This window comes from Capra hircus, chromosome 7 (genome assembly GCF_001704415.2).
Source record: "Capra hircus breed San Clemente chromosome 7, ASM170441v1, whole genome shotgun sequence".
Taxonomy (NCBI): domain Eukaryota; kingdom Metazoa; phylum Chordata; class Mammalia; order Artiodactyla; family Bovidae; genus Capra; species Capra hircus.
In genome coordinates, this window is record NC_030814.1 from 34,087,300 (window position 1) to 34,375,657 (window position 288,358).

Below are 288,358 nucleotides of genomic sequence, written 5' to 3' on the forward strand. Positions count from 1 at the left end.
GTCATTAAAATTTTAAGATAATTAAACAAATTGCTTCTGCTTAGTTTCTAGCTTTAAGATAAGCACAGATGGATCCAAACAATGTAAAGCAAGAAAAAATACGTTATCTATATCACACCTGGGATGAATTTGAAAATGACCAATGATTTTTCCAGTGACCAATGACCATGGGCTTCCCAGGTGGCTCAGCTGGTAAAGAATCTTCCTGTAATGCAGGAGACCCTGGTTCATTTCTGGGTTGAGAAGTTCCCCTGGAGAAGGTATAGGCTACCCATTCCAATACTCTTGGGATTCTCTGGTGGCTCAAATGGTAAAGACTGCCCGCAATGCAGGAGACCTGGCTTCAGTCCCTAGGTTGGGAGGATCCCCTGAAGGAGGGTGTGGCAACCCACATGAATATCCTTGCCCCATGGACAGAGGAACTTGGTGGGCTATAGAGTCCACGGGGTTGCAAAGTCAGACATGACTGAGCAACTAAGCACAGCACAGTGACTTTTCTGAAACATTACAAATCTTTTCAGCTTTAGTGAAGATTCTCCTTTAACCTAGCAATGGAGGGCCAATAATCTGATTAATAATTGAGAAATACTCAGAAATGTTAAAACTACCTCAAAGTTTAGCTAATATTAAGATTCTATACTTAATATCAGTATCTTGATAGGTAATCATAATTTAAAGAATATTTCTAGAATATATGCACATGTGTTGGAATTGTTTCATTTATTTGAGTTGTTGCCTTTTGGAATCTACCTGAGAATACTTAGAGAAAGAAAGAATTGTTCCATCAAAAAATAATAGCAAACAAGACAAGAAAGCTTTGACCCCTCTTTGTAGATAAGTCCAGGTGAATTTCAATGATTTTTGATGAGCAAGTAAATGTTCTAATGAGAACAATTCTATTACAACTTTTTGAAATTTGTTTCATTCAGTTAAAATTTATTGAACATCTGCTTTGTGCATAGAATGTAAGGATTATTCAGAATCACAATTTCCCACTCAACACATGTATTTCTCCCTTTCCTTGGGTCCTGGTTTCTGAGAATTGGGAAGATGTCAAGTCTAAAGGATTCCCAGTAACTTTGAACCAGAAAGAACTGTGGGAAGGACTCAGAGAAACAGGAAGAAGCTGAGACATTAGCGTAGAGGTGATAGGGTTTGAGAAACTGATATTTCACAGGGAAATTCTGTTTTTCACACATTGTTTGCAGGAATCCTTCCTTTAGGGAAAATCAGTCATACTTACCTCTAAAGAATAAACTAGCTTGCAAAGGAAATAAAGCTTTAAGCAATAAGAGTTTTAGTTACCATAATTATTCACATATTTAATTAAGTATTAATGGAAGCCATCCATGTGTTTCTTCCAAAGAGGGTCTTTGGAAGAGCCTATAATACTCTTCTACTCAGTATTGCACCATGAACTCCTTAGCTCCAAGAGTATAAGTGGAGGCAATTGTGCCTGACACTTACTCCTTGGAAGGAAAGTTATGACCAATCTAGATAGCATATTAAAAAGCAGAGACATCACTTTGTCAACAAACGTCCATCTAGTCAAGGCTATGGTTTTTCCAGTGGTCATGTATGGATGTGAGAGTTGGACTATGAAGAGGGCTGAGTGCAGAAGAAATGATGCTTTTGAACTGTGGTGTTGGAGAAGACTCTTGAGAGTCCCTTGGACTGCAAGGAGATCTAACAAGTCCATCCTAAGGGAAATCCATCCTGGGTGTTCACTGGAAGGACTGATGTTGAAGCTGAAACTCCAATATTTTGGCCACCTGATGCGAAGAGCTGACTCATTTGAAAAGACCCTGATGCTGGGTAAGATTGAAGGCAGGAGGAGAAGGGGATGACAGAGGATGAGATGGTTAGAAGCCATCACCGACTCAATGAACATGAGTTTGGGTAAACCCTGAGAGTTGGTGATAGACAAGGAGTCCTGGCATGCTGTGGTTCTTGGGGTTGCAAAGAGTCAGACACGACTGAGCGACTGAACTGAACTGAACCCTTCTTTGACAAATTCTAGAAAGCGAGGTCAGGAGTGACATTCATACTGTTTCTTATACTATTCTATCTTATTAAGGCTATGGTTCCTGTTGGAATCCAAAATTAACAGCAACTTAACATATAAACCACACTGACAATGACGTGGTTTCACTCAGTGATTCTTATTGAGCTCACCTGGTAAATAAAAGGAGCTTAAACCAATATCCTTCCTCAAGAATTCCACCCTGTCTTGTCAGTCAGAAAAGCTAGAGTCTGATGTATTGGTTTTCCAGTTTCCCTGGCAACCATCCCCTCCATACCCCTTTTGCCACACATTGGCTAGGTGATCATACTCTCGAGTGGAGATAGCTTGTCCCTTCTTATGCTAACTTCCCACCCGGCTAACTGACAGTGTTACATTCATTTGTAACATGCAACTTATTAACCTGAATTTCTTTTTAATTAATTCTTGTTTTTCTATGCCTAGAGTTAAAAAAAACAAAAGTACTGTGTCCTTGGATTACTGGTGACTCTTTCAGTGATCTTTCAATAATCATAAACCTTCACACTAAATAGCACTCTCTAATGTGAAGTTTGAAGAAAGCAAATAAAGTTGTCCTCATGTAGAAGCCTCAGTGATCTCTATTAGTATTTTTGAGATTTAAGATTCACTTAACAAAATGGATGTGACTAGATCCTTCCTCCTTTTGGGGAGTTCACTAGAACTGGGTAGACCATAAAAACTAGATTGCTAATTCTGAGAAGAGTTGAAAAACATTTATCTAGGCCAGGAGATTTCTGTAAATACGATGAATGAGTAAAAATTCTAGGTGAAAACACTATTGGTGAAATGGTTTCTGAAGTCTCTTCTCCAAATCATCTACATTGTAAAAAACTTCAGTACATTTATTCTGATTTATTAGATTAAGAAGTCAATACATATAACCCTTCCAAACTAGGTTAGATATAGGAAATTAAGGGGGAAAAGATGTAAAAATAGCTATTCAGCCAGCATATATGTATTTTCACTTTATTTGTATTAAATCTGTTGTCAATACATTTTTGTTGTTTTACATGCACCCTAGATTGAGAAATACTTTTATGTCTGTCATCTATTTGTAGCAACTCTGCTGCTGCTGCTGCTGCTGCTAAGTCACTTCAGTTGTGTCTGACTCTGTGCGACCCCATAGACGGCAGCCTACCAGGCTCCCCCATCCCTGGGATTCTCCAGGCAAGAACACTGGAGTGGGTTGCCATTGCCTTCTCCAATGCATGAAAGTGAAAAGTGAAAGTCTAGTCACTCAGTTGTGTCTGACTCTAAGGGACCCCATGGACTGCAGCCCACCAGGCTCCTCGGTCCATGGGATTTTCCAGGCAAGAGTACTGGAGTAGGGTGCCATTACCTTCTCCGGTTGCAACTCTGGCCATCTGGTAAAAATTTCATAGAAACATCAAACATATTTTTGAAATGTGATGCCTTCCTACACAGTGTTTTGTTTTCAACATTTTAGTAATTAGAATTGTTTATTTCATGGCATGTGGCTTTTCTGTTCATACTGGTAGCAATGCCCCTAACCTCTTACCACTAAAAAGTGTTAAATCAGAATTTCTAATTTGTGTGCTACTGACCCTTTATTTAAATGTGATCTGGATTTAATTATTATAAACACAACTTAACAAACCATATGCTCGCTCATCTGTTCTTTATTGTATTAATGTGTCCCCTACAGGACTCTGGAATGAATGTCTAGTAGACACATGTGTCCTGATAATTAACAGCTAATAGGTATTTTTGACTTATTTTTGAGATAAAAATAATAAAGTTAAAATAAATAATAAATTAATAAAGTAAAAAATGAATAATAAGGTATATAAACTACAGTGTAATAAATTACTGTATATGGCAAAAAAATTGTGACTTATCAAAGAATAGTCTAGTGATTTAGTATGTTTAGAAAAACCTGAATATGAACACAAACTCTAAGTAGTCATGCATCTTTTGTTGCTATATACAAGTCTGATTTTTAATGCTGGGGAGATTCAAAGATTAAAGAATTAACATCTACTTAAACTCAATATGTAAATCTCCATACTTCTGTATATACTCTATAATAAGTTTTGATTTGACTACCAATTTGTGAAAGAGCAAAATAAAAGGCAAAGACTTTAACTGATTTTCTTTTCTAGAGCTAGCTTCAATTTAGACTTTTAAAATACTGAGTTTCAGATGACCTTCTTGAATGACTCTAGACCCACTGCACTACTCTAGAGAAAAATTGGGTCTTATCTTACTATCATATCACTTACATACTAGGTGGCTTGAATGTACTCATATTTAAGTTTTTCATATTATTCTGCTTATTCTGTCATATTCTGGTCTTTTTATTTCTGTGAAAACCACTGGCAGTTTCTCTCTTTCAGTTCTCCCCTGAACTGAAAGCCTTGCTTCTCAAATAATGTTTGAGGTACACATGGAAAGCAAAGAGTCTCATCAATAGAAATTAGTACAAACGAACAAAAATTTACCTGACCACCAGAAAGTTTCCTTACTGATAGTAGCTGCAGACATTGACTCAGAATCCTGCATAAACTGGAATGATTTTCTTTAATGAAGACATTTATTCAGAAGGTAATACAAATTATAACATTACTTTTTAAATCTGCATTTACTTTCATTCTTCAGTCTTGGGCTATTAACTTTAACATGATAGCAGGTGGCCAACATAAGAGAATGAACAGATTCTCAATTTCCCAACATCATAACATAATGCCTACTACAATGGATTACACCACCTGTAATGTACCGTATTATCTTATGGTTTGTGATAACTTAATGATATGAAACAGACAAGGACAAAAATATGAAGCTTTATATGCTTAGTCCATGCCTGGACATTTTTGCTTGCTTTCAAAAATAGACAAATAAAATTTTTAAGTAGATATCATAATAAATAGCTAATTAATTTTGCTGTTCTTAGAACAATATTCATTTTCTTTGATGTGCATATTCATATAATACAGCACACAATTTCAAGCATTTTAAAGTAGTCATATTGGAAAGCCAGCTGAGAACAATAAACCCCAAATACCAGATGACAACTTTCTTGGATATTTGTTGGGTGCTACAGTTGTTTAAACTGAATCAAGCTTATTTAGGTTTCCTCCTATTCCCCAATGTTTCTATACAGATCAAAGGTTAATCCTCAAAGTACTGAAAGGCATGGAAAGGAATTCAAAGCAAGGCAGTATATATTCTGAGGGAAGTTTTAAGGAACAAGAAACAGGTTTCAGAGTTAATCTCAGCGCTCCCTTTGAATATGAAACTACCATAGGCCACTCTGTTTTATTTTATCTTGTTTTTGGTTTAGTTCCAGTTCATGGCATGTGTGTCTTCCTTCACTATGTTCTCTGTGAGGCATTCTTGCTCCCTGGTCACCGTAGCAACGTGGTTCCACAACTCAGAGGCTTCAAATGTCCCTCCCTAATCATGCTAGCCTTGGCATAGCCCTATGGCAAGTTTCATGAGTGTGCTCAGTGTAATAACCTCTAGTAAGAGGAACATTTCATATTGGAACACTCTCTAGATCATCATTCTTTCTTACTTGGTAAAAATCATAAGTTATCATTCATCTTTTTTGGGCTAAAAGTGAAGTATAAATTTGGGGACATTATATAGAAGTTTATATCTTTTGAATGAAAGATAAGCTTAGGTTATATATCTTTAAGAAACAAGTAAAGCTTCAGCTATATACTGTTTTCTCCAAATAAGTATCTGGCTAAAGTTCGCAAAAGGTACAATTATTTTTCAAAATCTTAAGAAAAGCAATGACAGTTTAAAATTATTAAATTATATGCCCTAGTATTTGAAGATGCTTTTCTCCTATGGGCATTTACCATCTACTTAAGAATTACTGAGAGGCTGAGCCATGTTTTTGAGAGCATCTGGGTTTAAGAATAGAATATCTGTGAATAAAGGCTCCCAGGTGATCTTTCTTTACATTGGTTTGTATCTCAAATGGCTATACCTTAATAGTAAGAGAAAGAAAGGGAAACAGGTACTCAAGAGGATTTCACCTCAGCTTTGATGTGACTGAGGTACTCTGGTTCCAGATGCTGGCAAGAGCAAATGAAACAGAAAAGTAAGATAACTGCCTCAAGAAAATTGAAAGATTGTGACATTTCTTTAAAAGTTCTCAAAGTACAAAATAAGTAGTATCCATACACACAAGGGAACAAGAGAAAATAAAAATAAAACAAAGAAACTAAAAATCCCAAACCTAGCACAACCAGCTATTAAATAAATGCACAGAAACTCCAGATACTGGAGATCTTGACTTTAAACTATTTATTTGTACCAGTTTCAAGAATATAAAAGACAAGACTGATAATTTTGGCAGATGATGTTCAAGAACTGGGAATTGCTGAACTAAAAATTAAAGAGATGAGATCACGAACTGGTTGAACACAGCTAAAGAGAAAATTAATGAACTGAAAGAAAGGACGTGCCAAAAAACACCCCAAAAGAAGAATGAAGAGAATAAAGGATGAAAAATAAGGAAGATACAAATAAGAATACAGAGGATACAAGAGGAAAGTTTGGATCTATGAATGAAGAGGAAAGAATAATGAGGTAGAAATATTTGAAGAGATAACTGCTAAGAATATTCCCAAACTAAACACATCCAGCCAAGTATTCACAAAGCTTTGCAAATGCAAGGGTGAGCAAACAGAAATCCACACCTAGTCACCTCATAGCACAATATCTTAAAGAAAAAAGAGATTACAAATTTAAAAACAGCCATTTCTGGAAAAAAGAAATATTATGATCAAAGCAACAGAATGACAACTGGTTTTGCAATACAAAAAAAAAAAAAATGAAATCCAGAGAACTTTGAATGATATATCTAATGTGTAAATGGACAGAACTGCCAAACAAAAAATATACTCAGTGAAATATCCTTCAAGTATGCATTATTTGGGAGGTGACATGAGGGATGCTTTTTGAATGTTGATAATATTCTTTTATGGCACAGTTAGCAATTACATGCACGTTTACTTCATGATAATGTGTTAATTTGTATCATATATACTTTCTCCTCTTATCTAGTTCTAATGCATTTAAATATAATTGATATGCTGATGACTTTCAAATTACATCTGGCTTGGATATTTCCATACACTGCCTACCTATCAAGCTCCCTATTTTACATTTCCACTTGGGTTTTCAATAAGAATCTCAAACTTAACACGTTCAAAGCTGACCATAGGAAATTTATCTCCCCCAAACTATTATTTCAATCCTTAGTACATCTATTTTCCAAGCTTAAAATTTTGGTGTCATCTTGATTCTCTTTCTCTTATACTCTACAAGCAATCTACTTTTTAAAAATTAAGTTTTCCTTCTAAATAATTTTCCCACGTATTACTTACTACTACAGCCACTCTCCTGCCAAAGTCCCGGTGATCTGTCTCCCCTCAGTGGTTGCTATAGCTTTGCTAACTCTCTCTGCTGTTGCCCTTGAACTACTATTGCATTCTCTCAATAGAGCAGAAAAATTAGTTAACATATTGATCAGTTGCTTCAGATGCTTCCCATCTCCAGGTGTTACCTTCAAAGCCCCATTGATCTTCTTTTCCTTTCCCATTTCCCCTCTGACTTCATGCCCTACCTTTCCTCCAACTTATTTTGTCCTAGTGATAGCAGCCTTTACTCTGATCCTTGACCTTATTAGTCAATTAGGATATCTGCACTTGCTGTTCTTCTGCCTGAAATACTGTTCTTCCAGATATCCTCACGGCTAACTCCCAGACTTCCTTTGGATTCTTAGTCAAAAGTCACATTCTCAAGGTGCTTGGTGATTTTATCTCCCCTGACCTCCCACACAGATGCACAAATATCAACATATTTTGTCAGTCTTCAATGCCTTATTTCTCCCTCTATCTACCTCTACATGAGACAATGTAAAAAGATAGTATCTTATTTATCTTTTCATTGTATTGACACTAGAATATAAGTCCAGTGAGAATAGAGATGTGTGTTAGTTTTGATTGCTATTATATCCCCAATGTCTAGAATAGTGCCTAGCACTGTACAAGGTACATAACAAATATTCATTGAATTTTCAAAAAGTGAAAAGAACGTAAAATAGTAATTTCTTCCTACTTATGCCTAGAAATAGTTTAGAGTGAAAGTGAAAGTCATTCAGTCATGTTCGACTCTTCTCCAGGTTAGAATACTGGAGTGGGTAGCCCTTCGCTTCTCCAGGGGATCTTCCCAACCCACAGATCAAAACCAAGTCTCCTGCACTGCAGGTGGATTCTTTACCAGTTAAGCCACCAGGGAAGCCCAAGAATACTGGAGTGGGTAGCCTATCCCCTCTCCAGGGGAGCTTCCTGACCCACGAATGAAACCAGCATCTCCTGCATTGCAGGTCGATTCTTTACCAACTGAGACACCAGGGAAGCCCATCAATAAATAAATCATTTAAATGAGGCTTCAAATAATCTCCATATAGAAAGTTAAATAAGAAAATCTAAATAAAGGACCTTGAAATATGTTTATCATATTACTTTTTTGGGTTCTTTTGTTAGACTACCTTGCCATGGGAAATGCATATTATCAAAATAATTATTTTTATGTCTTTTAACATATTAAAGTAAATTTATTCATGGTGGTGGTGGTTTAGTTAGTTGCTAAGTCGTGTCTGACTCTTGCGACCCTACAGACTGTAGCCTGCCAAACTCCTCTGTCTATAGGATTCTCCAGGCAAGAATACTGGAGTGGGTTGCCATTTCCTTCTCCAGGGGATCTTCCTGCCCAGGAATTGAACCTGGATCTCCTGCATGGCAGGCAGATTCTTTACCAACTGAGCTATGAGGGAAGCCCAAATGTAACCGTGCTGCTGCTGCTAAGTTGCTTCAGTCGTGTTCGACGCTGTGCAACCCCACAATGGCAGCCCACCAGGCTCTGCCATCCATGGGATTCTCCAGGCAAGAACACTGGAGTGGGTTGCCATTTCCTTCTCCAATGCATGAAAGTGAAAAGTGAATGTGAAGTCACTCAGTCGTGTCAGACTCAACGACCCCATGGACCACAGCCTACGAAGCTCCTCCATCCATGGGATTTTCCAGGCAAGAGCACTGGAGTGGGATGCCATTGCCTTCTCTGAAATTTAACCATACCTAGGTATGAAAATAATCCAATCATTTAAAAAATAATATATTAATAGAAAACATTTAGTAAAACCAACAAATCAGGAAACAACTGGACATTGAAAAGAGATTTTTATTACTCCTAGTTCCCAAGAGGAGGGGGCATGCTACATCAAACCATGGGGGCAGGGAGCACATGAGAACACCAGGGTCTGTCACTAGGCAGAGGGAGAAGGCCAAGAACCTTTTTTTATGGTTTCTGTGGAAAAGCATAGGTGAGGTAGAGTTACTAGGATTAGAACTGACTAATTTAGATAATTTCAGAAAGCCCAGAGGCACAGGGGCTGCCCTTGCTGTTTAGTCCTAGATCCTGCAGAGATCAGAGCAGACAGTGGCCTGATTGTGAGAGACCAATAAGTTAGGTGGTTAAGGATGTGGATTCTAGATTTGTTGATTTGTATTTGAAAAGTGCACCCCGGGAGGAAGACTTCTGGCAGGAAGGTGATGAAGTAGGCAGAACACCAAAGCAAGATCACTTAAATATATTATCAGGTTGTCCAAAATAAGACATATTGAGATTATGCATGTAGAACAGATATTAAAGCACCAAATCTATGGAAGCCACAAAGATAGTTGGTAAACCAAGTTAATTAGTCCCTTAGCACTATCTTATCTAGAAGTTATAAATTCTTTGTGGTTTGGTCAGAATTCTCAACTCAATCTGTTTGATTGAAATATCAGGGTAATTGACAAAATTTATAAACATTGATTTTAATATGTTGATAAATGATGGTAGACTCAGTTTTCAAAGCAGTTTCTCATTGAATATCATTTAATTAACCCTTTAGGACCTGGAGTTCATTTTCTAGGTCTATTTTTATGAAGGAGAGAAATGTGAGGCTCAGGAAGTTTTTCTCTTGCACAGATTTATAAGTTAGACATTGTTACATCTAGGTCTGATACTCTAGCAATCTGGAGCCAAATCTTTACGAGCTGTATCATGGGACACCTTGGCTGAAACCTTCTTATAATTTAATCTTTTAAAGAAAAAGAAATATAAACATGGAGTAATTTTGTATTTGTAAACTTGTATAACTTTAGCTGTTAACTGTTATTACTAGCATCAAAAAAGATGGGTTTTATAATTTACCTTTGCTACTGTTTTATATTGGCAGGCCCCTGAATAACATTCAAATGACTGGAAAAAGCTCAACAGTTAAACAATAGGATTTAACCTGGAGAGAGATACATACACACCTTAATGCATTTCATTGCAGAGTCTGAGCTAATACATAACCTCCATAAAGCCTAGCCTTCTAAAAGATTTGCTGATACAAGTTATGACTGTCATTGTACATAGCATCTTCTAGTGTTCTGATTTTCATAACACCAATACATTGATGGTGGTGGTTTAGCTGCTAAGTTGTGTACTATTCTTGCACTGTAGCCTGCAAAGCTCCTCTGTCCATGGGATTTCCCAGACAAGCATAGCGGAATAAATTGCCATTTCCTTTTTCAGGGGATCTTCCTGACCCAGGGACTGAATGCAGATCTCCTGCATTGCAGGCAGATTCTTTACTGACTGAGCCACCAGGGAAATCCTCCCAGTTCATTTCAGTTCACTCACTCAGTCATGTCTGACTCTTTGCAACTGCATGGACTGCAGCACACCAGGGTTCTTTATCCATCACCAACTCCCAGAGCTTACTCAAACTCATGTCCATTGAGTCAGTGATGCCGTCCAACCATCTCATCCTAATGCTTCTTGTTTTTCTAAGAACAGAAAACTAAAGGTTAAAATGAAAATGTCATGCTGGTGTTTTATTCAATAAACTGTTACACAGTTCTATCCCTCCCTACCCTGTGTCTTCCCTTTTCGTGCCCATCAGTTAAATCTACTTGGGAATTTGGGTTAGAGAGTCTGTATCAATGCTGTTTGGGGAACAAAAGTACCCCATACATATGTGTGTGTGTCTGTGTGTGTGTGTCATATACATAATAGCATAAAAATAGAAGTCTCCTAACCAAATATTATGACAACTGGATAAGAAATATCCTAAGTATAGATTAGTGTGACTTTTCTTCACTCAAAACAAACACCCTAAATTCTAAGAGATATACAAGAGAGCTAAATATTCAGATCTGAACAACTCTAGCAGTTAAACCATCCACTGGCTCAAGTTTACTGATTGAAATGTCTGGGTCTCAATTGCCAGTCCCTCTGTTGCGCTTTCTCCAGATGACATAAGGAAACTTCTCTTCCCGACAAGAGACAAAACAGCTCTGCCAGCTGAGGTGACATTGTGTTCACTCAATAATGATACAAAGCCCTGAGGTCCTTCAGCAAGAAAAATAACAAAGAGATCCTCATTAGCTAACTGAGGAAGAATGAAGGTCATCCCACAGAGAGAATGTCATGCATACACATCACCTAGAACATTTGTTCTTCATTAATTCTGTAAGCCCAAGCTGGGCTATCATCCAGTCACATTTTAATACTCTGTCCTCTGTCAGAAATAATGGCTGGGGTGTTTGTTTCCTCTGTAATGTACTTAAGAGAACATTTTATGATAATTTGCCTTTGTGTCAATGAATTCAAATAATGCTTTAGGATTTAATATGATTACATTTAATATTGGCAATAACAGTTTGGATTTCTCAGATGAAATAAATGAAGACTATAGTCATCTATTCTAAAGAGCTTATTACGCAAATTCATAAAACTACTATCATTCTTAGTGATGCTACTATGCAAAATACCAATTTAGTTATGGCCTTGTATTTAAAAAGAGCTTATTTACAAGAAGAGAACTCTAAGTCATTAATTTTACCTGCAAGAAACCTAATTTAATTAGCCCATCAGTTATATGGCGATACAAATTTTCTACTTGCTACTACTTAAACTTAGAATTTTCTCATTATTGGGTAGAAAATAGCAAAAAAACATATTTATACTCTACAGAGAACTGCAAAAATGACATTTAAAAAAATACACATTGTTTCTTCTGTCAGGATTATTTGATGATTTATCTTATGTTATAATGTCTATCCATCAGTCTATAAACTGGGACAATGTTGTTTTTGTCAATGGTACAAAGCCCTGAAGTTTATAGTAAGAAAAATAGGGTATTTTTAAAATAAAAAGGTTATTAAGTAGGGTTTCTCTTCTTGGGAACATATGCCTTTACCTCTTTGCAGGTAATCTTAATTATTGAGTGTGCTAAATAGATCTATTGTGTCAGGCTTTGTGTAATAATACCATCTGTGTAAGCACTGCAAAAGTCACATTCTTAAAAGCAAAATAACTATGGTAACACCATGTATAATAAAAACTATGCATGACTATTCAGCTAATAAAAAATGTTTAAAGTCATTAATCTACCTAATTGTATTAAAGATTTAAGAGCGAAGGCAAGTAACAATTCTAATAAGATTTTATATCCAAGTATATAATATTAAGGTCAGTATTCTGTTATTATTTTATAGAAGCATTTAATTCTTTTAGCTTTAATTTCTTTGAGAACTATAGACAGGTCAACAAATAGATAAGACTATAATGTTATCAGTTTGGGGATTTAAATTAGGCCAACTTTCAGAAGTGAAGCTACAAATGTATCTTTAAAAGTGTATATGAATTTGAATTACAATAATTTAGAATAGTTTAGCATAAAATTTATATGAAACCAATTTTATGTGAAAACTCCCAAATAATGTGAAGTATGTCAGTTATCACATGATTTCATATTGCAGAATGTGTTGTTCCTAATAATAATGGCAGTAATCCATTGGCAGGTGAATGGAAATCTCTCAGTTGTCAATATTTATATGGTTTTATGCAAGATGTGAATTATAAAAGTAGTCCGGGAGCATGTTCTCATAAAATACCAGTACCCAGGAAATTGAAAAGTGGATAATACCTACCTATAGAAAAAGAGCATATATATATATATATATATATATATACATATATATATATATGTATATATAACTTCTTTCACTGGATGAATTTTTACTCTATTCAAACATTGTCATTTTTAAGAATATAGTTTTGAGAATGATAAATTGATATTTTTCTCTTATTTATTCTACTTGTTTTGTAAACAGTGACTTAGGGGAAAATTAACACTGTTTTTAAGCACTTCTCACATATGAATCTACTGAGCTCTCCTTTATTCCACCAGCTCTCCTGCAGAAAGATAGGGCCAAACCCTGAGGCACCGTCTTCTCACTCTTATTTCAAGCTGCACGTCTAATGAAAGTCAATGAGAAACGTCTATCTGCTGTGGTTTTCCACTGAATTCCACTTGCCTGTGATAGTATTTGCAAGTCAATTGCAAGACCAAACTCATTTCCCTTCTCTAAGTCATATGCTGGAATATATTGGCTGATAGATGAGAGAGACAGGATACAACCATATGTATTAAAATTGTTACTTTGCATTTATACATTTCTCCTTTCATGTTGTGTTATTGTTATTATTTGGGATTTGACTTTTAAATGATTGGTTCCCTCAATTTACTACGTAATTGCTTAGGTCTATCATTTTATGGGAGGGGAAAAAGTAAGAGAAAAATGCAAAATCAAACCAGCGATTTATTCTACTATTATTCTCAACCAGACAATTCATAAAGATTTTGGAGTGCTGTTTAAGGGATGTTTTAATGAAAGTTACTATTTTATAACTAATATCTTTTAATAGAAAGGAGCAATATAACACTATAATACAATTTCATTTTGTGATTTAACCTGTGACCTGCTTCCCAGAATTGAAGATACTTGAGGTCAAAGTCACCATAACTGTTTAGTTGCTAAGTCATGTCCAACTCTTGGTGACCCCATGGACTGTAGCCCTCCAGGCTCCTCTGTCCGAGGGTTTTTCCAGATAAGAATACTGGAGTGGGTTGCCATTTCCTCTTCCATGAGATCTTCCCAACCCAGAGATCAAACCCATGTCTCCTGAATTACAGATGTATTCTTTACCACTGAGCCACCAGGAAAACCTTCCAGAGTTGTAAGATATTACTATTCCTCAGTTCTCCTTGTTTCCTTTCTCTAAAAATTTATTGCATATAGATTGTAAAGTATTTATATCTGAAAATGTGGCATCAAAATCTGTTTTCATAATCATTCCTTTGTCTCTTCTCTATACCACTCTTCTTTCTGTTTGATCTATTTTCACCAGTAGTATTCCTCTTTTCCAAAGAAGCTTGAAGTTGTTCCAAATAGCTTTATACAATTTAAGCATAAAAATATCCTTCTCCTAACCAACCAACAAAAACAAAATGTTTTCTCTTATCCACCCCCCCCCACCAATGAATTGGCATACATAATCTCTCTTTACCCTCCACCTCCTACACATGCCTGTAATCACACACAGGTGTCTGCCTTCCTTAGTAAAACCAATTGTCCCAGCACTTATTAGTGACATGGCTTAGTTTAACCTACCTTTTCAAGTGGTTTCCTTTGCCTGTTATGCTATTTCTTCTCTCTTTTTTTCTGCCATGCCACAGTAGCTCAGCTGGTAAAGAATCTACCTGCAATGCAGGAGAACCCAATTCAATGCCTGGGTCGGGAAGATCCCCTGGAGAAGGGATAGGCTACCCACTCCAGTATTCTTGGGCTTTCCTGGTGGCTCAGACAGTTTTAAAATGAAAAAAAAATTCACCCGCAATGTGGCAGACCTGGCTTCAATCCCTGTGTTGGGAAGATCCCCTGGAGGAAGGATAGATCACCCATTTCAGTATTCTTGGGCTTCCCTAGAGACTCAGGTGATAAAGAATCTGCCTGCAATGCAGAAGACCTGAGTTTGATCCCTGGTTTGGGACGATCCCCTGGAGGAGGACATGACAACCCACTCCAGTATTCTTGCCTGGAGAATCCCCATGGACAGAGAAGCTTAGCCGGCTTCAGTCCACATGGTTGCAAAGAATCTGACATGACTGAGTGACTAAGGACAGCACACAGGGCATGTGGGATCTTAGTTTCCGAACCAGGGGTCAAAACTGCACCTCCTGCATTGGAAGCACAAAGTCTTAACCACTGGATCACAAAGGAAGTCCCTTCTCTTTCTTCTCTTGTTGAAGTGAGGAGGAGTACAGGATGGGACATTTTTCATCTTTTAATACTTAGCTCAAATGACTTCTTGTTACCTTTCCCATGGAAGTCCCCAGCCAAGAAATCAGATGCTAGCATTTTAATTATAAAATGTCTGTCTTATGTCTTTTATGGCACAAGTTATTGCAATTTATTTTTAACTTAAGCATAAACATCCCTGTGGCTCAAACGGTAAAGCGTCTGCCTGCAATGTGGGAGACCCAGGTTCGATCCCTGGCTCGGGAAGATCCCCTGGAAAAGGAAATGGCAATCCACTCCAGTATTCTTGCCTGGAAAGTTCCATGGATGGAGGAGCCTGGTAGGCGACAGTCCATGGAGTCCCGAAGAGTCGGACACAACTAAACGACTTCACTTTCACTTTAACCGTCTTCCCAGGTTTTCTTTCACTCCACAGTTGTTCCGCAAAGTATTTTTAATTTCATTTTTCCTCCTAGTATATCAAATTCTCATTTTTCTTCCAGCTTTGGTGAGTTGTTTTGAACTCTTTTTTGATCATATTTTTTTTGCCATTTTCTTTTTCTTTATTATTAATTGTTGATTTTCATCCCTGATATTTTAAAGTCTATCATTTAACACAGAATCTTTCAATTGTATCCAGTGCTCTAAAAGAGGCACCTTATTGGCCATCTTATCACTAAATCTTCAATATTTGTCAAAAACTTATTTTGGTCTAAAACTTTACTTATAATTATGTAGTGATGTTCTAAAGCCTTCCTTTGCCCCAATGCAAAGCTTCTACATAGTTATATTATAAAGGAAAAATGGCTGTCACTATCCTTGGTTAATAAAATAAGCCTTCTTTCTCTTTTTCTTCCCTTCTCCTCCTCCTGTTTTTTGGCTATATCTTTTTATTTGTACCTCGAAGAAATCACTATAGGTGACAATAAGGCAAATGACATTTTCTATAAAATGATGCTACTCAAAATGTGGTTCATGGAACAGGCACATCAATAATACCTGGGAGCTTGTTAGAAATATAGAATCTCAGGCTCCATTCCATACTCATGGAATCAGAATCTCAATTTTAGTAGGTTCCTCAAGATATTATAATTTTGAGAAGCACTGATGTAGACTAAATCCATTTGTCCATGAGATCTATACATAAAATAGTGAAACAGTATAATACTATTTAAATGTCTCTACTTGTGCTTCCTGACTCAGTGGCCATGCTTATAAAAGGCCAAACAGATTTACTACTATTAACATATCTTTGCAGTGTATGAGACTTCCTTCAGAGGTAGGCAGCAAGAATAATGTGGGGACAAGGGGAAAATCAGAGCTCTTCATGTCTGTGTAGGAATGGTCTTTAAATAGATTGATCTTCTTTTCTGTAATAGGGGTAAACTACATTTAAGGATTATCTTAAGAAAGAAAGTGAAAGAAAATGAAGTCGCTCAGTCGTGTCCAACTCTTTATGACCACATGGACAGTAGCCAGCACCAGGCTCCTCTGTCCATGGGATTTTCTAGGCAAGAGTACTGGAGTGGGTTGCCATTTCCTTTTCCAGGGAATCTTCCCGATCCAGGGATCAAACCCAGATCTCCCGCATTGTAGACAGACGCTTTACCATCTGAGCCACCAGGGGATTATCTAAACTGCTATAAAAATTGATTTTTAACTTCCTCTTTTAAAAATCTATATTTCCAGATTATTTTACCTCTGTTTCTTATACATGAATTAATGCAGTAGTTGAAATTGTGTCAGGGCTTGGAAAACATACATTTGTCATGAAACATAAAATGTAATGTAAATCAAAGTTTCTCTAAATTAAAATTATGTACTTTTTGGTTGCATAGTGACCAAGTATTGGTTTAATCACTAGTCTTTAATTCATCATAAATATATATATGAACTTCAGTGAGTATCTTTCAATAAAATAATTAAAAGAAGCAAATTATACTTCTCAATCATTGGTAGTTTAAGAATGAAAGGGTTAACTTTGCAGCAGAAGCTTTTAAAATAGTATGCTAAAATATAAAAGTACCTTTTTCTTTTTTTTTAAATGAGGGGCATATTTTGGAATTGAGGAAAGAAAAGATAAGGTCCCTAGTTCTCTAGGGTTTTTATCCTACTGTTCCCTTTTTCAAGGTCCTTGACCTAGTTTGTCATTTTAATACTTTATTTCTTTCCTCTCCAGTTTCTTATTCCCTTGATTGCACCTTTCTTTGTCAACACCAAACAGCCAAACAAAATTGATCAAATGGAAAGAGGAGGATCTTCCTTGGGGTATAGTTTTAAATTTATTTCATTCCAAAATTCAAAATTTCTTAAATTCTTAAAGTAGAAATTAACAGCTGGTATAAACTTTCAGCATGCAATCACCTCCTAAAACTTTCATGAAATTGGAAGAAAATTTACGTTGGCAGAGCTGTTCAAGTTATCCGTTATTATGTGTTATCTTCCTACATAAATATCTAGTTATTTTTAGTTAATGAATTAATGAGCTGCTCCTTGAAATATGATAATTAACCACGATTTGACTGAGAGAAGAAACAAATTCTCTGATGGGGAAATGAGAGGCTTTCAGGAATTTTAATCCCTTATGCAAAGCATATTTGAGGCAAGTATTACTACCCAGCACACTTTCCCTTGTTAGAGAAAACTGTTTTCATTTCCATCAATCTCAGTCTATTTATTTAGAAATTACTGAGTTATTAGAGCTGCTGTCTGGTCTCTTGTGTTTAATTTTCACTCGGCATCACATTTAGAAATCCTAGCTGCTGACGAAGTGCTGTGTGGTTCCATTTCTGAATCTTCCAGTCCTATAAAATGAATCTTGCTGTGAAAAATGAAGATTAATGGGCTTCATAATGACTCTCCTCTGCTAAAACTAATCTGAATAAAGAGGAAAGGAAGAGTGTGTATGTGTATGTGTGGTGCTAATTGTGTGGAGGGAGTGAGATGAGACAGAAATACAAAAAACCAGTGAGGATTCCTTTGGATAAAAATAAGCCACAATGGTATGGCAGTTTCTCAAAAAATTAAACATAGAATTTTCATATGCTCCAGAATATCTACTTCTGGGTATATACACACACTCAAAATTGAAAACGAGGACTCAAAACAATATGTGTATATGCATATTCATAGCAGCATTATTCAGAATAACCCAAAGGTGGAAGCAGTCAGGTATCCATCAACAGATAAATAGATAAACAAAATTTGGTGTGTGCCTACAATGGAACATTTGAAACTTAAAAAGGACTGAACCTCAGGGATAACATGCTAAGTGAAATTAGGCAGTAACAAAAGGAAACGTATTATATGAATACACTTATATGAGGTACTTAAAGTAATCGGATCACACACCAAAAGTTACAATAGTGGTACCAGGGACTGGGGTTGTGGGATAATAGGAGTCAGAATGTTTAATGGGAGCAGAATGAGTTTTGGCAGATGAAGAGTTCTGGAGATGGATGGTGATTATGGTTGCACAACAACGTGAGTTTATTTAATGCTACTGAATCATACACTTAAAATCATACCCATAAAAAGTATCAAGTGAAGTGAAGTCGCTCAGTCGTGTCCGACTCTTTGCGACCCCGTGAACCCACCAGGCTCCTCCGTCCTTGGGCTTCTCCAGGCAAGAATACTGGAGTGGGTTGCCATTTCCTTCTCCAATAAAATATGTCCTGTATATTTTACCACAATAAAGAAAAAGCAAAAAATATGATGGGCTTAATAACCAACTTATGAACCAAGTAACAATTTCTTACAAGTATGTAATTTCAAAATATAAGAAATAATCATTTCAAGAATGTGTTGCCTTCTTTTTAAACTGTTAGTTTCTCAAAGTTTTCCAAAACAGGTGCTGTGATGTGCTGTGCTTAGTTGCTCAGTTGTATCTGATTATTTGTGACCCGATAAACGGTAGCCCTCCAGTCCTCTGTCCATGGGGATTCTCCAGGCAAGAATACTCAAGGGGGTTTCCATGCCCTCCTCCAGGGGATCCTCCCAAGCCAGGGGTTGAACCCAGGTCTCCTGCTTTGTAGGCAGATTCTTTACCATCTGAGCCACCAGGGAAGCCCAAGAATACTGGACTGGGTAGCCTATCCCTTCTCCAGAGGAACTTCCCGACCCAGGAATCGAACCAGGGTCTCCTGCATTGCAGGCAGATTCTTTACCAGTTGAGTTACCCAGGTATACATCATCAAAGGATCTGACCCACTCTTTAAGTGAATAGGGACTTTGGATCACCCACCCCATTTACTTCAGCTGTCTTAAGCCTGGACAATCTTGTCCCTCTATTCAAAAGCAATGTCATACACTGCAACAAGGTTTTTCTAAAAACAAGCTATGACAATTTCAAGCTTTGGAAAGGAAAGCACCAACACAGGTAATGTTTATATGTTAAAAGAAAAACATACTTTAAACAGGGAGTTGATAAATAGTGTGTGCTTTGCCAACTTGTGATGTTGAAGCCGAAACTCCAATACTTTGGCCACCGAATGCGTAGAACTGACTCATTGGAAAAGACCCTGATGCTGGGAAAGATTGAAGGCAGGAGGAGAAGGGGATGACAGAGGATGAGATGACTGGATGGCATCACTGACTCAATGGACATGAATTTGGGTAAACTCCGGGAGTTGGTGATGGACAGGGAGGCACGGCATGCTACAGTCCATGGGTTCACAGAGTCAGACATGACTGAGTGACTGAACTGAACTGAACTTGCCAACTTGTGGTTTCATGTCTTCATAGTAAATTACAGCAAACTTCATAACAATTTTCTTTGCAAATGTCTACTCATCTGGACACTCAAGAGTGTTCTTCTCCCAGTGCCTCTTCTATGATGGTGCTAATTCACCAGACCCAGGTTACATAATTGAATTTTTAGGTAAAAGGTATTTGTTATGAATTCACAAATACCCATGCTTATTTTCCCTCCTCAATTAACCTAATTAATTAATTATCTGAAATAATCTTGGCATGGGATTCACATATACTAAAGTATTTGGGGGAATTCCAATGCTTCTGGATTTTTGGCTTGTAAAGCAGGACATTTAGTAAAATGTGGAAGACATAAAAACTTTGTTAATATGAAATGTGTGCCAGTTTATTATTGTACATTTTGTCACTGCATATTTGTACTAATCATATTCTCAATGAATATTAATTATGATTATAATTAAACATAATTTTCAACCATATCTAATGCATCAAATAATAAATTTATATCCACTATTGTCTTTAAATATCAGCAAAGTCTACTTATGGAATAACTGTGAACAAGTTGAGAGAAGTTCAATTTTCTTTCTACTCTTTCAGTTTCCAGAAATTGATCTGTGGTTAGTTGAATCCTCAGATACAGAGGAACTGAGGATATGGAGGGCCAACTATAAATTACAGCAGGATTAACCCCTGCATTGTTCAAGGGTGAATTTTATCAGAAAATAGAGGAGCTTCAGATCTCAGATCATCAGGGTTGGCTAAAAAGTAAAATAGGATAGGCTATTTGTGGATTAAATATCTATTTCTGAACACATATGCTGGGCACTTTGATCAAAGTTGAGCACAATGAATATGACGCAATCCCTGACACAATGAAGTTTATTATTTATCAGGGGCTGCTGCTGCTGCTAAGTCGCTTCAGTCGTGTCCGACTCTGTGCGACCCCACAACGGCAGCCCACCAGGCTCCCCCGTTCTTGCCTGGGATTCTCCAGGCAAGAACACTGGAGTGGGTTGCCATTTCCTTCTCCAATGCATGAAAGTGAAAAGTGAAAGTGAAGTTGCTCAGTTGTGTCCAACTCTTAGCAACCCCATGGACTGCAGCCTACCAGGCTCCTCTGTCCATGGGATTTTTCAGGCAAGAGTACTGGAGTGGGTTGTCATTGCATTCTCCAATTTATCAGGGGAGAGAGTCGTTAAGCAGGGTATTACAATAAAGTGTAATGACTTTTCATATAAAAAGAAATCCAAACAACCAAACAAACAGTTCACAGGCCTGAACTGCTTCTTAGAAATCATACATGAAAACATTATCTTGTCATACAAGCAGACAAAAGCAACCACAGCCAAGTATTTATTTTGCTGTTCGTTTAACCAACAAGGCTGACTTCTAACTTAGCTATAGATATTTTCAGACCTCTCTGAGTCTGAGCATCATAATCTTCAGGGTTACTGTAAGGATTAAAGAAAGTGTGTCTCGTGAAATGCTTAGCTCACTGCCTGGCACACCTCATTAATTCAGTAAATTTTATTAATGTGAATCTACAATGTAATAGTGACTGTCATGTGATTAGCATCAAAATTACACACAGCATCGGTCTAGCAAAATGGAGATGGCAGACAATCCCAAGCAGAAGACAGAGAATCCACGAGACTAGCAAAGTCACAGTGACTTATCTGGCACAACTGCTACGTGAGAGGTAAATGGTGGGACATGAGATTAGAATGCTAAAAGGAAAAAATCTGTATTGCTGAATAAGTAATTTTGACTTGATTCTATGTTTCAGTGTCTGTGTTTCTACCTGACAACATTCTTAAAGTTAGCTTGACATCAAATTTTCATTGTAACTTCAGTAGCAAAGAATGTACTTTCTAGGGATTTAGAAATAATTCTATATTTAAAAATAAAATATTTAAAATAAATCTTAAACATATTGAATAAAATTTTCTTTCTACAGTCACTATGAAAATCATTAGCTCTTTAGAAGATAAATTCTTCTTTAAAGTTGACAACATCACACACACATTGTTCATCTTGAATTCTACTCCATTTTTCGCTATGAAATTATTTTTCTGATATTATAGTCATATCAGGGAATATCTTACTGTTGGGAATATGTTACAGTTTATTCCATCATAAAGCTCTATTAAAATGATAAAATTGATTTTAAAAATTTCTACTTCTACAAGACTCTAGATATTGCTTCCCTATAGCCTGAATTTTCAGAATGATTATTACTACTGTGCAACACAAAATATTATAGATTTCAATCAAGAATTATTTAAAATAACACAATTTTATTTGAGCTGTATTCATAATTAGTTTATATATCCATGAATAAAGATGTTCTGCTGCTAAAATAAACATAAAATCTTTGCTTCTTTTTAATTTATATATGTATCTTGAGATTTTTGTCATTAACATGTAGATAGGTATAGAAAAAGTTATGTTCTACTCTGGCATTCAATTCTTATAAATCCTTCTGAATTTTAAATCAAACTAAAAAAATACTTGTAATGGTCTACCAGGTGAATTTTACTGGAAACAAAAAATAGTCAACTGTCTCACTCACAAAGATATTTTTTGTCTAGTCTTTAGCTTCATTTCTCAAACTAATATTAACAATATGAGTGGTGCTTTTGTTCAGCAATAGGTTTCTATTTGCTCAAGCAATGTGCCATAACAGGTAAAAGGTTGCTTTCTTTGTGAAGTGGAGAAAGGGCAACAAGTCAAGGTGCCCAAGCTGTAGATGTCTAGATTAGTTTAGAAAAGAGTATGCATGGTATTTGATCTAGATCTAGTCTATTTCCTTATTCTCCATTTGGAAATTTACTCACATAGACTGACAATTGCTTCTATAAATAATACAACCATCAAAATATTTTAAGTAGGAAAAATGTAGAGTTTTTTCTGTTATTATGATTGTCAGAAAATTTTCATAGCCACAGAGAGGATTAATTGGGTAGAGGCTGATTTCTAGGAGAGTCTTGCAATATTTAGGCAAAAATATATCTTTTAGGAGGGTTTCCTAGATGGCTCTGTGGGTAGGGAATCCACCTGCAGTGCAGGAGATGCAGGAGATGTGAATTCTATCGCTGGGTCAGGAAGATCCCCTGGAGGAGGGCATGGCCACCCACTCCAGTATCCTTGTGGAGAATACCTTGGAGAGAGGAACCTGGCAGGCCACAGTCCATATGGTCGCAAAGAGTGGGACATGACTGAAGTGACGGAATTGATGCATTTCTTTTAAGATGAATATTTTAAGATACATTTTAATGCGGATCAATAGAGTTAAGTGACTGAGGATTTGCAAGAAATAACTCCAGGTAACTTCAAAAGTCACTGAGCAACTCACTGATGTGAGGTATCTATGCCATTAACTAGAAGCTGAAATCTGGAGACACAATATGCATAAGAAAATAAGTTTGACTTGAAGACTTAATTCAAGATGGTTATGGAATATTCATAGGATATCCAAAAGATATTTAAGTATGTAACTCTGAAAAGAAGTGGAGTTTGGAGAACATGGTTGAATAATATGTCCTTTTTAATATCCCATTTCAACAACAATAATTTGGCATCAATCCATAAACAGAATTATTTTGTAAGACCTATGGGATCCACCACCATATATCAAAAGACTCAGAAGAATTCTCATCCACTCATGTATTGGGTAATAGACATACAGAATGCAGAAGGCATAGGGAATATAAAATGGTAGGATTTTTGTATGCAACTGAAGTAAAAGATGTTAAAGTAAAATAAACTGCTATATATGGATATAAATGCAGATTTACATACAGATTTACGAGAGATGTTTTAGGCAACTCTCATGGTAATAGCAGGCAAAGACCAATATTAGATACACACACACACACACACGCACACATTGGAATCAAATCATACCAACCATGAAAAAAAGTCAATTCCAAAACGAACACAGCAAGAGAGGGAGAAGAGAACAAACAACCCAAACAACCAAGCAAAAAGCCAGAAAATGATCGATAAGATGGCATCAGTAAGTTCTTACCTATTAATACTAAGTAAATGGCTTAAATTCTCCAATCAGAATGAAGAGTGATGGATGGATAAGAAAAAGACTCACCAAAAAAAAGCTTTGGTAGTTATAACAGATACCATAGATTTTAAGCCAAAAACCTGTAATAAGAGACAAAGAAGGTCATTACATAATGATAAAGGCATCAATTCATCAAGAGGATGCTGCATATATAAACTTTCAACTTCAGAGCACCTAAATATATTAAGCAAATAATAAAACATATGAGGGAAAAATAGACAACCTATACTAATAGCAGGGGTAAATTATACAGGCAGAAAATCAGTAAGAAATTTTGGACTCGAACTATCAGTTCAGTTCAGTTCAGTTCAGTCACTCAGTCGTGTCCGACTTGAACTATAATAACACGTAAATACAAAAGATCATAAGAGATTACTTGGCACAATTATATGCCAACAAATTGCATAATCTAGAAGAAATGGATAAATTCCTAGAAACACAAAACCTACCAAGACTGAACCATGAAGAAACAGAAAGCCTGAACAGACTAATAACAAGTGAGAAGGTCAAATCAATAATCAAAATCTCCTAATAAAGAAAAGCCAAGGACAAGATGGGTTCGCCTGTGAATCCTACCAAACATCTAAAGAAGAATTAGTGCCAGTCTTTCTCAGAATGCTCCGAAAACTGAAGAGAGAGAAACACTCCCCAGCTGATATATGAGTCCAGCATTAATCTCCTACCCAAGCCAGTTGAGGATATTACAAGAAAAGAAAACTAGAGGCCAATAATTTTGATGAAAATAGATGCAAAAATTGTTAATAACATAATACTTATTTGATTTCAGCAGCACATTAAAAGGATAATACACCATAATCAAGGGATGTATGGTTAAACATATGCAAATCAATAATATGATATAGTATATTCATAGAATGAAAGATAAAAATCATATGATCATCTCAACAGATGTAGTAAAAGGATTTGAAAAAACATCATATCCATTCCTCTTATTGGAGGATAATTGCTTTATAATGTTGTGGTGGCCTTTGTTATCATTTTAAGATAAAAAACACCTCAACAAATTTTATAAAAGGGATGTATCTCAGGATGGTAATGGTCATAATGACAAACCCACAGTGACATGATACTCAACAATGAAAAGTTGAGAGACTCTTTTATGATCAGGAACAACATAAGGATTCCCACTTACACTATTCTTATTCAACATAGTAGTTAAAAACATAATCAGAGCAATTAAGTGAAAAAAGAAATGAAAAGCATCCAAATTAGAAAGGAATAAGTAAAACTGTTTGTTTTTGCAGATAAAACTATGTGTTTTTTTTTTAATCCTGAAGACTCCACCAAAAAAAAAAGATAAAACTAATCTACAATTCAGAAAAGTTGCAGATCCAAAATTGACATAAAGAAATCAGTTTCATTTCTATACACTAACAAATGAAATAACTGACAAAGAAATAAAATAAATCATACTCACAATAACATCATAAACAATATAATACTGAATAGCCAAAGCGATCCTGAGCAAAAAAAAAAAATGCTCGAGGCATCACTTTTCTTAATTTAAAATGATATTACAGGCTATAATAATCCAAGGAGTATGGTATTGGTAAAAATAGACACATAGACTCGATGGAATAGACTCAAGAACCCAGAAATAAACCCTCATATATTTGCCAACTAATATTTGTCAAGGTAAACAATAATATACAATGGGGAAAGGATAGTCTCTTTAATAAGTGGTTCTGGAAAAATTAGATTATCACATGGCAAAGAATTAACTGGATAAAAGATTTAAACATAAGACCAAAAACCATACAACTGCTAATAGAAAACAGGTGTTGCCTGGACAAAACATGTTGGTCCTGGAAACCATTATTTGAATATGACACCGAAAGCTCAAGCCACAAATAAATGGGACTACATCAAACTAGAAAAATACTGCATGGCAAAGGGATAATCAACACAAAAAGGCAACTTATAGATGGAGAAAATGTGTGTGACCCATATATTTGATAAGGAATTAATATTCAAAATATGTGAAGAAGTCATACAACTCAAGAGCGAAAACAATCTGATTTTAAAATGGTCAGATTATATAAATAAACTTTTTTTTTTTTCAAAACAGACGTTACCAATGGCCAGCAGGTACATCAAAAGAAGCTCAACATCTGTAATCATCAGAAAAATGCACATCAAAACTACAAGAAGATATCATCTCACACTGGTTAGAATACCTGTTATCAAAAGATAAGAGATACCAAAGTTTAGCAAGGATGTGAAGAAATGGGAACACTTGTGCACTGTTGGTGAGTATATCATTGGTACAGCCACCATGGAAAATGGTATGCAAGTTCTACAAAAAATTAAAAATGTAACTACGATATAATCTAGCTAGCTCACTGCTGAATACACATGCAAAGAAAATGAAATCAGGATCTCAAAGAGATATCTGCACTCTTGTGTTCATTACAACATTAATCCACAGTAGCCTAGACATGGAAACAATCTAAGTGAACATCTATGGGTAAATAGATAAAAAGATGTTGTATAGATACAGATAGAGAATATCATAAAGTATTTCTATGCCCTGGTAGCCCAATTTGTAAAGAATTTGCCTGTAATGTAGCAGAGACTATTTTGATTCCTGGGTCAGGAAGAACCCCTGGAGAAGGAATAGGCTACCCACTCGAGTTTTCCAACCTGGAGAATCCCCATGGATAGAGGAGCCTGGTGGGCTACAGTCCATGGGGTCACAAAGAGTCGGACACAACTGAGTGACTAAGCACAGCACAGCAATGCCAAATATTTAATGTTTTTAAACCATGTAATTATAATTAATAAAAATATATTTTTTAAAAAGGTGTACTTCTCATTCTACTAAAACTGTGTGTATGTGTGTCTGTGAGCACGTGCACACATGCACAAGTGTATATGTGTATGTATAAAGTTCTAAATGAAAGGGATATCAAAACAAATAAGGATAAGAGAGTTTAATGACTCACTGGAGGTCACTTTACTCTGGTGCCTATTTAGAGTTTGCCATGCGGGGTCACTAACCCTTAAAAATACTGATGATATTATAATAACACAAAGAACCTCTAATTTTAGAACTGCATTGAGTCTGACATTGACGCCTGCCAACATTTCTTTGAGTCTTGCTACAAAGAAGTCTAATAATCAGAATTATCAGGAAAAATGTCATGATTCATCTGTTGCTATTATTAATTTATATAAGAATGAAAGTATATGCTATCTACTTTACATGGAGTAAGTTGAGTCAATGCATTTAGAGCAGTGATTAGAAAGTTGGCACATTTAAAGTTTCATATATTTTTTAAAGTATTTATATTTTAAGGAACACTGTTCCTTTCTTAACTTTTTAAATGAATATTTTCTGCCACATTAAATGTAGTATGCCAAATATAATTGATCATTTATAATGTTCTTACATTTTCTTAGGATTCTTTTTTTTATATTTAATGAAGACCATAAAGAAATTTAAAAATGAATGACATAGGTGACTGGACACATAGTCAGTACAAGAGCCAGTTGAAACTGTTGACTTCTTATCTTGCCAGTCATATTTTTTACATTATAAGAAGTTCTTAGATCTAGCATCCACATTTTCCCTTCTTCCTCCACACAAAAAGGAAAAATAGAATACAATGACTTGGCCTTATTTTAAATTCAGGAGGCCACCTGGCAGGTATGATATAGATGTCACAGCAGCGTGATGTTCAGTACATTCCCACTGACTTAAGAGGATGGAAGGGGGAACTATTTTTAACGTAAACCTACTGGTAATGGCTGAACTTATTTTATACTATTTATGTGATGATTTGCTGCCTCCATGAGTGAAAAATTCTGAGTGCTGAATATGTGCTGTCTACTTACTCTCCACTATTATTCAACATTTCTATATCTGATTTTTAAATAACCAGTAGAGTATAAGGTATTGTTGGATATGCTTAGATCCTAATCATTCTACTTTTTTTTTTCACTTGGCAAATGTCTTCACTAAAAGTTTTTTTTTTTTTAATTTTACTATTTTTGTTTATTTTTTATTGAAATTTTTGATAGCTAGCTATTTACCTTTTGTAGCAGCAGTGAGGTAAAATATTTAACATGAGTGTCAGGTAAATTTAATATGATAAAATAAAGACATGCTTTACAAAGTTGAAATTAACCTTATTACTAAAGAGATGAATTATATCCAAGAAGCAATCTATTTCCACCAATTGTTTCTCATCCTCCCTCACAAGGCATGACATAGTGTTTTACATGTTAAAAAATTAAACATTTAATGTCTGTCTTATAACGTCAAATATTAGTTATCACTGAAGAGTTCTTATCAGAATTTTTTATAAAATACATCATTTCCTTCAGTGAAAAAGAGTGGGAAAGGCACAAGGAACATTTTTTCCCTGTGAAACTATGTGTGACAAATAATTTATTTAAAATAAGATAAGAATAATTTTAACTACAAAAAGAAAAATTACATTTTAAATTGGTTACACTAGCTAAAACTCAATGGGTAAATGATGTTTGTTATAGTAGTACATCAGTTTCATACTCAATGAAATTCTATATTTCTATTCAAGCAATATTACCATCATCATAAAAATTCCTATAGAATAGTTTTATAATTATTTAATTTCAGAAAACCTGAATGTCATTCTCTCCTTTATTTAAACCATTTTAAAATACACACAGGCAGAGTCATACTTATAATGTTTCTCAACTGCTTGGGTTATTCTTGGAAATGTTGAAAATTTCCCTGTACCTGAAAATACTTGGTTCCAAAAGAAAAGTGGGGAAACATAATATAGACAATTTAAAGGATTATTATGATACATAATTTGAGTGACTAATTATCTAGAGATTTTCTGTATCTCATAATTTATTTTTTACATCATTTGGTTTACCTTTTCCTCTCTCAGCTCTTGATCTTGTTTCTTGGATTTCCTTAAATCCAATGTATACACTAAATCTTTGGAGAATATGTGAGCTGGCTTAACACTAAAGTTTTAATGAAATAAAGCCATTTCCTGAAAATAAATATTTCTTTTCCCTGTTTTCCCGTTGTATGTGTATATTTCTTTTTCATTAAGGACCAGAGTTCTGCAAACAGATGTGTATCCTGGCATACCACTTATTTGACTTGTGACAAACACTTTTTTCTTTTTTTATCAATTCCCTCCTCTGAATTCAGGAAACAAAATCGATGTTGAGCCTCCCTCACCTGAATATTATGAGGATTAGGTCATACAATCTCATTCTACTTTATGGTGGAGGTTTTCCCAGTAAAATAAAATTTATCTAGTATTTATATAGCATTATTTATTGTGTGTTTGTGCTAGTCACTTGGTCCTGACAGTCTGACTCTTTGTGACCCTGCAGATCTTTCTGTTTATAGATAGACAAGAATACTGGAGTAGGTAGCCATTTCCTTCTCCAGAGAGTCTGGAGTAGGTAGCTATTTCCTTCTCCAGAGAGTCTTCCCAACCCAGGGATCAAACCTGGGTCTCCTGCATTGCTGGTGGATTCTTTACCATCTGAGCCACCAGGGAAGCCATATACCATTATTTATTATATCGGTTAATTAAGATCATATTCAGAGTGAAGTTAAAATCTATACATACAGGACTCTTGTGCACTTACATAGCAAAAATATTTACAATTTAAATACAAACAAAACAACAATATCAATAGTATTCAAATCAACAATGCTAATTTCCTATTACAGATGCTATTGATTTGCTAAAATTAAATTGCCACTGAGATGACCTAATAGATGATTGTCAAATCAAAATTCCTTGAGTTCAATTCACTGATCCCCCTAGATACACCATGTAGAGTGGTTTCTCCTCTGGTTTTCTATATACTATCTACACACACACACACGACTTTCCATGAGTAATATTGTGTTAGTATGTTTTAAGTCCAATTCCATTTTTATCAGTATGCTGACATAAATAGAATACTGTGCTCCATGATTATAAACAAAAGCAAGCACAGATGATAAAATGATGAATAGAAGAATTGTTGAGAAGAGAGTAAAATAACATGATGATGTAATCTTTGCCTCAATCACATAACAATTATATATAAAATAAAGAAAACACTATAAAGATAAATCAGGTATTACAAACTGAACAAAGATTATCATGGGCCATAAATACAAGGTGATGAGTAGAACAACATCCTTTAGCCCTCTAGGATTAAAGTCCAAAATCAGGTAGGAGAAAAGGTCACTTTTTCTGAGGCCACAGGGATTAAAATTGCTCCCATAAAATAGATTTATAGAGCCAGACTCAGTGTTTAAAGCAGGGATTGTGTGTCAAGGCTCCTCCTGCTTATTAGAGAAGTCTAAAAAAACAATTGTTCCCTAAGGCTGCCACATATATGGAGTTGTGAAATATGAAAGTAAAAGGATACATATTCATAATTGATAAACGAATTGAGTTCCCCACTTGCTTGATGGTCATGTATGTTATTCGCCTATAAGTCAGAGCATGATACTATTACTATGAGTCCTAGGACCCGAAAAATCACTGAAAGACAAGTAGAGGCAACCACAAAACTGATTCACACAAAAGGAAACACATACTTATAGGGGGGTGAAAAAGGATAGAGAACAAATAAGAAGTTCCCACTCAAAACAACCCTGGTAACCAAAAAATGAAGAAGAAAAATAATTCCCCAAAGAATCAATCAGAAACTGAATTTACCCAAGATGAAATGTTTATATGGATAAGACTGTAAAACACTTTAGTAATAGCTGGCAATCCTCCAAGGGACAAATGTCAAGTTTTGAAATGAACTAAGTGAAGATAAAAGAAAGGCTGGTGGAAGGGATCTTTAAGGAATCTTAATAAAGAAATATGTACCTGAAAACAAACAAACAAACACAAACCCACCACCAATTCAGCAAACAGACCAGCCTTTAGAAATAGTTCACATAGTTTTATAGAGATCTGCTGAATTTGAGACGGTACTAAAGAATTTACTTAGAGCACAGCCCCCAAACACAAGTATATAAATACTACTTTAAAAATTAAAGAAATACACAGAATACTATGGATTCTCCAGCTTATAGCTAAGTGTCTCAGAAGAATAAAATAGAGTAAATGAACTGAAAGTCATATTTGAAAAAAGGAAATGGTGATAATTTTCCCAAAGAATGAGATGACACAGAAGGCACTCCAAAGGGCTAAATAAACAGCCTGAATAAATAAAAATGCACACTTAAACATGATAGAGAAACTGCTCATGTCAACGATAAATTTGAAAACCTTAAAAGCCAGAAACAAATGGCATTAACTGGGAAAGAAAAAATAAACCAAAAGAAAACGTTGTTATCAATAGAAACAGATGGAAAAATGCATTCATGGTCTGGAAAAATGTGTCAACCTAAAATATTATCCCTGGCTAAACCAGTCATGCAAAGATTAAAATTTCATCACATAAATTCTCAGCAGCAGGATTATTAAAGCAAGAATATTAATTACAAGAAAAGTATGACTGAGGAAAAGCATTGGTTAAAAGGATAAGGATGAACATAGAAATTTTTACAATATGTGGACAATATTACAATATCTAATAACTTTCATATATAACGTGTGTGTGTGTGTGGTGCTAAACTTCAGGAGACAGTGAGGGACAGGGAGGCCTGGCATACTGCAGTCCATGGAGTCACAAAGTCAGACTCAGCTTAGCAGCTGAACAACAACAAAGCTTGATAGATCAAAATATATTACTGATCAAATGTATTGTTGATCAAAATATATATTAAAATTTTAAAGTTGACATTGAAAGATATAATCTATATTTTCTAAACCTGCAGAGAGAAGAGAATAATTTGTTTATGGCAGAACATAGAAAGCTTTATTCAACAAAAGGCAGAAAGGGAAAATAAAAGAGGGCAAGAAAATGAGTATAAATAGAAAATACCAAAAAAATGAAGAAATACATTCAAAATTCCTATTAATAAAATAAATGTAAATAGATTAAACTAGCTAATTAAGAGATAATCAGATTGGGTAAAGTTATTAAAAAAGAACGATATGCTTTTTAAAAAATATACCCCTAAGATAGCACAAAAAGTTCAAAAATAAAATTTTTAAATTACTTCTATCAGGATATTCATACAAGAGAATAGTGTGCAGCAGTTAAAATAAGTTACCTGTAGCCACTTGGGCAGGGGTACTCCTTCAGTTCTGATTTCAACAACATAGAGAACCTGAGTTGAAGCTATGGCTGTCAATTACTCCCTGTGTGACCTTGGGGGAACTATTGACCTATTATATGTATGCTATTAAACTTCTATTTTTCTGTTAATGTCTTTTATTATGGGGGCAGGGGGTGGGGGGTTGTAGGGGTGGTTCTCAGATAAGAACCTAGATGAGTAGAGGGAAAAAGATTTCTCCTCCACTATAAAATCATGTGGTATTACTGCCTTTCTAATTCATGAACTTGTAAACTGCTTTTCTTCTATATGCAAAAGTGACAATTCCAATGACAAACAACTTGTGCCAGAAGATCCCACTCCAATTTGTGACAGGGTTAATCATCAGATAATGTTTCCTTATGGTAAAGTGTAATTCATCCCTGTTACTTCTATCTCTTAAGATTAGTTATCTCTTCTGGTGCTGCATGCAACATATATAATTTTTCTTCTCTGGTACATTCATTTAAAAAATACACAGTGTCTTTCTCAGTGCTTCTCTCATTGAGGATATTTATTCTGCCTTTATATATAACATTTTTCCTCTCTCTATTGGTAGGTCATCTGGGTACATTTTTTAGCCAGGTACTTGATGGTACATGAAATATTCCAGGATAGAGCACTTTCTTTCACAGTTTTATGCATGAGCACAGTGGATAGAGGTATGTCTTTTCTTATTTGAATAATCTGACTCAATGATTGGGAGCTTCTCAAGTGGCACAGTGGTAAAAAATTCACCTGCCAATACAGGAGACACAAGAGATACAGATTTGATTCCTGGGTCAAAGAGATCTCCTGGAGTAGATCTGGTATTCTTGCCTGGAAAATCCCATGGACAGAGGAGCCTGGCAAGATACAGTTCATGGGGTTCCAAAGAGTTGGACATGACTGAGTGAATGACTGAACATGCACACACAGTGAATAGATATTTATGTTCTAGACAGGACAGAAGATGGATGCAATAGTAATCACAAAATAGACAAGGTCCTGCCTGCAGAGATCCTAAAGTCTTATTGTTGTTCAGTCATTCAGTTGTGTCTGACTCCTTGCCTCCACATGGACTGCAGTACACCCGGCTTCCCTGTTCTTTCCATTTCCTGGAGCTCACTCACACTCATGTCCATTGAGTCGGTAATGTCATCCAACTATCTTGTCCTCTGTCATCCCCTTCTTCTCTTGCATTCAATCTTTCCCAGCATCAGGGCCTTTTCTAATGAGTTGGCACTTTGCTTCAGGTGGTCAAACTATTGGAACTTCAGTGTTGGTATCAGTCCTTCCAATGAATATTCAGGACTGATTTCCTTTAGGATTGACCGGTTGGATCTCCTTGCATTCCAAGGGACTCTCAAGAGTCTTCTCCAACACCACAGTTCAAAAGCACCAGTTCTTCGAGCCTCAGCTCCCTTTATGTCCAGCTTTCACATCCATACATGACTGCTGGAAAAGCCATAGCTTTAACTGTATGGACATTTGTTAGTAAAGTAATATCTCTACTTTTTAATATGCTGCTTAGATTTGTTATAGCTTTTCTTCCAAGAAGAAGTGTCTTAATTTCATGGCTGCAGTCAGCATCTGCAGTGATTTTGGAGCCCAAGAAAGTGAAGTCTGTAACTGTCTAAAGTCTAATAGGGGAAATTTAGCAAGGTAAACAACAATCGAAAAACAGTGTGATCAGGGACAGAATTCTAAGTCCAGAAGGCAATGACAATGCCTGAGAGAGACAACTAACTTGATCATAGGGTCTCTAAGGTAAAATCTAAAGGATCAACCCAAGAATGACTTTCTATCTCTCAAATAATTGAACACGATGTCTTTGAGAAACTAAGCAAAGTTTAATGTGATTGGATTTGGGGAAGGCAAGTAAATGAATGGTAAAGGATAAAGTTGGAGAAGCAATAAAACCCCAATTACAACACCACCTATTGATTTCTCTAGTGGCTCAGATGATAAAGCATCTATCTACAATGTGGGAGACCTGGGTTTGATCCCTGGGTTGGGAAGATTCCCTGGAGAAGGAAATGGCAACCCACTCCAGTACTCTTGCCTAGAAAATCCCATGGATGGAAAAGCCTAGTGTCCATGGGGTTGCAAAGAGTCAGACACAACTGAGTAACTTCACTTTCTTTCTTTTTTCTGAATACAACAGCTCTGTTAATGTGAACCACAATTGAATGGATTTCTTCTGGTCATATTACACTTTTGACACTGTTCATTCTAGGTTTACTCTCCATAAAGAACTCAGTTATTTTCATATGTACTTCCATATGTGTTTATTTGGGATGTAAATGGAAATGTTTTCAATTTCAACTTGTTACATTTATTCTCATTTCTATTATTCAGAGTTTTTCTGGAACCTGATTTGTGATTATACATGTTAAACTCACTATCCTCTCATTTAAATTTCAATTTTGGCCACAAAAATATAGCAGACGTTGTCAATTCTCTTTGAGAAAATAATTTTGAGAAACAACTTGTCTGTCTAGTAATCTATCTCAGTTCAGAGATAATAAAAAGACATTTTATGTTGTCTTAAACATAATGCATCCCTCAGCTCCTTATAAATATTAGCTTTTGTGGTTCAACATTTTGGAAATCTAGAGACATTTCTGAGGACAAGCAATTTAATTCCATTCCTCTACTCCGATGGCACTTGTTTTTAAAAGCAGATTTACTCTTTCTGTTTAGTTCTAAAAGAGAAAAATTATTCAGCCTTTTATGTGAAAGCACACTAATCATTATCCTTTAACATAGAATGTTGAGTTAAATACCTTCTATAGACATATTTTAAATTTCTCTAATTAGTTTTTTCACTAAGATGGCTCATTGTTCTGTTCCCTGGAATGACTGGGCATCTGGATGAAGACTATGAGAGAGGAACATGAATAAGTTATTGAATTTCAAAGAAAGAATCTTGGATGGAAAGTCCATGCTTTTAGACTTATTTCTATGTGTGCTTTATGGCAGACCAAATTTTTATCTTTTTTGCCAGATAATTACTGCCTTTTCATTCTTAGTAAGATTTTTTCACCATGCCTTTTGTGAGATTTTAATTCTATGAAACTTTATAATTTATAGCATCAGAAAAGAACATTCTCCTATATGCATCCTGTAACCTGTAATTTCCTGATGAAAATAAGTATATTAATATATTTTTTCATATCCTTATTTCAAGTAAACATTACATATGAAAACTGTACATATGAGAAGGTACATATAACTTTAACTTTGCAAAAGCCTTATACACTGACCCCGTTACCAAGCTTCTCTACTGCATTTAAATATAATTTAATTCCTAATGGGATAACTTCTAAGAACATATTTTTGACATAACACAGGATACATTATAATAATTCAAAAAATCATTAGATCAGTGCTAATGAAATAAAGAAAGTAGGTAGAGTCGCAGAAATGAGTTAAGTGTGGGAAAAAGATCTCTTAAAAGATCCTTTCATATTTTCAGGTAAAGACAAAGGAAAGGAGTTAATTGAATGTCAGAAAAGTGACAAGTTTCTATCTTAACCTTGAAACTTGTGGGAATGAGGAATGCCAGATTTTTGCCATATGTTACAGCTCCTGACAGTGTTATGTGTCTTTACCACAACACCATCTGTGCTGCTATACCTGAATAGGGACAGTGGCTAGAAATGGAGAAAAATAATGAACTCTTACAACATATTTTCTCCCCTGAGTTCACACAGCTGGTGATAGATGCTTTACTTCAATCTGAGAAGCACTACTTAATTCTCAAATGACAACACATCGGAATATATTTGACCTCTTCCTATTGACTATTTATATCTTATAAGTGTGAAAATTATGATTTCCTTTTAAAAAATAAATTGATACCTAAAATGTTAATAGCATATCTTTGGAATTTCTCTGTATTTTATAAAAATCTCTTACAGATACAAAATACAGACTATACTTATATAATGATAGAAAACTTTAAAGTAGATAGTAAAGTTTGACTTTGGTGGCTCTGGAGTCATCATAGAATACATCTATTACTCTAAACTCACCATAATGTTTATTTACTATTCTGGATTTAATCCTTGCTTTGGTAATCTTTTTTTTTTTTTTTTCCATATGATGGACCACACCACCTAGCATTCCAGGATTGCTGTAAGCTCAAAGACAATGTATATCAAGAGCATAGTACATTGTCAAGTTCAAAGAAGACAATAACCAATTATCTCCATCATTCTAAATGTGCTCTGTCATATTTTGCAGTCCTCAAAGAATACACTATTATTCCTGTGTTAACATCATCACATATGCTTTGTGGCATGTGTGACCAGTGATCTAAGAGGTATATGAATATTTTGCATTTTATCCCTAAGGAACATACATTCACATATTATGGAAGGAAATTGATTCTATTTTACATGTAACTTGTTGGCTGTATAACTGTCATTGTACCCAAAATCCTCAGAGGAAAAAAAGTAGGCATATAATCCTTAGTTTTAATGTTAGTCAAAGAGAAGTGTAGATATACCCTAGAGAAGAAATGAATGATCCCTCCAGGCAAATATATAGGAAGAAAGGAGGGAAGACGGGTTAAGATGGAAGAAGGGATTGAGGGGAGAATGAAAGGAGGGAGTAAACACATATGACTATACACAGGCCACGACGTATCTGTGTCTAGAGGAACAGCTTGAATCTGCTCAACAGATCATCTAGAAACATACTCAAAAGCACAGAGGATTTTTATCCTCCAGTTGTGAAAGAAAAACCCTTTGAAATCTGATAAAAAGAATGTTAAGATTAACAAACAAATAGGGAGATAATTCATATTCCAGTTGATGGAAACCTACTGCCAACGACACTAGAAGCAACAGACTTTATTCATCTACCAGTTTCTCAGGATTGTCAGGAGGTGCATTGTGTCCATTCAAAACTGACTGTGAGCCCCTCTCTTTTCAACTAGCTTTCCATCCCTCAGTTTTATTCCATGAGCACAAAAGTAGGGCATTCCAATCACTTTCCTCTTATATAGCCCTTGCCTTCTAATTCCTTTATCCGCAAAGAAACCAATTTTATGTTCTCAGCCAGGTAACAATTTTATTAATAATCTGTGATGTTTTTTTATTCCACAACAGTATTTTTGTCCTATGTTTCTTAAAACACAATTCTCTGTCACTTTTTATGTGTGATCATAAGTATCTGATATTATATAATAGCAAGGCATATATTCTTTTTAACAGAATCTGAAGATTTTGCCATGATGTGATAAAAATCAAGTGATATTTTCAATGCCACAAACATGTTGATTTGCCTAGGGTCAAGAGAGAAATTTAAAACTGAAATTAGAACTCCAGTCTAGCATGTACTATACTATATACATAATAATAGAATAAATAAAAGCTATCAGCACTTTATCACCTACTTTATGTTTAGCAATGTAGTAGGAACTTTACATATATTATGTCTGCCCTGGATAACAATTATTATGACTGCAGGTATTAATATATTAATTTTGTAGATGAGGAAACAGATTCAATTTTAGAGAATTTCCCTGAGATCAAACAGTTAACAACCAAGCTATCATTCTAAACAAGGTTTGTGTGACAAAAAAATCTTCTTTATAGAAACGTTAGGCACAGATATCAAGCAAAGTCATGATAGGGGTATTAATTAACTAATAAACAAGAAACCCAATATCAACATACCAAGAAAAGTACTGTGTTCTCTTTAAATTAATGAAAATAATAATAGAAGGCAGAAATGAATAAAAATCTTTCCAATTTGAAACAAAAATTCAATAATACTCCTTTAGATTTTTAAATGGAAGTTTTCTGGCATAATTACATAAAAGCTTTTTCAGAAATATTGAGATTCATTCTATTATTCATAACAGGATGCTATCCTCATAAAGTCATTCTATGCAGTAACTTGGATCAGATGCAGTAAAAAGTATATCAGAGACCCTTTAAAAGACAAGAATCATACATTAATAGTGGTTTTCGACTGAAGCTGTTACAAGCACCTGTGTACACATATATTTAAAGATTAAGTGCGAATTTTTATATAAGATACCTATGTATTAGCAAATGAACACATTCACAATGCAGTGGGTTCGTAGGCAAACCTTTTCTGAACCAAGCAGATTTCTGCTTAGTTAAATCTTTCCCTTCCTTTGACTGTGAATCACACTGGTTCTTGCTAGAAAATAGTATTAGATTGAATAGGTATATGTGCTTGATGTAATTTCTACCCTTGTAAAAAGCAGTTATTGCACATCTGAAATTGCTACTTTTCTTCTCTAATATTACTGTCATTTTATGGTGTGCTGTATAATTAAGTTTACTGAAACACAGAGGCATTTGGTAGAGTTTCCATTTCATACCTATGGCTTATTTTTACTCTGTATGATAAATTAACAGGCCAAAAAATACAATTTTAAATCCCAGCTATTTTTACTGAGTCTTTTCCCTTCTGGAGTTTTATTATTCTTTAATAGTTAATGCTAAGGAATATGATACCTACATGTTATATTAACTCAGATATTGCAATATAGCTATTCTCTTTTTCTAGTTTTTAAACTTAAAAAAGTAAATCAATTTAAACAAACATTTTTGAGAATTCTACCAGGATTAGGAAATCATCAGAAAAATGATACTGAATCCCAAGTAAAATTTATAACCACCATCAGTTCAGTTCAGTTCAGTCACTCAGTCATGGCCGACTCTTTGCCACCCCATGAATTGCAGCCCGCCAGGCCTCCCTGTCCATCACCAACTCCCAGAGTTCACCGAAACTCATGTCCATTGAGTCGGTGATGCCATCCAGCCATCTCATCCTCTGTTGTCCCCTTCTCCTGCCCCCAATCCCTCCCAGCATTAGAGTCTTTTCCTATGAGTCAACTCTAGGTTACCATAATATTAAGAGTATGGAGACCCTTTGATACTTTGCGGGAACTGGGAGGAATAAAAGGAATTATTTAAGATAAAAAAGCTATTAGAATAAAGAAGAATGTATTTGACATAATACTGTATTTTAGGACAAAGTAATGCCATAAGGCTATGCTTTATCTCCCAGCTTTACCAATAAACTTTAATCTCATTGATTTTTTAGCATTCTTGTCTGACTTGGAGCTTGATTTTAAATGAGATCTGTGGTTATCTCAAGCTGTTGTCCACATACAAATCTTTTGAAATATATTTTTCTAAACTCCAATAAAAATTTAAAAATAAATAACATTTATTAAAATCCTTCAATTAAAAAGCACATTAACAATTGAAACACTGGTGGCAGAAGTATATAAAGGGCATTTTAAAGTTAGATTTTGTGCAGTTTTGGCCATGGTAATTCTATTTAGATATCCTACACATCTACTACTTTATTATAGTCTCTTATAGGAACCTCTAGCGACTACCCACCAAATTCCAGTGGGAATTTTTAATTGACTCTGTTACAGATGAAGAAATTCTAAGTAACTTACCCAAGATTAAAGTGATGATTAGGGTCATAGTAGTGTTTCAAAACTAACTTTCTGTGCAAGAATAAAAGATTCCATTGTCCTTTCTTACTTTTTTTCTTTATGTTTTATTCCTTATTATTTTAAAATTGATTTATTTTAATCGGAGGCTAATTGCTTTACAATGTTGTGGTGCTTTTTGCCATATTTTATCACCATTGACACACCCATTTACTTATTTTTACCAGAACCATTCTTGATTTTTCATTCACTATGAAAATTATTATGTCATCAATACTCATTTTTACTTCTTATAATGTACATGAATTGACATGTACAATATACAACTCAGTGGAAAGCTTGGTTGGACTCTGTTTTCCCTTCCAACTTCTAACTAATATTTAAGCTCCTTCTTTATATATACAATTCACTAAGCAAATGATATATGTAAATCATTTGATAATTTATTCCTTATCCTCTTCTTCCTCTATCCTCTTTTTCTTTTCTATTTGTTGTAACACTGGTCATTGTTCAGGGCACATCTCAAGTGAATTGCTTTCTGGAGGTTTCTGAATTGTTCTCAACCCAGCATAAATGCCACTACATTCTCTGACCAGTCTTGGTAATTTGTTTATACCAATGAAGCACTTGAAACACTAGATTAAGATTTTATTAATTATGTGGTTTGTCTCTTCCTCAAACTGTAAGCTTAGTTTTACTTCTGACCTTGCTCAGCCCATAGTGGGTGATATCATGCAATTCTGTACTGCATCAATGCTTAAACACAAAATTCATGATATACATACTTCATACTATATTCAAATAAAGCATGTACATAAGAGTTATGACTCATTATTAAACGCAGGTCAAAGTACCACATTTGCCAATAAATTATCAGATAATTGGCTACACTATAATGAACTTTTAACAGCATCACATTTAGCATGTTGCTAACATGAAAGCTTGTTCTTCACTAAAATAAATCTCAATTATCTAGCATTTCACCTACATATTCCTTGGTGGTCCCCTAACCATTTTATATTAGAGTAGCAAAACTGTCACCAATACACTTAGCAAAAACAGGATCCTAGAAAATGCTACTAACACTGTATCTCAAATGTATCACTTTCCATTTATATTCCAACCAGTTTCTTCTGTATCATTTTTGTTACTGTTTTCCTTAAAACTGTAAATATCTTTGCTTTCATTCCTCTCTCCCTTTTCCCCGCCTCCATCCAATCTCTCTCTCTCTCTCCCTTATCCTTTCATTCTCTTACCTTCTTCATCCAGTCTGAGTCCGTCAACTCTCTTTTATCACTACTGACACACTCATTTACTTACTTTTCCAGAATCATTATTTGTTTAATTTAATTTAATTTTATTTATTAATTTTTTTTTTTTAAGGCAAACACCATATATACACTTTGGATGGTTGTTGGTGTGTTTTTTTTTCTTTTGTTTGTTTGTTTGTTTTTTAATAATTTTTTTTCTTTCTTCCTTTTTCCTTCTGCTTTTCTTTAATATTGTATCTTTGAAAATCCAACCTCTACTCTAGATTTTTAATCTTTGCTCTTAGGTTTTTGTTGTCAATTTTGTACATTTAAAAACCCAAACTTCACTACCCAAGTTTACCTGAGAGCAAGATTACTGGCTTGACCACTCTCTCCTCCTCTGGACTCTCCTTTTTCTCCACCAGGTGGCCTCTGTCTCTTTTCTGCCCCATCTCTTCTCTATCCAACTCTGTGAATCTCTGTGTGTTCCAGACGGTAGAGAACACCTAAGGAACTGGTTACTGGCAGGATTTGTCTCTCTCCTACTCATTCCTCTCTCTTATCCTCCTGGTCACCTCTGTCTACTTCCTCCCTCTCCTCTTCCCCGTATAACTCTGTAAATACCTCTGAGTGGTCCAGACCATAGAGCGCACATAAGGAAGTGACTACTGACTAGCTTGCTCTCTCCTCTCTTGATCTCACCGCATCTCATTCCAGTTACCTCTAACTACCCCCTCCATCTTCTCTTCTCCTTGTAACTCAGTGAACCTCTCTGAGTGTCCCTCAACGTGGAGAAACTTTTCATCTTTAACCTAGATGTTTTATCATCGGTGCTGTATAGATGGAGAAGTCTAGAGGCTACTGTAAAAATAAAACTGAAAACCAGAAGCAGGAAGCTTAAATCCAAAGCCTGAACACATTAGAGAACTCTTGAATTCAGGGAACATTAAGCAATAGGAGCCCATCTAATGCCTTCACACCTACACCGAAACCAAGCTCCACCCAAGGGCCAACAAGTTCCAAAACAAGACATACCACGCAAATTCTCCAGCAACACAGGAACACTCCCCTGAGCTTCAATATACAGGCAGCTCAAAATTATCCCAAAACTTTTGAGGTCTCATAACCCATTACGGGTCACTCCACTGCACTCCAGAGAGAAGAAACCCAGCTCCACCTACCAAAACTCCAACACAAGCCTCCCTAACCAGGAAACCTTGACAAGCCACTGATAGAACCCCACCCAAAGTGAGGAAGCTCCATAATAAAGAGAACTCCACAAATTACCAGAATATAAAAAGGCCACCCCAAACGCAGCAATATAACCAAGATGAAGAGACAGAGGAATACTCAGCAGGTAAAGGAACAGGAGAGTTGCCCACCAAACCAAACAAAAGAGGAAGAAGTAGGGAATCTACCGGAGAAGGAATTCCGAATATTGATAGTCAAAATGATCCAAAATCTTGAAATCAAAATGGAAACACAGATAAATAGCCTAGAGACAAGGATTGAGAAGATGCAAGAAAGGTTTAACAAGGACCTAGAAGAAATAAAAAAGAGTCAAAATATAATGAATAATGCAATAAATGAGATCAGAAACACTCTGGAGGCAACAAATAGTAGAATAACGGAGGCAGAAGATAGGATTAGTGAAATAGAAGATAGAATGGTAGAAATAAATGAATCAGAGAGGAAACAAGAAAAACGAATTAAAAGAAAAGAGGACAATCTCAGAGACCTCCAGGACAATATGAAACGCTCCAACATTCGAATTATAGGAGTCCCAGAAGAAGAAGACAGAAAGAAAGATCATGAGAAAATCCTTGAGGAGATAATAGTTGAAAACTTCCCTAACATGAGGAAGGAAATAATCACCCAAGTCCAAGAAACACAGAGAGTTCCAAATAGGATAAACCCAAGGCAAAACACCCCAAGACACATATTAATCAAATTAACAAAGATCAAACACAAAGAACAAATATTAAAAGCAGCAAGGGAAAAACAACAAATAACACACAAGGGGATTCCCATAAGGATAACAGCTGATCTTTCAATAGAAACTCTTCAGGCCAGGAGGGAATGGCAAGACATACTTAAAGTGATGAAAGACAATAACCTACAGCCCAGATTACTGTATCCAGCAAGGATCTCATTCAAATACGAAGGAGAAATCAAAAGCTTTACAGACAAGAAAAAGCTGAGAGAATTCAGCACCACCAAACCAGCTCTCCAACAAATTCTAAAGGATATCCTCTAGACAGGAAACATGAAAAGGGTGTATAAACCTGAACCCAAAACAATAAAGTAAATGGTAACGGGATCATACTTATCAATAATCACCTTAAATGTAAATGGGTTGAACGCCCCAACCAAAAGACAAAGACTGGCTGAATGGATACAAAAACAAGACCCCTCTATATGCTGCTTACAAGAGACCCACCTCAAAACAAGGGACACATACAGACTGAAAGTGAAGGGCTGGAAAAAGATATACCACGCAAACAGAGACCAAAAGAAAGCAGGAGTGGCGATACTCATATCCGATAAAATAGACTTTAAAACAAAGGCTGTGAAAAGAGACAAAGAAGGCCACTACATAATGATCAAAGGAACAATCCAAGAAGAAGATATAACAATTATAAATATATATGCACCCAATATAGGAGCACCGCAATATGTAAGAGAAATGATAACAAGTATGAAAGGGGAAATCAACAATAACACAATAATAGTGCGAGACTTTAACACCCCACTCACACCTATGGACAGATCAACTAAACAGAAAATTAACAAATAAACACAAACTTTAAATGATACATTAGATCAGTTAGACCTAATTAATATCTATAAGACATTTCACCCCAAAACAATGAATTTAACCTTTTTTTCAAGTGCTCATGGAACCTTCTCCAGGATAGATCACATCCTGGGCCATAAATCTAAACTTGATAAATTCAAAAAAATCGAAATCATTCCAAGCATCTTTTCTGACCATAATGCATTAAGATTAGATCTCAATTACAGGAGAAAAACTATTAAAAATTCCAACATATGGAGGTTGAACAACACACTTCTGAATAACCAACAAATCACAGAAGAAATCAAAAAAGAAATCAAAATATGCATAGAAACTAGTGAAAATGAAAATACAACAACCCAAAACCTGTGGGACACTATAAAAGCAGTGCTAAGAGGAAAGTTCATAGCAATACAGGCATACCTCAAGAAACAAGAAAAAAGTCAAATAAATAACCTAACTCTACAACTAAAGCAACTAGAAAAGGAAGAGTTGGAGAACCCCAGAGTTAGTAGAAGGAAAGAAATCTTAAAAATTAGGGCAGAAATAAATGCAAAAGAAACAAAAGAGACCATAGCAAAAATCAACAAAGCCAAAAGCTGGTTCTTTGAAAGGATAAATAAAATTGGCAAACCATTAGCCAGACTCATCAAGAAGCAAAGAGAGAAAAATCAAATCAATAAAATTAGAAATGAAAATGGAGAGATCACAACAGACAACACAGAAATACAAAGGATCATAAGAGACTACTATCAGCAATTGTATGCCAATAAAATGGACAACGTGGAAGAAATGGACAAATTCTTAGAAAAGTACAATTTTCCAAAACTGAACCAGGAAGAAATAGAAAATCTTAACAGACCCATCACAAGCACGGAAATTGAAACTGTAATCAGAAATCTTCCCACACACAAAAGCCCAGGTCCAGACGGCTTCACAGCTGAATTCTACCAAAAATTTCGAGAGGAGCTAACACCTATCCTCCTCAAACTCTTCCAGAAAATTGCAGAGGAAGGTAAACTTCCAAACTCATTCTATGAGGCCACCATCACCCTAATACCAAAACCTGACAAAGATGCCACAAAAAAGGAAAACTACAGGCCAATATCACTGATAAACATAGATGCAAAAATCCTCAACAAAATTCTAGCAATCAGAATCCAACAACACATTAAAAAGATCATACACCATGACCAAGTGGGCTTTATCCCAGGGATGCAAGGATTCTTCAATATCCGCAAATCAATCAATGTAATTCACCACATTAACAAACTGAAAAATAAAAACCATATGATTATCTCAATAGATGCAGAGAAGGCCTTTGACAAAATTCAACATCCATTTATGATAAAAACTCTCCAGAAAGCAGGAATAGAAGGAACATACCTCAACATAATAAAAGCTATCTATGACAAACCCACAGCGAACATTATCCTCAATGGTGAAAAATTGAAAGCATTTCCGCTAAAGTCAGGAACAAGACAAGGGTGTCCACTTTCACCGCTACTATTCAACATAGTTCTGGAAGTTTTGGCCACAGCAATTAGAGCAGAAAAAGAAATAAAAGGAATCCAAATTGGAAAAGAAGAAGTAAAACTCTCACTGTTTGCAGATGACATGATCCTCTACATGGAAAACCCTAAAGACTCCACCAGAAAATTACTAGAGCTAATCAATGAATATAGTAAAGTTGCAGGATATAAAATCAACACACAGAAATCCCTTGCATTCCTATACACGAATAATGAGAAAGTAGAAAAAGAAATTAAGGAAACAATTCCATTCACCATTGCAACGAAAAGAATAAAATACTTAGGAATATATCTACCTAAAGAAACTAAAGACCTATATATAGAAAACTATAAAACACTGATGAAAGATATCAAAGAGGACACTAATAGATGGAGAAATATACCATGTTCATGGATCGGAAGAATCAATATAGTGAAAATGAGTATACTACCCAAAGCAATTTACAAATTCAATGCAATCCCTATGAAGCTACCAGCCATATTTTTCACAGAACTAGAACAAATAATTTCAAGATTTGTATGGAAATACAAAAAACCTCGAATAGCCAAAGCAATCTTGAGAAAGAAGAATGGAACTGGAGGAATCAACTTGCCTGACTTCAGGCTCTACTACAAAGCCACAGTCATCAAGACAGTATGGTACTGGCACAAAGACAGACATATAGATCAATGGAACAAAATAGAAAGCCCAGAGATAAATCCACACACATATGGACACCTTATCTTTGACAAAGGAGGCAAGAATATACAATCGAGTAAAGACAATCTCTTTAACAAGTGGTGCTGGGAAAACTGGTCAACCACTTGTAAAAGAATGAAACTAGATCACTTTCTAACACCCCACACAAAAATAAACTCAAAATGGATTAAAGATCTAAATGTAAGACCAGAAACTATAAAACTCCTAGAGGAGAACATAGGCAAAACACTCTCAGACATAAATCACAGCAGGATCCTCTATGATCCACCTCCCAGAATTCTGGAAATAAAAGCAAAAATAAACAAATGGGATCTAATTAAAATTAAAAGCTTCTGCACAACAAAGGAAACTATAAGCAAGGTGAAAAGACAGCCTTCTGAATGGGAGAAAATAATAGCAAATGAAGCAACTGACAAACAACTAATCTCAAAAATATACAAACAACTTCTGCAGCTCAATTCCAGAAAAATAAACGACCCAATCAAAAAATGGGTCAAAGAACTAAATAGACATTTCTCCAAAGAAGACATACGGATGGCTAACAAACACATGAAAAGATGCTCAACATCACTCATTATTAGAGAAATGCAAATCAAAACCACAATGAGGTACCACTTCACACCAGTCAGAATGGCTGCAATCCAAAACTCTGCAAGCAATAAATGCTGGAGAGGGTGTGGAGAAAAGGGAACCCTCCTACACTGTTGGTGGGAATGCAAACTAGTACAGCCACTATGAAGAACAGTGTGGAGATTCCTTAAAAAATTGCAAATAGAACTACCTTATGACCCAGCAATCCCACTGCTGGGCATACACACCGAGGAAACCAGAATTGAAAGATACACATGTACCCCAATGTTCATCGCAGCACTGTTTATAATAGCTAGGACATGGAAACAACCTAGATGTCCATCAGCAGATGAATGGATAAGAAAGCTGTGGTACATATACACAATGGAGTATTACTCAGCCGTTAAAAAGAATTCATTTGAATCAGTTCTGATGAGATGGATGAAACTGGAGCCGATTATACAGAGTGAAGTAAGCCAGAAAGAAAAACACCAATACAGTATACTAACACATATATATGGAATTTAGGAAGATGGCAATGACGACCCTGTATGCAAGACAGGGAAAGAGACACAGATGTGTATAATGGACTTTTGGACTCAGAGGGAGAGGGAGAGGGTGGGATGATTTGGGAGAATGACATTCTAACATGTATACTATCATGTAAGAATTGAATCACCAGTCTATGTCTGATGCAGGATACAGCATGCTTGGAGCTGGTGCATGGGGATGACCCAGAGAGATGTTATGGGGAGGGAGGTGGGAGGGGGTTCATGTTTGGGAACGCATGTAAGAATTAAAGATTTTAAAATTAAAAAAAAATAAAACATTTTAAATCTCAAAAAAAAAAGGCAAAATAAAAAAAATTTTATTTTTTAATTGAAAGATAATTGCTTTAAGAATTTTGTTGTTTTCTGTCAAACTTCAACATGAATCAGCCATAGGTATATATACATATATCTTCTCCCTTTTGAAATTCCCTCCTGACCCCACCCCTCTAGATTGATACAGAGCCCCTTTTTCGCTTTCCTGAGCCATACAACAAATTCCCATTGACTGTCTATTTTACAAATTGTAATGCAAGTTTCTATGTTACTCTTTCCAGACATCTCACGCTCACCTCCCTTCTCCCCATGTCCATAAGTCTGTTCTCTATGTCTTTTTCTCCATTGCTGCCCTGTAAATAAATTATTCAACACCATTTTTCTAGATTCCATATATATGTGTTCCAACTCCACCCTCAGTTCAGCTCAGTCGCTCATTTGTGTCCGACTCTTTGCAGTCCAACCCATGGACTGTAGCATGCCAGGCCTCCCTGTCCATCATCAACTCCTGGAGTTTACTCAAACTCATGTCCATCGAGTTGGTGATGCCATCCAACCATCTCATCCTCTGTCATTCCCTTCTCCTCCTGCCTTCAATCTTTCCCAGCATCAGGGTCTTTTCAAATGAGTCAGTTTTTCCCATGAGGTGGCCAAAGTATTGTAGTTTCAGCTTCAACATCAGTCCTTCCAATGAATATTCAGAACTGCTTTCCTTTAGGATGGACTGGTTGGATCTCCTTGCAGTCCAAGGGACTTTTAAGAGTCTTCTCCAACACCACAGTTCAATAGTATCAATTCTTCCACGCTCAGCTTTCTTTATAGTCCAACTCTCACATCCGCGTATGACTACTGGAAACACCATAGCTTTGACTAGATGGACCTTTGTTGGCAAAATAATGTCTCCACTTCTGAATATGCTATCTAGGTGGGTCATAACTTTCCTTCCAAGGAGTAAGCGTCTTTTAATTTTATGGCTGCAGTCACCATCTGCAGTGATTTTGGAGCCCCCCAAAATAAAGTCTGTCACTGTTTCCACTGTTTCCCCATCTATTTGCCATGAAGTGATGGGATATATGTGCTCAAATATAATATTTATCTTTCTCTGTCTGACTTACATCACTCTGTATAATAGGCTCTAGGTTCATTTACCTCATTAGAACTAACTCAAATGCTTTCCTGTTTATGGCTGAGCAATATTCCATTGTGTATATGTACCACAACTTGTTTATCTACTCATCTGTTGATGGACATCTAGGTTGCTTCCATGTTCTAGCTATTGTAAATAGTGCTGCAATGAACAATGGGATACTTGTGTCTTTTTCAATGTTTGTTTCCTCATGGTATATGCCTAGGAGTGGGATTTCTGGGTCATATGGTGGTTTTACTCCTAGTTTTTTAAGGAATCACCATACCGTCTTCCACAGTGGCAGTACTTCATTCACTATGGATTGTTATGTCATCAGTACTTATTTTTACTTCTCATAATGTATGTAAAACTTACCAAGCTTTCTGTTAGTTCACATATTGTTTTGCAAGCTTCTGGGGCCAGTATAAATTTCAGTTCATGCTGTGTACTCTCCAGAGTGATCAGTGCATTCCTGCGCACATATTCAGTAAAGGGTTTTACACGCAATTTTTGTATGCCTTCAAAATACTGAATAATTATTGTTGCAGAAGTAGCTGTTTAGTCTTGCTTGAATGTCTCAGTATTAATTTTGACATAAATTTGACATATTAATATATTTTCTGAGCATTTACTGCATCCAAGGCCTTAGTGCTGGAGTTAAAGATACAGCAGTGAATAAGAAAAACAGATCTCCTGAATTTAGGTAACTTACACTGTTGGGGAAAATATATTTATGAAATTCAATGTTTATGAAGGGTTTGAAAGATTTTTTAAGACATTTAGGAAATTGAGTCTATCACCAAATAGTTGCTGTATTATCCATTGAAATGTATCAATTAGCTTCAAAACTGAACCTGAAAAGAAGACTATAAATTTGGCTTGTCGTTCATAATGACCTTGGGCAACATCCTTATAATATTTCCATTTGACTTTGTTATATAAGAATGATCTTCTTCATAATGGACTAATTCCATGATATTGAGGTAGTTAATGTATTGTTTTAATTCATTACTGAGATTTTAAATTTCAAGGGGTAGTACTTTGTTACACAGATGTTCTATTGTTAGTCCTTGAATTATTCAAGGGAATGAAATAGTCCATATCTAATGAGACTGTGTATACTCATAAAAATGAGAAGGTAATGGTTATTATATTTTTCTTATTTTATTTTTTAAAAGTATACCTGTATCAATGCTATAGTTGTCTTATTAGGAAAGCAAGTACCATTTTTGATGGTTTTTTTCCCCTCCAAAAATTTATGATCACAACTGATGGATAAGAATATTATTTTATATTGCCAATTAAATTGTTAATCTTTAGGTCAAAATGGAGACTTTTATATTCCACAAACTGAGAAGACATTTAACATATAACTAAAAAAGTGTTTCTAGTTATACCAACATATTATATGGAGGTAAATTATTCATAATTATTATTTCTAATGTCCCTCACTATAATTATCTAATGTTCATAGAGGATTTGCTTTTTTCACAAATAATGATGTAAAGATTTAAAGTGAATTATTTCCTACAATCATCATAAAACTCTGGGTGCTAGAAATTATAATAACCTCTATTTTATAATGCAGTTAGAACAACTAATATTGAGTTAGAAGCAAAGTTTACCTAGGCATTTTTATGGTTAAGCCCTTTATTAAGATGAAATATATCCATTTCTTCAACTGATTTCTTTGGAAATTAATTGCCAAAAGTTCTTTAATTGATTCCTTAGAGGTTAAGTGCCAAAAGTTTCTGGGAAACTGTAATAGATGACTTTCTTTATTTATGTGATTTGCAAACTCTAAAGAACATTTTTTGTGTGTGTGCTTGGTATATTTTCCTCCACTTTGTGTACCATAAGTACCACAGCTTCAGACAAAAAGCACCTGTTGGAAAAGAGTGAATTGAAACTGGTACAGGAGCAGCTCAGTAAAAGAGGCAAGTTAGACAGAAAGTGTGAAAATATGTTTACCTGGGATTCAAAAATATCAACACTATGTGGTCCCTTATGAATCTGAAGGTAAAAATAAGTAATTTGGCTTTGATAAATTCTATACAATTTTCTGGGTTAACATTAGTAACACTTAAATGATATGGAAAAAACCTCTTAAACCTAAAAATACCATTTAGAGGTGTGCCTTTAAATTTTTTTTTTTTTTTTTTTGTAGAGATGGTTTCCTTTCTGTAAGGGATTTCAATAAGAAGCCATTATTCATATCACTGCCAATGATCTCAGAATATAGAAATTTTAGTTACAAATTCTTTTCTTTAAAGCTTCAAGTAGGTTATTCATCTGTATACAGAAAAAAAATGAAAATATGACATTCAGGGTCATTATTAGGTAACATGATTTCTCTGGGAACTCAAAGTAGAAAGCAGATTACCAAATGCACAGCTACTTGCAGATGTATAAGGTCTCTATAACATTTGTTATAGTTGTTTTTGTAGAATATTTTACTTGATATTCTATGAAGATTCTCTTTTTGATATATGTGTTTATGTCTGAACTTTTAATTATTACTTTTTTATTTTAGAGACAAGTGGAAAAAATAAAACTACTCAATTTGAGATCTTATTACTTTCATATGCTACAGAACCTAAAACAAAAATTTATGTAAAAGAGCTTATATATCATTATTTTAAAATTTTTTAATGAATTTGCTAAGAATGCAATGAAGGTTTTGGCAAAGATTCTTCATCAATTAATTTGGAAAACTGTTTCTAAGATTTCACAAAATAAAATGCTAGCATCATGTCTTTTATAAAACAATTCCAATTGAAGAACATGTTTCTCCATGTCTAATGCTAGATTTGGAATCTTATTTCCTTTACGAGAATTTTGCATCTTCTCCAAAGTTGCTATTGTTGTATTTAACTTCAAAAACTATATCTGAGAAGATTCTTATATATATATTTTTAAAGTATCCCTGAGAAGATGCTTATATATTTCTACAAAATTATCAAACAGAAAGAAAGCAATTTATAAGACTCTATTTTGTCATTGTTTAGTCAGTCATGTCTAACTCTTTGCAAACCCATGTACTGTAGCCCTCCAGGCTCCTCTCTCTATTTCCCAGGCAAGAATACTGAAGTGGATTGCCATTGCCTTCTCCAGGGATTCTTCTGACCCAGGGACTAAATCCATATCTCCTGCAGTATCAGGAGGACTTACTGCTAAAACATTGTTTTAACTTACAATTTATTTAATTCTGCAACTATCTAAACTAGCTTTTGCTTCCTAGGTGACTCCTGGCAGTGCAGGAGACACAGGTTTGATCCTTGGGTTGGGAAGATCCCCTGGAGGTGGAAACGACAACCCACTCCAGTATTCTTGCCTGGAAAATGCCATGGATGAAGGAGCCTGGTAGACTATAGTCCATGGAATCGCTAAGAGTTTGACATAACTTAGTGACTGAGTGTGCAAACTAGTTTCTAATTCTTATGGTTTTTTGTTAATTGTGACGCTATTAGCTGGACAATCTTCCTCTGTTAATTGTGCCCCTTCCTCATCATTAAAGGTAGCTGAGTGGATACTGGCATCAAAATCAGGCCTGGAAGAAAAGTATTAGTTTACTTTTTTGTTGGTGACTTGCTTGGTAAGTTATGATGATTTGTTGATTTTTTACCACTTTCCATAGAGCCACAAGAGAATGATATTATGCACGTATAGTGCTGACATTTGCTTTCAATATATTCTATGTTTTCTAAGAAGAAAAAGTATATAGGGCACTAGAAAAAACCGAGGATCTAAATTATTTGAAATATATAAAATAATTTTTGAAATACGTTTTTATAACATAAAAAGGCATTTATGTAATGTGTGTGTCTTAGTTTTACTTCACTGAAACAAAAGATGAAATAGAACAGGCTATCAGAACTAGTTTATTCCCAGTGGACGTTTTAAATGTATGCTGCCTTGTTATACTTCTCGATTGTATAGTAATTAAAATATAAGTTTTTCATATAAATTGATAGAAAGTTATTTAATAAGAATTCAATTTAACTAATATATTTTTGATTTTGGATTGTCCTATAGATTAGACTTTAACATCTTCTGTAATGTCACCTCAGTGGGTGACTTGAAAAGGTGACTTCAGAAAAATCTTCTTGCAATGATTAGCCATTCATGCTTTCATTTTTGAGCATCTGAGAATGTGTTAAGTCACTGCATATATGGATAACAATAATGGAAACCTGAAGATGGAGAGCTATGATCTGGATCTTGAAACATCAGTAAGATTTTACCACATGGAGAACACACTGCAAATAGAGGGTATCACTTAATATAAAGTTAAATAAAGGAAAAGAAAAACAGCTTGTTGAGAAACAACAATTGGGTTGTATTGATTTATAGTTTGCAAAATGTAATTTAGTAAATATGAATTAGAAAAAAGAAAGTTACCTTTATTTTACCAGAGTTTCAAAAATTATACATAGTTTCTCCTTTATGTGGCTATGATCTTTTCCTTTACATGACTATTAACTTTCATGGGAGAAATACATTTAAAACCCATCAATATTTAACTTGATTTTGTGGTGCATATGTTTAAACATCGCTTTGCTTTGGGAAATAAGTTTTTATTTTCTAACATTTTTTTTTTTATGTCTTTTAAAAATTACTGTTGGAAAATTCAGGGAAGAACTGGAAAATTTTAAATGCTATAAAGATGATCATTGCAAATTAACTCAGTAAAGGAACTCATAAATCTGTTTTGAGGTTGTTGCCATTGCATGAATGGTCTATTTTTGTGTTTTTATTAATACTGTTGACTAGCTACAACAGGTGACATTTTTATCCCCTTAGGCTGTCCATTAGCCAAATGAAGGACCATCTGGAAAGGGATTCTGTTCTTTGAAAAATGTGACAGGGCTGATGGCTTTTTAACTGCTAGTCATCTATGATTGCTGGTAAACACTGGAAATTATGGTTGATCCCTCAAAATTAAGAAGTTAGTCAAGTACTTAGAGATAAAGCAGAGGAACACCTTTTAACCAGATGTGTATATCAGTACAGATTTTTTTTTAAGCCGGCCTTAATTTTACTATTTTAAGAATCATATATCAGTACTACCATGAGTAAATAATACAATTATTCTTGGTGGTTATACTTTGATGGACAAAGTAAAGAATATTGTGGCAGTAAAATATAAGGCAGATACAAGAGAGTAAAATGGTAAATTCATCATGATGTACTTTTTTGGCAATTTCCCCAAAGTGCCATTTTGCAATACTGGTGCTCAAATAAACAGAAGGTGATGGTTTTGACGGCTGGCTGCCAACAGCAGTTCATTGAGAGACTTTTCATGATCACAACTTAAAGGGTCTCTGATAGCACTGTGTTAGACGGATCTTGGTAGCCATTCTGAATGTGTTCAGTTACTCAGTCGTGTCCACCTTAAGGACTCCACGGACTGTAATCCCCCAGGATCCTCTGTCCATGGGATTCTCTAGGCAAGAATACTGGAGTGGGTTGCCATGCCCTCCTTCACGGGATCTTCTTGATCCAGGGATTGAACCCACATTTCTTATGTCTCCTGCATTGTCAGGCAGATTCTTTATCACTAGGGACACCTGGGAAGTCCCAGTCATTTGAATAGTGCCTTTGTTTTGCCAAAAAGATTCTGTATCCAGAGGAGCTAGGTTTATAAGTTTACAGTTATTTGAAGGCTAAAAGGGCAATTTCAATTCAAAGGAGCAGATATTTGTAGAAGTTACTCAATAGGATCATAAACACATGTCATTTTATGTTGCTCAAAAGATCAAACAATAAATCATCAGCATAAATAAATCTATTTTCTTATAATCTTACATTATAAACACATTCATTTGCCAATATTATTTTATACATTTTTTAAATCATAACACACTTTTAAAATAAGAATAGAGCTACCATCACATTAGTATACAAGAACTGGTTTTCCATGGAAAGATTTTAAGTATGTTTTTCTCATGCTTAAAACTACGAACTTCCTACTGCATCTTTTGTTGAAAAAATGTGTCCTACAATGTCATTGTGTGAATAAATTGGCACGTATTTATCGCGCATTGCAATCTTATGCATATTATACCTAACCCTAGCTCTAAGAAAGACAGACAGAAAATTTTAAAACGACAAGCAGGTAAATTTCTCTTCCGAACGTGGTGATGATAAGGATGGGGAGCACAACTATCAATGTAGGAACAACTTGAGGGGCATTTGAAAATTTACAGCACATTTTAAAGCCCAGCACCTTCACTGTGGCTCACATTGGTCTAATTTGAAGAGCAGATTAGAAATCACCTTTTTTTCTAAAGCTTTTCGATGGCTCCTCTTGCAGGGCTAAGAACAAAAATCCTGCAATATCCTCCAGAGCCCTATCTGGTCTACCCTTTATTAAGCTTCATTTTCCACCATGTTCTCCATTGTCTATATAAGGGTACTTCTCTCTTCAGGACCCCTGACAGTATCTTTACATTCTAAGTTCCTCTGTCTGAAATGTGCTTCCATCCTTTATTTAACTAGTTCACTCAATCAAAATGCAGTACAACATCTTTGTCTTCACAGAGGTCTCTTCTAACTACTCTTACTACATCAAACTGTCCTTCATATAAGCTCTCATAAGTCCGTGGAGTTGCAAAGAGTCAGACAAGACTGAGCAACTGGACTGAACTGAATTGAAAACCACGTAGCCTCTTCTTTGTAGTACTTTATTACAGCCACAATTTTACATTTAAGTATACAATGATTTGGTTATTTATTTATTTTGCTCTCTGGACTAGAACATAATCTCCCTGAGTACAGGGAACATGTTGGTTCCTGTCCATCAGTGTCAGTGTGGAGTTAGTTGACCAGATGACCTGCCTTCACATATCTATGACCATGCCATTGCTGTTTACTTGCTAAGTTGTAGCCAACTCTTTGAAACCCCATGGGCTGTAGCCCACCAGGCTTCTCTGTCCATGGGATGTCTCGGGTAAAAGTACTGGAGTGAGCTGCCATTTCCTTCTCCAGGGGATCTTCCTGATCCAGGGATCCAACCTGGGTCTCCTACTTGGCAGGTGAATTATTTACCACTGAGCAACCTGGGAAGCCCATCTATAACTATATTCCTATTCTGTAAATTAGAAAAATGGATGCAAAATATGTGCATTGCATGAGGTCACCAATGGTTATGCATTGACTGTAAGCTTTATTTTTAAATGTATTCATGCTTATCTTTCAAAAATATCCAATAACTTAATTTACCCTCTTATTTCAAAAGATTGTCACTATATTGAGTTGATTTTTACATTTCCTGTGCTCCTCTCTCACAAGTGTAAAAATAGAAAACTTCTCATTTCACATTTTTAAATTTAAAGCATTTTACTCTTACATCCAGAAAATAATGGTAAAGATTATTTTGATCATTTTTTCTAAAGTCTTTCATTTGTGTGAGCATTGCAAAATATTCAAACAGTATAGAAGTTACTGACTGGCATTTGGATATAGGTTTATAGGTTTTTGAATAATTTACTTAAAATTTAACTTTAAACAATCACTTCAGTGACTGTCAGTTTAAAAAGTAATTACCTGTAATTTTGCCATGTTTTTGCAGCATGAAAAACATTTTTCCTACCATCCTAACTTTTGTTTTATGTCTACCTCTGAATGGATAAACTAGACAAGACTAAACACATTATACTAGTGTGCTCTGAAAGCAGTCTTATTGATGTTGAAGCTTTTTAAGGAGTTCAAAAAAATGAAAGTAATGGGCTTTGTCATGCCACCAGAAACAAAGTGGTTTTAGTTCTTAAAGAACTGCTTAGAACAACATGGCAAGCAGTACAATCAAATTATTTTGTCTGCTTGTCTAACATGAAGGCAACATTATCAACTGACATCCTGCAGCTCTGAGATAAGACTCTGGAGAAAGGCCTGGGAAAACTGTGTTTATCTTACAGGAGACAATGATTAGGTAATTTGGACATTTCATATTTAATAAAAACTGTTTAAATCAGAAACCATCAGACCTTCACTGATGGGACTTACAAATGTATTGTACCCTCTGTCTGTCTCCAAAAAGTGATTGAATCCCTTTCATTTTTAAGAAGTACTCTTTAAAATGAAAGAAGCGTGTTAAATGCTTGGAATTACTTTTAAATTAAACCATACAGTTGACACGAATAAAAGGGGACCTCCTAAAGTGCTCTGTAATGATAGGGAGAGCAACCAGCTAGCACAACACTTGACTTGTTTTTCCACAGTAGGTTTGATCTGTGCTACAGTGAAAATATTGAAAATGATTTCTGGTCTTCACTGATATCACAAAACATAATTTGCATAAAGCTATAGGAATAATCAAAGATCCATTTGTGTGGTGAATCATATGTACATAAGCCCCTTCAGGAAATGTTCACTGTTTTATAATCAGTCCCACAAACGTTCCTCCTTCATCTCCCATTTTATTAACACCGTGCAAAGGAGGAAAAGATGGGATCAGATGTAAAAAAGAAAAAAAAATGACGTTAGAAAGCAAGGCAGGCTTACTTTTTAAGGCCAAAAATTTACTTGCTATACTGATTCCATTTCAAGCGATCTGTATTTCATGAAGTAATCATAGAAATTGCTTTTTTCACAGCAAAAGTCTTTTTGAAACTTCAAATCAAAATGTAAAATGCAAAACTTTGAACTCTTATGCTGAATAAATCATAATAATTAAGATCTCATTCTTCAAGAAACCATATTATATAGGTAAGTAGGAACCAAGGAAAATTGTTTTCACTCTTTCTAATAAGAGTCACTTCATCTCTGATTTAGTTTTACACTGAGGTGTGTGTGTATGTGTGCATATGTGTGTACATATCTGAATTCCAAAACATATGAGGAAAAAGTAATTTCTCCAGGGAGGAGAGACATTTGTCGACATTATGAGTTTTATGGAAAAAAGTCCTGTGACTTAATAATTGTAGTTTCATTTTAGCATGTTGTATAAGAATGCTTTAGTGTAACATTCTAACTGAATGTATGAGAGCAATTACTGGTGGTCCTGAAGCAGAAAAAAAAGAACACACTTTAAATTTAGCTTCAGTTTTTGACATAATTATGTCTTCAATCAGGTTTTTTCTGTTTTGGACATGTAATCTGGCTTAAATTACATTTCTATTATTTTTTTCTATCATTGTATCTTTCCTGTAAGAAAATCCAAAGTAGGAGGGCCAAGAAGAATTATAAAGTCACTGAAAACTAGAATCTTTCTTATTGTAAAATATTGATAAACATCCATGTGTGTGCATGCTCACTTGTGTCTGACTCTGCAACCCCATGGACTGTAACCTGCCAGGCTCCTCTTCCCATGGGATTTCTCAGCAAGAATACTAGAGTGGGTTGGTATTTTCCTCCCTAAGTTAGGATCTTCCCCGCCCCAGGGATTGAACCCATATCTCCTACAATGCAGGTGGATTCTTTACCACTTGAGCCACCTGTGAAGCCCATTAATAAACAGAAACCTCAATTAAATAGTCAGGAGAACAGTAGGGGGATCTCCCACATCCTGTGACTATAACAAAGTCCATGAGGAAGAAGAAAGATTTCTTTCCTAACAATGACTCAGCCATTGAAAAACCATTGACTCCTTGTATACTGTAGTTTTCCCAACTTCCTTTTCCTCCCTATAGAGAGGTTTTAGTTCTCCCCTTGCCATATGGGGACTTGCACATGACTTGAAATGGCTGCAGACCCTAAACTGCTGTTCTCTGTTGATCCCAAATAAACCCATCTTTGCTGGAGAAATATCTGTCAGTTTGTTTGTTTCAAGTCAACATAATGAAAAAATAATAAGCATTTTAAAACATATTGATAGAGAGATAGCTGGATAGATAGATGAAAGATGGATGGGTGGATGATTAATAGGTAGATAGATAGGATGCGATAGGATAGCTAAATGTTAGCTACGAAAGCAGGAAAGGCAGAGGAGCATGAAGAAGAGGGAGTTGTGAATCACTAGAACATTTTCCTTTGAGATTTTTTAAGTATATTCTCCTTTGAGATTCTTGCAAATATGTACTTACTGATCAATTTTAAATATTATGATTTGTTTTCTATCATTTTCATTGCAGTTTTCTCCTGCCTTTGAGAAACTGACAACTTCATTGTTAGATTATCTTGGCCTACATATGCTGCATCTTTAGGGCGTCCTCTAACTATAAGTAGTATTATTTATAATATAAAATTACAAAACACTACTTAATAAAAATACAGGTATCCAAATGAATTTGAACAGGTCCTAAAGAACAAAAGTGTTACAATAAAATGATTGATGGTAAGTGATTTAATCAAATGATTCAGTTCAGTTCAGTTACTCAGTGGTGTCTGACTCTTTGTGACCCCATGGACTGCAGCACGCCAGACCTCCCTGTCCATCAGACTCCCTGAGTTTACTCCAACTCATGTCCATGGAGTTGATGATGCCATCCAACCATCTCATCCTCTGTCATCCCCCTCTCTTCCCACCTTCAATCTTTCCCAGCATCAGGGTCTTTTCAAGTGAGTATGTTCTTCGCATGAGGTGGCCAAAGTATTGAAGTTTCAGCTTCAGAGTCAGTCCTTACAATGAATATTCAGAACTGATTTCCTTTAGGATGGACTGGTTGGATCTCCTTGATGTCCAAGGGACTCTCAAGAGTCTTCTCCAACACAACACCCCCCAAATGTTTATCATAATTACATAACAGAAAATAAAAAATGGTTTAAACCTTTTCAATTGTTAATATAATAATTAAAGAGTAGGCTAGGAATGGCATCACCGACACAATGGACATGAGTTGGAGTAGGCTCTGGAAATTGGTGATGGACAGGGAAGCCTGGAGTGCTGCAGTCCATGGGGTTTCAAAGAGTCGGACATGACTGAGCAACTGAACTGAACTGATGGATGGAAGAGAGCTGGGAATAAGCATAAGTGCCATTATAACCATCTTTCACCTTTCAGTTCAGTTCAGTTGAGTCGCTCAGTCATGCCCAACTCTTTGCGACCCCATGAATCGCAGCACACCAGGCCTCCCTGTCTATCAACAACTCCCGGAGTTCACTCAGACTCACGTCCATCGAGTCAGTGATGCCATCCAGCCATCTCATCTTCTGGCATATCCTTCTCCTCCTGCCCACAATCCCTCCCAGCATCAACATCTTTTCCAATGAGTCAACTCTTCGCATGAGGTGGCCAAAGTACTGGAGCTTCAGCTTTAGCATAATTCCTTCCAAAGAAATCCCAGGGTTGATCTTCAGAATGGACTGGTTGGATCTCCTTGCAGTCCAAGGGACTCTCAAGAGTCTTCTCCAACACCACAGTTCAAAAGCATCAATTCTTCGGCACTCAGCCTTCTTCACAGTCCAACTCTCACATCCAAACATGGCTACTGGAAAAACCATAGACTTGACTACATGGACCTTAGTCAGCAAAGTAATGTCTCTGCTTTTGAATATGCTATCTAGGTTGGCCATAACTTTTCTTCCAAGGAGTAAGCATCTTTTAATTTCATGGCTGCAGTAACCATCTGCAGTGATTTTGGAGCCCCAAAAAACTGTTTCCATTGTTTCCCCATCTATATCCCATGAAGTGATGGGACCGGATGCCATGATCTTCATTTTCTGAATGTTGAGCTTTAAGCCAACTTTTTCGCTCTCCTCTTTCACTTTCATCAAGAGGCCTTTTAGTTCCTCTTCACTTTCTGCCATAATAGTGGTGTCATCTGCATATCTGAGGTTATTGATACTTCTCCCGGCAATCTTGATTCCAGCTTGTGTTTCTTCCAGTCCAGTGTTTCTCATGATGTACTCTGCATAGAATTTAAATAAGCAGAGTGACAATATACAGCCTTGATGTACTCCTTTTCCTATTTGGAACCAGTCTGTTGTTCCATGTCCAGTTCTAAGTGTGGCTTCCTGACCTGCATACAGATTTCTCAAGAGGCAGGTCAGGTGGTCTGGTATTCTCATCTCTTTCAGAATTTTCCACAGTTTATTGTGATCCACACAGTCAAAGGCTTTGGAACAGTCAATAAAGCAGAAATAGATGTCTTTTTGGAACTCTCTTGCCTTTTCCATGATCCAGCAGATGTTGGCAATTTGATCTCTGGTTCCTCTGCCTTTTCTAAAACCAGCTTGAACATCAAGAAGTTCACGGTTCACATATTGCTGAAGCCTGGCTTGGAGAATTTTGAGCATTACTTTACTAGCGTGCAATTGTGCTAGAGTGCAATTGTGCGGTAGTTTGAGCATTCTTTGGCATTGCCTTTCTTTGGGATTGGAATGAAAACAGACCTTTTCCAGTCCTGTGCCCACTGCTGAGTTTTCCAAATTTGCTGGCATATTGAGTGCAGCACTTTCACAGCATCATCTTTCAGGATTTGAAATAGCTCTACTGGAATTCCATCACCTCCACTAGCTTTGTTTGTAGTGATGCTTTCTAAGGCCCACTTGACTTCACATTCCAGGATGCCTGGCTCTAGATGAGTCACCTTTAGGGAATCATAAACCTTGTCTATATTGATAATTGCAGTTAAACATCACTTCTCTTAAGATTTTTTGTTTCTAATCTTAAAATGAAACTTTAAGTAGTAATATATCTTATATGAGGAAAAAAATAATATACCTGCACCATAACGATTCCTTCAATTTCTCCTCCAATTTTTCAACTTCTCTTTGAGTCAAATACAATAGCATTAAATATGAACCATCATCCTATTTTACTAAAATTATTCTTTCCTTGCTATATCTCCTTTAGCTATGTGTATTCTGAGAGAGATTCTTCAAATGATGTTCTCATAACCTTTACTATAGTCCTCTGTGGTTGAATAGTGTGAGACATTTTCTTTCTTGTATTTTTTTTTTACTCTGCTTTTTGTGTTGCTTAAATATTTAATGCAAAAGTAATTTCAAGAGCAGTCATTTTTATTTTAAAATGTATCAACTATTTTGAAAACATTTATTTACATAAGTTTCAAAGTTCTTTAAACTCTACCAAGATTGTTTCAAGAAAATCTTCTAAAAGTCTCAGAGCTACTTCTATACTTTTCATGTTAGTAAATCAGCACCACCTTTCCAGAAGATAATTTGGAAACATTCATCACAACATGGAATTATAATACTTTGTCCCAGGGATCTCAGTGCAAACCCTACATTTGGAAATCAAATTTAATATCAAATTGTACTAATGGCCACCTTATGTGATGAGGAAAAAAACCCTGAGTACCACCAAATGCTCATATATGCAGAAGTGGTTACATAAACTTGCTATATCCATATGGAAAATAAACAATTTTGTTTTTTAAAATGTAAACAGATCTGTATGCACATATGTGGAATGTGCCCCAAGAGGTACATAAGTGGGAAAAGTCAAGGTGCAGAACAGTGTGTAGAGTTTGATTCATATTTTGGAAATAAAATGTATGTGGTATTTAGAAAGATACATACAAAGAGAGAAACAGACATAAGCCTTTTAGTAATTATTTTCCACCTTGAGGGGGCTTCCCTTGTGGCTCAGCTGGTAAAGAATCTGCCTGCAATGCAGGAGACCTGGGTTTGATCCCTGGGTTGGGAAGATCCCCTGGAGAAGGGAAAGGCTACCCACTCCAGTATACTGGCCTGGAGAATTCCATGGACTGTTTAGTCCTTGGGGTTGCAAAGAGTCGGACCTGACTAAGTGACTTTCACTTTTCACATTGAGGGATTCACAGTGAAATTTATCAGTTAACTTGGAGGTCTAGGAAAAGCAGAAGATGGAAACTTTCCTTTTTAATTTTAATACTTTTTTAAAAGGCAATATGTGTACAATAAAGTATGTAAAATTAAATACAAGGCTTAATAAGTACTTGAAGTAGGAAATGGCAACCCACTCCAGTATTCTTGCCTGGAGAATCCCATGGCCAGAGGAGCCTGGTGGATTACAGCCCATGGGATCGCAGAGTTGGACATGGCTGAACAACTAAGCATTAATAAGTACTATAAAATGAGTAACAATATCTTTCATATAACATCTTTCATGTAATTATATCAATAAGTTTGGTATTGAATTGTAAACTGTACATTTTTCTCCTTTGTTGGTTTAGTCATCATTTCATTTATATATGTTTACTAAAGAAAAAAAGAATCTGTGTCTAGAAAAAATGTGTTTTATCTGTCTGATAAAACATGATCTACAAGATAGTAGCAAGTCAGATGTTCCTATCTCATCTTTCTTGAGTCAACCCTCCACTTTTCTCTAGAAGGAAGTGCTAGCCTTACATCAACTCATTTACTTTTTTTTTTTAATAGTTTTAGTAACTCTGAAATGTATTATTTTGTCTTGCTTCTTTAATTCAAAATTGTATTTATAAGGTTAATTCATACTGTTTACATAAAGTTCATTGATTGTAATTGCTATGCAACTTGTATGAATATTGTACAATCTATTCACTCTACTGTTGACAGACATTTTTGTTGTTTCCAGCTTTGGGGTACTAAATATAAAGCTGTCTTAAATAGTATTGTATATGAACATATTTATGTTTTTCTCTAGTCCATGTATTTCTCTTATATCTATAGGAATGTATGGGGGAGGAAATGGCAGCCCACTCCAGTATTCTTGCCTGGAAAATCCCATGGATGGAGAAGCCTGATGCAGGCTACAGTCTATGGGTCGCAAAGAGACAGACATGACTGAGTGACTTCACTTTCACTTTATAGGAATGTAAGTTATTCATATATACATTTATTTAACTTTACAAGATAACTCAAACATTTTCCAAAATTATTTTAATGTACACTCTCACCAACAATTTATGAGAGTTGTTCCCATTGATCAACATCTTCACCAATACTTGGTATTACCTATTTCCCTCTCCCTCTCCTTCATCTTCCCCCTTTGCCTCTTTCCCTTGTCTCCCTTTCTTCCTCTCTCCCATCAACCAAGTATTCAAATTGAAACAAAAAATGAAGTTACGATAGAAACCAAAAAGTTGCAGTGCCTCCTAAATCAAATCTCAGGGGTCCTTGTGTGTGTGCATCTGCTTCTGAACTCCCTATCGTTTTCCATCGTACTACTTAATTTTGTACACCTTTCCTAATTATTAAACGTTATAATAAGCTTTGTTACTTGATAAACTAAATACTTCAAACTCCCCTGTCTTAAGAATGTCCTGTATCTTTGCATTTCTATAAAACTGTAGAACCAGTTTCTCAGGATGCTTTGAAGTGTCTTCAATATAGTCTGCAATGCTGTCATTTTACTTTAAATTTTATTTTGTTTCAAATATAGTCAGAAATTATCTGGGCCTATACAACATTTATTTTGTTTTGGTTTTTTTTTCCTCAACCTTCTTCATATGAAAGTATTTTAGAAGTAAAGTAAAAGACGAGAGTGAAAAGTTTGGCTTAAAACTCAATATTCAGAAAACTAAGGTCATAGCATCTGATCCCATCCCTTCATGGCAAATAGATGGGGAAACAGTGGAAACAGTGACAGACTTCATTTTTGGGAGCTCCAAAATCACTGCAGATGGTGACTGCAACCATGAAGTTAAAAGATGCTTGTTCCTTGAAAGAAAAATTATGACCAACCAAGACAGCTTATTAAAAGCCAGAAACATTACTTTGCCAACAAAGGTCCATCTAGTCAAAGCTGAACATTCATTGGAAGGACTGATGCTGAAGCTGAAACTCCAATATTTGGCCACCTGATGTGAAGAAATAACTCATTGAAAAAAACCCTGATGCTGGGAAAGATTCAAGGCAGGAGGAGAAGGGGACAACAGTGGACAAGATGGTTGGATGGCATCAATAATTCAACAGAAATAAGTTTGAGTAAATTCCAGGAGCTGGTGATGGACAGGGAGGCCTGCTGTGCTACAGTTCATGGGGTCACAAAGAGTCAGACACGACTGAGCAACTGAACTGAACTGAACTGAAAAGTGATATATTAAAAAATTTGAATTTCAAATAAGTAAAAAACTAAACTTAATTCACATGGTATTCTAACTAATTCCATCCCCTAACCAAAAAAAAAGAAAAACCAAACAAAAATCACTTTCTAAACTAAAATGTGCATTTTACATACCTATTTTTCCTTTGCTTTTTTTGAAGATGTCACATAACCCACAAATATTACAATGACAGATTCTTTATTTCTGTTGATCCATAATTCTTTCCATAGAATCACTAATTTTTCTACTTTTTTCTTTAACAAGATCTAATAGTAATCAACATTTTATTTATATTTATTTTTATACATTCCTTAACTTTGAAAGAGATACAAAAATTTATTTGAGAGCCTTTTTCTATACTGATTCATGTTCATTCTCCTCTAAACCACTATTGGATTTAAACATGCTCCCAATATTCCAGTTTCTCTGATCATTCCACACAACAGCATCGTAATCGGTTGCATTTATGATCATCTAATCACATAAACTGATAAAGCTCATCATTTCTAAAAATAATAGTACCTAAAAATATTTTATTTCTGAAATGCACTTACTGAACACCTACCATTTGTATACTTCCAATATAAAATATATATTTCATATGCTAATCATCTCAAGTGATCAGTGTACTTTGCATTATATGCAAAAGACAGAAATTATACCAAGATATTTACAATTAAAAGGAAAACCCCTTAATTATCCTTAATCATCCTGTTTCATGCACTCTTTTTTCTAGATACTATCAGTGTTGACAGTTTGGTGTGTATTCTCTCATGGATTCACAAATATTTATGCATGAAAGATTATTTATAATACTATTGTGTACAAAATTACATAAATATTGTATTTGTAATATTGCATGTTGTAGATCTATAATATTGTGAATACATATTGTATACATTGTGTATATATGTTATATATTAAATGTAATATTAGCTATATATGTTTGAAGATGTACTATAGAACTTTTAAAATCATATAGTTTTATTTAACATAATATGGTCAATATTTTCCATATATGTGCCCAGTTCTTTCAGATCATCACCAACTATTTATTCCAAAGTATGACTGTGTTTCCGAGTCTTTTTTATCTCTATCTTGTAACCACTTTCTCAGTTCAGATCCACTGCTTTTGACCACCAGTCGTCCCCTATACACTAAGTTTCAGTGTCAAGAGTTTCTACTTACACTGCCAATGCTTCATATTCAACTTTATTTAAAATATGCGGCTTGGCTATATTGTTTGCTTACTTGTCTCCTTTTTTAGAGAGTGAGAGAGTTTGCTTGTGTTTTCTATTTTTTTAAGTTGTAACACTACTGAAAAATAGAACATAGAGATACACTTGAAATAGTACCTTTATCTCCCTTTTATTTAGAATGTCAAACGTGGTCCTCCCAAGGAAATAAGTTTTGTACTTGATAAATTCAGTTTCTATATATAAAATAAGAGAATTACAGAAATGTTTTCATGTAGCTAATTTATTATGATTAATCTCTCTAATTCTCATCTTTCTTGAACTGTTTGTTAATTAAAAGTTGGCATATATTTAAAAAACAAAGTAAAACCTTTCTGCTATAATGTTTAAAAGGTTAAATATATCATCTAGCGAAGTTGTTTTATGTATTTAATCCAGCTTTTCTTTTACTAGTAAATTGATGTAATGCTATTTGGAAGAGAAATATGAAATATAAATATTATTTTTTTCTTGTCTCTTATTGTTAAAAACAAGGGACATAGTTACTTGAACTTATAAAAATATTCAAAATATAATTGTTTCTAATACTAGTCAAGCTTCTACTGCTGGTAAAAAAAAAAAAAAAAGACTACAGCACCTTAGGTATAACTCTGACAGTCTTTGCTAGTTAAAATTGAAACTCACAGAGCGTGACCTGTCATCTCACTCTCTCTCTGTCATGAATCTTTGCTATTACTAATTTTCCACAAGCAATACAGTAACCTTAGGGCTGATTAATTAGCTGTTGGTTTATGTATTTTACAACATTAATTGTGAAAGCCCTCACTGTTACTTCATGGTTTGATTAACCTTGTTAGTGTGTAGAATTAGAAATGGAGAAGCCTCGTTAGATCGTCTCTCTGACATTTTAAAAGGATTTTAACTTGTTAGCTGGAGCACAGTACTTCTATACTACTTTTAGAAGTTCAGTACCCTTCATATCAGTACATAATGGTCAGCCTTTTGATAATCACTTCTTTTGGATGTTGTTTCTCCCCTCCACACTAACAGGTAATTTCCCCATGCTTTAACCAAAATTTTCTTTTGTATTGGGTGTGAATTATTTGTAATCTACTACAGTAAGTTTTAAAGTCTGAATTGAATCACCCTAGAAACTCAAGTTTTAAAACAGACTAAATTCATGTCTATCTTAGCCTATTCTCTGAGGATCTCCTAAACATTTTGAGACTGAAAATTCAAACAGAATAAGCCAGGTCATTTCAATTGCTAAATAATTTCCTACATGTTAAACATCTTTGGTAATTTCTTAAACTGCGTTAAGCCTAAAAAATGTCTATTTATTTATAAATGCCTGTCTCATCTCAGTGCTAGTGTTTGCAGCAGAAAAAATTAACTTCTAAAGTAACTTAAAATGATTAAGGTGTAACTGGACTCCAAAAAGAAAATGAGTCAAAAATAGATTGCATAATTTTCTTCTCAAATTCTTCTCATGTTTGTAGAGCTCATTTATTACCCTTGATTTCAATACTGAGAAGTATTTATTTATTTTTTTTAGAAAAGCCAAATACTTAATTGCCCATAAAAAACATAAAAGATAGTGGTCTTATCTATCCAAATTAAAAATAAAATGTATTCTATAAGATCATATACCAAGACACTTGGTGCTTAATATTATACTAACTCATAAGAGCTCACAAATAGAATATATTTGCTTAAAGGTCTAATTAAAAGAATGCAAAATATTCTCAGGTCAAAATTAACATTTAAGATTTTAATGAGTTTTTTACTCCATAAATATATGTTGATTGATCAAGGCTTCTTTTTCTTTCTGGACTTAAAAAGAAAGTCAAGATTGATCTTGTCGTTTGTTTTGCAGGCCTCATATTGCTTCCCTTTACTTTGATTTCTATCCCTAACCTGACTAGCAATACATGAAAGTAACATGAGACCTCTGTGTAGCTGAATGGAGATGCTGTGCCCATATTTTATGAGAGAAGCAAGATGCCAGGATATTGAGTTGATTAAAGCATGGCGGTGCCACTTCCATCCCTGTACTTATATCTTACATTACACAATGTAATGTTAGCTAGTGCTTATGAATTGTTTTCATTTCTATTTATGGAATGTATGTGTATGTAGGTATGTGGGGGGGTTGTGTTTGTGAGTGTGAGTGTTGTGTGTGTGTGTATTTTCAGTAAGCAAGTTCAATTCTTGATAGTCTTAGGTAAGGGCTATTTTGCACCCTATAGCTCTTTCTTACACTCTTTTCCTTAACATAAGGCTAACATTTTATGATTCACTTCTCCATTGCTTTTTCAATTTTATTTCTGATCTTGATTGTGAAGAGAAGAAGCTTCTTTCATCTCATCACTCTTTCACAATATGATAGGTCTCTTCCCCACTAGTAACATCTTCAAAAAAAATTCCCAGAGCATCTCAACTTCTAATCTCTCCCTGCTCATGTCCCAGTCAGGGGTTGGCTTTATGTCTCATTCTGGTAAAAGCAAAGAAATGACAATGCAGTTTCTCTATATTAGGTTAATCATTTTAACCTAAATGATTGCTTTGGTTTAAATCATATATTCATTTTTTTTCTAAAACTTGTAAACTTTCCAACTAGAAACTATTAATGCACTGTGCTTTTGTTTTTACCTGTTCACCGAGTACTTATTAACCCTAACAATATACCAGGCACAGTGATGAGTACTAGAAAAAGAAAAAATATATAATAACAAAGAGAACCATTTATACCTTAAGTGAATGTAGGCCAACATGCCTTGAGTTTCTAAAAGATTTTCTCCATCAGTAAGGATGGTTTTCTGAAGAGGTTATATATCCTCTTCCAATAACCAATATTTTATATTTCACAATAATGAAGGATATTTGGGGAAATGATATAGGATTAGATTAGATATCTAATATAAAATTAGATTAAAATTATTTATTTTTCAAAATAATTAGATTGATCTTCTAATTTTGAAGACTGTTCATTTCACTTGTTATTAAGTTAGAAATAGCATTTGAGGTAGTAGAATGGTTTTATGAAAAATCATTTTCTTTTGGAAAGTTTTCCAATATTCATATTTCTAACTTTGTAGTGATTATTTGTAGGTTTATTCTATTTGGCTTGAGGAAAAGATTTTGTTCACAGGAACTGAAAAAATTAAAGACTTTGATACTATATATAAAAATTTATCACTTAAAGATACAGACTTTATGATTAAATTCGGATAAATAAGGAACACATTTTAATAAGTTGTCATTCAGATTAATTCCAAACCCTCCTAACTCTGTGCATGTATTTCCACAAAGGTCAGTTCTTACAAGGAAATAATTTAATATATATGAAACTTGTTAGCCCCAACATCACGAACTAAATTTTCTCAAAGCATAATTAGCTAAAGGTAAATGCAAGAAAGCAAAAATTATAACACCATTTTTATTAATAGCAAATGTTACTTGATCTTAGTTTCTGATGTTCATTAAATAGAAAAGTAAAAACTAGTTCATGTTCATCTCATACATAAATTTCAGGTATCCAGGCAAATGTTACCATTTACAAGGAATTAATAAAAATATTTTAATTTTCTAAACATCTTAACATTTTACCAGTTTAGAGATTCTGTGCTGAATTCTGCTTGTTACTGTCTTGCAGTAAAGGGCTCATTACGCCAGTGAAGATTTCTATAATTTACAGACTTGTATACCAGATTCTCTCCGTCTTGAAGCCTCAATCATGAGAACTTTCCTCTTACCTTCCTAAGGATTTATCATCCTATTTTTTTGAGTCATCTTGTCAGACTAGATGCTAAAAAGAAGGCCCGACAGTATACAAGTTTTATGTGCTTTCAATTATTCAGCTGTCTGTCATCTTATGTGGAATCTGGACAACCCAGATCAAGTGAAATGCAATAATAAGTAGCAGCAACAAGTAAGCCCACCGCCATGATAGGCACAGGTGTTAGGAGCATGCTCTTCAGTAACAGGAGAGCCTAACTGACTTCTAATCTTACAAAGGGATTTGTATTGAGACCTGCAATAACAAATTCTAATTACATTTGCACACTCACTATCTCCCAGGAACAGAAGGTTTTGAAGCCTGAGGATCTTTCTACCAATCTTACAAATAATTAAATGAGACTTCAAAATTATCTGATTCCAACAAAACCCATGAAATAACACAGGAAGCAGAGCTTTGGTGATGTCATTATTTTGGATAAGGAAAAGTTCTTTCCCCCTTTTCAAAGCATTCACCTTGTGGTCCCCCTGCCTTTCCAGCTCTGCATTCTCTCTTTCACAAGTTCAACTGTTCCTGCCAAGGCACTGCTGTCATAATCTCTCCAGGCTCTATCCAAATTCATTTCTTCTTTTCACTGTCTACTTGCTCCCTCACAATTTAGTGCATATCCATGTCTTCAATTGTTCTCTACACATATCTCTCCAGAGCTTTAGATTCATAATACCCTAATCACTTGAAATCTTTTTTGAATATCATGGCTGCATGTCAAGTCCAAAATGTCCAAAACTGAGCCCAACTGAGACCATGAGCTCCAAAAGATCTTTAGTAAATTATTCTTTTTCCTCCTGGAATTCCTTCTCCTGCCATTTTCCTCTTGTTATCTCCTGCATATTCATTAATCTCATCAATTTCTAGGTCTTCTTAGCAAGACCAAATTCTCTTAAACTCTCACTGGACTCTGATATCCCCTTCAGATGCTCTATCAAAGTGACAAGTTAAATGACATAATTATACACTAAGAAATATAACATTGGTCTTTACCACATCAGTGTCAAAACCAAGGGGCTGATTACTGTGTCTGTGAGTGCTCATCATTATATTGTCTATATCCAGCATAGTGCTGGACCAGAGGGTAATAATCAAAATATTTGTATAAAAAATGAGAATGGATAAATGAATAGACCAAACTGCCACTAAAGTTTGATTAAAGAGAAAGCAAAAGCTTTATTAAATATTATTTTAACTAGAAGGCATGATCAATGTGAAAATCAGATTGTTTACAAAAAACATTTCTGTCACTCATCAATGACCAAACTGCTCACAAAATTTAAGGCAGAATTCAAATTAGTCACCTCCTCTTTGGGATGAGGAATGCCTTGAAAATTAAAAATTTCACATGAATAGTGGCTATCACCTGAAAGTAAAGCTGGTAATGTTATTTTGTTTTCAAATCTCTAGTGATGATTTCTGTTACACAAATGTAAAGATGTTATTATAAAAGACAATATGCTTGATGAATATTAATCAATATGGAAACACAAGTATAACAGCAACTTAATAGTATTAAGTTTTAGCAACAATAATAATAATCTAGTAGTTTGGGATGTTATAATTCAACCAAGCAACATGTACTTTTGTGGTCTCTACCACAGAAAAAAACTAAATGTTCTAGATATGATCTCCATCATGTCTTAAGCATGGTTCCCACAAACACTACAGATGAATGAGACTTGTGGGGAACATCTCAAGCATATAACATTGTAGTCTGAAAAACAACTGAAATGATAGTTCATGCTCAATGATTCTATAGCTTGTAGTATTCCTTCCATAAATAAATACAGTTTTGCATAGTAAGACTCATAAAAATATTTATCTAAAATGGCCACATATCCCAGAAACAATTCTATTCTCAAATATTCCACTACTTATTATATCACATGACCTGACTTTCATTAAGAGAATATGTTTATCTTATATGAAAGAGCATTAAAGACAGAAAACAAACAAACAAAAACTGAGGCATCCAAAACAGGCTTATTTATAAATTTGATACTTAAACTTAAGATTTATTCAATTGACAAATTAATTCATTTGGTATTTAGAAGATGGTTCAGATTTAAGTTACTTTTTAATGCCAATGTTTGACATGATTTATCAGAACCGTAAGCATTCTGTGAAAAAATATTAACATTCTAAAGTCAGAAACTTGTTGTTATGATGTACATCAGTGTAATGGAAAGTCGATATTCAAATAGAATGAGAATAAAATAAAAACACATAGAAAATACTGAATGTGCCTTTATCCCAATATATTGACTTTAGAAATGATACTTTCTCTCCAAATCAAATGTTTCACTATTTTTATATGGATTTTTCTGTCATTTCTTTAGTTCCCAGATAATCATTTTTGTTGCAAAGTTCTAGAGAATTTTTGGCTGTGATCCATTTATAGCCATTTTGGATAAGGATAAAGGTAAGAAAGGGTGAAGAAAATAGGCTTCTCTTACGTGTGAAATAAAATCATTATGTAAGAGGACATTTGATGTTTCTTAAGAAATCTGACGAAAGTTATGGCTTGCATGGTGACGATGAAACCCATAAATGTCAAAGGATAAGAAACCTAGGCCAGTTATATAGCCTTTTTATCAGGATGTTAAGTCATTACCAAAAATTACCAGGTAATAACACTTTAGAATTTTGGCCAATAGCTACTTCATTCCTACATCTGTTTCAAAGTCTTATAGAGCTACAGCAACTAAAATTGTATTTTGACCGATAATATTCAGCACTTATCTTTTCTATCTGACTTTAAAATCATCATATGTAAATGATCAAACTCCTCATAATATAAGATATGATGTTTCTGAATATTCCACAAAAAATATTCATAACAGAAGAGGGACCTTTGTGAAGTTAAAAGTTCTCTTGAATTTCATTATAACAATTGAACATACAACAAAGATTAGTATTAACAATGCAAAATATTACATATAGAATAAACAACAAGGTCCTCCTGCACAGCACAGAGAGCTATTCCAATTTCCTGTGATAAATTATAATAGAAAAGAATATGTAAAACAATGAATATATGTGTAAAACTAAGTAACTTTGCTGTACAGCAGAAATGAACACATTGCATATCACCTATACTTCAATAAAATAATTTTTAAATAATAGATATAGATGGGGAAACAGTGGAAACAGTGTCAGACTTTATTTTTTTGGGCTCCAAAATCACTGTAGATGGTGATTGCAGCCATGAAATTAAAAGACGCTTACTCCTTGGAAGAAAAGTTATGACCAACCTAGACAGTATATTCAAAAGCAGAGACATTACTTTGCCGACTAAGGTCCGCTAGTCAAGCCTATGGTTTTTCCTGTGGTCATGTATGGATGTGAGAGTTGGACTGTGAAGAAGGCTGAGTGCTGAAGAATTGATGCTTTTGAACTGTGGTGGTGGAGAAGACTCTTGAGAGTCCCTTGGACTGCAAGGAGGTCCAACCAGTCCATTCTAAAGGAGATTAACCCTTGGATTTCCTTCCTTTTGGAAGAAATGATGCTAAAGCTGAAACTCCAGTACTTTGGGCACCTCATGAGAAGAGTTGACTCATTGGAAAAGACTCTGATGCTGGGAGGGATTGGGGGCAGGAGGAGAAGGGGACGACCGAGGATGAGATGGCTGCATGGCATCACCGACTCAATGGACGTGAGTCTGAGTAAACTCCCAGAGATGGTGATGAATAGGGAGGCCTGGCGTGCTGCGATTCATGGGGTTGCAAATAGTCGGACACAACTGAGCGACTGAACTGACTGACTGACTGAAGTTAATAACTAAAACTAGGAAAAAGAGTAGTATCACAGAGGAAAATGAAACAATTACCTTAATAGTAGATACTAACAGATTTGACTTAGAACTACCCTTGGCTTTGGTGAGAAAATGAATTATGACTTGTTTAAACCAAAAATATGAAAAAAATTTACCTTGTGTTTGAGTAAACTTTGCCACACACTATGAAAAATGAGACTCTAAAACATGTTATTGATTTCAGAGTTATAAAGAACTTAAGAATTAATCAGACTGGTTTACTGAATCTTGTTTCCAAGTTTATTACATGCAAAATATTGGGTACCTTATAAAACTTTCCTTAAAATAATCTATAAAATAAAGGTAATCACAATGCCTAAGTATATTATTATGAGAATTAAATAAGGTAATCTAATATAAACTATCACAATGGCTTTCATATATAAAGATACAAGGAGGAACTATTTTTACTGTTAATATTACTAAAGATAGTCTGAGACAATGAGGGATTCTGAATCTCCTCGAATTTCCATTTAAAAGCAGACAGAGCCACTGAGAATAAATCCAAGACCCATGGACAGCATTTACAATGTACCAAGAACTAAGACAAATTATGAACAGATGGGCACAATAAAGGACAGAGATGGTATGGACCTAATAGAAGAAGAAGATATTAAGAAGAGGTGGCAAGAATACACAGAACTATACAAAAAAGATCTTAAAGACCCAGATAACCATGATGGTGTGATCACTCCCCTAGAGCCAGACATCCAGGTATGTGAAGTCAAAGGTTCCTTAGGAAGCATCACTATGAACAACTAGTGCAAGTGATGGAATTCCAGCTGAGCTATTCCAGATCCTCAAAGATGATGCTGTTAAAGGGCTGTACTCAATATGCCAGCAATTTTTATAGAGCCTGTGGTAAATCTTTGGTGCTTGAGCAATTAACTGATTTGATTGATGTATAATGCTGGGGTGGGTGAAGCACAAGCTGGAATCAAGATTGCAGGGAGAAATATCAATGACCTCAGATATGCACATAACACCATCCTTACAGAAATCAAAGAGGAACTAAAGAGCCTCATGATGAAAGTAAAAGAGGAGAGTGAAAAAGCTGGCTTACAATTCAACACTCCAAAAATGAAGATCATGGCATCTGGTCCCATCACTTATGGCAAATAGATGGGGAAACAATGGAAACAGTGACAGACTTTATTTTATTGGGATCCAAAATCACTGCAGATGGTGACTGCAGCCATGAAATTACAAAACACTTGTTCCTTAGAAGAAAAGCTATGAGAAACCTAGACAGCATATTAAAAAGCAGCAACATTACTTTGCCGACAGAGGTCCATGTAATCAAAGCTATGGTTTTTTCCAGTAGTCATGTATGAATGTGAGAGTTGGACTACAAAGAAAGCTGAGCATTGAAGAATTGATGCTTTTGAACTGTGTTGTTGGAGAAGACTCTTGATAGTCCCTTGGACTGCAAGGAGATCCAAATAGTCCATCCTAAAGGAAATCATTCCTGAATATTCACTCGAAGGACTGATGCTAAAACTGGAACTCCAATACTTGGGCTACCTGATGCGAAGAACTGACTAATTGGAAAAGACCCTGATGCTGGGAAAGGTTGAAGGCACAAAGAGAAGGGGGCAACAGAGGATGAGATGGTTGGATGGTATCGCCAACTCGATGGACATGAGTTTGAGCATCACCAGGAGTTGGTGATGGACAGGCAAGCCTGGAGTGCTGCAGTTCATGGGGTCACAAAGAATCAGACATGACTGAGTGACTGAACTGAACTGAACTGAATGAACACCAAGATATATTCTTTTAAGTTTAAGAAACATTAAAGTAAAAATATTATGTAAGAAAATTAATAGTATTAGGCATAAAAAGGCAATTGAAATTAAATTATCACAAAAATTTTGACAGTGACTTTTTTTATGACAGAAGAAAACAGAATTGTATATTAAAGATACTCTAGGAAAGAAAATGTGAGGAATATTCAAAAAAATCCATAAACAACAGATGCTGGATAGGGTGTGGAGAAAAGGGAAACTTTCTGCACTGTTGGTGGGAATTTAAATTGGTACACCTTCTATGGAGAACAGTATGGAGGTTCCTTGAAAAACAACAACAACAGGATGCTTGGGGCTCGTGCACTGGGATGACCCAGAGGGATGGTATGGGGAGGGAGGTGGGAGGGGGTTCAGGATGGGGAGCACGTGTACACCCGTGGCAGATTCATGTTGATGTATGGCAAAACCAATACAATATTGTAAAGTAATTAGCCTCCAATTAAAATAAATAAATTTAAATTAAAAAACAACAATAACAAAAAATAGAGCTATATATGACCCTGCAATTCCATTCCTGGACATACATGCAGGAAAAAAAAAACATGGCCTGAAAATATACATCCACCCAATGTTCATTGCAGCACTGTTTACAATAGCTAATACATGGAAAGAACCTAAATATCCACTGATAGAGGAACGGATAAAAAAGATGTGGTGCATACATATACAACAGAATACTACTCAGCCATTAAAAAGAATGAAAGAAAGGGCATTTGCAGCAACGAGGATGGAACTACAGAGTGTCATACTGAATGCAAAAAGTCAGAGGAGAAATATTATATGACATCTCTTATCTGGAATCTAAAAAGAAATGATACAAATGAACTTACAAAAAAGAAAGAGACTCACAGACAGAAAATGAACTCATGGTTGCTGGGAGGATGGGATAGTTAAGGACTTTGGGAAGGTCATTTACTTACTGCTGTATTTAAAATGGGATAACCAATGAAAAACCTATTGTATATCACATGGAACTCTGCTCAATGTTATGTGCCTGCCTGAATGCGAGGGGATTTGGGACAAAATAGATACATGGTTGAGTCTTTCTGCTGTAATCCTGAAACTATCACAACATTGTTAATCAGCTATACCCCAATATAAAATGTTTTTGGTGTTAAAAAACCTAATAATTGTTTTAAAAGAGGAAAAGTAAATGAAGGAGTCTATATTCAGCAAAACTCACTTTCAAGTACAAAAGGCAGACAGAGCTAAATGGTCAACATCATTCAAAACCTCAGGGAGTTTTGATTTTAGGACTGTATCTTTAGGAAATTAGTATAATATGAGCTTCAGACCACCACCATGACTAGAAAGCGATCAATATAAACACTGATAATAGTTCTCAGTTGTTCAGTCGTGTCCAGCTCTTTGTGGCCCCACAGACTGTAGCCCGCCAGGCTCCTCTGTCCCTGGGATTTTTCCAGCAAGAATACTGGAGTGGGTTGCCATTCCCTCCTCTAGGAGATCTTTCCAACCCAGGAAGCGAACCCATGTCTCCTGCATTGTAGGCAGATCCTTTACTGCTGAGCCACAGTGAGAATTAATATATAGTCTCTTCTAAAGCCAAAACTAAATGATAGTTTAATTCAAGAGTATAATATGTAATAGTCATATATAGCCCTAACAATGCTGATATGGGGAAAGATTATGCATAAGAAATATAAACCTTTTTCATTCATCTTATTGATGATTATAATATTAGTATTGTATTATCAGTATTGTAATTCCAATGGTGGGCTTCTTCAGCAGATACATCACATAGGAGAAAAAGAGGATTGAGGTACAACCTGTAGAATTTCCCTTTAAATTAAATTTTTTAAAAATAACCTAATAAATACAAGAAAAAAAACTACAATAGAACTCAGGATAGTTGTTTTTGTTAAGGAGACACAGGAGGAAATTCTGAGATTGTTAGCAAAGTTCTAGCTCTTGACATAGATGTTTGCTTTATAATAATTCAACTTATATAACTATATGAAAATTAATATTATAAATACTTCTGTTTTGTAACAATTAAGTGCAAATAAAGATCAGTGAAAACATAGAACTTTCAGTTTTACAATGCAGACTTATACTCATTTTAAAATTTCTATGCCCAAAGAAAAATATTACAACTATAAGAAAATATCTTAAACTTATAAATAAATACCATCTAGGCATGAGCTGGAGAAGACAATGGCCCCCCACTCCAGTACTCTTGCCTGGAAAATCCCATGGATGGAGGAGCCTGGTAGGCTGCAGTCCATGGGGTTGTGAAGAGTCGGACACAACTGAGTGACTTCACTTTCACTTTTCACTTTCATGCATTGGTGAAGGAAATGGCAAGCCACTCCAGTGTTCTTGCCTGGAGAATCCCAGGGACAGAGGGGGCCTGGTGGGCTGCCGCCTACGGGGTCGCACAGACTTGGACACGACTGAAGTGACTTAGCAGCAGCAGCAAGGCTCGAAGTAACATCGGACAATTACTGTGTTCTTTGCATCTCCTGGTCCTGGAGCCACATTGTATCATTCCTCTTATAGCATAGTGGAGTTGGCATGCACTATAAGCTTCTGCTATTACAGTGATCTTCTAGTGGACTAAGAATTAAAAATTTAATGAATGCCAGTTTAAAAGGTTAATGAGATGCTGCTTTAATGGTAGTGGGTTGTTTCAATGGGTTGTTCCTTGAAACACCAAGATTACAGCATTTTATTTAGATTAAATTATTTGGATTGGAACCACCCAACTCATTGGATGATTACTGGTTGTCCGTTTCATTTGCTGTTCACGAAGAACTGACCATATTCCAACTTAATTCTCAGAGTTAGGTATTTTGTTCCATTCTATATTTTCTTTCTATTGCTATAATAAAAGAGAAAAGAATGTAGTTGACAAACTATGTAATTACCAGTGTTTACATCTTTAATTATTGGAAGGGCAAACAAACACATTACTGAATTTTCTGTAAGGCAAATAATATCTTTATTTGGTTGCTAATTCCATCTCTCAGTTCCTTATTTGTTTCCACTCTGACTTCACCCATCTGAAAATTTCATTTTTTCCTCACAGAGAATAGCTTCATATAGTTTCATAATTCAGGTGATTTCAAATGCTTAAGCTCCTTTTAAATATTCATTACATTTCCCAATTTTTGTTCTAAAATTTTATATCATTCATTGAAAATGGTTTTTAGAAATAGTTTCTAAAGTAAGGCTGAAGCCATAGAGCATGTATTTATATAGTCTATATTCATATTTATATTTACCCCAGGAGTGCCATAGGGCTATAAGTCTACTGCCTGCTGCTGCTGCTGCTGCTAAATCGCTTCAGTCATGTCCGACTTTGTGCAGCCCCATAGACGGCAGCCCACCAGGCATATTAAACACTGGAGATCGCATTTAAGCTGAAAATCTACTCACAGAAGACTTATTGTTAAGCAGGGCTTCCCTGATAGGTCAGTTGGTAAAGATACGGCATGCAAAGTAGGAGACCCCAGTTCGATTCCTGGGTCGAGAAGTCCCACTGGAGAAGGGATAGGCTACCCACTCCAGTATTCTTAGGCTTCCCTTAGGGTTCAGCTGGTAAAAGATTCACCTTCAACACATGAGACGTGAGTTCAGTCCCTGGGTTGGGAAGATCCCCTGAAGAAGGGAAAGGCTACCCACTCCAGTATTCTGGCCTGGAGAATTCCATGGACAGTCCATGGGGTCACAAAGATTCAGATGTACCTGAGAGACTTTAAAAATGAATAAATAAAGCATTTAAAGAGAACTCAGGCTAGGTGGGGACTTACTTGAAGTTAAAAACATTCTTCCTAAAAGCTTTAGCAACTATAGTAACTGATATATAATGGAAATAATCTCATATTCTAGGTGGAATATGCCATTTCTTCTGAAATATGTTCACAGTGATCAATTTCCCTTTATTATTAAAGTTGTACTGATTATTTGAAACGGCAGATTCTAGTATGTGAACACAGTGAAATAAATGTTTGCATGTCACTCTTAGCATGAAGGTGTCAGTGGGTTGTACTTATGAAAGGATCAGGTGTGATTATTTTACTAAGCAATATATTAACATCCATTGAATAATACAGTATCTCTGCCCTCAAGTTTTTCCCCCTAACACATATAATTCCATCACTGGACACTTGGTTTTCTTTGAAATTAACTTCATGTGCTTTCCATCGCTATTCTTTCTTCACATTGGTTCTACTTGCATTCAAATATTTTAGGTTCATCTCATGAATTCACTCTGGGATATTTTCTTAAAAGCATTTATAAAAGTGCCTACTCTTGACTTTTCCATTTGATTAATAGAAAATAATCATCTTCTCACTCTCTCTCATGTGGTTTGCTTAATTAACTGATATAGGCAGCACAAATAATTTCTACAGTAGTGTACTTATTGTTTTAAGAGTTATGTGAAAATTAGTCTCTTACTACATGATTAGATTTTCAGATCTGGTAATGAACAAAAATAGTCTTTCTGTGCCATCTTTTAATGTGTTTTTAATCACCAGCTAAATAACAAAGAATTGTCTTTTAAAATAATTAAGACTGCATATCGAGTCTCCATAGGATGTCAACAATAAAGGGGTTAATGAAGCATCCAATCATCATGGAAACAATCAAAAAATGTCTTGCTTTAAACAACCCAAAGCAATTTCTGCAATCTAAAGGCATCTGTGCTGGAATAATTTCCATAGCATCAGAACATTTTTCATCCTGCAGAGATTACAAGACGAAAAAGAGGAAAGCTTACAAATGATGGCAACCTCCTATGTAAGTAGAGCCAAATATTTAAATGAAAAATCTGTCAAAAAAGCCAAGCTATTACAGTTTCACAAACCAAGCTAAACATCATGGCATGACCTCAGTCATGGCACCATTTAGAACTATGAAAGAATATAACAATGAGAGATTTCTATTTACATATTGCACATAGCTTCTCCGCATATTAATAAAATCTCTGCTATGTGTTAAAGTAACAGATGCTTTTTTTCCCACTCTTTATAATCCAAGATCAATTCAAGGCTCAAGTCAAATACCAATTCATTTTATCTTTGAGAAAATCTCATTCACAGACATGATTGGAAATAACATATACCCTAAGTCAAATGAAATTAATGTGTTTAAATGATCTGATGATAGAAGTGGCAAGAATAAAAACAATGATGCTACATAGAATTTTCTGTATAATTACTTCAACTGCTCAATATGCCCCACTCATCTACAAGCTAGAATACAAAAGTACAGTAGCTGGAAGCTGAGTTCAAGTACTTACTAGCTTATTATTGAGCATATTGTTTAACCAGCTGTCAACAGGAAATAGGCTCAGAGAGGTCAGGAATTACAACAAATTTTATTTGCTTTTATATCTCTGGTTTATTTACTAGAAGATTATATTAATAGAATAGTTCCCAATGTGCATTTTCTAAATTAATGATTTTTTTTTCAGTTCTGTTAAATGGGAACAACAATGCATACATTGCTATAGGAAGTAACAGAAGGGTGCTGCTGCTACTGCTGCTAAGTCGCTTCAGTCGTGTCAGACTCTGTGACCCCACAGACGGCAGCCCACCAGGCTCCCTCGTCCCTGGGATTCTCCAGGCAAGAACACTGGAGTGTGTTGCCATTTCCTTCTCCAACGCATGTGAAAAGTGAAAGTGAAGTCGCTCAGTCGTGTCCAACTCTTAGTGACCCCATGTACACATCACTAATAAAAATATAATAGGCACATAATAAATGTTCATTAAATGAGAAGTATTATTGCTTAAAAAAAAAGGTTTACAAAAATATATTCGATGGTTTCTTAAGAAAAGAGGGTTTGTTTTGGACCATTATGTTGTATACTTGCCACAAATACCACTATAAATTTGTTTGTGTGTATCAATCAGAATTTAGATGAAGAAATAAAGTCATATAGCAATCTAAATACTTTCTTGACTTTTTGTTGTATATACTGGAGACACTTCAGATCATTTATGTAATAATTTCTAAAAAGGTTTTTTTATACTCTCCATGTTGTAGAAATTGTACTCTAGCTCTAGTCTCATTTATTTTCTTGCTATTTAAATGAGGGTTGGTATAATTTCCACTTATTATCAGGAGAGAACTAGAGAACAATTAAACATGGAGATTGAGGCTGTTTCTATTTAATGTGACTGAAATCAACAGGGGAAACCAATTCACAGACCCAAATGATTGTTTTTCCCTTATAAGTGAGTTGTTTTGGCTGAGTATACTGTATAAATGTTCTACTTCATAGATTTGGTGCCAGTCAGCTTGCATTTATACTGAGAATGGAATCCAGATTTCTCACAAAGGCTGTTTCCATAGAGCCAAAAATGAAATGAAGAGGGGCCGTGTCCTTGTAAATAGTTAGAGAAACAGAATAATTGTTATAAAATTGCTGTGAGCAATGTAGGAAATGCATAGCAGGCACTGCTTAGATATATGATTCCATTTCAAAATTAGCTCAAATTATGTACTTTCTACCTGACACTACTCAGCCTTTGATAACATTCATAACTGATAGAGATCATTGGCATTTTGTACAATGTAGTAAATTGATTCATTTTAAAGAAGCAGTGAAAAACCAAGAAATTACTACATGAATATAAGGAACACAAACCCACAACAAAACATCTGGGCTCAGGTTTGCATTTGGGGGAATATATTTTATTTTCCTGGCTTTTAGAAGAACATTTCCCACATTTTAATGTTTCTGAAAACAAGACAGAAACAGAGTTGACAATCACCTCTGGGGGTTAGATTTTCTATCTCTACCCACATTCATATTCGCAGAGTTGGAATTCAATTTGTTCATAGCAGTAAATTCTCATCAACAATATCTGAAGAGTTTAATAATTTAGCATTCAGGTCATTCTTATTATAAACTTTAATAGGTGAACTATAACTTTATTAAATTAATTTTAAAGCTCACTATGAATAAAAAATTGAATTATTAATAGTAAAACAAGTTATAAAATAAAAGCTTAAAATACAGCTTCATCAATTCAACCAGTTTCACAAGGTTTAAGAAAAATTGAAGTAATAGTTATGAATGGAATTTAGGATTAAAATATTACTTCTTTGCTCTCAATATCAATTCATTTTTTAATACATTTTGAAATATATATTGTATTATATTTAAATATTTTCAATATTTTTAGTTTTATGATCTCATTTAGTCTTTTCAGGGCTTATGCCTTAGTTAAAGCAACTCTATGACCATCTTGTCAAAGCTATGGTTTTCCAGTAGTCATATATGTTGGGCTATAAATAAAGCTGAGCATCAAAGAATTGATACTTTTGAACTGTGGCATTGGAGAAGACTGTTGAGAGTTCCTTGGACAGCAAAGAGATCCAACCAGTCCATCCTAAAGGAAATCAGTCCTGAATATTCATTGGAAGGACTGATGCTGAAGCTGAAACCAAAACTTTGGCCACCTGATGTGAATAATAGACTAGTCACTGGAAAAGACCCTGATGCTGGGAAAGACTGAAGGCGGGAGGAGAAGGGGATGACAGAGGATGAGATGGTTGGATGGCATCACCGATGCAATGGACATGAGTTTGAGTGAGCTCTGGGAGTTGGTGATGGACAGGGACGCCTGGCGTGCTGCAGTCCATGGGATCATAAAGAGTTGGACACGACTGAGCAACTCAATTGACTGACTGAAACCCACCCAAAATTAATCCAATTGATGTATCTGCACATTGCTAAGTTATAAGTTCTGAAGATAATTCAATGCATAAATAACTGTAGGAGCTAAAATATTAACTGAAATTATATGGTAAGCATTTCATCAAAGACTTTTTTTTTAACAATATCACTTTTAATGAATTACTGAAGAATCATAACATATAGCCTACAGACTTTAATCAGTCATCAGAACATATATGAGATTTAATAGTAGATATTATATTATTTGGGAAAATGCTATGGTCATCAGAGATTTTTGAACATGCAATTTTATAAAATCTATTAGTTTCACATGTTCTCTAATATATACATATATGTGTGTGTGTGTGTGTGTATATATATCTTAATTACAAATAATAAAAAAAGATTTAAGAGAAAAACATTTACTAAATGTTGTCATTAAAATTGAATAAATAGAAAGTAAATTTCTATAATTTTGAAGTAATGGAACCATTTCTTCATTACAGCCATTTTAAAATCTTTGTGAAACAAGTGTATACCATCAACCCAAAGATTCATATTATTAAAATCTTAAATTACTATGTTATTGCAAACTGAAATAGATCCTTCAGCATGAAAACATAAATTATCAGTATAAAAAATTTTTAAACCTAAAATTATCATAAAATGTCTTAATACTAGAAAAAGTAAAATATTCTATATGGGAGACAGTAGAGCACAAAGACTGGAAACATAAGATCTGATGATCATTTATTTGCCTTTGGACTTTATACAGTTTATTCACCTACCTTTCAGCTTCCTCATCTGTAAAACCATGGTAATAAAAGAATCTAACTAAGGACACTTCTGAAAGCTATTCATTGGGAAAGTGCCAGATATATTGTAAAGTATGAAACTGGTTGTCATGCCCAACTCTTTGCAACCCCACTGACTATAGTCCATGGAAATCTCCAGAATACTGGATTGGGTAGCTAGTCCCTTTTCTGAGGGATCTTCCCAACCCAGGGATCAAACCCAGGTTTCCCACACTGCAGGTGGATTCTTTACCAACTGAGCCATCAGGGAAGCCAGATATATTGTACATTACTAATAAATGCCAGCCATTGTCATTATTTTGATAACCTATATTTCACATCTAAATTGCAACATTCCTCATACTAACATTATTTATTTTCATTCAGTGATGGTGATAATGATAAGAGGAAATAGCACATTTTCCAGCATTCTAGTTTGCTATGCATGATAAGTCACTTCAGTCGTGTCTGACCCTGTGTGACCTCATGGACAGCAGTCCACCAGCCTCCTCTGTCCACAGGATTCTCCAGGCAAGAGTACTGGAGTGGGTTGCCATTTCCTTCTCCTTACACCCTTCAGAACAGACTAAACTGGTAAAATATGGAAAAATAAAGATAAAGTTGAAATAATAGAGATTCTTTGCTCACTCTTCGTGCTCCTTAGTTAAACCTCACTCTCATGTCTCTCAGAAGGTAGGGCCTTTTTATTTTAAAAATTATACTGTCAAGAATTTTTATCTTACAATAGTCAAAATTAAGAAATATCCAGAATATCAGAATATCAAAAAAATTATTTTAAATATCATTAACCTCCAACCATAGTTTGTCATTCTGGCCCTCTGGCCCTTTATCTATAATTTATATACACATACACATATACATATATATGCATATAGAGAGAAGGCTAGAATATATATATATATATTTACATAGAAATAAGCATTCATTTATTATACAAATAAGAAATCAAAACTAACCTACCTTAGACTCTTACAGCTTGGAAATTCTATGACTGCTCATTTTATAACAACCCCTATTTAAAATTTTTCAAGACTCTGCTGGGCTAAAAAGTCTAAAAATTGGTTTATCAAGGCACCTACTGTAGTATGGCTAGATACAGGGCACCTAGTGAAATCTGGATTTCTGAAAAAAATAACAAATAATTTCTTACTGTAAGTATGTCTAAAATCCAGATTTTGCTAGGCATCCTATATTTTTATTTGCTAAACCTGACAACACTAACCTATGGGCTGCTATAAAGATACCCCTTCCAATAAAAGAAAAAAAAAATATTGGCATTTCTTGCTGTGTCAAACAGAAATGAGCCAGTATATATACAATGCCAAAATTCAGTGTGAAACTAGTTTGCTATAAGAATCAATAGATAAAACTCTCTTTGACTTTAATATCTTATTGTATAAATATTAACTGAGCAATTTAAATTTAATTCACATTTCTATTTTTTTCTGTTCATTTCTGTTCAACACACACACACCACCCAAAGACAAATAGAGAAAAAGGAACAAAAATCTACAGGAGATTTGCATCCTGATAAAAACAGATAATCAAGAGTTATTTCTATTTCTCTAGAATATTTGCTATTACAGCATCCAAAATGTAATTTGGAAACTTGTGGATGGTAAACCACTGTGATCACTCTTTTCAAAGACCTGATTTTAGTTCTCAACTTCAAATTTTTCTATTACCTAAAGAGTTTTATATCTGACAAAATTAAAATTTGACATGCTAGCATTAGAACATAACTTAGAAATCATATTTTATATGTTTAAAATAATACTTATTTCAAAGCAATAGTCATGTAATTGAGGAATAGCCACATAAGAACCCTTGATTTCAAGAAAAAGCAATAAAGGCTGGGTGCAACTATTTTCTAAGTATCTAACTGTGGGCCACTTCTTATAACAACATGACTCATGAGTATTCAAGAGACTTCAAAATGTTGAGCCAAAAGTATGTGTTGTAGAAAGGTCCTTTTATGCCTTTGATGTACAAAGCAAATCAGCCTGAAATCATCAGAGAATTGCCATGACAGGGGTTGGACAAATCTCAGTATGATCAAAGCATTCTAGGCCAATGGCATTTGAAAGGAAATTAAAGCTTTCTCCACTGAGATTTAGCCATCTTCTAAACAGAATAAATGCAAGAATGCTAAGATGAATGCATATGTTAAGTAGAGCTAGCACTCCTCCAAACCATCACCGCAGTGCTTCATTTATTAAAGCAGTTCCTATTTGCATACCATGGAACTGTTTTAGGAAACACTTTCATTGCTTTTTTCTGATCTTCCTAATATAGTCCAAAAGGAGAAAATGCTCACTGAAAATATTATTTATTTGTCATATTGTAGATAAGGGATTTTTAGGCAATTTTAAGAACAGAGTTATTGAGAACTGATCTTCTATTTCTATTGATGCAAAAAGTCTGGTAACAAACTAACATAACTCTAACAAGAACAGCTATAATGAAATTTACTGACAACATGTTTTAATCATTCACAGTTATTACTTATCTGGGAGGATACCTGAAGTGCTAAAATATATTATTATCCCTGACATGATCAAAGGTTAAAAAGACAGATTGTAACTACAAAGCTTGCATTTGCTTTGCAAAGCACATCTTCAAGTACTGTTTTCTCTAATATTTTGAAACACTGTTTATTGAGAGAAATTAAGCATTGAAATGTTATTAACATAGAATTATGTTGATTGTTTTAGAAATGTTTAACAAAGGAGTATTAAATAAAATGGCTCTGAGACCTCCTTGATCTTACATATTTAAGAATAATTATGTAATGTAACAAGCTTGTTCTAGTTTAGTTTTTTGTTGGAGAAGGAAATGGCAACCCACTCCAGTGTTCTTGCCTGGAGAATCCCAGGGACGGGGGAGCCTGGTGGGCTGCCGTCTATGGGGTCGCACAGGGTCGGACATGACTGAAGCGACTTAGCAGCAGCAGTTTAGTTTTGTAGGTGGTCATTCACTGAAGAAAAGTAGATTCTATATAAAGCACACATAGGAGAATTCTGTTTTGATATATTTAGGTAGTTCTGTGCCTTTTGAAATAGAGCTAAAGTTATGCATATACTTACTGTTCATCATGCTTATAGCATTTGTTAAATACAGTGTTGAGTTCAATATGACAAACATTATGGACAGTCTAATATGAACAATGCATGATGCCCTCTTTAAGAAACTTGTATTAAGATGGGAAAGATGTGTATATAATCAGTCCCATGGCATGGCACGGCAAGAGACTTTACAGAATTATGTGGCTGGAGTTTATTACTTTGTAGTATGAAGCATAACAGAAGAAAGATAGTGATCAGTACCAAAAATATGTGAGCCCTCCCATGTACCTGGTACTCTTATTCTAAAAAAACCACAACAGATGACAACACATGGAAATACACACACACACACACAAACACACATACACCTACAGTTTTAATGGTTTTGAAGCATGGTAAAGGCTTTGAAAATCAAGGTTCAATTGTATAGAATGTGGGATGGCAATACTGCCTTTTTTTAAATCATAAGCTTATCTTTGCCATTTTCTGGGGAGGCTTGGAAAATAAAAGACAACAGTACTTAACTCATTGACTTATTGTGAGGACCTAATGAGATATATATGCACAACCTGATAGATATAAAGTCTCCAATGAACGTTTGCCATTACCCATCATATTCTTAATAGTGCTACTATTTTATTTTAAGGTCAATAAGTTTTCCTCTTGTCTTTCTTTACTCATTTTAGATTTGGGCTTTGATATACAATATTTTTTAAAGAAATATTAGCTTATTATATCTGATGGGTTAAGTAAAGTGACAACAGAGCTTGAGCTGGTGACCAGATTTCTAGCTAGAAATCTTCTTCTCTAAGTTTTAGTGTCCTCATGAGTGAAGTAGAGGTAACCATACTGTGAGCATTAGCATCTCCACAGTAGTTACGCTTAATGATAGCCAATCATTTGGATGTTATATTTTTGTCCCTCTGCTAAACATACTTGGAAAACTGTCTCGTGGGCAATAGTACTTTCTTGCTGCTGCTGCTAAATCGCTTCAGTCATGTCTGACTCTGTGCGACCCCATAGATGGCAGCCCGCCAGGCTCCTCTGTCCCTGGGATTCTCCAGGCAAGAACACTGGAGTGGGTTGCTATTTCCTTCTCCTTGGCTATTTGGCAAATCACATTCTTTGTTTCATCTGGACAATGATGAAATAAGTAAACTGTCGTTAGGATAGCACGATATTATAAGATCTCAACCATCTTATCTCTCAGAGATTATGTTCATATTTGTGTCACAATGAGGAAAGAAAATAGCACAATATTTTATATCTCACTCTCGGTCATGAGAAAATTTTCCTTAATATTATTTCTAATGCATTTATTTAAAAATAGGAGAAAAAAAAAAGACCCCCAGGGAGAGAAAACATGTTGTATAGGTGGCATTTTGTTAACTATCTTGGATAGAAAGAAGGTGACAAATTGCCATGTCCTGAGGAACCAACATCCAGATTATGCCCTCAGAGCCTGATGTTAGAGGAATTTCACATCTCAAATAAACATAGTTCATTTTGGTGGTATATCAAAATCAGTATCATTGGGGCATTCAAAATAATTTTACTAACAGATTGAGGATACTAGAGGGTGATGAATGATTTTCCTCAAAGTTCAGGAAATAAAAATAATTTCTTAAAAATATACTGAAGAGGACTTTCCCCAGTGGTACACTGGATAAGAATCTGCGTGCCAGTGTAGGGGACTTGGATTTGATCCCTAGTCTGGGAGGATTCCACAAGGAGTGGAGCAACTAAGCCCATGTGCCACAATTACTGAGCCAGCACTCTAGAGCCTGTGAGCTGCAACTACTGGGTCTCACACCATAGCTACTGAAGTGAGTGTGCTCTAGGGCCTGCAAGCCACAACTACTGAGCCCACGAGCTGCAACTAGTGAAGCCCATGAACGCAGAACCTGTGCTCTGCAACAACAGCAGCTACCGCAGTAAGAAGCCTGCTGCTGAGTTGCTTCAGTCGTGTCCGACTCTGTGTGACCCCATAGACAGCAGCCCACCAGGCTCCGTTGTCCCGGGGATTCTCCAGGCAAGAACACTGGAGTGGGTTGCCATTTCCTTCTCCAAGGCATGAAAGTGAAAAGTGAAAGTGAAGTCGCTCAGTCGTGCCCGACTCTTAGCGACCCCATGGACTGCAGCCTACCAGGCTCCTTCGTCCATGGGATTTTCCAGGCAAGAGTACTGGAGTGGGGTGCCATTGCCTTCTCCGCAATAAGAAGCCAGCGCACTGCAATGAAGAGTAGACCCCACTTGCCACAAAAGAGAAAGCCCATATGCAGTAATGAAGATCCAGCATAGCAAAAAAAAAGTAGAGAGAGAGAAATATCTAGCTTTTAAGACTCTATCTATTTTAGAATCTATTCTCACTCACATACTTTTTAGAGACAACTCCTTAATTAATTTAGTACTTAGTGAAGGTAGTTCTTCCTAACCTTCAACCAATAATGTTCACAAAAGAAAAATAGAAGAGCTACAAAATCAATATTATATCCAAAGATTCTGAAAACTAGTTCAAATATTGATATTCACAGAAAAAAAAATAGTTTTTATCTCTTAGTTGGCAATTAAAACACTAGCTTCCTGAATTGTATATCAATCATAGCTAAGGTCTGTAAAAGTATATGCATATATAGGCCCTTATTAAATATACTTATCAATATTCCCCTATTGTCAAAAATAGTATTTCTTATCCAATTTGAAGTAGTAGTACTCCTCTCTGGTAGCTTCAGATTATTACCTTTCAGCATCCATTCTTAATCTACTTCACCTTTTGCTTTTAAATAGCTGTCCTTACTGTTGAATGCAAGTGTTTTACATCTTAACTTTCTATGTGTGTTTCTGGATAACATACATTCATATACAATGCTAAAAAATAAACATCTGTACTTCACAGTCTTTGTAAATAAAGGAACTATGCTGTTTTAAGAACATATTTATTCCAAACTAACTTTATCAACTTTAATTTCATTTGAGTGTCTTAGTAATTTGAGTGTTATTTTAAAATCATTGCAACTCCTTACTATACTGTAAAATTCTTCAAGCAGTACCTATAACTAATACCCCATTGGAATAGTGCTTATATACAGTGTATACTTCATAACTTCAGCTGGCAAGGGGGCACCACAAGGTAAGGATACGACCTTACAATTGAGTTGTGTTCCAAAAGTATGTATCTGATTGTCTGTTTGCAGGAGGGTTCTAGCATTACTCATCTTCTCAGATCAACTCACCTTTATCAAACATTAAGTGCCTGATCTAGAATACTACTAATCATATTCTGGTTTATCACACTATTAATATGAGGAATGTGCTCCAAGGATTCATCTTGGAATACCTGTGAACTGCTGCTCCACTCTGCACAGGAATCATTTATTTAAACTTCATTACCATTTGGGTAATAGGGAATCTGAATTTGGTGGCCTTTTTAATCTTGGAAGAGAGTATTTTAGAGGACTGCGGCTGAATTAAGTTACATAACAGGACATGATCAGGCATGATTGAGACAGGAACACATTTCAAAGCCCTGAAACAAAAATTAACAAGGCGATTGTTTGAATTTTAGGTACTAACCATATTAATCAAATTTATAATGCATAGAAAAGATACCTAAACATAACATAGAGATGAAACACATTTATTAAAATATCATAATTTTCTTCTCTAACATTATACCTCTATTTTTCAAATGGATTTTAATATTTTTTTACATCTCTGTTATACTACCATATTGTATTAGCCTTTGTAGTTCTAGTTTTACTAATTTAACAAATCTTGATTTACATGATCCTTAGTTATAACAGTATTTAGATTCATAGGAGAAACATCTGTAAATAATAAGTAAAAAATTATTTGAATAATTTTAACATGACAAAATGCTAGAAATTAAGTGGCCACACTTAGAAGAAATGAATGGAAAAGATCTTACATAGGAAAAAGAGAGTAGATATGATAAATCCTGCTAATATGTGTCTGGAAGATGTTTTTCATGTGAGTAAGCATTGAAAAAAAAAACTGGGGATGTAAAACATTGGACAAAGAACTACACTCTAGTTTCAGATATAAATGGGGTTAAAATTCTGGTACTTCTAGTTCCTAGTTTCATGACCTTTCACAAGCAGCTCAGACATTCTGATGCTCAAATGTGAATATAAAATATATTTACCTGTTAAAATTTCATGAAGTAATACATGTAAAGAAGCATCCTACTTCACACATTGGTATGATTTCAATAAATGTTAGCTATGTTAACTATAATAGATATGTAGGATTGGGGAAATGACTTACAAATATTTAGAACTGAAGTTCTTAATTTGCATTTAACTATTTAGGCTGGTATTTGAAATAGCTAGCAAAAAGTCTAATATTTTCCCCTCCTCTTGGTCTCAGACAATCTTCATTTATAGAATGTCATTTTTTCTAGAGATTTACTATGATTAAAAAATTATTTTTAATTAATTTTCCAGAAACGAACTATAGTCAGCGTATAGGAACTAACTTTGCTTAATTATTGATTGGCCATTTTTCAGATGTGGTCCCAAATAGAAAGAATGTGCCTCTCATTCTTTGAAGCATGCATTTTCATATGTGCAATACCCTTATCACAAAGAAGTTAAGACAGACCAAGAGATAGCAATGGCACTGTGCCTCCAGCATCTTAATATTTACAATCCATGAAAATAAACATTGGTGAATTAACAATGGAGTAGAAAATTTCTGGGCACTTGCCCAGTCCAATTACAACGTTTGGGAAATTTCTACTCCTCCCCCTCACCTCTACATATTTGGACTATGTGAGCCTATTTCCCTAACCAAAATCAGTTGAGTAGAGTAGTTACTTAACCTATAGTAGACTAATCAAGTTTTCTTTAAATGAATTTTTGAGTTGGGTCAATAGGGTTCAAGTCACTTTGTTGGTTTTAACAAAATTCCAGTTCTGAAAAAACTATTTTATGCAAGATAAACAAAAACCAAAACAAACAAACAAAAAATTAGAAAAAGCCACTCTATGGGGTGGGAGTCAGGTGGGCAGAACCTGTAGAAAAAGAGCAAACCAGAGACTTGGTGCACGTCAAGGTATTAATCCTAAAGGAAACCAACCCTGAATATTCACCGGAAGGACTGTTGCTGAAACTGAAGCTGCAATAATTTGGCCACCTGATGTGAAGAGCCAACTCATTGGAAAAGACCTTGAAAATGGGAAAGACTGAAGGCAAAAGGAAAAGTGGGAGGCAGAGTATGGTTAGCTAGTATCACTGACTCAATGAACAGGAATTTGAGCAAACTCCAGGAGATAGTGAAGAACAGAGGAGCCTAGCGTGCTATAGTCATCGGGTCACAAACAGTCAGACACGACTTGGCAACTGAACAGTGAAGTTACTAATAACTCTGGTTTCTGGTTCCAACCCTCCTTAATCTAAACTACACTTATATTTAGGTACAGTGAAATATTTCTGTATTTACAAACCAAATTAGCATTATTAACATTAACCAACTGAGCTGTGACAAATCCATCCTTTGTTATAATTGCTGTAAAATTTTATATAATTCTAGTGCTTTTAAAATAACATATTTTGCCATTAAAAGATAAGTTTATAACAAAAAAGGGGACTATTGTGGGTTTGAGAGTTGCTCACAGAACCAACGTTTATGAAGCATGCCTTAAACAACTTACTTAAACTTTACTTAAATGATAAAACTTTTGATAGGCTTCCTACTTTCAAGTCAGGTTTTAACTATGAAATCTGTCGAAACAACATATAAGGAGACATACAACATATGATCAGAATCAATTAGGTAAGTTTCAGAATGATACAGCTCCATGAGTCATGAAGTATACGTTAAATATTGGCAGAGTTCATTCATGTTTACTTTTTACCAAACAAACCATTTTATGGAATTGAAGACCTGCAACTGAGTTTCTCTTCCAAAAAAAACAGAGCATAGTTGCTTTTGGAGCTACATTTTTAAAATATGACAGTAACTTTTTTCATGACTTTTAATTTTATTTTTCAAGGAGTAACTTGAATCAAAACATTTCCTGAAGTGTGAAATCATCTTTGTTTTCTTTGTTTTTTTAACCAAATATACTTTGTTAACCAATTATACTCATATAACACAGACTTCTCTGTCAGTCCCACAATATGTTGCATATTTGCCAAGTGGCTCACATTTTTATGCTAAGAACCTCTATTTTGTCCCTTTTTTTATCAAATTACTCTTTAATATAAACATAATTATGTTTTGTTATTAGCCATGGGGAAAAATCAATAAATCCAGTGCAATCTGCACAAAATTAGAGTTTATCAACATGTAGACAATATCTAATTTTATGGATGGAATTGCTCTAGCATTACCTCATTTGGAAATGTTCTCATGGATGAATCTATTTCGTAAATTAAGGCAATTTGAAGTGAGGCTTGAATAAGATTACTTTGACCTTGTGATATTGGGCCTTAGATTTCTCTAATTTGAATGTGATGCATTTAAGAAAATAGTCATATTTTTTCTAACTCTTTTAACATCTTTAATTTTATATTATGTAAATTACATATGGCTTCAATTATTAGAAGAGACAATTTAAAAGCTGAGTGGCCCACTTACTTGAATCTATAGTACTTAAAACATTTCTGCAAATAATAATACTGCCTTGCACATCCAAACAGAATTTTGCTTTCCAAGTATTTTCACACCTTTGTTTTCACTCTGTATATTCTTGAAATAGAGATGGGTCACAAAGGTGCTACCTATATTTCATTATAGAGAAGACTGATATCTATTGAGATTAAATGATTAAATGATATTTCACATCTAGAGCCCTATCTTTCAGTCGTCCAAGTGAAAATCTTACCAGCTCCATAGAATCAATGTAAATGTAATGGGGCATCCTTAGTTTAGTAAGTAACATTTGGTAGAATTGTTGAGTTTTTCTCCAAATGTTTATGGACCCATCCACTTCATCTCCATCTCTACCGTTGATTGATGCTCTCCATGTTTCTACTGGTTGGGTCTTCCCATTCATGAGGTTTTTTTTAATGAGCTTTTTATATATAAATTACATGCCAAAATCCTCTTTAATAAAAACTAAGTGACTTTCTCACGGTCACATAACTAGTAAAAGGTACAGCCTGGAAAAAAATCTTCCCTGGTGACTCAGACAGTAAAGAATCTGCCTGCAATGAGGGAGACCCAGGTTTGATTCCTAGGCTGGGAAGATCCCTTGGAGGAAAGCATGGCAACCTACTCCAGTATTCTTGGGATTCCCTTGTAGCTCAGTTGGTGAAAAAGTCTGCCTTCAATACAAGAGACCTGGGTTCGATTCCTGGATGGGAAAGACACTCTGGAGAAGGAAATGGCAACCCACTTCAGTATTCTTGCCTGGAGAATCCCATGGACAGAGGAGCCTGGCAGGCTACAATCCCTGGGGTCGCAAGAGTCAGACATGACTTAGCCACTAAATCATCATCATAAAAGATTCTCCCATGGTCACACAACTAGTCATATGCATAGCCTGGAAAAAAATCTCTTCTGACTATTAGAATGAAAATATAAACTTCTGCAAGGTATATATTATGATGCATCCCTGCAGTACCTAGCAAAGTGCCTTTAGCAAAATAGGTGCATCATAAGTACTTTGATTAAATACCATCACAAGACCCTGATTAAATCAAGGTCAAGACTGAGACTAGCATCTCATTAAATCATCAATACCTTGCCCGAATGAAACTGTGGTTATTCTGGGATCAGCAAATATTAAAATATCTATGGGCTATATTTTGAATTGCTTTCCCAGGTACAATTTTAAACTTGCAATCAGAGGGGTAGCTTCTTAATACACTTTCTCTTTATATTATTTCCTAGTATATATAGGCAAACCTCTTTGAGTAGAGATATTGCAAATACATAGAAGTAAAAGCAGACTTTTAGCTTTAACCATACTTAATTCATGTTCTAAGGATGAAAAACCGCTTTAGCAATAAGGGTCCTCAGTCAGATAAGCCACTGTGTCACAGAAGGGCCCCAAACTGGACCCCTTCTGATCTTCCTCCACACCAGCCAGCTGCTGCGAGTCAGTTCAAGAAGACAGTGCTTAAAAGGACCTGCAAGTTTGACAAAAAAAGTTGGAGAAATTGATTGGTATTTAGAGTTTAGTGGTCTCCTATGGGTATTTCTGGGTTTCTGTGACTGATTTTGATGAAGTGCTTTTATTTGTCTCTCTACCCAGAGACTGCAGATGAATTTGCAATAGAGCAGCATGCCTCCTGTTTAGCTTTGTCAGGCACCACTTAGACATGTTATAATTTATTTTCCAGGAAAAATATTTCTCATGAGGGCTTCTGGCTAACACAGTTATAAAGCAGCTGGCTACCGTTCAGCCTGTTGTCTGCTGGCAGCTGGGCTTCCCTGCACAGTCTGAAAAGAAAGACAACTGGAGAGGAAAGTCGTGGAAGATGGGGGCTGGGACCAAACATTCTACTTATGTAGGCCTGAATCTCCTCATCGTGACTGCTTTTGGTGGTTAAAAACTTTGCAAGCATCCTATTAAGTTTGGAAGGGACTGCTGTTATGTGTGTCTGTGTGTGTCTCTGTGTCTGTGTGTCTCTGTGTCTGTGTGTGTGTGGCCATACAGTGGAATCATATCTTAAACCGGCTTTGGCTTATTTTTATCATTATGCAGACTCAAAACTTCCCTTGAAAATTCATTAAATCACTCAGCTAATTTTTTTCTAATGTAAGACATTCCAGATAGAGTGTCAGATAATTACTTTGATTATTTTAGAGGAACATAGTTTAAAAACTTTCAACACTGAATTCAAACACATTGTGAGGAAATGTTCATATTATTAGAGGTACATAGAAACTGAGGTTAACTTATATTAATGTTCCTTGATATACACTCACTCTGAGGCATGTGTTGTCTCAGTGAAATAACAAAATTGCCCAAAGGATTTAACTTATTTTATTTTTCTTCTTGACTAGTGCATATACCATATATTATCAATCAATATTTCCTATGTATCATTGAAAAATACAAATTCTGCCAAATAAATAATAAATTTTTTATCATACTGAATTTGTCATTTTCAATTGAAAGAACTCTTTTATCTAGAATTCTTATACATGATAAGGCAAATTTAAGCTTAACAATTTCTTTAAGGAATTATTTTAACTCCTTACCCTGTATCCAATTATTCTGAATCATTCTTCAACTTTGAGTTATCAGTGGCTGGATTTTTTTACAGGGTATCATCTTCTGTGCCACCAAAGTCACTGGTAATGAATTATTTCACAAAAGAGCCCCTACTCCCCACCAGTATTGCCACCAGAAATTTTCTTCAAATTTTTTGGCCTCCATTATGTAAAATTAAATGCTTCTTTTTTTTTTTTACTTGTATCTGAAGGTATCAATAGAAAATGCTCAGATAGCAACTAGATCTCACATTATTTCTTTCTTTGATTTTCAAGTGGTTTATTCACCAAAATGTCAACATTGGTAGGCTACAGTTGTCCAGTCATGCCGCCAGGAAAAACAAACAAAGTCACGGCAATAAAAACTATATCCTGATATTAAGATGTTATTCATGGTGAGCATAAAGGTAGGTTGCCCCCAAATATACAAAAGTGGCATACTAATTAATTTGAACTAAAATTACTTAGGGAACACGCAGAGCAAGAAGGACACTGATCTTCCTCTCTGTTCCCCTGAAAAAAGGAAATAAACTTCCCAGGTATAATCCCTGCACTAGGAGGTAGAGAGACATCCTTATCACCAGATATAGGGAGTTCAGGGTCAAGAAATCTGTGTTAATAATCCGTCCTTAGTTTCCTCGCTAATTAGTTGCAAGTTTAAGTTTGTCTTGTCAATTGCTTTTAAATGTATTGTTTCTTTGTCTAACAGGTATTTAAACAGCCTGCTTTTGTTGCTCCTTAGTTTCTAAGTCTATGAGACCTCCATACACACTAAATTAGATTTTTTTTTCCTGTTAATCTGTCTCATGCCTATTAAATTATTAGATCAGCCAAAAGAAGCAAGAGGGGTAGGGGGAAAATTTCCCTTCCCAAACAATTGTAGAGAGTACACATATTTTCAAGATATTAAAATGTGGAAAACATGCATATTAGATTTTTAAAAATATAGAAGCTTGGCGGTTACAGTCTATGGGGTCGCAAAAGAGCTGGACACAAATTAGCAACTAAACAACAACAAAATAGAGGATAAACAGGCTATGTGTATATGAGAATTTCACTGTGAGATACAATGTAGAGGAATTTCAGAGAGAAGTTTATACTAGTTTTCGTTGATTACTGTCACCATCAGAATCACCTGTGCATGCTAAGTCACTTCAGTCGTACCTGACTCTTTGTTAGCCTATGAACTGTAGCCTGCCAGGCTCCTCTGTCCATGAGATTCTCCAGGCAAGAATACTGGAGTGTGCTGCCATGCCCTCCTCCAAGGGACCTTCCTTACCCAGGGATCGAACCCAGGTCTCTATGCCTCCTGCATTGACAGGTAGGTTCTTTACCACTAGCACCACCTGAGAAGCCACAAAATCAGCCAGGGACCTAAAAATATGGGCAATCCAACTATCTAAGAAGTAAGGCATGGGCATCAGCATTTTTTATAACCAACCCTGGGATTCTGATGTAGTCAAGTTAGGGGAGCACTTCTATGAAAAGCCTGGGGTTCTCTGGCTATGTCTTGTTGGCCAACATACATTTTACATAGAATGATCAGATATCCAAGTTTTCCTGCGATGGTCCTGGTCTGTGCCTCTTGTCCTAACTTCATTGTTATTAACATACACTTTCACTCTTAAAAGTGTTCAATTTGGGGTCATCTTATGAAGTCATCTAATTTTATGTTAATGAGTAAAAGATATATGATCACAGCTAGAAGAAACAGTTTATGTGATCTTGCTATGAAATGCAAAGACTCTTTGTTTACAGGCAACTGAAACACCCACCAGTGAGTTTACTGTCAGGCCACCTGCTAAGAGTCCACTGTTCTGAGAATTTGCCATCAAGAAAAAAAAAATCTTCTTAAGAAAAATATGCTATGCTCTGAGAAGACTATAGGGCCAAATAAACTGGGACAATCTCTAATACAGTTAACTCTAGGATTACATTTTGCTGATTGTGTAGGATTTTTGACTGTGTACCTTTCACTGTTCTCATATTTATTGTTCAGAGGCTAAAATCACACCACTAGAAGCAACAGTCTCTTGTCAGTCTGTCTTTCAGAAAGTCTGGAGAGTTTTCTAGATGATATGGTGAGGTATTGTCTTCCGTACGGCACTCATAATGAAATCTTCCAACAGAGCCTCCTCCCTGATCTCAGTTTAACATTAAAATGGCACAAGAGCAAACCTTCACCACAAAGACAGCATCAGTTCATGCTATGGAAATGAAGGAACAGTTTTTAGTAAGGGCATTATTTGTACAGAGATGAAATGAGTTCTTGCCAATTGAATCAAAAGAGCTAAAGAGATATAAGTTTCAGAGTATCTGTGGGTCAATTCAGAGTAACTACTCCAGAGAGTTACAGAATTTCTCTACTTGTGAATTACACGATGAAACAGAGTTTGTGAATGAACTGTCATTTAATACGACATATCATTTAAGTTCTGTTAGATAACTATTTTAGAAATACATTGAAAGAAATCTCTGCTTAGATGAGAGTGATAACTGTGTTAAGCATGCGAGTCATTTGATAACCTGCATGATATGCACTGGGGCTTCCCAGGTGGCCAAGTGGTAAAGAATCTGCCTGACAATTCAGGAGGCACAAGAGACACAGGTTTGATTCCTGGGTGAGGAAGATCCCCTGGAGTAGGAAATGGCAACTTGCTCCAGTACTCTTGCCTGGAAAATCCCATGGACAAAGGAGCCTGGTAGGCTCCACGGGATCACAAAAACTCAGATATGACTGAGTGACTGAGCGCGCGTGCGCGCGCTTGTGCACACACACACACACACACACACACACACAATGTGCATTAGAGAAAAAATAACAAAATATTTTAAAAGTTCTTCTGTGTCTTCCCTCACAGTCCTACTAGCTAGGACTGGTAGGCAAAAGTTATTAGTAAATAGATTTTTGAATATGTAGGATGATGATAGAATTTCTAGCATTTAAATCATCTCAGAATTGTTAGAATAATTTTCTTGTTTGGAGGTGAGGTCCCCATCTTTGGAGGAATTTGATATAGAACAAAATTCTTAAAAGTATGAAATGTGTACATCAGCTGCTATGATCTGAATATTGTGTGCCCCACCCCAAATTCATATGTTGCTATCTTAACCCCTGAAGATAATAGTATTAGGAGGTGGGGTCTAAGGGCAGTACTTAGGCCAGGAGGGTGGAATTGTCATGAATGAGATTATTGTTTTCATACAAGAGACCCCACATAGTTCTTTAGCCCTTCCACTGTGTAAAGACATGGCATAAAGGTACTGACTGTGAACCAGGAAGAGGGTCTTCACCAGAGTATGACCAGGTTAGTGCCTTGATCTTAGACTTTCCAGCTTCCAGAACTTGTGAGAAGTAGATGTCTCCTTTTGTATAAGCCACCCAGCCTATGGTATTTTGTTATACAGCCTGATCAGACTAAGACACCCGAGAAATGGAATATTCATTGTCACAATCAACAGCAATTGCAGCCACCATGATGATAAGGCAGTGAGCCCTGAGAGAACTCGAGAAGGAAAGAATACCTGCCGTCTAGCAACTATCAGACTGTAGCCACTCTCCACAGTGAGCCCTGAGAAAATTCAGGATGTGAAAACAGAAGATACTGGCCCCAGACAGCTGAGGTGCATATCAAAGGACTGATTTCCATGAGCACAGACTCTTCCCATACATAAGAAAGTGAAAAATTCCTTAACTTGAGATATCTAGTTTTCTTTAATTTACACTAGTCTTTTGATATTCAGACTACTTGCCCTTTGTTGCAAAACTTTGTATAACCTGGCTCGCCTGTCTCCTAGCCTCCTTGAAGCAGTTCTCTCAGGGTAACTTGAGATCCTGTCTCTCATGCTTGAAGTTCTAGAATTTCCCACCAAATAAAGCATGACTTTCAACTTTTAGCTTGTGAATATATATATATTTTTAAATCTATACACCACAGGATGTGCAAACATGTGCTAGTGAGCACAAAGGAAATATTAGAGAATATAATCCAAGAATTTTAAGGGTTTTATTAATATGAAATATGTCGAATGATTCTGGTCCCTCATTGGGTCTGTGGGGTAGATCTTAGGGTGTGATGTCCTGTGATGCTATCCTGAGGGAAGTGTAAAGTTCTACAGGAGAATGAAGAAACATCCTCACTCTTTTATTCACTTTCGTCATACTCATGTATAGATGTTTATGTGAGGCTTGCTAAATGGATTTACAGACTATGTTCTAAAGTTGTGAACAAACTAACTTCCCTAAACTGGTGATATAGTTTTAAAAGACCACTGCACATAAACCACACAGTTAGGACAATACAAATAATGGAAGTCCAAATAGGCAACAAGAACATGGTTAAGCCAGCACTTGTTTTACTCTTCAATAAGAACACACAAGACTAGGTTTAAAATGTAATCAGGGGCTTCAGTGGGGGCTCTGTGGTAAAGAACCTACCTGCTAATGCAGGAGACATGGGTGGGGTCAATCCTTGATCCAGGAAGATTCCACATGCCACGGAGCAGCTAAGCCCATGCATCACAACTATTGAGCCTCAGCTCTAGAGCCCAGGAGCCACAACTTACTGAGTCCACATGCTGTGATACTGAAACCCACACACCTAGAGAACACCATGTTCTACAAGAGAAGCCACTGCAATGACAAGCCCGCATACTGCAACTAGAGAGAGCCCCTGCTCACCACGAGAAAAAACCCTGTGTGGTAATGAAGACCCAGCACAGCCAAAAATAAATAAAGTATTTTAAAAATCATCAAATTATATAAGAAATTAATGAAAATTTTGGAATTATCTAGGGGTCATTTGAAATACAGACGAAATTTGCTTTAAGTGTTTATGTTGCCTTGAGATATGAACCAGTTCAGTTCAGTTCAGTTCAGTTCAGTCATTCACTCGAGTGTGACTCTTCACAACCCCATGGACTGCCACTCACCAGGCCCTGTCCATCACCAACTCCTGGAGCCTACACAAACTCATGTCCATTGAGTCAGTGATGCCATCCAACCATCTCATCCTCTGTCAGCCCCTTCTCCTCCCCGCTTCAATCTTTCCCAGCATCAAGGTCATTTCAAATGAGTCAGCTCTTCACATCAGGTGGCCAAAGTATTGGAGTTTCAGCTTCAACATCAGTCCTTCCAATGAACACCCAGGACTGATCTCCTTTAGGATGGAATGATTGGATCTCCTTGCAGTCCAAGGGACTCTCAAGAGTCTTCTCCAACACCACAGTTCAAAAGTATCAATTCTTCGGCACTCAGCTTTCTTTACAGTCCGACTCTCACATCCATACATGACTACTGGAAAAACCATAGCCTTGACTAGACAGACCCTCATTGGCAAAGTAATGACTCTGCTTTTTAATATGCTGTCTAGGTTGGTCATAACTTTCCTTCCAAGAAGTAAGCATCTTTTAATTTCATGGCTGCAATCAACATCTGCGGTGATTTTGGAGCCCCAAAAAATAAAGTCTGACACTGTTTCCACTCTTTCCCCATCTATTTCCCATGAAGCGATGGGACCAGATGCCATGATCTTAGTTTTCTGAATGTTGAGCTTTATGCCAACCTTTTCACTCTCCTCTTTCACTTTCATCAAGAGGCTGTTTAGCTCTTCTTCACTTTATAACATAAGGGTTGTGTCATCTGCATATGTGAGGTTATTAATATTTCTCCTGGCAATCTTGATTCCAGCTTGTGCTTCATCCAGTCCAGCATTTCTCATGATGTACTCTGCATATAAGTTAAATAAGCAAGGGACAATATACAGCCTTGACATCCTCCTTTTCCTATTTGGAACCAGTCTGTTGTTCCATGTCCAGTGATGTTAAAATAAAGATATCACAACTAGCAATGTATTTTAAAAGCATTCAGTATCTCTTTTGAAGTCTTTTCTTATGAAAGACAAAAATTTCCCCTTTAAGAAAACATTATTTTTCCTGACACAGTAAAAATGACTGAGATAATGGTGTGGCAAATGATGTGGCAACAGATTAAAATGCATTATTTTGTTTGTAAATAGTGTTGTCACATGCCTGGAAAACATTGCTGAAACTATGAAAAAAATATTTTTATATTTCCCATATAAAAATAACAACCACAGGAGCTATAATAAAATGTATCCAAAAAGCACATCGTCAACAGCAGTAAGAGAAGGGGAAAATGGTTTAAGTGGGAAAAACACTTAACTGCAAGGACAGCCGCGAATGGAGCAGTTTATCAGACTAGAATTGAGACAGACAGACAGACAGACAGACAGACAGAAAGAGTTATTCCAGAGGAAGTCTGAAGAGCTATCACTACACTTGCAAATTCATTCTGTGAGTCTTAGGAAGGGGGAGCTATTAAAGCAATAAGCTGAAATTAGAATAATATAGGTACAGCAGACAGCTGAATGAGAATAACAATAACAAAGATATACTTTGAATGACACAGAAGCTCTAAGAATCTTTTGTATTACATGAGATTCACTGGTCATCTCACTGTAAAAATAGACAAAGTGATATATAAGTAAATAAAATACAGAGTGAAAAATTTATTCACGTTTTAAAGAAAGCTATAAAAAGAAACAAGCATCTAATATTTCTTATGATGGCTGGCTGTTAAAACTATGCAACTTAGAAAATAATTTTGAAAAATGACCACTTAATCTTTCTTTCCCTTTAAATCACCCACTGCTTTAATAAGGAATGAGAAAATCACTGCTTTAAAAAAAAAAAAAAAACTTGTACAAGAAAAAAGTATTTAGAAAATGAATGTTTGAAAGTGTTTTGATCATTTCATGAATTCTGTTACCAAATCAACTTTCATATGTGCACCCTAAAAATGGAAACAGAATTTTCTAATCTGTGCTCGAGAAAATGTTCCAGTGTATCTTGAAGTCATGTGTTAAAATTGAAAGCCTTTCAAATTTGTTTATGAGAAAACCAAGCTATGTGAGCAAGGATAGAAGTTTTCCAGATAAAAATTCAATAAAAATTGTTGCATAATTAGTTGATGTGATTGAAAAGTATGTATTATGATTGAGTAATATAGTAAACATAATCAATCATGTACTTCCCTTTATACTTGTGTGCTATTGAGAGTAATTGTCTTTCAGTCATAAAAGTCATTAATATAAAGAATGAAAATAGGTTGAACTTAAAATTCAGATATTTGGTCACTAACATGGAGACTATATTCAAAAATTATAAAGATTTTTTTAATTAATCACCTTATACTCAGCAAGTAAATATTAATATTCTACTGAGATAAAAGTGTTTTTACTGTTAATAAAAAGTTCCTATATTTTATAGAGTATTTTCACCTTTTTTATAATTCTTAAATATAATTTAGTTTATGTTTATTATTTTAGTTCAATAGTCTATACAATAGACACATTGGTAAATATATCAGAATATTAAATACAAATTTCCTTATTGTCTTAAAGATTTTTAGGTTTAGACTCAACAAAAGCAGAAAAAAATAGATTCCAGATCAGATATCTATAAAAGATATGCTAATTAAGCAAACCTGACTAGCTCATTGCTTAGGAAAAAAAATGTATGAGGAGAAGGTAGGAAATTCATCAAGGAGATTGTAGAGAATTCCTTTAAGGGGGAACATATTGGAAGGCTAGTATATCTTCTTTGCTTCCCCTATGTCCTTCTGTAATTAAACAGAAGGACTTCAAGGAACCACACACAGATTGTGAGCTATCTCTGGAGTTTGGGGAACACGGGGGCTCATGTCAGAAAAATTCTGTAAGAGGGAGGCTGACCAGAGAGACACACGGTAGCGGAATGAAGATGTGTGCCTGCGTGCCTGTTCAGTCGTGTCCAGCTGTTTATGACCCCACGGACTGTAGCCTCCTGAGCTTCACTGTCCGTGGGCTATCCTAGGCAAGAATACTGGAGCAGGTTGCTATTTCCTACTCCAGGGGATGGCATCTCCTACACTGCAGGTGGATTCTTCATCACCGAACCACCAGGAAGCCCAGCGGAATGAAGATAGCATCCTCTTACAAGAACAAGTCATATTCCCACCTTGGTAAACCAGATGGTTTTCTCTCACACCTTTGTTAGGGAGTTTTATAACGAATTTTATTCAAGTAGTTTTCATCCAATTGTGAAAGCAGGCACTGAGAGGAAGTCTAAGCGGACATAGGGTGCACTGTCTTTATCAGCAAACTATACTCAAGACAACCCTAGAGGAGCAAGCTCCAGGGAACCTGCATGAGTGTTCCAAAGACAAAAGATTCCATAATGTAGAAGTGTTCCTCATCCAACAAATACTGGTAAAGCACATGATTCTCTCATTCAAGACTTTGTCTACCCTAATTTCCCCTTGCTCCTCTGCCCATCCCTGGAGGGACACGGAGCAGCACAGTAGTGAAAGATGTGAAGAAGGAAAAGTTGCGGGAAGAGCAGAAAAGTTAAGGGTGCACCCAGTCCCTTTCCCCATTCTCACTGTTAGCTCACCCAGCTTACTGCAGACTCTGAGCATAAGCTGACCCAAGCCAGTATACGGAAAATCTAAATTGGATGAGTATCAATGCTATGAAATAATGGTCTGGACTGGACACTTCTAATGAGGACATTGAAACCTTGGAAATTACTGGGAAAGTTTTGAGGACCAACCTGAAATTTCAGTTCAGAAAACATAGCAGGAAAGAAGAATAAAGCTGCTTTCTTTGTACCCTGTCAAATCCACCTCATTTCTTATGCTTGTACTATTTTATTTTTAGAATTAATTTCCATATAAAACCCAAGAAAGCTTGGTGGTAACTGGTCTAGGGTCAGTATTTTTGCACAAAATCTCGTTATATTCACATTGTACAAAATGTATATCATTTAAGATAGGTTTTATTACTCACTCCAAACCCATAACCAATAATAAACCCAAAGCAGACGATGAGGAAGATGTTTTCTACCTCAGTCTCAGATCGAACAACCAGCTAATCACCTACCTAAAACATCTAGGAGACAGGTCTGCCTCTTTTATCCTTCACATACAGTCAGTCATCAATTTGGTTAGATGTCTACAATCTGTACTTTTCATCTTATTCCTACTACAATTCAGTATCTCAAAATTTCTCCCATGAATCTTTGCAGCCATCCTAAAATTTCTTGATAAACTTCATTCTTTTCCAGGATCTTGCAAATCTCTGTGAGTCACAAATTAAAAATATATTTTGGGGACTTCCCTCATTGGTGGTCCAGTGGTTAAGAATTCACCTTGAAATGCAGGGGACACAGGTTCAGTCCCTGGTCAAGGAACTAAGATCCCACATGCTGTAGAGCAACTAGGCCAACATGCCATAACAACTGAGCCACACAACAAAACTGAGAGTCTGCGGACCAGAGTGAAAGATCCCACACGAGGCAGTGAAGATCCCATGTGCTGCAACTAAGAACTGACACAGCCAAATAAAAAATTAGTTCCCTTCCCTCTTTGTAAAGAATATTGATGATTAGTAGCCAAACCACACCATTTTTCTGTTTCCAAAGAAAACTAGAACATTCTATCAGTGAAAGGAGCACAGTTACTAATTATTCTGGAACAATGGGCATAAACTAGTATGTCCAAGACAAACTACCAAGTTTGGTCACTATACTCATTAACTGGAAAACAAAAACCAATACATATAACATGACAGGTAAAATTCCTTGATATCTAACTCTTGCCTACCACTCCAACAAGATCTCTCACCACTTCTTTAATTCACATTCTTAAACCAGAATGGTCTACTCTACTGCCCAGATGAACACTACTTACTCTTTAAGTTCAGATGCTCTTTCCTCAAGGGAACTTATTTCTTCAGGCTGGGTTAGCTACCTCTTCCAGGAACTCTGACATTCTCTGTGTATGTGGCTCTAACTTTAGTTTGAAGAGTGTTTATGTTTTGCTTTTTAATACATATTTTTGAAGTTCATAAAACTGTTTTTTAAATTTATTTTCTAAAGATTTAAATTTAAAAATTTTGTTACCTTATTATCTCAAAATTTTATTACACAGAAAAGTTGGAAACCTCTCAGCTATATTAGTTTGCCTTTTCTAAAATGGGTATAATAAAGAGTATGTTCATCTTAAAGTAATGTATATAAATGGATTTGTATACTACTTTACAAAGCTGTTATTTAATAATATCTGTAATTATTTTAATCATTATTGAAAGCATTATTGTTATTATAAAATAGAATTTTACATAAATTTACAAGATCAGATCCACTCAGTGTTGCAGGGGACTACATTTTTCTCTCTACCTCAGTTTTATTGAGGGACACTGGGAAGAATTTATCAGAAAAACAAAAACTCAAAATTCAAAGGAAATTCCTATTTTCTTTTCAAGGACTTACACATGGATAATACATGGTTTAACTAGCATGTATTTTATTAAAAATACTAAAATAAAATAACCCTATTGCGTTCCCTCAGTGAAACAGTGTGGAGTTTAAATCGTGTCCATGAACTCCTCCCACTGAGAGTGAAGCTTATGTCTCCTCCCTTTGAGTCCTGATTGGCTTGGGTCTGCTCTAATCAATATGTACAGTGGCAGCGGCCCTTTGTAATTTCTGAGGCTAAGTAACAAAAGTCCATGTACTTTCTGTTTGATTTTGAGAACATCTGTGCTAGTTGCAAGTAAGAAATTTGACTATGTCAAGTTAGCCATGTTGAGAGAAGCCCAGGGCACATGGAGAGACTTCCCTGAAGGCTGCCAACAGGCCCAGCTGCATGCAGGCTTTCAGTCTCCCCAGTCTGAGCCTCAGAGAGGTAAGTCTAAAAACATCCCCATAATTCTAGGCCTCAGTCACCTGAATCTCCCCAGCTGAGGTCTCAGACATCATATGACAAAGACAAATCATTCTCACTGTACTCTGTCCAAATTCCCGACCCACAGAATCCGTAGGCATAGCTAAACGGTGGATGTTTTCTGACGCTAAAATGTGGAGTGGTTTGTACATGGCAATAGACAACTGAAACAGTTTCCAAATAACCATAATAACTGAATTCAATCCTGTGACACAGCTACTCTTTTTTTTTAATAATTTTTCTCTTACTGGGATATTTTCCATTTATTGTGTACTTTTCCAGTTAAGAAAAACCAGAAAGACCTTTTCAGTTTAGTGTTGTAGTATGATGAGGACCAATCAGACATATGTTAGTAGGGGGATGTTAATATAAAACTTAAATTTATAGGATTTTTCAGTTTAAAAAGATGCCAGTATAGCACCTTAAAAGTGAATAGTATTGGTTCCAATTATATAATTCATAGTTAATGAATAACAATTTATAGTGCATTATAACTGTATAACCATGTTTCCCCAATTTAATACTGTAATTCCTGTTAAGCTTGAATTATAATGTTCATTTCACAAGTGAAGACATTGACAATCTCAGCAAATAATGAACCTAGAGTATATGGTTAAAGCCACTCCCAGGATTTGAAGTCAGGGCTTCTACTTCCAAATCTCACTTTTCTTTTCCTCCTTACTTTCTAAAATTGGTATTCTTTTTCTTGGCTCCAAAATCACTGTAGATGGTGATTGCAGCAATGAAATTAAAAGACAGTTACTCCTTGGAAGGAAAGTTATGACCAACCTAGACAGCATATTAAAAAGCAGAGACATTATTTTGCCAACAAAGGTCTGTCTTTGCCAACAAAGTTTCCAGTGGTCACGTATGGACATGAGAGTTGGACTATAAAGAAAGCTGAGCGCTGAAGAATTGATGCTTTTGAACTGTGGTGTTGGAGAAGACTCTTGAGAGTCCCTTGGACTGAAAGGTGACCCAACCAGTCCATCCTAGGGGAGATCATTCCTGGGTATTCATCGGAAGGACTGATATTGAAGCTGAAAGTCCAATACTTTGACCACCTGATGCGAAGAGCTGTCTCATTGGGAAATACCCTGATGCTGGGAAAGACTGAGGGCAGGAGGAGAATGGGATGACAGAGGATGAGATGGTTGGATGGCATTACCAACTCGATGGACATGGGTTTGGGTGGACTCCAGGAGTTGGTGATGGACAGGGAGGCCTGGCGTGCTGCAGTTCATGGGGTTGCAAAGAGTTGGACACAACTGAGCTACTGAACTGAATTGAACTGAACTGATACAAAAATCACTGAAATTTTCCCGCTTCTTAAGTGATCTCTTTATTTCTAATTTTTCACCTTAAGAAAGCACTATTCCACAGATAAGCCAGAAGAATCCTTCTAAAGGCATTTCTTTGCTTAAAGTCTTCTCTAGTCCACCTATTATATATGATATAAAAGGACCTTCACAATCTTTCTCCCACTTCCTTTTTAATCCGAACATTAACATTACTAGCACATAGCTAATCTTTCATTTGACAGGTCTGGTTAAAGAGAAACCCCTCAATCACTTAGAAATTTCATTGCTTCATTCTTCTGTCCATTCACTCCACACATATGTGGTGCACACCATCTGTTTGTGCCAGGCCCTGGTGGTACGAGATAAATTTGTCATGTTTCTTGCCCTCAAACTCTTTCAGTCTTTAATACAAGAAAAGCAAACACAAGTTTATTGCAACTGGTAAACAGTATCTTCCTTCTCCCTGTTTTAGGCCTTTGTATTTGTAATGCAAAGAAAGAAAAGGCGATTGAAATAGTAAAGAGGACATCCAACATGGATTGATAGGGAGAGGGCAGTCACAAGAATGTTTCCTAACAGAGATGGTGCACGCAGAATACAGAAATACATCTTGTCCTAAGACAGGGATCTAGGGAAAAAGCAACTTGTACCTGATAGTAGAGCTTCAGGATTGAGTTAGGGGAAAGAAAGGTTCAGGGTAGGAGTTTGAAGACCCATGAGACAGACAGACAGAGTACTAGAGAAGTAGAAAGAAGCCAAATCAGTGAGGATTTGCCTTCTTTCAGGGCCTTAATATGATCCTCTGAAGAAGTCTAAGGGCTGAACTGCAGTGGTTTTACACTTTCCATCTAAGAGAATTTCTTTTGCACATGGGAATACAATAAATAAAAATAAAGCTGGTGTGCTTGAAGCAACCATGAGAAATTCAGACCATCCTCCTCCATTATAACCACTGGAATAGTCCTGAAGAATATCTTCCTCCTCCCTGTTTTTGTAATCTGAAAGGTACAGTTTTCAATCCATCGACCTAGATGATCTCCTATCTGTAATTTACTTTAAATGTTATTGCACTAAGTTTCTGGTTTTCTCAGTCATTTTTCTTTCTACTAAAAATGTAATGGTGTTTCACAACTCTGTAAGCAGAGCAAACTTTTGTTACTGTGGTTTAGTCACGCAGTCACGTCCAACTCTGCAAGCCCATGGACTGTAGCCCACCAGGCTCCTCTGTCCATTGGACTTCCCAGGCAAGAATACTGGAGTGGGTTGCCATTTCCTTCTCCAGGGGCTTTTCCTAAGCCAGGAATCAAGCCCACTTTTGCATTGGCAGGCAGTTTTCTAATTGACTGGGAAAGCAAAACACTGTCATAGCACCGAATACTGTGATGGTAGGAGAAAACTAGGGCAACAATTTCAACTGGTCTTTCTGCATAGAACCACTCTAGAGTTTAGAAGCTAAAACTACAAAGGCTAGTTCCTTCCGCCAATTCTGTTAGTCGACTCAACAGTTCATCTGCATATTTCACCCAAGCTTACTCAGTGTGCTGGACTCAGGCAGGGGTCAGTGAGATTAGAAGACCCAAGAGGCCTCACTCACATGTTTGCCAGTGCTTTGAGGTGTCACTGGGAGTCTCTTTGCCACCTGGCTCTCCTCCTCCATAGACTAGCTTCTTCACATGACCTAATTAGGACCCTTCTCAGGTCCTAATTCCAAGGTTTCCTAAGACCTAACCTCACTAGTCAAATAACATCACTTGTACCAGACTGGTCAGGGCAAGTCACAAGGTCAGCCCAGATTCAAGAGGTGGGGATCAAGACTCCACTTTTTATGGAAGTCACATCACAAAGAAGTGTGCGTGTGTGTGTGTGTATTCTGTATCTACCACAAAGGCATTCTTATATGTCAACAGTTCCCAGAAGGTGATCATCCCTCCTTTTCTATCTCAAGACAGCACTGGAAACCTGTACTTTCAAAATTTCAGTAGTTTATCATAATATAGTTGTCCTTTCTGATTTGTATAATGGAACGCAATGCACTACTGCAAGTCTTTGCAGAAATACGCTTATTGAAACAACTCAAGGGAATCTTCTGAATTGAGGAAAAACATTTACATTGGAACAAATTACACTTAACTGAAAACCTAATTGTTACACTGAGAGCTGTACACTGTTGTAATTGCATACTCCTAATTACACACATTGCATTATTTAAAAAGAGTGGCATTGTTTATTTGTGATATTCTTTGCTTATTTACACTTGCATATTTGAGCAAGGAGCTATTTCTACCACGTGGCTGAGATTGTTATCTGTTCACAAACAGGAAATTAATTTGGTAGAGGCAAACAGGAAGAGAGAAATTTCTCCTGAGGCAAGACATTCTACAATTGTTTCTAAATTTATGTATAATTAACAAAGCACTTACCATCTGCAATGATTGACCTGTCAGAGCTGCTCCTCTAAGATAATTTTGGTGACAGCGAAAAAAAAATTGAATATCCAAAAGTCCCATTTGACACAAATGAATTAGCCTGTTCTAGTAAATAGAAGCAATACTCAAGATAGAATTTTTATAAGATGTCGCTTAACATGGGTAACCTTAACCATATTAACTCCCTGAGGGCACTTGTCTGAGTCTCAGTGCCTCCGTAATGGTAACCTCATCCCCTCTGTCTCATGATTTTGATTTTGTAAATGCCACTTGAACTTCAAAGCCGGTAGCCCAGTGAAACCTCTTACTTATGTATGTAGTTAAGTGTATAATTCTTTCTGAATTATAATCACATTTCCTGATTGATGCATAGGGAAGAAAAAGAAAAAAACAGAGTAAGCCTCAGAAATCCTTTAAAAGCTCAAATGGAAAAGTTTTGTTCTCTTTCCTGTTTCTCATTCTTTGCCAATAATGTTTATAACGTAAAAGTGCACTGTATTCCATTCTTCTACAACAGAATCAGAGCTGCATAGAGTAGGTACTTTGAGTGATCTGACTGTTTTCTTAATAGCATGAAAATTAATACATAATTAATCAATTGATATGCTTGTCAGAAAAAACAAATATAAAAACCCCAGAATGTTCCTGATTCATAATAGCTCTTCTTGCTACTACTACACCATTTAAAGATGTTTCGTAGAGTATGAGGCTGTTCTATTTTATCTCAGGAGCAAGGCAAACAAATTTTTTTAATGGCATAATGTGTGAATACATTTAATTTTCAAGAAACTAAAAATTCAAAGTGGCCAGGACCACTCGCACAGGAATCTTTAAATTTCTGAAACCAGTGGGGAATAGTCACTTACTACATAGTTCACTAAAATTGTTCCTTTACCTTAATACATAAAAGAAAGAAGAGTCTAACATTTCATCCTATTTCAGAGGAGATTCCCCCTACAGACCAGTAATAAAGTGTCCCTACAAGTCCAGACTATGCTCCTAGCAGAGAAACTTCTAAGTGTGTAAGCTTGTGACTGATCTTTTCTATTTGATGTATTTGAAGTTCATTACTGTAGTAACAAGAACTTAAAAACATAAGAGTTAGGCTTACATATGTCTAAAGTGTCTTACAGTGACTTTGTATGTGTATCCCAAGGATTAAAGTAGACTGTCAATATATCTTGCGGTAAATGAAAAGGCTCTTTTTCAGATAGCCTTGCCATTATATATTACTATCCTAAATAGATCTTTCTCACTTTCATTGGCTTAGATTCCATTTTCTGGAGTCGTGAAGCTGGAAGTCAGGTTTTCCTTATAGCTAAAACAAAACGAAAACAAAACCTTTATCAAAGCGATTATATATGGCAAAGTTTGAAAAACTTTCGGACAAGATTCATATGTTTGCTTTTGAGAGCATACAAAGTTTTCAAGTATTTCTCATTGTGTTGTATCTTCTTCTATGGGACAACATTGTTAACCAACAATAACTGTTCAAAAAAGCAAAATTATAAAATATTCTTTATTTCAAATTGGTGAACCTAAATAGGCCTTAACCTAGCACAGCTTCAACTGTGACTTCAACTATTCTTTAGCAAAGGCAAGATTCACTAGAAGGCTCACCTTAGCAAGGCAGTTTAAACACATGGTATATGTATGTACAAATCAATATTACATCATGCTTCTGAATGTAAATCAGCTTGTATTGGATTACATATTTTAAAATTTGCTGCAGAGAGGAAGTATCTACCTACTTACATTTTTAAAAATAACTTGAACAAGGAAATCAGTTCACTTGAATTCCACCTTTATTTTCCTCATCTTCTTAACAGAAAAGGATCTTACATTATTTTCTCCTTAGTGCATTTAAATTCAGCAGGAAGTGGGTAGAGTCCCTCCTGAACATTTTTTTAGGAAATCTCAAACTTTTTTGCCCATTTTCCACTTCTTTGCCTCCTAAGGAAGTGGGGCACATCTGTCTTAGACACTCCAAAATTATTACTATATTTCTATGCCTCACTCTTTTCATGTCATGTTTAATGCCTTTTTTTTTTTTTTCACAAAAACAAATAGCCCATCAATTTCATTTGATTGAAAAAAGATTATGTACTAAAGAAAAATTATTCCATAGTCTGAGTAGGCAGTAATGGCTATTACAATTTTAAATTGAATACTCTTGAATATTCTTTTTCTGAGCTACTCTTATAGTTAATTCAGGGAAACAGTTTACATACAGTTCAATGGGCATGATCATTTAAAAATCTTTGGACACAAAAGAAAAAAAAATATCAAGGAGTAAGAATAAAAATATGTCTTCTTTTTACTTATTATGCAATTATTATGAAAAGCTAATGTAAGATTATTAAATATAAACATATAGAAAACTGGAAAGTAAATTTAAAAAAATAAAAATAAAAATCACCCAGCTTAGCATACTGAGAAACCAATATATCATCCCTTGGCATGTCATTCCAGTCTTTTTCTGTCTATGTATGAATCTATGTATATATCAGATTTTTTTAAAACAAGCATAATTTGGTCATAGGGTAGGTAATAAATCAATCACAATGACTAATTTCTATCACTGGAACTGTCTTATGGAAAAAGTGTGTAAAATAACATCTGATACAGAATTTAAGAATATCCAAAAAATATGTCATCTCCCCTGATCTCCTTGAGACAGGCCATTGAAAGGGAAAGCAAGCTCTGTAACCACTTTTATCCTTCATGTGCATTTATATACATCATCAAAGACTGAAAGAGAAAAAGGGAAAACAAAGGATTTACTTGATCCCCCTTCTGAGCCCTCAGACTGACCCTGGAAAGGTCTGTGTGCCACATCCAGGTCACGCACGTTTGTTTTTACCATGTTGGGTTCTTCCCAGCTCACAGTTCTGCAAGTGAAGCAGTATCTCAGAGAGGTGAGAAATCGCTCAGAATAAAAATGAAGATGGTTTGTCAAGGTTATATGAAAATAGCTTTATAAATCCATAAGAAATGCCCTGGAAGAGAATCCAATATGTCATCTGCTTTTGATAGAGTTAAAGAAATGGGAAAATGGTGATGATTCTGAAGTACTTTAAAAGAATTCTTCAACATTTCTAAGGAAAAGCTGAAAGAAGGAAAAAACAACAAATGAAAAATATGACTGTTGTAACCTGATGGTTCATTGTCTTTTAGGACATGGCCCATGGACTTATAAGAGAACTACAAGTTCTGTTCTTAATGTTACTAATTTGCATTGAGTGAGAACTGTAACAGACATGATTAAAAATATACAGAATTAGATATTGTCCCTGCTCATTAATTTTGCTTCCTAGTGAATAGTTCTCTGCCCATTTTTCATGTTCACAGCTTGCCAGGTGAACAAGGACAGAGTTTAAAATGGTTCATGAGGTTGATCATTATCATTATTTCCAATTAATACTTTGAGTGCATATGGGGTGTATGGTGCCATGCCGGGTCCTTTAAGAAGCATGACATAAATTAATTAAACTTACACTAGATATAAAGGGCAAGTGCAACCTCAAGGAAAGAAAGGCATCATAAATAAATGATTTTAAGAATTTTTGTTTATGTGGGGCTATTTTCATAATTTCAACTTAAACTGTGAAGTAACAAAGAGTGAGGGAAATGATACATGGAGAGAATAGAGAGAGAGAAAACAGAGCAGAAAAGAATGAGTTGAAAATTACCATTTACTAAAGAAAAGTAGAAGGAAGTATCAGTTAAGAACACTTATAATGTGAGTTATAGAAATTTAACTAAAATTGGCTTAGAGAAAAACAGAGAGGAATTTACTGGCATGGATATATGTCAAAAGGCAACCTCATACACAGCTTGAACCAGAACTTCAAACGGTATCACTGGGATTGAATTTTACTTTCCTTCACTATTTACATGGTTTCCTCTGTCTTCATTCCATAGCAACACAGCTGTCAGCCCATCTCCAGCCTACTATCACCTCAGGTTAGATTACAGGAATTAAGCATTATCCTAAGGAAAGGAAGCCAGGTGCGACAGGCCGTTTCTTTTCTCCAATTTGGACAGCTGCTGTATTTGCTCTTCTTGGATCGCATACTATCCCTGAACCAACCCGTGTGGCTTCTGTAACGTAACTGTCTGAACAGCGAACCCTAAGTGGAATACCAGTCTTAGAGACACAGGTAGGATTCACAGCTCCCAGGTTGTATGAACTAAGAGTTAGGGAGGCATTCTAATGAAAATAAGTGGGAATGAATGGCAGCAAAGAAAAACAAAATTAAACAAACAAGAGTAAGTGACCATAAGGAGTATTAATACAAGAATGAAAGAAAAGATTAGGATAAGCACCTTGCATTAAACTTTACCTTCTATTTTATAACTAATAGAATAGAATTTTAACAGATCAAACCCACTAACTTTGCTATTGGCAGACCCCCACCCTCTGCAGAATGCCTAGTGAATCATAGTCACTTAACTCGGTGGATTAGAAATGCCAATTTTTTTTTTTAATCACTTTCATTATGCTAAGGCTCTTAAACTTTGCCTGGCTTCACAGGGTATGAAATACTCTTCTCATGTTTGTGTTGGGGAGTATTGAATGCAGTCAGCACTCACTGAGAGATCTAGACATATAATAAGTGTTTACTCACTGGGACCAGTATGTGTGTGTATGCGAAAGTTGCTCAGTCGTGTCCAACTCTTTGTGACCCCATGGACCAAACAGTCCATGGAATTCTCCAGGCCAGAATACTGGAGTGGATCAGAGAAGGATAGAAAAAGGATCACGCAAAATTTTCAAGAAGATTTAGGAAACCAGGTATCCTCAGGATATAAGCAAAGAAGTCTGCTCACTAAAGTCTAAATAGGGAAAGAAGTTACTATACACTGCACATTTTACCTACCTCATATCATACAATCAAAACAGAGATCTCATGAGGTAAGATTAAATACCACTTTTACAACTTTAAAAAAAAAATAGACTCATAGCTACTAAAATGGTCCAAATGTAATACTACTGGTAAAGCCCAGGTCTGGGATTTCAACCCACATCCATATCATCATAAGATTCAATTTACAGAATTTCAAATTATCTCCCTTTGTGGAGAAATTTCACTGGATGCATGAAGCTGAGAGTTTCACCTACCTTCTATGCCCTGCCCCTGCATCACCCTCTACTCCAGGTAGGGAGATGGAAGTTGGGAAATAAGATGATTTTAGGGGCAAAAGAGTTCTGGATAGTAAGTGGAGAATACAGAGTTTTAAAGACATTTTAGGAAGTTTTTGGGAAGGGAAGATTTTAGGAAGGGCTTTCCATGTGGCTCAGCTGATAAAGAATCAGCCGGCAATGCGGGAGACCTGGGTTCAATGTAAATGTGAATTATGGACATATATGTTGTATATGTATATGTGCACATATATGCATACATAACATATATGTGTGTATTACATATGTATACACATATATAACATATATATATACATATATACCATACAAAGCTAGTGGAGGTGATGGAATTCCAGTTGAGATCTTTCAAATCCTGAAAGATGATGCTGTGAAAGTGCTGCACTCAATACGCCAGAAAATTTGGAAAACTCAGCAGTGGCCACAGGACTGGAAAAGGTCAGTTTTCATTCCAATCCCAAAGAAAGGCAATGCCAAAGAATGCTCAAACTACCACACAATTGCACTCATCTCACATGCTAGTAAAGTAATGTTCAAAACTCTCCAAGCCAGGCTTCAGCAATACATGAAACGTGAACTCCCTGATGTTCAAGCTGGTTTTAGAAAAGGCAGAGGAACCAGAGAGCAAATTGCCAACATCGCTGGATCATGGAAAAAGCAAGAGAGTGCCGGAAAAACATCTATTTCTGCTTTATTGACTATGCCAAAGCCTTTGACTGTGTGGATCACAATAAACTGTGGAAAATTCTGAGAGAGATGGGAATACCAGACCACCTGACCTGCCTCTTGAGAAATCTGTATGCAGATCAGGAAGCAACAGTTAGAACTGGACATGGAACAACAGACTGGTTCCAAATAGGAAAAGGAGTACGTCAAGGCTGTATATTGTCACCCTGCTTATTTAACTTCTATGCAGAGTACATCATGAGAAAAGCTGGACTGGTAGAAACACAAGCTGGAATCAAGAGTGCTGGGAGAAATATCAATAACCTCAGATATGCAGATGACACCACCCTTATGGCAGAAAGTGAAGAGGGGCTAAAAAGCGTCTTGATGAAAGTGAAAGAGGAGAGCGAAAAAGTTGGCTTAAAGCTCCACATTCAGAAAACGAAGATCATGGCATCCGGTCACATCACTTCATGGGAAATAGATGGGGAAACAGTGGAAACAGTGTCAGACTTTATTTTTGGGGGCTCCAAAATCACTGCAGATGGTGACTGCAGCTATGAAATTAAAAGACGCTTACTCCTTGGAAGAAAAGTTATGACCAACTTAGATAGCATATTCAAAAGCAAAGACATTACTTTGCCGACTAAGGTCCGCTAGTCAAGGCTATGGTTTTTCCTGTGGTCATGTATGGATGTGAGAGTTGGACTGTGAAGAAGGCTGAGTGCTGAAGAATTGATGCTTTTAAACTGTGGTGTTGCAGAAGACTCTTGAGAGTCCCTTGGACTGCAGGGAGGTCCAACCAGTCCATTCTGAAGGAGATCAACCCTGGGATTTCTTTGGAAGGAATGATGCTAAACTTGAAGCTCCAGTACTTTGGCCACCTCATGTGAAGAGTTGACTCATTGGAAAAGACTCTGATGCTGGGAGGGATTGAGGGCAGGAGGAGAAGGGGACGACCCAGGATGAGACGGCTGGATGGCATCACAGACTCGATGGACATGAGTCTGAGTGAACTCCGGGAGTTGGTGATGGACAGGGAGGCCTGGCGTGCTGCGATTCTTGGGGTCACAAAGAGTCAGACACGACTGAGTGACTGAACTGAACTGAACTGAACATATATATATATATATATACATATATATATATATATATAGAAAAGAAAAAGTGAAAGTCGCTCAGTTGTGTCTGATTCTTTGTGACCCCATGGACTATACAGTCCATGAAATTCTCTGGGTCAGAATACTGGAGTGGCTTGCCTTTCCCTTCTCTAGGGGATCTTCCCAACCCAGGCATCAAATCCAGGTCTCCCACATTCAAGGTGGATTCTTGACCACCTGAGCCACAAGTTCATATATATATGAACCTAACCCCCAGTCAATGTAATTGTTTTATATATATTTAATCTTATTCAATGGAAACCATGCTTTTGTCATTTTATACTTTGCTAGGTAGACTTTATTACCCCCCCCAACTATGCCCTCATTTTTTTAAAAAAGGAAAAAAAAAAGAAATTGGGTTTCAGTCTTAATTCCTTTTCTGTGCCAGGTTTGATTTCGTGCGTGCGTGTGAATGTGTTCCGTTTCGTGTTTTGTTTTTGTTGTTGTTGTTTTCTGTTGTTCGGTTTTATTTGCTCCCCTCTGGTCCCATACTTTACAGCACTCTGGTGCAGGAAGAAGCAGAAGCAAAATCTGAAGATAACCCAAAGACAAAAAAGAATAAGTAAAGATATTTGTCAGAGTGATCTTAGCACTACAGAATTCAGGACATGCAAGGGATTCAAAAGGCAGCAAATATTTTTTACCATTAGAAAAAGAATGTTTTTCAGTTAACAGTCAAAAGTCAGTAAAGAAGCTTTTCAAAAGTCAGAGCATCTTTTAGAGGTAAAATTTAAAAAGAAATATAGGTTTTTTGAAAGTTGTACCACTCTTACTTGTTTCTCTGATAGATTTTTCTTTTGTCCCTCTACAACAATCTGAGTAACATATCTTAATTCTTTATAATTTTATGCTTATTTTCCTCTCCTTTCTTTGTGAACTTTTATATAGTAACAGCTGTAAAAACTATTTAAGGATTTCCTTAAAATCCATCATAGATATAAAATGAGATAATGCATATTGTATAGATTGGGAACAATGTTTCCTTCCACATAAGTCTTTCTCAAAGTTGTACAAAGAGAGAATGTGTTTTGTTTTGTTTGTTTGTTGTTTTTCCTTATATCCAGGTGAATGATGTATTCAACTGATTCATGTTCAAGGTCAGGAGCAATCAAGAGGAGATACCCCATGTCCAAGGTCAGGAGGGGCAGCCATGAGGAGATACCCCATGGCCAAGGTAGGAGCAGTGGCTGTGCTTTACTGGAGCAACCGTGAAGAGATACCCCATGTCCAAGATAAGAGAACCCAAGTAAGATGGTAGGTGCTGAGAGAGGACATCAGAGGGCAGACGGACTGAAACTGCAATCACAGACAACTAGACAATCTGGTCACATGGACCACAGCCTTGTCTAACTCAATGAAACTAAGACATGCCATGTGGGGCCACCCAAGACAGACGGGTTATGGTGGAGAGGTCTGACAGGATGTGGTCCACTGGAGAAGGGAATGGCAAACCACTTCAGTTTTCTTGCCTTGAGAACCCCATGAAGAGTATGAAAAGGCAAAAAGGTAGGACACTGAAAGATGAACTCCCCAGGTCGGTAGGTGCCCAATATGCTACTGGAGATCAGTGGAGAAATAACTCCAGAAAGAATAAAGGGATGGAACCAAAGTGAAAAAAAAAAAAAAAAAAAAAAACCTAGTTGTGGATGTTATAGGTGATAGAAGCAAGGTCCAGTGCTGCAAAGAGCAATATTGCATAGGAACCTGGAATGTTAGGTCCATGAATCAAGGCAAACTGGAAGTGGTCAAACAGGAGATGGCAAGAGTCAACATCAACACTCTAGGAATCAGTGAACTAAGATGGACTGGAATGAGTGAATTTAACACAGATGACCATTATATCTACTACTGTGGCCAGGAATCCCTTAGAAGAAATGGAGTATCCATCATAGTCAACAAAACAGTCCAAAATGCAGTAATTGGATGCAATCTCAAAAATGGCAGAATGATCTCTGTTCATCTCCAAGGCAAACCATTCAATATCACAGTAATCCAAGTCTATACCCCGACCAGTAATGCTGAAGAAGCTGAAGTTGAACAGTTCTATGAAGACCTACAAGACCTTTTAGAACTAACACCCAAAAAAGATATCCTTCTCATTACAGGGGACTGGAATGCAAAAGTAGGAAGTCAAGAAACACCTGGAATAACAGGCAAATTTGGCCTTGGAATGTGGAATGAAGCAGGGCAAAACTAATAGAGTTTTGCTAAGAAACTGCACTGGTCATAGCAAACACCCTATTCCAACAACACAAGAGAAAACTCTACACATGGACATCATCAGATGATCAACACCAAAATCAGACTGATTATATTCTTTGCAGCCAAAGATGGAGAAGCTCTGTACAGTCAACAAAAACAAGACCAGGAGCTGACTGTGGCTCAGATCATGAACTCCTTATTGCCAAAACAGACTTAAATTGAAGAAAGTGGGGAAAACCACTAGACCATTCCGGTATGACCTAAATCAAATCCCTTATGATTATGCAGTGGAAGTGAGAAATAGATTTAAGAGATAAGATCTGATAGACAGAGTGCCCAATGAACTATGGACAGAGGTTCGTAACATTGTACAGGAGACAGGGATCAAGATCATCCTCAAGAAAAAGAAATGCAAAAAACTAAAATGGCTGTCTGAGGGGGCCTTACAAATAGCTGTGAAAAGAAGAGAAGTGAAAAGCAAAAGAGAAAAGGAAAGATATACCCATTTGAATGCAGAGTTCCAAAGAATAGCAAGGAGAGATAAGAAAGCCTTCCTCAGTGATCAATGCAAAGAAATAGAGGAAAACAACAGAATGGGAAAGATTAGAGATCTCTTCAAGAATATTAGAGATATCAGGGAACATTTCATGCAAAGATGGGCTTGATAAAGGACAGAGATGTTATGGACCTAACAGAAGCAGAAGATATTAAGAAGAGGTGCAAGAATACACAGAAGAACTGTACAAAAAAGATCTTCACAACTCAGATAATCTCAATGGTGTGATCACTCACCTAGAGCCAGACATCCTGGAATGTGAAGTCAAGTGAGTCTTAGGAAGCATCACTACAAAGAAGGCTATTGGAGGTGATGGAATTCTGGTTGAGCTATTTCAAATCCTAAAAGATGATGCTGTGAAAGTGCCACACTCAATATGTCAGCAAATTTGGAAAACTCAGCAGTGGCCACAGGACAGGAAAATGTCTATTTTCATTCCAATCCCAAAGAAAAGCAATGACAAAGAATGCTCAAACTACCGCAAAATTGCACTCATCTCACATGCTAGTAAGGTGATGGTTAAAATTCTCCAAGCCAGGCTTCAACAATACATGAACCGTGAACTTCCTGATGTTCAAGCTGGTTTTAGAAAAGGCAGAGGAACCAGAGATCAAATTGCCAACATCCACCAGATCATGGAAAAATCAAGAGAGTTCCAGAAAAACATATATTTCTGCTTTATTGACTATACCAAAGACTTTGACTGTGTGGATCACAATAAACTGTGGGAAACTGAAAGAGTCGGGAATACCAGACCACCTGACCTGCCTTTTGAGAAACCTGTATGAAGGTCAGGGAGCAACAGTTAGAACTGGACATGGAACAACAGACTGGTTCCAAATGGGAAAAGGAGTACATCAAGGCTGTATACTGTCACCCTGCTTATTTAACTTATATGCAGAGTACCTCATGAGAAATGCTGGGCTGGATGAAGCACAAGCTGGAATCAAGTTTGCTGGGAGAAATATCAATAATCTTAAATATGCAAATGACACCACCCTTGTGGCAGAAAGTGAAGAAGAACTAAAGAGCCTCTTGATGAAAGCAAAAGAGGAGAGTAAAGAAATTGACTTAAAGTTCAACATTCAGAAAATTAAGATCATGGCATTCTGTCCCATCACTCATGGCAAATAGTTGGGGAAACAGTGGAAACAGTGGCTGACTTTATTTTTGGGGGCTCCAAAATCACTGCAGATCGTGATTGTAGCCATGAAATTAAAAGACGCTTACTCCTTGGAAAGAAAGTTATGACCAAACTAGAGAGCATATTAAAAAGCAGAGACATTACTTTGCCAACAAAGGTCTGTCTAGTCAAGGCTATGGTTTTTCCAGTAGTCATGTATGGATGTGAGAGTTCTACTATAACGAAAGCTGAGTGCAAAAGAATTGATGCTTTTGAACTGTGGTGTTGGAGAAGACTCTTGAGAGTCCCTTGGATTGCAAGGAGATCCAACCAATCCATCCTAAGGGAGATCAGTCCTGGGTGTTCACTGGAAGGACTGATGTTGAAGTTGAAACTCGAATACTTTGGCCACCTGATGCGAAGAGCTGACTCATTTGAAAAGACCCTGATGTTGGGAAAGATCAAGGGCAGGAGAAGAAGGAGACGATAGAGGATGAGATGGTTGGACGGCATCACCGACTCAATGGACATATGTTTGGGTAGACTCCAGGAGTTGGTGATGGACAGGGAGACCTCGTGTGCTGTTTTTCATGGGGTCAAAGAGTCAGAAACGACTGAGCAACTGAACTGACTGACTGAACTGAATGATGCATTGTTCCAACATCACATGAATAATACATTATGGCTCAATCAGTCATTACATTTCATACATGCTTTCTGTTAATTTTTTAAGACTTATGGTAAAAGTGCCGAAAAGGCAATGGCAACCCATCCCAGTACTCTTGCCTGGAAAAACCCATGGGCAGAGGAGCCTGGTAGGCTACAGTCCATGGGTTGCGAAGAGTCGGACACAACTGAGTGACTTCACTTTCACTTTTCACTTTCATGCATTGGAGAAGGAAATGGCAACCCACCCCAGTGTTCTTGCCTGGAGAATCCCAGGGATAGGGCAGCCTGGTGGGCTTCCATCTATGGGATCGCACAGAGTCGGACACTACTGAAGTGAATTAGCAGCAGCAGTAGCAGCAGCATGGTAAAAGGGGAATTTGATTCACGAGCTTTGTTGTTAGAAAGTGTAATGCTGTTGTCGTTCTTTATTTTCGTTTTAAAGCATGAGGTAGTGCAGTGATGCTGAGAACTAAAACAAAGTCCTATCACTCTACTAGCTTTTTGATATTGAGCATCTGATATATCATCTTTAGGGATGGGAGTCCAGAACATTAAAATTTCTAAAGGCAAGAGATGAAAGCCAAGTAAACTCTCTGGCTCTAAGCACTGGTGAAGAAATTATTAGCTGAATGTCCTTTTGCAATTTAAACATTTTTAAATTTGTCATATATGATATACTGATTAGAAATACTACATAATTTTTGTGCAGAGGGTATCAAAAATAATTGCAAATGCCTGAATGAAATAGAAACAATGAGTAGTAACAAATTACTGAGCAGAGAAACTGTCACTTTTATCAAAAATAAACTTATTGTAAGTTTCTTAAAGAATGCAAATTGAAGATTTAAAATGTCATACTAAATACTCAATGCTTAACTCATATTCCTCTTCATTGTTCAGTTCATTTCAGTTCAGTCACTCAGTTGTGTCTGACTCTTTGTGACCCATGGACTGTAGAATGCCAGGCCTCCCTGTCCATCACCAACTCCAGGAGTTTACTCAAACTCATGTCCACCGAGTCAGTGATGCCATCAAACATCTCATCCTCTGTCGTCCTCTTCTCCCGCCTTCAAGCTTTCCCAGCATCAGGGTCTTTTCAAATGAGTCAGTTCTACTCATCAGGTGGCCAAAGTATTGGAGTTTAAGCTTCAAAATCAGTCTTTCCAATGAGCATTCACAGCTGATTTCCCTTTAGGATGGACTGGTTGGATCTCCTTGCAGTCCAAGGGACTCTCAACAGTCTTCTCCAATATCACAATTCAAAAGCATCAATTCTTCTGTGCTCAGCTTTCTTTATAGTCTAACTCTCACATCCATACATGACTACTGGAAAAACCATAGCTTTGACTAGATGGACTTTGTTGGCAAAGTAATATCTCTGCTTTTTTAATATGCTGTCTAGATTGGTCATAACTTTCTCCCAAGGAGCAAGCATCTTTTAATTCCATGGCTGCAGTCAGCATCTGCAGTGATTTTGGTGCCCCTCAAAATAAAGTCTCTCACTGTTGCCAATGTTTCTCCATCTACTTGCCATGAAGTGATGGGACCAGATGCCATGATCTCAGTTTTCTGAATGTTGAGTATTAAGCCAACTTTTCACTCTCCTCTTTCACTTTCAAAGAGGTTCTTTAGTTCTTCTTCACTTTCTGCCATAAGGGTGGTGTCATCTGTATATCTGAGTTTTATTGATATTTCTCCTGGCAATCTTGATTCCAGCTTGTGCTTCATCCAGCCCAGCATTTCTCATGATGTACTCTGCATAGAAGTTAAATAAGCAGGGTGACTATGTACAGGCTTGATGTACTCCTTTTCCAATTTGGAACCAGGCTATTGTTCCATATCCAATTCTAACTGTTGCTTCCTGATGTGCACACAGATTTCTCAGGAGGCAGATCAGGTGGTCTAGTATGCTTATCTTTTTTACAGTTTTCCTGTCTTCAATTACAAATTCCAGGAGATCAAACTTCCATTGCCAACATAAAATGGAATGACTACAGGAAATTAGCTATTATGTTTTCTGGTGAGAACTTAGTCTCATGTTAAAGTGTTCATTTTCAGTTTTCTTTATTCAAAGAATGTTGACTCCATAATTTTTTCTCTCCTTTTCCACAAACTATTCTTTTAAAATGTTTGAAATTTAAAAAAATATTTCTGGGTATTCATGGATTTTAAAACTTAATATCCAATTAAACTTACCTTGCTGTGGATATAATAAGTGCTTAATATTTTAAATGTGATTTGCTACTTAAATAATTATTATGTGTAGTACCATTGGGTAAGAACATGTTCTTTTCTAGAAGATCTCACTTTTCACTTGTTTAGTAATATAAAATTACCTAATGTCAAAGTAGCATGACAATATTAAATGGAAACATATTTCCAAAATAAATCTCCATCTTTCCTATTTGTAATTTATTTTCACTTAATTCCATAATAAACATGTTGTATGAGTACTTACTCACTCATGTGTCAAAAGAAAATAACTGAATATCAACTTAATCTTACTTAGTAATGCAAATAAATCTCTTTGAAAACCTTTCCATAGGAACCATTTAAAACTTGGGTTTCCAACTTTGTTTTTGAAAAGGAAAGTGTCTATTTGCAAATGATCATCATTAATCTATATTTTGAGCTAGTGATCAAAAAGCCTCTTGGATAAGAAATTAATTGATAGGTTTACAAATTTAACTAATAATAAAAATTTCCTGATGGACTAATTTTTCCTTAAATTTTTCAGCTTCAATGCATAATATTACCTGCTTGTTTTCAGAAATCCTTGGGACAGATTCAATCCTGGACTTTCTGCAAGGACAATGGCCAGAACTGCCCCTCAAAAGTTAGAACAGGAGAGAACTTTTGTTGTTCTTAATATGAAAGTTGGTGCTATTGAATTGAGTCCACTCTCCTTATTGTGATGAACAGCAATCTGACCCAGAATGGTTGTTTAAGCGAAAAAGACGATGGATGAGGGGCAGAAGGTGGAATGCTGGCAAATATCTACATGTGATGGCAGGTATAATATAAGGAACTAGAAAGCTGATGGAATGAAAAATCCAGAGAACAGCTAAGAACTCAAGATAAAAAATGTTATAGAAATTAATATCCCATGCCATTACAAGTGGAAGAAGATAGAGAATTAAAATTCTGTTAAATATTTAAGTGCTGTTGATTTGTTTTTAAAAGTTTGGAAGTTGTAAAAGCCTGATTTTCCTAAGTATTAATCCCCCTTATTTTGGTAATAGGCTCTCAATAATATTTCTTTTGAGGAAACTACCTCTCTTTCACTTTAACTCTTATAACTCTGGTTAAGATGACCTTAGGGAAAAATAGTTTCCTGAACATAAAGATGTGAATTCTAAAATTTAGCCTGAAACAACTGGGAAAATGAAGTGTTCTAATCTTTGATAAAAAGTAGCTACTTAACAGATGGCAGCTGATGTTAATAATTAGAATCATTTTTTTCCACTCAAATAATAATTTATGATCATAATTGAACTTTTTAGTGTGTGAATTAAAGTTTTGCCACTTTGTTTTTGTTTATCAGTAAGAGGGTAAAGAAATAGAAATAGTATTGTTGCATGAGAAATTTGGTAAAATGCTTTGTATATGTTAAATAATTTAGTATATAAATGTGCCTTAATTATCATTTGTTAAAAGAAAAAAGAAAAAAAAGAGGCAACAGGCCCAAACTGGAGTCACTTATGCTAAGCTCACATCAGGAAACCAATACTTCAGTTCAGTTCAGTTCAGTCGCTCAGTCATGTCTGACTCTTTGCGACCCCATGAATTGCAGCACGCCAGGCCTCCCTGTCCATCACCAACTCCCGGAGTTCACTCAGACTCACGTCCATCGAATCTATGATGCCATCCAGGCATCTCATCCTCGGTCGTCCCCTTCTCCTCCTGCCCCCAATCCCTCCCAGCATCAGAGTCTTTTCCAATGAGTCAACTCTTTGCATGAGGTGGCCAAAGTCCTGGAGTTTCAGCTTGAGCATCATTCCTTCCAAAGAAATCCCAGGGCTGATCTCCCTCAGAATGGACTGGTTGGATTTCCTTGCAGTCCAAGGGACTCTCAAGAGTCTTCTCCAACACCATAGTTCAAAAGTATCAATTCTTTGCTGCTCAGCCTTCTTTACAGTCCAACTCTCACACCATACATGACCACTGGAAAAACCATAGCCTTGACTAGACGGACCTTAGTCAGCAAAGTAATGTCTCTGCTTTTGAATATGCTATCTAAGTTGGTCATAACTTTTCTTCCAAGGAGTAAGCGTCTTTTAATTTCATGGCTGCAGTCACCATCTTAGTACCTAGGAAAATTGCATTTCAACCCCTCAGAAATGTAATCTGTAGCCACTTAACTTGGAATCACCCAGTCAGCAACTAAGCAAGGTGATCTCCCCAATAGTTACTTCTATTCTCCTTTGGAAGGCAACCTCACCTAAAGCAGTGCATTGCTGGCTAATAATTTCTCTTTTAAACCCCTCTTTCCAGTATTAAAAACCTTTCCTTTTCTACAACTCAGTGGTGCTCCTTTCTATTTGCTAGATGAGATGATGCTTAATTCATGAATTGTTTAAGAAAGCCAATTTGATTCTTAAATTACTCAGTTGAATTTAGGAAACTGTTATTGGCAGAGTAGGTGAATGTGTGCACATCAACCCTTCCATGATAACCTGCCCTATTTTTCCCTTTTGTATTCCATAAACAACTAGTTGCCAGCCATTCAGGCATCTCCCTCTCAAAAATGACTTAGTGTTACTCCTATCTATGCGTTTGTACATCCTAAGTCATTTCAGTTGTGTCTGACTCTTCATATCCCCATGTACTGCAGCCCTTCAGGCTTCACTGTTAACGGGATTTCCCAGGCAAGAATATTGGAGTGGGATGCCACTTCCTATTCTGAGGGATCTTCCCAAACCAAGGATTGAAATTGAATGCAGGGATGTCTCCAGCATCTCCTGCATTGTCAGGCAGATTCTTAACCACTGTGCCACCTGGAAATCCCCTTATTGGCAGGGCACAGTCCCCAGTCCCCAGTTGTTGAGGTCTGGGAGTTCAAGTTTTTCCCCAGCCCGAGGTGCCTCAGGAATTACTGGTAGTGTGCATAGGGGCTTCTCTTGGCTACAGCAACAACTCTTGGCTACCGTCATATGTTAAAGTGCACATGGTTACTTCATGTAGATAAACGCTAATTGCTAATGGCAATTTCAGATGTCAAAAAGCTGCAAAGATTGGTGGTCATGGATAAAGCACTTAAGAGGTGTTAGAGCTATTGCTACCAAACCCAAAGACACCTATGCTAGGATAAGTTAATTGTGGAATGCATTAGATTGACATTAAGTTACCTACCAACTTCAAGAAAATTTCTATGTAATGGAAATTCTGTACACAGTCCCTTACACAGAGGCACATCCCTTTTAGGTATTAGTTTGGCTCATAAGAGACCTAAAGGCTTAGCTGAAAATATATATAAATATAAATATAAATAATAATAACATAGAATCCGTAAACTCCACAGAGTCAAGTATACCACCTTATACCACTACAGTTGTTCAAAAACTGTGATCCCACAACCTATAAATACCTATAAAATGGCCAAAATCTTACTAAAGAAAACCAAGGATTTTGCATCCTGAGAGCTTGGCTTGGTAACTGTCAGACTGGGAGACACAAGATATATCTGGATGGAAAAGTGGGTCTATCAACTATAAATTGGCCCTTGCCATCTACCTGTGCTGCGGCTAAGTCGCTTCAGTCGAGTCCTACTCTGTGCGACCCCATAGACTGCAGCCCACCAGGCTCCCCCGCCCCTGGGATCCATCTGCCTCCACAGGGATTAGATCATGTGCTGCTTCAGCTGCTGACCTTCAACATCCCCTGAAAGGAGTTCAGGGTGGAGAGCAGAAATGAGCCACCCTGTGCTCAGAAAACACTGGCAGGACAGGTCATTCGTTAGATATTTTTGGGAGCTGATTTTATGAGCCCAATTCTTATATCTCCTCATATCTAGAAAAGCACCAAAATCCTTTGTGGTGATGACTGTTCTTTGTGACTAGCAGAAAGCTTCATCAGACTAGCAGAAAATTTCTGGAAAAAAACATGCTTGGTGGCATGTATTCCTCCTTCACCAAAATCACATATATACTGACCTTTCCCACTGCCTGTTTGGAGCAGTTTCTCAGAGCTATCTGAGGTGCTGTCTCCTAAACTGCAGTCCTCATTTTGCCCCAAATAAAATTTAACTCACAACTCTCACATTGTGCTTTTTTTTTTTTAATTTTAAAGTCAACAGGTTGCACTCCAATTGTAGCTAAAGATATTCAAGAGGATTTATGAGGGGATCAACTTATAATATCATTTAAGGTACTGAATTATTTGAGGAATTCAAAGCAACTGTCCTTAATTTACAAAACTTTGCAAAACTAGAGGTCCGACTCTAGAGACAATTCAGAATTCACCTATTTCCTTTACCAATCCCAAAACTTCCCCTGTTTATCTCAAACAGCTGGTAGCAGCCTTTGTTGTTCAGTAGCTTAGTCTGTCTGTCTCTGTGACTCCATGGACTGCAGCCTTAGGAAACCAAAGCTCTTTTGAGAGGAATCTGCATCCCCTTCCTCGGCCTTTAAGATGTAAATATTCTACAAACTTCTGGGAAACAATTCTTATCAGAAGGAAAACTAGATCACTAGAAATTTGGCAAATGAAAAATCATATGTCTTCTTCCCAAATATTAGTAGAAAAAGCTTTAACCATCTGGGCAGATAAACTTAATTATTTATTCCAACTGGTTTTTTTTTTTTTTTGGTGTTTTTCCATAGCTAGTGAACTTTATATGTGTCTTTCTGTATGTGTGTGTTTTAGATGTGTGTTATTTTCTACATTCAGATGGTATTGCTAAAAATTAATTTGTAATAAAGCTCTATTTAAATTTCTAAAACCAAACAATAATTTATATCAATTAAAGAAATAAAACAGAAGCCAACCCAAATGCTTTTCAAGTTCATGTGGTCTAGGACTAATCTTAAGTAAATAAAAGCTAGTTTGAAGTCCTTGGTTTACTTATAACAGGAATATATTTAGAATTATCAACACGGAATGTAATACAAACATACAACTTTGAACTTTTAAAATGATTTCTCCTAATTTTTTTGTAACCTGTAACCTTAAAGTTTTGCTAAGGTAAGGTAAGTATTGAGCTAAGTTAAATTCATTAAAAACTCAGATCACTTCCAAATAAAGTACTGAAATGTAATTACTGAACATAGATTTATCCTTGTTTTATTTCTTTTTATAGAGGAATTTAAAATATCTCGGTTTATTAGTAAACAGGTTTTGTGCTATGCTGAGACTTCCTTATGAAAGATCACATTTCTAGAAATTATAAAAGATGTTTATAAATCTGCCAAACTACAGAATGCTAACGTAAAATACAGTTCATACCTTCTTACTTCTTAGTTTTCACTAGAAATTAAAAGTTTGAAGGGTTTAAAATTCTAATATATGTAATTAAAACTATTAGAAATAATAAGCAAAAAGGATTTTATATGCACTCAGAACTAGCAAAGATTGAAAAGAATTTAATCAAATAAATGGTTTTTAATAGGAAAAACAAACTAGTGTAATTTTTTTTCTATGCTAAAAAGACAAAGTTTTATGGACTATTGGTCTGCTCTTGATATGCCACTCTAAAGGGTTTGTCTTAAAGTAATATGACTTTAAAACCAAAGACTTGTTTTTTATCAAAACAGTTGCCCACAGTTCACACTGTCATCATCAGATCTCTAGTTACTTAAAACCAAGTCTTCTCTTCTAAAAGAACTAATGGTTTTGTTTGTTGTTTTGTTATTGTTCTAATAATTATTCGTTTTTCTATATTTGCCTGCAAAGTCTCTAACTTTACTTTGTTTAAATTGGTAACTAAATACTGTTTCACAGTGAATTATTGTTCCACTGAAACAAATGTTTAAAGCCTTTTTGACAAACATCCCCCTAAAAATCAAGGTCTAGGTGTAGTCCCTTTACTTTGAACTAACTTTGAAATTCTCCATGGGACTTTAGGAACATAAAAAGACTTATTTTTCTTTCTATTAAAAGGAAATGTTAAACTAATCAGGTTTATTTGAATGTTAAATTACATGGGAAGTATTATAAAAGATGATGGAATTTTAAGCCTTCCTTATGTTGTGGCTGTATCAGTTCAGTTCAGTTGCTCGGTAGTATCCGACTCTTTGTGACCCCATGAATCGCAGCACGCCAGGCCTCCCCATCCATCACCATCTCCCAGAGTTCACTCAAACTCATGTCCATCAAGTCAGTGATGCCATCCAGCCATCTCAGCCTCTGTTGTCCCCTTCTCCTCCTGCTCCCAATCCCTCCCAGCATCAGGGTCGTTTCCAATGAGTCAACTCTTCACATGAGGTGGCCAAAGTATTGGAGTTTCAGCTTCAGCATCAGTCCTTCCAATGAACACCCAGGATTGATCTCCTTTAGAATGGACTGATTGGATCTCCTAGCAGTCCAAGGGACTCTCAAGAGTCTTCTCTAACATCATAGTTCAAAAGCATCAATTCTTCTGCACTCAACTTTCTTCACAGTCTAACACTCACATCCATACACGACCACTGGAAAAACCATAGCCTTGACTAGATGGACCTTTGTTAGCAAATATCTCTGCTTTTCAATATGCTGTCTAGGTTGGTCATAACTTTCCTTCCAAGGAGTAAGTGTCATTTAATTTCATGGCTGCAATCACCATCTGCAGTGATTTTGGAGAACAAAAAAATAAAGTCTGATACTGTTTCCACTGTTTCCCCATCTATTTGCCATGAAGTGATGGGACCGGATGCCATGATCTTCGTTTTCTGAATGTTGAGCTTTAAGCCAACTTTTTCACTCTCCTCTTTCACTTTCATCAATAGGCTTTTTAGTTCCTCTTCACTTTCTGCCATAAGGGTGGTGTCATCTGCATATCTGAGGTGATTGATATTTCTCCCGGCAATCTTGATTCCAGCTTGTGCTTCTTCCAGTCCATTGTTTCTCATGATGTACTCTGCATATAATTTGAATAAGCAGGGTGACAATATACAGCCTTGACGTACTCCTTTTCCTATTTGGAACCAGTCTGTTGTTCCATGTCCAGTTCCAACTGTGGCTTACTGACCTGCATACAGGTTTCTCAAGAGGCAGGTCAAGTGGTCTGGTATTCCCATCTCTTTCAGAATTTTCCACAGTTTATTGTGATCCACACAGTCAAAGGCTTTGGCGTAGTCAATAAAGCAGAAATATATGTTTTTCTGGAACTCTCTTGCTTTTTTGATGATCCAGCAGATGTTGGCAATTTGATCTCTGGTTCCTCTGCCTTTTCTAAAATCAGCTTGAACATCTGAAGTTCACGGTTCACATACTGCTAAAGCCTGGCTTGGAGAATTTTAAGCATTACTTGAGTAGCATGTGAGATGAGTGCAATTGTGCAGTAGTTTGAGCATGATTTGGCATTGCCTTTCTTTGGGATTAGAATTAAAGCTGACCTTTTCCAGTCCTATGGCCACTGCTGGGTTTTCCAAATTTGCTGGCATATTGAGTGCAGCACTTCACAGCATCATCCTTCAGGATTTGAAATAGCTCAGCTGGAATTCCATCACCTCCACTAGTTTTGTTTGTAGTGATGTATAGTTATATGTTATAAATGTTCCAGAAATTATGTGAAATTCCTAGAAACTGATATGTCCTGGTATAATATTATTAATCATAAATCAAGTTTTTATATTGAGATACTGTATATCACACAAAGAACCAAATTTCCTTGTCAACTGCATTATCATAAACTCCCATCAGATCTTTAGTAATGGGCATTTTTAAGTCTTTTGTCATTTAGAGATATCAATTGTTTTGCTCTGATTCTTTTGCAAAAGTGTGAATATCTGTAAACCAGATTGGATCCTGATCCATCTTCTTTTTTCAAGTATCTGGCTGCAGCTCTCCAAACTAACACTTCTGATTTTCTCTGACCCATCTGAGCCAGCATCAGCAAGAACAAAGACTGCTCTTGAATCTCCTTGGAAGAGACTATACCAGGTCCTTCTCAATAAACAGATGGCAAACAAACTTGAGGGGCTCTAGTCATATGTATGTATCATACAGCTAAAAAGAGCTTATTCTAGACAAACATTAAAGACTTCGAAATCAAATTGACAAGCAAGAGAAGTGGCTAACATTGAGACAGAATGCTTCCTCCCAAGACACCAGATCAAGTCTTCATACTTTAATTAAGATGAAACCCTCTTTCTTTCCCATACTCTGGCATTGGCCTGGAAAGAAAATACCAATATTCATATCCTTCAGGCCATAGATAAGGGGAGGTAACCTTTGGATTTTAGAACAGTGTTTTATTTCAGGCTAGGAGAAAACCTAACCAATCCCTGGCTTGAATGTGCAAATACAACAATCCTTGCCATAAATCCATTTCCCCACCTTAAGAAAAGTGGCTTGTTCCCTGACATGACTTACCTTTGCCTGAGGTATTTATTATTCTCTTTGAGTCTATGAATGCCTAGATGAATAGCGTCTAACTGGACAATTCCTCTTAGGTTATTTAACGGTGCCCTTAACTTTCCACAAACCAACTAAGACAACTCATTGGTCAACTCCCCTAAATTTGTATCATCAAGTTAGAAAGGACTTACCAGGAGGTGTTCATGATTCAGGACTTGCTTCCTTTATTGGGACATACTTCTCTGGTTAGGAATAAATGTAAGTAAGAATATGATCGGGGACCTCTCCTGAACTTTGGAAATAATCTAGAATCTGCAGGGCAATAGCTGCTCACCACCACCATCCCAAATCCTATCATCTCTGGTCAAAGTTGTTCTTGATAATAGGAAAGCACTTGATTACCTTCTGGCTGAGCAGAGAGGTTCAGGGCTGTGGCCAGCACCAACTGGTACCCCTGGATTAACTCTTCTGGGGAAATTGAAATGCAATTAAATAACATCACTGAGCAAGCTACTTGGCTAAAAAGGTGACTCTCTATATGGGGTCTTTCTTCAACTTATTTGATTTTAATTGGTTTGGGTCCTAGAAACCGGTAGAAAATGACCAGTTGAAAAACTGTGAAGCTGAAGTAGTTGCCTATGGAAATCACAGAGATTAAGCAAAGAACAAACAAACAAACAAACAAAATGTAATGACAAACAAAAAATGTGATCCTGTAAATACCACACAGGATCAACAGAAGCAGTGAGAACTACAGAGCAGAGGCAGCGAGTTGCCCTGTGCGCATGCTCAGTTGCTAAGTCGTGTCTGACTCTTTGTGACCCCATTGCCTATAGCCTGCCAGGTTCCTCTGTCCATGAGATTTCATAGCAAGAATACTGGCGTGGGCTGCCATTTCCTCCTCCAGGAGATCTTCCCAACCCAGAGATTGAACCTGCATCTCCTGCATTGGCAGGTGGATTCTTTACCACTAGTGCCACCTGGGAACCAATACTTTACATTTTGATCACATTTTTCTATTAAGCTGATCACATTTTCTATTAAGCTTTAATGTCTGAGTCAGACATTAAAAAAAAAAAAAAAGAGAGACCACAGGGTCCAAAGTAGAGTCACTTGTACTAAGCCAATGTCACCAAATCAAGACTTAATAACTAACTTAATTGCAGTTTCAAACTCCCAATTCCAGGAACCTTTAACCAGTCACCCAGAATTACCTGGACAGCACTAAGTGAGGTATTCTGCCTAATAATCCCTTCCCTTTCAGAAGCTTGCCTAAAACAATGCATTCTTTGCTAACTATTTCCTTTTACTGTCCCCTTCCCATGTTTAAAAGCCCTTCCTTTTCTTCTGCTCAGTAGGTAGAGCTCCTTTTGTTTGTTAGATGAGATGCTGGCCAATTCATGAATTATTTAATAAAGCGAATTTGATCCTTAAATTTACTTGGTTGCATTTTTGTCATTTAACAAGTTAAATAATAAAGAAAATCAGAATAAGAATCAATTTTGTTTTCCCCACATTCATTCATTTATTTACTCTCAAAATAAAGGGAGTTCATTTTCTTCTCTTTGCAGAAGCCATTTTTATTACTCTAGAATGCAGTTGTGCAAAATAGTGAGCTTTACGACTTTATTAAAGAAAGGGTTATATTTAACTTTTATAGTATAGCAGTCAAAAGGATCCATCTTCCTCACTATTTTACACTTAATATAAACTATTCAATTTCAAAGCAATTCATGATGTAAAAATATTGTCCATTGGAATATATTTCTTCAATTATACTATCAATGTGTTTCACTTCTAAGTAGATTTGCTGCCAGTTGAGAGTCTCTCTTTTGAGTAATCATTGACAAGGGTGTAAAAACACCTTTATTTAACAGACAGTTCTAGAAGGAAAACTGCTAAATAAAAATGCTTCAAAATATTTAAAGAACTATCTGATGCTATATATATTGTGAAAATATGAATGTTTTGTAACAATGATGAACCAAATAGATTCAAAAGAGTAAACCTAGGGTAGGCTATAACTTTTCTCTTGAAAGTAAAATGATCTTAGAAGAAATAGCTCTGCTAAGGTGAACTACAGAGTATTGATCATTTTGCTGTAAGGCAATGATGACACCACCCTTATGGCAAAAAGTGAAGAGGAACTAAAAAGCCTCTTGATGAAAGTCAAAGAGGAGACTTGAAATGAAAAAGTTGAAGAATGAATGAAAAAGAATGAAGAATGAAAAAGAGAATGAAAAAAGTTGGCTTAAAGCTCAACATTCAGAAAACGAAGATCATGGCATCCGGTCCCATTACTCCATGGGAAATAGATGGAGAAACAGTGGAAACAGTGTCAGACTTTATTTTTGGGGGCTCCAAAATCACTGCAGATGGTGATTGCAGCCATGAAATTAAAGGACGCTTACTCCTTGGAAGAAAAGTTATGACCAACCTAGATAGCATATTCAAAAGCAGAGACTTTACTTTGCCGACAAAGGTCTGTCTAGTCAAGGCTATGGTTTTTCCTGTGGTCATGTATGGATGTGAGAGTTGGACTGTGAAGAAGGCTGAGCGCCGAAGAATTAATGCTTTTGAACTGTGGTATTAGAGAAGACTCTTGAGAGTCCCTTCGACTGCAAGGATATCCAAGCAGTCCATTCTGAAGGAGATCAGCCCTGGGATTTCTTTGGAAGGAATGATGCTAAAGCTGAAACTCCAGTACTTTGGCCACCTCATGCGAAGAGTTGACTCATTGGAAAAGACTTTGATGCTGGGAGGGATTGGGGACAGGAGGAGAAGGGGACGACAGAGGTTGAGATGGCTGGATGGCATCACTGACTCGATGAACGCGAGTCTGGGTGAACTCCGGGAGTTGGTGATGGACAGGGAGGCCTGGCGTGCTGCGATTCATGGGGTGGCAAAGAGTCGGACACAACTGAGTGACTGAACTGAACTGAACTGAATGATACAAAAGATATTTTGTTTCAGAAAGATAGATGTAAACTTTGCACAACAGAGATCATCATCATTTTTGCCAAATTACCTTTTGGAATCTCACAACTTCTGTTTGTCTCCATATAATTAAGATAAAAATTACTGGCACTTGCAGTGAAGTTCAGTTCAGTCACTTAGTCATGTCTGACTCCTTGAGACAAACACTAGTAAAACTAAAACATTTCCAAAACTGCTGCTACTGCTAAGTCACTTCAGTCATGTCCGACTCTGTGCAATCCCATTTACGGCAGCCCACCAGGCTCCCCCATCCCCGGGATTCTCCAGGCAAGAACATTGGAGTGGGTTGCCATTTCCCTTCTCCAATGCATGAAAGTGAAAAGTGAAAGGGAGCCACTTAGTCGTGTCCGACTCTCAGCAACCCCATGGACTACAGCCCACCAGGCTCCTCCATCCATGGGATTCTCCAGGCAAGAGTACTGGAGTGGGGTGCTATTTCCAAAACTAGATTCTGTCAAATACTAGTTCTAGAAGACAGAAACAGGTTCACTGCTCAAAATAAGGTTCTTTGAAGAAATTCATTTGGAAAGTAAGCATGCTATATCTTCCTTTGGCATGCATGCATAACACACATTATTATCTTACAGAGCATCAAAATTTCTGAACTTCTTTGAAATTTGTCTCACCCATTTTACATGGGACATTCCATCCCCACCCCATAGCTCTGTTAACATCCTGAGGAAGAATATCCTGCAAAATACTAACAGAGGAAATATTGGCATAATTATGATGTGAGCATATACAGATAAGAATAAACCCTGCCAGGGGAACATTCTATGACAGGTGAGAATCTCCTAGATTGTGTCACACTAGGAATTGGAATGCTGACAGTAATCATTAGATGAGGTTCTTTGAATCTAATAATATGTTAAAGAATTATTCAATGTGTGAAAGATAAAGTCAAGAATGACTAAAGTTATAGTATTGAATATATATGTGTGTAGGGTACAAAGTATAATACTGGAATAATATAGACAAAATATAGATAAACCCAACAGAGTATGACACACTCTTTAAATTTATTCTTACTTGGGAGTTTAACTCTTTTTCAGGTAGACTGACAATAAATTAGCTCAATTTTTGTCCAGCTGTTCCCTCTTTATACATAAACACATTAATCATATAAATATATAGACTTCTAATTTTTCTTTTTGTCCCCTATAATAGTAGTCTTGTCTTTTTTTGTAAGTCTGTAAGAGTGGTCACTTAATTCTATCAGGATATTGATATCAATGTCATAAAATACCACTTATGTTTTTAAAACCATATGTTAGGGCCTTCCTGGTGGTCCAGTGGTTAACAAGCCACCATGCAATGAAGGGGACATGGGTTCGGTCCCTGGTCCAGGAATTTCCCACAAGGCATGATGCGCCTAAGCCCATGAGCCAAGTGCTGCAAGTGCTGAAGCCTGCATGCCCAGAGTCTGTGCTCTGCAACAAGAGAGAAACCACAGCAACAAGAAGCCTGCGCACCACAACGAAGAGCAGTCCCACTCGCTGCAACTAGAGAAAACCCTTGTGCAGCAACGAGGACCCACCACAGCCAAAAAATAAAAATAAAGAAGTAAATCTGTAATAAATAAACAAACCATATGTCTACACGCACATACACACAGGGAGGGAGAAAGTTATAAAGTGTTATTTTACATAATAATCTATGCATTTTAAGCTTACTAGATGTAGTTTTAAATGACCTGAAATTAAATTTACAAAACTGTTCACAGTAGTTCCATCTAGGGTTGCTGGATGAGCACAGGGATATACTGTATTTTGATTTTTTTCTTTTAACAATCAGCATATATTGGTTTATAATTTGACAGAGAGCCAAAGTAACAATAGAATTTACATTTTCCATCTACAAAAATTGAAAGTGCATATAAGGCCATGTTCAGGGCCTTCCCAGGTAGTGCTAGTGGTAAAGAACCCACTTCCCAATGCAGGAGACATAAGAGACGTGGGCTCAATCCCTGGGTAAGGAAGAGCCCCTGGAGGAGGGCATGGCAACCCACTCGAGGATTCTTGCCTGGAGAATCCCATAGACAGAGGAGCCTGGTGGGCTAAGGTCCATAGGTTTGCAAAGAGTCGGACTCAACTGAAGCGACTTAGCATGCATGCACGCATAAGGCCATGTTCTAACAACTGCACTCCTTCCTGAAATGTGCTTTGTAAAAGGACTGTCCCAGGTATCTGTCACCGCAAGGAGGCTCCTAGTGTCAAAGTTGTGAATGTGGCTTGTCTTACTTCATACCCTTGGCAATCCTGTGCTTTGTCATTCCTCTGTCTTCTTTGCTCATTGACTTTGAACCCTGTGGTCTGCATTTGTCCAGTACTGGAGCAGTTGGGGGCGGGGACGGGGAAGGGCATTGATTTTCACACTTGATTCTTCCTGAAAGCAGATCACACATATTATACTATACCAGGCAATGAGATATCCAGGAAACACTATTTTACAAGATTTTTGAGAGCAGCAGCCCCAGGGTTTACTATATCACCAGTTGAGGCCTATGATTCTTGAAAATTATCTTAGCACTGTGTTTGCTCAACAGAAATGAGCCACAAAGGTTGGCTAATAAATATTTGTAGCATACAGTTTGGAAAATAAATATTTTATATATGATTTACTTTATAGTTTTGACTTCCAGAATATCTAGTATATTTATTTGAATAATATCTAATATATTTATCTGAATCTGGCAACATTTATTGTATCTATCCTATGAACTTTGTATTGTAGGATATTTTACAAAGGCATTGCTTGTTGTTTGAGAAAATATAAACAAAGTAAACTAAATATTCAGTGGCAATCTAATAATTGAAGTCTTATTTTTCTTTGATGTCTATTTATTTTTTCCATCATGCCATGTGCTGCATGTGGAATCTTAGTTCCCTGCTGCTGCTAAGTCACTTCAGTCATGTCCGACTCTGTGTGACCCCATAGACGGCAGCCCACCAGGCTCCCCCGTCCCTGGGATTCTCCAGGCAAGAACACCGGAGTGGGTTGCCATTTCCTTCTCCCTTAGTTCCCTGACCAGGGATCAAACCTGCTGCCCCTGCGGTGGAAGCGCAGATACCTAACCACTGGACGGCCAGGGAAGTCTCTGACTTCTATTTTGAATAAGCCTTACAAGATTAATTTAGACAGGAAGGACATTGCCAACTAAGGGCCTATGGTACTCACTCAAGCATTCATTCTTCGAAAAACCACACAAAATTCATCAAATGACTTTAATGTTCATGCTGAAAACAGAAGAGGACTACCGACAATGTCTGTCTTTACGTAGCTCCTAATCCAGTAAGGCATACATGGAAGTTTATGGTTACAAATACCAAATAACACCTTCCTCCTTGTCTTCCTTAATAGCTAATTAGCCCTCTATCCATTCCTGCCAAAGTATACACATGTTCCTTATTGCCTTTGTATACATTATTTTAACCTAGGAAATGATGTCTTCAGGGTCTAGATCTGATTTATCAGGATTCTGCAAACACCCATAACTCATGTTTCAGGCAACTGCCAGAATATACTTCAAATCATAAATTAAATGTATATATCTAAGTGCTTTTCTTCAAGGCGAAAGAGTTTTGCCTTAGAACAAGAAAAGCTTTCCCTATATGGTCATTAAAAATACTTTATTAAAAAAATAGTTATTGGCATCCTATATTTCCATAGAGTGTTAATTTGGAAAGAGGGCGAATTTGCAAGTGCTTTGATTCTATTCTATGGTTGTTTTCTAAAACTTTAATGACACTTTGCTTTTGATGCACTTTTCTTTTGTTTCCAATATATTCAACTACCGTGTGAGCATGCAGAGAAGTTTGCACTAAGGGTCTGTGCAAGTAGAAACTGCATTTCCAAAAGAGGATATAGAAGATTAAAGTGTGCTAGCAGATTGGCTGAAATCATCTTAAAAGAAAAGCAGAGTCATTCTAGGGACCACCTGAGTGTGAAAGACATTAACAAGAGAATTATTCTAAAAATAGATTTAAAAATTGCTATTTGGTAGGTAAATAGCACAGAAAGATGAGATGAAGAATAAAGAAACAAATGGATACCTAGATAACAGAAACAAGTCCGAGGAGAACAGAATGGAAGAAATAGATAAAATGGTTTGCCAGAGGCAGCTGACAATCTGAATTTGACCAGCAGGGGGAGCGATAGTATCGCAGTTGTCAAATCACAGGTCTTAAAAGGAGAGGTTTCAGATTTATGGTTCTAGCAAGGAGGACACGTTAGTGATTCTTACTTTTGTAATAAACAACCCAGCTACAGGCACCGGGAAGGAGTTTTAATGATCTGTATCTCCTGAAGCACGATCAGCACATCGTCCGCTCTGCACACACTCAATCTGTATCACGTAGAGGTTTGATGAATTTACCTTCGGGCCAGTGTTTTTTCCTCCTAAAATTTATAGGTTTGGATTTTCAAAGAAGTCATCCTTCCTTATCTTTGGTTAATTGAGAGGATAAATTTCAGACATAGCTAGAACAAAATGACCGAAGAGTGGAATAGGAAGCAAGAGGAGATTTTTCGAAATATCAGAGATGGTTTATTTAGTCTTTTATGAATTTTTTTAAACTGTTTCAGCTGGCAGACTTGAATGACAGCTGGCAGAGTGGGTGAATACACGCACATCAACTCTTCCATAATACCCTGCTAGACTTTTCTCGACTTTTCCTGTCCCCCATAAACAACTAGTTTCCCAGCCATGCAGGCAATGGCTCTCAAAAGACTCAGTGTTTTTACTCCTGTCTGTGCATGTGTGCATGCTAAGTTGCTTCAGTCCTTTCCAACTCTTTGCAGCTCTATGGACTGTAGCCCACCAGGTTCCCTCTGTCCATGGGATTTCCCAGGCAAGAATACTGGAGTGAGTTGCTATGCCCTCCTCCAGGGGATGTTCCAGACCCAGGGGCTGAACCTACATCTCCTCTGTCTCCTGCACTGGCAGGGAGGTTATTTACCACTACTGTCACCTGGGAAGCACACTCCTATCTATATCCTTCCTCAGAATAGATGACTAGGTTTAGGCCCAATGAATTGTAGTTTTGTCCCCTAGATCCTTCATAATTTAAAAGTCTGTAGGCACCAAGAAACCTGCTCATCTTCTTTTTAAGCTACCAAAATATTTCTAATGAGTCAGCTCCCCATACGCTCCTGGAAAGGCAGAGATGTGGGAGCCCACAGAACATCATATCTAAGAGGCATCGCCCAGCTAAGCACTCCCCTAAAGTGAAATGGATTATTGTAATTCAGCACACTGTGTTAGTTTCAGTAATGCTGAAGAAGCTGAATTTGAACTGTTCTATGAAGACCTACAAGACCTTCTGGAACTAACACCCCAAAAAGATCTCCTTTCTATTATAGGGGTCTGGAATGCAAATGTAGGAAGACATGAGATACCTGGAGTAACAGGCAAGTTTGGCCTTGGAATATAAAATGAAGCAGGGCAAAGGCTAACAGAGTTTTGCTAGAGAATTCCTTGGTCATAGCAAACACCCTCTGCCAACAACACAAGAGAAAACTCTACACATGGACATCACCAGATGGTCAATACCAAAATCAGATTGGTTATATTCTTTGCAGCCAAAGATGGTGAAGCTCTATACAGTCAGCAAGAGCAAGACTAGGAGCCGACTGTGGCTCAGATCATGAACTCCTTATTGCCAAATTCAGATTGAAATTGAAAAAAAGTAGGGAAAACCACTAGACCATTCTGGTATGACCTAAATCAAATCCCTTATGATTATACAGTGGGAGTGACAAATAGATTCAAGCGACTAGATCTGATAGACAGAGTGCCTGAAGAACTATGGATGACATGACATTGTACAAGAGGCAGTGATCAAGACCATCCTCAAGAAAAATAAATACAAAAAGGTAAAATTATTTTCTGAGGAGGCCTTACAAATAGCTGAGAAAAGAAGATAAGTGAAAGGCAAAGGAGAAAAGGAAAGATATACCCATTTTAATGCAGAGTTCCAAAGAATAGCAAGGAGAGATAAGAAAGCCTTCTTCAGTGATCCATGCAAAGAAATAGAGGGAAACAATAGAATGGGAAAGACTAGAGATCTCTTCAAGAAAATTAGAGACACCAAGGGAAGATTTCATGCAAAAACGAGCACAATAAAGGAGAGAAATGGTATGGACCTAACGGAAGCAGATGATATTAAGAAGAGGTGGCAAGAATACACAGAAGAACTATATAGTAAAGATCTTCATGCCCCAGATAAACATGATGGTGTGATTACTCATCTAGAGCCAGACATTCTGGAATGTGAAGTCATGTGGGCATTAGGAAGCATACCTACAAACAAGGCTATTGGAGGTGATGGAATTCCAGTTGAGCTGTTTCAAATCCTGAAAGATGATGCTGTGAAAGTGCTGCACTCAATATGCCAGCAAATTTGGAAAACTCAGCAGTGGCCACAGGACTGGAAAAGGTCAGTTTTTATTCCAATCCCAAAGATAGGCAATGCCAAAGAACACTCAAACTACCACACAACTGCAGTCATCACACACGCTAGCATAATAATGCTCAAAAATTCTCCTAGTCAGGATTCAACAGTATGTGAACTGTGAACTTCCAGATGTTGAAGCTGGATTTAGAAAAAGGAGAGGAACCAGAGATCAAATTGTCAACATCCGTTGGATCATTGGAAAAGCAACAGAGTTCCAGAAAAGCATATATTTCGGCTTTATTGACTATGCCAAAGCCTTGGACTGTGTGGATCACAACAAACTGTGGAAAATTCTTAAAGAGATGGGAATACCAGACCACCTGACCTGCCTCCTGAGCAATGTGTATGCAGTTCAAGAAGCAACAGTTAGAATTGGACATGGAAAAACAGAGTGGTTCCAAATTGGGAAAGGAGTACTTCAAGGCTGTATATTGTCACCTAGCTTATTTAACTGTATGCAGAGTATATCATGTGAAATGCCAGGCTGGATGAAGCACAAGCTGGAATCAAGATTGCAGGGAGAAATAATAATCTCAGATATGCAGATGACACCATCCTTGCAACAGAAAGTGAAGAACTAATGAGCCTCTTGATGAATATGAAAGAGGAGAGTGAAAACGTTGGCTTAAAGCTCAACATTCAGAAAACTAAGATCATGGCATCCAGTCCCATCACTTCATGGCAAACAGATGGGGAAACAATGGAAACAGTGATAGATTATTTTGGGGGGCTACAAAATCACTTTTCATAGATAATTAAAAGACACTTACTCCTTGGAAGAAAATCTATTACCCACCTAGATAGCATATTAGAAAGCAGAGACATTACTTTGCCAACAAAGGTCCGTCTAGTTAAGGCTATGGTTTTGCCAGTAGTCATGTATGGATGTGAGGGTTGGACTATAAAGAAAGCTGAGTGCCGAAGAATTGATACTTTTGAACTATGGTGTTACAGAAGACTTTTGAGAGTCCCTTGGACTGCAAGGAGATCCAACCAGTCCATCCTAAAGGAGATCAGTCCTGAATATTCATTGGAAGGGCTGATGCTAAAGCTGAAACTCCAATACTTTGGCCACCTGATGGGAAGAACTGACTCACTGGAAAAGGCCCTGATGCTGCAGAAGATTGGAGGCAGGAGGGGAAGGGGACGACAGAGGATGAGATGGCTGGATGGCACCATTAGGTCAATGGACATGAGTGTGAGCAAGCTCCAGGAGTTGCTGATAGACAGGGAAGCCTGGAGTGCTGCAGTCCATGCTGTCGCAAAGAGTCAGACACGGCTGAGCGGCTGAACTGAGCTGAACTGAACACTGTGTTAGTTTCCTCAGGTTGTGACAACAAGTTTCCACAAACCAACTGGCTTAAAACAGCAGAAATGTATTCTTTCACTGCTACAGAAACTAGAAATTCAAAGTCAAGTTGTCAGTAGGGCCACATTCCCTCTGAATGCTCCTCAGAAAATCCCTTCATTGTATCTTTCTACCTTCATGGTGGCGGCTGGCAATCCTGGGCATTGCTTGGTCTGTAGATACATGAGCCTAAACTCTGCCTCCTCTTTCATATCACTTTCATTTTTTTGTCTATATTGTCTCTTCTTTTTTTTAATAAAGACATCAGTTAGTAAATTTAGGGCCCACTTTCCCTGGTACCTCAGCTGGTAAAGAACTTGCCTGCAAAGAGAGTCACTGGAGATGCAGGTTTGACTTCTAGTTCAGGAAGATCCCCTGGAGAAAGAAATGGCAACCCACTCCAGTATTCTTGCCTGTAAATCCCATGAAGAGAGGAGCCTGGCAGGCTACAGTCCATGGGGTCCCAAAGAGTTCGACATGACCAAGCATACATTCATGTAGGGACACACGGTAAAATCCATTATGACGTTATTTCAACCCTTAACTAATTATATCTGCAAAGAACCTATTTCCAAGTAAGATCTTATTTTGAATTTCTGAGTAGACATACATTTGGGGGGGACTATTCAACCCACTACATGTGCATATTAAATGTAAATAAAGATTATTTTTGTTGGTTTTGATTGGAGGAAAAAAGGAGACAAATTAACCAAATATAATTATGTTGAAGATGCTAACAGGGAGAAATAAATATTTAAAAAACAAATACAAATATGTTCTCCTCAAGAGCTTACTTTCTATTTATTAATGGAGTTATAATGAAACTGAAAATAACTGCCATACGTATAAACTGGAAAACTTTACTGCCAAGGATCAAATTATTTTGTTTGGATAAACACATTATAATTGTACCATTCAAATTAAGCCTATGAATGGCACCCCCACTCCAGTACTCTTGCCTGGAAAATCCCATGGAGGGAGGAGCCTAGTAGGCTGCAGTCCACAGGGTCGCTAAGAGTTAGACATGACTGAGTGACTTCCCTTTCTACACATTGGAGAAGGAAATGGCAGCCCACTCTAGTGTCTTGCCTGGAGAATCCCAGGGACGGGGGAGCCTGGTGGGCTGTCATCTATGGGGTCGCACAGAGTCGGACACGACTGAAGCGACTTAGCAGCAGCAGCAAGATCCAAAGAGAAGTGGGGAGGGGGAGAGTTATAGACTAGCATTCCAGAATAACTACCCATTTGTAGTACAACATTGGCTAGATATTTACTTTCTCTGGGACTTTGTTTCCTTATATTAACACTTGAACAGATAATAATACCTTCAAAAATATCAGGAAATGTGTAGAGGCTAGGGATTGAGGAGGGGACACCATCAATATTAATGTCCTTGCCTCCTTTTCTTTCACTTCTTCAGGTATTCAGGCTCTTTCTCACCTCATAAAGCATATTGTAGGGTGCACAAATATCTGCCGAATTGTTATTTCATAAGATAATAGCACTAGGTGTTTTCAAGTATTGTCATAACAATAATTTATCCTGAAAGGTTACATAGAAATCATGGAAATAGATTTTTTAAGAGGGGGAGAAAGTTCAATACTTAGTTGTTTTCCACGTTACCAAACACCCCGCTTACTGAACAGTTCATTTATTTGACAAATATTTATTGAACAGCTAAAGCTCTTAGCACAGTACTTGGCATACATTCACTTATTTATTTTTCATTCATCAAACATGAATTGTATGATTACTGTGGGCCATTATTATGCTGGACATGGACCCTGCTCTCATGGAGCCCAGTCTGGCCCAGGAAACAGATATCATTAATCAAATAAGCATGTAAAGGTAGCACCATAGGCATGATAAGAAATGTTAAAAGAGAATTAAATGTGTTAGAGTAAAATATTTTCACCTAATTCAATACAGCAGGTTGTTTCCTGAAGAAGTAAAAAATGACCAGAAATCTGAAAGATAACGGGAATTAGCTAGGGAAAGAAGGTGAAGAAATGATGTTATATGTGGAAGAAACAGATGTATATATGTCTATGGTAGAGAAGTGCCTATAGCACCTAAGTTGGACTCTCTAAACCGGAGCAGAAAAAGCAACAGAGAACGTGGTATAATGTGAGGCTAGAGGTAAGAACTGAACTTTGCACATTGGGGTAGGTGAAGTTCATTAGTTTTGTTTTAAGCTTAAGGTAAGAAAGAAATGGCAACCCACTCCAGTATTCTTTCCTGGAGAATCCTGTGGATGGAGGACTCTGGTGGGCTTCTGTCTATGGGGTCGCACAAGAGTCAGACACGACTGAGGCAACTTAGCATGCAATGGGATGACATTCAAGATTTTTAAGCAAGGGAATGAAATGTTCAAACTTGGCAATGGAAAGATCATTCTTAATGCATTTGAGTCAGAGCAGGACAATAATAAATGTAAGTGAACCAATTTGGGAAGATATTGGAATAGGTCAAATAAGCAGCTTGGACCAGAAAGTTATGTATATAGAAGGTGAGAGTCAGAGGATTGGATACGAGAGTAAGTAAAGAGAGCTAACCTGAGTAGGAAGATTTCTCATTTGCTGAACGGGATGGCTGATACTGCTACTCACTAAGGAAAGAGCACTGGAAGAGGACCAGGTATTTGGGGGAGATGAGCATGAATTGAGCAGTGTGGAATATGAGGTGTCTTTTGAGACACTGCAGAAGAAATATCACACAGGCAATTTAGTAAAGGGATCTGGGGCTCAGAAGAGAGGTCTGCTGCTAAGTCGCTTCAGTCGTGTCCGACTCTGTGTGATCCCATAGACCGCAGCCACCAGGCTCCCCCGTCCCTGGGATTCTCCAGGCAAGAACACTGGAGTGGGTTGCCATTTCCTTCTCCAGTGCATGAAAGTGAAAAGTGAAAGTCAAGTCGCTCAGTCATATTCAACTGTTAGCGACCCTATGGACTGCAGCCTACTGTAGTTATTAATATGATTAAGGGGCTTCCTTGGTGGCTCAGTGGTAAAGAATAGTCCAGCCAATTCAGGAGATTATCCTCTAGAGGAGGAAATGGCAACCTACTCCAGTATTCTTGTCTGGAAAATCCCATGGACAGAGGAGCCTGGTGGGCTATAGTTCATAGAGTTGCAAAGAGTCAGACATGACTGAAGTGACTGAGTACTCACACAATCTGATTAAGGTTGCTTGCAGTGACTATACAGAAAGAGAAGAGAGATCTAAGGATTAAAACATATACATATATGAGACATACTGTGACAGCTCTTTTATGTCTTTTAAATGTCATTTGCCAATAATATGATTTAAAATCTGAAGGAGATTTAATGTAACAAATTATTAAAACCTAAATCAGTCTTTTAAGTAAATCAATAAATAGAATAAAATTTCCCTTTACTTTTTTTACTTTTCCAAGTTGAATTAAATCTTGAATCAACTTATTTCAATTCAACATATTCCATACATACTTACTGAAAGTCCACTCTGCCAGGCATTGTGCTAGGCATAGTCAGTTCCCAGAGGCTATAGTATGAGATTTCACAAGTAAAGGTATAACTACAAAGCGGGGGAAGTATTAGACTACCTGTGTTAAGGAACCTATAGTTATATATAGTTTGGAAGTAATTGTGTGATATTTTAATGGGATTTGGCATAAATGATTAAGGAAGACACTAAGAAGTAATTTTTAAGCTGAACCTTGAAAAATGAATAGAAAGAAGCCAAGTAAACAGGGGAAAGAAAAGATTCCAAGAACATAAAAGAGTATATTCAAAGGTCCAAAGTCAAGAACATGATGCTTTCTGAGAAATAAAAGCACTTTGATATGACTAGAGTGGGTGGGAAGCTTCATTTGAAAGAGTGCGGAGAAGCTAAATCATAAATGTCCAAATGAAGTCCTGCTTCTTTCTGTGTTAGTTACTCAGGTGTGTCCAACTCTTTGGAATCCCACGGACTGTAGCCCACCAGGATCCTCTGCCCATGGAATTCTCCAGGCAAGAATATTGAGTGGGTTGCCATTCCCTTCTCCAGGCGATCTTCCTGACCTAAGGATCAAACCCGGGTCTCCTGGAATAAAGGCAGATTCTTTACCATCTGAGCCACCAGGGAAGCCCAAAGTCCTGTTTAGCTTCTGTTAAATAGTTGGCAAGAAGACTCTTCCCAAATCTATAATTGAGGGGATGCATCAGATGAAAATATAAACACCTTAATAATGATACAACAGTCCTGGAAGCATTACACATTGATATAGAGAAAAATGATTCTCTAATTGAAGACATTGCATCTAATCTTCATGCAGTATCTAAACAACACATTGGTACATCGAAAATCCCTTCTACCCACATGAATATTTGCTTTTCCTCTTTTGAGCTGCAACTCTGTTAATCTGTTGATTCATACATTTAAAATAAGTGCTTCCTCCTCAAAGTGAGGTTTTGAAGTGATGAGGACCAACACTCACATGACATTGTAATATTAACCAGGCTTCTTGTGTAAAGTTCTGCACTTATTCTATCTCAACAGCACGGTCTCGTGAACAATACCAGCCATTATCTGATGCAAAGAATGACTGGTGATGACAGCTTAGTCTGGAAGACATCCAGCTATCTGAGGTGCAAATAGTGCTTGAAAACAGCTGTGCTTAAATGAATCCTTTCTTATATACTGATCAGACATAGCTGAAACCAAATTTCCCAAACGCAGTATATTCTTTTTTCTTTTAAGCAGAGATCAGAAATCTTTCCATCAATTGTAAATTTCTCCAACCTGAGGCACTGATAATTAAATAACTCTATTATTTGTGAGAAACATTAAGAAAAATACTTTTAAAGGAAGGAAACAATTGGAAATATATATATATATACACACACACAAAAACATATATGCTAGTTTCATTGCTGATTTCCCCCTTCCCTAAAATTCAATGAATTCTTCATTCACTATTATAAACTAAATATTTCCTTTGAGTCCAATTAGCATTGCTGAAAGAAAAAGCAAATCAAGGCTCTGTTCAGCATGCATCAATGTAATGGAAAATCAGGTCTTTTATTCTGGCTTTAATAACTGCAGCTTGATTAGAGGCAAAGAAAAGGCTATGAAGGGGGGGGCGGGGGGGAAGGAGGACTGCCAAATTAGTTCTATAAGAATTCTCAACCTGTCTGCGCTCTGGCTCACTATTCAAATGCTAATTGAGGCTTTTGGTAAACAGAATGGGTAATCACGGAAGACAAAAACAGACACAGAAAACAAATGAAATATCATCCCTTATCCAAAGCAGCATGGTATTTTTCTGATAAGCTTTGCCAGACTTAAAATACTAAGTCCTTGGGTCTTATTTTTTTTTTCCTGGATAGAATATAATTAATATAATAAAATAAATATTACATAATCAAATAAAAAATGACAAAGAACTGCTTTGTTTCAACAATGAAGCCAGTCATGTTATAATTAGATAAGAGGATTTATATTCACAGCTATAAACATGAAAGTACACCATGAGGCTGGATAAAGGCAAGTTTTTAATTCTTAAAAATTAATTACATGGCATTACTCTTATCAGTACACAGAATGCATTAATTATACAATTAATAAAAAGATGAAAGGGTTGTGTGGCTTTTTTTAATTTTTTTTGGCAATTGTAATGCACAAGGGGACATTTGTTTTTATACCCAGAATTGTCCTTCAGGCATTTCTATAATCTTCTTACCAGGCAATGTCAAGACCTTAAACCAGTTAGTAGGAATACTGAATGGAGTGGGTCTTCATGTTAGTGCTTAAACACATTTCGGAAAGGTTGTGGATTTCCATGTAATTGGGATCTAAGGTGTAATAGGTTTAATTTGAGGTCCTCTTTAAAAGAACAGCAGGAAAAGGCATCATCAGCAACGTCTAATACCAGTAAGAAGCAACAACGGGCTTCCTTAAGGATGAAAAAGTGATTATCTTAGTACAGCAGACATTTCTCTGAGTGCCTCCATCATCAGCATGGCACCAAAAATTCCCTGTGTGTGCTACCACTTTATCCTTGAAAACATCCACAGAAGATATGTGGTAGTGAAGGCAGCTGGTTCTCAGGAGCAGAGCCACAGGCCAAGTCCATTTTAACAAACTCTGAGGGACTATCCAAATTGTCTTGCTATCTTGCAACTATGTTTTATCAACTATTACTTGGAATAAATGGTCAATCAGCCAAGGCTAGGAAATCTGTTTTTGTTACATAAAAATTGTTGATGTAATGCACAGCGGGACAACACAGTCATATTGGAAAAGTATTTGACTTAGTTGACCTGCCAGCAATATTGTGCGTGTGAAGAACACTCTACAACTTCATCTCACCTGAAAAGATGTCTTTCAGCTACTTTAAGACTATGTTGTAAACACCTGAAGAAAATATTGAAATAGTCTTTAAATAACCCCAGGCATTTATAATTTTAGAACAAACCTGGAATGATATCCCCTCTGTAATAACAATGACTACTTCGCTGTTTGGGATAGAGAAGGGGGAAAGCCCTAAAAATAGAAAATATAAAGATCACAGTTAGTGCTGGTGTCTAAGAAGTGAATAAGGAGCAACCCACTTCCTCCTCTCCCATTATCTCTACCAGTCCCCAGTCTTTGATTTGAATAATTAGTATAAAGTGATATCAAAATGCAGCTTCAACTCCCTTTCCATGTAAATCTGATTGCATAGGCTATGATCCCTAAATATCCAGAAATTTAGGATCTCCGATGCATCTCTACTGCTAAATACTCCCATTCTACCTGCCCTTAACCCCAAGCCCCCCATCCACACACCTACACACACTGCAAATACTGTTTGTCTTTCCTGTAACCTGTCATCTTGCATCTTGTTGCTTTCTGCTTTTCTGTCCCTCGGTATATCAACATTCCAAGGTTAATGATGAGGCACCTTGGAAAAGTGGTGTTTGTTTAGCTTAAGGTAATGTTTTAAATGTCTTTCTGTGTGTGGCAGTCTCATTGCTTCTAAAACAAAACCCATCTGCAACTAAACCTGCATTCCATATTAACACCTCAGACACATTGCTGTAGTTTTGTGGTTGTTGTTTTTTTTTTTTTTTTTTTTTGTCATCCTGTCCTGGTTGAAAAATTATATGTGAGACTGGATGTGGCAAACAATAGAATCAGCTTGATGGGTTCAAGCTTTGAAAATCACATTTCTCCAAGCCTTATTATCAAAGTGATGTGCTGTGGCAGCATGTCCTTCCCAAGTTTCCTGAATTCCTGGTAAACAGACTAAAGGAACTGGGTATTTAGCCAGAGCTCACTTATAATTCTCTTGGAATTATAAATATGGATTTTAGTCATGTTCATTTATGAGGTTTTCAATTCTTATGAGAGTATGCAGCAAAAATTTCCCCTAGATATTAAGAAATTCTTACTTTACAGAGATGCATTTGTTCACAGTATTAAGTAGGGAAGATCTTCTAGCTCCAATTATCTGTCTCACAGTTAATCTAAAAGGGGAGAGTAGTTGTCACCAGGGCACATTTGTACCGCTCTCCCCCCCGCCCCCTTGCCCCACCCTACTCTGTGTAAGTAGGTAAGTAGGCTGTGACTCTCTTTGGATAGTGTTGTTGATGTTCAGTAGCTAAGTCATGTCCCACTCTTTGCGACCCCATGGACTGCAGCATGCCAGGCGCCACTGCCCTTTGCTATCTCCCAGAGTTTGCTCAAATTCATATCCACGGGGTCAGTAATGCTATCTAACCATCTCATCTTCTCCTGTCCCCTTCTCCTTTGCCTTCAATCTTTCCCAGCATCAGAGTCTTTTCCGATCAATCAGTTATTTGCATCAAGTGGCCAAAGTATTGGAGCTACAGCATCAGTCCTTCCAATGAATAAAGAAAGAAAGAAAAGAAATATCTCAATGAATATGCAGGGTTGATTTCCTTTGAGATTGACTGGTTTGATCTCCTTGCTGTCCAAAGGACTCTCCGAGTCTTCTGAGCACCACAGTTCGAACATGGTTAGCCCTCAGCCTTCATTATGGTCCAACTCTCATGTCCGTACATGACTACTGGAAAAACTGTAGCTTTGACTATTGCAGACCTTTGTTGCCAAAGTGCTGTCTCTCCTTTTCAATACGCTGTCTAGGCTTGTCATAGGTTTCCTTTCAAGGAGCAAATGCCTTTTAATTTCATGGCTGCAGTCAATATCCTCAGTGATTTTGAAGCCCCAAAACACAAAATCTGCCACTATTTAAATTTTTCCCCATCTATTAGCCTTGAAGTGATGGGACCAGATGCCATGAGCTTAATTTTTGAATGCTGAGTTTCAAGCCAGCTTTTTCACGTTCCTCTTTTACTGTCATCAAGAGACTCTTTAGCTCCTCTTTATTTTCTCCCATTAGAGTGGTATTCCCTGCATATCTGAAGCTGTTGATATTTCTCCTGGCAATCTTGACTCTAGCTTGTGACCACTGCACCACCTAGGAAGCTCTCATTGGCCAGTGACATGGGGCCAAAACAGTCTGTTGCTTTCTTACTGACGCTTTAAGATCTAATGATCAATTCATCTTATTTCCTTTCCGTGCCAAGTAAATTCTGGGAGTTGATTTAAGATGGAGTGTCCACAGGCTTCGGATTCCCAGGTGGTGCTTCTGGTTAAGAACCTATCTGCCAGTGTTGGAGATGCAAGAGACATGGGTTCAGTCCCTGGGTTAGGAAGATCTCCTGGAGAAGGAAATGGCAACCCACTCCACTGTTCTTGCTTGGAAAACCTCATGGACAGAGGAGCCCAGTGGGCTACAGTCCAGGGGGTCACAAAGAGTCAGGCACAACTGAACAAATGAACATGCACGCATGTGCACAAGCTTAGATTAGTGGGTAACGATAGTTCATCGAGATTCTACTGGCCCTGACTAAGGACGAAAACAAAACGAAAGAAAACAAAATCCAAATGCAGTTGGTCGGGTTAACCCACTGAGATTTGAGAACTGCTTGTTTCATAGGGGAACTTGGAATATTCTACCTAATACCATTAGAGACCAAGTTTATATAGGAATAATTTCAGATTCTTAGTGATCTTTGCGAATAGTTCTATAGATTGGCTACAAACCGTATCCTCACACATTCAGTTAGGCTGATAAAAGAGAGATTTCATTAGTACCCAGCACTGTGCTAAGAGTCTTATCTGAATTATCATATATGATCCTTACAAGAGGCACTGTTGAAATTAGAACTCCTTAGTGTCAAAATTCTGAGCCCCATGTATTAGATATTTAGTTCAGTATATTTAGCTCAGTATATTTAGTTAAGAGTTTAAAAAAAGGAATGTGAATTCATTTTTAAGAACAAAGAAACATACTCTATCAGTGTACAGCCACTTAACATTGTCATTTTTATGACAGCCCTGAAGACAGTATTTTAAGCCAGTGCTATTTGGTAAAGTGTATGTCTAAAAGGACTATTAGAAGAGACAAGAATCAAGCCTTCTTAGGCTTTCAGTAATAATGTGCTGAGAAGACAAAGCAATTGTTCTCACAAATATGCTTATTTAAGATCATTATAAAAATGTGTTTCTCTTCTTTCAACGATTATATTTTGAGAGCTAAAAGATCACCCTGTCATATTTGGCCACATAGAAGTGGCCTTACTTCACATAAGGACAAATAGCTATTTATTTTGAAGTTGTGTATTCTTTACTTGGGTTTACCATGTGGCTCGGTGGTAAAGAATCTGCCTGACAATGCAGGAGATGCAGGTTCAATTCATGGATTGGGAAAATTCCCTGGAGAAGGAAATGGCAACCCACTCCAATATTCTTGCCAGGAAAATCCCATCGACAGGGGAGTCTGGCGAGCTACAGTCCATGGGGTCACAAAAGAGTTGGACACAATTTAGTGACTAAACAACAACAATGCTATATTTTATCGTCATAACCTCTATTCTCAAAATAAGCTCTCTTGGCATATCTTTTGGATTTGAACTGGCATCATGGATATATGAATTTATATATTCCAATATATATTGTGTGTATGTGTGTTGTAAAATACAGAGTCTTATTCTCTCACATCAAGGAAATGCTCATAGAAAAATCTAAACTTTCAAACAATCAAATTAGAGGCCAATTATTCTGGAAATTATTAAGAATATGCCTCATCGCATTAATATTGGATGTATCCTGTATAGGTAAGCAATTTACTTCTCTCTCTTTTATTAAAACAAACACATATATGGATAGCTCAAGGGCAAAATGCTTTGAAGATTGATTTCTCAGATTCATTCTGTTTTGGAGAAGTGCCCTTACTAGTAACTCAGAACAAATTGAGGAAGTATTTCATCATGAGAAGATAGGCTAGTGTGGGAGAAATTTAATATGAAGTATATCATTCAGATTGCTGATTCAATCCAGATAAAGCTGAGTAACTTTGATTTTTGCTATTCAAACTGTGGAAATTTTTAGATTTATATAATTTACTTAGCCTTCTTCCATTATTCTGGATAAAGATTTTATGGATGTTGTTTGGTGAATCCGCTCTATCAGGCTATATATTATCTATAGAAATATTTTCATCTATAATTTTTTGTCAGCATGTGATTATAGGCTTTATCCATGTGCCAAGGAAATTGAAATATGCCCAAAAAACATGAGGACATATAAAACAATTTATATTCTCCTGTTTTGTACTGCTCTAAACTCAGCTGGGACGTCTCTGCTGCACGCCACTGACACCCTCCATACAATGTAGACATTGTGCAACATTCTGAAAGTACCATTTTTTCCATATATAGTTCCTTTTACCTGATATATCCTTCTTTATCCTTCTTAGACTCTCCCAATGTGGGTTAGGTCCAGGGGATCTTCCCAACCCAGGGATAAAACCCAGGTCTCCCACATTGCAGGCAGATTCTTTACTATCTGAGCCACTAAGTAATATTTTAAGAGAAAAAAGGGAACTGAAAATTAGAGACTGACTTAACAAGCCTCATGTCTCAACAACCATAATTATTCATGGGCCACATTTTGTCATAATTGTCTTGCTTTTTTTTAACGTAAAAGAATATTAAAACCCCACCTCTTGTCACTTGTTTCTTTGCCATGTCCACATTAAGAGGTTTTCTTCTTGGGCAGGTAAAGCTCAGTTCCCTTCTCTACCTTCCATTTGCAGAGCCCAGTGAGAAATGAAGATGAGGAGCCCCTGCAAGAGGCAAGGAAGTCAAACCCCCCCCCCCTTCCTATTAACCTACTATCTCAATCCAAGGTTGAAAAGTTCAAGGAACTGACATCACCATGATGGAACACAACTGGTACCTAAGTCAGGGATGAGTAAGAGGCCCTGCCTTATCCTGCCATTAAGCACACTGTGATTTGACTGCTAGCTCAAAACAGAGCAGGAATGGCTGCTACTACATTTCTCATGTCTACACAGAAAGCAGGAGGGTGATTAACAAGTCTATATGTCAGAGCAGGGCAAGCTACATGGAAATCCCACCCATGCAGCTCCACAAGTCCCTGTGGCCAGAAAGGCACCATGCTTGGAGTTTAATGATCTAGAACAGCTCTCTACACTTTCTGTTCTACAAAATCTGCTTGACTGATTTCTTGAACAGCAGCTACTCTTTTACCTGAGATCCCCTAACAGACTCACTGTTTATATTGAACACTCATATCCATACTTTCTGTTAAAATTCCCTACTCATACCCAAAGCCTATGGACCACCTGTGACCAACTACAATCTGTATCTTTCTCCAATCCATCACTTTTTCTTTCACCTCATTGAGCTGTTGGCTCATCATGTCAGCTGAGTTTATCCCCAACCGTACATGTTTACATCTGTTGGTTGTTCAATAATCATTATCTTTGAACTGCTTGTTCAACTAACATTTAAACTTGCCTTATTCCTAAAATTCATTTCATAAGAAGTTATGAATGTTCTTATTTTTATCTGTTACTTTTAGTACGTGTGTGTGTGTTACATATAAGTTCAGAGCTTTTTATTTATCTATGTGCTCTATTGTTTGGACATTAAATTCTAGAGCAAGAACTGATATATTGTCAGGAAGCATTTAACAGAAGGCTTCCCGTGTGCTGTTTTGGACCTGTCAGGAATCCTCTGTTCCTTATTAATTTCTGAATATTCAGGAATTAAGAGGAGAGGCATTTCCTTCGTTAGTTTTTCTATATAGTGATAAGTACCCTCTTCCTTTTTATGAATCCTACAGTAAAAGTGATTATTTACAGCCCTCTCTCTTTCATATGAATGATCTCATGTTTCCTTGATAACTTGTAAGTTTTGATTTTATCTCTGCTGAAAATAGCTGCCTTGTAAGACAGTATAAATACTCACACAATGTTGAATAAAACACCTCTGCTCCATCAGAGCTTTTGTCCCCATGTCTTGATTTCTCTCTTTCTCCCCCTCCCCCCTCTCTCTATCTCTCTCCTTTTCAGGCTGATCCCGTGGAGCGCAGAGGCCCTCTGGGTTCACTTTCCTGCCCAGGCTTCTAAAACCCTCTCGAGAAGGCACTCTGCGCCTTCACCCCCTTAAGAGGGCGCCTGAGGCCTTTGTGAACAGAGCAACCCCCGTGCAGGGGCTTTATTGGCTTTCTGTGTAAACTAAGGACTATCAGTCTTTTTCTCTCTCCTTTACTTTCTTATCGGTCTACTCCAGACCACCAGGTTCCAGTCCATTAAAGGACCTCAACAATATATTGCCTATAGTTCAGAGTCTCACATAGTAGATGCTCAATAAAAATTTAATGGCTAAATGAAATTAGTACTTGAACCTTCTTAGATGTAAAAGATAATCTAAATGTACAACTTTTACAACAAGTTCTATAAAATAGCTAGATTAACCACTTTAATAGTATTAAGTTTTAAACATGTATCATAAAGAGAAAGGTAGAAATCATAATAATTGAGGATAGATTTTATTTGCTTTTAGTATTGAATATTGCTATTATAGTAGTTTTAGTACATTATTTAAGATCAGAAGGGTAGAGCATTGAGCCCTTAAGGCAAGCCAGCTATTTAAAAATTAATTCAAAAATTGATCTTTATCTACCAGAAAGAAAAACAAGTGAATCAAGGAAAATGGCTCTGGTTGTAATGGAAAGATTTCAGTAGTCACTACTGTTGGCTTCACTTGAATAACATGCAGTAGGACCTGTCAATAGATTTGTCAGAAAAAGTATAAGCAGACAAAGTTCATCTTTATAGTCTCTCTTTTTTTATGTTTTAAAAAACCTACTTAGTCAAGTTTCTAGTCATCTCTCGGTGACTCTCGGTTACCCACTGCCTGTCTGGACAATGCCCCTTCTTTGCCTCCCTAAAAGATAATGCGCTGACATGAAAAGGGGCATCACTGCAGAGTTCAAAAAGCTACCTTGTAGATATTCTACCTATTTGTTTTGTCACCTTAGGTTGTGTGTGTATGTGTGTGTGAGTCCTGATCCGACTCTGTGATGCCATGGACTGTCCTGCCAGGCTCCTCTGTCTGTGGAATTTTCCAAGCAAGAATACTGCAGTGGGTTGCCATTTCTTCCTCCAGGGAATCTCAACCCAGGGATCAAACCCACATTCCTACATTGACAGGTGCATTCTTTACCACTGAGCCACCTGGGAAGGCCCTTATCTTAGGTTACGTGCTTCATAAATCTGTTTTTTTTTTTCCACCTGCAAAATGTTAATAATAATACCATCTACTTCACAGAAGTATAGGGTGAGTAAACTGAGGAGCCAAGGCAGCAGAGACCCCAGAGTAAGCACTCAGACATCAACTATTTTAACATTATACCTGGATCTGGGACCCTGGGAACATTCATCATCTGTGAAATGACATCAACATTTCTTACCTAACAGGGCAGTATTAGTGTTAAATAAAATAAGGTATATCCCATGCCGTGCACAGTCTGACATGATAATCTGGATAATGACTATTATCTAGAAATATATATCTTCAATTTTCCAAAATGTTACGTATACTAAAAGATCCTTGTCTTCTAATACTAAGCACATTGATTGATAGTTTCACATAAATTTTTGGAATCGCATGGAACAAAGGCCAGAAACTAGAACACTTAATAAAAACAATTGGCTTGTAAGCTAAGGAAATAGGTGGGTATTATAAGGGGAAAAAGAATGGGAGGACTGAGAGCTAGAAACTCCGGCACTTAGAAGTTGGGGGAATCGGGTGTGATAACCATGGAAGCTGAGGAAAGAAGTGCCAGTGCCCTATGGATGCTTAGGATGCCTGGGAAGGCAAGTGAAGAAGGTGTTTCAAGAAGAGAATGACTGGGACTGCTCTGGTGGTTCAGTGGTAAAGTATCTGCGTTGTAATGCAGGGGGCACAGATTCGATCCTTGGCCAAGGAACTTAGATCCCAGATACCACGGAGCTATTAAGCCCACGCACTGCAACTAACGAGGCCGTGAGGCATACTGAAAGATCCTGCATGATGCAACGAAACTCCTACATGCAGCAAAGAGCCGACTCACTGGAAAAGACCCTGATGCTGCGAAAGATTGAGGGCAGGAGGAGAAGGGGGAGACAAGGGATAAGATGGTTGAATGGCATCACCAACTCGCCGGACATGAATGTGAGCAAGCTCCGGGAAATGGTATTGGACAGGGAAGCCTGCTGCGCTGCAGTCCATGGGGTGGCAAAGAGTTGGACACGACTGAACAACAACAACGGCAACTAAGATGTGTCGTGGCCAATAAATAAACATTTATTTTTTAAAAAAGAAGAGAGCCATCAACTGTACCAACCTGTGGAAATATTAATTTACTTTTTAGTATCCAAAAGCTTTCCTTGTTGAAGGAGTGTAAAACAATGAAACCCGTATCTTCTTTCTGGGATCTGGTGCATTATTTACAAGTCATAAAAGGCAGAGTTTTCAGCAGTCTTGTTTTTGCCCACATGTGTTTTACTTTTAAGCCTAATTTCTGACATTTCCCTCTACATAAGATACCATCAAATTGTTCCATTTTAGCCAATTACAATTTGTGGGGAAAGCAGGTTTTAAACCTGTCCCATCATTCATTGCAAGTGAAAGTTTTACACCAAAATTGCTGGTTTAGATAAACAGGAAAGAGCATCCTATCTTATTGGGCTGCTCATAAATGGAAACCTTGTCAACTGATGTGGAAACATTTCATTTTAAAACTTCAGTGTGTTGATAAACACCATCAAAATTATGTAAACTTTGATCTTTATCTAAGTTCCAGGTTGTTAGGCAGAAAATAGTTAATACAATGATGCTTCTAACACCATTTGCCACTTAGCCCTCAGTAATTTCATGCTTTTAGAGAATAGATTGCTGAGCCTTTCTTAGCAAAATAGACAAAATCTTCTGATATATGGACTGCAGATAATGGCAAAAAAGCCAGCTCTTTCTATTTTTTTCTATTTATATAAACATGAGAAATTAAATTTGTCAGAAAGGATTATTTTCTATATGTTCTAAAACTTTGATTTTTATGTTCTAAAATATTTGCATTATATTTTCTGCAGTTGATTTCATGACTTCCACAAAAAAGGTGGGACAAAGAATGCTTTCTACATCAGTGATTAATTCAGTTTATGATAGTCATCTAGTTTACTACATTCATAAAACCTGGAGCTAAAAGGAATTTTAATTTTGTTTTTAGCTTTGTTGATTTCCACCAATACATCATTATAAATCTTCTGCCCTCAAATAGAATTATTCTGTGATTGTGGATTATCAGACCATTCATCTGGTCTTATTTCTTCTGTGCTATGCCTTTTTATGTAGATTATTATATTTTTTTCCTGCATAAAACTGCCAAAATTTCTTTGAGATTTCCTCCCTTCTTCCTTTTTTATAGCCCTGCAACCATTTAAACAATCTATCTGTTGAGAATTTTTTAACATGCTTTTAAAATATCAAGATTAGGTATTTGTATAATACAAATACTATGAGAGAAGAATGCTATATTCTCTTAACATTCAGAACTACAAATAACAGTATAATAAAGAAATGAGCAATTTCCTGCTAGAGGGATCCTTTAAGTAGAATTTGGAGAGAAGGGAAGATATTGAGGACTATTTTTTTAATAGAAAATTATTATAATAAGCCTAAATCCCTAAAGAAACACAAAGTTATGAAAATTTATTTTTATTTATTAAATATCACAAATTTGTTTACTATATTGTTATAGTTCTGAATTTGTGTTAAAGAATACGGTTCAGTAATTAAAAAGAATCATCCCTCTATGATTGGCATAAAAGGTTGTTTAAGATACATTGAGCTAAAAACTACAAGTCAAAAGAAATTAAAATAATTATATTTATTATGCTTATTAATATTTATATATGTATTATCATATTATTGTGTTTATATAATATTTATATATGTATTACACATATTTGCATGCATGCTAAGTCACTTTAGTCATGTCTGACTCATTGCGACCTTGTTGGACCATAGCCTACCAGGCTTCTCTGTCCATGGGATTCTCTAGGCAAGAATACTGGAGTAGGTTGCCATGCCCTCCTCCAAGGGATCTTCCTGACCAGGAATTGAACCCATGTAATTCTGATAATCAGGTCAAGTTTGAATAGCCAAGTTTGAGACTAGCTATTCTAGCTTCCTGGCTATTCATGCAGTTAGTTTTATTGACTCACGCCTATATTTCCACTTATTATAAAATTGCCATGAAATGTGTTGCTCTATTTGAGTGAGTGAAGTGAAAGTCTCTCAGTCGTGTCCAGCTCTTTGCAACCCCATAAACTATAGAGTCCATGGAATTCTCCAGGCCAGAATACTGGAGTGGGTAGCCTTTCCCTTCTCCAGAGGATCTTCTCAACCCAGGGATCGAACCCAGGTCTCCTGCATTGCAGGAGGATTCTTTACAAGCTGAGCTATCAGGGAAGCCCAATGCTCTATTTATTAGAGCAGGTTGCTCTATTTATTATTAAGAATTTGTTTGCAAAATTAGACCGTACCCTCTTTACAATAACTTTTAGAAGATATTCTAAGGAATGGTTTATTGATTCAATAAGAATTTATGGCGTGTTCGGAGAAGGAAATGGTAACCCACTCCAGTGTTCTTGCCTGGAGAATCCCAGAGACAGCGGAACCTGGTGGGCTGCCATCTATGGGGTCACACAGAGCCGGACATGACTGAAGCGACAGCAGCAGCAGCAACAGCAGTACTATATATGCCTGGATCTCTTCCACGTGGCAGGAATGCAAAAGTGAATGAATAGAAAATGCCCCATCTCATGAATAGAATCCCCTTTATAACTAATTGGTTAGCTGCTGTTGTCTCATGACTAACTCCATATTGTAGTGATTCTCAAATTTGAGATCAGATATCAGATTCATCTAGAGAACTTATTAATTGAAACATGACTGGCCTTACCCTCAGAAGTTCTGATTTAGCAAGTCTGATTTATTGAGAAAGGTCCAAAAATCTCCAAGTCTAACAAATTTCCAAAAGATGCTGACACTATTGATTGAGGATCACAGTTTTTGAGAACCACTACTAAAAATGCCACCTATTTCCTTTTTTCCATTGGTGGGTACAAAAATGACATCCAATTCTGGGGTCTTCTCTAATATAAGACTTTGGTATGTTGAATACTGATTTCATAGCTGTTTCACTTTTCCTTCCCTATTCTTATATCCAAAGCATATTTCATCTGGAATTGTATATACTTGCTTAAGGATCTAAAACACATTTAGAAAACAGTCTGTTTAGGTATGGAGACAAAGATACAGAGACAAAGAGAATGAAATTGGAGTTTATAAACATGTGCAACAGGACAGCTAAAGTGAGTTTTGACCATTTTGACAGCCTTTTGCTTCCTCTGCAAATTATGACCAACTTACCTAGTTACCTGAATGTGTGTGTGTGTGAGTATCTGCTTAGTCATGTCCAGCTCTTTACAACCCCATGGACTGTACCTGCCAGGCTCCTCCGTCCATGAAATTTCCCAGGCAAGAATGCTGGAGCAGGTTGCCATTTCCTTCTCCAGAGGATCCTCCCAACCCAGGGATCAAACCCTTGTCTTTTGTATCTCCTGTATGCCAGGTGGATTCTTTATCACTACACAACCTGGGAAACCCTAGTTACCTGATTGGTTGAGATCAACGAGTTCATATTTACACAAAATTCTTGCAAAATGGAAAAATCTATAAAACGTAGGTTACTTAGAGAATTTCTCATCTATCTCTGGACTCCTAGAAGAAAAACACGGAATATCTCTTCTTGGCCAGTTCAGTTCAGTTCAGTCACTCAGTCATATCCGGCTCTTTGCAACCCCATGGACTACAGCACACCGGGCTTCCCTGTCCACCACCAACTCCTGGAGCTTGCTCAAACTCATGTCCGTTGAGTCGGTGATGCCATCCAACCATCTCATCCTCTGTCGTTCACTTCTCCTGCCTTCAATCTTTCCCAGCACCAGGGTCTTTTCCAGTGAGTCAATTCTTCATATCAGGTGGCCAAAGTATTGGAGTTTCAGCTTTAGCATCAGTCCTTCCAATGAATATCCAGGACTGATTTTCTTTAAGATGGACTGGTTTTTCCTCCTTGCAGTCCTAGGAACTCTCAAGAGTCTTCTCTAGCATCACAGTTCAAAAGCATCAATCCTCCAGTGCTCAGCACTCTTTATGGTCCAACTCTCACATCCATATATGTGACTACTGGAAAAACCATATCTTTGATTAGATGGACCCAAAGAGAATGGCTTCTGAGCATTGAGTACATTCAGTTTGACCTCTTCTCTCCAAATGGCTGCACCTGCATGGCCTGGGACATGGCACATGTTATTTAGTAAATGCCACCAAGGTGTCTCCCCTTTTGAACATATTTCTGAGCCTTTACACCATGGAAAGAAATCAAGTACAGGTCTTACACCTTGAAATTTCTGAAAAACATGTGCCATGTGTTTGTCATCTTTTCAGAAAAGCACTTCTGAAGAGCCCTTTAATGAGTTTCCTAGAGAAAATCTGAAGGAATCGTAATGCAACTAATCATTTCCTACCTTCCCACTGAACCTCTTATTAATTAACATGTTAATGCTCTGTTTGATTTCTTAAATTTAGTTTGAGAGACAGTAAAACAGCTATTTTCAAATTAAATTAAATTAAATTGAGTTGTGAGAAGATTTTCAACTGATATAGGGCTTTTTGTACTTTACTAATTCTTATACTCATTAAGGTAAAAAAAAAAATCAATGAGCTTGAAATGAAAGTGTTGATATTATTGTAAGCTACATCTACTCCTGGATAACTTACTCCCTCCATGACAATGTTTTACCAGGTATGTGGCATTAGAAAATGCAAATTCTCATGCTTAAAGGAAGAGAAAAATTTCCTCAGTTACCATAAACATCACCCAAGTATCTGTTTGGGGAATTAGCATAGTCATAAACTGTAAAAATTAAGATTTGTTTTCCAGTACAGTAGACATCTTTACTGTTAATAGGCTGTAATAATCCTGTGATTTTCAATGGTATATTGCTCTCTGTTCATTGTGGAAACTTCAGGTATAATTAATTATCTTTTATCTTTCTCTAAGGCTTTCCTATTTTTAAAAAGGGTTTTGTTTAGACTACTGTTCTAATGGATTATGAGGAAAAATGTTACAGATAGTATGGGAGAAGAACCAGGGATCAAATTGCCAACATCTGTTGGAGCATGGAAAAGGCTAGAGAATTCCAGAAAGACATCTACTTCTGCTTCAATGACTACACTAAAAAGTTTGACTGTGTAGATCACAGAAAACTGGAAATTTCTTAAAGGGAGGAAATACAAGTACACCTTAACTACCTCCTGCGAAGCCTGTATGCAGGTCAAGAAGCAACAATTAGGACCAGATATGGAAGTACAGACTGGTTCCAAATTGGTAAAGGAGTACATCAAGACTGTATATTGTCACCCTGCTTACTTATATGCAGAGCACATCATATGAAATGCTAGGCTGGATGAAGAACAAACTGGAATCAAGATTGCCAGGACAAATACCAATAATCTCAGATATGCAGATGACACCACCCTTATGGCAGAAGTGAAGAGGAACTAAAGATCCTCTTGATGAAGGTGAAAGAGGAGAGTGAAAAAGCTGGCTTAAAACTCAGCATTCAAAAAATGAAGATCATGGCATCTGGTCCCATCACTTCATGGCAAATAGATGGGGAAACAATGACAACAGTGAAATACTTTATTTTCTTAGGCTCTAAAATCACTATGGACAGTGACTGCAGCCATGAAACTAACAGTCTGCTCCTTGGAAGAAGAGCAATGACAAACCTAGAGAGCATATTAAAAGTCAGAGACATTACTTTGTCAACAAAGGTCCACACAGTCAAAATTATGGTTTGCCAGTAGTCATGTAAGGATGTGAGAGCTGTAAAATAAAATAGGCTGAGCACAAAATAATTGATGCCTTCAAACTGTGGTGTTGGAGAAGACTCTTGAGAGTCCCTTGGATGGCAAGGAAGTCAACCCAGTCAATCCTAAAGGAAATCAACTCTGAATATTCACTGGAAGGACTGATGCTGAAGACAAAGTTCCAATATTTTTGGCCATCTAATGAGAAGAGTGGACTCACTGGAAAAAACCCTGTTGGGAAAGATTGAAAGCAAAAAGATAAGGGGACAACAGAGGTTGAGATGGTTAGATAGCATCACCAACTCAATGGTTTGAACAAACTCTGGGAGATAGTGAAGGACAGAGGAGCCTGGTGTGCTGCGATCCATAGGATCACAAAGAGTCAGACATAACTGAACAACAACTCCTCCTTAACTTTCTAGCTATCATGCCAATATGAACCAAATGGTTTTCACCTGCCCTTTATTTATATTGATTTAGATTTTCTAAAATTTTTGATTGCTTTATGTTGAACTTTCAAATGTCTTCTACCAGCAACGTTTGCAATTATCCTTTTTACATTCCCTGAATTATCCTTTTTTAGTTTACCATGTGACATCTTGGGTTAATACCAATATTCTACCATGAAATAGGAATTCAGTATGACTGTACCAGAAAATTTTCCAGGCAATGTTTTGCCCTTGGATGGTGCAAATATTTCTATGCTTCTCAAACTTTAACAGGCATATGAATCACCTGGAGATCATGTTCATCTATTGATCCTTATTCAGTAGATCTGGGGTAGAGTTTCCTAACCAACCAGAGCCGGGGTAGGGTTTGAGATTCTGCATTTCCTACAAGTTTTGGGGTGGTGGTGATACCACTTTGAATAGCAAGGGTTTAGCTAACACTGATATGCCAAGAATAAATTTGACATGATATCTTTAATAACTGCAAATCTCATAGTTTTCTGGAAAGCAGAGTTTCCTACTCATAATCAGTGCCTTAGGTGGGACTCAAGTATGTAGTCAAAACTGAAATATTTCTGTCTTTTTGTGCCTTCCTAAAGCACAGTACATTGTTGAGTTGAAAGATATCTTTTAAGTTTTCAGTGTTTATTGTTGTTAGTGGTAAAATATTTGCAATATTTTCATCTTAGTTTGCCATTTGTCATACATGGCATATGAGATAAAATCTAATTGCCTTTCCTACAAGAAACTCTATTCAGAATGACTTTAGCTTTGTTCATTTGATATTCCCTGAGTTTCTGCCTCCACCTTGTTCATGCTGTTTCATTTATCTGAAATAGCCACTCTCCTTCAAATACACTCCATTTGTTGAAAAACCTATTAATTCCTTAAGTCTAATCTTGAGCACCATCTTTTCTGTGAAGTCTTTTGAAATCCCCTTAATTAGATGAAATCTGTGATGACTAACCGTACTCTCCCACAACACAGTAATTCATATGCTTGCCTTTGCCTTCTTACTAAAGTGGTTCTCTGTGTAGAGAGAGCACAGTTGTATCACTTCTTTGACCATAACTTCAATCATTAAAACAATGTATATCAATCGCCTATCATGTGCCAGGTCCTGAGCTCAGTACTGGGGGTTGAGAGATGAATGAGACTTAGCATCTGTCTTCAAGGTGGTCACCACTTCCCAGGATATAAAACAAACATTTAAAGACATAATTATAGAATGATGCATCTCAGTATGAGACACAATGATGGACAAAGAAAGAAATGATCACCTCTGTGTGGACTATGCTGAGTGAGACTTACCAGAGTGCTTAGAGTCAAGTGAGAAGTTCATGAGATGAGTAGGTTTTTTGTCTATACAAATCCATCTGAGGCTGTGCTACACTGACTTACCTACTTCTGTTGTTATCTAGCCCTAAGTCGTGTTCAACTCTTTTGGGACCCCATGGACTGTAGCCTACCAGGCTCCTGTACGGGATTTCCCAGGCAAGTAGGTTTCTTCCCTTTAGCCAACCTCCTGAATTGATCTAAATGCAGCTTATAAAATGGAAACAACTTAAACTGTATTTTCCTAATTTTTTTTAAAAAATATCAGAATGTCTGATGCATGAGGTTTTCATGGCATGGTTTCCATAGCCTAATTCTCCTTCCACCAGCAGCCTTTCCATAATAATACAATATATCTTACTTTAAGAAGTGTATGGACACTTCTTGACCACAGCTATTAACTGCTCCTTGGATCCATCTTAGTTGTCCTAAACTCTGTAGTGGTAACATTATTTCCATCAGGAGGAACCATAACAAGCCATATCAAGCACATATTTGGACCTTGCTAAAGTAGTCACCTCCTCTTCCAATATATATAATTGCACAAGTTGAGGAAATTTGTGAAGAACCCAAATCCAGTTTGCTGTTACAGGAAGTGCATGCATACATGCATGCATGCTCAGTTATGTCTGACTGTTTGTGACTCCATGGACGGGGGCCTGCCAGTTTCCTCCATCCATGAACTTTCCTAGGCAGGAATACTGGAGTGGGTTGCCATTTCCTCCTCCAGGGAGTCTTTCCAACCCACGGATTGAACCCATGTCTCCTGCATCTCCTACTTTGGCAGGCAGACTCTTTAGCACTGAGCTAGCTGAGAGTGAAGACTGCTGAAAACAACTTTCAACCAGGATATAGGCAGTAAAGTATTACCAGAATCACCAGGAGAAATCTCAGCAAGGGCCAAACCTACCTTTCTTTTTCAAAAATACCACCCGATTACCACTGAAACCTGTTCTACCTTACTAAAAAGCATTAAATTGTTGGGCCCAGCACATAGACATTTGTCTCTGAAAATCTAGGTGTGATTTTAGGACTTCACAATTTGAACCACTACCACAGTGGGTGACTTCAGATGGTAAAGTGTTTGCCTACAATGCAGGAGACCCAGGTTCGATCCCCAGGTTGGGAAGATCCCCTGGAGAAGGAAATGGCAACCCACTCCAGTATTCTTGCCTAGAAAATCCCATGAATGGAGGAGCCTGATGGGCTACAGTCCACAGGGTCGCAAAGAGTCGGACACAACTGAGCAACTTCACTTCACTTCACTTCACAGTGGGTAACGCTGTAGGCGGCCTACAGACCATACTTTATCCCAGGTAAATCATCCCTGATATCACAGGTTAACTTTGAAATAAAGGCAACTATATCATGTTTTTCCTACCACAGTTTCTATATGCTAAAGTGGGAAAAAATATGTAAATAGACTAATGCCTCTACCTTTTGCCAACAGCCTGCCCCAAATTACCTTCTCTTTTGCCCCTGATTACTGGCTCTTCCTATGAAAAAGGGGTTCAGTTCAGTTGCTCATTTGTGTCTGAGATGTCCGTGTCCGTGGTGGTGGTAACTGTCTTTCCCTCCTCCATATAAGTGATACAGAAGCAATTTTAGAAGTCTATTTCTCTTATTGATCACTCACATCATTATGATTTACCTCAGCAGAAAGAATTAAGACCAGTTCCATTCTCCTAACAAACTGTTAATTGAAGTTCTCATGTCACCCAGGCACAGAGATTTCCTGATTTCAGCTCTCCCTCAAATAGCTTCGGGAAGAAGGTGCAATTGTCCTCCCTTTACTGATGAGGAAATAAGATGAATAGTCAAGAAACTTGAAAAGATCACAGAGCAAGTGAAAGTCAGCTTCAAACCTGATGTCTGATTCTGTAACCCATTTTGTTTCTACCGCATCAAACAGTTGACATTTCACTTCATTTTGTTGGGGCTATAGACATTGAGTGACTGATGAATTTGTACATGCTGCAATTTACCAGTTGATTACAAAAGTGAAACTATGCCTTCCCACATAGCCTTCCTTCTCATTCTCATCCAAAGGTTGGGATGTGTAACAATGTTCTCTGACACTAAGCGTCTAGCTTCTGTGGGTTTCTTTCCCTTTGACAACCTTTTTTTCCTCTTCGTTTAAGATTCTGTATCATCTATCTTTGAAGCAGGCACCTTTTCTTTCTTCTCCAGAGTGTTTCTTCCCAGCAGTCCCCTAGTTTTATTATTTGGGATTTTCAACCTACCTTTCTCTTTGAGTTTTACACTTTGGGCTTTTCTCTTACTCTTTATCTGAGGTGGTCATATGGCCATGCTGTTTCTTTCATTTCGTTTTTCTTTTTCCATTTCAACCACATATTCTTCCCTGTTCCTTATTATTCTAGATTTCATCCTACTACCTTCATCCTTACTAACATGCTGGGAAAACCTTTCCCTTTTTCCTTAGCCAGCCTTTTAAGTATTAATTGTATTGATCACCTACATACTTCTCCAGGTTTTTGTACAATTTTTTATTCACTCACTCACTGCATGAGTATCTTATTTGTGACCTAACTGAAACAAATTGGCACATTTTGATACAATGTTATACTGGCTCCAAATCCACAGTGAAAGGAATTTAGAGCAAGAGATTGGATAATATACTCACACCTGGAACCACAAGGACCTCATTAGTAGCAGAAAGTAACATTTCCAAAAAATAGCTTCTAGAAAACAGGCTAGTTTCCAGACATTTCAAATTAGTAGATTTTTCTATTTTAAGGCATTTTCCTAATAATTACTGAATCTAATTTTAATCATCAGACTTTTCTTTCTCATTTCACAATCCATTACAAGATAATGGAATGGATTCTGCAAACTCCAGCCTTGGAACGATTTACCTTTTCTAAAATATAGGTTGTAAATAAGGCAGAAAACAGCCTAATGTGTTTTATACCATGAATCATATTTCTTATATTGCAATGATTATAATTTAGTGTTTCTTTTCTGTTTAGCAAAGGAACAAAAGCAAAAGAGCTTCCAGAACAGAGGAATTATGACAGAGGAAACTGGAAATGCAATGCATCAAAGCAACACAAGATGTCACTTTCACATAGGTCTGCACTTCCAGGGTAAAACTGCAGCAGCATTGTGCATAAAGTAGTATGTGGAGTGGAAAAGCATAAAAAGATTTACAAATGCTTCAGAAGAATGAACAGGAGACAAAATTCTTGGTTTGTTACCAAGATTTGTAACAATATCTTTTTAAAATTAATTTTTACTGGAGTACAGTTACTTTAAAATGTTGTGTTAGTTTCTTGCTGTACAGCAAAGTGAATCAGTCATACATGTACATATATCCACTTTTTAAGATTCCCTCCCCGTTTAGGTCACCACAGAGCATTAAATAGAGTTCCCTGTGCTGTGCAGTAGGGTCTCGTTAGTTATCTATGTTATACATAGTAGTGTATACATTTCAGTCCTGATCTCCCAATTCATCTCACCCCTCTTCCCTCCTTGGTATCCATGTATACGTTTGTTCTCTATATCGGTAACTCATTTCTGCTTTGCAAATGAGTTCCTCTCAACCATTTTTCTAGAGTCCACATATCAGTGATATTATAAATATTTGTTTTTATCTTTCTGCTTACTTCACTCTGTATGACAGTCTCTAGGTCTACCCGTGTTATGCAAATGGCATTACTCTGTTATTTTTTATGGCTGAGTAATATTCCATTGTATGTGTGTACCACATCTTCTTATCCCCCAGCTGGAATCATTCTCCTGTATCTACTCAATGCTATATAAGCCTGTATGACACGTTGCCCTCAAAATACATCACAGTTTCCCCTCTACATTTTGGATGACACAGGGTTCCAGGCTAAGCTTATTAGCACATTATTCTGCTCTGCTTCCTTATCTCTGTTCTTCCAACCTCTTATTTGAGGCCTGATCTATTAAAAATGGGCTACTGCCACTCTTTTTCTCATCTTAACCAACTAACTCAGTTGACCCTCTGAGGCAGTTCTTATCCCAACACTCTCTGTTCTCTAAGGTCAGGCTTAGCACAGAGTATTAATTTCCTAATGCTGCTTTGACAAATTAACATGAATGTAGCATACATTTATTTTCTGTAGATGAATAGTCTGACACAGATCTCACTGGGCCCAGGTCAAGGTGCCGCTGGGGCTGTAGTAATTTCTGGAGACCCTACGGGAGAACCATTTCCTTTCCTAGTTTCTAGGAGGCCACCCACTTTCCTTGACTCATGCATGACCCTTTCTCCATCATCAAAGCAAGCTTTATGGGGCAAAGTTCTCTCCTGTTGCCAGTCTGCAATTTTTCATAGTCACATCTTCCTCTCACAATTTTTTATTTTTTTATTAAAAAAATTTTTATTGATTTACAATATGTTAATTTCAGGTGTACAGTAAAGTGAATCTGTTATACATTACATATATTCACTCTTTTTTTTAAGATTCTTTTCCCATAGAGTTTTTAATAGTGTTTCCCGTGCTATTCAGTAGATCCTTGTTAGTTATCTATTTTATATATAGCAGAGTTTATATGTCAATACCAGTCTCTCAATTTATCCCTCCCTCCCCACCTTTACACCCTGGTAACCATAAGTTTGTTTTCTATATCTGTGATTCTACTTCCATTTTCTAAATAAGTTAATTTGTACCCTTTATCTGTCTCTTTCTGACTTTACTCCATATGACAATCTCTAGATCCAACCATGTTGCTGCAAATGGCATTATTTTGTTTATTTTTATGCCTGAGTAATATTCCATTGTATGTATATACTACATATTCTTAATCTAATCTGCTGTTGATGGACATTTATGTTGCTTCCATGTTCTGGCTGTTGTAAATAGTGCTGCAATGAATATTTGGGTGCAAGTAACTTTTCAAATTACAGTTTTCTCTTGGTATATACCCAGAAGTTGTGTTGCTGGGTTCATATGGTATTTCTATATTTAGATTTATAAGCAACCTTCATACCGTTCTCCATAGTGACTATATCAATTTACATTCCCACCAACAGTGTAGGTCTCCCTTTTCTTCACATCCTTTCTAGTATTTATTGTTTGTGGATTTTTTTTTTTTAATGGCCATTCTGACTGATGTGAGGTGATACCTCATCGTAGATTTGATTTGTATTTTCTCAGTGATGAGTGATGTTGAGTATCTTTTCCATGTGCCATTTGGCCATCAGTATGTCTGTTTTGGAGAATCGCTCTCAGAAATTTAAGAACCTTTATGATTACATGGGCTTACCCTAGGTACTCCAGGATCATCTCCATATCTTGAGGTCAACTAATAAACCATCTCAGCTCCATCTGCAACCTTAATTCCCCTTTGCCACATAATCTACTGTGAAAATAAAAGTTATATATTTATGGCAAGGAAAGAAATTTAAACTAAAATTATTCTCTGCCCTTTGGAATTTTGCCTCCCCCCACACTGTACTCTTTTTATCTACTTCCCTGGTAGCTCAGAGGTTAAAGCATCTGCCTGCAATGCAGGAGAGCTGGGTTTGATTTCTGGGTTAGGAAGATCCCCTGGATGAAGGAAATGTCAACCCACTCCAGTATTCTTGCCTGGAAAACCCCATGGACAGAGGAGGCTGGTGGGCTATACTCCATGGGGTAGCAAAGAGTCGGACACGACTGAGCAACTTCACTCATTCATACATTGACCAAACTTCCCCCTCAGTAGGAATACCTGCTCAGCCATAAAAAATAATATCAAGACAACTCCTTAAAAGAAAGCATTCTTTCTTGATCTTGTAAGGGGTCACATGACCCACCACAATGATGCTTAGATCTGGATTAGGTAAATTGTCAATAATAAGCATGTGATGTACAGCCCATGGCTCAGTAAAGAATCTGCTTGCCAATGCAGGAGACTCAGATTCAGTCTCTGGTTTGGGAAGATTCTCTTGAGAAGGAAATGGCAACTCACTCCAATATTCTTGCCTGGACAATCCCATGGACAAAGGAACCTGACAGGCTACAGACCATAGAGTCATAGAGAATGGGACATGAGTTAGTGACTAAACAACAACCTATGTCTCAAAAAACTTACATAACTGTGCCTTGATTTATAACAGGCAGAATAATTCTCAGAGATTTCTGAGATGCTCTTTGCAGGTTATAATCCTCAATTTTGGCTCAAATAAAATTTTCCATTTTTTTCTTGGATCAACTGATTAATTTTTCATCAACATTAATATATTTGCTAGTTCTAAGGATTAGTACATCAGCATGTTGTTGGGAGGAGGGTGGTTACTATTCTGCTAACCACACATGGAATTAAAAGTGTTTCAAAGGACTTCCCTGGTAGTCCAACGGCTAAGACTCAGTGATCCCAATGCAGGGGCCCTGGGTTCCATCACTAGTCTGGGAATTAGACCCCACATGCTGCAACTAAAGATCCCATATGCTGCAATGAAAATTGAAGATACCACCAGCTGCACTAAGACCCAGCAAAGCCAAATAAATAAATATTTAATTTAAAAAGTGCTAAGATTTAATCAAGTCTAACTCTCCATCCTAATATCTTTTCATCTTTATTTGTTCTGTGCCCAGTGCCTCAGCCAGACTAAACTTCCTATGAATAGGCCATTATCCATTCTTGACTCCTTCAGCTATGTTCATACTGTCCTCACTCTCTAGATTATTGTGCTCCTATTTTTTTGAAAGTGTAATCTTCATCCTTGAAGTCCTCTCCTCCAGAAAAGTTTTAAAAGTTCTCTCAGAACCGATCACTCCCTCTATTTCTTGTATAGCATCTGTGTGTTTTACAATCTTTTTCCTCTCTTTTCTGCTCATCCCCTAGAACACACTTTTCCCTAATGACCTCAGCTATAAGATCATGAAAGGTGATAGATATATTTTGTTAAGTGTTTGAAAGAGGACACAACTGAGCAACTTCACTTTCACTTTTCACTTTCATGCGTTGGAGAAGGAAATGGCAACCCACTCCAGTGTTCTTGCCTGGAGAATCCCAGGGATGGAGGAGCCTGGTGGGCTGCCGTCTATGGGGTCGCACAGAGTCAGACACGACTGAAGTGACGTAGCAGCGGCAGCAGCAAACTGCCATCACAGGTACACCCACTGCCACATATCAGTGTTTAACATAACAGAAGGTTATTTCTCACTTGTTTAAAAGACAAGGCAGGGGTACTTTTTCTGTTAGTAGCTTTTATCCATGTTGATATCCTCACTCTGTCATCCCACCAAGCTTTGTCTGAATCCAGACCTTAGAAGGAGAGAAAGAACATTGCAAAGCAGCACTTGCTTTTTAAAAAGTTTTGGCCTGGAGGCCACTGTGCTTCTATTTACATTCCCACTGAGACAACTTAGCCTTATGTTCAAAAATGTGCAAGGGAGCCTGGGAAATGTAGTCAAACTCTGTATCCAGCAAAATCCTATTCAGTTCAGTTCAGTCTCTCAGTCGTGTCCGACTCTTTGCGACCCCATGAATTGCAGCACTCCAGGCCTCCCTGTCCATCACCAACTCCCGGAGTTCACTCAGACTCACGTCCATTGAGTCTGTGATGCCATCCAGTCATCTCATCCTCTGTCATCCCCTTCTCCTCCTGCCCCCAATCCCTCCCAGCATCAGAGTATTTTCCAATGAGTCAACTCTTCGCATGAGGTGGCAAAAGTACTGGAGGTTCAGCTTTAGCATCATTCCTTCCAAAGAAATCCCAGGGCTGATCTCCTTCAGAATGGACTGGTTGGATCTCCTTGCAGTCCAAGGGACTCTCAAGAGTCTTCTCCAACACCACAGTTCAAAAGCATCAATTCTGCAGCGCTCAGCCTTCTTCACACTCCAACTCTCACATCCATACATGACCACAGGAAAAACCATAGCTTTGACTAGACGGACCTTCCTATTAGTATAGGAAAAGAGGATAGTGGGATTTGGTAGAAACTATGATCTCTGCTACAAAGAGTTAATGAAGGGTCCAGCTCCTCCATGATGCTTACACATTCCCTGTTGGAAGTCACACTGTAACTGTTGTTCAGTCACTCAGTTGGGTCTGTCTCTTTGCGACCCCATGGTCTGTAGTATGCCAGGCCTCCCTTTCCATCACCAATTCCCAGAGTTTACTCAAACTCATGTTTATTGAGTAGGTGATGCCATCCAACCATCTCATCCTCTGTCGTCCCCTTCTCCTGCCCTCAAACTTTGCCCTCAAAAGACCTCAGGGTCTTTTCCATGATTCCCTGTTGGAAGTCACATTGTAACTGTTGCTGTTCAGCTACTCAGTCATGTCCAACTCTGTGACCCCAGGGACTGCAGCACACCAGGCTTCCCTGAAAGCAGGACCCTATGGGGCCTTCCCAGGGCAGGCCTTCCCCCATATCTTCTGCTTTACCTCCACTCTGAAGTACCTAGATACTACTATTTAATGCAAATTCCCTGAGTTGGTTTGCAGATGTGAACCCCACCCCTCAAGCATCAAAGGGAAGAACTGCTTGCGGAACCTGAACACATAGCCCCAGGCCTCCTGCAGCCTAAGGAGTAATGGTCACTGCTGTGACACCACCCTGCCACCTCCTACATATAGGAATGTTTATTATAATCCAATATGGTTTAAAAAATTACTGTTGAATACTTCCTTACATGACCTGGTTAAATAAGAAATATATGATTCTAAAATCTTCAGAATATTTTTAAAAGTTGAGAGGAAAAGTAGGTATTTTTCTGTAACATAAGATGTCTAATAAGGTGGTAAGAAGGACATAAAGGACTTAACAGAAGATTAGATTTTGGCAAGAATTTTAGTTAACAAGATAGGTTTGGAGTTAGATGGATTAGTTCTGTTTTTTTTTTTTTTTAATAGTTCTTGTAATTTGAGACAATTAAACTCTCAATTTCTGCAACCACTGAAGAGGAATAATAGCTTACAATTTCTTAAAGGTAAAGATTAGGTAAGTTTTGAAATGTTCTTACAATGCCTAACCTATAAATATTCCAAAATGCTAGGTGGTACTGTTCTTACAGACTATTAAACACAGAAATCCATATTCATTTTAGATTTTTAAGGTCCATGTGCAAACAATAAAGACAAATGGAAGTTTTTGAATTAACAATGAGGTCAGGAAAGCTGAAATCCAAAGAGTCATGCTTATAAAGACACAAGAACAAACAAACAATCTTTCAAAGTTTGTATATTCACAAAAACAAAACAAAGAGGTGCTTTGGTTTAACGAGGAAAACTTTTTTTTTTTTTTTTTTCCAAAAACATAGCATTCCAAGAGTAAAACAAACACTTGAGATGCATGGTTAGGGGGCTCACACTCAGTCGTGTCTGCTCTTTGAGCCCGATAGACTGTAGCCCAGCAGGCTCCTCTGTCCATGAAATTTTTCAGTCAAGAATACTGGAGTGGGTAGCCATTTCCTCCTTCAGGGGATCTTCTTCCTGACCGAGCGATGGAACCCATGTCTCTGTGTCTCCTGCATTGGCAGGCAGATTCTTTATCTGCTTTAGCCACTAGGGAAGGCCCTGAAGCACTGAGGAGCACCATTCAGCCCTAAATGCCTTGTTGATTGAAGAAAATGCACAAGCTAAAATGTGAAAATTATGTTTTATTTAGTGGACAAAGGAGAAGGCAATGGCACCCCACTCCAGTACTCTTGCCTGGAAAATCCCATAGATGGAAGAGCCTGGTGGGCTGCAGTCCATGGGGTCACTAAGAGTCGGACACGGCTGAGCATCTTCACTTCCACATTTCACTTTTATGCATTGGAGAAGTAAATGGCAACCCACTCCAGTGTTCTTGCCAGGAGAATCCCAGCGACGAAGAGAGCCTGGTGGGCTGCCGTCTATGGGGTTGCACAGAGTCGGACATAACTGAAGTGACTTAGCAGCAGCAGTGGACAAGACTGAGGACTTAGGCTGGGGACATTGCCTCTCAGATAGTTCTAAGGGACTGCTCCAAAGAGGTGAGGAGAAACCATGATAAACACACTGTCTCTGCAACAAAAACCATGTAATTGGAGCATCAAAGGATTACTGTTGATTAAAATAACCAGATATCTCAAGTTAAGGAATTTAGCATTTTTAAATGCATGGGGTGATGTAAGAATCTGGGCTTACTGAAATCAGTCCTCTGATATGGGCTATCACCTTGTGCTTTCTCATCCCAGACTCCTCAGGCTGCAGAGGCTGACTGCTAGCAGTTTCTATACTGAGTTACCTCCCGCTTACCATCAAGGCTGTAATGTGATGGCTGTAACATACTTTATTCACTGATATGGCAGGCAACATCATTTCCTTGACAGCCTTCACGGCTTTGCCTGTGTTTAGTACCTTCCAAAGTTAGAAACTTATAAATGATGCTGAAAATGCAGTATTGAGTTAATCCTATGGAATAAAGGGCCAATAAGAGAACTGCTTCCCTGGTGACTCAGATGGTAAAGAATCTGCCTGCAATGCAGGAGACTTGAATTTGATCCCTGGGTCAGGAAGAGCACTTGGAAATGGGAATGGTAACCCACCCCAGTATTCTTGCTTGGAGAACCCCATGGACAGAGGAGCCTGTGGGCTACAGTCCGTGGAGTCACAAAGAGTCAGACATGACTAAATGACTAACACACAAGAGAGCTGCAGGAAAACTGAGAAGGAAAACACAGCTCTCATTTTCAAGGACAAAGAAATGGATAACGATAGTTACAAACCAGAACATGACTTTAGCTTCCAAAACATTCTAAGACAGATGACCTTAGTTTCTCAATGAACCATCAGGTTACCTTTAAAGACTCTACTGCATTAAATGCATACATCAATTTACAGATGCAACTTGACTTCAGAAATGTGACAACATCATGAAGCAAGAAAAGTGCCTTAGGAAAAACCTATTGGGTTGACAAGAATAAGGCTGAAAACTATAGATAAAAGTCCAGACCGGTTTATGCAGGCTTCAAATTACATTTTTTAAAATAAGATTTTTTAAAATTGGGGTGGGCCAAATTCCTTCTTAAAAATATAATGTGTTTTTTTACCTTGAGTGATGCTATGTTGCTTCAGTCGTGTCCGACCCTGTGCAACCCTGTGGACTAGCATGCCAGGCTCCTCTCTCCATGGGATTCTCCAGGCAAGCATATTGGAGTGGGTTGCTGTGCCCTCCTCCAGGGGATCTTTCCTGACCCAGGGATTGAATATGTGGTTCTTACGTCTCCTGCATTGGCAGGTGGGTTCTTTACCACTAGTGACACCTGAGAAGCCCTTCGTTGCCTTACTTAAGCTAAATTGATAAAGGTGTGTGCCATATGAGAGTAACTTTCTTCAGCTTCCTTGGTGGTCCAGTGGCAAAGACTACATGCTCCCAAAGCAGGGGACCCAGGTTTCATCTCTCCTGGGAACTAGATCCCACATGCCACAACTAAAAGGTCCTGCATTCCACAATGAAGGTCAAAGATCTTAAATCAAAGATTCGACAAGCTGCAACTAAGATTCTGCACAGTCAAATAAATATTAAAAAAAAAAAGCTGAACACAGAAGAATTGATGCTTTTGAACTGTGATGTTGGAGAAGACTCTTGCGAGTCCCTTGGACTGCAAGGAGATCCAACCAGCCAATCCTGAAGGAAATCAGTCCTGGGTGTTCATTGGAAGGACTGATGCTGAAGCTGAAACTCCAATATTTTGGCCACTTGATGTGAAGGACTGACTCACTGGAAAAGACTCAATGATGCTGGGGAAGACTGAAGGCAGGAGGAGAAGGGGACAACAGAGGATGAGATGGTTGGATGGCATCACCGATTTGATGGATATGAGTTTGAACAAGCTTCAGGAGTTGGTGATGGAAAGGGAAGCCTGACTTGCTGCAGTCCATGGGGTCACAAAGGGTCATGACTGAGCACCTGAACTGAACTGAAAAAATAAATAAAATAAAGAGTAACTTTCTTAGCTGCTTTAGTACTTTGACCCAAATCTTACTGTATGTTTTACCAGTTGATGAATTGATAGGAATTATTTTCAAATTTCAGGTAAGCAAAATTATAATGGTTAGAAGTATGGACTTTCAAATTGGTTTACACATAGAACACAGTTTGGCTCTACCACTTACTAGTTGTATAGCTATGGGAAAGTGAGTCAACTATTCTGAATCTCAGTTTTCTCATCTATAAAATAATAAAGAGGAAAGAGCAGTTACACATTGCATGGACGATATGGATAACTAACAGAAATACACTTATTTTATAGTCTATGTCTATCATGGTGAAGATAATTACAACTCTGGTGTTCCTAAGGATTTCACCTCTCCGCAACAGTTTCCATACAGTTAAACAGCTTGCAGAAATGGATGAACCAAATTAAGTAAGATTACAATGAATTGCACTATGCCAAAAATAAAGCAAAACAACAAAAAATGCTTTTGTGTAAAGGGAAGATTAAGATGCAGTGTGTCAGAGACAATACAGAAGAGTTGGGAACATTTCAGAAACTGTTCGATATGAATCAACAGAAAAATATAAATTAATGGAAAGATATAACTACCTTTAACTACCTTTATAGAAATATCAAAAGCAGTACAAAGCAAAGATCAGACCCACTGTGTTCTTTGATGCCAAAGAAGACTGAAAATCTTTTAGTTGATTCAGGATCCATTTAAGTTTCATCAGACAGAACATATTCATTGGAGAGTAGTCAGACAAGTAAGGAAATGAGTCATTTGAACAACTACTTCAAGAGCAGTGAGAGGGTTGCCCCCAAGTGGGGACTGTTATGAAACAGAAACCTCTGTGAATATGTTTATATGAATCTTTCCATAGATATGTATTTTCATTTTTCTAGATATATATATTTCTAGATCTATATTTTTTCATTTTTCATTTTATATATCTCATTTTCATTTTTCATTTTGTGTAGAATTATTAGGTCATATGGTAGAGATGTGTTAACTTCAACAGTAACTGACAGTTTTCTCACATGGTTGTACCACTTCATACTCTTTTTAAATTGCTTATACATTTATTTCAGTCTCATAGATTTATCATTTTATGTTAACCTTAACCAGCTCTCTTGGAAAAGCTTAGCATTCTTGGAAAAAAGAAATTGAAATCTCTGAGCCTATATGGCCAAAAAATTGAAATCTTTGAGCCTATATGGCCAAAAACAACTGGAACTGAATAATCACTAACATTTCTTTCTTTTTTTTTTTTTTTTAACTGGAGTAAAATTGCTTTACAATGTTGTGTTAGGTTCCAGCAAACAACAAAGTGAATCAGCTGTATGCAGCCCTTCCCTCTTGAGCCTCCCTCTCATTTCTCCATCCCACCCTTTGAGATCATAACAGAGCAACAAGTTGAGTTCCTTGTGTAGCTTCGCACTAGCTATCACTTTGCACAGTTCAGTTCAGTTCAGTTGCTCAGGCATGTCCGACTCTGCGACCCCATGGACTGCAGCATGCCAGGCATCCTTGTCCATCACCAACTCCTGAAGCTTGTTCAAACTCAAGTCCATTGAGTCAGTGATGCCATCCAACCATTTCATCCTCTCTCATCCCTTCTCCTCCTGCCTTCGATCTTTCCAGCATCAGGGCCTTTTCCAGTGAGTCAGTTCTTCACATCAGGTGGCCAGAGTATTGGACTTTCAGCTTCAACATCAGTCCTTCCAATGAACATTCAGGACTGATTTCCTTCAGGATTGACTGTTTGGATCTCCTTGCAGTCCAAGGGACTCTCAAGAGTCTTCTCCAACACCACAGCATAAAAGCATCAATTCTTCAGCGCTCAGCTTTCTTTATAGTCCAACTCTCACATCCATACATGACTACTAGAAACACCATAGTCTTGACTAGATGGACCTTTGTTGCCAAAGCAGCGTCTCTACTTTTGAATATGCTGTCTAGGTTTCTCATAGCCTTTCTTCCAAGGGGAAAGCAAATTTTAATTTCAAGGCTGCAGTCACCATCAGCAGTGATTTTGGAGTTCAAGAAAACAAAGTCTGTCATTGTTTCCATTGTTTCCCCATCTACTTGCCATGATGGGATGGAACTGACTGCCATGATCTTTGTTTTTTGAATGCTGAGTTTTAAGCCAACTTTTTCTTTCTCCTCTTTCACTTTCATCAAGAGGCTCTTTAGTTCCTCTTTGCTTTCCAGCATAAGGGTGGTGTCATCTGCATATCTGAGGTTATTGATATTTCTCCCTGCAATCTTGATTCCAGCTTGTGCTTCATCCAGCCTGGCATTTTACATAATGTACCCTTTATATAAGTTAAATAAGCAGGGTGACAATATTACAGCCTTGATACACTCCTTTCCCAGTTTGGAACCAGTCTGTTGTTCCATGCCTGGTTCTAATGGTTGCTTCTTGACCTGCATACACATTTCTCAGGAGGCAGGTAAGGTGGTCTGGTATTCCCATTTCATTAAGAATTTTTCTTAAAGGCTTTGGTATAGTGAATAAAGCAGAAGTAGGTGTTTTTTCTGGAAATCTGTTGCTTTTTCTATGATTTATCAGATGTTGGAATTTTGATCTCTTGTTCCTCTGCCTTTTCTAAATCCAGCTTGAACATCTGGAAGTTCACGGTTTATGTACTTTTGAAGACTGGCTTGAGCATTACTTTGCTAGCATGTGAGATGAGTGCAATTGTGAAGTAGTTTGAACATTCTTTGGGATTGTAATGAAATTTGACCTTTTCCAGTCTTGTGGCCACTGCTGACTTTTTCAAATTTGCTGGCATATTGGGTGCAGGACTTTAACAGCATCATCTTTTTCAATTTGAAACAGCTCAATTGGAATTCTATCACCCCCACTAGCTTTGTTCACAGTTATCCTTCCTAAGCCCCCCTTGACTTTGTATTCAATTATGTCTGGCTCTAGGTGAGTGATCACACCATTGTGGTTATCTGGGCCATAAAGATCTTTTTGTATAGTTCTCCTGGGTATTCTTGCCACCTCTTCTTAATATTTTCTGCTTCTGTTAGGTCCATCCCATTTCCGTCCTTTATTTTACCCATCTTTGCATGAAATTTTGCACATGGTAGTGTGTATATGCCAATGCTACTCTCCCAATTTTTCCCACCCTCCCTTCCTTCAACCCACTGTGTCCATATATCATTCTTTAAGTGTGTGTCTCTATTCATGCCCTGCAGATAGGTTCATTTGAACCATTTTTCTAGATTCCACATATATGTATTAATATATTATACTTGTTTTTCTCTTTCTGGAATAGCCACTAACACTTTTAAGTGGGGTATAAACAGTCCAATTTCCCTTAGATTTCACCTGTCACTCCAACTCAAAGTAACTATTTGGTAGCAACTGATACCCTTATGCATAAATTTGCATATTTAGATCTAATTGGTGACTGGCACAATCCAAGCCCCTTTAATTACTTATAGTACACTATGGCTGACTCACATTTACATTTGAGTAAGTAAAAGAGCTTCAAGGTGTGTGTGAAGGCTTTGCTGTTGTTTGGTAAAAATCATCTCATAGATATTTTTGTTTTTCCTCTTCGCTGCGCTCTCCTTCAGTTGCACAGAGAAGAGGGGTGGACCTCTGGTAGGGAAGATGGGTCTGAAAATAGGGCTGGATATGTCCAATTATGATTTGGGAAATCTGAAGATATGTAACAGTTTAGTATTTTATTATTTACTTAACTTCAATCTAATGATATGAAACATTATTGCAGTGCTGAAGTTCTCTTATCCCTTTCAAGGTGCTTCAATCCCCTGAGGAAAGAACCAAGCAGACGGAATTTTTCAGGCTACAAATACAGAAGAGCTAGTTGGAAGTATGTTCTCTGTCCTTGATGTGAAGATTCTGTCACTTTTAATTCTCCAGCTTGTTTATTTTCCTACTGCATAAGAACTGGGGCTTGTTTTTAGCAGCATTGATTAAGTTGTCATTGATTTTTAAGATAGGAAATAGAACTTTCAAATTTCCCACATGAATTTAAAGCAAGACTGATAATAACATCAGGATAAAACATTTGTCATGGCAATGACAGAACAGCAAGTATCATTCAAAACCTTTCAAGGCTCACAAAGAGCATGTGGAATCCAGATGTCAGTACATACACGAATAAGTATCAACTTCATTATTTAATCTAAATATGCATCAACATGCTTCTAGTTCCTCAGAATGGATACTTCATTTATTTTCATACATGTTTGTGTTTATTCAAAATTGTCATAAGCGTTTATTTTCTAGCAGTCAATAGAATTTGGTCTTATTATTAATAGTTAAGATTTACTGCGCCGGGCATCCTGCTAAACCTCTACAGCACATGCATGTGTACGAGTGTGCTCAGTCACTCAGTCATATTTGACTCTTGCAACCCCATGGACTGTAGCCCACCAGGCTTCTCTGTTCACAGGATTTCCCAGGCAAGAACACTGGGGTGAATTGCTATTTCCTCCTCCAGGGGATCTTCCTGACCCAGGGATCAAACTCATCTCTCTTATATCTTCTACATTACAGGAGGACTCTTTCATGTTGAGCCATCAGGAAACCCCCCTTTACAGCACAGTGTGAATCAATTTTCACAGAAACATTTAGGGCAAGGTTTCTCAAACTTGGCACTACTGACATTTTGGGCCAGACAGTTCTTTGGGAGAAAGGCTGGCCTGTCCTGTGCATTACAGGATGTTGAGCAGCATCTTTGACTTCTATCCATTAGACGCCCACAATAAACCTCTGCCTACAGGTTGTGACAATCATAAATGTTTTTAGACATTGCAACTGCCCTCTGGGGACAAAAAAGTCCCTGGTTAACGATCATTGTTTTAGCATAAGTATTATTTCTATCTTGTAACAGAACTCATCCAGGGACACACAGCCAGCAAGACAAACATCTGTACAGCGTCTTATACATGTTTGGACTGAAAGCCAAGGATTCTTGCAGTAACTGATATGATGTCCAATTGATTCTAAAGACACATGAGCAAAAGTACACCAAGAAAGATATGAGGCTTTTATTGGCCTTTAAGTGGGCTTTTCAGGTGGTGCTAGTGATAAAGAATCTGGCCTGCCAATGGAGGACATGAAAGAGACATGGGTTCGATCTCTGGGTCAGGAAGATCCCCTGAAGGAGGAAATGGCACCCCAACCTAGTATTCTTGCCTGGAAAATTCCATGGCCAGAGGAGCCTGGCAGGCTATACAGTCCATGGATCCCCAAACAATCGACACAGCTGAGCATGGGCACAAGCACAATGCCAGGGAAAAAGCTCGTGATAAATTTGACTTAACCATGGCCAATGACTAACATAAATCTTGTCTTGATAAACAGTTCATTCACAAATGAGGTTAGAAATATGTATTCAAATGTGCAAAAAGCTGAAAATGTATCTTAATATTTCTTAAAGGTTACCTTCTAAACACTCTAGTTCCATTAAAATAGTGGCATCATTACAGAAATGATTACAAATGCACAAATGTGTTATACAAATGTCAAGCTTTTACCTGTGGTAGAGGTACATAGATATATCCATACATATATCCAGGAAGTTAAGGATAAACAGGTCTGATCCACTGCTTTTGTAAATAAAGTTTTAGTGGGACAAATTCATGCTCACAGTGGGCTTCTTTGGTGGATGGCTCAGTGATAAGGAATCTGCCTGTTAAGCAGAAGATGTCAGTTCGACCCCTGGGTCGGGAAGATTCCCCTGGAGGAGGAAATGGCAACCCACTCCAGTATTCTTGCCTGGGAAATCTCATGAACAAAGGAGCCTGGTGGGCTACCGTCCATGGGGTCACAAAGAGTCGGACACGACTGAGTGACTGAGCGTGAGCACAAGCACGTGCTCATTGGTCTGCTTGCTGTCTGTGGCTACTTTCACGATACAACAACAGAGTTGAGTCGCTGTGACAGATATCACACAGCTTTCAAAAATGAAAAATGTGCTATTTGGCCTTTTACGGAGACAGTTTGCCAGCCTTAGTATAGTATCTCAAGCTAGTCTGGTTTTTATAGGTATATAACATAAGGTAGTCTACTTGTCTTTGTGCTTTGTATTTTATATTTTTAAATGTATATTCAACTAAAATATGCAATTGTCTTCACATCTGTGAAGCAGGAAAAATAACAGTTAGGGTTTTCCCCTCTTAAATTGCTTTAATAGGTAACAGCTTACCAAAACATACTGAAAGCTCAGTATGCCAGTTCTGGGCCAATTTGCCAGGAGCTTTGCTTATGCATTATGCTACTCAATTCTTACAACAACACTATGAGGTGTTGTTAGTCATATTTTTCCTTTTCATGAGGTTGCTGAGACTTAGGCTGGATAACCTTCTCGAGGGCACATAGAATCAGAATGCCAACATATCTGATTGCAAAGCTCATCTTTAGTCACTATGCTATCCTCTGTGCACAGAGTAAAATGTTAATGCAAAATTTAATTCATTTTATGTACACTTTAAAGATCTAAGCAGATACATTTTTAAGAGTTTATCCAAATTTCTATAATCCTCTTATAAAGTAAGAAGATGTGATGCCTGTTCAAATGAAAAGAGGTCAAGATCATTAATTAATTTATTTAGCAAATACAATTGCACCTCTATTCTCCACTAGACACTGTGCAGGATCCTAAGGAAATAATAGTGATAAAAGACATTGTTCTTCTCCTCAACAAGCTCTTGTCCTATTGAGGAGGCAGACGGGAAAAAAAGATAAAACTGACAATGCAAAAATAATAAAATGGCTATAATAGTGGGATGTGCCAAGTTCTAAGGGTGGACAGAGACCTCACAAAGGCAGCTGGAACTGAAACTTGATGAATGACTAGCAACTGGAACCAGGAGGGTGACTAGGACCCTGACAATGACCTGCTTAGAACTGCCTTTGGATACACAAACGTTTTTGCACAATTCCTAACTGTGTAAACTTATGTTTTATTTGAGGAATCCAAGATTGAACATGTAAAATAGTCACTAATGGTACAAAACACTATATAAGAAAGTGTTAAATTGCATGATGCAGCCTAAAATTACAATTGACCTCAGGAGTAGAAAGCAATGATCAGAGTCTGGGGTTGTCAGGGAGAAGGTGGGATGTAAATTAGATGTTAAAGTATGAGCAGAGCCTGGCTAAACAGAGAAGAGTTAGGCTGAGAATCTTCAGTGACTGACTACAGCTAGGATAGTGTTCATAAGTTGCTGACTCTTAAAGAGATCGGCCTCAATAAAAACAGAATGTAAAGAACAGCAGGAGCAGAAGTCCTGTTTCTAGCTTCGGGCAAAAAATGTAGATAATTTTGAGAACTAGATAAAAAAATTAAAACATATTTGAACAATAATGAGTGATTTGTGAAGGCCATTGTCTTCTCCAAAAGTAATACATACTCCAAAGTAAATAAATGAAGAGTATAAATTTATTTAAGAAAACACTGTTGAGGACAAATTAAAAAAATATTGATCAATACTGATTCTATTGCCAAATAATGGAAAACTTTCATGGAATATACGCCACATTAAAATTGAGATGTAGCAGTACTTTACAAATTAATGTGAATCTTAAATTACTCCAATTTATTATTCAATAAAGTTATCTACATTACACTATCTGACAGTTGTGAATAAAAATATCTATGATTTATCGTCACCTTTCTAGCTTCTGGTCTAATGGAGGAGGCAAATATTTCCATATATATTAGTGAGATAATGGTTTCAAATGAAAGAAATGGTCATCTATGAGAATTTATTGTAAAGGAAGATGATTCCAGCTTCAAGGAAACTAAGGGAGGTTTTTTTCTGATGAAGTGACATTTGAAAAGGGAGTTGAAAATAAATAAATGTTATTTAAACAAAAGAGAGATGAGTGATGTGTACTGAGCAAGAAACATCCAGGCTGAAGTAGCAGCATACGCAAATCCCTGTGACAGGAGGAAACAGAGTATTCTAGCTGTGAGTGTGAGTTTATTTGAAATGTGCAGGTAGGTTGGGAGCAGTTATTAATGGTCTCAATTTCCTTCTGCTGGTGGAAAATTTCAGCTTTTCAAAGAACACATGGTTTTCTTTATTATTTAGATATAAAATCTGGACATCTGGTACAAACAAGTAGGTAGAGTATGTATAATTTGGAAATGCTAGTCTGCAATGCAGGAGACTGGGTTCGATCCCTGGGTTGGGAAGATCCCCTGAAGAAGGAAATGGCAGCCCACTCCAGTATTGTTGCCTGGAAAATCCCATGGACCACAGAGCCTGGTAGGCTACCGTCCACGGGGTCGCAAAGAGTTGGACACGACTGAGTGACTTCACTTTCACTTCACTTTCACTTTCAGCCCATATTAAAAAGTGTGTGTTCCTCTGCCTGAAAAGAGCACTTGCACTTTTCTCCTCTCTACCTAGAGATGAAAGGAAAAATAACTTATAAACTCTAAGTCAAAGATTAAAATAGAATGGGTCTTGAGATTGAACAAACAGAATCAGGATTCTAGATCAAATAATTTTTAATTTTTTCTATACTAATTAATGTAGCTCTTTAGTCAAAATCTTTTTTTCCTTTACTTTTGCTTTTTTGTAAGTTTATTTATTTGGGGGTACTATTTAGATACCAATTGTAACACCTCTAATAATTACTAAAAGCGCACTTGATTCAAAATCTACATTTCTTCTGCCTCTTTTAAACATACAAGGTAAAGGTCAGAGGTTTTAATCTTCTACACTGAGCCTAAACAGCTGCCTCTATTAATTTAGAAATCAGTTGTTTGTTGAATACAAAGTTTGTGCAAGGCACTAACCAGGCACCATGGGGGATATTGCCCTATTGCCATCAAACATACGTGTGTGTGTATGTGCTAGTTACCCAGTTGTGTCCAACTTTTTGTAACCCCATGGACTGTAGGAGTCACAAAGAGTTATTAAGAGAAGGAGTCAAGAGACCTAGTAAGTGACCTACAAAATGCTCTTTTAGTTTGGTTATTTTCATTCTTCTATGTGTTATTTTAAAGAGACCATCTCTCCCAAGGAACATTAGGATTTGATTCTCATAATCAGATCATGATGTACCTTGCATGATGAAACAATCAGCTTTCTAGTACAAAGTGAATTAAAATCATAGGAGCGCACAGTTCTGCTTGAGTTTACCAATGGTTTAGTCTTTAATTCAACCAAAATTATTTTTCAAGAGACAATTGTAATTTTAGACTATCCTGATTATCTACATAAAAGTGAGTAGATTACAATTCTTCCAAACTTTTCCTTTTCTTGTGAAGACAGCTACACAACACGCAGTCTAGTTTCATGAAGGTTTCATTTAAGGAATTAAGAGAGAGAAATTGGTTTAGAAAGTAAATTGAAGCCTTATTTGGGTGGTTAAGGCATGAGAGAGATGGAGAGAGAGAGAGATATTTTCAAGTTGTAAATTAACCTGTTGTTTTAGGGATTGTGAAAGGACATTTGGTGATTGTGAAAGGACATTAAGGTTTTATCATGTGAATATGAGAAAGGACTCTAACAGAAAATATAACTCAAAAAATAATTCTGCATACAGTGACAATGATGACCATCAATAAAATATGATTTACTTTTAACTCAACCAAATATTAAACTAGGAGACCTTAAAAATATGTTATTTTCTTCTTTATTATACATTAGATATTGAATATGAAACACTGGGTAACATATCCCCAGTACATTTGCAAAGAATCTTTCTTCAATGGTTGTGAAGTTTTAATATGAGATAAAGGAAGAAAGATGAGCTAAAAGAGAAAAATGTGAGAGCTAATTACATAAAAATTAAACTATCAGTTGTCACATTCTAATATCCTAGCCTGGTCAGTAGAATATCACGAATGATTAAACATATGAAAAATACTACTGTGACCACCTCTTTTATATTTACCTGATAATGATAATTTTTAAAATGATATAATAGAAAGTGAACAAATGATCAGTAACACTACAGACTATTAAAGCCTATGCATTACTTTCCTAATTCTCACAGTATTTTTACATCTCTAATGTAGTTAGTGTAACCATAGTTCTATTAGAAGAGAAATAAGTTTATAGAATTTAACTTTTTTGAAGTAATTCACCTTATAACTCATTGAGTCAGAATATGAACCCAGATCACCCTGATTACAAAACAGAAATCAACCATGAAGTTTATACTGTCATCCATAGAAAGGACCATAAATACCTGTAGTTGTAGAAGTTCCAGTAGCTGGATTCCAGAATCTTAGCAAATTACCTACTAGCAAAGCTACTCATTTATTCTACGTGTCATGTTATTTATCTATAACATGGGGTTAATATTAGTACCCACAACCTCATAGGGCTAAGATAAGAATTCAATAATAGAATGCATTAAAGGAGTTTAATAGTTTAATTTCTATTATGCATGGCCCTGAGCAAGGTGTATTAAAAGATAGCTTTCATTATTATTCTTAGATTCCTACATTTACACTTATAAAATAGAGTATTTTAGATTTGTATAGTATACAAGAGCTTTCAGAGTGTTTTCATATATAATGTATTCAAACAAATATTATTTAACTTTTTGTCTTTTATTTGATCAGCTAAACAGGTAATTTTAAGGTTTAGGAATGACAGAGACATTTCAAATGCTGCAACTCAGCTTTGCTGTTGAAAAATAGAATTGCAGAATACTCCCTTCTTCTCCTAGGCTAACTAGGTTGGAGATTCACTTCTAAATTTTGCTACTTACTTTTAGTTTCTGAATTTACTCACTTGAAACACTTGGCTTTCTTTCTGTTATCTCTTATCTGGAAAATCCTATGGACAGAGGAGCCTGGTAGCCTACAATCTGTGAAGTTGTGGTCAAACACGATTTAGTAACTAAACAACAACAACCTCATTATTCAGAATATTTTAAAATTTAGCTTTGGGTAGAAGCAGTGTGGCTTAAGGAAAAACTAACATGTAAATAATCAAGGTATTTGAATTCCTAGTTCTAATTGATTAAATGACCTTTGACAAGTTGATTACCTTTCCGGATCTCTACCCCTAACTCACAAAAGTTAAAATTGTACTAGAATAACTAACTGTTGTGGTTGTATTTTAAAATGTTCTCTAATACACATTTTCAATGCAACTCTTAAAGAATTCTTAAAGAAATTCAGCTAATATATAAATGGTAGACAGTGAAGAATGCATAGGTAATAGTCAAGTCCCCTCATCCAGAGATGCTCCCAGGGAATTTTCAGGGATGACAAAAGATTCCATTTTGAGAGCTTTTTGTAATGAGCCAACCTGTGCGGCACTGCTAGCTCTCTCAATATCAAATGAAAGTTGAGCTCTGAATAAAAGTATATCATTTGCCATTCCTAACAGTAACAAGTCTTTGAAGGCAGTTTATCATTTTAAACTATGACAAATCAATTTTATGCTTCATCATTATAAATATTAAGAAAGGTATGCACCCCCTCTCACCTGCCCATCCCACTCTTTTTCACTCAGTTGTGTCTGACTCTTTGCAACTCCATGGAGTACACAGAACCTGGAATTCTCCTGGCCAGAATAATGGAGTGGGTGGCCTTTTCCTTCTCTAGGGGATCTTCCCAACTCAGGGATCAAACCCATGTCTTCCACGTTGTAGGCAGATTCTTTACCAGCTGAGCTAACAGGTTTGCTTATCTAGGTGTCCTCCTAGACCTTATAGACCTGCTGAAGAGGTAACTTATAGGCAGCAGTTTTTGGTATATGATCTTCCATGTGGAACTCAAGCTGACTGAACTCAGAATAGAAGTGACTCAAAGGCAAACAAATATCAGTCAGTTCAGTTCAGTCACTCAGTCGTATCCTACTCTTTGCGACCCCATGAATCGCAGCACACCAGGCCTCCCTGTCCATCACCATCTCCAGGAAAGTGAAAGCGAAGTCGCTCAGTCATGTCCGACTCTTTGCGACCCGTGGACTGTAGCCCACCAAGCTCCTCCGTCCATGGGATTCTCCAGGCAAGAATACTGGAGTGGGTTGCCATTTCCTTCTCCAGGGGATCTTCCCAACCCAGGGGTTGAACCCAGGTCTCCCACATTGCAGCCAGTTGCTTTAACCTCTGCACCACCAGGGAATCCCTTAAATACAAGAACCCAAGTACTAACATCAAAGATTTCAAGGGAGGAAAGGAAGCCAGATTGAAAGAAGAGGGAGGAGGCGGGAGAGGGGGAGTGAAAGGGGTGGACTTACAGACATCTCCTGCCACCTACAGATACCCAGGTGCTATGAGACTTTTCCCTGGGCCTCCAGAGAAGGGAGGACTGGAACTCGGCCCTACCAGAAATCGGACCAGACCAGAAGCAGAATTCGAGTTCTCTGCCAAGCGGAGGTGATCAGTCTCCAATCCTTAGCTCAGGCTGAGGGCCCTTTGACCAGATTCCTGCGTCCAGGACCGGGGGACTAGAAAAAGAGGGAAGGATAGGAAGGGTTAAGGAGAGGAAAGAGAGAGGGAAGGGCAGAGAGGTAAATAAAGCCTCTTGTTCCTTACTGGTCAGGGTATTCTGGCCAGTTGTCCGCGTCAGGAGGAGACCAGGGACAAAAGGGTCCCAGTTGCGGCCTCTGGGTCTGGTCCATTGGCAGGCAAGCTGGCCCTTGAGTACCCCAAGTGATCAGGATGTCACACTCAAATTCAAGTCCATCGAGTTGGTGATGCCATCCAGCCATCTCATCCCCTGTGATCCCCTTTTCCTCCTGCCGTCAATCCCTCCCAGCATCAGAGTCTTTTCCAATGAGTCAACTCTTTGCATGAGGTGGCCAAAGTACTGGAGTTTCAGCTTTAGCATCATTCCTTCCAAAGAACACCCAGGACTGATGTCCTTTAGAATGGACTGGATGGATCTCCTTGCAGTCCAAGGGACTCCAAGTGTCTTCTCCAACACCACAGTTCAAAAGCATCAATTCTTCGGCACTCAGGCTTCTTCACAGTCCAACTCTCGCATCCATCCATGACCACTGGAAAAACCATAGCCTTGACTAGACGGACCTTTGTTGGCAAAGTAATATATCTGCTTTTCAATACGCTGTCTAGGTTGGTCATAAATTTCCTTCCAAGGAGTAAGTGTCTTTTAATTTCATGGCTGCAATCACCATCTGCAGTGATTTTGAAGCCCCTCGAAATAAATTCTGACACTGTTTCCACTGTTTCCCCATCTATTTCCCATGAAGTGGTAGAAATGGATGCCATGATCTTCGTTTTCTGAATGTTGAGCTTTAAGCCAACTTTTTCACTCTCCTCTTTCACTTTCATCAAGAGGGTTTTTAGTTCCTCTTCACTTTCTGCCATAAGGGTGGTGTCATCTGCATATCTGAGGTTATTGATATTTCTCCCGGCAATCTTGATTCCAGCTTGTGCTTCTTCCAGCCTAGCATTTCTCATGATGTACTCTGCATAGAAGTTAAATAAGCAGGGTGACAATATACAGCCTTAACATACTTCTTTTCCTATTTGAAACCAGTCTGTTATTCCATGTCCAGTTCTTACTGTTGCTTCCTGACCTGCATACAGGTTTCTCAAGAGGCAGGTCAGGTGGTCTAGTATTCCCATCTCTTTCAGAATTTTCCACAGTTTATTGTGATCCACGCAGTTAAAGGCTTTGGCATAGTCAATAAAGCAGAAATAGATGTTTTTCTGGTACTTTCTTGCTTTTTCCATGATCCAGTGGATGTTGGCAATTTGATCTCTGGTTTTCTGCCTTTTCTAAAACCAGCTTGAACATCTAGAAGTTCACAGTTCACATATTGCTGAAGCCTGGCTTGGAGAATTTTGAGCATTACTTTACTAGTGTTTGAGATGAGTGCAATTGTGCAGTAGTTTGAGCATTCTTTAGTATTGCCTTTGTTTGGGATTGGAATGAAAACTGACCCTTTCCAGTCCTGTGGCCAATGCTGAGTTTTCCAGATTTGCTGGCATATTGAGTGCAGCACTTTCATAGCATCATCTTTTAGGATTTGAAATAGCTCAACTATTTGAGCTATTTGAAATAGCAAACAAATATAGACTGACTAATAACATATTCTGTGACATCATTCAGGAATATTAATGGAACCTAACAGCTTCTCTTGAAACTGTGATCTAAAAATTGATAGTGATGAATTAATTTCTAGTGAGAAATGTATCTGGAAAATCATAAAGTAGAAATGAGCTCTCAGGTGTGGTTAAGAATATAGAAGAGTTGGTAAAAGAGTGAAGAACAGATTGGACGAAAAGAGAGGGAAAGATTTTATGCAAATATTAAACTAAGCTGTTGTCAATTTTATTTTTTCTAAAATTTTTTCTTCTATTACATTTAAAATCAAAACTATCATAACTAAATTATATATCACCAATTATGCTGTTTATTCATCATTGCATGATTGTAAAATAACATATACATGGGATTCGACCCTGCCCCTTACCACGTATGAGTTTACCTGCATTTCTGTAATATAGGGCAATAAAGTAAGATAAACAAAGACTCTTTTGACCAGTGAGTCAAAAGTTTTCAGAATATACTAACACCAAGTTCTCAACCAATAATTTTAAGATTTTATTCTTGGGCTCTAAAATCACTGCAGATATTGACTGGAGTCATCAAATTAAAAGACACTTGTTCCTTGGAAGGAAAGCTATGGGACAAACCTAGACAGCATATTAAAATGCAGGGACATCACTTTCTCAACAAAGATCCATATAGTAAAATCTATGGGTTTTTCAGTAGTCATATATGGATGTTAGAACTGGGCTATGAAGAAGGCAGAGCACTGAAAATTGATGCTTTCAAATTGTGGTGCTGGAAAAGACTCGTAAGAATCCCTTGGACAGCAAGGAGATCAAACCAATCAGTCCTAAAGGAAATCAAACATTAATACTCATTGGAAGGACTGATGCTAAAGCTGAAGCTCCAATACTTTGTTCCCCTAATGCGAAAAGCGGACTCATTGGAAAAGACTCTGATGCTGGAAAAGATTGAGGGCAGGAGGAGAAGAGGGCAACAGAGGATAAGATATCTAGATAGCATCACTGACTCAATAGGCATGAATTGGAGGACAGAAGCGCCTGGCGTGCTGCAGTCCATGGGGTCTCAAAGAGCTGGATATGACTTAGCAACTGAACAACAACAAATTTTCTTAAATAGCTTGCTTTTCACTGAAATACATTTTGTCTTTGCCCTTTAACCTGAAAGAATAATTTCTAAGTCTATAGAATATGTGAAATAATCTACAAAGATACACAACACTGTATTTTAAAAGATAATTAACTTTCAAAAAATCAGATATTGACTAAAATGTTCTTTTCCCCTTCATTATGACATGAAATCCTCTTATTCAAATGAATTCACATACAACAAAATAAGTGGTATTATACTAAGCAGGATAACGAAGTTTCTACGTCATCACTTTCATCAGTTAACTTTTGATTACGAACAATAATTAATTTCTGAGTAAAAAATTCAGCATATGATAGTAACATAATTTAATCAGGAATATAGCTTATATTGATGAAAAGTTATTTATCAGGTTTTAGTAGTTCTGCTTATTAAAATTAATAAACTATTTATTAATAATTTATTTAAAATAATTTTTAAATCATTTAATAAAATTTTTGAATTTAGTAAAATTCTAAATAATTTTTAATAAAGTATTAAAATTGATTGTTTAATTATTTAATTCAAATATGTTGAGTTATACTTACTAAAATAATTATGAACGTCCGTGAAACATCTGCATGAAATACCACCCAAGGAAGAAGGTATAGTACAAGACTTAAAGGGACTTCCCTGGTGGCTCAGTTGACAAAGAATCCAACCACAATATAAGAAACCACCTGCAGTGCAGGAGACATGGGTTCAATCCCGGATTAGGAAGATCACCTGGAGAAGGAAACAGCAACCCATTCCAGTATTTTGACCTGAGAAATCCCATGGACAAAGGAGCCTGGCAGGCTATAGTCTATAGGGTAGCAAGAGTCAGACATGACTTAGTGACTAAACCACCACCACGACCACAAAGACTTAAGCTATGACGTTATAACTGTAATCATATTTACTTTATAACTTAGAGCAGGTAGGGCATTAAGGATGATGCCATAGTGATTAGTCTGGGGACCAAAGAAGTTTATATGTGCCTGTTAATGCTTATATCTTCAATATTCGTAAATTCAGAAAAGAAATGACATTTCCCCTATATGAAACTCCATGGATTCTTTTTCAGCTGGAATAAGAAAATGCTAGGAAAGAGAGATTGGTACATAAAGTCAACAAGCAATGAGATTATTAGATCTTCACCTCCTCTCACTTTATGATTGGGCTGGGGATGATTCATAAACATCTTCTATAAATATCTATTGTCTTAAGCTAAACGAGTTTGCTCAAAAAACAATATTATAATCGGAATCACATATAGACCTGTGATTAGACCAAGATGCTAAATATTCCAGAGAGATGGAAGAAAAAAGGGAAATGAATTTATCTTTAAACATATTAGGAGATAACTTTCAATAAGTTACACTCAATAAAAATTTAAATTAACAGGAGAATAATACATTAGAGAATACTAAAAGAAATCCAATTCCAAAAAACTTTACACATGGGAAACATTCTCAACCTTCCTAATGGGGCATGTGCATTTTGCCTTTTTTTTTTCAAATGACTATGATATCAACAAAATAAGACAAATACATGTCTTTCCCGTATCATCATATGCTAAATAAGCAGAGATCTGTCAAGTCACTTTAAAAATCTAGATGAACAAATTGGCTCCCTCTCCTCCAAATGTTTACAAATAGAGGAGGATAATCGCTGACACGCTTAAGCTTCACTGTATCTGTCTTTCAAATTGATGTCACCTGGGGACACAGTCTGTAAGGAAAGTATACTTTTCTGAAGTGACCATTCATAACAGAACTCAGAAAAATCTACTCAACATCATTAATGTTTGACTTACATTTATAATTGTTTCTATTAAAAAACAAATCACTGAGAATTAAATGACCAAGTCCCTGAAAGGCATAAATGAAGAAACAAATAACAGGAAAAAAACTAAAGGTAATAACAGCATTTGTGACTTAATGCACTTATTTTCCCTAAACATCCTTGTCCTTCAACCTTTTTAATTTAATCATTGATCTGGCACTGAGCCCAACCAAAAGCATAATCCTGCCTCATTCAAAAAAATTTTTTTAAATCACTAAGGTAATAAACTTTCTAGTCCTTTGGCAGTAATATTAGATGCCAAAGAACATGGAAACGTATCAAAGTTTTGAGTGAATATAAATTAGAAATCTAGCATTCTATTCATACTAAGTCTTTTTTTTTTTTTTAATTTTAAAATCTTTAATTCTTACATGGGTTCCCAAACATGAACCCCCCTCCCACCTCCCTCCCCACAACATCTCTCTGGGTCATCCCCATGCACCAGCCCCAAGCATGCTGCACCCTACGTCAGACATGGACTGGCGATTCAATTCTTACATGACCGTATACATGTTAGAATTCCCATTCTCCCAAATCATCCCACCCTCTCCCTCTCCCTCTGAGTCCAAAAGTCCGTTATACACATCTGTGTCTTTTTTCCTGTCTTGCATACGGGGTCGTCATTGCCATCTTCCTAAATTCCATATATATGTGTTAGTATACTGTATTGGTGTTTTTCTTTCTGGCTTACTTCACTCTGTATAATTGGCTCCAGTTTCATCCATCTCATCAGAACTGATTCAAATGAATTCTTTTTAACGGCTGAGTAATACTCCATTGTGTATATGTACCACAGCTTTCTTATCCATTCATCTGCTGATGGACATCTAGATTGTTTCCATGTCCTGGCTATTATAAACAGTGCTGCGATGAACATTGGGGTACATGTGTCTCTTTCAATTCTGGTTTCCTCGGTCTGTATGCCCAGCAATGGGATTGCTGGGTCATAAGGTAGTTCTATTTGCAATTTTTTAAGGAATCTCCACACTGTTCTCCATAGTGGCTGTACTAGTTTGCATTCCCACCAACAGTGTAGGAGGGTTCCCTTTTCTCCACACCCTCTCCGTCAAATAATTACAATCAAAATGTCATAAATTTTTTAGCTAGGCAAAATTCATCAGTTTTCTAAAATATATATATTTTTTTACATACAATTTCTATATATGTGTGTACAAAAGCTTTTGTACTATGTAAAGTGTAATCTTTGAACAGTTCTTTGCAACTGTGTGAGAGCTCTAGGCTGATGGCAGTATGTGACATCACTAGTCACTGGAATTCACAAACCAATTAAGATTAGTATAAGTTTATATCCTCATATCTTTAAAGACGCACTCTTTCTCATTTTAAAATAATATCTCATTTTAAAATAATATCCATCTGGATTATTGAGCATGACAAATGTCTAAAAAACTTTACTTTTAAGTGTGTAAACATACTAGATTTTGTTTTTGAAATAATATTTTTGTTCCCCTAGTACTTCATAATTTTAGGAGAGAGGAGTAACTTGTTTTCTCTTCTTTTGGAAAGTCCTTGAAAGAAACTAATGGAAATTAAGGCAAATACTCAATATTAGTTCTGAAGTTGCATGAAAACACTTGAACTCCTTGGTCACTTAAAACTGGATTTGCAAGTTAGCCAGGCTTCCCAGAGGGCATGTTGGTGAAGAACCTGCCTGCCAGTACAGGAGACGCAAAATACATGAGTTTGATCCCTGGGTCGGGAAGATCCCCTGGAGAAAGAAATGGCAACCCATTCCAGTACTCTTGCCTGGAAAATCCCACGGGCAGAGGAGCCTGGTGCGCTAGCATCCATGGAGTCATAAAGAGACACAACTGAACACCACCAGCACCACCACACAGGTTAGTCAGGATCCTTCTCCAGATGATTTAACTTCTTGAATAAATGTACTCTTAGTCACAAACTTTCTAATTTTTAAGTTGAGTATTAATCTACTAATTCTTTTCCCTTGCAGCTTATGTGCAGTTGTTCAGTTCATATGCATTATGAAGAATAATGAAAGCTTTACACAATATATTTTTTTTAACCTGGGAAATTTATATTACTTTACATCACATTTGATTTCTCAAACAAATTACTGTAGCTATTTGAAGAAAAATTTGCAAATACATCATCGAGTTCACTATATTAATCATGTCTTTTGGTATTCCTTATTTTTATATTTTGTCGATACAAAATTACTTAATGTCATTTCAAGTTCAGCCTCTTCCATACACATGTGTACAGAGCTGGGGTAATTCACTTAAGTAGTTCAACATCTCCATTGTTGCAGATGGTAAATGTGCAGATTTCTCCCTCAAGGAAAGAAATTCTTTCACAAAATAATTGCATGTTCTGCTCACTTTTTTTTCTCTTCGCTGATGCTTTTGTATTGTTATTACACCCTGTCAGATTAGTAATTAGCATGAAGCCTCCATAGAACATAAATGCATTTGTCCTGCTTTTGTAAAAGACCCTTTAGCAACTCAAAGCATATAATAATTCTAGATGTTAAAGGAGAGAGGAAATAATAATATAATAGGAATAACTGCAAGAACATGTACAGCATTAGATTGGTGCATTTCTTTTTTTAATTTTTAAAATTTATTTATTTTAATTGGTGCCTAATTACTTTATAATATTGTAGTAGTTTTGCCATACATTGACATGAATCAGCCATGATTGTATATGTATTTCCCATCCTGAACACCTCTCCCACCTCCCTCTCCATCCCATCCCTCAGGGTCATACCAGTGCACCACCCCTGAGTGCCCTGTCTCATGCATCAAACCCAAACTGGTGATCTATTTCACATATAGTAATATACATGTTTCAACGCTATTCTCTCAAATCATCCCACCCTCGCCTTCTCCCATAGAGTCCAAAAGTTTGTTCTTTACATCTGTGTCTCTTTTGCTGTCTGGCATATAGGGTCATCGTTACCATCTTTCTAAATTCCACATATATCCATTAATATACTATATTGGTGTTTTTCTTTCTGACTTACTTCACTCTGTATAATAGGCTCCAGTTTCAGCCAGCTCATTAGAACTGATTCAAATGCTTTCTTTTTAAAAGCTGAGTAATATTCCATTGTGTATATGTACCACAGCTTTCTTATCCATTTGTCTGCTGATGGACATCTAGGTTGCTTCCATGTCCTGGCTATTGTAAACAGTGCTGCAATGAACATTGGGGTACACATGTCTCTTTCAATTCTGGTTTCCTTGGTGTGTATGCCCAGCAGTGAGATTGCTGGGGATTGAATACTATAGTATTCAATAGTACTATATTCCAAGTTTTTTAAGGAATCTCTACATTGTTCTCCATAGTGGCTGTACTAGTTTGCATTCCCACCAACAGTGTAAGAGGGTTCTGTTTTCTCTGCACCCTCTCTAGCATTTATTGTTTGTAGACTTTTGGGTAGCAGTCATTCTGACCAGCATGAGATGGTACCTTATTGTGGTTTTGATTTGCATTTCTCTGATAATGATGTTGAGCATCTTTTTCATGTGTTTGTTAGCCATCTGTATGTCTTCTTTGAAGAAATGTCTCTTTATCTATTTGGCCCATTTTTTGATTGGGTCATTTATTTTTCTGGAATTGAGCTATAGGAGCTGCTTGTGTATTTTTGAGATTAATTCTTTGTTAGATGCAAAAATGGTCCATTTCTTTTAACCATGGGATTGATTTGCAACTGATCCCTGAAGAGTGTGCTGGAACCTAGTATAAGTGACTGTGTGCGACATTTGCAATTCAAATACATATATATATATATATATATATATATTTGAATAAACAATTAAATTAACAGCCCTGGTCATAATTTGAAGAAAAAAAAAAAAACTGCCTGCGGATGGAGAGCACCTTATAATAAATCTTCTCATAAGGTGGCCCTTGAGTTGCACCTAAGCATTCATGATACTAAAACAGAGCAGCCTTTTCCTAGTAGAGTCAGAGTGAGGTTATGTCCCCTGGAAATGAGTTAACAGGGAGAGCTGACTAACACACAACCAAATCTGAGAGGACATTTAGTGTGCTTGGAGATTTTTTCAGAAGGAAAATAATTCAATAAGCAATCATTAAGGTGGAATTATTCCATGAAATCCCTTAAAGCTGTTGAACAGGATTGCTTTCTTAGAGTCAAAGTAAAACACAAGGCCACTTACCCAAAATTATTATGATTTTCAACATGGTGACAACAGAGGCTTAAACCAAGTAGGGCCCCTTTTAAGGTGGACTCCACTGGTCTGGCCTGAAGATGCTCTTCAATTAAGCCAGCTCTGTTGACTAGAGAGCAAGGACTCAAAGCAGAATGGAGTTGCATCATGATTCAATCCTGAGTTCCACTGCTTAAGTTTGACCTTGGTCAAGTTATTCACCTCAGCCTCAGTCCCGTCATCCATAAAGCAGAGACCACAATGTATGACAAGCATCTTTCATACTATCCACCACATAGTTATTCAGTAAAGGCTGTTGATGTTTAACATCTAATGGCACAACTCACTGAGTTTAAGCTAGGACAGAAAAAAGTGTGCACCTGGATATTTCTGCTTCTGTTGTTATCCCCACTGATGTTTTACATAAAATTAGTGTGGGAGGCAATGGCACCCCACTCCAGTACTCTTGCCTGGAAAATCCCACGGACACAGGAACCTGGTCGGCTGCAGTCCATGGGGTCATGAAGAGTCAGACACGACTGAACGACTTCACTTTCACTTTTCACTTTCATGCATTGGAGAAGGAAATGGCAACCCACTTCAGTGTCCTTGCCTGGAGAATCCCAGGGATGGGGGAGTCTGGTGGGCTGCAGTCTGTGGGGTCGCACAGAGTCGGACACGACTGAAGTGACTTAGCAGCAGCAGTGTGGAACTACTATAGTCTAGTTGGTATGTGTACTCTTTTCTTTTTAAAGAAATATCCATTCACAATATATATAAATAAAATCAATATCCTATACACCCTAAACTTATACAGTGTTCTGTGTCAGTTAAATTTCAATAGAATGGAAAAAAAAACCTAAATAAAATTAGTAAAAGTTGAGTTCATTCTTTTCTATTTGACTAATATCATCTAAAAATAACTACCTATCAGGGATACCTAAATGGACATTTCTCCAAAGAAGATCTACAGATGGCCAATAGAAGATGCTCAACACTGTTAATTATTAGAGAAATTCAAATCAAAGTTAGAATAAGTTACCACCTCACACCAATCAGAATGGCCATCATTAAAAAGCCTACAAAGAATAAGTGCTGGAGAGGATGCAGAGAAAAAGGAATCCCGCTACACTGTTGGTGGGAATATAAATTGGTGTAGCCACTATGGAAAAGGATATGGAGGTTCCTCAAAAAATTAAAAATAGAGTTGCCATATGATCCAACAGTCACACTACTGGGCATATATTCAGACAAAACTGTAATTCAAAAGAGATACATGCACTTCTAAGTTCATGGCAGCACTATTTAAAATAGCCAAGTCTTGAAAACAAGCTAAATGTCCATCAACAGGTGAATGGATACAGGAAATGCGGTACATTTATCAAATGAGATACTACTCCACCACTGACAAGAATGAAATTATGCCATTTGGAGCAACATGGATGGAGCTAGAGACAATCATACTAAGTGAAGTAAGTCAGAAAGCGAAGGACCACGTGATTTCACTTATATGTGGAATCTAAAACATTACACAAACGAACTTATCTGTGAAACAGAAACAGACTCACAGACATAGAGAACAGACTTGTGTACCAAGGTGTGGGGTAGGAGAGATGGATCGGGGGTTTGGAGTTTGCAGATGCAAACTATTATATATGGAATGGATAAACAACAAGATCTTACCATATAGCACAGGGAACTATATTCATTATCCTCTGATAAGCCATATATATATATATATATATATATATACATATATATAATTGAATCACTTTATTGTATAGTAGAAATTAACAAAACTATACTTCAAAAAATAAATTTAAATTAATAACAAATAAATAAGAATAGAGATTATAAAACAATAACTACCTGCCAAGCCTGTATTAAGTACAAAAATACGGCAACTGTTTTGACATAGTTATCTGTATTATTGAGAAAATTTCAAAAGAACTGCTTTACCCTGGGCACCATACCTATTTCATATTACCAATGTCAGTTTTGTTGGTCATTACTATTACCAATAACCATGGTTATAGCTAAAATTATGACATGATACTGACCACCAACAAACAGCAAATGACCACATTCCTTTAACTCTAATAAAATATCAACTAAAACACACAAAAGCACAAACTAACAGCCTTTTAATTGAGAGAAAAATAATTAAAATCCAACACAGTATGTGCGCATCTGTGCATGTGTGTGTATGTGTGAAATATAAAATTCAGTATGATTTCCAAAATACTAAAATCTGTTATGTGCATGTTGGTACTAAGAAAATACAATGGGTTATTTTATTGGCATTAAACGCTGGGCTGGAAGAAGTACAAGCTGGAATCAAGATTGCTGGGAGAAATGTCAATAACCTCAGATATGCAGATGACACCACCCTTATGGCAGAAAGTGAAGAGGAACTAAAAAGCCTCTTGATGAAAGTGAAAGTGGAGAGTGAAAAAGTTGGCTTAAAGCTCAACATTCAGAAAACTAAGATCATGGTATCTGGCCCATCACTTCATGGCAAATAGATGGGGAAACAGTGGAAACATTGTCAGACTTTATTTTGGGGGGCTCCAAAATCACTGCAGATGGTGATTGCAGCCATGAAATTAAAAGACGCTTACTCTTTGGAAGGAAAGTTATGACCAACCTAGATAGCATATTGGAGAAGGCAATGGCACCCCCACTTCAGTACTCTTGCCTGGAAAATCCCATGGATGGAGGAGCCTGGTAGGCTGCAGTCCATGGGGTCGCTAAGAGTCAGACACGACTGAGCGACTTCACTTTCACTTTTCACTTTCACACACTGGAGAGGGAAATGGCAACCCACTCCAGTGTTCTTGCCTGGAGAATCCCAGGGACGGGGGAGCCTAGTGGGCTGCTGTCTCTGGGGTTGCACAGAGTCAGACATGATGCTTCTTATTCTTCAGCAGATAATTATTTCCGAAAATGTTGCTTCTTCTATAAAACTCTGTTCATACATTGAAAAATCTATTTCAACATTCTTCCAGATTACTGAGTATATTATTCAAATTCTTTTTAATGAAAGGAGTTTTTTCTTTAAGGTTTTGGTAGAGACTATATTGTTTCTTCTTGAAATGTACTGTAATGAATATATTATAAAGGAACAGATGTGTAATTTAACCTTGAAGGAAAATAACTTGTAAGAAAGAGTACTAAGTTTTTCTACATTACAGGATGATTGCATAAGCAGGACAGTAGAGAGTAATTGCTCTAATATCCATAGCTCACGGTCTCAGGTTTAGTACAAATCTCATTTTGTTTTACTGATTTGTTCTCAAAAACTACTTTAATTTTACTTACACTGAATCTCCACATTTGGATCCTATGATCTAATTATCTGTACCATAGCTGGCTATGTTGAACCAGATACAAATTATCCTTTTACTCCACAAAACTCCAAGTTATTAAAATTCAAACACACTAGTAAGATATCATAGTAACAATAGTTCATAGCCTCAAAACTATATGCTTAAGACTCAAATAGAGTAAAAAATACTGTTTTAATGAGATATCTTATTGCTTTTTACTGAAAAGGTGGGTTATATTTTTGTTATTATATAGGTGAACAATACTACTGGAAACACTGAAATGATTACCTGACTCATAGTTCTTAATTTCCATATAGCAGGTTTTAAAAAGATTTTATAATAAAGTATATTTTTATGATAATATGCTTAGTCATTAAATGGTACTTGCATGATTAAATAGGCAAATTACAATAAATGGAGTAGATGTCATTCTCATGAAAAAAGCCAGCTAACTATAAGAAAAATCATTGTTCTCTATGTTTGAAATGACAAATTACGTTATCATGCTGTTCAGAAATCCCAGTGTTTTTTTGTATTGGAAAGAGAGAAAAATAAATTTGTTTGATGACACTCATTCATATCCAAAGAAACTAAGCGATATGAAGGAAAAGAAACAATCATATTTCAAGGTTAATCACTGGCCTACTTTTAGACAGTTGTAAAACTAACAATTATTAATATTTGAGCACAGTCTATGTATCAGGTACTAAGAAGGAAAAAAAAAATGCCCAAGAAGGAATATTTTGAATGGTGCTTATTTACTTCTGCTATCTGAAGGAAAATAGATGTACTATAAAAATAGATAAGCAGAGATTAACAGCTCCTAGACATATCATTAAAAAATAAAAAAAAAGCTTATAATCACTGCTTTAGTTACTATATATTTATGGATTCCCTTAACTGCAGCTTCATGCAGTAATAATGGCATAAAAGTGATGGCTACATTTTTGAGTGTCACTTCCTAAATATCTTGTTAGATGATTTGGTTTATTTCATTTACTTCTTTCTGCAATCTGTGATGTGGACATTATTAATACCTGTTTCTAAAGTTGAGGACATTCAGAGACAGAATGTGTGAGCAATTTCTGCTCCACCCCACAACTCACAGTGCCAGTAATTGGTAAAGTTGGAAATCGAGTCTAGATATTTTTGCTTTTAATCACTGTGCACTACTAGTGGCTACTTTAATGAAAGACATACGAACCCAGTTTCTCCTGAAGAGTTAAAAATAACCAGCTGATGAAGACTTTTCCTGTTCCATTGGTTGTCATGAAATACAGACACTGCTTCTGTTGGGCAGCAGCATGCGGCAATGAGACTGCTTACAAAACAAATATGTCCAGCTGCAGGACACACCCCGGCCATTTTAAAGTCAGTGAGCCAATACAACCACCAAGGACATAAATACACCAATTGACAGGATAATTAATCCTCGGTACACAATCGATAAGGAATAGTAATGTTTCTTGGGAAATGGAATATAGTAGAATGAGTCTGAATTTTCCCTGAGTACAGATGTCGAGTTGCCATTCGATGAATTATCCCCGGAGGAGACTGTAACAAACACATGAAGTCTCTCAAGGACAGCTAGGGCTGTAAATTGTCGGATATTAAAAAAAAAAACAATATAAATATTGTGCCAACATTTATCATTTATTTGTTGGACTCACAGGTGAGAAATAGGGGTTAGCTGGCAGGTCTAATTTGAACTAGTGCTGGCAAACCCATGATTCTCACTAAATCATTGCTTTCTGTGTTTCATTTAGCTTAACAACATATAATAAAGCTCAAACAAAGCTAGTTAGTTACTTTGGACAAATGGAACTGTGGACACAGATTTTTGTAATGTTACAGTATAAATTATTGGGGGCTGGTTTTTCTTGACCTGCAGTGGATAAGTTTATACACTTAGAAGGGTGTTTTTCTGCACTTACTTGGGTGAAAACATAACAGCAGGACAAAATTATTTTTAAAAACATGCAAAATTGCAGTTTTTTGCTGTTGTTGTTGTTTGTTTTATCTGAAACTTACCATTGCAAAGTCAAAATCACTAACTGAAGAAGGACCTCATCATGACAATGAGGGTCATGAACAGAACGCAGATCTCAAAAAATCTCTTACGCAGTTCTGATGTGCCTTAAACTCTAGTGATCTTGGGCAAGTTATATTGTCCCCTAGAGCTTGTGGATAGTTCAACCAGCCCTTTGCTACTTCAGATTCAGGAATGAAAAATGAGATGTGTATAAGAGAGGGGCAGTATTGCTTTGCAGTTAGTGGTGCCCTCCAGTCCTTAGTTGAGAGATATTGGTGAACGTTTTAGATTCTACGTACCTTAGTTTCTCCATCTTGCCAATGAGGATAGTAACACTCCCTTTTGAAAACTTTTGCGGTAAATGAAAATATTGTGCTTTTTGTCAAGATTTGAGTACTACACCTTAGAGAAAGTAAGAGTTCTATAACTGTTAGCATTTTTCATTTACTGTAGATCATGAAATGGGATAAATCTTTAGTAAATGTCTACTGAATTAAGAAAATAAGGATGCTCAGAGGTTCTACTAGATCTTTATTAGTTTTCTGTTAAAAACAGTTTGCAATAGTTTGTAGGTTTGCACAAACGGATAATGATGAATAAGGCACACAAAGATGAATTCACTATTTCCATCTAATATCAGACAAGGGCACACAGAAACATTTGAGTCACCCTGTGAGATGCACAGGCTATTGTGAAGTAGAATGCTTGTGACAGAACCACACTCCATGAACAAAGGCACGGAGCAGTGGAAGCATAAGGTCCCTTCAGAGGACTCCAAGCTGATGGGTGGTTAAATGAAAATGTATATTAGTGAATAGAGAAAAGGGGTTAGAGAGCAGCACAAGTGGTATGAAATAAGGTTTTACCATCATTGCTAAGTAATAAATGCCTCCTGGAACACCTTGTTAAATAAAATAGAATTTAAATTTCATTTTTGGAGGAAGAGTTCAATAAGTTCAAATGAAAGACAAAAGATCACAAGGAAACACATTTCTTCTTTGACTATCTATAATCATCTCTTCACTGTTTTAGTCCTGTATCAATTTATCTCTTATCTCTTATTTAGAATGTTTATTTATCTCTCCTAGATTCTAGATACAAAGGTCATGAAAGGCAAACCACCTTGTTCTGATAAAATGATCCAAGCCAGCCTTTTGGGGGAATATTAATCTGGCAGATGGGTCAGGTGAAATAAATAGATTAGAATGGCAAGAGAGGTCCTTACGGACACAAATTCATTAGCCCAGTGGGTAAGTGGCAAAGGCCTCAGCAAGTGTGCTGACCCCACAGGAAATAAAATGAAACAAATGTTGTTGGCAGGGGTGGTGGGGTGGGGTGGGGGGGTGGTGGGGTGGTGGTGGTGACAAGGGGTAGCTAAATATTGCAAAGTAGAAACATGCTTCCTCATTTTCTTTCACAGTTAATTGAAAGGCATGTGATAAACTCAAAGTATGGATGGTGTGTTTCAACAACTCTAATCTGATTACAGCTATGTTATTACTAGTAGAGAGTAGGCTGCTGAATTTCTAAAAGAAAATCTTCGAAGTTAAACAGCCTAAATTTTTTCTTAAGGTTTTAAATACTAGAAGGTTTTCAATAATTAAATAACAACAAATGCATTTCCATGTGAGTGAAAAAAATTGAACATGGGGCTTCCATAGTGGCCCAGTGGTAAAGAATCTGCCTTCCAATGCAGGAGACAAAGGTTCGATCCCTAGGTTAGGAATATCCCCTGAAGGAAATGGCAACCCACTCCAATATTCTCACCTGGGAGATCCCATGGACAGATGAGCTGGGCACACTACAGTCCATGGGGTCACAAAGCTTTGGACGTGACTTAGCAACTAAACAACATTCTCATAGCACAACTCATAATATTAGAAGATTAGTCCCATTCAAAGAATAAATTTCTTTTTCTTGCATTTTGAAATAAAAATTAGTCACTAAAATATTTAAAAGACAGGGTCTTCCCTTTTCAAGTGACTAAATTCTGTATGCATTTCAACCTTAGGTTACATAGTTTAGGAAGCCTCTGTGTTTATTCCAGACCCTCTCCACTCCCTGAATAGAGAATCGAGCTGGCAAATTAACAATAGGATGTTCGAGAAGGTTACAACAGTTTAAATGTCAGTTTGTCTGCATTTATCCAACTCTGTAATCTCTACTGTGGATATATTAGATTTGTTTGTATTTTTTTAAATCTCATTACAAGTTTTTGAAAACAGGAAATTGCTTCTACTATGAAAAATCAGTGTGCTTTTGACTTCAGCATTCTCAACAATGGTTTATCTGAGCTGATGTGGCAATGGAAATCAGGAGGATATGAGAATGGGCTTGGGTTCTCTAATAAGCCTTGAAAAAAGAAAGTCACTCAGCAGAAAAACCACAATAGTTATAAAATTTTAAACTTAATGATGCATATCCAATTAGATCATTTAACTGTTCAAAGAAGCAAAACCCTCAGGTTCATACCTACTTTTGTTGCAAAACTGACTTTTTTGAGGGAGACAGGGCACAGGAAGAGTGCTTATAATATCAAGCTTAATAGATTTAATTTAGAGAAAATTATATTAGATCATGCCCCATAATTAGAAATGCAAAAAAAGGAAGCCGTTTGAGATTTGACCCAAAACATAAGCCAAGGCATTTCAAACTGCAAATGATTCCAGAAATATAGCCCTAGGATTTTTCATTTTATTTCATCTCAGTCAGAAAGAACATTAGATGAAATGGCTAGAATTTTGCTTCTCATTGAATAAAACCAGTTAATCTGCTCAGAAAATAAACACACGGTGTGACCAAGTTGGGTACGGATTTGTGTCTTCTCCCTAAACTATTTCTTTCCATTTTTGTCCAAATCCTCGTGATGATCACTCTCTTTAACATTTTTATCCCTCTTTGAAAATTTTTCACTTATTACTAGGATCCAATGTTAAACCTTAAACCCTATTTGCAGCTGTTTTCCACTGTTTCCTTTGATTTCTATTTCCACTGAATTCTACTTAGGAGTTCCACAGTCAACTCAAACTTCATATATTTAAAACCTACAGAGCACCATCCTATTATTTAATATGAATTATCTTGTCTTCTTTAGGTTAATTTTGACTGAATTTTTTCATCAAGCCTAATTTATTGGAAATCTCCTTTGTAATTATTCACTTACACATGATCCCCAAATGAAATTTCTTCAGAAATCCTTCCCTGAGTTCAGCAATCCCTTCCCACATAGGCGTTTACTGCCTTTCAGTAAAATTATAGGAATTTCTAAGTGCTTGTTTTTCTCTGCCTTGATGTTCTTTCTGCCATGGTGGTCTTATAAATTCTGTCTGCCATTCCATCAATCATTCTCCCCTGAAAGCCTTCAATGATTCCCTTTGCTATTAGGGTAGTATCTATCTCTCTTAGCATGACTACGTGGTTCTTCATGAAGTGGGCAAATTTTAAGCTATCAAATCCCCCAGCTTCTCCTTCTTCAAACCTACTTTTCACTTTACAGAAAGGTTTTTCATTGTTTTCTTGTTTATGTAATTCTGAACACATGAAGATAATTATCATTGCCTCTGGCACTAGGGGTAAAGAACCCATCTGCCAATGCAGGAGACATAAGAGATGCAAGTTTGATACCTGGATCAGAAAGATCCCCTGGAGAAGGAAATGGCAACCCACTCTAGTATTCTTGCCTGGAGAATCCCATGGACAGAGGAGCCTGGTGCCCTTCAGTCCGCAGAAGCAGAAAGAGTTGGACACTACTGAAGAAACTTGGCACACACGCAAAATATACTGAAACAAATTTAATAGTAAAAACATTTTATTCTATTATACAAAGTGCATTAAAGCATTGTTAACAAAATAATAAAATTGAAAGTTTATATAAATGTCCTAAGTGTCATTTTTACTAATGTCTTCTTATTCTTATCTATGAACAAAAGCCTTTTAAAAAAGAAAGTTGCAGTTAGAAAATAGGTAAAATTTCATAATCTTGTTTAGCTGTTAATATACTTACATTTTATACATTTTGCATTTTACTCTGGGATTCCTTTTATGCAGTAAACACCCTATTGAATTCTTTTTTTTTTAATTATTATTTTTTTTTTTGCAGTTGCCTCCTTCTGGAGGTTTTATTATTTATTTATTTATTTTACTTTACAATATTGTATTGGTTTTGCCATACATCTTGAAGGACCCAGTTCTCTCAGCTGTTATATCCAATGTGAAACCTTCATTGACTTTCTTGGGAATTACAGTTGGAAATTTCAACACTCTTTTCTAAGTAACTGACAGAAAACTAGATAGATAGCAGTAAATATATGAAACATTTAAACAACGCTACCAACTATCTTCTCCCCGTGACATTTAACAAAATACACATTCTTTTCAAGTGTACACAGACTATTTATCAAGAAAGAACATATTCTTAGCCATGAGACAAGTCGTAATATATTTAAGAAAATTGAAATCATAGAAAATATGTTCTAGGACTACAGTTTATTTAAGAGTTTAGTAATAAAAAGATATTTTGAAAATCTCCAAAATATTTAGAAGTTAAATAACAGTTTCTAAATAACTTATGCATCAAAGAAGAAATAAAAAGGAAAGTTAGAAAACATTTTGAAATATCAGAATTTGTAGTGTGTAGTGAAAGCAATGCAGAAAAGGAAATGAATAGCATTAAACACATATTAGAACAGATGAACGGGTTCAGTTAATGATTTAAGATTCCAACTTTAAAACTTAAGACCAAAGGGCAAATTAAATCCAGGCAAAGACTGAATTAAACCCAGCAAGCAGAAGGAAGGAAATAATAACAGCAACATTTAGTGAAATAGTAAGCCCAACTGACTCACTGACTCATTGGAAAAGACCCTGATGCTGGGAAAGATTGAAAGCATGAGGAGAAGAGGACGACAGAGGCTGAGATGGTTGGATGGCATCACTGACTTGATGGACGTGGATTTGAGCAAGCTCTGGGAGTTGGTGATGGACAGGGAAGCCTCATGTGCTGCAGTCCATGGGGTCACAAAGGGTCAGAAACGACTGAGTGACTGAACTGACTGAAGCACAACTGAGAAAGTCAATAAAACCAAAAGATGGTCCACCCTGAAACACATGGACAAACAATAATCTGAGTAGTAAGAGGAAAGAGTGAGAAAGCACAGATTACCAGTATTAGGAATGAGAGAAGGACAGAGGGACAAGTGACAATGATGCTGGGGGATAACTCTGAACAGCTTTAAAACAATATGACAGCTTTGGATAAATTCTTTGCAAGTGCAAACTACTCACTCAAGAAATTGAATTTATAGGTAAAATCCTTCCCACGGGACTAGTAATAGTAGCAATTTTTCACCAATTCTTCCAAAATCTGAAACAGGAGGTCACATCTTTCTACTTTACTTAATATGGAAATGGAAACATATCAAGTTCTGAGAACAGTTGTTTTGCTCCAATTTAAAACCTGGGAGCCAGCATTACTCAGATTACAAAATCAAAGTGTTATAAGAAAAGAAAATTGCAAATATACTTCATAAGCAGAGACATAAAACTCCACGAAAATATTTTAGCAAACTGCATCCAGCAGTATCAGAAAAGAATAAGAAATCTTATGTAAGTAGGATTTAATCTGGAAATAAAAGTAATTCACCACATCAAAAGTACAAAGAAGAAAATTATGATCATCTCAATCGGTATGAAAAATATTTGCCAAAATTCAATATCCAATCATGATGAAAATCCTCAGTACAGTATAAATAGAAGGGGATTTTCTCAACCTGAGAAAGGACATCTACAGGCCTATAGTTAGCCACAAATTAAGACCAGGAAGGGCTTCCTTGGTGGCTCATATGGTAAAGCATCTGCCTGCAACGTGGGAGACCCAGGTTTGATCCCTGGGTTGGGAAGATCCCCTGGAGAAGGAAACGGCAACGCACTCCAGTAGTCTTGCCTGGAAAATTCCATGGAGGGAGGAGCCTGGTAGGCTACAGTCCATGGGGTTGCAAAAGCAACTTCACTTCACTAAGACCAGGAACAAGCAAGAAAGTCGGGAGTCATCACTTTTATTCAACATTGAAACGAAATGATTTGGGAGAATGGCATTCTAACATGTATACTATCATGTAAGAATTGAATCGCCAGTCTATGTCTGATGCAGGATACAGCATGCTTGGGGCTAGTGAATGGGGATGACCCACAGAGATGTTATGGGGAGGGAGGTGGGAGGGGGGTGCATGTTTGGGAACACATGTAAGAATTAAAGATTTTAAAATTAAAAAAATAAAAAACTAAAAAAAAAGAATTAAATACTGAAACACTAAAAAAAAAAAAAAAAAAGAAAATGTATGTCCAAGCCATGGAATAACACTCAGGGGTAAAAAAGTAACAAACTAATGAAATATACAGTAACACACATAAACTTCAAAAGGATTATGCTGACTAAAAAGAAGCCAGGAACAAAAGACTATATATGCTTGATTCTATTTATATGTGACATTCTAAGAAATGCACAACTAACTCTTGAGGGCTAGAAAGTAGGCAAGTAGTTGCCAGGGAAGGAAATAAGAGAAGTAACTGCTACAAAAGAGTACAAGGGAACTTGGGAGGGATTAACAAGAATCAGTACTTTCCTGGCGGTCCAATGGTTAGGACTTTACACTCCCGAGGCAGGTGGCCCAAGTTTGGTCCCTAGTCAAGGAGCTAGATCCCACACGCCCCAAGGAAAATCCTGCATGCCACAACTATGACCTGGTGCAGTCAAATTAAAAAAAAAAAACAAAAATAAGAAAATAAAGAAATATATGACATCATGACTCTGATAGGAATTATATCATTGTATCCATTTGTTAAAATGTATCAAATTGTACAACTAAAATTGGTGACCTTTTTTTAATAAATTATATGTAAAAAAATATAACTTCAAACATTGGAAACTTTCTTAAGAAAATCAATTGAATTATTTATTAAGTGATTGACGTGCTACATAGTAATAGTAACATAATATTGGTTGGGAGGTATTTAGCCATTGATTTTGCCTCACTCATTTTAGACATTAGGGTCTAAAAATATTTATATTCATGGTATAAATGAAAAGAACTATACTGGCCCTTACATTAGTAAAAACCGTTTTACTTTTAACATAAGCATTCATTTAATGGATATTATTCATTCAAATGCTGCAATTCTTCAATGTACCAGGTAGCCCAACCAATAGAATTCTTAAACTGTAATTTTATTATCTTTTATCATATAAATTTAGCTGTACAAATAAGTGAAAGTCACTCATTTGTGTCTGACTCTTGGCAACCCCAGGGACTATATAGCCCATGGAATTCTCCAGGCCAGAATATTGGAGTGGGTAGCCTTTCCCTTCTGCAGAGGATCTTTCCAACCCAGAAATCAAACCCAGGTCTCCTGCATTGCAGGCATATTCTTTACCAGCTGAGCCACAAGGGAAGCCCATACAGATTAGAATACAAGCTAATTTTCTTATGTAGGGCTTATATGTTAGTATAAAATGGTAACTTCTGAAAGACACTGTGTTCCATACTGTTTCTGATTAGGTACTAAGTGTTTATTCCCCAGACTGCAGTGAAATGTTTTATGGGTTGTTACAGCCAGTGCTATAGATCCTAACTTATCTTTCATCTGACCTTAAATATAAATGAAAAACAATAAATTTATTTCAAGGTTGCACTGAGAATAAGCAAGGCCAACTGAAATAGAGGCTCATTGAATTTATATCCTGAACCAAGCTAAATAAAGAAAAGAATCAGAATTATCCTTTCTGCTGTTGAATTACATTTAATATTAGAGGTCATGATCATAATTCTAAATTTATTGGGGAGGGAACAAAAGAAAAAGAATATCATTCAGCATAAATAAAAGGCAATTTGTCATCAATGAATGTTTTAAAGTAGCAAATCATAAGCATATGGGTCTACTGTTTTACAGACCCTAATTAACATTTCAGATAAAGATGAATAATTTTTTATTGAAAAGATCTCAGATATCTTTTTTAAGGGAGTAATATGGAAAAAAATAGGTATGTTACTTTTCCAGATACTCTTTTAAAGATCATGACATTGCCGCTGCTGCTGCTAAGTCGCTTCAGTCGTGTCTGATGCTGTGTGACCCCATAGACAGCAGCCCACCAGGTTCCTCTGTCCCTGGGATTCTCCAGGCAAGAATACTGGAGTGGGTTGCCATCTCCTTCTCCAATGCATGCATGACATTAGGGAAAAACTGTTAAGATCTTATAATTCAAATTTGGAAATAATCATATTTCGATAAGGCGTGGTAGTGGTGGTGGTGGTTTAGTTGTTAAGTTGTATCCAACTCTTGCAACACCATGAACTGTAGCCCGCCAGGATCCTCTGTCCATGAGATTTCCTGGGCAAGAATATAGGAGTGGGTTGCCATTTCCTTCTCCAGGGGATCTTCCTGATCCAGGGATCAAACCCATGGCCCCTGCATTGCAGGCGGTTTCTTGCGTCGCAGATGGATAGTTTACCAAGCCACCAGGGAAAGCCCTGCATAGGGCATAACTTTCAACAAAGTGAAGTGATTGACAAAGATACAAATCTATAGAATTAACTGGAAGAGCAATCACATGTAAACAAGCCAAAGTTTGGACCCTCAGGAATTTAGAAAGATTTCTACATAATATACCACCATGTCTGCTTCATAGGCAGGCTTACATAGGAAATTTTATTTTTTGTTGCCTTTGCTCCCAGTGAAATTTGAATCTGAAAAATCCACAACTCAACCGTTCCATTTCATTAATGTGTATTGATTGCCCATGTGCATCTTTCTAAGAAAGCAGAGAAACACAGACGGCTGTTACAAATCCTCTTACTGTAGACCGATATTTTAGTTTGAAAAACAAAAGTGGTAGAACACAATTAAAATGACTATTAAAACTCATCTTGAATCAATTTAATTCCTCTAATCCGGTAAGTTAGCCAAGCAAGAAAGGAGAATCATTTATCTGCCTGCCATCGCTGGTTCACACCTACTGCTGCTGCTGCTGCTAAGTCGCTTCAGTCGTGTCCGACTCTGTGCAACCCCATAGACGGCAGCCCACCAGGCTCCCCTGTCCCTGGGATTCTCCAGGCAAGAACACTGGAGTGGGTTGCCCTTTCCTTCTCCAATGCATGAACGTGAAAAGTGAAAGTGAAGTCGCTCAGTCGTTTCTGACTCTTCAAGACCCCATGGGCTGCCTACCAGGCTCCTCTGTCCATGGGATTCTCCAGGCAAGAGTACTGGAGTGGGGTGCCATTCACACCTACTACGCTACCCCTAAAACACACACAACCACTGAATGGTGAATAGCAAGGATAAATTGTTTGGGGAACTTATGTGAGGGTAAAATCATTCTGAACTGAGTCCACTTCCACAGAAATGGAAAGCAAGGAATAGACGTTGCCAAGATTTTTGGAACATTGCTATTTACTTCCATGTGTTTTGTATCTAATTAGTTTAGCCTTTTTTCTCCTTAGGAAACATGAGCATTACAAATCTTCTTTCTGCTGCCAGGCAAAATACTTTAAGTCACAAATTATGACATTTCACACATCTTCTAAGCCTGCTTTCTTTGCTGGAATACTGATTACCTAACTGATTTCTAGGGACTCTGCTTTCCCTCTTCTCTAATTGGAAGCTCTGTTTCCGCCTGTTCAATAATTTAACTTGCATAATTTTGCTTTGGAAAATTAGGCCTATCTAATTTTCCATGGTTTTCCGAACTTAAATGTATTATTTTATTAAGTCTATGTACCATATAGAGTGTTAACTATGTCAGAAATACATTTGGGTTTGATGTTTTTATATTCCTTTATGTTAAGTGGAATATTTTATATTCTTTATCTTCTCTTTATATTCTAAAACATGTGAAATAAATAAGAAATGTTATACTTTTTGAACTTAGCTTGATGAAGACAGTGTCTTTGTTTCATCTTTGTCATTCTTACCAGCATCCCGGGTCAGTTTCATCAGTTCCTCCCTAGCATATTTGCATCACTCTCTTTTCTAATCTTTCTACATCTGTTCTATTCCATGCTTGTCTTTTATACCACCCATAGACACATCTTCAAAAACAGTGTTTCAAGCCTTCATGAATAATACATTACTCAGAAGAGAACACTGAGTTTTCTAGAGAACATAGAGTTTTCTAGTAGTTCAGGGACTAGTAAAATCTGGCTTCGGGTTTTCCTTTCTAAAATTTCTCCCACTCTTCTCCACTTATAGAGAAAAGTCAGTTATGACCTCCAAATGACATTTTGCTTATATTCTGACCCTTGTCTGAGAACTATGCAACTTGAAGGATCAACAGCACATATTTACATAACCTTTATATCAACTCTGAACTCCAAATTTCTATACAATTATCATTTACTTCGCATTTACTGGAGAAGACGCTTCAGAGTCCCTTGGACTGCAAGATCTAACCAGTCCACCCTAAAGGAAATCAGTCCTGAATATTCATTGGAAGGACTGATGCTGCAGCTGAAACTCCAATACTTTGGCCACCTGATGCAAAGAACTGACTCATTTGAAAAGACCCTGATGCTGGGAAAGATTGAAGGCAGGAGGAGAAGGAGACAACAGAGAATGAAATGGTTGAATGGCATCACCAACTCAATGGACATGAGTTTGTACTCCGGGAGTTGGTGATGGGCAGGAAGGCCTGGCATGCTGCAATCCATGGGTTCACAAAGAGTCAGACACAGCTGAGTGACTGAACTGAACTGCAGTATATCTAAATTTAGATATATGATTATCTAAATGTCAATTATCTAAATATCCATGTGCATATCTGAGTATAATTCCTATGGGAATTATACAATTTCTGTGGGAATTGCTGACTCGGCACTTCTTTTCCAGCACACCATGGACAGGGAGACCTGGCGTGCTGCGATTCATGGGGTCGCAAAGAGTAGGACACAACTGAATGACTGAACTGAACTGAACTGAGCTGACTGATGGCCCCTCTCAGGGTCATCATAATTAGCAATAAGCATTTGATACAGAGTGACTGTTTTTGCTGACCTGAGTTGATTGGTCTAAAGCTCATGTCAACAGAAGAGAAATCCTTTCCTGGGAATTTTAAAACTTCCAAGAACACTGAGTAATCTCTTTCTAATAGTGGAAATTCCAAGCTGTAAACACAAGGTATCCCAGACTTATTTCTTGACTATAGTATGATTTTGGATTATGCAATATCCTCTATTCAGTTTACCTCCTTCTGGAGTGCCTTCTCATTCCGCCAAAGCTAAAGCGCTAAAACTACTTCTTTTAGGCTTCCTTTCAGCTAGAATTCTAGGTGGGCTTTAGATTCTGCTAATCAAGTGTATTTGGATGAGACATGAGTTCAGAATTCAATTTCAAGGAAATGAACCATGCAATGAAGCACGGGGTTTACTAATGCAGATTGAGGCAGAAACAGAAGGTTCTCAGCCAGCATCTGTAGTGGTGATGGCTATTTTTGTGCGGAACTTCCCAGATAGGATAGAGGCAGTTGTTTTCTTACTGGTGCAGTTCTGCAACATGCCTTTGGAAGTTTCTCCTGGAAATTAAGCCAAGATTCTCTTTTTACTGCCTCCACATTAATCCATAAGCTATTTAATAAAGGTTCTGTTGAAACTAGCTAGAATGGTTTCTTTTCCAACATTGCCCTTTGGTCAATGCCGTTTTGTGGTGAAAGAGAGGAGCAGAGATAAAAGCTGGGAAGACACAAGAATGGCATCTGGTCTTCTGATTCCACATATACTTGGCAACAAACAACATGCCTATGTTTCTTCTTGGGCTGTGTGCTTAATATTATCCTGGATTGTATCCACCATTAAATTGCACATGCTACTTTTAAAATTAGCTTGAGTTTGGTTCCTATCATTTTAACCATAAGAATCAAAATTAATACAAGGTATTTCACCAATGCCAATAGAACTCCCAGTCAGAAAGAGACGTCAGTTGAGTTCAGTTGCTCAGTCGTGTCCAACTCTTTGTGACCCTGTAGTCTGCAGCATGCCAGGCTTCCCTGTCCATCACCAACTCCTGGAGATTGCTCAAACTCATGTCCATCAAGCCAGTGATGCCATCCAACCATCTCATCCTCTGTTGTCCCCTTCTCCTCCTCCCTTCATCTTTCTTAGCAATAAGCTCTTTTCCAATGTGTATGTTAATGTATAGTGTACATATTAAATATATTTCATGATAAAAACATATTAAGAAGTTTTTATTGTTGATAATTTTACAAATGCCTAAATCCAAACATTTTGAGTTTCTTTTTCTTCTTTGCTCAATAATACATATATTTAGGATACTATTCATTAACTGTGATTGACTTCAACAAACATTTTAGAGAAGTGCTTCAAAAATTTTGAACTTTTCAAAAAAATCCCATTTTATAAACTTTGATTCCATTTAGCCATATTCAAGGATAATCCTAATAATTACTTTGATTATTCCACCAGTGGAAATGTCAGCAATGAAAGTTTAAGTGTATGTTCCATAGCCCAGCAAATACTCCATTTCTTTGATGAAGAAAATTAGCCACCAAAAATTGATAATAGTCAAACAGATCCACAGCAAACTATGTTAGAAGCCTATTAAATATTTAAAGATAATTCAACTGCTGATTCATTCACGAACTTTTTTAGTAAGTCCCTCCCCCCGTTTTTTTGGGGAATGTGCAAAAATTTCTCCAAGGGTAAGCACCGAGGGGAGAGAAGGTGTCTGAGGGTGAAACTGTATAACACATCTAAAGAACAGCTAAGATCCTGACCTCATTTAAATGAGCCTGGACTTGCACGAGGCAAGAAATAGTTTAATCAAAAAATAATTAAATAAATAATCTGATAATGATCAAATGTCTTAACTCCCAACCAAGCAATGAATCACTTCTATTGGAATGACAAGGAGGAGGTTTAGCAGCACTGCTTAAATCAAACTCTATTTTATGTGCTGATTTTTACTTTGGTCATAGGATTTAACCTTTAAACACACATAAATGGAAAGCATTTTTCCAGTTTAAATTTAGACATGGAAAATCAAAGTGAATAAAAGATTGTTTATCTTCTCCAGCGTATGATGGTAGCATTTATAATTTCATATAACAGTAACTATCCCTCGGTTGGTAAGTTTCTGCCTGGAATAGATCAAATTTGTCATGTTCATTTTGCATTTTGTTTGTCTTGTGCTGTTACTAATGTACCCAGTTTGAAATCTCAGTGACCCTGTATCTGAGTCATGAATTCCTCTACAAGACAGATATTACTCATCTCTTCACATTCTATTTCTTCCCTTTATTTTGTTTCTCTTCTTTTTCTTACATTATGGAGACTTCATGATCTGAGTAACACCATCAAAAAAGTTTACTGGTTTTGAATTAAGATTTGTATTATATGTGAACAGAGGGGAGGTTGTCTATCTGGGGCAATTTAAGAAATGCTATAAAAGCTTTCTTCTCCATAAGTTTCATAATATAACTCTCTCCCAGGACTCATAAATTCCTACCAGTCATGATTTAATCTATGTTACTGTCTTCAAGTCTCCAGGAGTTCTCTTTCAAAACACAAATACTCCCAGTAGACAATATTTAAAATGAGAAAAAACTCCTAAAAAAACAAAATCCTCAGCTATTAACACAATTATGTGAAGTAATTAATTGGAGATGCTATCACATGTGCTTTCTTGCAAGTTTCTTAAGAGAAGAAAACAGGGAAAACTAAATGTTAATACAAACAGAGATACATAAGGCTGAGACATGAGGCACTAATGTATCATGCTTTCTTATCATGCTTTCTAAAGACCAGATTCAGCATAATGACCTTGGTGGCAAGGAGGAAAAAGAGATGAAAAGGAACTAGAAAAGTAAAAGAGAGAGAGAGAGGTCTCTCATTCAAAAATTATTCTGTCAGTCCTACATAGTTATTCCCCTAAGTGGTCTCTGGAAAACTTTTAGTATTAACTATTTGTTTATTGATTCCTAGTCTGACCTCTTTGAGACTAGTTTTATTTGAACGTGCTAATTTATCATGGCACATTTTTAATTTGAACTTCAATATATTTAAGTAAAAAAAATATTTAATAGAAGCAAAACTGGACAAAACAGCTTGCCTAACTGGTTAATATGTACAGTCCTGGAGTAGGAAAAGGCAACCCACTGCAATATTCTTGCCTGGAAAATCCCATGGACAGAGGAGGTTGGTTGACTACAGTCCACGGGGTCGGAAAGAGTTGGACACAACTGAGTAACTGAGTATACAGTCATAAATTTGTTGATAGAAATGATGAGATTACATATATATATACACACACACAAACATATATATTTAATTTATATATTTATTTAATTTTCTTTAAGGAAAGGCTGTTAAGTCAAAACCATTATTCTGTCCAAAAATTGTAAACATGGCATTGATACAGCAAAGTAAAAATAAGCCATGGAATGATATTACTCATGTTCATAATAGATCCTTTAAATAGTTCTTTTCAAACAAATGAAGACATCATTGACTAGAAAATATTCCACAACTTTAAAAAGTGTTACTTTTAAATATTAAATAGCATTTTAATATACTATTTTTATACTAATATATTAGTATATTAGAGACAAGAAGTACACCTCAAAATATCATTTACACATATATTTTTTCCATGTCTTTGCCAGGGTGAGATTTCTGTTAAGTATTTATGGGTATTGTTTGCTGTTATTTGAAACCTCTATATAGATTTACTGAAAAACACAAAATAATTCTTTTGAGTCATATAATAACAAAGAAAATTTGGCTGAGGCTTATCTATTGAGATATAAACACACTGTCTCTTTCCTATAGGGAAACGAGCTCCTCTTGAAGCTTTTTTTTTTTTTTTAAATGAAAGAAACATTAAATAGTCAGTGGAACTTTTAGTCAAGTGTGGGTCTCATTCTGCAAAGCTGTATACATGACCTATCTACCTATTATCTCAAGGATGTGAAATACACAAATAAACCCCAGGAGGCGGATGTACTGAAGATGCTGCAGGAACTCCGCGGTCATGTAGCCCCGCCTCTTCACCTCCTCCCACAATCAGGAGACTGCTTCTCAGCTGAACTGGAGCTTACTTCCTTAGAGGCTTCTATGAGGAGAAACAGTGACTAAACCGTGACTTTGTGAGAAATAGCGACAGTAACATGTGCTCCTTTTCATTTAGAAATATTCTGGTTGTAAAGGTTCTTACTTTAAAATAATGATGACACAAAAACAGGTAGCTAAAGTGTCACATTGTTATATATTTTATTCCATTTTTACCGGTTAACTGATTGTGAGTTCTTTCAGTTGAATCTCCAACAGGCTCTGTGCCAACAGACATAGAAGACAAATTTTGTTTACCAAAGAGAAAAAGGGGTGGATAAGGGGATAAATTAGGAGTTTGGGATTAATAGATACACACTACTATGTATAAAATAGATAAACAACAAAGTCCTACTGCCTAGCAGAGGGAACTATATTCAATATCCTGCAGTAAAGCACAATGCAAAAGAATACACACACACACAGACACACACACACACGCATGTGTGTTCAGTCACTTCAGTTGTATCCAAGTCTTTGAGACCCCACGAATACACACGCACACACATATATGTATATGCATAAGCACATATATATATATAGCTAAATCACTTTGCTGTATATCGAAAACTAACACAGCATTGTAAATCAGCCATATTTCAATTAAAAAAATAAACACAGACATTACAAAAATTTTTTTAAAAAGCTCTGTGCCATATGCTATATAAGTCAATAAATTTTAATTTATAAGTAACAGAAAATCCAACCCAAACGAATTTAAGAAAAAAAAAAAAAACTGGTTGGTTCATCTAAGTGAAAAGTTGAAAAGTCCAATTACTTTCAGGCATGGCTTGATCCAAAGGTTCAGATGCTAGTCAGTACTCACTTCTCCTTCGACTTCTACTTTCAGACTCATCCTCCCATACCCACTTTCACGCTGACTGAGTCATCTTGCCCAAGTTATTACTGTAGTATGGTACCTGAGCTATGCGGTTATTCACTGCAGCCAAGGGCATTGTGATGTATGTCCTGATTCATATTTGGTAGTGTTTGAATCAACATGTTTTCCACACTGAAGCTGGAATTGAACCCCACCTTTGAGCCATAGAGACATCAAGTGAGAGAAGGGTGGAATGGGGAGGGCATTTCAAGGAGGGGACATATGTATACCTATGGTTGATTCATGTTGATGTTTGACAGAAAACAACAAAATTCTGTAAAGCAATTATCCTTCAACTAAAAAATAAATAGTTTTTTAAAAAAGAGTCTTGTCCCTCCAAAGTGTGGATGCTGATTCCAAAGAAACAAGGAATGGTGATCAAAACACTTTTTTTCTGAAAAGGAGTATAGTTGTATATGTGATTCATTTCTTGAAGAGAAAAAGTGAGGTGTTCCCCAAAACTTAGAAATACACTTGCTCTTTATAATGAAAAAGCTAATATTTATTGAATGTCTAATTGATATCATAAACTGAACTATAAGCTTTATTTGAACAATAACATTCAGTTTTTATAAAAGTTAACACAAAATGTTCATTGTTACTATCACCATTTAATGGGCAAGGAAAATAAGGCTTGGAAAATTAAACAAATTGCTTATGGCCAAATAGATGACACAAGTGGTGGGGACGTGGAGCCCAGATTTGAATCCAATAGGGCTTCCCAGGGGGTGCTGGTGGTAAAGAACCCACGTGTCAGTGCAGGAGACATAAGAGATATGGGTTCGATCCCTGAGTCGGGAAGTTCCCCTGGAAAAGGAAACGGCAACCCACTCCAGTGTTCTTGCCTGGAGAATCTCCTGAACAGAGGAAGCTGGCAGGCTACAGACCGTACGGTTGCACAGAGTCAGACCCAACTAAAGTGTCTTAGCAGTCAAATAGAGGGGCTTCCCAGGTGGTGCCAGTGGTAAGTAAACCACCTGCCAACGCAGGAGACTTAAGATATTCAGGTTTGATCCCTGGGTCTGGAAAAACCTCTGGAGGACCCACTCCAGTATTCTTGCTTGGAGAATCCCATGGACAGAGGAACCTGGCAGGCTAGGGTTCATAGAGTCACAAAGAGTCAGACACAACTGAAATGACTTAGCATGGACACATGCTGTCAAATAGAGGAATATATGGTAAAAACACAGCTGTATCAGCACAGAGTCTATAAGAGCCTGGATACACGAATGCTCCCTATAAGTGGCAAGCTTTCCTCTTGATTGAAGATATGGACACAGAACTATAGAAATAAGGTATTACTCATAAGGCAGTTTTAAGAGGTATGGAAATATAGGGCAAAGATGATTGCAGAACAGTAAGAGACATAGTCACACAGTAATATGGAGGGTTTCTTTAGCTAACTGGCTTTGGGTAGCTGATCCCATGGAAAGCCAGTGCTGAGTAGGAAGTGGAAGATTTAGAAGGTTTTTCCTGACATGTTAAACTTTCAATTTGTTGAACTCTCTTTGGTCTGATTAAGATTATATCTTCCAAGGACACTTCTTAGAATGATTCAGTTTTCTTCTTCAATAGGAAATGGGCTGTCATGAGGACTTTGAATGCTCCTAACACCAGATGGCTATTTCCTTTTCTAAATGATAAAGGGTCTGTGTACATTTCCGCATGATACTCAGAAGAGCCATTATATACATTTTCACTTCCCTGTAAGGCAAGTTTCTTGGTTGGAACAATTCTCCATGAGGCCTCTTCTGAAGCCTCCTGGCTCTTCCCTCCTAGAAGATTTCTGTATGTCACTATATATCATCTTGTGCCACTGGAAAACAAAGCTCAGAAAGTTAATAGACTCAACTGATGTAAAAGGTTAATAAATACAGGGATAGAGTCAAAGCTTCAGTTTCTGACTCAAATTTGTTGGTATTTCTACTATACCATAACCCCTGAGATACAGATTTCCTGCTTCATATATTTTCAATTTTTAAGAGTACAAATTTTAGAATTAAATGGAATATTTATGTATGGTAATTTATTTAAGAAAAACAGGCCTGACAGTACTAAATGAATAAAGATAAGAGTGGGTGCTTAAATAACTCATGTGTGGGGATGGTATACAAATGGACACACACATATATATATATATAATAGTGCTTAGTTAATAAATATTTGTTGAGCTCTGTCTGTCTATAAAGTCACCTTGTAGTTCAGCTACAAAAAAGATAGGAATGACTCCTGCCCTCAGAGAGTGTCTTTCACAGGGTAAGAGAAAGACAACATGCTTTCAGAGAGACATTTTACATTCTGTAAGGGAGAATTCTAGGAGCAGAGAGAGAAAATAATGGTAATATGCTTGTATGATAGTCTACAGAAGTTTCACTGTGCAAATAAATTTTAAGCATGACAAAGAGCTAGCCAGGTAATACTGGGAGTGATGGAAGAAGGCTCTGAATTGAAGCTCCAGAGTGAGTTCCAAGAGACCAGAACTTCAACTTGTCAATGCTGAATTAACGATCTTTATCTTCTTAGATTTATCACCAGCCTTGGTCACTCATTTCTCTTTGATACAAGTTCTTTATCTGGATTCAGGGCACCATATCCTCCTGTTTTTTAATTTTTTTTCCCCATCAATATTTTACTAGAGCTTCCTCTTCTATCATTCTGTCAAATAATCAGGACTGAATCCTTGCTTTTCTTCTCTTCTCTACCCATACTTTGTGACCTCATTGGTCTCATTTCATTCATTAGCATCTCTTCTCCAATGATTCCTAGTTTTCCATATCTAACACAGGCCTCTTTACCATATCCAGGCTCATATATCCAAACACCTCTCCATTTCTCCATCTAGATGTCTTATTGACAGATTTAACTCAACAGTGTCCAGAACAGAAATCTTAATCTCTTGACCTGATGATCTGACCCTACTCTAATCACACCATTCCCCATCCCACTTTAAAGCAGCTTCATCTTTCCAGTTGAATACAAAGACCTTAGAGTTATACTTGATTTATCTCTTTTTTCACTTACCACATTTGATCTGTTAGGAATCAGTTGGCTCTAATTTTAAAATATATCCTGAAACCCAATAAAAGAGGGTAAAAAGAATAGACAATTCACAGAAATAGAACAGCTAATGGCCCTTCAATGTATGAAAAGATGTTCAATTTCACTTATAATAAGATAAATGAAAATTACAATTACAGTATAATTGTATGATATTTTTCATATACCATGTGGGCAAAAGTTCAAAAGCTTGACAGCACAGTCTGTTGCAATAGAAAAATTGCCATGCTCATATATTTGACATTGAGAGTAAAAAGTGGTGAATCCATGTGAAGAGGTATTTTGCAATATTGAACAAAACTACAAACATGTGTCCTTTTTGACCCAATCATTCTACCTCTAGGGTAGACCTGGATATAGAGAGATAAATAGAGATTTATGATATTTTATCATATCTCATGGGCTTCCCATCTGGCTCACAGGTAAAGAATCTGCCTTCCAATGAAGGAGACACGAGACATAAGGCTTCTATCCCTGGTTTGGGAAGATCCCCTGGAGAAGGAAATGGCAACCCACTCCAGTACTCTTGCCTGGAAAATCCCATGGACAGAGGAGCCTGGTAGGCTACAGTCCATGGGGTTGCAAAGAGTCGGACATGACTGAGGGATTAAACTTTCACTTTCATGGAGTAGGAAATGGCAAGCAGCTCTGGTATTCTTGCCTGGGAAATCCCATGGACAGAGGAGCCTGGCATGCTACAGTCCATAGGGTTGCAGAGTTGGACACAATAGAGAACATCACATATCATGCCAAGGTCACTCAGTTGTTATCAGTAGCAGCAAAAGATGAAAAATAATCCAAATGCCCAATACAAGTTTGCTTTAATAAATCATAATATATCCATGCAATGAAGAACTATATAGATTTTTAAAAGAACGAAGAAGATAACATGTGTGGTTATTGTGTGTGTGTGTGACTCTGTGTGTATATGCATACTCTGTGTGGTTTAAATAAAATTAACAAAGTGCACAACAATATATATACTGTTATTTTTAAGGAAGAAAAAGAAGATGCAAGAAGAAACACAGGAAGAGCAAGGTAGAAGCGAAGTTTAAAAAATAGTCTTCTATGGCAGGGGTCAGCAAACTGTGCCCATAGACCACACACAGTCTGCTGCATGCTTTAGTAAATGAAGTTTCACTGCAACACAGCTTCACCCGCTATTTTGCATATTGCCTGGGTGCTTCCTCATTATAATAACAGAGCTGAGTAGTTGCTAAATAGACCACATGGCCTATATTGCCCAAAGTGTTTACACTCTGTGAAGTGAATGAAAGTCGCTCAGTTGTGTCCAACTCTTTGGGACTCTGTGGATGACCTAGTCCATGAAATTCTCCAGGCCAGAATACTGGATGGGTAGCCTTTCCCTTCTCCAGGGGATCTTCCCAACCAGGGATCAAACCCAGGTCTCCTGCATTGCAGGCAGATTCTTTACCAGCTGAGCCACCAGGGAAGCCCATTGACAGTCTGGTCCTTCAGAAATGTTGTCAATCCTAATCTGTAGGGGCTGAAGAGTACAGAGCAGGGAAGGTAGAGATGGAGGCAAGACTTTTCTAAGTGTACTTATTAGGACAGTGTTGACTTCACAACCGTGAGACTCATATGCATTCAAAGAAAACTAAAAAATTTTAAAAAAATCTTAAAACTAAAAAACAAATGGAAAAAACAAATCTGACTGCATGTCAAGTTGATAAAATAACAATATAGAGCAAAGAACTGTTTCAAGTGACTTCTGATTGCATATCTTCTAGCTTCTCTAATAATTGGATATTACAGCTTCGTGATATATTACATAATCAAGTTCACACAGCACCAGTAAAGTCTCCTTGTCAACAATATGAATCTAATCTAGACTTAAATTTTGCTTCCAATTTATAGGAAATAGAGGCAAGGTTAAATAATACCATTCTTACCAATCAGGGAAGTCTAATGTGTATACCTTTCTATAAGACAAACAGTCTATATTTTTAAAGGGAATGTAATAGCAAACAAATAAACAGAAGTTCTAAATTAGCTGCTGTTAATTTAGTTAATTATTCAGTGCATTAAACTGGATTAAATGCAGACTTGAAATCACATACACATATACACACTATATCTTATAAAGAATATTTTCAAAGTCATTCACAAACTTTGAAAATATACTAGATATGTGAGTGATAGAGTCTTTGATTTTCAGATGATGAAATATTGGAAGATGAAGATATATGATATCTGACACTTTTAAATATTTTCCAAAGATAAATATGACAAAGTATTTAGGTCTAGGGTAATAAATGTTTATTGTACTATTCTAACTCTTCTTTACATTTAAAATTTTCATAATAAAATATAAAAAATATTATTGTGTGTGTGTGTGCATGTATGTGTATCTTCCTGTGTACCTCCCTCCAGAATCTGACCTTTAGCCCCCCATCATTTTCATCATCATCTCTCACCTCACATAAGTCATCTTAGTTTCCCTGTTGTTCTGCTTGTCACCACGAGCATCTGTCTGTCCATCACAAAACCAGACTTTAAAAAATATAAGTAAGATCATACTGTCTGTGCGTGCTTAGTTGCTCAGTTATGTCCAACTCTTTGTGACCCTATGGACTGTAGCCCACCCGGCTCCTCTATACGTGGGATTCTCCAGGCAAGCATCAGGGAGTGCAGCTCCACTAAATGCTCTGCAATGGCTCATCTACTTCACTCTGTCCAATCCCTTAGGACAGTCTACAAGGCTCTACATGCTGGCCCGACCCCAACCCCACCTCCTTACCTCTCTAAGTCACCTTTCTACCTCTAGTCCCTGGGTTCATTGTGTTTTAGCCACAGTAGCTCCCTTACTCTTTTTCAAAAATTTGGGTTCTTCCCTCTGTTGAGTCTTTGCAAGAGCCATTCCCTCTGCCTGGCATTCTCTTTCCCAGCATAGCCACATAACTGGCTCTTTGTCTTCCTTTCAGTTTTCACTCAAATATCTCACTATATGGAGGCTGATCTTGATTACCCTATTTAAATTTGCAAAATGCCAGTCCCCCATACTATCTCCTTATCATTCTGGTTTATTTTTAAAATTAATAGATTTATAACTGCTTGATTTAAAAAAAATTTTTGATAGCCCTTATCACCTCTTGACAGACCCTACATTATGTTCATTTCTTATTGTCTCTCTTCTCTTTTCAAAATGTCAGCACCAAGAGGGCAGACATTTGCTTTGTTCATCAACGTAGCAGCCCAAACTTCCTTAAACTTTTATAACTGGCACATAGTAGGGCTGCCTCAAAAAAACATATGTTGAGTGAACGAAAGAAAAGAGTAAGTGGCTAAGATTTAGACCATGTCATATTGTGTTTTTTGTTGTTGTTGTTATTGTTTTGCAAGATGTTGGTTTTTCCATCATGACTGACACTACCAGGCCAGTAATAGTAGAAAATTTTTTTCCTTCATAAAGCAGACAGAAGCAGGGCCAATCATTGCAAAGTAGTGTTGCAATCTACCAGGCTTCTAATTATGTTAAGAACACTAAAAAAGTTTCTAGTATGCATTAAGAAAACATCTGCTTTAAAATAACAGAAATTGATTTTGTGAGAACTATTGAGTTGCTTCTGTAAATGAATACTTTTCTTATTACCGCAGAACAAGAAATGACCTCAACATTAATACAAATTTTCTATTTTAACTGAAGTTCTTTGAGGATAGTGGTCAATTATTTTATATACCCTAAATAATAGTCAAAATGTTTTAAAGGGAAAGTTGATAAATAAAATGCACATTAATGACACAATAACAGTATCAGCCCCCAAAAGTTCATAAGGTCATATGTGGATTAAGAATATGACAGCTTTTAATAGGTTTTTTAAAGTATGAAATATGAAATAAACATGTCCTAATGAAGGGATACTCACATAAAGAAGCAATCCTATTTTCTAGAAAAATCTATACCCAAGTCATACTTTCAGAATATAGAACAATATGTTTTTACCAGACATTTATTGGGTATCTTTTAAGCACCTTGGAATGTAAATTTCACAGTTTAAAATCCCAGTACCCACGAATTTCATAACTTGTGGTAAATAGCAGAATCTGGGTAATTTGAGACAAGCTTCTTACATGAAGCTGGGGGAGAGGATTATCAATGTTTAAGCTAAATTGCAAATGTTATAAAAGGAAGGAAGTGATAGTTAATACAGGCTGACTGAGGAGCCAGAGAGGAAAACGTTGCCTTATGACTGAAATCTCACAAACATGGAACGACTGACTCTGAACCTCAGAGAAAGTAGTCAGAAAATAGAGTTTCAAAACTTAAGGCAAGAAAGAGAGAAACCAATGAAATTAGCATAAAGTGAAAACAACATCAACAAACTTGAGACTTAGTATGTATGAGCTAGAGAAGGGGCAAAAATTTCTACTTTGAGCTAATGAATATGAGAAGAATGATTTGAATTGGATAGAAATGAGATGAAAAAGCATGAAAAGAGAAGAATACTAAATATTTATCATAAATATAATTTATAGAGGGGGCCTTAATTATGTGTTTGTTTTAGCTTTATATGCTGACCAACCAAATCTGGATTTTACAATGTGCTGTTTCTAAGATTGCAAGGGGTGAGTTTGAATCACAGTATCTGAAGTCTCTGAACAAATAAATTATTTCAATTGCTTTATAAAAATTTAAATAAAATTATTTTAAGTTTTATTCAATAAAGCATAAAATCTAAGAGGTTGGACTCTGGAGTCTGATTATTTATGGTTAAATCCTTTCTTGTAAGTTGACATCTTGGGTGAATTAATTTCTCTGTGTCTCAGTTATCTTATATGTAAAATGTAAATAACAGTACCTAACTATTACCTAACTATTCACAGTATGTATGATGTATATAATCAATGTTAGTTATTATCATTTTATAATTATCTTGATTGTTGTCCTGTTTTCAGAACAGCTGAAGAATTTTGGAAAAGGCAAATAAAGAAATGCACTTTCTTACACATTCTACTTTGGAATATTACAGATAAGCTTACACAATCATTTGATTATTAATGAAAGAGCAGATTCAGGAAGACAAGGAAATCTTCTTAATAATAAAATAATTTCCACTCTTAATCCAGAGCTCTACTTCCACATAAAAATGATTCTTTTTTTGTTAAGAAAACTTAAAATTTCATAGCCACATGCAATACTTTGCAACTTTACTGCTTCATTGCATTTCAATCATTCCTGTTATTAAGAGGATGTAGCATGAGTAGGAAATTATTTAAACTACACAGGTTAAATTAATTCCAAGTCAAGTATTTGAAAAATGAAGACATATATAAAACTGAGTTTTCAATTGTACCCCAAAATCACACAATTGTTTGTTTTTACTTTTAGATGCTATAACAAGCTACCATACACTGGGTAACTTGAAAACAACAGAGATCTATGTCTTACAGTTCTGGAGGTTGGGAAGCCCAAGGTCAAGGTTCCAGCACACTCTATGTCTGGTGAGAGCTCATCTTCTGGCTCCTGAACATCTTTTCACTGTGTCCACACAAGGTGAAGAGGGTGACAGATCTCTCTCGGAGGCCTGCTTTGTAAGGGAACTAACTGTATTTACGAGGGCCCCACCCTCATGATCTGTCACTACCCAGAAGCCCTACCTTTTAATACCCTTATCTTAGGTGTTAAAATTCCAGAGCATGAACTGTAGGGGGATACAAACATTCAGATCATAAAGCATCACTTAAATATAAAATAATTTGATATTAGCAGACTCATACTTAGAAAATTCAGATTTAATATTTAGAACAGGCTTGGGGAAAATAATTTTTTCTAAATCAATGTGTTAGTCTGCTAGGGTTGCCATAATGCCTTTCCCCACAAGCACACACCAAAACCACACATTCAAACACACACACACACACACACACACACACACACACACACTCTCTCTCTCTCTCTCTCTCTCTCTCTCTCTCTCTCTCTCTCTCTCCTCCCTCATAGAAAAAACACACACTCTCCTCACAGAATGGGTATTTTTACAACAAAAAGTGGTGTCAGCAGGGTTGGTTTCCTCTGAGGCCCCTCTCTTTGGTTCACAGATGGCCACACTCGCCTTGTCTCTTCACACAGTTGTCCCTCTGTGCTCCTAAGTCCCTGGTGTCTGTGTGTCCCAATCTTACAAGGATGTCAGTCATATCGGATTATTGGATTAGGGCCTACCCTAATGACCTCATTTTAAGCTTAATTCCCTCTTTAAAGGCTCGTCTCCAAATTTGGTCACATCTGAGGAACTAAGGGCTTTAACCTATGAATTTTAGAAGAATACAATTGAGCGCAGAACAGTCCTCTTTACAGTTACTTTCAATTGTTAAATGTCATGTTTTAATAATCTACTGCAATGTAAAACTGGTGTTTTGGTCTCTTCACCCCTTTTCTGTTGCTGCCTCGTGAGAAATATGACTCTGCTTGTAAAAATGAACTTGTAAACTCTATTCCATCTGGGTATTTTAACCCAGACACAATCTTTAGAACAACTGCATGAATCATGTTCTTCACTTTACTTATGTCAAAATCCATTTTTGGACCCTTTCTTCCTGAAAATGGTTAATGATCCATGTACTATCTGACAATTCAAAATTCCTTCAACTCTCAGGCCACATTTATAGTTGCATTTCAGTGGTACAACACTTTAATACTGCTACTGAACTGGATAAATTGTCACACTATTAAAATGTGAAGGCAGAAGGATGTCAAAACCATAGTAAGACTGTATGTATTATAATTTAGCCTGACTTTCAGCTTTACTTGTTTTAATGATCTTACCTCTTTTGCTTTTCAAACATACCTTTTTCAAATATATCTTTTCTCACATGGCTTTCTTTCATTATCTCCCTACTTTATTTCTAGAAAATGGTTAAGAATATATTCAATGAGAATAATAGGGAGACATTTAGCTGCAAAGTGTCTTGCCTAATGATTTCCTAATATATGTTTTCAAATATTCTGTCTTCATTTGTGAAATTAACATACCTTTAGCAAATGATCTTTCCCTGAGAATATTCAACCTCTAAAGGAAGAGGAAGAAAAAATAAAAAATATATACATAAAAAACCCTAGAAGTCTGCTGACATTTAATTGCATTAGATTCTGTTTGAAAAGACCCTGATGCTGGGAAAGATTGAAGATGGGAGAAGAAGGGAATGACATAGGATGAAATGATTAGATGGCATCACTGGCTCAATGGACATGAGTTTGAATAAACTCTGGGAGTTGGTGATGGACAGGGATGCCTGGCGTGCTGCAGTCCATGGGGTCACGAACAGTCAGACACAACTGAGCAACTGAACTGAACTGAACTGCTATAGGAGTTCAGAGAAGCAAGAAGTTAAAAAGCTAGTCACTGTAGGTTTCCTGGTAGAGACATGGTTAGGGGAGGTCTATAAGGGGAGGTGGAGAAGGCAATGGCACCCTACTCCAGTACTCTTGCCTGGAAAATCCCATGGACAGAGGAGCCTGGTAGGCTGCAGTCCATGAGTTTGCTAAGAGTTGGACACGACTGAGCGACTTCACTTTCACTTTTCACTTTCATGCATTGGAGAAGGACATGGCAACTCACTCCAGTGTTCTTGCCTGGAGAATCCCAGGGACAGAGGAGCCTGGTAGGAGGCTGTCTATGGGGTCACATAGAGTCGGACACGACGGAAGGACTTAGCAGCAGCGGCAGCAGCATCAGGAGAGGCATGATTTGGATAGGTATGATTTGAAGGATGACCTCTTGAAGACTTTGTCACAGTGGGGATGCCGAGGGCATGCTGAAGATTATTTCAAATAGCTATGAGTGTTTATGGCTTTTTAATGTATTTTATGGGTTGTAGGTGTGTTCGTTTAACATTGAAAAAGTCTTGAAAAATCCTGAATTATTTTGACATTGAAAAAATAAATATCCATCACTTTTCCTTCTTTAATTTCTAGAGACAGATAAAAATGCAGAATTTTATCTTCTTGGTGAGATTAGTATATGGGTAGAAGAGCATCTAGCTTCCCAGGTGGCCTAGTGGTAAAGAATCTGCCTGCCAATGCACGAGACACAGATTCAATCCTGGGTCAGGAAGACCCCCTGGAGAAGAAAATGACAACCCATTCCAGTATTCTGGCCTGGAAAATTTCATGGACAGTGAAGCCTGGCGGGCTACAGTCCATGGGGTCGCAAAGAGTCAAACATGACTGAGCATGCATGTACACAGAAGAGCATAATGGTACAAACCAAATCACAAAGCATAACTCATAAATTAACGTGGATTTAGAAGTACTTGATGAAAAAGATAGATCCAGGAGGCTGGAGGAAGATTCTGGACAGATGTCGTCTCCATGGAGGCTTGTTAAGAGTCTTTTGAAGGAAAGGTCCAGACAATGAATTTGCCATTTGGAGGAATGGTTCAGACAATGGTTCAGATGCTTCTCCCTAGAGGAGAGAAGTGACTGAGGTGTATTTTGAAGACATGTGGCTGCATATCCTGTTTCTATTCTCAACCATGTTTGCTTCACCATCTAACTCTTCAGTGATACTTGGCAGCCAGGTTGCTTGGGTTCTTTTTCAATTTTCTTCACTTACCAGCTGTGGAACCTTAACTACCACTAATTTATAAGTTGTTAATTACTCTAGGCTTCAGCAATATCATCCATAATATGGAGATAAGAATCATATGTTCTTCTCTTTCACAGATTATTATATGGTATGGTTGGGAGAATTAAATGAGATAATGTATAGAACGGTAAATTTAAGATAATGCTAACGTTTTCACAGTTGTTACGTAAAGATACTGTTTCAGAGAAACAGAATCACAACGAATAGAAAAGCACAGAGCTGTATGTTTGTAAGCATTACAGTTAAAATGGGACTAAGGGCGACTTCCCCAATTATCCATTGGTTAAGATTACGAGATTTCACTGCAGGGCATACGGGTTAGATCCCTGGTTGGGGAAGTAAGATCCCACATGGCAGTGTGGCACAGGCAAATTTTCTTTTTTTCATTTGATTGAGGAGCACAGAGTTAAAATGGTAGTTCTGCTTCAAAACTGTATGATTTGAGGCAAGAGTGACTATCTACATATCAGCATAACCAAAGACTGCATTTTCAATAAAAATAGAATAAAATAATGCAAATTTAAGAAAGAATTGAGTGGGATTTTTACGGTCATTTACTACAATCTGGCTTCTGATACAGTAATACTGTCTGTTTTATCCTTGATGGGTAATCACGTAACATTTTCTTCAACCCTCCAAGATTTTATGTCCTTTTCTGTAATATAGGGATTGTCCTAGGCTTAATGTGACTTCCCTTTAGATTCCCATTAGGTTTTACCTAACCATCCAAAGATATAGAAATGCCATTAGCAAATATAGAGACTGTAAGAGATTATTCAGTCATTAGTATCAATAATCTCTTTATACTCTCATGTTTTGCCCAGGTTATATGGCATTATCTGTTACTTGAATGTATAGGGAATCACAGAATATTTTAAAGTAAAAAAGTATATTTTTATATATTCTTCTCTCTGTGGGAGAAGGCGAGGGTGGGGTGATTTGAGAGAATGGCATTGAAACATGTATATTACTATATGTGAAACAGATCGCCAGTCCAGGTTCAATGCATGAGACAGGGTGCTCAGGGCCGGTGCACTGGGATGACCCTGAGGGATGGGATGAGGAAGGATCTGGGAGGGGTGTTCAGGATGGGGAACACATGTACACCTATGGCTGATTCAGGTCAATGTATGGCAAAACCACTACAATATTATAAAGTAATTAGCCTCCAATTAAAATAAATAAATATATATATATATATATATATATATATATACACATATAAATTCCCTACCTCAGTGGTGAGCTTCCCAGGTGGCACTAGTGGTAAAGAATCCACCTGCCAGTGCAAGAGACATGAGAGCTGAGTTTGATCCCTGGGTCAGGAAGATTCCCTGGAATAGGAAATGGAAACCCTCTCCAGTATTCTTGCCTGGAAAATTCCCATGGACAGAGGAGCCTAGCAGGCTGTACTCCATGGGGCTGCAAAGAGTCGGGCATGACTGAACAACTGAGCACACTCACAGTTGTGTTTCTCAAACTTTTTTTCAACATGGCCCCTCTAAAGAGCCTTTGCTGACATTGTCCCTAGTCTCCATATCTAGCAATGAAATGTCAACATCATAGATATACTGTATATTTATCTAAATGCTGTATACATACCCATTCTTTAGACATAAAAACAGCAAGAAAGAACAAGACTCCTCCCACCATCACTTCCAAGAAACAGTTTTAAAATCCTCTGGGGTTATATTACTGAGGGTGACAATACATTCTCTAGGACTTTTGCAAAATAATTTTGTTGATTTTCTTAAAAAAAAAAAGAAGCATAAGACTGATTATCTTGATGTTACTCATTCCATCCAGACTTCCTCTTAGGTAGCAAATTTATAACAAACTTAAAGGAAAATCTGCACTAAGATGGCATACATCAGGTAATTTGTTTCTTTCAAATCTTGGTCATATTTTATATTTCAGCTTATGTGGTAATGGTAGATAGCTTTTCTAATCACAGATCTAGCAATTTGCATTTTAAGCAAATATGAATGTTGGTTCAAAAACATGTCAGGTAGAATTACTGACTGAAGTTTAAAGTAAAATTCATTTATCAATCTCTGAAGTTTCATACAAATAAGCCATGCTGCTAAAACAAACAAACAAAAAACCTGAATACAAATCCAAACAAAGGTAGACGTTTGGGCTTGTCAGTATTTCTAAGTAAAAAGAAAACTGTCAGCAAACTCTTTGCTTGTAAAGATGGAAACAGAATAGTAACTTGAGTATCCACTTTTGTCTGAGAGAAAGGAAAAAAGGGAAGATTCTACATTTACTAACCTAAATTTACAATATAACTTAACTTTGATTTCAAAACATAACATACATATATTCACACCCTTGCTTCTGCCAAGATATGTTTGGATTTCCTTGAGCTGAGATGTATTTTATCATTTAATAATTACAAACATTTTGTCAGAAAAGAGGAAAAATATCCAGGTAGGTTTAGAATACTTTAACTCTGCAGTTGGATGTAATGAATGTTCCATATTATCTTTAATTGAAGCATATATATTAGTAGTAAAATTCATAAATCACTAGTGCAGAAAAAGAGAACATGGAGTCATAAATTTGACACATTTTACATTAAAATAGATACATCAACTATTAAAATAAATGTATCTCTTACTGAGAAAATAGATCAAAATCAAATCTAATAGTTCACTTACCAAATCAGACATCTACTATTGAATCATTACTTATTGAATACAGAAGAAGATACATCATCTATCAAATCAAATACTTTCTCTAGTAAATCAACCTCCCCATCTGATTTAAAACCGTCTCCTACTAAATCAAAAAACCACCCTATAAATCAAAGCAATATTGCATCAAAGAATTTCATTTAAAGTAAATATTGTGTATCACCAGACTGCATATATCATAGTAAAGGTACAATTTATTAGGAGAAAGATATGCCTTTTCCCAGCTAATTCTTTCAAATGGGTTCCTTTTGATACAGTGCAAACTTATTCATTTAGACTCCTTTTAACTATAACTTTAAAAACATATATTTCTAAGTAAATAATACTTAAACAAGAAGGAAGTGTTTGAGGATGCTTAAAATAACTTAGTAGTCTTAACTAGCTCCAGTAGGTTATAAAATCATAAAGAGCTTAACAGTGAGTCAATTTGATCTCTTTTCTTTTTTTCTGTCCTGTTCAGTGTGATAGTTTTTGCTGTTTTATTTTGTTTTTGCTTGTTTAATAACTTAGTAGGAAAGCTCTGGGGTCAGAGTCATCTTTCTGCCTTTATGTTTCCCCAGACATCATTTTGAAAACAAAGGTCCATGTAGTCAAAGCTATGGTTTTTCCAACAGTCATGTACAGAGGTGAGAGTTGAACCATAATGAAGGCTGAGCACCAAAGAATTGATGCTTTTGAACTGTGGTGCTGGAGAAGATTCTTGAGTCCCTTGGACAGCAAGGAGATCAAACCAGTCAATCCTAAAGGAGATTCACCCTGAATATTCACTGGAAGGACTGATGCTGAAGCTGAAGCTCCAATACTTTGGCCGCCTGACACAAAGAGAAGACTCACTGGAAAAGACACTGATGCTGGTAAAGATTCAAGCAAAAGGAGAAGGGAGCTTCAGAGGATGAGATGGTTAGATAGCATCAATGACTCTATGGAGATAAATTTGAGCAAACTCTGGGAGATAGTGGAGGACCGAGCAGCCTGGCATGATGCAGTCTATGAGGTCACAAAGAGTTGTACATAGTGACTGAACAACAACGATGAAAACTGGATGTACACAGACTAATCCGGCTTCACTTAAGAAATTGGCACATTTATCCATTGAGTTATCTACTAGATAGACATATAATCTTCTAGAAGCTAAACTCACTAATATTGTTGTTGTGTGTTGTTTAGACATTAAGTTGTGTCTGACTCTTTTGCAAGCCCATGGAGTATAGCTTGTCAGGTTCCTCAGTCCATGGGATTCTCCAGGCAAAATACTGGAGTGGGTAACCATTTCCTTTTCCAGGAGTTCTGCCCAACAGAGGGATCAAACCCAGGTCTCCTGCATTGCAGGCAGATTCTTTATCATTTGTGCCACTAGTATCAATGTATTAAGATGTATTCACAGTTGGCTTAGACGATAAAGTGTCTGCCTATACTGCAGAAAACCTGGGTTCAATCCCTGGGTTGGGAAGATCCTCTGGAGAAGGAAATGGCAACCCACTCCAGTACTCTTGCCTGGAAAATTCCATGGACGGAGGAGTCTGGTAGGCTACAGTCCATGGGGTTGCAAACAGTTGGACACAACTGTGTGACTTCACTTTCTTTCCTTCTTTCATAATTGGTAGCATGTAGATATGGCAGATATGTGGATATTCATAATTGGTAGCACGGGTTATCTAATTATTCATTTTTATGACTGGCTGAAATAGACATATTGCCAAAATTTAAAATTAAGATATTCTACTAGAATTTTGATAATAAATTTTCTGGAAAATCTAGTATATTTTGAAATATTGGGTCCAAGTTTTCTTCTAGTAATGTAGAGTTGGAGTTCTAATGTTTTAGAATAGGCTTTATAGCCTCCATTTCACTAAAGCCCCCATTCACTTGCGAACTTTTTCCAATTTTAAAGTTGACTTGCTTTCTCACATCTATTAATTTTACTTGGCCTACTTGGGCCCTGATAGTCTTGAATTTACAATCTTAGCTACAAAGCCTATCACTTCGTAAATAATTTTGAGTTTGATTTTGTGCTTAGTATATTTCTGAGAATTCTAAAGATGTGAATGAACTTTAAGACTTAGTTCTTGCCCTTAGGTAGATTTCTGTCTTGCTAAGGATCTTAAAATACTGATGAAGGGTTTATAGAACAGGAAAGTATATCATAATTACTATTTGACTATTAACAAAGCAGTTAGTAACTCTTAGGTAAACAGTGAATACATATTGCTGCAAATTAACACTTACATTGGATTTGATATGTAGGAAGAAGGAAGAAGAATACATTAAGCAACATTTGTAAATGCAAAACTACTCTGCCTTTATGAACAAGTGGGATGAGTAAGTTAACCAGTTAACACAAAAGGCCAACTATCTGGGGAATAACTGAGGCCCATCTGCAGGGCTATATCTAGAGGATGGTTTTGAAATTACAGATCTGAGTAAAATACCCTTGTCTTATTGCTGCAAAAACCTCGATTTATCCGTATACTCATTCTTCAGACTCCACCTGCACTCCTATTCCACTCACAGTCTCAATGATAAGTTTTGCTTTTCTCACTAGAAACATAACCACCCCACTGTTCGTTCTGAGATACTCTTGCCTGGTTAAGGCTCGAAAATAGATTGTAAGTCATTTATGAGTTAGTCAATAAGACCAGCCTTTCCTTTACTGCAAGCTATTTATAAAATGTGGCCCAAACATGTTTATCACTGATCAGCAGTTTCTCATTATTGTTCTGTTTCTGTCGATATGAACATTGATTAATTGTAATTGCAGTTTTGGCCAGAGTGAATTGATTAAAGCATAAAGTAACAAGAATTGTACAAGAATGTCAAAAGGAAGGAACAGTTCCACAGAACACTTGAAGGATATGCTGATTCATTCAAGGTGGAAGCCATATGCTGCCAGAACCAGCAGAGTAGATGGAAAAAAACAACTACTCTACTCTAATAAAGAAACTGGATGATTAGAAGAAAATGCTGACTTCCGCAATAAATAATTCCAGTTTTCTATTTTATATAGAATAAATTACTAACAGAAAATGTAACCCTCTAAAAAAAGTCTCTTATTTACTCTGTGTTAAGTTTTATTGTCTTAATTTTGAAAATTATATAAGATATTAATGCACACACCTATTTTTTATAACTTTTTTCTTTATAAATGAAACAATATATATTTTTAAAAAGAATGCCTTCCCTGGTAACTCAGATGGTAAAGAATCTACCTGCAATGAAGGAGATCTGGGTTTGATCCTTGGGTTGGGAAGATCTTCTGTAGAAGGGAATGGTTAACCATTCTAGTATTCTTGCATGGAGAATTCCATGGACAGAGGAGCCTAGTAGGCTATAGTCCATAGGGTTGCAAAGAGTCAGACATGAAAGAGTGACTAACACTTTTTTTACTTTTCATAGAAACTCTATTGATTCTCCAAATATAACTATTCATAAATTGCTTAAGGGTCTATATCACATGATGAAATAAATATTCTTAGGAAATGAAAATCTGTGGCTCCCTTGAAAAATATGTGCTAATGTTTTCACATTCTTTCTGTTATCTGTTCAGCCAATAAATTTTAGTGGATACCAGGTTCAATGTTCTATGATAAATCTACTGGGAAACTGAAAACAAATTAAGACCTTATCTTTGCCCTTCAATTAGCTCCTACCGACCTCTCAAGAAACATGAAACATACAGGAATTTACAATACAAAAGCTAGCTAGTGAAAGTGGCTCAGTCATATCTGACTCTGCGACCCCATGGAGTATATTGTCCATGGAATTCTCTAGGCCAGAATACTGGAGTGGATAGTCTTTCCATTCTCCAGGGGATCTTCCCAATGCAGGGATCAAACCCAGGTCTCCAGCATTGCAGGTGGATTCTTTACTGCTGCTGCTGCTGCTAAGTCGCTTCAGTCGTGTCCGACTCTGTGTGACCCCATAGACAGAAGCCCACCAGGCTCCCCCATCCCTGGGATTCTCCAGGCAAGAACACTGGAGTGGATTGCCATTTCCTTCTCCAATGCGTGAAAGTGAAAAGTGAAAAGTGAAACTGAAGGCGCTCAGTCATATCCGACTAGTAGCAACCCCATGGACTGCAGCCTACCAGGCTCCTCCATCCATGAGATTTTCTAGGCAAGAGTGCTGGAGTGGCTTGCCATTGCCTTCTCCAGATTCTTTACTAGCTGAGCCCAAAGGAAGCCCAAGAATACTGGAGTGGGCAGCCTATCCCTTCTTTAGTGGATCTTCCCAGCTCAGGAATTGAACCAGGGTCTCCTGCATTGCAGGTTGATTCTTACCAACTGAGCTATCAGCGAAGCCAATAAAGAGAGAAGGCGATATATCCAAAGTGCTTTGAAAGTTCAGCATGAGAAGAAGTCATAGTTCACTGGGAAAAATTCAGGAAAGCTTATTAGAGAAAAAGGGTGGGGGGCACTTGAGTCTGGACTAAAAGGATGCTGACCATGCTTTTTAATTGGAGTGGAAGAAATTTCTGAGAAGAATCAACCCACACCAACATTTTGGAGCAACAAAGCAACAGAAATTAATTGCAACAAAGTAACAACAAGGCAAATTGCATTTGGAAGTATTAAGTACAAATGCTTGTAAAGGGCAGGGATCTTTAAAACTTCACTTCTCCAGACAAAAATATCAATGGTAGTTCAATTTGTAAGTTAGATAAATAAGAAGCAGTTCTGATTGAAGACAAGGTGGAGACCCAGAACTCTGTTGACTTCTATCTGTACCATCCTTCTAACCACTTTCATCAATTATTACTCTGTGGCTGCTAAGGAACCCAGACATACTTTTTTTGTACTTGGTGAGTGAGTATATGTTAAGGAAAGAGAAAGAATGAGAATGAAAGCTGAATAATAAAAGTCTGAGATTATAATGGACTGTGGGCTTCCCTGGTATCTTAGATGGTAGACTCAGCCTGCAATGCAGGAGACCCTGGTTTGATCCCAGGTGGGGAAGATCCCCTTGAGAAGGGAATAGCTACCCACTCCAGTATTCTTGCCTGGGGAATTCCATGGACAGAGGAGCCTTGAGAGTACAGTCCAGGGGGTCACATAAAGTCAGATACAACTGAAAGACTACCACAAAAATTTCACTTTTCATAGTGAATTACAGACTGCATTGCATATCAGTACTTTCACAATTACTCAGGAGAAAATAGATGGAGTTGCTAGGAGTGACTTGTCTTTTGATTTAACACACCAGTGATCTGATCATTGCTATAGCTTGGTCAGATGCTCTTCTAAGGCAAATTGATTTCAGAAGGGTTTGTAACGAAAGGTCATAATGTCCTCAATTTAGTTTTGAGATGAAGAAATGAACAAATCTATGACCAAGTGGATGTGGATATGTGACAATTTAGTGGAACTGTGATTGTCTGACATTGCTTCTATATGTTCAGAAGAACTATGTTGATATTACCAAATTTTCAGGAGGAAAAGTAAATGTTTGAAGTAGAATGAGTTCAGTGCTTTCCATTTTGAGTTTCTGGCACTAAGTGAATATACAGAGAAAGTGCATCTACTAGAAATTTGTGAATCTATGACTCAGTGTCATAATGGAAGACTAGAAAATAGTGTGGTAGAATAATTCATTAAGAGGTTGTATAAAGAGTACTAGAGGAAATAAAGAGACAAGAACAAAAATCTCCACAATGAAAAATTAATTTGAAGGCCAATAGAGTTAGTTTATTTTTGTCAGAATCTGAATTAAGTTGTAAAATACATTCAGCAGTTGATTAACTATCAGACAAAGCACTTCTAATAATAATTTGTTTATAAAAGACATTCCTAGAAAAATTAACTCTAACCCTTTCTTTAAAAGTATCTCCTCCTATGGCTTTGCAGTAAAATACTTAGCCTTGAAGATAAAACCTTTTGCTCTACACTTAGTTCTCAATGTATTGTCTGTTGTAACCCTGTAGCCTAACTATGGGTAGTATAGACCTTAAATCAATTAAGCACCATTCATCAAGTCAGTTACAAAACTCTAAAACATTACAACTCTCAAAGCCTTCTTTGTTTCCCTTAATGAAAGAAGAGAAGTCAAATTCTTCACTCACTAAGTTAGGTTAAAAAACAGTTGCCTACATCTTCAATCCAACATAGGATATTGACTTTTCATCATGACAAACAAATATGTAAGATTTTGAAATTATATCCAATAAATGTTTTTTTGATCAATGTGTAAAACATTAACTTAGATAAAACCAATACAATATTGTAAAGTAATTAGCATCCAATTAAAATAAATAAATTTATATTTAAAAAGATGTGTATTATAGCAAAGATTACTTTGTCCCTGAGAATGCACAACTGTTTATTTCTCCTTCCATTTTTAAAAGTGCCATGTCTTGTAACTATTTCTGCAAGCTCTATAAGTAGCAGCAGCTTTGACCAAATACCTAAAACCACTCTGCTCCCAATCTTACTCATTTTAAAGGTGAAATATAGTTTCAGTTCAGTTTAGTCACTCAGTAGTGTCTGATTCTTTGTGACCCCATGGACTGCAGCACACCAGGCCCCCCTGTCCATCACCAACTCCCAGAGTATACCCAAACTCATGTCCATTGAGTCGGTGATGCCATTCAATCATTTCCTCCTCTGTCGTCCCCTTCTCCTCCTGCCTTCAATCTTGCCCAGCATTATAATCTTTTCAAATGAGTCAGTTCTTTGCATCAGTTGGCCAAAGTATTGGAGTTTCACCTTTAACATCAGTCCTCCCAATGAACACTCAGGACTCCTTTATGAAGATCCCCTTTAGGATGGACTGGTTGGATCTTGTTGCAGATCAAGGGACTCTCAAGTCTTCTCCAACACCACAGTTCAATAGCATCAATTCTTCAGTGCTCAGCTTTCTTTATAGTCAACTCTCATATCCATACATGACTACTGGAAATACCATAGCTTTGACTAGATGGACCTTTGTTGGCAAAGTAATGTCTCTGCTTTTTAATACACTGTCTAGGTTGGTCATAACTTTCCTGCCAAGGAGTAAGCATCTTTTAATGTCATAAAAAGATGCTTTGGTCACCATCTGCAGTGATTTTGGAGCCCACAGAAATGAAGTCTCTCACAGTTTCCACTGTTTCCCTATCTATTTGCCATGAAGTGATAGGACCAGATGCCATGATCTTAGTTTTCTGAAGGTTGAACTTTAAGACAACTTTTTCACTCTCCTCTTTCACTTTCATCAAGAGGCTCTTTAGTTCTTCTTCACTTTTTGCTGTATGGGTGGTGTCATCTGCATATCTGAGGTTATTGATATTTCTCCCAGCAATTTTGATTCCAGCTTTTGCTTCTTCCAGTCCAGCATTTCTCATGATGTACTCTGTATATAAGTTAAATAAGCAGCCTTGATGTACTCCTTTTCCTATCTGGAACAAGTTTATTGTTCCATGTCCAGTTGTAACTGTTGCTTCCTGACCTTCATACAGGTTTCTCAAGAGGCAGATCAGGTGGTCTGGAATTTCCATCTCTTGAAGATTTTTCCAGTTTGTTGTGATCCACACAGTCAAAGGCATAGTCAATAAAGCAGAAGTAGATAGTTTTCTGGAATTCTCTTGCTTTTTTGATGATCCAGTGAATGTTGGCAATTTGATCTCTGGTTCCTCTGCCTTTTCTAAAATCAGTTTGAACATCTGAAAGTTCATGGTTCATGTATTGCTGAAGCCTGGCTTGGAGAATTTTGAACATTACTTTACTAGCATGTGAGATGAGTGCAATTGTGTAGTAGTTTGAGCATTCTTTGGCATTGCCTTTCTTTTGGATTGGGATGAAAACTGACCTTTTCCAGTCCTGTGGCCACTGCTGCGTTTTCCAAATTTGCTGACATATTGAATGCAGCACTTTCACAGCATCATCTTTCAGGATTTGAAATAGCTCAACTGGAATTCCATCACTTCCACTAGCTTTGTTCGTAGTGATGCTTCCTAAGGCCCACTTGACTTCACATTCCAAGATGTCTGGCCCTAGGTGAGTGATCACACCATTGTGATCATCTGGGTCATGAAGCTCTTTTTTGTACAGTTATTTGTGTATTCTTGCCACCTGTTCTTAATATATTCTGCTTCTGTTAGGTCTATACCATTTCTGTCCTTTATTGTGCCCATCTTTGCATGAAATGTTCCCTTGATATCTCTAATTTTCTTGAAGAGAACCTTAGCCTTTCCCATTCTATTGTTTTATTTTAGCCATCTTATTTCCAGTTTATCTTTTCAGACATAAATAAATCTTTAGTTGTTCATATTTTCTGGTAGGTTATTTAAAGAGAAAAATGAGGCTCCCACCCCAAACCCTTGAACACAAGTCTCATGAAACACTGATCACCTGGGAGGATAGACCAAGCAAAGGTTTTAAAAGAGGCTAATGATAGTGATTCAAAGGACTCTGCAGAGAGACAGACTTGGTTCTGAGAAATGACATGCATTAAGTTATTTAACTTTCCTTAGCCTTAATATCTGCCTCATAGAATAATCGCAAGAAACATATGCAAGGCACTTAGCATAGAGTCCAATAAATGACGTATATTGTTGTCATTGCATCTCTGAGTTTCAGATGACTCACACTCATTTCCGTACAGATAACTGCAACAAACTCTCTCTCTCTCAAGTCCTGTCACAGAGCTTGTTTTCTCCCCAAAATTCCCTATGGAGTTCATGTAGCAGACACTAAATATCTTCCCATTTTAAAGATAAGGAAAATGATACCATGAAAAATTAGGTTTTTGTCCCAAATGTCCAAAGAGAAATTAGTTGTGCTGAAACTGAAATCTGATTTCTCAATGGACACTCATAACAAATAGCATCATTTAAAGTATGAAGAGTAAAAAAGAAAAAAAAATGCCTCCTGTAAGTATGACTTTCTTTTCTGAGTTCAGTAGAAAACATTTATTACGGCTGTATATCTGTCAGAAAAAAGACATATTACAAAAAGACTTAAAGAATCTGATAGAACTGGTATAGATTAGAAGTTTAAACTTTGCCTTATAGTTGTATAATGCTATTATACACTTTAATTTGTTTTCCCAATTAAGACTTAATTTTTATTCTTCATCATTGAGTGGGAAACAATTCATCATATTAGTGTGAAATAAAATTCATATTTTGTGGCAAGACAAGTAAATTTAAGCAACAACAAGAACAAAAAGAAAACCCTTCTCTTCCTTTGGTTTCCTGTGTGGGCCGACTGCATTGTGTACACTTTGTACTGGCCAGATCTTCCCCATCAGCAGAATACCTTCTCAACATAAAGAGCAATATTCTCCTAGCATCCTGAAGACAACTCCTTAAAGATAACATTCCTTCCTGATCCCAAAATGGGTCACATGGCACATATATCTGGATTTTGTAAACTGTCAATTATACACCATTTAATATGTCAGCGCTCAAGTCTCAAAATATGCATATAACTGTTCCTTGACTTCTAACAGGCATAAGAGGTCTCAGAGCTTTCTGAGATGCTTTGCCCAGATTATAAACCTCACCTTTGACTGGAATAAAATTTTCCATTTCTTTCTTAGATCAATGTATTAAATTTTTGTGAACATTAGAAAGGAAGAGGTTAGTATGATTGCCCCATTCTCTTATGGAGCAGCCAAGAAGGGGAAGTTTTTAGATTTCTGGTTCTTTCTCCCCAGACCATGTTATCACTCACTCATTAAAGGTAAGTTGAAAGAAAAGTTGCAGGAGAAAATTTGCATTGGACTTTGCTGTGTTCTTTTATAAAAATTTTGGATACTGTTGGTGGCTCTTGGAGTGATTGAACTGGTGGCTATATCATTTCTGTTTGAAAAATGTAGGAAGATCCTGCTGTGTGAGTTGGAGGATGTGAGCAAAGTGAAGATGATTCCATGAATGTTGATTTATTGCTAAACACAATGGTATCTTAATTGAAGAGTCACCTGTATAGCAGAAGGACTTTCCTATTAGGTTTGTCATTAAAAAAAAAAAAAAAACTTAGAACAGGCAAAAATTTTAACCTGGAAACTTGTACTACTTCCCTTCCTCCCAAGAAAACAGGCATTTCTTTTTTTTTCAGTTTTAAAATATATGAATATTATTTTTTCATTTTATCAAATCATAAGTTAAAGGGGGAAATGTCTATAATTCACAACTAAATCTTTAATCAAAACCTAGAATTCCACAAGAACTGGAGAGATGGAAAATACATGCAAAACCCAGTCTGGAACAATTTTGTTTGATTTACAAGGAGCCTCTTGTGCCTATGTTTAAATGTAACATGCGAACCTACAGTCATTTTTCAGACTGAGAGAATTTCCAGATAATCAAAATGTCACAAAGTTAGTACATTTAATTTTATTTCATCTCCCACAATTTGAACTCTGATTGTAATTACAGCTTCATCTGCTCTTGAATGATTTTGTTTTATCAGACAAAGACAGTGCTCTGACGATCACACTAACGGAGAATAAGGAACCTGCTTAAGAGAGGAAATAATAAGAATGCTATTCTCTGGGAGGAAGAGAAACCCTGATACTATAAAGTATACAACATATGTCTTGATGCTATAATTAATAGTTCTTCATTTCCATAACTTATTTCTACAATCGTCACATGTTGTTTTCTCTGACCAAGACATTAAATTGGAGGGGACAAAACCTAGAGTAAAGACTGCTCTAGTGGAAGAAGCAAATTTAAGTATTGAAGAAATGTAACTCTGAAGGACTGATCAGATGAGGTAACCATTGTTAAATAAGAGAAGAAATCAGAGGAATATACTTCCCTGACCTCATTTTACCATGCTTTTACCAGGTAGACACAAAATTAGATTCAGAACTCCACGTATATCATTGATGAGATGCCTAGGGGAAACTATTTAAGGCTGGATAATACTATTATTCTACTTCAGCTGGAGCCAGACATTAAGAAAAAGGCTTACATAAAAACCAGGTTTTATCATTATAGCTGATGTGATGATGAATAAACCATCAGTATTGATATGTTGAATTGCTTTTCTATTAAAGGTAATAGCAATTACCTGTCCTACTATGACAAGGGATTATTTTGATAAGGAAATGAGGTCATATAATTTTAATAAACCTGAAATAAAATGAAAGTAAGTGGATAAGTGGTATCAATTGTTGACTATTTTTTAAATACTATCCCTGGTGGCTCAGAGGTTAAAGGGTCTGCCTGCAATGCAGAAGACCTGGATTCTATCCTTGGGTCAGGAAGATCCCCTGGAGAAGGAAATGGCAACACACTCCAGTATTCTTGCCTGGAGAATCCCATGGATGGAGGAACCTGGTGGGCTATAGTCCATGGGGTCGCAAAGAGTCGTACACGACTGAGCGACTTCACTTTCACTTAGAAATCAGCTTTTTCTCAGGTTTATGAGGAGAACAATCAAGAGACACAGATCCTGTGAGGGAAAGGGAATAAGAAACGGGTACAGGTGAATACAGATAGGCGTTGGGTTGCATATACGAATTTTGATATTGCTAAAAATTCTAAATTTATCCAGTTCAAATTATCCAAATTATCTAAATTCATCCAGTTCTTCTTTGGAAGCAGAAGACTGGTAATGTTAACAAGAGTCACACCCAATGTCCCACAGCCAACGTGAAGCACAATTTGAACTAAAGCTTCCAGAGTCTGAGTCAAACATGTTTCTCTTTATGCCAGTACACGATGGTGCAACACATTCTTTCCACTTGCAAAACTCTTGAAGATGTAAATCAAATCTTGTTAGAGGTGTGAAGTGTCCCAAGGTTCATCTCATCATAAGATCTTAGAGTAGGAAATGCTGTTTGAGACTGTCTCATCATTCAGAGAATTATTTCATGGATTTCCAATCTCCTTGGCAGATGATGATCCACCTACTAAGATTATCTCTAGGGAAAGGAAATATTTTTTATCGCTTTGCATTAACATGGGAGATACCAGATGACCTGACCTGCCCCTTGAGAAATCTGTATGCAGGTCAGGAAGCAACAGTTAGAACTGGACATGGAACAACAGACTGGTTCCAAATGGGGAAAGGAGTACATCAAGGCTGTATATTGTCACCCTGCTTATTTAACTTACATGCAGAATACATTATGAGAAATGCTGGGCTGGATGAAGCTCAAGCTGGAATCAAGATTGCCGGGAGAAATGTCAGTAACCTCAGATATGCAGATGATACCAACCTTATGGCAGAAAGTGAAGAAGAACTAAAGAGCTTCTTGATGAAAGTGAAAAGGAGAGTGAAAAAGTTGGCTTAAAGCTCAACATTCAGAAAACTAAGATCATGGCATCTGGTCTATCACTTCATGGTAAACAAATGGGGAAACAGTGAGAGACTTTATTTTTCTGGGCTCCAAAATCACTGCAGATGGTGACCACAGCCGTAAAATTAAAAGAGCTTACTCCTTGGCAGGAAGGTTATGACCAACATAGACAGCATATTAAAAAGCAGAGACATTACTTTGCCAACAAAGGTCCGTCTAGTCAAAGCTATGGTTTTTCCAATAGTTATGTATGGATATGAGAGTTGGACTATAAAGAAAGTTGAGCACCAAAGAATTGATACTTGAACTGTGGTATTGGAGAAGACTCCTGAGTCCCTTGGACTACAGGGAGATCCAACCAGCTCATCCTAAAGGAAATCACTCCTACTTATTCATTGGAAGGACTGATGCTGAATCTGAAACTCCAATACTTTGGCCACCTGATGTGAAGAACTGACTCACTGGAAGGGACCCTGATGCTGGGGAAAATTGAAGGCGGGAGGAAAAGGGAATGACAGAGGATGAGATGGCTGGATGGCATCATTGACTCAATGGACTTGAGTTTTAGCAAACTCTGGGTGTTGGTGATGGACAGCAGGCCTGGAGTGCTGCAGTCCATGGGGTTGCAAAGAATCAGACATGACTGAGTGACTGAACTGAACCGAACTGAACATGGAAAATATCCAAAAGGTAGATGATTCTGCTCTGGGCATGCACCTAAGTATATATTTAAACCCTAGATTGGCATTAAAATGATTCCAAGTAGCTTTCTGAATGACTCCAAGTAGCTTTCTGACTACCAGTCCTCACTTACTCTGCCTCAGACACATTGACCTCCATTCAAGCTATTTTTAAGTACAAGAAACCTTCCCCCAAACCAACGTCTTGCTGCTTCTGCCTAGAAAGTGTTCTCTTCAAATAGGTACATGATTTCCTCCTTCTCTTAATCCAGGCCTGCCCTCAAATGTCTCTTCACTGGAAACATTTGACCACCTGATTAAAAACAAGATCTTTCTGCACTCCATCACTTTGTTGCCTTAAGCTAGTTTGCTTGACACATTTTATAAAGGTATTTTCTGTTTCCCTCTACCTTAAACTCTTTGCAAGTGGGGCTTTGATTTATACTATATTCTATTTATTCTCAGCACATAGAACAGGGACTGGTATATGGAAGAAGAAGAGAAAAACTTCCAAAGAAAGATGATTCATCTTTTAATATAATCCTTTAACAACTTTCAATTTTTATTTAACCACCAAAGAGAAATTCTACCACAAGGAAATTCATTGTCTATATGTTTTAAAAGAAATGCATTCATTTCTCCTAAGGGACAATTATTTCAATCATTTCAGTTACTGTATAATATAATTTCCAAGCATATTTGGAAATCTTAATTATTGGTATGCTGTACTTCAATGAATTTGTTTCTTATGTGGAACACCTACACAGAATGATAAATATCTGATCAATTTAAAATGTTTTGAAATGAGCAGATGTTTACAGATATGCAAAAAACTCACCAAGTGTTGACTAAATTAATAACATTTTAGCTAGCATCTTATCATGCATATGTGATGGGCCTATATACTTGTGATTTATGGATTTGAAATATTTCCTTATGGTGCATAGTGGCTGGCAGAAATCCCAAAGTTAGTTTTTGTTGACAACAGTGGTGATGAATAAGCAGTAATTTTAATATCTGTGTTATATGATGATGAGGGGCGAAAACAAAAGAAGAGAGAAGAAAAGATGCTATCAGAATGCAAGATGCATTTCTTAATTTTGAGAATGTCTAGGGAAAATGGTGAGCTGACAAATGTGAAAATCTCAAACACATAAATAACTAAAACATATTCAAGAAGTAGAAAATGGAATAGAACAACAAGAGAAGAAATTGAAAAAAAGTAATAAAAGAATTGCCTCCCAAAATAGCCTCAGGACTAGGCAGTTTTATAGCCTGGTTCTTTCCAGCTTTCAAAACCAAATAATGTCTTTTTATACATAAGCCCTCTGGAGCATTAAAAAGAGAAGCTTCCCAATGTGTTTTATACACTGAGCATAATACTAAGAAGAAAATTTGAGAGCACACAACATCAGGAGACTTCAAGCCAATAATGATTATAAACATGGAAACAAAAATGATAAACAAAAAGTCTATCATGTTGAATGATCCCAGTGTATTAAAAGAATTCATCATTTCCAAGAAGAGTTTGCACTAAAATGCAAGAATATTTAATTTTAACTTGAAACATAATTGATCCCAGCATACTTTAAGGAAAAAAAGAATTGCCTGACCATTTGAGCTGACTTTTAAAATAGTATTTGGTAATATTTTATATTTTTAAAAAATTCTTAATACATATATAGTCCTGAATACTCATTGGAAGAACTGATGCTGAACCTGAAGCTCCAATACTTTGGCCACCTGATGCAAAGAGCTGACTCATTGGAAAAGACCTTGATGCTGAGTAAAGGCAGGAGGAGAAGGGGATGACAGAGGATAAGATGGTTGGATGGCATGACAGACTTGACGGACATGAGTTTGAGCAAGCTCCAGGACTTGGTGAAGGACAGGGAAGCCTGGCGTGCTGCAGTCCATGGGGTTGCAAACAGTCGGACAGGACCGAGCAGCAACTCAACTGATATGAATACATATACACCTTAAGCATACTAGGGGCTTCTAACCAAGCTCATATCCAATATGACACCTAACAGTGAAAAAGTAGGAGCAATTTCATTAAAGTCAAGCAACAGACAAAAATGTTGCCTTTCAACTTCATTATTTAAACCTATTTCAAAATTTCTAGCCCATGTTACACAACAGAATCAGAGACAGAAGACCTCACTCTTTGAAAGAAGAAAACAAAAATCTGTATACTTGCACATGCTATTAGATATCTAAAGTATTTAAAAAGAGATATCTGGAAAAAAAATAATAAGATATCCGGTTACCAAAAAATATATAAAATCAATTTCCCTTTTACATACTATCAATACAACAAAGGATTATCAACAACAGCAAAAAAAAAAAATACATAAACTTTCTTTAACAAAATTGATAAGTATCCAAGGTCTACATGGAGGCAAACACACAGTGTTCCTGAACAATGTTTTAAAAAATTAATAAATTGGGAGGCATGTATATTTCTGGATAGTCAGACCTGATACTATCAAACCATCAATCTGAGAAATAGATTTATATATTTGATACAATATAAACTAAATATATTTTCCTGCTCCTATATACTTTTTAAATGCCCAAATGAATTTTAAAATGATTTAATTAATCTATACATTCTTCCCCTATTATTGGAATTTTACCCAGTAATTCTATTGGTTGTTCAGTTTATTTTTCAGGAATTAAAAATATATATATCTTCCATAAGTCATAGAAGCATCATAAGCTTCCTTTTATCATCATTTATTAAACTATATCTGGACAGATAGAACTTGCTTTGATAATGAGTATTATTGTAAAACCATGATGTAAAATTAACATATGTAGTTTTATTAAGTTCTACAAAATTTATGGATAGGCTAATTAATTCATTTGTTCATTCAAGTAAAATTTACTATTAATCCCAACTTTGTAATCTTACTGAGTTAAATTTTAGGGGCACAGAGATATACTAGAAGAGTCACAGTGACAATCAGACATATGAACTGATGCTGAATAGTAGTTCTCTAACAGAGATTCACCCAATACAATTCTAGAAGCTCTGAAGAAACTAAAGAACAGGACAATCTTCAGGTTCAATCAATGGTGTTAAGCACTTATAGTTGTGCTCTTATTGTTCCGCCCTTTCCCCTTTCACAATTAGCAATGTTTTGACAATAGGAAAATTATGCCACTTATAATAAGAAAACTAAAGCAGAAACCCAAGCTAATATCAATGCAATGAATATGGTTTGGTCAACACAACCCACATCTTTCCTTCTTAACTATAAACAGGCTATTCTGCTGTCTCCATTCAGATATCACTAATTAATAGGAACATCTTACTCTAGGAAAAATACAGACAGTTGGACATTATTGTATACTTAAGCTATCTGCTTCCAGAATAAAAACTTAAGTATTTTTCTCTTTAGAGGTTCAAAGCATCCTGCATTTTAATTCATATGTGTGAGTCCAAAGGGAAAACATTTTTCATTTGCAAGTGGAGCAAGTTAATTTTGAGAGAAAAGTTTAATTAAGATTAAACAAACTTAGATTGTGTGTTAGCCTAAAGGCATGAGGCTCTGAAAGCAAATTAGTTGCAGGATAATTGCTGTTGTGAAAAATATTTTGTTCACAAGCTCAACACTGTATATTTTAAATTGAACTTTAAATGTCTCCATCTTTACAAGGAACTCTTAGAATAACAAAACAAAATTAGAACGTCCTTAATTTTCAATTATCTACCAGGCAGTTCATTCTTGCTAGTTTTTATTTGAACATGGAAAAGTTGCTTCGATTTTTAAAAATGCATTAATAAAAACATCAGCAAATTTTGGTTTTTTAAAATATCTATTTAAAAAATATACATGTTCCCTTGATGTTAAAACTGATTATCAACAGTTAAAAGTGGGAGTATCAACATAAGTATGGATGGGAGGTGGTCAGATGGAAAGACATAAAGACAAGATAAAAAAAAATAAAGAAGATGCCTGAGGACTGGAATCATTGCTGTGTCTGTTCTTATTGTTTTATGTGGAAAGAAACTGGCATAAGTAATAATATCAATTAATAGAAGGTGTTTCTTTCAATAAGAAATATTTTAAAAGGAACATCTTTGTAGAGCAAAAAGTTAGAAGAGATAGACTTTGTCTTTTAAAAGAGAAAACTTCAAACTTTAATTTCCTCCAGATTCTAACTCTATAAATTACTCTATTACAGTGTGATAGCAGCAGGTTTAAAATACTTTATTATTAATCTCTAGAAATGATGATATGACTCTGAATCTCATCTCAGGAATTCTAAATATTTCAAATGTTTCTTCTTTTGAATCAGGAATCAGATATTTAGCTTTTTAATTGAATGGAAACTTTTAGATTATGGTTTCAGCCAAGTTGATCTGTCAGTGTATTTTACTATCATATGTAAGGTGAATTTTACTTATTTGAAATAACCTCATTCTAATAATTTATATCTTGGCAAAGGACAAATTTAAGGAAGGCTGGTTTACAGTCTAATCATTGGGGAAATAATCAGTTATTATACATTAGGTAGTTGTTAGCCTATAGACATTGGTAAGCAATTAGTGGCATCCTCTAACTCCTGAAAAAGAAGGTAATTGAAAGAGCATTCGCCCTGCTCTAAGGAAACAAACCTTTGCTTTATGCAGGGCATTCTCGGTGTCCACTGGCTAAGCTCACACATAATCTTGCTAAAGTAAAATTCCCTGGTTATAAAAATTAGAAAGTCATTGTGGGAGACCCCAGATTTTTGTGTGTTTGCAGATATGTATGTGTGGATATTTTTAGGGAAAATCAACCATCTGACAATGTCACTCGGAAATAGGTGGGCAAGTCATATATCTTCACTATGCTTCAATTTTTTTAACTTTTCAAATGAGAGTAAAACTAATACTTTGTGCTTTAAAAAAAAAAACAAGTATTAAAGGAGCAAGGTATTATGAGAACTGCAAATGTGAAAGATACACACATATCTAAATAGACATATATGCAACACATGATATAGATAATATGTGATACATGATATTTGAAGAATATATTTGTGAATATGCATACATGTACACTCATAAATAACAATTTGTTTTTAGAAATCTAAATCACATGGGTTAAATGTAGAATGAGATTACTTGAGGGACATGGGCAAGGTTGACCTTGACACCCAATTAACAGGTCACTGTAAGCTTCACAGGGAGAATGAACTCATATTCAGTGACTAGACAAGCCTCCACCACCCTCTATCCACCCCATCCTATCAGGAAGAGGTAACGTAAAGGTAAAGATCATGGATTCTAGAGTCATCCTGCCTAGACATAAATCCAAACCTTGCATCTATTATTTATATGATTATACAATATTTAACCTCTAGGTTGAAAGTAGAGATTAACATATTCATAGATTTACTGAGGGATACTGCTTATTGACATAATTCAAGTAAAGAATTTGAGTTTCAATTAATGTTTAATTGTTTGCTGTTGTTCCACAGGGATTACTTATTCCAAGTCTCTTATTTTTTCCCTCTGTTTTGTTTATTTTACTTTACAATATTGTATTTGTTTTGCCATACATTGACTTGAATCCATCAGGGGTGTACATGTCTTCCCCATCCTGAATCCCCCTCCCACCATCCTCCCCATCCCATCCCTCTGGGTCATCCCAGTGTACCAGGCCTGAGCATCCTGTATCATGCATCGAACCTGGACTGGCAATTCATTTCACATGTGATAATTTACATGTTTCAATGCCATTCTCTCATATCATCCAGCCCTCGCCCTCTCCCACAGAGTCCAAAAGTCTGTTCTATACATCTGTGTCTCTTTTGCTGTCTCACATACAGGGTTATCATTACTATCTTTCTAAATTCCATATATATGTTTTAGTATACCACATTGGTGTTTTTCTTTCTGGCTTACTTCACTCTGTATAATAGCCTATAGTTTCATCTACCTTATTAGAACTGATTCAAATGTATTCTTTTTAATGGCTGAGTAATATTCCATTGTGCATATGTACCACAGCTTTCTTATCCATTCGTCTGTTGATGGACATCTAGGTTGCTTCCATGTCCTAGCTTTTATAAACAGTGCTGCGATGAACATTGGGGTACATGTGTCTCTTTCAATTTGGTTTCCTCAGTGTGTATGCCCAGAAGTGGGATTGCTGGGTCATAAGGCAGTTCTATATACAATTTTTTAAGGAATCTCCACACTATCCTCCATAGTGGCGGTACTAGTTTGCATTCCCACCAACAGTGTAAGAGGGTTCCCTTTTCTCCACACCTTCTCCAGCATTATTACTTGTAGACTTTTAGATAGCAGCCATTCTGACTGGCATGAAATGGTGCCTTATTGTGGTTTTGATTTGCATTTCTCTGATAATGAGTGATTTTGAGCATCTTTTCATGTGTTTGTTAGCCATCTGTATGTCTTCTTTGAAGAAATGTCTGTTTAGTTCTTTGGCCTACTTTTTGATTGGGTCTTTTATTTTTCTGGAATTGAGCTGCAGGAGTTGCTTGTATATTTTTGAGATTAGTTGTTTGTCAGTTGCTTCATTTGCTATTATTTTCTCCCATTCTGAAGGCTGTCTTTTCACCTTGCTTATAGTTTCCTTTGTTGTGCAGAAGCTTTTAATTTTAATTAGGTCCCATTTGTTTATTTTTGCTTTTATTTCCAATATTCTGGGAGGTGGGTCAAAGAGGATCCTGCTGTGGTTTATGTCGGAAAGTGGTTGGCCTAGGTTTTCCTCTAGGAGTTTGATAGTTTCTGGTCTTATGTTTAGATCTTTAATCCATTTTGAGTTTATTTTTGTGTATGGTGTTAGACAGTGTTCTAGTTTCATTCTCTTACAAGTGGTTGACCAGTTTTCCCAACACCACTTGTTAAAGAGATTGTGTTTTCTCCATTGTATATTCTTGCCTCCTTTGTCAAAGATAAGGTGTCCATAAGTGCATGGATTTATCTCTGGGCTTTTTATTTTGTTCCACTGATCTATTATTTCTGTCTTTGTGCCAGTACCATACTGTCTTGATGACTGCAGCTTTGTAGTAGAGCCTGAAGTCAGGCAGGTTGATTCCTCCAGTTCCATTCTTCTTTCTCAAGATTGCTTTGGCTATTCGAGGTTTTTTGTATTTCCATACAAGTTGTTATTTGTACTAGTTCTCTGAAAAATACCATTGGTAGCTTAATAGGGATTGCATTGAATCTGTAGATTGCTTTCGGTAGTATATTCATTTTCACTATATTGATTCTTTCAATCCATGAACATGGTATATTTCTACATCTATTAGTGTCCTCTTTGATTTCTTTAACCAGTGTTTTATAGTTTTCTATATATAGGTCTTTAATTTCTTTAGGTAGATATATTCCTAAGTATTTTATTATTTTCATTGCAATGGTGAATGTAATTGTTTGTTTCTTTAATTTCTCTTTCTGTTTTCTCATTGTTAGTGTATAGGAATGCAAGGGATTTCTGTGTGTTGATTTTATATCCTGCAACTGTACTATATTCATTGATTAGCTCTAGTAATTTTCTGGTGGCGTCTTTAGGGTTTTCTATGTAGAAGATCATGTCATCTGCAAACAGTGAGAGTTTTACTTCTTCTTTTCCAATTTGGATTCCTTTTATTTCTTTTTCTGCTCTGATTGCTGTGGCCAAAACTTCCAAAACTATGTTGATTAGTAGTGGTGAGAGTGTGCACCCTTGTCTTGTTCCTGACTTTAGGGGAAATGCTTTCAATTTTTCACCATTGAGGATAATGTTTGCTGAGGGTTTGTCATATTTAGCTTTTACCATGAAATTAAAAGACGCTCACTCCATGGAAGAAAAGTTGTGACCAACCTAGATAGTATATTCAAAAGCAGAGACATCACTTTGCCGACTAATGTCTGTTTAGTCAAGGCTATGGTTTTTCCTGTGGTCATGTATGGATGTGAGAGTTGGACTGTGAAAAAGGCTGAGCACTGAAGAATTGATGCTTTTGAACTGTAGTGTTGGAGAAGACTCTTGAGAGTCCCTTGGACTGCAAAGAGGTCCAACCAGTCCATTCTGAAGGAGATCAACCCTGGGATTTCTTTGGAAGGAATGATGCTAAAGCTGAAGCTCCAGTACTTTGGCTACCTCATGCAAAGAGTTGACTCATTGGAAAAGACTCTGATGCTGGGAGGGATTGGGGCAGGAGGAGAAATGGACGACAGAGGATGAGATGGCTAAATGGCATCATGGATTCGATGGACGTGACTCTGAGTGAACTCTGGGAGATGGTGATGGACAGGGAGGCCTGGCGTGCTGCAATTCATGGGGTTGCAAAGAGTTAGACACGACTGAGCGGACTGAACTGAACTGAACTGATGTTGAGGTATGCTCCTTCTATTCCTGTTTTCTGGAGGGTTTTTATGATAAATGGATATTTTACATAATGATCAAAGGAGCAATCCAAGAAGAAGATATAACAGTCATAAATATATATGCACCTCACATAGGAGCACCATAATATGTAAGACAAATGCTAACAAGTATGAAAGGAGAAATTAACAATAACACAGTAATAGTGGGAGACTTTAATACCCCACTCACACCTATGGATAGATTAATTAAACAGAAAATTAACAAGGAAACACAAACTTTAAATGATACTATAGACCAGTTAAACCTAATTAATATCTATAGGATATTACACCCCGAAACAATGAATTTCACCTTTTTCTCAAGCACACACAAAAACTTCTCCAGGATAGATTACATCCTGGGTCATAAATCTAGCCTTGGTAAATTCAAAAAAGAAACTGAAATCATTCCAAGCATCTTTTCTGACCACAATGCAGTAAGATTAGATGTCAATTACAGGAGGAAAACCATTAAAAATTCCAACATATGGAGGCTGAACAACATGCTGCTGAATAACCAACAAATCGTAGAAGAAATCAAAATATGCATAGAAATGAATGAAAATAAAAACACAACAACCCAAAACCTATGGGACACTGTAGAAGCAATGCTAAGGGGAAGGTTCATAGCAATACAGGCTTACATCAAGAAACAAGAAAAAAGTCAAATAAATAACCAACTGTACACCTAAAGCAACTTGAAAAGGAAGAAATTATGAACCCCAGGGTTAGTAGAAGGAAAGAAATCTTAAAAATTAGGGCAGAAATAAATGCAAAAGAAACAAAAGAGACCATAGCAAAAATCAACCACACCAAAAGCTGGTTCTTTGAGAAGCTAAATAAAATTGACAAACCATTAGCCAGACTCATCAAGAAACAAAGGGAGAAAAATCAACAAAATTAGAAATGAAAATGGAGAGATCACAACAGACAACACAGAAATACAAAGGATCATAAGAAACTATTATCAGCAACTATATGCAAATAAAATGGACAACTTGGAAGAAATGGACAAATTCTTAGGAAAGCACAACTTTCCAAAACTGAACCAGGAAGAAATAGAAAATCTTAACATCACAAGCACGGAAATTGAAACTGCAATCAGAAATCTTCCAACAAACAAAAGCCCAGGACCAGATGGCTTCACAGCTGAATTCCACCAAAAATTTAGAGAAGAACTAACACCTATCCTACTCAAACTCTTCCAGAAAATTGCAGAGGAAGGTAAACTTCCAAATTCGTTCTATGAGGCCACCATCACCCTGATACCAAAACCTGACAAAGACATCACTAAAAAAGAAAACTACAGGCCAATACCACCGATGAACACAAATGCAAAAATCCTTAACAAAATTCTAACAAACAGAATCCAACAACATATTAAAAAGATCATACATCATGACCAAGTGGGCTTTATCCCTGGGATGCAAGGATTCTTCAATATCTGCAAGTCAATCAATGTAATATACCACATTAACAAATTGAAAAATAAAAACCATATTTTTATCTCCATAGATGCAGAGAAAGTCTTTGACAATATTCCAGGTCTCATAATAACTGATTTATTACCAAAAATTGGGCTGAGTTGTGATCAAAGAAAAGAAGGACAAATGGATGTGAGTTATGACAAATATGTCATTCCTTAAAACACTTTATAAAACTTTCACGTCATTAATTTTATTCAGAAAACAAGTTGAAGAGTTACTATATATGTCATTGGACTTTCCAAGTAGCTCAAATGGTAAAGAATCAGCCTGCAGTGTGGGAGACCTGGGTTCAATCCCTGGGTTGGAAAGAACCCCTGGAGAAGGACATGGCAACCCACTCCAGTATTCTTGCCTGGATAATTCCATGGACAGAGAAGCCTGGAGGGCTATGGAGTCTCAAAGAGTCTGACACAACTGAGCAAGTAACACTTTCACTTTTATATGTGTCATTAGGGAGATTATGAATTGGAACAGGCAACACTTTCATTTTCATATATGTCAATTAGCAGGACTATGAACATCTTTTATCAATTTATGAATTTTTCCCTTAAGTGAATACAATAAAATCATGGCTGAGAACTAGATATGAACTTCAATTTATTTCAATTTTTTAAAATTTGTCAAAATGAATTAGAATTTAACTTTTAAAAAATTCTAAAACTTATCTCCAGTTTCAACACTGTCCTCTACTTTCCAAATTTTCCATATTTACTTGACAGCTTAAGGTCTGGAACCAAAAAGACAGCCAAGAGAAAGAAAGCTGGAAACAGAAATAGAAATCTTGAGGTCTTTGGGTTGGTTTTTGTTGTGGGTTCTTTTCAGCCTTGTGACAAATGCACTGACAATATACTTATGCCTGGGATTACCTTTTTTTTAATTTTTCAGGTTTTTGGAGGAGGACCCTACCTTGCCTCAGGAGCTGGGGTGCAGGAGCCACAGGCAGAGTAGCTAATGAAGTTGCTAGTCTGGTCAACCCTGCAGTGATCGATTTAACAGAAGCATTGTGTTCTGCAAAATGGGGATGACAGCAGCCCCTGAGACTGCTTATGATGTCATAGGGCTTTTGTAAGGCTTGTGTAGGATGAAGTATACAAAGTCAGCCTTTAAGATTTTGCAGGCAATAGCTATATTTACATTAATAATAATTCTCCAGAACTGCTTCCTTCCAGGCTGGGGTCTCCAAACAGCTTGGGCCACAGAGGATTGGGCCAGACCACTTAAGCACTGGAAACAAATTCCTAAACTCTCCAGTTGGGTCATCAACCATGACACTGTAGTCGATTTACAGCTCCACAGATATCAGTGTATGCAGGAGAGTTCTACTGTCTTTAAAAGTGGTACCCCTATGGCCACATGATGGATATGTTATGGCATGGTAGTAAAGCCATATCTCTACATCTGCCTATAATTCACATTTACTAATGTAAAAGTCTTCATCCTCATTACATACCTAATAATTATGAGCACTAGTATGGCAGTTTTCAAACTCAGTTGTTTATTTATTAAAATGCTACTCTATTTAAAAAGAAAATTCATTTGTCTTAGTCTTTGCCTTCTCAACTCATCACATACTTTCTTTCTCTTATGATCCTATAAAGTATCCAAGGAAATAAAATTATTAATGTTTCCAAACTTTGAAAACATTTTACAGAAATTTAAAAAGTTTTCAGGATATTCCTATTTTCAATCCCAATGGTTAGGCTTCCCAGGTAGCTCAGTGGTAAAGAACCTGCCTGCCAATATGGGACACATGGGTTCAATCCTTAGTCCAGGAAGGTTCCACACGCCATGCAGCCACTAGGCCTGTGCTTCACAGCTATTGAGCCTGTGCTCCAGAGCCTGGAAATCGCAACTGCTGAAGCCCAAGTGCCTGTTCTCTGAAACAAGAGAATCACTGCAATGAGAAGCCCAGACACCACAACTACAGAGTAGCTAATACTCACCACAACCAGAAAAAAGCCCACACTACAACAGAGACCCAGCATAGCCAAAAATAAATGAATAAATACAATTATAAGAAATCTCAGAGGTCTTTTAAATTATATTCCTGGAGCATTACAAGTTTTCCAGGCCCCTTTGCAGACTATGTTAGAAGACAACAAAGAAAAGTAGATTAAATTTCAGACCTTTGGACTCTTTTAACATAAATCAGCTTGTCTTTATCATATACACATACTGTTTTGGTTTGTTTTTTGCTTTAAATAGTTACTAGATACATAAACGTTTTTTTGTATTTTCTGTAAAATAGAACACTAAGCCCCAAATTTTCAAGAGTTTACACACTGAAAATTAGCAACAGAAACCTCTTTTAAAATGCCCATCATCAAAAAATCAACAAAGATAAATAATGTAGAGGGTGTGGAGAAAAGGAAACCCTCTTGCACTATTGATGGGAATGTAAATTGATACAGCCGTTATGGAGAACAGTATGGAAGTTCCTTTAAAAACTAAAAGAGAATTATCATATGACCAGCAAATCCACTACTGGGCATATACCCTGAGAAAAACCATAATTCAAAAAAACACATGCACCACGACGTTCAGTGCAGTACTATTTACAGTCATGAGAACATGAAAGCAACTTAAATGGCCATTGACAGGTGAGTGGATAAAAGACATGGTACATACACATAATGGAATTTTACATGGTCATAAAAAGGAACAAAATTGGGTCATTCATAGAGATGTGGAAGGACCTAAGGTCTATCATACAGAGTGAAATAAGTCAGAAAGAGAAAAACAAACAAATAATGCATGTGTATAGAATCTAGAAAAATGGTGCAGATGAACCTATTTGCAGGGCAGGAATTGAGACACAGATGTAGGGAATGGGTGTGTGGACAGTGTGGTGGGTAATGAATTGGGAGATTGGGACTGGTGTATGCGCACTGCCCTGTGTAGAACAGCTAGCTAGAGGGAACCTGCTGCGTAGCACAGGGGGCTCAGCTCCGTGGTCTGCGATGACCTAGATGGGTGGGATGGGAAGGTAGGGCGGGAGAGAGGTCCAAAAGGGGTGATATTGTATATTTATAACTGATTCCCTTCACTGTATTGCAGAAACTAACACAACAGTGAAAGCAACTGTATCCCAATTTAAAAAATAGTCAAAAAAAGGGGGAGACCTCTTGTCCTACCACTTGATATCAATTGTATTAGGTATAGAAAGAGAGGTAACTTTGTCTCTCTAACAGGAGAAAGGTTACTACTTTACCACCTCACAGGAGGAAAGAAGATTTTTTTTTTTTTGCCTATCAATAGCCCAGTCAATGAGAGACTCTCACATATCAGTCAATAAAAAGCCACTACGCTTCAATCTCTGTTTCCTCCAGTGGACTCTTTTGCTTACAACAGTCACTTCCAACCTCCCTTTCTCCTCTAAAAAGAATGACTCTCCTTTGTTCTCGAAAATTGTCTTTGGTTTTCCATAGATTGCATATTCCAAATTGCAATTCTTTGCTGTTCTTGAAAATATATATATATTATTTTTTCTGTAAAATAACTGTTATTTTTATTGTTTTAGGTCAACAATACTACTTCTATAAATTCAAGATGTGTGAAAATAGGATTTATTACGGTATCTACTTAAAAGTGAAGGAAATTTGGCCCAAATAATTCCTATAAACAAGTTGTAGGTAACTTATTTAGAACTTACCTAAGGCAACTGATTTATAACTAATTTGAATACTTGTAGTATTTAATCAGGAAATGAGTAGCATGCCAACACTTTGTAAAATTATTTTGATCAGTTGGAGAATTTCTTGAACTTATTTGGCTCTTGGAACCAAATTTCAGAAAGATAACAAATATGATCCATTCATAACTCAAATATGTATTTCTTTTTAGTTTGATATGTATAGAGACTTAATCTCAACAATGTGTGGACTGTGTAAAATAATCCAAAACACATCATTCTTGAAAGAAGCAATATAGCTGTAAGAAATAAATCTAACCCATATTTATAGCAGTATTTTTTTATTCCATTTCCTCAAATATGAAGTCACTCTCAAACTGTGACTATGTCTATATAGTACTATTTACATAACCAAACATTGTTTAAGAGACGTTATTGGTCTTAGTAATCTTAGACTGGGTCAAGTAGAATTAACTAAATTTGTCCTTTCTAAAAACTGAAATTAGGGAATGTGAGGTTCAGCTCTATAGTTATGAGAGTAAAATCAAGGCATGAGAGAGAGAGCTTAATTTTGAGCCAAACACTGTGCTAAATGCTTCATACACCTGATTCCAATCAAACCTCTCAGAAACCATGCAAATTAGATATTTCTATGGTCTGTCTTTTTATAGATGAGGAAATTAATCTCACTATGGGGAAAATTATTAACCCATTAAGTCAGCTGATTATTTGATAACCAGCCACTCATGCTGTACAAATTTAAAACTGTTATTCAGACCATTAATCTGAGTGATACAGCAGAGGACTGAAGCAAAAGGGATTAAATTGTTCCTTCCTTCAAAGAGCTTATAATCTATCAAAATAAATGCAATATTGCAAAAGAAGAAATATGAAAATGCAAAGTTATTATGTTCAAATTAAGCAAATAATTGCTGAGGCACTACAGACACAGGTTTATTTAAAATAGGAATGTAAGGTAACATGGTTGCACATGTGTGCTAAGTTATTTCAGTCATGTTCAACTCTTTGCCACCCTATGGACTGCAGCCCACCAGGCTCCCCTGGTCATTGGATTCTCCAGGCAAGAATACTGGAGTGGTTGTCATGCCCTCCTTTGGGGTATCTTCCCAACCCAGGAATGGAACCCCAAGTCTCTGACGTCTCCTGCATTATCAGACAGGTTCTTTACCACTAGCACCATCTGGGAAGGCTGTAAGATAACATATTATTTGGAAAAAAGGATCAAAATGGAAATATTTCCTCATTTATATATATATATATAATTTCATATATATTAGTCTGGCTTATTTCTATTTCTATCTAGACCAATTTTTGTTGATATATGAAAAATGTTTTATTTGTTTTGGTTAGTGAACCTGTCTTCTCTGAAGGAATTCAAAAGACATTATTTCTTTGATAACTTACACTGCCCAAAGAAGCGGTTTTGTCTTAAAACAGAAATCATTTAAACCTGAATTGTACTGATCATGCATTGCCCAGTATAATTTGAAACATGAGAAGAAAAAAAAGAAAACTGTCGAGTTTTTCCAACACACATAACAGAATATTATCAAACAGAGACAAGAAGTCTTAGCATAATGAGAGTGTTTCGCAAATGAGAAATTATAGATAATTGCTGTTTGTTCTTGTTTTCATAGAATGAAGTGTAATTATTATTAACAAGAGGCTTGTTTCAATAATTATTTCTGGTTATCCCAGGGCACAAATGCATTGAAGCAGAAAACAATGCATTTTCATTCAGAGTTTTTGTTCCTAGATCATCTCATACCACTGCCAGAGGTGATGTATGAATGCTCATTCTGAGTGTGTGCATGTCTTGGTACTGTATAACTAAATATGTGCTGTTTGAGTCAAATATCACATTATTCTCTTCAAGATTAAAAATAATCTCTACAATATTTAAAAGGAAATGATTTAACCACACACAGTACTGAAGGATTGGTATTTTACCTGGGTGGGGTTGGGGGGAGGATTCAAAGCGTATACATCCAAAGGGGATTGAGATTCCAGGTAACAAATAACTAAGCGTTAATATATTGTTTAGTGTTTCCCATGTTATGTATCTGATTCTCATTTTATACTTAGATACCCAAACTCTGTTTTGAAGTACTAATAAGAAACATTTGGGAAATAATCAAGATTGGTGTAACATGCATATTGGGGTACAGTCACAGTGGTTAGTGAATAGGCATTACCTACTGAGGGCTCTACCTCGTTCTTAGACATCTTTCCAATTGAATGAGAAATCTTTTCAATCTGGCATCTAAGGAGGCTCCAGGAGCCAGCACTATAGTCTTAATACATTCTAATTGGTACATACCTGTTTCCCATCAGTACCTCCCTAAATTTTTGCCTTCAGTGTACGTCTCTTTGTTTCCTCAAGGTTCGCCGGAAGCTTACTGAGCCTCAACCATGATTCCCACTCAGCTGGTATGCACTGCTCTGGAGCCACCCTGGGAACTGGGCTCTCATGATGGCCCTCACATTCCAGCCCTCACCCCAAGTTTCCTAATGAGCAAGTATGGATTGCGAAGGGGGAAATGGTGCCCTTGACAGTGACCTTGGAAATCTAGCAAGCAAATCCCTGTCCATACGAGTTTTTAAATATTTTGTATATTACCCCTGGATATCATAATAAGAGTTACTGAGCCTGTATTATGGATAGGCACTATATTATGCACATCTAATCTTTTCAGGTATTATTATTATTCATCTCTTTTACAAAAAACTGAAATACAAAACACTGAGGCAATTTCCCTAAACTCATCCTGCTAGAAAGTGATAGTGCTGGATCTTCAACTTGGCAGCTGGGCACTACAGCATAAGCCTTAACACATCCCCATAAATTTACTTCACAATTACATAGTTATGGCAATATTTTACTTCTGATTCTTCTAAAAGTTTTATAAAAACTAATTTATGACAATGACTGTCAAAACCAGAGGCACAAACAAGTCTGAAAGAGGAAAATATCTTACAGGGCTATATAAATAATCTAAAATTCACTTAGAAGTAATCACAGAAAGGAGTCCATCCAGGCAAATGGAAAGTCTCATTTCTGGCAGCAAGCAAGGCAAGTGCCATAAAGGATACAGAAAATTAGTTTAGCAAGAGTGGGCAGACCTTGGCAGAAAGGGCTCTTCTGTGCTCAGGTAGGGGCTTCCCTGGTGGCTCAGAGGTTAAATCATCTGCCTTCAATGTGGGAGACCTGGATTCGATCCCTGGGTCGGGAAGATCCCCTGGAGAAGGAAACGGCAACCCACTCCGGTATTCTTGCCTGGAGAACCCTATGGATGGAGGAGCTTGGTGGGCTGCAGTCCACGGAGTCATAAAGAGTCGGACATGACTGAGCGACTTGCTGCCAGGTATATAAGGCTATTATTGTGGCCACTCCAATGTGTGTGTGTGTGTGTGTGTGTGTGTGTGTTCAGTAGTGTCTGACTCTTTAGAACCCCATGGATTGTAGCCCACCAGGTTTCTCTGTCCATTGAATTTTCTAGGCAAGAATACTGTAATAGGTTGTCATTTCCTACTCCAGGGGATTTTCCCAATACAGGGATAGAAACAAGTCTCTTAGTCTCCTGCATTGGCAAATGGATTTTTTACCTCTGCATCACCTGGAAAGCCCAGCCACTTTCACAGGTAACCCCAAATAAGTCAACCAGATAGAAGTATTACCAATTAAAAAATATACTTCAAGGAAGAGAAATATGAGTCAAGGTAACATAGAAGGGACTTGGAAAGGCTCAAGTATTCAGCATTTTTGGATGAGAAACTTAAATGTTTATCTTGAGAGGATGAGCTGTTCCATATTTGGACATATAAGATTATATGCAACATAATGTGGAAAGGGGGCAATCCCTGGAATGTGAAGTCAAGTGGGCCTTAGGAAGCATCACTACGATCAAGGCTTGTGGAGATGATGGAATTCTAGTTGAGTTATTTCAAATCCTAAAAGACGATGCTGTGAAAGTGCTACACTCAATATGCCAGCAAATTTGGAAAACTTAGCAGTGGCCACAGGACTGGAAAAGGTCAGTTTTCATTCCAATCCCAAAGAAAGGCAATGCCAAAGAATGCTCAAACTACCGCACAATTGCACTCATCTCAAACACTAGTAAAGTAATGCTCAAAATTCTCCAAGCCAGGCTTCAGCAATATATGAATTGTGAACTTCCAGATGTTTAAGATGGTTTTAGAAAAGGCAGAGGAACCAGAGATTAAATTGCCAACATCCGCTGGATCATCGAAGAAGCAAGAGTTCCAGAAAAATATCTATTTCTGATTTGTTGACTCTGCCAAAGCCTTTGACTGTGGATCACAATAAACTGTGGAAAATTCTGAAAGAGGTGGGAATACCAGACCGCCTGACCTGCCTCTTGAGAAACCTGTATGTAGGTCAGGAAGCAACAGTTAGAACTGGACATGGAACAACAGACTGGTTCCAAATAGGAAAAGGCATATGTCAAGGCTGTATATTGTCCCCCTGCTTATTCAAATTATATGCAGAGTACATCATGAGAAACGCTGGGCTGGAGGAAGCACAAGCTAGAATCAAGATTGCCAGGAGAAAGATCAATAACCTCAGATATGCAGATGACACCACCTGTATGGCAGAAAGTGAAGAAGAACTAAAAAGCCTCTTGATGAAAGTGAAAGTGGAGAGTGAAAACATTGGCTTAAAGCTCAACATTCAGAAAACTAAGATCATGGCATCTGGTCCCATCACTTTATGGCAAATAGATGGGGAAACAGTGGATGACTTAATTTTTCTGGACTCAAAAACCACTGCAGATAGTGATTGTAGCCATAAAATTAAAAGACGCTTACTCCTTGGAAGGAAAGTTATGACCAACCTAGACAGCGTATTAAAAAGCAGAGACATTACTTTGTCAACAAAGGTCCGTCTAGTCAAGGCTATGGTTTTTCCAGTGGTCATGTATGGATGTGAGAGTTGGACTGTGAAGAAAGCTGAGCACTGAAGAATTGATGCTTTTGAACTGTGGTGTTGGAGAAGACTCTTGAGAGTCCCTTGGACTGCAAGGAGATCCAACCAGTCCATCCTAAAGGAGATCAGTCCTGGGTGTTCATTGGAAGGACTGATGTTCAAGCTGAAACTCCAATACTTCGGCCACCTCATGGGAAGAGCTGACTCATTTGAAAGGACCCTGATGCTGGGAAAGATTGAGGGCAGGAGGAGAAGGGGACGACAGAGGATGAGATGGCTGGATGGCATCACTGACTCAACGGACATGGGTTTGGGTGGACTCTGGGAGTCGGTGACGGACAGAGAGGCCTGGCGTGCTGCAGTTCATGGGGTCACAAAGGGTTGGACACGACTGAGTGACTGAACTGAACTTGTGGCTCAGATGGTAAGGAATTGGTCTGCAATGCTGGAGACCTGGGTTTGATCCCTAAAATCATAGCCTTTTACTCCTATAAACCTTTTAAGCTTTGGGAAACTGCAGAAATATTTCATTACTTAAGAGTCCTGTTAGAAGACTTTTAAAAACTACATAACATGATCCAAAGAAAATTATTTGTGCTTACAGAACAAAATGTATTATGCATATAAACTGTTAAGTAGGCCATCATATTGTATGGCTTTTAGCAAGAAACAAGTAATATGAGTATGTCATATTAGCCATATTCACCATCATGAAATCAGATCTTGAGGGTGTAGATACATGGATACACCACACAGTGCCTAGTATATATTTAAACAGATAAATGATTGAAAACATGCGTATAGCTTATTTAGCTTACAAAAAAAGAGTTACTAAGAAATCAGCAAGTTACCTTATGCATATATCTCTTTGAGAAACAGACACAATTTGGAATTGATCTAAAACATTAGAATAAAACCTTAAGAAAATTTCCAACTGCTTTGGAATTTGATGGTAACCTCAGGCCAAAATTAGGAAATTACCTTATTGCACAAAATCAGCATAAATATTAATAAAGTTTTCTAAGTCAGAAGATATCTGCAAAGCTACTAATTTTTTTTAATACTTTTAGAACCAGAATGAGAAAAGACTTCATTAGTAACATCTTGTATCTGAATGTGTAGCTATTGATAAGTAGGTTTGTTACTTTCTATAATAACTAAATTAGTGTTTGCATTGACTAAATGGCTGAATATGGTTATGTAGAAATATGTATTCTGTGTGTTTATTTCTTATTGCAATCAATCAATTAATTATGTATTTTGTTTGTGAATCTTAATAACTTATTTAAACTCATCATACAAATATAATTATATTATAAAATATATATATATATATATATGCCATAGCTAAAGTGAAAGGAAAAGGTAGGAGGAAAATCGTTTTTAAATAGATAGTCATGGATAAAATTAGCAATGTGGAGAAAACGTCAGTGAAAATGTGGTGGCTGGTTGGGGTTCTGCCAGATGTTTCACATAGTCTCCTTGACTATTCCTCTTAATACTATAGAAAGTTGCTTTAAAATGCTCACCAGATCTAAAAATAAACAGAAGAAAATACTCTTGCTGAAAGCAATCTGATCCTTCCTTTCCCCTGTCCCATAGTCTCAGAATCTAATAACTGAGATGCATTTGCAGCACCACACACGTGTGTTAGTCATGCTCAGTTGTGGCCAACTCTTCATGATTCCATGGATTTTAGAACCACCAGGCTCCTCTGTCCCTGGAACTCTCCAGACTCTTGAACTGGAGTGGGTTACCATTCCCTTCTCCAGGGGATCTTCCCAACCCAAGGACTGAACCTTGGTCTCCTACATTTCAGGAGGATTCCTTACCATATGAGCCACCAGGGAAGCTCAACACCACACGTGATCCTTCCCATAAAACACACTAAATACACACACAGAGACACACACAGGGTAAGGAAGGTAAGGAAAATAATTGTTTTGTGGGGATTATGAAAGATGGTAGCATCCAATACAATGTGATCTTTGTAGATTTTGTGTCTCAGTCATAGAAGATTTCTGTTTTGCTACGCCACTACTTTTTTCTACACAAGTAGAAAACTAGCAAGAGCATCATACACCATTTAAAATGCTTCATAGACAATATCTTATTTAGCAATCACTATAAATGCACAAAGAAGCTGTTACAATTTTATAGGGGAAGAAAAGGAAGCAAGGAGAGATTGCTGATGCTGCTCACCAAGAAAAACGTCACATCAGGTGGCCTCATGCTGAAGTTGGCTCTCTTGACCTTATGTTACAGAGATCAAGGAGACAAAGCTCAAGTATGTTATGCTGTTTTGGTTTTATTTTTAATAAAATACACAGAAGGCTCTACTATGAGCTACAGATCAAATGAAGGCCACGGAGAAGGGCCAGGTTAAGCTATTGAAAGACAGTATATAAAAGTTGCTCAGGCAGTTAGGTTTCTTTAGAGACATTAATTAGAGTTATCAATATTACTCTAAATCTTTAAATATGGTCTTATATCAAAAATATTGTATGTAATGTAAACACGAGCTCACAGTAGCACTATAGAACTTGAAAATTTCAAATAAATACATATAAAATTTATTTCTGATGAAAATTACAAATCCTTTTGTGTTCTTTTTAAACAAAAATCACAAAGCCTCTTTAAAAATGATGTCATGAAAATGATCACTTTCCAGCTTGAGAAAGCCTTCCTAGCATGAACCTAAAGAGGACTAAACAGCTGAATTATCTCATGATAAACCTATTAAAGATTCATAATTCCTTGAGGTTTAATTGGGTGTGATTGATCCCCATTAGAGTATTTGTGGGCAGGAATGTAGCCTAAGTGGTTCTCCATCTCTCTGGATTAAAAATTACCCATGTTTATTGAAATTGATTACTCAAGACAACATGAAATATTATTTTTATGGAAACCCTCATGGTAAGGACAAATTTCATACTTTGAAAAAATGAATGATGTTTTTGAGACCAGTTATTTGCAGAAAAATCAGCCGTATAAATCATTTTCATAAATGTCCCTTACTATTACTTAACTTAAAATAATAAAGTGTCATATTTATTCTATTTTTTTTTTTTTTGGTATGTGTGCCCCTATACGATGGAGAGAATTGTATGATAATATTGCATGCACCCATCATCTAGCTTTAACAATTACGGGCTTATGGTCAATTTTGGTTCATTTATATTTCTATCAGTTCCTCTATTACAGATTATTTTCAGGGAAATTAAAATCATTTTATCTATAAATATGTCACCTTATGGACTTCCCCAGTGTCTCAGCAGTAGAGAATCCACCTCCAATGCAAGAGCCTCAAGAGACTTAGATTTGATCCCTGGGTGTGGGAAGGTCCCCTGGAGCCTAGGGCATGTATTCTTGCCACTCCAGTATTCTGGCCTTGAGAACCCCGTGGACAGAGGATCCTGGTGGGCCACAGTCCATAGCATTGCAAAGTATGGGACTCAACTGAACTGACTGAGCACACACACATATGTCACCTTATATACATCAAAGATATGGACTCATAAAAAATATATAATAACATGCCAATATTATACCTAAAATAATTTAACAATAATTCCTTAATGTCACCAAATATCTGTTCAGTTTTCCATTTTCCCCAGTTTTCTTATAAAGATACTTTAACCATTTATGATCATGTGAATTAGGATCTAAATGAAGTCCATATACAGATAAGCTTTTTAATTATCTCCTAGCAGAGATATTACTTTGCCAACAAATGTCCATCTAGTCAAGGCTATGGTTTTTCCAGCAGTCATGTATGGATGTGAAAGTTGGACTGTGAAGAAAGCTGAGTGCCGAAGAATTGATGCTTTTGAACTGTGGTGTTGGAGAAGACTCTTGAGAGTCTCTTGGACTGCAAGGAGATCCAACCAGTCCATCCTAAAGGAAATCAGTCCTGGGTGTTCTTTGGAAGGAATGATGCTAAAGCTGAAACTCCAGTACTTTGGCCACCTCATGGGAAGAGTTGACTCATTGGAAAAGACTCTGATGCTGGGAGGGATTGGGGGCAGGAGGAGAAAGGGACGACTGAGGATGAGATGGCTGGATGGCATCACCGACTCAATGGATGTCAGTTTGAGTGAACTCCGTTGGTGATGGACAGGGAGGCCTGGCATGCTGCAATTCATGGGGTCGCAAAGAATCAAACACGACTGAGTGACTGATCTGAACTGAAGGTAGGTCAGTGGTAAATAATCCTCATGACAATACAAGAAACACAGGAGACACGAGTTCGATCCCTGAGTGAGGAAAATCCCCTGGAGGAGGAAATGACAATCCATTCCAGTATTCTTGCCTGATAAGTCCCATGGCCAGAGGAGCCTGGCAGACTACAGTTCATGGGAGGCAAAGAGTTGGACATGACTGAGCATGCATGTATGAATGCACAGACAGTATCACTCTCTTTTTCTTATAAACTGAATAAAGCAGAATGCTTGTCCCATAAAATTTACATGGTTGGATACTGTTATCGCTTCCTCTTGCAGAGTTAGCAGGTAGTATGTCCTCAGTATGTTCTTTAAGTTGGTAATTAAGTTACACCTAGAGGTTGGATGAGATTCAGGTTTGATTTTGGGGTGTGTGTGTGTGTTGTGAAGTGAAGTGCAAGACTACAACACAGGTAGTCTTGTTTTCCTCCATGAAAATTTACCTATGTGTTTTTTCCATCAGAAAGTATATGTGTATATAATGTATGTTAGCCATCATTGATTATCATTGCCTAGAATAATGATTATTTTTAAGTTTGCAAATAGTGACATTTATATCCTATCATTTTAAACTTATTTTTCACTGAAATATTTCAGCAAAAAGAATCTTTGTCCATTATCAACCATTTGTTTGTTTTGAGGCATATTTACTTGTTAAGCGCAGTATAAACTCTTGTTTCATTTGCTGATTTTCAAAATAGTAAGTTTGTTTTCTAGCATCTTGCAGAAGGAATGATGGTTTTTGGTTTGTTTGGTTTTATAAGTACCATTATGATCTAGTGGATTTTAAAATGACAACTAGAATATCTTTAAATCTACTAGTTCATAATACTGGTGGTGACGGGGGAACTAAACCATTATGACCTAGCAGATTTAAAAATATTCAAGTTGTCATTTTCAGATGCTCAGATTTAACTTTTAATCTGAAATCACCAATGCAATGGATATGTACTTGGGCCAACTGGGAGATGGTGAGTGACAGGGCGGTCTGGTGTGCTGCAGTCCATGGGGTTGCAAAGAGTCAGACACAACTGGGTGATTGAACAACGACAACAGATTTAACTAGTGGAACCTATTCAGACGGACTACTCAAGCCCTTCTGAAAATATCTTAATAGTAAATCAAAGTTTCATGGCTTCTTGGCATCATAATAAGTTCTAGGCTCATTTTGATGCTTTCTGTCCTACATTTGAATTAGCCATTACTCAAAGGAGTCCTAATTCCTTTCAGAGGAGAATGGCATTTACATTCTAGTCTGATTATTGCTTTTAAATCACATTAGAGGAGAAAGAATACATGTTTTCGCCAGCCATGTTCAAATATTATAGTTTCAGATGATTCAAATTTTGCCACCTTTCTTGAATTTGTGGTAGCATTTAATTCTTTCGTTAAATGACTTAATGTTCACATTATTTCTTATATAACATAAATTTATTTATAAAGAATAAAAGCAATGACTTTTTTTCTGACTCAAAATTACACCAAATAAAATTAATGATTTTTTAATAGCTTCAAAATGTAGGAGCAGTTTTATTAAAAATGGTGCTTATCAGGCCTAGAAATTGACCCTAATAATTTCATATATATGGAGAATTCCTTTTTCTAAGCTTTGGGAATTAGGCCAGAAATGCATTCCTGATTCGAAACATTCTCTCTTTCCAATTATTTTTACATAGTACTTTGGAGCCATATCTAGACATACTTTTTTTTAAAGCTGATACATAGTAATCATAAAAGGCTCACCAAAAGTTAACATGGAATAAGTTTTTCTATTACAAATGTATTTCTGAGATGTATTTTTTTCTGTTTTATTTCCTATTTTCTACTTGTTGTGGTTGTTGCTTGTTTAGTTTCCCTTCCATGCTGTGGCTTAAAAATGATTTTATGAGCCTATATTCTGTTCAGGAACTTGGAAGAATTCTACGCCATCTTACTACAGAGTAGCTTGAAGACTGAAGCGACTTAGCAGCAACAGCAGCTTGAAGATACTGGCCTGTATCCATCTACTAAGAATAAATATAAAATCTAGATTTTAAAAAATTGTTTGAGAACATCAGAGCGAAGCCAGGGCAGCCAGTCTTGAAGTGTCAAGATCTTAGAAAGAAGGGAATCGTACTTCAGTGAGCCTGGCTGTCTCTTCTGCATTTTTGTTTGTTGGCAGAAGTAAGCAGTGGTGATGCTAAAGGGACAAAAAGCCAAGCAGAAAACGGTGCCTTGGTGTCCTTGGGCATTTCACAGGACGAGAGGAACCAAACAGTGGTGTTCCGTATTAATTTTACCTCAAGTAATTTGTTGATTCTTAAGATTTACAGGACAAGAAGGAACAAGCCAAGCAAAACATGGTTCCTAAGTTGTTAGAAAGCCAAACAGAAACAAAGATAAAATTGGGACTCAAAGATCATCAAAGAGGAGGTCAGCCATGAGAAACAATATTGACATTCAGTTAATACCTTCGATGAGTTTTCGTTTACAGGAAAGGCAAACAGAAATACATCAGACCTCACACAGAATGAAACTCAACCTTGAACAACCTGAGACTCCAATGGATCAAGGTAAGTAGCCTCTGCTTTAACAGCCCACCAGAAGGAAAGCAGATCATCCCTAGAAAGTTAAAATCCAGAACTTCTATAATTTTTCATACATTCAATGAAAAATATTCAATAGACAGGAACAAATGACTAAAAACCAAGAAGGGAAAAAAAAAAGGTGAAAAAAAATCAAACCATTAGATGATTCAGATATTAGCATATCAAGCACAGTTTTAAAATAATAGTGCTTAGTAGGAAAATAAATGACAGATAATGAAGTTTACTAACAAGCTGATATCTATAAAAATGAATCAAATCAAAATTCTAGGTAAAGAAATAGAATAATTGAAATCATGAATTTGACAAATGGGTTTAATGGCAAAATTATAAAAAGAGATGATTAATAAACTGGAATTCAGGTCAATAGAAGTATAGATTGAAGAATACAAAACATAATTTGAAACATTCAGAAATGAATATGAGAGATTTAAGAATGATGAGACTCTAAGGAATTATGATTAGAGTCTCATAGAAAGGATAGGACAAAAGCAATATTTATAGAAATATTAGCTAAGAATCCCCCAAACTGAAGAAAAATCTCAGTGATGGCAAAGCTTCATAACTAAAGCTGGGAAAATGCCAAGGAGTCCTTATGTAACCACATCATGACACAATTTCTGAAAGTCAAAGAATATTTTAAAACTCAAAAAAAAATCAAAGGAAAAGTCACACATTAATTCTTAAAATGCAAACAATAAGACAGCTGTCTTTTCAGCAGAAATTGAATATATACCAGAAGACAAATGAATGACACATTTAAAGTACTGAAAGAAAATAACTGGCATCACACGAAAAAAAAATACCCTTCAAATAATTAAATAAAATTAAGATGTTCTTAGAAAATGAAAAATTAGAGAATTTGTCAATCACAAATCTATATTAAAGAAAAAGCTAAAAAGAGTTCTTTAGATGAAAAGAAAATGATCCCAGAAGTAAGGAGGAAAATTATAAAAGATATTTTAAAATAACAGAATAGAGTTAACGTATCAGTTCAGCTCAGTTCAGTCGCTCAGTTGTGTTTGACTCTTTGCGATCCCATGAATTGCAGCGTGCCAGGCCTCCCTGTCCATCACCAACTCCTGGAGTTCACTCAGACTCACGTCCATAGAGTCCGTGATGCCATCCAGCCATCTCATCCTCTGTCGTCCCCTTCTCCTCCTGCCCCCAATCCCTCCCAGCATCAGAGTCTTTTCCAATGAGTCATCTCTTCGCATGAGGTGGCCAAAGTACTGGAGTTTCAGCTTTAGCATCATTCCTTCCTAAGAACACCCAGGACTGAGCTCCTTCAGAATGGACTGATTGGATCTCCTTGCAGTCCAAGGGACTCTCAAGAGTCTTCTCCAACACCACAGTTCAAAAGCATCGATTCTTTGGCACTCAGCCTTCTTCACAGCCCAACTGTCAGATCCATACATGAACACTGGAAAAACCATAGCCTTGACTAGATGGACCTTTGTTGGCAAAGTAATGTCTGTGCTTTTGAATATGCTATCTAGGTTGGTCATAACTTTCCTTCCAAGGAGTAAGCATCTTTTAATTTCATGGCTGCAGTCACCATCTGCAGTGATTTTGGAGCCCCAAAAAAAGTCTGACACTGTTTCCACTGCTTCCCCATCTATTTCCCATGAAGTGATGGGACCAGATGCATGATGATACTGATTGCAAAAAACAATAATAACACTGTCTCATCTTGAAAATACTTTAAGAATGAGAAATCAACAACAGCCAAAAAGGTGAGGGTAGGGAAAAGACAATAACCAATTAGGTATTTTAACCCATCTAGAATACATCTTTTCTAAGAGAACAAAATATGAACAACAGCAATAAAAGACAATAGATATACACAAAATTTGAACAACACAATTTACAAATGAACCTGGTTGACAAAGTTAGAACACCACAACCAAGAGTTGCACAACACAACTTTTTTTCGCAAGAGTATGTAGAATATTTACAAAAGTGACCCTATTATATGTCATGAAGAAAGTCTCAACAAATTTCACAGGACTAAAATCATTTGGTAAGTATCTAAACAGCAAAATTAAGCTAGAAATCACTAACAAGATAATGAGAACATTCTCAAATGTTTGTATGTGGAGGAAGACACTTAAAATATCATAGGAGTCAAATGAGAAATGAGAATGGAAATAGTTCAGAAATATTCTAAAATGTGGTTGTCAGGAGATTAAAATATAAAAGTGTCTAAAAGAATGTTATAGATGTATCTTAATAATAGTGTGGCACACAAACAAACAATAACATAGAAACAAGTAATGATTTTCATTCTAGCCAATCACATTGCTGTCATACAGACAAAAGAGTCTATTGATGGAATATTTCACATTATGACTGCTTCATTTTCATTGTATAAATCCAGTTTGGGTTAGATTTAATAGAGACAAGTATTCAAATGGAAGATGGTCATAGTGTCCTAGAGCTATAAACTCTGAATCCTACTGAAAAGAAAGCCCTTGCTTCTAGTCAAGTGATTTCACGTGCATGCCTTGAAAGAAAAAATTGCTCATATAACACTTAACATGAACTGAAAAAGAAAACAATTAGTATGGTGGATGCTACTTTAAGGAAAAAATGTTTTCTTCACACAGCAGATGCAGGAACATAAGGCCAGCAGTGGGTATCAATGCTAAACTGTCACTGAATTACATAAAAACAACAGGCTACAACAAAATAACTAATGTTTTCAAACTTGCTATTTCAGGATTGAGTCCTTTCCCAATCTCCTTTAAAGAAACATGATGCCCATCTACATTAATTTGTTTTGACATACATTTGTGTCAAATGGGAAATTTCAGGATCAAGCAGTAAAAATAATGTTTGTGTGATGAAAAACATGTGGTAAGGTTACAATATGGGTTGTTTTTCTTTTTTTTTTCTTCCTAGAGTAGAATCCATCCATTATATTTAAATTCTTGTATGTTTAGCAACATTGAGCCATTCTACAATGTTGCAATATGAGTTGCATGAGAGCTCTGCTTTGCATTTATATCACATAATTCACATAAGGAAATGTGATTCATTTTTTAATAAGTGAATTGACATTTATAGAGTAGTGGGATTATTCATTTAGAATCTCAAATACAAAATGGCCTCTACCCGGCAAATTATCCTGCAAGTTAAGCGTCAAATTTTAAAATATTATTTTCTGAACTCTTTTCAAATAATATGACGGTGCAGCTGATTCCTGGCTATGGTATCAAGTTAGAGCACTGAAAACCGATTATGTTCAAAATTATCTTTGCAAATTTCCTAAATCCCCTATAAAATTTACATGGTCTGATGTGTTAAACCTTCTTCAGTAATTTTAGAGAATCGCCAAATATTTAGAACCACCAAAATAAGCTAAAAACTAAAACAAAACAGAAAAGGAATGCCTATATGAAAATGTATTAGCATTTATTTCTATGAGCCTTAAAAAAAGGAAACACAAACCAAAACAAAGGTTTTCAAGTCCCTAGATAAATGAGGGTGCTGTAGAATTCTAATATAACCTTGATATCTATTAGTTAATTATTTACTAATAACCAGATTTTAAGGTGTGATTTTCTTAAACTTCTCTTAAAATGAACTACATATTTAGTGTAAAGGTATAAGACAGAGCCACCTGAAACTTTTAACTAAAAGACGAATAGAAAAAAAATTTCTGCATCATTCATATTTAAAAGATCTCAACATATTTGATTTCTAAATGCTTTTTTTCATAACCAAAAATGATTAACGTTCAGTTATGAGCATACATATTTGCACTTATTTTTCTTTTTTACGAGTGGCATTTCAAGGTTTAGTAAAGGCATCACAACGATGAGCTTTGGCCTTGAAGTGATTAATGGCCTTTCCTGCTTTCAAGTTCTGTGGCAATTCATTCTTTACATTCTGGCCAAACAAAATCTTTTCTATGGTGTCATTTTGATCTTTCCTATCCCAAACCTTTTCTGTCTCCTCGTATTTTGTGTACCAAATTACATCCAAACTTTTTCTCTTATTCTTTTGACCTCTCTGCATTTTTCAGTCTTCCTCCTCCTATGCTAATTATTGATTTGTGCCCTACAGACATTTTCCTGCTATGCCTTGAATTTTCTCATTCAGTCACATGGGTTTTGTCTTATTCCCAAGATGCAATATTTTCCTCTGAATCTCTTCTTGTTATAGTTTTCAAAATTTTAAAGTACATTGTTCATAACAATTTACCCCAAAATAGTCTGAATCTTTAGATTTTTTAATGATATACACACACATACACACAAGGAAAAAAAGAAAACCTACCTTATTTTTCTTGGACATACCATTACATACAATTACTTAGACATAAATATTATTTCACCTCCTAGTTATTTTTTTTCTCTATTCATTTTTCTTATTTCTTGGAACCCAACTACTTGCCTTAAAATATACTAGCCATTCATATACATTCTTTGTAACAGACTCAATAATCTTGTGCAATATCATTAGTTCCATTAGACGAACATACACTGAGGCTCAAAGGCAGAGACTGTGATGAGAACCAAATAAAAATCATTTTACAACAGTGATGTTAACTACCTTTCAAGGTATATCTGGTATGTTTTAGTTTCTTTCTCTAAAAAGGAATTGTTTCAGAATATTTCACTAAATAAACTGTTCTACCCATGTTGCATGGTTTGTCACCAAGTGACAAGTCAAGGACGTAATTATTACAGGCAAATAAATTCCCTTAGTTTGCTTAGAATACTGTGTTTGATTGCTTTCCTCACAGTATGGTAACTAAAATTTAATGTGACCTTTCTGAAAATAGCTTTTTGTCTTTTAAGAGTCTACTGGATGATTTATGCGTAGCTCACTTTTACCGAATGACCATTCATTTTAGAGATTAATGTTTCCCAATCCCTCACCAGCTGGGGATACCAGGTGGATAAAAGGAAAGAAGTGAACATTACAAAATGATGGCATGAAACCAAAACTTAAGGCCTTAAGAAATGCCGCTCCATTTCCTCCCCTCCATTTCTCAATCACCATCTCCTTCTCACAAGCTTCCTTCCACGGAGGATATAATGTTGTGAGCTGCCATAGTTTAATTGGTAGCACAATTTCCAGAATCACACCCACCACACTGAAGCATTGCCTTCTATTGTGATTCCCTGGTTTCTGACAATCCAAAAATTTCCAGTAGACTTGACTACATACAATGCATGTTGTGTTGCCATGCAGCAATGTGCAGCTGTGATATATTCAAGTCTCACCATTTAACTGCAGGGCTCATTGTTCATTCTGTATGGGACATTAGCAAGAGCTAATTGGTTATGTAACCATCACTTTGGAATTCTACATAGTATTTATCATATCAAAATATATCCAACTTTAATGAAAAATGAAATTCTCATAATTAGATAAGGCTTCTCTGGTAGCTCAGTCTGTAAAGAATCTGCCTGCAATGCAGGAGACCAGGTTCGATCCCTGAAATGGGAAGATCCCCTGGAGAAGTTAGCTAAGTCTCTATAAATTTTCTTACAATAAAATCAGCTGTGACTTAAGAAGCTGAAGTTTCAGAGCTACCCCTAATCTAATAGCACTGAGATCTCCATAAGATACTTTGCTGGATTTTCTGGAAATTTTAGGGGAAATTTAGTGGAAAGGAATAGGAGCTTATCGAGATAAATGAGATGTCTTTGTTTTGATTGCATTTTTTTTCCTTTGGGGGTATATTTTAACAAGGATTTTGCCATAATTACCAAGTCTTATTTTCAAAAACTGAACATTTAAAGTGAAAAATGCTAGATATACTAAAAAATGCCACTCAGTTCAGTTCACTCAGTCGTGTCTGACTCTTTGCGACCCCATGAACTGCAGCACGCAGGCCTCCCTTTCCATCACCAACTCTCGGAGTTTACCCAAACTCATATCCATTGAGTTGGTGATGCCATCTAACCATCTCATCCTCTGTCGTCCCCTTCTCCTCCTGCCTTCAATCTTTCCCAACATCAGGGTCTTTTCAAATGAGTCAGCTCTTCACATCAGGTGGCCAAAGTATTAGAGTTTCAGCTTCAGCATCAGCTCTTCCAATGAACACCCAGGACTGATCTCCTTTAGGATGGACTGATTGGATCTCCTTGCAGTCCAAGGGACTCTCAAGAGTCTTCTCCAACACCGCAGTTCAAAAGCATCAATTCTTTGACACTTAACTTTCTTTACAGTCCAACTCTCACATCCATACATGACTACTGGAAAAAGCATAGCCTTGACTAGACGGACCTTTGTTGACAAAGTAATGTCTCTGCTTTTTAATATGCTGTCTAGGTTGGTCATAACTTTGCTTCCAAGGAATAAGTGTCTTTTAATTTCATGGCTGCAGTCACCATCTGCAGTGATTTTGGAGCCCCCCCCAAGAATAAAGTCTGACACTGTTTCCACTGTTTTCCCATCTATTTGCCAAAAATGCCACTAGTTAGTATTGAAAATACAGGAATGTATCAATATACAAGTTCAAATAAGTTAAAATATTAATTCATTTTTGCCACTAAAAATAGAAGAAAAAGAATTGGAGTGTAAGGCTTGAAATTTTTCATTAGTTAAAAAAAAAAAAAAAATAGGTCCTTCCCTGATGGTCCAGTGGCTAATACTCTGTGCTCCCAAAGTATGGGTCCTGGTTTTGATCACTGGTCAGGGAACTAGATATTGCAAATAAGAATCTGCATGCCCCAACAAAGATTGAAGAGCTTGCCTTCCTTAACTAGACCCAGCATAGCCAAATTAATAAATGAAATAAATTTTATTTTCAAAAATAGAAGAGAGAAAATGTAATTATTCAGGAAGGGATGATCAAAAGGGCCTGTCAAAACTGAGTAATAAGTTTTCCTTTTCAGGTACTTTAACTTTTCTCTTTCTCCTTTTTTTTTTTTTTTTTGATTCCCATTATTCTGTCTGTTCCTAATATTTTTCTTCCCTCAGAATTATAGTATTAGCCATCTTTTTTTTACAATTCAAAGTGATTCTGTCTTTCCTATAGCACCAATTAATCTGAATATTGTTAAAACTTTTCTACATCTTTCTCTCTGACTATGATTTTATTTTCTTTTTGGCTATATTAACTGTATAGTATATATGGTCTCTGTATAGTGTATAAAAACACTAGAACAATTACCTCTAACCCTCTCCTTCTCCAACTCCCCTTCCAAGTAAATATCCCTTTGAATGACACATATTCCCTTTGGTCAACATGCCGCATCCCAAGTGACTGAAGTCTGCTAATGCAACATTTTTATAGTACAGTTAACACTACATTTAAAATATGAGAATGGATTTTTTTAAATAAAGAGATGAGTTTGCTATTTGCGTCTGGGAAGTTGGACCATTCTCAATAAAATAATAGGACTATATCCAGTGGCTTCATACAGACAAGATACAGTGGTCCTCTATTCAGGTAAGTAAGTAAGTGAGTGAAATCGCTCAGTCGTGTTGACTGCTTGCAACCCCGTGGACTGCAGCCCACCAGGCTCCTCTGTTCATGGGATTCTCCAGGCAAGAATACTGGAGTGGGTTGCCATTTCCTTCTCAGGGGATCTTCCCAACCCTGGGATCGAACCGAGGTCTCCCGCATTGCAGGCAGACGCTTTGACCTCTGAGCCACCAGGGAAGATAAAGGGAGATGTGCCTGTCACAGAGTCGCAGCTGAAAATCTGTTTATCTCCTGACCAAAAGAAATAAAGTTTCAGCAGCATCCAGTCACCCTTCCACCTCCAGCGTCAATATATTCTACCTTCAGTTCTACCCCTAAAACTAGAAATGAGATCACTGTCATCCCACTTGGCCACCTCCATTCTACAGATGTCCATCTGGAAATCCAGCAAACACTAAATCTCAGTGCTTTCAAGTCTGAGCTTATTTCACACCTGTTCCTCCTATATTTCTTGTTGCTGGCATCAGAATTTCTTCATCTCATTTATAAATTTTGAAGATAACTTTGACTCTTCTGCCTTTTTTATCTTCCACACCTTATCAGTCACAAATCCAAGAAATATCTTGAACCATTCCCAATGTAACTGTCTTAATTGAGGTATCCCTCATCTCTTACTATTTCACATGGTCTTCTAACTTGCTCCATATCTTCCCAGCAGTGCTCCAATATGCCAGAACCATCCATAACACCAGAAACATCTGGAAACTTGGTATAAATGCAAATTGTTGAGCCCCACAGAAATCTGTTGAATCAAAAACTCTGTTTCAACAAATGACCAGATGATTCTGGTGCATGTTGAAATTGGAGAACCACCAGTCCAGAGTTAACTTTCAAAAATATAGATTATATCTTACAAATTGCTTAGCCAAAATATTCAGTGACATGCACAGCCTCAAATCACATCAAAGAGCTACACTTCACCATCATCTTTCTTTATTCCTGTTACATTCCCCCTCATTTCAGCTACAAAAAATTTCCTTAACTCCACTTTATAGGAAACCTGAGACTGAGGGATGCAAGTAACTTGCCCAAGGATAAACAACTAGCACACGACAGAAACATCCAATTTTCCCATCACCGAGCAATAGCAATTATTTGTTGGTTGGTTTGTTGGTTTTTTGCTTATTTGCGTGTTTGTTTTATAGAGTAGATGGATGATGGAAGTATGAACGTAAGAATTACTGGTCTAATATAAAACAAACTTACGTTACCAAAATGGAAAGGGATGGGGAGGGATAAATTAGGAGTATGAGATTAACAGATAAACACTACTGTACATAAAACAGATAAACAACAAGGTCCTACTGAATAGCACAGAGAACTATATTCAATATCTTGTAATAGCATACAATGGAAAAAAAATCCATATTTTTTTTCAGATTCTGAACCACTTTGCTATACATCAGCAACTAATACAATATTATAAATCAACTATAGTTCAATTTTAAAAAAGAAACACTGCCCTAATCATGAAAATGCAGCATAGAAAATACATAAGTACTCTACTAAAATTTATCAAAATAATATCTTTGAAATAATTAAGAAAAACTATAGGTCAGATCTCAACAGTTAAGCCTACTGGATTAAATATGAACTGGTATATATACAAAAGTGCTTATCAACACCAATATTAAATAAACTTTCTCTTTGGAGAGACTCTGAATTCTTTCTCCAGCTCTCACTATTGCATAGTTTCAAGGGATTTCAAATAAGGACATTAAGAATAAACTAAATACGTGTATAGGTGATAAAAGTTTGTGAGATATCCACTATGCAGGATGAGAGAATTAAAAACCAAAAACCTGAAAAAAACTTAAAAAAAAAAGCCTCTCAATGGTTCTAATAATAAGGAATTTAATGAGAATATATTGAGTCTAAGAAAAGCATATACTTAAGTTTAGGATGCTTAAGAGTCTGGGCCTTAGAATTAGACAGATAAATATCTGAGTCCTATATACCATTTAACTTCTTATATGAGTGTTCTTTGGCATTTTATCTAATTTCCCTAAGCTCAGTTTTCTCTTTTGTGTAATACAGAGATTGCTTTAGCTACCTCTTAGAATTAATGTTAACAGAACAACTGTACAAAAAAGATCTTCACGACCAAGATAATCATGATGGTGTGATCACTCACCTAGAGCCAGACATCCTGGAATGTGAAGTCAAGTGCACCTTAGAAAGCATCACTATGAACAAAGCTAGTGGAGGTGATGGAATTCCAGTTGAGCTATTTCAAATCCTGAAAGATGATGCTATAAAAGTGCCGGATTCAATATGCCAGCAAACTTGGAAAACTCAGCAGTGGCCACAGGACTGGAAAAGGTCAGTTTTCTTTCCAATTCCAAAGGAAGGCAATGCCAAAGAATGTCCAAACTACCGCACAATTGCACTCATCTCACATGCTAGTAAAGTAATGCTCAAAATTCTCCAAGCCAGGCTTCAGCAGCAATATGTGAACCATGAACTTCCAGATATTCAAGCTGGTTTTAGAAAAGGCAGAGGAACCAGAGATCAAATTGCCAACATCTGCTGGATCATGGAAAAAGCAAGAGAGTTCCAGAAAAACACCTATTTCTGCTTTATTGACTATGCCAAAGCCTTTGATTGTGTGGATCACAATAAACTGTGGAAAATTCTGAAAGAGATGGGAATACCAGACCACCTGACCTGCCTCTTGAGAAACCTATATGCAGGTGAGGAAGCAACAGTTAGAACTGGACATGGAACAACAGACTGGTTCCAAATAGGAAAAGGCATATGTCAAGGCTGTATATTGTCACCCTGCTTATTTAACTTATATGCAGAGTACATCATGAGAAATGCTGGGCTGGAAGAAGCACAAGCTGGAATCAAGATTGCTGGGAGAAATATCAGTAACCTCAGATATGCAGATGATACCACCCTTATGGCAGAAAGTGAAGAGGAACTAAAAAGCCTCTTGATGAAAGTGAAAGAGGAGAGTGAAAAAGTTGGCTTAAAGTTCAAATCTCAGAAAACTAAGATCATGGCATCTTGTCCTATCACTTCATGGGAAATAGATGGGGGAAAAGTGGAAACAGTGCCAGACTTTATTTTTTTGGTCTCCAAAATCACTGCAGATGGTGACTGCACCCATGAAATTAAAAGATGCTTACTTCTTGGAAGGAAAGTTATGACCAACCTAGACAGCATATTCAAAAGCAGAGACATTACTTTGCCAACATAGGTCCATCTAGTCAAGGCTATGGTTTTTCCAGTGTTCATGTATGGATCTGACAGTTGGGCTGTGAAGAAAGCTGAGCGCCGAAAAATTGATGCTTTTGAACTGTAGTGTTGGAGAAGACTCTTGAGAGTCCCTTGGACTGCAAGGAGATCCAACCAGTCCATCCTAAAGGAGATCAGTCCTGGGTGTTCTTTGGAAGGACTGATGCTAAAGTTAAAACTCCAATACTTTGGCCACCTCATGCGAAGAGTTGACTCATTGGAAAAGACTCTGATGCTGGGAGGGATTGGGGGCAGGAGGAGAAGGGGACCACAGAGGATAAGATGGCTTGATGGCATCACTGACTTGATGGACATGAGTTTGAGTGAACTCTGGGAGTTGGTGATGGACAGGGAGGCCTGGCATACTGCGATTCATGGAGTAGCAGAGTCGGACAAGACTGAGTGACTGTACTGAACTGAAGAATTAATTAGAAATTCTTAGCATAGAAGCTAAGATAGAGTAAGTATGAAATCAGTGTTATCTTGGGCTTTGTAACTTTTTAAATATATCACACAGTTTTTAGTACCTGAGGGAAAAAACTTAATACTTAAATATCTTCAAACCGTCTATAGATATGACTATCAAGTTATAGGAGAATCTGCCTGCAATGCAGGAGACCTGGGTTCAATCCCTGCGTTGGGAAGATCCCCTGGAGTAGGGTATGGCAACTCACTCCAGTATCCTTGCCAGGAGAATCCCATGGACAGAGGAGTCTTCCCAGCAATGATCTATGAGGTTGCAAAGAGTCAAACATGACTGACTAACACACACATTAAGAAACTGAATCTCATTCCAAAGCACTAGAAAACATAAAAGAAACAATGGGAAACTTAAAAAAAAATCATAAGGAGATTTAACTAGGAAGAGTAACTCCCAAAGGATATTCCTAAATGCTTCAAACTTCTAAGTATTGCTTTCTAGGAAACAGACTAGAGTACTGCTTCCCTGGTGGCTCAGAGGTTAAAGCGTCTGCCTGCAATGCAGGAGACATGGGTTCGATCCCTGGGTCGGGAAGATCCCCTGGAGAAGGAAATGGAAACCCACTCCAGTATTCTTGCCTGGAGAATCTCACGGGAGGAGGAGCTCCGTGGGCTACAGTCCACGAGTCACAAAGAGTTGGACACGACTGAGCGACTTCACACCGATAAACATTATGGGGAGATAGGTTTCCACTCAACAATTTACGAAGCTGTCCAAGCAAATTCCAGAAGTGTACAGTTTTCAAAGACCAGTAATATTCAGACAGAAGTTTCTGCAGTCACTCGCTGGGATTATTTTGGAGAGGACAGAAACACCAAATCAGTAGTTAGAAGAAAGGAAGTTTTAACTGAAAGGTTTGACTTTAATGATTGTGACTTTCATAATCATGGCTTGTATCTCAGTAGTGTCAAAGAAATAAAATATTACCTCTTATCTCTTTATAACTAATTTTTGAGTGGATTTTTAAAATATAAATCTACTCTCCATATGGTAAACATTTTTTTTTTAATTTTCCACTAGCAATACAAAGATCCATTTAATTGAAGGCATCTAATCTACTTTAGTTATAAATGAATCTCTATTTATCTGCTCCAAAGCAGGAAGATGATAATATAATTTTCAAGGACAGGAGGATCTTATACATTATTGTTCATACCAGGATACTGCTGAGAGTGAACGGAGAGGCTGCTGGAATAATAGGAGTAAAGAAGAACACTCTGGGCAAGGTGAAATGGTGATCATCCTAAACATAACTGAAATGATGACTGTTCAGTTTGTTTCTCTAGGAGTGCTGAGTAAAAAAACTACAGATGTGACCAACTTCCCCAAGAAATGACCATAATGAACCGTGATCTTTCAGCAGGGTGAGGAGGGGGGCCAGTTACTCATTTCTAAATGCACCAATGTGACTTTTTTTTTAAACTGAAGCATAGTTGACTAACAATACATTAATTTCATAATATTTTTATATTTTTATAGATCATGGTCCATACAAAATTATCCTAGAATATTGGCAATATTCCCTATATTATAAATTATATCCTTGTATCTTATTTCTCTTTTGTTCATTGACGATGGGATGCCGTATCAATGCAACAGAAAAGATGACCTTAAGTAATTAATCATGTCTCAGTGTACCAGCAATGACTCCAGCACTCTTGCCTGGAAAACCCCACGGATGGAGGAGCCTGGTAGGCTGTAGTCCATGGGGGTGCTAAGGGTCTGAGCGATTTCACTTTCACTTTTCACTTTTCTACATTGGAGAAGGACATGGCAACCCACTCCAGTGTTTTTGCCTGGAGAATCCCAGGGACGGCAGAGCCTGGTGGGCTGCTGTCTATGGGGACGCAGAGTCGGACATGACTGAAGCGACTTAGCAGCAGCACCAGCAGCAGCAGTGTAACTAGAAACACACCAAAGTATCAAAAAAGAATAATACATATAATTTTTTCATTTTTCCATATTTGTACTTTTTATTTCTTTTTTTTTTTTTTTAAGAATTCAATTATCTGCTTTTACATGTCAGTTCTTCCTCTCACTCTTGAAAGAAAAATTTTCTGGAGGGAGAAACTTCCTGCCTTTAGAGTATATTTCCAATATAACTTTGTGAATCCTGAACCTTTCCTTAACATGGTTAAAGACTGAAGCTTTGGAGATGCTTCATTATCCAAACTCATTTGGACTGATGGGAGACTGGATGTATAATCTGTTGAGAAAATGATTTGTCAATGCTGAAAAATGTGGAATATTTCATTTCCATGAATCACTGTAAATGTGTAAAACTGGGCAGAGAGCCAGAGAGATACAACAAATTAATGGGCTGATCTGTCACTTCTGAAGATACCAGTTCAAATCTTGATGCCAAGAATGGGGAAAACTGAGCTAATGATTGGCCTTTTAGGCACTGAGGGGCAGATCTCCAAAAAATGTAGAGAAGGCAAAAGCTTCAATAGAGAAAAGACAAGTTGTTTGGAAACTTTTTAACTTGGAGGCAGAAAAAAGGAACAAGGGGAAAAAGTAGCTAATTTATGAATTCTCTGTATCTAGCCAACATATAAACTATCAATTTTAGCCCAATTAAAAATCTGGATAATAAGAATAGAAGGGGTTCTCTTATACACTTTTGAATTATGAATCATCTTATACTAGGAATGGATTTGGGGAACTAAAAGGAAAATGGGCAATTCCTCCAACCGCATTTCTTAATTTTATTTTTTAGTATTACTTAAGTCTATAAGTTTGGAGAAGGCAATGGCACTCCACTCCAGTACTCTTGCCTGGAAAATCCCATGTATGGAGGAGCCTGGTGGGCTGCCTTCTATGGGGTCACACAGAGTCGGACACGACTGAGCGACTTCACTTTCACTTTTCACTTTCATGCGTTGGAGGAGGAAATGGCAGCTCACTCCAGTGTTCTTGCCTGAAGAAACCCAGGGATGGGGGAGCCTGGTGGGCTGATGTCTATGGGGTCGCACAGAGTTGGACATGACTGAAGCGACTTAGCAGCAGCAGCAAGTCCATAAGTCAGTCAGCCAGCTCAGTGATTCATTTGTGTCCTACTCTCTGTGACCCCATGGACTGCAGCACACTAGGCTTCTCTGTGCATCACCAACTCCCAGAGCTTGCTCAAACTCATGTCCACTGAGTCAGTGATGCCATCCAGTCATCCCATCCTCTGTCGTCCCCTTCAATCTTTCCCAGCATCAGGGCCTTTTCCAATGATCCATAAGTAGCCTCTATTTAAAATTAAAAGTAGCTAAAGACATATTTTCTATACAATTTGAGGATATTTTATGATTCAATAGAATAAAATATGCTCTCAATTATTTATCCATTTAAAATATGTTAGACCAGACAAAATGAAACGGCCAATACTTGGCCATTTTTAACTTCTAAGATAGTAATTTTGCATGGTTCAAACTAATAGATTTTTACTAAAGGTAAGAAGAACTCTGTATTGTACATTATGCTACTCACAATAAATATATTCATTCATTTAGCCCTCATTTCAATACCATATGGAAATTAAATTTGGAGTAAGAGTAGGAAGATTGGTATCAATCTTTTGACCTTTTTGACCCCCTAAGCAAAGTTACTGTATATGATGTGACAGTTATTCACTGAATGAGGGTAATTGCCAAGGAGGAAAGTGAGGGTTTAAATTTAGCAAACTGGAAACCCTGGAGTGGCAGACAGTATTTTGCCAAAAATGTCTGAACCAATATGTAAACCATCCCACATGTATGTCTTACAACCATAACATCAACATCTCTCCATTAAAACATGGAGTCTATTTTCTCTTCCCTTTAATTTTCTTTCCCAAACTTAAAAAATGTCAAATAAAACAGAGGGGATACTGCATGATTTCTGAAATTAACTCATCAAAGGAAAGAGGAATTCACATTAGTGTTTTTTTCTCAAAGGTAACACACTGGGAGCATTGAGTTAATTTTTTTCTTTTAATTATTAAATTTGCTTTTGCATAACAAGGCAGATTGCAATTTACCTGATATATGGTATATTTAATTTTTTTTAGGGAGGAAAGGGTAGGGGTGCTCACAGTGGGAGTCAATCTAGAAGATGGTAAAAAAAAACATGATTTTAGGGAAGGTGTTTATATGTGAAAAAAATAAATAAATTCAGTTTGAAACTCAGTGGAATACTAAGCATTCCTCAGATAAATAAAATCAAAATGAAGCTCAGGTTCAGGGAATAAAGTTCTTTTTATCATTGGAAACAACCTATGTTTATATAAAATATTGATATAACAGTCACACCACTTCCGTAAGTGATAGCATTGATAAAAGACAGGATGAACTCTAAAAACGTGTCTTTGGCAAATATAGTCAATATTCCCCAAAGGGCTCTACATAAATTAAACATGTAGGCAAGCACAGCACACGGTAAAATATGTAGGTATTTCATCAGTCATCCACGTTCCTGACTTATTTTAAGCTCTAGCTACAGTGACCAATGAATAGTTTCATGGCTTTTATAGATCCATGAGAGGGTGTAAGATCCAAAGTTATACTCTGTTCCAGAAAAATAGACTTTTAACCCATTGTTTTATCAAGTTAGGCTGTATACTTTTATAATGCATTATATCACTGTCAAAGAACAGCAGCTACTTTTTATTTAAAGACAGTTCTGTACAATTTCTATTACTTTTATTTTTTTTAATTTTTTTTTTTAAATTTTAAAATCTTTAATTCTTACATGCGTTCCCAAACATGAACCCCCCTCCCACCTCCCTCCCCATAACATCTCTCTGGGTCATCCCCATGCACCAGCTCCAAGCATGCTGTATCCTGCATCAGACATAGACTGGCGATTCAATTCTTACATGACAGTATACATGTTAGAATGTCATTCTCCCAAATCATCCCACCCTCTCCCTCTACCTCTGAGTCCAAAAGTCCATTATACACATCTGTGTCTCTTTCCCTGTCTTGCATACAGGGTCGTCATTGCCATCTTCCTAAATTCCATATATATGTGTTAGTATACTGTATTGGTGTTTTTCTTTCTGGCTTACTTCACTCTGTATGACCCAGCAATCCCACTGCTGGGCATACACACCGAGGAAACCAGAACTGAAAGAGACACATGTACCCCAATGTTCATCACATCACTGTTTATAATAGCTAGGACATGGAAACAACCTAGATGTCCATCAGC